General features: G+C 42.8%; 6 protein-coding genes and 3 non-coding genes across 14 annotated transcripts in view; 3 read left to right on the top strand and 6 right to left on the bottom strand.

The window, feature by feature from the left end:
- Window positions 1-5,988: 5,988 nt before the first annotated feature.
- Window positions 5,989-28,922, bottom strand: LOC129834315 (lactoylglutathione lyase-like). 2 transcript variants are annotated; one of them, XM_055899188.1, is made up of 7 exons: window positions 28,443-28,922; window positions 27,236-27,436; window positions 16,219-16,301; window positions 15,591-15,731; window positions 12,847-12,914; window positions 12,349-12,438; window positions 5,989-6,425 (listed from the first exon to the last, which is right to left on the bottom strand). In XM_055899188.1, exons 2-7 carry the CDS (start codon window positions 27,389-27,391, stop codon window positions 6,334-6,336), a joined length of 630 nt encoding a protein of 209 aa, XP_055755163.1. In that variant the 5' UTR covers window positions 27,392-27,436; window positions 28,443-28,922; the 3' UTR covers window positions 5,989-6,333. The 2 variants fall into 2 exon arrangements, with proteins under 2 accessions (XP_055755163.1, XP_055755164.1); XM_055899189.1 differs by lacking the exon at window positions 27,236-27,436 and having other exon boundaries at window positions 28,443-28,914.
- Window positions 28,923-49,850: 20,928 nt separating this feature from the next.
- On the bottom strand, window positions 49,851-111,825 carry LOC129834316 (bifunctional glutamate/proline--tRNA ligase-like). Of its 2 annotated transcripts, XM_055899190.1 has the most exons (35): window positions 111,525-111,825; window positions 103,796-103,880; window positions 103,439-103,538; window positions 102,561-102,717; window positions 99,257-99,402; window positions 98,953-99,041; window positions 98,691-98,817; window positions 96,204-96,396; window positions 95,837-96,008; window positions 91,889-92,122; window positions 91,575-91,659; window positions 91,269-91,328; window positions 89,462-89,482; window positions 88,383-88,493; window positions 87,811-87,947; window positions 82,456-82,663; window positions 81,724-81,836; window positions 81,298-81,409; window positions 80,664-80,999; window positions 80,165-80,380; window positions 79,755-79,973; window positions 77,096-77,323; window positions 76,554-76,825; window positions 75,015-75,066; window positions 74,425-74,634; window positions 74,153-74,225; window positions 73,831-73,910; window positions 72,683-72,784; window positions 68,927-69,082; window positions 57,164-57,361; window positions 56,820-56,993; window positions 56,168-56,328; window positions 52,613-52,691; window positions 52,220-52,284; window positions 49,851-52,031 (listed from the first exon to the last, which is right to left on the bottom strand). In XM_055899190.1, the coding sequence occupies exons 1-35, from the start codon at window positions 111,565-111,567 to the stop codon at window positions 51,881-51,883; spliced, it is 4,965 nt and encodes a 1,654-aa protein (XP_055755165.1). In that variant the 5' UTR covers window positions 111,568-111,825; the 3' UTR covers window positions 49,851-51,880. The 2 variants fall into 2 exon arrangements, with proteins under 2 accessions (XP_055755165.1, XP_055755166.1); XM_055899191.1 differs by lacking the exon at window positions 89,462-89,482.
- On the bottom strand, window positions 56,479-56,611 carry LOC129835004 (small nucleolar RNA SNORA5). Its single transcript, XR_008756357.1, has one exon. It is a non-coding gene; the product is annotated as a small nucleolar RNA SNORA5 (small nucleolar RNA).
- LOC129835002 (small nucleolar RNA SNORA5) lies at window positions 58,054-58,190 on the bottom strand. Its single transcript, XR_008756355.1, has one exon. It is a non-coding gene; the product is annotated as a small nucleolar RNA SNORA5 (small nucleolar RNA).
- LOC129835003 (small nucleolar RNA SNORA5) lies at window positions 72,378-72,513 on the bottom strand. The gene has a single exon (XR_008756356.1). It is a non-coding gene; the product is annotated as a small nucleolar RNA SNORA5 (small nucleolar RNA).
- Window positions 111,826-115,946: 4,121 nt separating the features above from the next.
- Window positions 115,947-123,185, top strand: spdya (speedy/RINGO cell cycle regulator family member A). 3 transcript variants are annotated; one of them, XM_055899195.1, is made up of 7 exons: window positions 115,954-116,713; window positions 117,096-117,411; window positions 117,578-117,636; window positions 120,847-120,932; window positions 121,232-121,403; window positions 121,725-122,082; window positions 122,364-123,185. In XM_055899195.1, the coding sequence occupies exons 2-7, from the start codon at window positions 117,159-117,161 to the stop codon at window positions 122,423-122,425; spliced, it is 990 nt and encodes a 329-aa protein (XP_055755170.1). In that variant the 5' UTR covers window positions 115,954-116,713; window positions 117,096-117,158; the 3' UTR covers window positions 122,426-123,185. The 3 variants fall into 3 exon arrangements, with proteins under 3 accessions (XP_055755169.1, XP_055755168.1, XP_055755170.1); XM_055899194.1 differs by having other exon boundaries at window positions 115,947-116,713; window positions 117,099-117,411; window positions 121,725-123,185; XM_055899193.1 differs by having other exon boundaries at window positions 115,948-116,713; window positions 121,725-123,185.
- Window positions 123,186-123,313: 128 nt separating this feature from the next.
- trmt61b (tRNA methyltransferase 61B) lies at window positions 123,314-136,310 on the bottom strand. The gene is made up of 8 exons (XM_055899192.1): window positions 136,220-136,310; window positions 134,919-136,037; window positions 134,483-134,585; window positions 125,669-125,859; window positions 124,727-124,818; window positions 124,309-124,511; window positions 124,024-124,107; window positions 123,314-123,429 (listed from the first exon to the last, which is right to left on the bottom strand). The coding sequence occupies exons 2-8, from the start codon at window positions 135,831-135,833 to the stop codon at window positions 123,395-123,397; spliced, it is 1,623 nt and encodes a 540-aa protein (XP_055755167.1). The 5' UTR covers window positions 135,834-136,037; window positions 136,220-136,310; the 3' UTR covers window positions 123,314-123,394.
- Window positions 136,311-141,333: 5,023 nt separating this feature from the next.
- On the top strand, window positions 141,334-172,224 carry wdr43 (WD repeat domain 43). The gene is made up of 17 exons (XM_055899196.1): window positions 141,334-141,575; window positions 144,341-144,475; window positions 145,547-145,668; window positions 148,476-148,596; window positions 149,296-149,414; window positions 149,716-149,818; window positions 150,211-150,275; window positions 150,968-151,127; window positions 151,705-151,791; window positions 152,035-152,154; window positions 155,349-155,486; window positions 158,417-158,535; window positions 158,845-158,908; window positions 159,390-159,503; window positions 163,099-163,162; window positions 171,027-171,085; window positions 171,487-172,224. The coding sequence occupies exons 1-17, from the start codon at window positions 141,369-141,371 to the stop codon at window positions 171,598-171,600; spliced, it is 1,911 nt and encodes a 636-aa protein (XP_055755171.1). The 5' UTR covers window positions 141,334-141,368; the 3' UTR covers window positions 171,601-172,224.
- Window positions 172,225-274,176: 101,952 nt separating this feature from the next.
- Window positions 274,177-288,358, top strand: part of LOC129834321 (ALK tyrosine kinase receptor-like) — a 733,537-nt gene continuing 719,355 nt past the window's right edge. For both annotated transcript variants that reach the window (XM_055899197.1, XM_055899198.1), the window contains exon 1: window positions 274,177-275,946. In XM_055899197.1, the coding sequence (XP_055755172.1) occupies window positions 275,199-275,946 (748 nt within the window). In that variant the 5' untranslated portion in view covers window positions 274,177-275,198. The remainder of the gene's footprint in view (window positions 275,947-288,358) is intronic.

The following is a 288,358-nucleotide window of genomic DNA, read 5'->3' on the forward strand; positions in this document are numbered from 1 at the left end:
ATTCATTACTAAAAAATGGAAAGAATATGGCACCACAACAAACCTGCCAAGAGAGGGCCGGCAACCAAAATTCATGGACCAGGCAAGGAGGGCATTAATCAGAGGCAACAAAGAGACCAAATATAACCCTGAAGGAGCTGCAAAGCTCCACAGTGGAGATTGGAGTATCTGTCCATAGGACCACTTTAAGCCGTACACTCCACAGAGCTGGGCTTTACGGAAGAGTGGCCAGGAAAAAGCCATTGCTTAAAGAAAAAAATAAGCAAACACGTTTGGTGTTCGGAAAAGGCATGAGGGAGACTCCCCAAACATACGGAAGAATGTCCTCTGGTCAAATGACACAAACATTTAGCTTTTTGGCCATCAAGGAAAACGCTATGTCTGGCGCAAACCCAACACCTCTCATCACCCCGAGAACACCATCCACACAGTGAAGCGTGGTGGTGGCAGCATCATGCTGTGGGGATGTTTTTCATCGTCAGGGACTGGGAAACTGGTCAGAATTGAAGGAATGATGGATGCCGCTAAATACAGGGAAATTCTTGAAGGAAACCTGTTTGTCTTCCAGAGATTTGAGACAGGGACGGAGGTTCACCTTCCAGCAGGACAGTGACCCTAAGCATACTGCTAAAGCAACACTTGAGTGGTTTAAGGGGAAACATTTAAATGTCTTGGAATGGCCTAGTCAAAGCCCAAACCTCAATCCAATTGAGAATCTGTGGTATGACTTAAAGATTGCTGTACACCAGCAGAACCCATCCAACTTGAAGGAGCTGGAGCAGTTTTGCCTTGAAGAATGGGCAAAAATCCCAGTGGCTAGATGTGCCAAGCTTATAGAGACATACCCCAAGAGACTTGCAGCTGTAATGGCTGCAAAAGGTGGATCTACAAAGTATTGACTTTGGTGGGTGAATAGTTATGCACGCTCAAATTCTGTGTCTTATTTCTTGTTTGTTTCACAATAAATATTTAGCATCTTCAAAGTGGTAGGCATGTTGTGTAAATCAAATGATACAAACCTCCCAAAAAATCTATTTTAACTCCAGGTTGTAAGGCAACGCAATAGGAAGAATGCCAATGGGGTGAATACTTTCACAAGCCACTGTACAGTCTGGGATCTGGGAATAATGATAATTTCAGTTATTGAACCATTGATTCTATTGTTGGATTATACAATGTATAAATGTACACCAAGGTAATTCTTTGTCATGCCTCATTTTAGGAGGATCGGATGGTGACAGGGGTCTCAGCAGAGTCAAGCAGCCAGGGAAGACCAGACTGTGAGAGGTGAGGTGAATTTTTGCAGACAACACTTTATCCTCTCTGTCCAGCAAACACTGGACAAGACAGATACTATTTTCAAACTGTATCAAGGGTTGATAGAGGCTTTACCCGATGACACAAAACATGTGATACATTTTTTTTTGTAAGACACTATTGATGATGAATGGATACAGATATGTTAGAATGCCCGGTCATGTTCATATCATCTCAGACATAAATTACTGCCGTTTAAGACCATCCATATAACTATATGCCAGTGAAACTGAATATCATGCACTCAGAAATTGTATTCTTCTGCTGGAGGTGTAAAGCACAAAAGGGGACACATTTGCATATGTTGTGGTCTTGTGAAGGCTGGCTGACTACTCTTTCTACAGATTCTCCCTGTTTTTGTTTGCTTAGAAATGTTGATACAGGAGACTTATCAGAAGAAACTGTGTAACCTAGCATTTATAGTGGCTAATAAATGCATTGCCATTAATTGGAAGGTTGGTTTTCATCCCACAATGTATGGAAGAAATGTCAAGTTATGTTCAGTATCACTAGATTTGTTTTAAGATTGAGGGTATACTGTTCAACTTTCATAAGGTCTGGATGCCTTCTTTGGAATACTGTACGTCAGGAGAGATTTAGGCAATCCCTAGCTGCTGGGCTGCTCAGTCCTGGCCCTGTGGGTCTGCTGTACTGTTGTCACACTGGCCATCGCCTAACACACCTGAAACCAATAAGGAATGTTTCACTAAGATCCTAAAGCTGAGTGGGGTGCGCTACAGGGCCGTGGACCCCTAGGAGCACGACTGGGTGGCCCAGCTATATATTCTGTGCATGTAAAAAAAGCTCTACAGTACTATTAGGCCTATGATATTAACTATATGGAGGGTTAGTGTCGGTGTATGTGTGTTTTAACTCAACTTTTGTTTTCCAAAACCTTCCCTTGAGAAAAGGGATGGGAAGGAAGTTGTGTTGGGGAGAAAGTTGGGTTATTGACTAAACTGGTGGGGGTCGGGTATGTAGGCGGCTTGGGTTGGCTGGGCGGTCTGGCTGAAATTTGGATGTCTTAAGAATCGAAAGTTGTCTTTGTACTTTATTTGTAAGAGTTAATTTGTTAGGCTGTTGGGTAAAGGTGCAACACTATTGATTATTTAATTATCATGGATCTAGTGCAGTGTTATTAATCAATTAAACATTTAATAACCTCTTACCTAGCTTGATGACTGTGGGCATTTTTGCTTGCTTTTTGTTGTTCTAAATAGACAACTTGAAGGGCGATGGGTCAAATTAGATTGTGTAGAAGTGCAGAAATGTGCTTAAGTTGCCTCAAAACGGGAGGACCCCCAGAGCCCCTGCCAAGTTGTCCCCCTATGTAAATCACCCAGCAGTGCTATTTGTAAAGTCATTCGATCAATATAATTTACCCAGCATTATTAGAATTAGCTCTCGCTGTGTTATGGCTACTCCACTCACAGCTTGGAGGCCCCACTAAATACATATTATTTTATAAAAAAAAAAAAATTCTCCTTAATTTTCATCATATCCAATTGGTAGTCCCGTACGGACTCAGGATTGTCGAAGGTCCTCCGAAACAAAACCCAGCCAAGCCGCATAGCTTCTTGACACAATGCACACATAACCCAGAAGCCAGCCGCACCAATGTGTTGGAGGAAACACCGTACACCTGGCGACCATGTCAGCGTGCATGCGCCCGGCCTGCCACAGGAATTGCTAGAGCGCGATGGGACAAGGACATCCCTGCCAGCCAAACCCTCCCCTAACCCAGACGACGCTGGGCCAATTGTGCGTCGCCTCATGAGTCTCCCAGTCGCGGCCGGCTGAGATACAGCCCGGTATCGAACAAGGATCTGTAGTGATGCAGTGCCTTAGACCGCTGCACCACTCGGGAGGCCCTCACTAAATTAATTAATTCAGCCATTCACTGCTATTTAATGGATCAACTTATTATTACTTGAGCCTTATCAGTTGCGATGCAGCTATATCCAAGGCATTTCAGATTGTGTGCCATTCGGTCCCCTCCCCTCCTTACTATTGCTCAACCCGTCTCTTTTTCAATACCCTCCCCTTCATCCCCTCCTCTGTCTCTCTCCAGGTGGACCACTGGCTGGAGTTCAGTACGCGGCACGTGTGTGGACAGTCGGGCCTAGCTACAGCCCTGGAGGAGCTGGACAAGGCCTTGGCTCTGCACACATTCCTGGTGGGCCACAGCCTAACCCTGGCCGACCTCTGTGTGTGGGCCGCGCTCAAAGGTCAGTCAGTCCCAGTGACTCAGCTGATCCTAATGGGCATCTAACGCTTTAATGGAAGACGGCTGGTGTGCAGACAGACATACATAACAGCGCAGGCAAATATATATAGTGTGCATCTAAAAACTAAACTATTTAGACGCACCCGGTACTAGATGCACAGAGCAATAAAAAGGGTCATGTGGTTTGGTAAGAAGAATGCCCCTCTTCCCACAGGTGTTGTTACTACCTCTGACAGTTTAGAGCTTGAGGTAGTCACCGCATACAAGTATTTGGGAGTATGGCTAGAAGGTGCACTGTCCTTCTCTCAGCACATATCAAAGCTGCAGGCTAAAGTTAAATCTAGACTTGGTTTCCTCTATCGTATTCGCTCCTCTTTCACCCCAGCTGCCAAACTTAACCTGATTCAGAGGACCATCCTACCCATGCTAGATTACGGCGACATCATTTATAGATCGGCAGGTAAGGGTGCTCTCGAGCGGCTAGATTTTCTTTACCATTCGGCCATCAGATTTGCCACCAATGCTCCTTATAGGACACATCACTGCACTCTATATTCTTCTGTAAACTGGTCATCTCTGTATACCCGTCGCAAGACCCACTGGTTGATGCTTATTTATAAAACCCTTAGTCCTCACTCCCCCCTATCTGAGATATCTACTGCAGCCCTCAATCTCCACATACAACACCCGTTCTGCCAGTCACATTCTGTTAAAGTTCCCCAAAGCACACACATCCCTGGGTAACTCCTCTTTTCAGTTCGCTGCAGCTAGTGACTGGAACTAGCATCAACAAACACTCAAACCGGACAGTTTTATCTCAATCTCTTCATTCAGACTCAATCATGGGCACTCTAACTGACAGTTGTGGCTGCTTTGTGTGATGTATTGTTGTCTCTACCTTCTTGACCTTTGTGCTGTTGACTGTGCCCAATAATGTTTGTACCATGCTGTGTTGTCATGTGTTGCTGCCTTGTTATGTTGTCTTAGGTCTCTCTTTATGTAGTGTTGTGTCTCTTCTTGTGATGTGTGTTTGGTCCTATATTTATATTGTATTTATTTAAATCCCAGGCCCCTGTCACAGCAGGAGGCCTTTTGGTAGGCCGTCATTGTAAATAAGAATTTGTTCTTAACCGACTTGCCTCGTTAAATAACATCTATGTTGAGAGGTAGAAGGTTAACATCGATTTTAGACTTGTCAGAGTTGTATGTTCTCGCCCTTTCTCTCTTACACGTGTGTCCGTACGGGTAGCAGAGTGGCAGTCAATCCAGAAGCAGGCGGAGACGTAATTTACAATATGTATAATCTATGAGAATAAAAAGATTCAAAACTTGTGAAACAGCACAGCTGAAAATAATTGATGGCAATGGTGTACAGATATGGGAGGGCTTGAGTGGAGCTGAAGGATGGAACTAAAAACAACTATCGTCAAATATACTGTGTCCGTGAATTGTATATAGTATGTATAAGCTGGAAGTCGAAGCCTAAGTGTCCATTAGTTTACTTCAATTAGTGGAGGAATGGTAGGGTTAATAAAAGGAAAATATGTATTCACCAAAAAATATGGGGGATTGGAAATGCAGACAACTACATTGCTGTAAACCACAATCTGCAACATAAAAGCTGATCTACCCCTGAAAAAATAAATAAAAATTATGCCCCCCCCACAACTAAAGTTGCACACGTTAGTTATATCAACACACGCTTTGGTACCGTTGGCATTATTTCACTTCCCAAGATTGTTGCATATCATTTTTCATCTTACAGAATCAAAGTTAAAGGCATCTAGGCTTATGTTAATTGCCCAATTTAAAAGCATGCCCAATTTAGGCACTTTATTTAAACATGTTATTGCGCTACAAATGGATATATGACATAAGATGTAGGTTAAGGTTAATTAAATAATCAAAATAAGTGTTCATTTATTTAACCTGCAGTTATAGGGCAGCAGTTAGCCTAGCGGTTATAGTGTTGTGCCAGCAAGGTTATAGTGTTGTGCCAGCATACTACTATGGCTGACTAGAGGCTTCATGCATCGCTTTTAGCATAAGAGTAGGAGTAAAATGTCTCTTCTCAGCACTTACGACCAAATTTTCCATCTCTGAGACGCTTTGTGGATACAGTCCCTGGGTCCGGTTTCCCAAAAGCATATTAAGTCAAAACTCATCGTTAGAACAATAGAACTATGGGATCCTAACAACAAACGTAGCTGATGCATAAAGATGCTTTTGGGACACCGGGCCCAGTAAACCGAAAGACAGGTTTGTTGATTGTATAAGTCTGCAGTTAAAAGGTAGACTCCACAATATGACATCTTCATAGACAGCATTGTGGCAGGGTCCACAGCAGAATTCCAATCTGCCAAGACTACCACTAATGTTATATTGCTCACTCTACCTTCATGTAAAACGGAGTTTAAGTAAAGAAAAAACGACAACAGTAACTGTAGCTTTGAACAGTGGCGTTTAGCTTTACTGCACATTAGAAGGTTAAGTTAGGCATCGCTGTATACTCAAAACAAAATGTCCACCAAACCTGCGCTTAGCCATTAAACTCAATGAGAAAACCCTAATTCTTTACGATTGGCCCTTTTCCCAATGCCGGGCTGCATTTCATTGCCACGAGCTCTCATGACAATAAAAAAAGTGAGCCTTGTCCTTATGTCCTGTCACTGCTACTCCCATAAGTATCCTTCATGGAACTGGGTGGGTTTTCCTAAATTGTTGGCAAAATCTACATCCCAAATAACACCACGGCACTGTATCCCGTTGGGGGGATCCTTCTTGTCTCTTTAAGAGGTGATGGAGACCATATTGTTGGGGCTGAGAATCTCGATCCAGTAGCCATCAGGGTCCTGTACAAACGCCAGCCCCTTCATTTTACCTGAGAGAAGAGCAGAGGGCGATAGAGAGAGACGAGAATGGAGTAGGAGACAAAACACCATGAGATAGAAATGCTCCTGATAAAATTGTCAGGATACACATTGGAGCAAGAATAGAATACAAGCATCCAAAAGAGCACATGAGCTGAATTAAAGTATTTCCAGAGTAAGAAATATCCTAATTGAACTAACTGTTGCATCTAAGAAAAGTTATTTATAGAATAATTGCATAATCCATTTACTTTATTGAATTCACTAATACTGTTTGGAGCTTACAGAAAAGTTAACGGAAATGGCCTCTTCCTAGTTTCATACATAAATAACCATAAAAACACCAGGATGATGATTTCCCTGTGACTGAAGCAACACACATTGAAAAGGTGTTGATCATACCCGCCAACAGTAACACCTGGGCCACGTTCAACAGGGCCCAACGTTGTGAACTTTGATATGTCATATAGAACATGCCTCTGACATGTTGAATAAGGAATCACGTGGCAATGAAGTGGTAATGTTATTGATCAAAACTGCCTCCATTGATTTCACTTAAAAGTATCTGTCATGTTGCCAAGACAGTTCTCGTAATGTTTACATGTAACCCAATCTGATGTTAACTACAGAGAACTCTAGACAAATATGACACTTAAAATGGCGATTCCCTCGCCCGTTTGGCAACATGCTAAGCTATGAACACCATCGAGGAATGACAGCAGCTTAGCTAGCACAACAATCCTCAAGAGTTTATGGCATAAATACAATACCAGTAAAAAGTAGACACCTACTCATTCTAGGGTTTATATTTTTACTATTTTCTACATTGTAGAATAATAGTGAAGGCATCAAAACTATGAAATAACATGGAATCATGTAGTAATCAAGTGCTAATTCAAAATGTATTTTATATTTAAAATTCTTCAAAGTTGCCACCCTTTGCCTTGATGACAGCTTTGCACACTCTTGGCATTCTCTCAACCAGCTTCATGAAGTAGTCACCTGGAATGCATTTCAATTAACAGGTGTGCCTTGTGGAATTTATATTCTTAATACTTTTGAGCCAATCAGTTGTGTTGTGACAAGAACAGCTCAAATAATCAAAGAGAAAAAGTTAATCATTTAAGACATGAAGGTCAGTCAACCTGGAAAATGTCAATAACTTTGAATGTTTCTTTTCTTTTTGCAGTCGCACAAATCATCAAGCGCTATGCTGAAACTGGCTCTCATGAGGACCACCACAGGGAAGACCCAGAGTTACATCTGCTGCAGAGGATAAGTTCATTAGAGTTACCAGCCTCAGTAACAAACACACCTCAACATCAAGTGTTCAGAGGAGACTGCGTGAATCAGGCCGTCATGGTTAAATTGCTGCAAAGAAACCACTACTAAAAAGGACACCAATAAGAAGAAGAGACTTGCTTGGGCCAAGAAACACGACCAATGGACATTAGACCGGTGGAAATATGTCTTTGGTCTGATGAGTCCAAATTATTATTATTTTGTTTTTCCCAAATGAGATTTTTGGTCTTGTCTTTGTGACGCAGAATAAGTGAAGGGATGATCTCCACATGTGTGGTTCCCATTGTGAAGCATGGAGGTGGTGTGATGGTGCTTTACTGGTGACACTGTCAGTCATTTAGAATTCAAGGCACACTTACCCAGCATGGCTACCACAGCATTCTGCAGCGATACGCCATCCCATCTGGTTTGGGCTTAGTGGGACTATCATTTGTTTTTCAACAGGACAATGACAGGACACCTCCAGGCTGTGTAGGGGCTATTTTACCAAGAAGGAGAGTGATGGAGTGTTGCATCAGATGACCTGGCCTCCACAATCCCCAGACCTCAACCAAATTGAGATGTAGGACTAGGTACTGCATACCTAGGAGGGTTTAGCCGCCTAATAGACTGGACCACAGCGTGTTCACAGGAGCCACATTCATGGTAAATAAATAAATAATTAAAGCAAGAAGATATTTGAACGTTGTGTGAACTTGTCTATTAGCTGTAGCAATAAGGAGAGGTTGATTTATGACCCATTGGGGCAAGGAACCATAACAGATTATGTAGAAATAGGAAGACAACTGAATAATTTTGGTCATACATACACACACCTCATCGGTTATGAATATGTGTTAGTGGTGTTACTATCGTGTTTGAATTATTGTATGGGGTCTTCTTAAATTGGTTGAACTGGGTATGCAGAATGAAAAATGTTTGAAATGTTAAGGTTTATGAAGAAGTACAGGGGGAAAAAACACTTAATGGTGTTGAATGACCTTTGTCCTGACTTTCTGGTGAGGCCTGATCAACCTCACTAGAAATTGTGAGATTTAAGTTTAATATGAATGAGGGACATCTGTCTATAGTCTATTTTACCATTACCTTTTGGGATACAATTATTTCCTTATGGAGTTATCAAGAGCTGTAATTCTAATTTGATTTGTTATTCTAATTAGTTTATTTTTGATTTAACAGGCAGTGTTTGTTTTTTAAATCACGATGAGTCATGTGTTCAAGGGGAAATAACCAGCTCCCTGGGGCCCTGACCATTGGTAAATATTCAAATGTATTTTGTTCAGTCTGCATATAAAAAGGAAAATATATGTTAGTAATGGTTGACAGTTACGCCAAATGGATCGTGATGTGTATTGCTGTTGTTTTCGTTCTTATCTTTGTTTCGATACAAATCTCACCAGATTGGGTCTGCTGTATTGTTGGGATTTCTCCCGAAGGGTTAGAGCTCTAACTCCCTGACCAGGTAACTCTGCGTGATGGCAAAGGTGACCATAGGTGGGGTCTTGATGCATGGAGTGGATCATTTGACCAAGAACATTGTGAACCTCAACCCTCCCTAACAGGCTGAAGAATAGCGACCAAGGCGTTCACTACGACCTTGTTTCTCACCACTCCTACCTGTGACCCGAGTCTGAGCCAGCAACCTGAGTACGAGCAGCAGGAGTGTGGCATGAGGCTGTGCATGTGGAGTGAGATCAAGGTCAAACTCCTCTCATACTGCTGATGTGTACTGGTGGGAAAAATAACCGGACAGAATAGGCTGTACAGAATGGTGGTAGCGGCTCAGGTGAGAGACTCGTGTACTTGGAAAAATCGGATAATTTCCTCGGATATTGAAAAATCGGGACATTATCATGGCATCAACTGTGACAGGCATGAGTTACCCATGTGCCGCTGGGAAGATAAACTGTAACGCTATCTGAAGAACCAATGAAGACGCTAAAAAGGATGAGTACTTTATTTGGGGTATCAGGTTGTTTGTGAAGGTCTGCACGAAGCATAGTAATTTAAACTAAAAAAAGCATTGAGATACCGATCTGTCATTAACATGGCACTCGCGACAGTAAAACCCGGGACAAATGGGGGTTGTAATGAGAAGAGCTATTACCGGTAATACATGGGCCCGTTTGTAAATGTACTGTCTAACCGTGATGGTGTGCTCGGTTGAGGGGCTTGAATTCATGTGATTGTCAGTCCCTTAGTGCTTAACGTTGAGTCTTTCTAAATTTGGGTCGGATAATTGATCCTAATTAAAAAACATTTGATTCGGAAAGGAAAAAGAGAACTGCTCCTAAGCTGTGAGGAGAGCACAATGTGAGGGGAGGGGGGCGCTGCTCGACATTATTAGGGAGGGTTTTTCTCCGTGTGAAACCTTATCTTTTAGTGTCCTCCGAGAGAGAGGTTATTAGATAACCCACTAGATGATAGCTTGGGCCAACAATGAGGGGGGTACTGGATGAAGGGGTTTTGTTTTACCATGTCCTCTGAAGCCTAATGTTAAAGCGCATCAATACATATGGATTGCTGGATGATACAGTACAATTAATTACATACAAGGCTCACAGTCTGTCTTGCGTTAACACCCGAGGATGAGGATGGAGACTGGCTTGGAGACTAGCATTCCATGGGCATAGAACAGAACGAACGGTTCTTTCCCCAGTCTTAGACGCATCAAGGGTCGTGCGAAATTATTACACGTGTATAGTCTTTCTTCCATGTTCAAGTCAATATTTTTCTTGGTGTCGTGGAACATAAGTGTGATCATTGTTCCAAAGGAAGGATTGGTGGAAATGGACTAATTGACTTGAACGTTTTAGTATGTTTATAACTATAGAAGTGAATTGGTAGTAGTGACTCATGTGTTATGGGTTAGATGGAATGCTTTATGTGCAAATGTATTTGTAGCAGGTGGCGAGGCCTGTGTTTGAGACAGAATGTTTGCATAAGGCTGTTATAATTCCAGAGTCTGGCAGGACCGACAGTGTATTCTGTAGAGTCCCAAAAACCAAGGCATTAACATTATAGGGAAGTGGGAAAGCGGAATGGATTGTGACTGCGGCGGAGATCTGTGGTCATAATTTAAGGAAGTGGGTAGGAGTCTCTGGGGAACTATACCACTTCTCTATGTATATTGTTACAAGGGATGGCCTGTAGGAGAGGAAGGACAGCTAACTGTGCACAATAGACTACTATGAATTTAATTGAATGTCACACATACCCAGATCATGGTAAGAGTAGCAGAGACAGTTTTGTCATTTCAGACACTATTGTCAACTTTTAGTGATGGGTTTGTCAAAGAAGGTACAAAGCTTAAAAGAACAGCCACAGATCCCTGTATACAGCAGGCCACATCACCGAAGGGGAAGTTTGCTGTAATAATAGCATCACATCTCCTGCAGAGTGTGATTAAGAAACATGTGACTGAGTTTTATAAGGTTGGACAGCTTCCAACACTACTAATATCTCCCCCGTTCATAACAGCCAGCTAACACTTGACATAACTCCCAGAAGATTGGGACCGAGTGACGGTAAAGGTGGCTACTTATCAACTGTTGGGACCCAACGCTTACACTATAACAAAGGTGTTCAAAGGGGTGAGGTGTAGATCGACCTTGGGATGAGCGATGTGTACCTAACCTGAGCACAGGAAAGCATTATCCACAAGTACCGACTGTAGCAGAGCACAAGAGGTCATTGGAGATGTTAGTGGCTAGGGAACCGGGTAGGAGTTGGGAGACAGGCAGGGAGTGTCTGAAAGAGCGAGTCCTAAACCTAGACATTAGGAGAGCAGGAGACCGATTCAATGCAATAGCTATTCTCACAGCAGTCGCTGTAGGGACAGTGGCTGAAGGAGCAGTAGTAGTGCTGAAGGATGCTATAGTAACAGCATGGAACTGGACTATAGCGCAAATTAGGAGTATTTTGAAGTACGCAGTGTTAGTAGTAGCAGGGGTTACCTTGGTAACATTGTTGGGATATCATCTTCTGAGGACATTGATGTTGAAACGGATATACAGTGCGGAATTAATCAGCTTTACCTCATCGTGAAGTAAAGTTGATTAAGGCCACCGCACGTGTATATCGGGTGACTAAGGAGGAAGGAGATCGGGAGCAAAGTGAAAATGTCAAAATGGCTTAGGAACACCTCTGGAAGCATGGGGTCTGACGGGGAAGACTGGGTGAAAGCATGAGGTGGTTTCTTAGGGCCTTCATTTTTGTGGAACCCAGCAGGAAAGTATACAGAAGGTATAGTCAGGCAAATAATGGGAATCGTCATGTTATCAAACTTTGGTTTTTCCTTTGCATATAGATTACAAGTCAAAAGTTTGAACACACCTAGTCATTCCACGAGCGTGCAAAGCTGTCAAAGGCAAAGGGTGGCTACTTTGAAGAATATAAAATGTCTTTTGATTTGTTTAATACTTTTTTGGTTGCTACATGATTCCATGTGTTATTTCATAGTTTTGATGTCTTCAATATTATTATCTACAAAAATAAAAACCCTTGAATGAGTAGGTGTCCAAACACACTCACACTTTTTTTTTAACCCACTTTTTCAATCTTGTCTCAATACACCCAAATCTTGCGTACAAAAAAAGCCAAGTATGAGTAGTACTGTGCGGCTACTCTTACCATCATCGGGCTTCTTGACAAAGGTGACTGCTTGCTCTTCAAACAGCTTGCAGGCAGCATAGACGTCAGGCACCGCAATTCCAATGTGCCCTATGATGCGTGAGATTGAACATAACACATTGCTGACTAACTAGTTTACGCCACTTATGCAATTAACCAACTCAACGACTTACATATACAGCTGTTCTCAAAGTCTTGCACAAAAACTATCCATTAGGATGAATAACAATCCAAAAGATATAAATGGCAGGGTGGGTAACAACGAAGCCTGCCGCTATAATGCTTTATAACTTGTTATAAGCATGCATGGGCCTTTTAAAAAAGTGTACTTTTTACAGATATATAATAAGACAAAAGTGGGTCAAACATGTCAATGAGAATTCTTACAATGCATTATAACTGAAAAAATAATGAATTATTCCAGCAGACTTTATGTACAGTGGTACGGCAATGTACTATGGGATGATTACTGAGCTTCAGTGTAGAGTACAGACTCACCAAAGCCACGAGGGTCCGAGTTGCCATTGTGGTAAGACTGGCTAGCGTCACTCTCAGAGCCCCAGTTACTAGGAGGCACAGAAAAAAAAACAATGCAATATAACTTTATCAAATTATAGGAATGTAAAATAACACGTCCGATATTTTAAAAAATGTAAAAAATAAATGACCTTTTAATGTGGCATGAACACAACCCATCATGACATTCATCTGATTGTCAAACAAATCACTTTAAAAAGTAGGCATGTACGTCCATTTCAAAACAACTCCAGCATCCAAACTGCATGTCTACTCACACAGATGTCTATTACCATTCATCAAATGGCATGTCTTGCTGACAAATTGAAAACAAATGTAGCCTGAGAAGTTGAGACACCTGAAATGAGGCTGAAACAGTTCTGGGAATAACAGGAAGGTCACCCAAAACAAAAGGTCAACTTATTAGGCTAGGCTACAATGTGTATTACTGTGAACTTCCAATAGGCCTACCAGAAGCCAGTGATGTAGTGTTGACTGATTTGCCGGTCGCGGTCAACGTCAATAAATCCCCACTAGGCCTGTACCAATGCCGGTAGCCTACCCTCTCAGCCAAGGCAATTTTAAACACGAAGACACGCAGAATACGTATCCCACATTCAATATAATACAATCATTATTTCAAAACATGGTTTTACACCCTAGTTCGTGAGTTGCCCATAATTCATGAGTTAATGCCTTGGAGTCTTCACAGATTGTGTGACATAACACTACCTTTCCTTACATTATACGACATTGTCATTATTAAACATTTAGCAATTTAAAGAAAACTTCAACCCTGTACGAATCATATATCTTGGCGATTTCAAAAATGCACTGTAAGCTACGTAACATTCAATTACATTTCGCCGTTAAAACAATTCTCATGGGCACACAAATCCAAAATAATGTATGACAATGCCATTACAAAATGGAATGCTTCTGAACGAAAGAGTCAACTATCGGCCTAATGTCGTTAACATATACTTGGATGGATTGGATGCACAGTTGTCTCGCTGTAGCTAGTTGTCTAGTAATATTGTCGATCATCATCAGGTATTCAAGTTTTTTTGTTTTGAAAAACACCTGTACGCACCTGAAACAAAGTAATGAGCGCTATAAACAGCTGATTTAACAATGATAAATCAACAAATACAGTGCATTCGGAAAGTATTCAGACCCCTTCCCCACATTGTTACATTACAACCTTATTCTAAAACGGATTAAATACATTTTTTAAATGGAAGATGTTTCGAACCACCAAGACTCTTCCTAAAGCTGGCCGCCCGGCCAAACTGAGCAATCAGGGGAGAAGGGCCTTGGTCAGGGAGGTGACCAAGAACCAGATGGTCACTGACCGAGCTCTAGAGTTCCTCTGTGGAGATGGGAGAACGTTCCAGAAGGACAACCATCTCTGCAACTCAGGCCTTTATGGTAGAGTGGCCAGACGGAAGCCACTTCTCAGTAAAAGGCACATGACAGCCCGCTTGGAGTTTGCCAAAAGGCACCTAAAGGGCTCGCAGACCATGAGAACAGACCACCAGATTCTCTGGTCTGAAGAAACCAAGATTAAACTCTTTGGCCTGAATGCCAAGTGTCAAGTCTGGAGGAAACCTGGCAACAACCTTACGGTAAAGCATGGTGGTGGCAACATGTTGTTGGGTTGCTTTTCAGCGGGAGGGACTGGGAGACGAGTCAGGATCGAGGGAAAAATGAACGAAGCAAAGTACAGAGATCCTTGATGAAAATCTGCTCATAGAGAGCGCTCATTACCTCAGACTAGGGAGAAGGTTCAACTTCCAACAACACAATGACCTTAAGCACACAGTCAAGACAACGCAGGAGTGGCTTCGGGACGAGTCTCTAAATGTTCGAGTGGCCCAGCCAGAGCCCGGACTTGAACCCAATCAAACATCTCAGGAGACCTGAAAATAGCTGTGCAGCGACGCTCCCCATCCAACCTGACAGAGCTTGATGGGCTTTGCAGAGAAGAATGGGACAAACTCCCCAAATTCAGGTGTGCCAAGCGTGTAGCGTCATACCCAAGAAGACTCGAGGCTGTAATTGCTGCCAAAAGGTGCTTCAACAAAGTACTGAGTCAAGGGTCTGAATAGATCTGTAAATGTGATATTGCAGATTTTTGCTTTGTCATTATGGGGTATTATGTGTAGATCGAGGGGGAAATGTACTTAATTTTAATATAAGGCTGTAACGTAACAAAATGTGGAAAAGGTCAAGGGGTATGAACACTTTGAATGCACTGTACATCTAATGCATTGGAATGAAGGCAATTTTTTTTAAATCAAACAAATGGCGAAAAAGAGGAAGTACAAAGGAAAATCTCGGCCGAGGCACAACAAAAAAATCTGCACCACTGAATGGAAATCGCCGCCACATTAATAAAATGGTTTAAACCATGACAGAGGTGGGGGTGTTCGGGTAAATTTTCATATTTACCACTGCATTTTAAACAAATCAGAGAATGGTTCAATTGGAATTATTTCGGAGATCCCCCAGTTTTACTTTTGTTGCATTTAGGACAGCCAACGTCTCCTTCAGGGGAGTTGAGCCCCCCTGCCTCTGTTAATTCACACCATGCCAGCACTAACAACCATTTCAAGGATATCTCTAGGACTGGAGTAAGAGTACACTATCATAGACCTTCTGATCATGCCCAGGCCTCTTGTGAATAGTGAGGAGCGCTTTTGCCTATCGCCCAAAATCCTTACTGGGTGAGCTCAATGGTGGCTCGCCTGGAAAAGGTCCATGCCGTTCGTTCTTTCACGTCAGCAGGGATCTCCTTCTTGTCCTCGTAACCCAGGAAGTAAAGGGAGAAGTGCATGGAGGGGAAGTCAAACTTTTGGAGTAACCTGGAGGGAAAGGACAGAAAAGTTACCCGTGTTGTATGACTGCATGAGAGGAGAAACAGCACTACATATTGGAAAATGACAAAGTATCTGCTCTATTGACGCGTCAGGAGGATTGTAGTGTTTTACCATTTGCTTATTGCCAGTCGGTAGTCTCATGAACCAGCCGGACAGCTGCGCTCAATACGAGTGCCACGTGTTGAGCACAGAGTTCAGGCTGGTTTCAGGGTTATGCAATTTGTTTAATACTTAAGTCCACCTGGGCATCTTCATTCCAAGAAGTGCAGGACCAGTCAGGTACCAAAGCTAGCTTATTGTAGCATTTTATTAATTAACTGTCAAGTAAGTAAATAAGTGCCTACAGCTCGTCCTAAATCCACTTACTTTGGTTAACTTTTTTTGTAAAAGTTTTATTTGAAAGAGTAGAGGTACTGTATTTCTCGTGATCCAATGACCAGACAACATTGGTGGGGCTACGGTTGGCACTCACGTCATTCCCATGATCCGGGTATAGAAGTCCAGGGATTTCACTGGATCCTTCACCCTCAGCATGGTCTGCTGCATCATGAAATCCTGGAACACCACAGAACACCCAATTCTAGGAATTATTCTTAATTCTAGGACTTAAGTTTCACCTCAAAAAGAAGTGAGCATTGAAAAACAGGTACACCTGTAAATTCAGGGTGGCAACTTGATTTCCTAAAATAAATCGTTCATGCTTGCTGACGTGTTTCGGAGCAAACATCCTCCTACAATGATCTAAGATGAATCATTATGTTTCAGTACAGTAATGGGAGTCTAACATTGTACATTCCGAGACAGTCGTGCTTCGCAGGATTTGTCATACTGTCCTAAATAAATAAATGTTTTTGTTTTGTACACTGGGCCTTTAAAATAGCTGTAATTGGTCCTCTAATACAGGACTGTCTGCAGCTCAGGCAAACCCCCATCCCCATCCGTTTAACAGCAGGACACTGTAAAGGCCTTTATCACTCTGAAGATTATGAATTGGGCGGTTTGAGAAGGTTTGAATCATAAGCAACCTGCCTACCCATAGTGTGAAGTACAATACCAACACAGCTACTGTAGTAGGTCAAAGCCAAATGCTGGAAAACCTTGGTGATTATGCAACATAAGACACCAATAAAAGTAAACTTCAACAATAATGACAAACGGCGTCAGAAATAATGTAGTTAGTATTGATTTAATATTAACAGCTGATTTTCCACGGGGAAAACAACTGGTACTACATACCTGTAAACAAAATTGAGTTAGAACTAAATAAAACATTGAAAATTAAATGTACAACCACATGTACATTCATCAGATGTAGTCAACTTTGTAAATACAACTCAGTGATGACCACAATTGCTTTTGACAAGCTACAGGTTTATGCAGGCTTTTTTGTTCAAGCCCAGTTCTAACCGCACCTAATTGATGGTCTCGTTGAAGAGCTGAAGTCTTGATGAACATCTGAGTGGTAGAATCAGGTGTGGTAGCACTGGGCTTGAACAGAAAAGCCTGCATACCACTGTGGATCATCAAGAGCAATGGTGTTAACTCCTGGTACAAACACTCCCAACAAAATTAAACTGCTGAAAAACACCTGTAAAATAGTCATTAAACGTGTACAACGCTTTTGTACAATTAGACTTATTTACAAATCTGAAATGGGATATGTGCTCTAAAGAACTTCAGGACATTTTTGTAGCTCATGTAGTACTGTCCTAAATAATGTAGTACACAGCTGTCCAACTCTAGTAAAAGAGCACATTTATAAATGGCAGCATAAATATTAAAACAGCTGGGAAAACTCAGATTTGGAACAGAACATACATTTTAAGTATTGACAGTGTACAAAAGTACCATGTGTACCTCGAGCGTTTGAATTGGCATCAAGAGACAATTTATGCTTGATCCGAAAATGTGGTCGGAGACGCTGTGACGCAATTGCGAAGCCACCGGAAGCATAGCCAGATAGCCCGGACTTCTGCAGAGGCCAAAACAACGCTAATGCTGCATGGCCAATGTAGACATCGAAATTACCATGTAGCGCCTTCAAGGGTGCGTTCCTAAAATTGCCTCCAGTGTATCAGAGTGCGCTCTGTGCTGTTCGGAAATTCAGAGCGTTGTGCTCGGAGTGTTCAGCACACTGGACGCTCTGGCCGAGGAGTCGGGTTGATGAGAGCGTTCTGACCTCACGATAGCAATCAAGAGCCCAAACGGGCTAAAGTTAGGCTGTTTTCATGTTATCCAGAGCGTTAGTGACCAACTGTGCTGCTAGCAACAATTTATGTCCGTTTTTTTGATACCATTCACTAACACTTGCCATATTCAACAGGTGTTGCGCATTAGTAAACTCCCCAGTTATATAAAATACCTTTATTTAACCAGGTAGGCCAGTTGAGAACAAGTTCAACTGCGACCTGGCCAAAATAAAGCAAAGCAGTGCGACAAAAACACAGTTACACATGGGATAAACAAACGTACAGTCAATAACACAATAGAAAAATCTGTATACAGTGTGTGCAAATGAAGTAAGGAGGAAAGGCAATAAATAGACCAATAGTGGCGAAGTATTTACAATTTAGCAATTTACACGAGCGATATGTGCAAGTAGAAATACTGGTGTGTAAAACAGCAGAATTAATTTTTTAAATTACGGGAATGAGGTAGGTAGTTGGTTGAATGGGCTGTGTACAGCTGTAGCGATCGGTAAGCATCAGCTGTCAGAGCAGCTTAAAGTTAGTGAGGGAGATCTCAGTCTCCAACATCAGTGATTTTTGCAATTTGTTCCAGTCATTGGCAGCAGAGAACTGGAAGGAAAGGAAGCCAAAGGAGGTGTTGGCTTTGGGGATGACCAGTGAAATATAGAGTTGAAGTCGGAAGTTTACATACACTTATGTTGCAGTCATTAAAACTCGTTTTTCAACCACTCCACTAATGTTTTGTTTTGTTTAGTTTTGGCAAGTCGGTTAGGACATCTACTTTGTGCATGACGCAAGTCATTTTTCCAACAATTGTTTACAGACAGATTTCACTTATAATTCACTGTATCACAATTCCAGTGGGTCAGAAGTTTACATACACTAAGTTGACTGTGCCTTTAAACAACTTGGAAAATTCCAGAAAATGATGTCATGGCTTTAGAAGCTTCTGATAGGCTACTTGACATCATTTGAGTCAATTGGAGGTGTACCTGTGGATGTATTAAGGCCTACCTTCAAACTCAGTGCCTCTTTGCTTGACATCACGGGAAAATCAAAAGAAATCAGACAAGATCTCAGAAAAAAAATGTGCGGACCTTCACAAGTCTGGTTCATCCTTGAGAGCAATTTCCAAATGCCTGAAGGTACCACGCTCATCTGTACAAACAATAGTGCGCAAGTATAAACTCCATGGGACCACGCAGCCATCATACCGCTCAGGAAGGAAACGGGTTCTGTCTCCTAGAGATGAACGTACTGTGATGTACAAATCAATGGTGGAGATACTAACTGAACTAAAACCGGACATTTTTACTAGGATTAAATGTCAGGAATTGTGAAAAACAGTTTAAATGTATTTGGCTAAGGTGTATGTAAACTTCCGACTTCAACTGTACCTGCTGGAGCATGTACTACGGGTGGGTGTTGCTATGGTGATCAGTGAGCTGAGATAAGGCGGAGCTATACCTAGCAAAGACTTGTAGATGACCTGGAGCCAGTGGGTTTGGCGATGAATATGTAGCGAGGACCAGCCAACGAGAGTATACAGGTCGCAGTGGTGGGTAGCAAGATACTTCCGGCGCCGAGCGAGATGGCAGCCTCGCTTCGCGTTCCTTGGAAAATATGCAGTATTTTGTTTTTTTATGTGTTATTTCTTACATTGGTACCCCAGGTGATCTTAGATTTCATTACATACAGTCGGGAGGAACTACTGAATATACGAGTAACGTCAACTAACCACCGTTCCTACCAGGAATACGACTTTCCCGAAACGGATCCAGTGTTTTGCCTTCCACCCAATACAATGGACCTGATCCCAGCCGGGGAGCCTACGCGACGCCGTAAAAGGGGCAAACGTAGCGGTCTCCTGGTCAGGCTTCGGAGACGGGCACATCGCGCTCCACTCCCTAGCATACTACTCGCCAATGTCCAGTCTCTTGACAATAAGGTCGATGAAATCCGAGCACGGGTAACATTCCAGAGAGACATCAGGGATTGCAACGTGCTCTGCTTCACGGAAACATGGCTAACTCAAAAGACGCTAACGGAGTCGGTGCAGCCAGCTGGTTTCTTCACGCATCGCGCAGACAGAAACAAACATCTTTCTGGTAAGAAGAGGGGCGGGGGGGTATGCCTCATGATTAACGAGACGTGGTGTGATCATCATAACAACACTCAGGAACTCAAGTCATTCTGTTCACCTGATCTAGAACTCCTCACAATCAAATGTCGACCGCATTATCTACCAAGGGAATTCTCTTCGGTCATAATCACAGCCGTATATATTCCCCCCCAAGCAGACACATCGATGGCCCTGAACGAACTCTATCTGACTCTTTGTAAACCGGAAACCACACACCCTGAGGCTGCATTCATCGTAGCTGGGGATTTTAACAAGGCTAATCTAAAAACAAAACTCCCTAAATTCTATCAGCACATCGATTGTCCTACCAGGGCTGGCAAAACTCTGGATCACTGTTATACTAACTTCCGCGACGCATATAAGGCCCTCCCCCGCCCCCCTTTCGGAAAAGCTGACCACGACTCCATTTTGTTGATTCCAGCCTACAAACAGAAATTAAAACAAGCTCCCGCACTCAGGTCTGTTCAACGCTGGTCCGACCAATCTGATTCCACGCTTCAAGACTGCTTCGATCACGCGGATTGGAATATGTTCCGCATTGCGTCCAACAACAACATTGAAGAATGATGATTCGGTGAGCGAGTTCATTAGGAAGTGCATTGACGATGTCGTACCCACAGCAACGACTAAAACATTCCCAAACCAGAAACCGTGGATTGACGGCAGCATTCGCGTGAAACTGAAAGCGCGAACCACTGCTTTTAACCAGGGCAAGGTGACCGGAAACATGACCGAATACACACAGTGTAGCTATTCTCTCCGCAAGGCTATCAAACAGGCAAAGTCCCAGTACAGAGGCAAAATAGAATCGCAATTCAACAGCTCAGACACAAGAGGTATGTGGCAGGGTCTACAGTCTATCACGGATTACAAAAAGAAAACCAGCCCCGTCGCGGACCAGGGTGTCTTGCTCCCAGACAGGCTAAATATCTTTTTTGCCCGCTTTGAGGACAATACAGTGCCACTGACACGGCCCGCTACCAAAACCTGCGGGCTCTCCTTCACTGCAGCCGAGGTGAGTAAAACATTTAAACGTGTTAACCCTCGCAAGGCTGCAGGCCCAGACGGCATTCCCAGCCGCGTCCTCAGAGCATGCGCAGACCAGCTGGCTGGTGTGTTTACGGACATATTCAATCAATCCTTATCCCAGTCTGCTGTTCCCACATGCTTCAAGAGGGCCACCATTGTTCCTGTTCCCAAGAAAGCTAAGGTAACTGAGCTAAACGACTACCGCCCCGTAGCACTCACTTCCGTCATCATGAAGTGCTTTGAGAGACTAGTCAAGGACCATATCACCTCCACCCTACCGGACACCCTAGACCCACTCCAATTTGCTTACCGACCCAATAGGTCCACAGACGACGCAATCGCAACCACACTGCACACTGCCCTAACCCATCTGGACAAGAGGAATACCTATGTGAGAATGCTGTTCATCGACTACAGCTCAGCATTTAACACCATAGTACCCTCCAAACTCGTCATCAAGCTCGAGACCCTGGGTCTCGACCCCGCCCTGTGCAACTGGGTCCTGGACTTCCTGACGGGCCGCCCCCAGGTGGTGAGGGTAGGTAACAACATCTCCACCCCGCTGCTCCTCAACACTGGGGCCCCACAAGGGTGCGTTCTGAGCCCTCTCCTGTACTCCCTGTTCACCCACGACTGCGTGGCCATGCACGCCTCCAACTCAATCATCAAGTTTGCGGACGACACTACAGTGGTAGGCTTGATTACCAACAACGACGAGACGGCCTACAGGGAGGAGGTGAGGGCCCTCGGAGTGTGGTGTCAGGAAAATAACCTCACACTCAACGTCAACAAAACAAAGGAGATGATTGTGGACTTCAGGAAGAGGGAGCACCCCCCTATCCACATCGACGGGTCAGTAGTGGAGAAGGTGGAAAGTTTTAAGTTCCTCGGTGTACACATCACGGACAAACTGAATTGGTCCACCCACACAGACAGCGTTGTGAAGAAGGCGCAGCAGCGCCTCTTCAACCTCAGGAGGCTGAAGAAATTCGGCTTGTCACCAAAAGCACTCACAAACTTCTACAGATGCACAATCGAGAGCATCCTGTCGGGCTGTATCACCGCCTGGTACGGCAACTGCTCCGCCCACAACCGTAAGGCTCTCCAGAGGGTAGTGAGGTCTGCAGAACGCATCACCCGGGGCAAACTACCTGCCCTCCAGGACACCTACACCACCCGATGTCACAGGAAGGCCATAAAGATCATCAAGGACACCAACCACCCAAGCCACTGCCTGTTCACCCCGCTATCATCCAGAAGGCGAGGTCAGTACAGGTGCATCAATGCAGGGACCGAGAGACTGAAAAACAGCTTCTATCTCAAGGCCATCAGACTGTTAAACAGCCACCACTAACATTTAGCGGCCGCTGCCAACATACTGACTCAACTCCAGCCACTTTAATAATGGGAATTGATGGAAATTATGTAAAAATGTACCACTAGCCACTTTAAACAATGCCACTTAATATAATGTTTACATACCCTACATTACTCATCTCGTATGTATATGTATATACTGTACTCTATATCATCTACTGCATCTTGCCATCTTATGTAATACATGGACCACTAGCCACTTTATACTATGCCACTTTATGTTTACATACCCTACATTACTCATCTCATATGTATATACCGTACTCTATACCATGTACTGCATCTTGCCTATGCCGTTCTGTACCATCACTCATTCATATATCTTTATGTACATATTCTTTATCCCTTTACACTTGCGTGTATAAGGTAGTAGTTGTGGAATTGTTAGGTTAGATTACTTGTTGTTATTACTGCATTGTCGGAACTAGAAGCACAAGCATTTCGCTACACTCGCATTAACATCTGCTAACCATGTGTATGTGACTAACAAAATTTGATTTGATTTGATTTATATGGTGCTTTGTTGACAAAACGGATTGCACTGTAATAGACTACATTCAATTTGCCTATGCCGTTCTGTACCATCACTCATTCAGATATCTTTATGTACATATTCTTTATCCCTTTACACTTGTGTGTATAAGGTAGTAGTTGTGGAATTGTTAGGTTAGATTACTTGTTAGATATTACTGCACTGTCGGAACTAGAAGCACAAGCATTTCGCTACACTCGCATTACATCTGCTAACCATGTGTATGTGACAAATAAAATTTGATTTGATTTAGTGTTTGGGAGGCTAATTTGTAAACGACATCAAAGTCAAGGGTCGGTAGGATAGTCCGTTTTACCAGGGTAAATTGGGCAGCATGAGAGGAGGCTTTGTTGCGAAATAGGAAGCCGATTCTAGATTTAATTTTGGATTGGAGATGCTTAATGTGAGTCTGGAAGAAGAGTTTACAGTCTAGCCAGACACCTAGGTATTTATAGTAGTCCACATATTCTAAGTCAGAACCGTCCAGAGTAGTGATGCTAGTCGGGAGGGCGGGTAGCGATCGGTTGAAGATCATACATTTTTTTTCACTAGCATTTAAGAGCAGTTGGAGGCCACGGAAGGAGTGTTGTATGTATGGGGTTGAAGCTCGTTTGGAGGTTTGTTAAAACTTCTTGTGAATAGCGGGCGCTGTTTTCACTTTGGGAAAAAAATCGTGCCCAAATTAAACAGCCTTGTACTCCGTTCTAGATCATACAATATGCATATTATTATTACTATTGGATAGAAAACTCTGAAGTTTCTAAAACTGTTTGAATTATATGTGTGAGTAAAACAGAACTCATTTGGCAGCAAACTTCCAAACAGGAAGTGAAAATTCTGAAAATGGGGCTCTGTCAGGGCCTGCCTATTCAACTGGCTTATATTTATGGATCTGTATGCACTTCATACGCCTTCCACTAGATGTCAACAGGCAGTAGAAGGTTGAATGGGGTGTCTAGCTTGATGTGAGGCCGAATGAGAGCTTTCGGAGTGACAGGTCCGCTCTTTTGTCAGTAGTCAGCTGCGCACAAGGGAACCTAACATTGTCTTCTGAAATGCGTTCGGTTTACACGACGAAATGCTCCGGCTCTGACTTTATTGGATACATATGAGAAAAACATCATAAAGTAGGATTTTTCAACCGAGTTTGACCAGTTTATTCAACGTTTATTGGGACTTTTGGAATTTTTCGTTCCATGCGCAAACATTTCTTGGACACGTGAGCTCCACATGGCTAGCCAAAGTTGCTAATTCGACAGAAGAAAATGGACATTCTAAAACCAAACAACGATTTATTCTGGAACTAGGACTCCTTGCACAACATTCTGATGGAAGATCAACAAAGGTAAGAGAATATTTATGATGTTATTTCGTATTTTATGTTGGCTCCAACAAGGCGGAGAATGGTAGGGCGCTGTCTCACAATATTGCATGCTGTATGTTGTACTAAAGTTATTTTTAAAAATCTAACACAGCGGTTGCATTAAGAACCAGTGTATCTTTCATTTGCTGTACAACATGTATTTTTTAGTAAAGTTTATGATGAGTTCTTTGGTTAGATTAGGTGACTATCCAAAATATCACCGGACGTTTTGGTGCATTGTGGCTACGTATTCACAATGTAAAACCACGATTTGCTGCTCTAAATATGCACATTTTCTAACAAAACATAAATGTATTGTATAACATGATGTTATAAGACTGTCATCTGATGAAGTTGTTCAAGGTTAGTGATACATTTTCTCTCTATTTCTGGGTTTTGTGAAAGCTATGTTGGCGGTGAATAAATGGCGTTGTGTGTTTGGCTATTGTGGTGCGCTAATATATATATATAGTGTTTTCGCTGTAAAACATTTTAAAAATCAGAAATTATGGCTGGATTCACAAGATGTTTATCTTTCATTTGCTGTATTGGACTTGTGATTTCATGAAAATTATATTATATCCCTGTCCCGTTAGACCTCAGAAGAAAAAATATATATTTTAGACCTCCACAAGTCTGGTTCATTCTTGGGAGAAATTTCCAAATGCTTTAAGGTACCACGTTCATCTGTACAAACAATAGTTTGCAAGTATAAACACCATGGGACCACGCAGCCATCATACCGCTCAGGAAGGAGACGCGTTCTGTCTCCTAGAGATGAACGTACTTGGTGCGAAAAGTGCAAATCAATCCCAGAAAAACAACAGAGGCCCTTGTGAAGATGGAGGAAACAGGCACAAAAGTATCTATTTCCACAGTAAAACGAGTCCTATATCGACATAACCTGAAAGGCCGCTCAGCAAGGAAGAAGCCACTGCGCCAAAACCTCCATAAAAAGCCGGACTACGGTTTGCAACTGCACATGGGAACAAAGATCGTACTTTGGAAAAATGTCCTCTGGTCTGATGAAACAAAAAAATGAACTGTTTGGCCATAATGACCATCGTTATGTTTGGAGGAAAAAGGGGGATGCTTGCAAGCCGAAGAACACCATCCCAACCGTGAAGCACGAGGGTGGCAGCATGTTGTGGGTTGCTTTGCTGCAGGAGGGACTGGTGCATGTCACAAAATAGATGGCATCATGAGGCAGGAAAATGATGTGGATATATTGAAGCAACATCTCAAGACAACAGTCAGGAAGTTAAAGCTTGGTCGCAAATGGGTCTTCCAAATGGACAACGACCCCAAGCATACTTCCAAAGTTGTGGCAAACTGGTTTAAGGACAACAAAGTCAAGGTATTGGAGTGGCCATCACAAAGCCCTGACCTCAAGCCTATAGGAAATGTGTGGGCAGAACAGAAAAAGCATGTGTGAGCAAGAAGGCCTACAAACCTGACTCAGTTACACCAGCTCTGTCAGAAGGAATGGGCCAAAATTCACCCAACTTATTGTGGGAAGCTTGTGGAAGGCTACCCGAAACATTTGACCCAAGTTAAACAATTTAAAGGCAATGCTACCAAATACTAATTGAGTGTATGTAAACTTCTGTCACACTGGGAACGTGATGAAAGAAATAAAAGATTCTCTCTACTATTATTCTGACATTTCACATCCTTAAAATAAAGTGGTGATCCTACCTGACCTAAAACAGGGAATTTTTACTTTTTTACTGTGAAAAACTGAGTTTAAATGTATTTGGCTAAGGTGTATGTAAACTTCCGGATTCAACTGTGTGTGTGCGTGTGTATATATAGCAAAATGCTTGTGTTCCTAGCTTCAACAGTGCAGTAGAATCTAACAATTTACAACAATACACAAAAATCTAAGTAAAAGACTGGAAAAAATATATAAATATTAGATTTAGTAAATGCCACTCCGACGTCGCTCAAATACAGTAGAATGGTGGCTCGGGTGGTTGATGTCCTTGATCTTTTTGACCTTCCTGTGACATCGGGTGCTGTATATGTCCTGGAGGGCAGGTAGGTTGCCTCCAGTGATGTGCTGTGCAGACCACACCACCCTCTGGAGAGCTCTGCGGGTTCCAGGCAGTGCGGTTGCCGTACCAGGCGGTGATATAGCCCAACAGGATGCTCTCAATTGTGCATCTGTAAAATTTTGTGAGGGTTTTAGGGGCCAAGCCCAATATCTTCAGTCTCCTAATGTTGAAGTGGCGCCGTTGCGCCTTCAATGTGTACGCCAAGGAACTTGAAGCTTTCACCTTCTCCACTGCGGCCCCGTCGATGTGGATAGGGGCGTGCTCCCTCTGCTGTTCCCTGAAGTCCACGATCAGCTCCTTCGTTTTGTTGACGTTGAGTGAGATTATTTTCCTGGTACCACTCACCCAGGGCCCTCACCTCCTCCCTGTATACTGTCTCGTAATTGTTGATAATCAGGCCTACTGTTGTGTCGCCTGCAAACTTGATTGAGTTGGAAGCATGTGTGGCCACACAGTCATGGGTGAACAGGGAGTACAAGAGGGGGCTGAGCACGCACCCTTGAGGGGCCCGTACATTGAGGATCAGCGAAGGTGTTGTTTCCTACCTTCAACACCTGGGAGCGGCCCGTCAGCAGTCCAGGACCCAGTTGCACAGGACGAGGTTGATGAGCTGTAGTCAATGAAAAGCATTCTTACATTGGTATTCCTCTTGTCCAGATGGGATTGCATCATCTGTGGGTCTATTGGAGCGGTATGCAAATTGCAGTGGGTCTAGGGTGTCAGGTAAGGTGGAGCCTCAAAAGCACATCATGATGACAGAAATTAGTGGTATGGGGCGATAGTCATTTTATTCAGTTACCTTTGTTTTTTTGGGAACAGGAACAATGGTGGACACATTGAAGCAAATGGGTACAGCAGACTGGGATAGGGAGAGATTGAATGTCAGGAAACACTCCAGCCAGCTGGTCTGCGCATGCTCTGAGGACACGTCTAGGGATGCCGCCTGGGCCGACATCTAGCCAATGTCAGCTCTCATCCGACTGGTATAACTTTACCTTAGCTAGATAATCAAAAAAACACATTCATTGGCTAGCTAACTTTAACGTACTTGCCTGTTCGTTAGCTAATTAGCTTTCAGCTGACTGGTTTTACCTAGTTACAGTCAGAGGCTAGCTGCTGGACTTTGTCCAAGCACGCTAGCGTTAGCTAGGTAACATTAGCTAGCTAATCAAAATACCTGTTCGCATTTATTGATTGACCACAGTTAGCTATATACACAATAGCCTAGGCTTGTTCGCATACATTTCTTATGGCTGGCAGCGTGGTGCAAGCAGCTGTGTTGTTGCTGAGCAACCGATCTGGTATTATAGAACTTAGAAATGCTACAAAAAGGTCGCACGTCGTTTCTTAATGGCCGGAAAGGTGCACGAGAACGAAACATTTAGGTTCTTATTTAAAAACTGTTGCAACTACAAACAATGTAGAGGCGATTTTGTAATAGAATGATATACAGCCAAGTATCAGTAATACAGGGACGCTCTGGCCTACACAAGCGCGCAACACGTACTTGCTTATCACAGACCTAGGTCTGGCTGGCAAATAACCAATAAAAATACCAAAACGGCATCATTACATAACAGAAATGGAGTAAAGTAAGTAAATGTAAAGCCTATCTATAAGTGTGTGTCAATTTCTATAGAAGAGTGGGCAAAGAAAATGTACACCGAGTTCCTGTTTTGAAGTTATACACCATCAGTGTTAGCAGAGGCACAACAAACATAAATGGTCGATATACCCCTCCAAAGTCCAAATGTCACTTCGAAGTATAAAGTTTCATAGTCAGTAGCACTGCGGAGGGTGTATCAGTAGAATGCACTAAGTCTATAAATAAGACGCAAAAGCTATTTCACTTTTGCAAACGTTGCATCTGGCAGAAGACGTTCACCTGCGCGTGAGCCCAGTTGTAAAGCTATGAAACTACATAACCGGCCTATGTGCCTAACTTTAGTATTGCGAGTTCCATTTGGGCAGAATTCAAGAGTGGGCTGCTAGATATAGCTACTCACCTTCGTAAGTGGGTTTCCATCTTTGCAAGCTGCTGCCGCGGCCTCGTCTGATAACCCTTGGTCGGTCATTTTGCTTGGATATCTACCTCTAGAAGAAGACGGAGGAGTGCTAGGTTGGTGGTGTGTGCGGTGAGCAGCAAGGCACGGCCACTGAAATGAGGAAATAAAGAGCCTCTCCAAAAACTACTCGACTGAGAGCGTCTAGGTCTGCGTCTACGTCAGTCAGGGCTAAACAGCTAAGCAACCGTTTAGAACGTGTTCTCACCACCATATATGGGAGTGAGAGAAAGTCCAGGCGCGGGTAGTGTGAGAGGATGGAACTAAGTGAAACTGGGCCGAAATTCTGCAAATTCTCTCATCGATGAAACATCTGACCTCAATACATTTTTATGTTCCCATAACTATATATGTTACGAACACAGTGGACTAAGTTTTATAGACTTTACGCTTTGCCAAAGTTTTTAAAATGGTGTTGTTTAGAAAGAGTGCGAGGTCGAATTGAGTTTGTGCACACGCCCACTTCAGAAGAGGCGTTCACTAACGGAAATATGCAAATATATGCTACAACTCGCCAATAGGATCTCTAGCTCGTGCATGGCTTTGTCACGTCCTTGCTTGTTCTGCCCACTCTGCTTCATTTGTTCCCACTGTAAACTCCACAGATGAACTATCTTGGGTTAGTTATACAGATCTTTGGCCACGTCGTATTATGTAAGACTGTACAGAAAGTTAAAGCGCCGCAGTTCAATAGAAATGCAAATGTGTATTTAATTTGTACTTTGCTATATTAACACGGCTCATAAAATAATTCTAACCTTTTATTAATTTGCAGTAACTTTTCCGTGGTTATGGAATAATGAAGACAGCTGGAAGTTAGTTTATTAATGTTGCCACAAGATGAAGGCATAGTACAACTAAATACCATTTAGCCTACTAGTCTAGTGCATGCACAAGTGAAATGATTTACAAATATAACCCAGTATAATAGTAGACCAGCCTGAAAGGAGTGCTTGAATTTATTTTTGTTACAGGCTGTCATCCTAAATAGATCTGCTGTCAGTTAAATTTAGATTTTTAAGGGCATTTTCAAAGGTCAAATCTGGTGAAAATGGGCATAATGGCAATAATATTTAGATTCATGAACACCTTTATTCACCAAGTACATTTGCATGTACCAGGAATTTGACATGGTCAAATGTTGCTGCAACAATAAATAGAATATACACAATTAACAGAATGTACACAATAAACGTAAAAGACAGACAATACACAGAATATACAGACAGAATGTATAAACAATGCATTTACATACACTGAACAAAAAATATAAACACAACATGCAACAATTTCAAAGATTTTACTGAGTTACAGTTCATATAAGGAAATCAGTCAAAATAAAGAAATGAGGCCCTAATCTATGGATTTCACGACTGGGAATACAGATATATCTGTTGGTCACAGATACCGTTAAAAACAAGGGTAGGGGCGTGGATCAGAAAACCAGTCAGTATCTGGTGTGACCACCATTTGCCTCATGCAGTGCAACATCTCCTTTACATAGAGTTGATCAGGCTGTTGATTGTGGCCTGTGGAATGTTGTCCCACTCCTTCAATGGCTGTGCGAAGTTGCTGGATATTGGCGCGAACTGGAACACGCTGTTGTACACATCAATCCAGAGCATCCAACACGTGCTCAATGGGTGACAAGTCTGGTGAGTATACAGGCCATGGAATAACTGGGCTATTTTCAGCTTCCAGAAATTGTGTACAGATCCTTGCGACATGGGGCTGTGCATTATCATGCTGAAACTTGAGGTGATGGCAGTGAAAGAATGGCACGATAATGGGCCTTATCACGGTGTCTTTGTGCGTTTCAATTGCTATCGATAAAATGCAATTGTGTTCGTTGTCCGTAGCTTATGCCGGCCCATACCATAACCCCACCAACACCATGGTTCACAACGTTGACATAAGCAAACCGCTTGCCCACACGACGCACAGTACAGTTGAAACCGGGATTCATCCGTGAAGAGCACACTTATCCAGCGTGCCAGTGGCCATCGAAGGGGAGCATTTGCCCACTGAAGTTGGTTACAACGCCGAACTGCAGTCAGGTCAAGACCCTGGTGAGGACGACAAGCACGCATAAATGCTATGGTTGTGCAAACCCACAGTTTCATCAGCTGTCCTGGTGGCTGATCTCAGACGATCCCGCAGGTGAAGAAGCTGGATGTGGAGGTCCTGGGCTGGCGTGGTTACACGTGGTCTGCGGTTATAAGGCCGGTTGGATGTACTGCCAAATTCTCTAAAACAATGTTGGAGACGGCTTATGGTAGTGAAATTAACCTTAAATTCTCCGGCAACAGCTCTGGTGGACATTCCTGAAGTCAGCATGCCAATTACAAAAAAATACATTGTTTACAAACGATTGAGTTGAAGAAGTAAATATTTGGGGGTGGACAAACATAAGAACCCACCAAATTATTTGTATTTATTTGTTATTAATATAGCCTATTAATAGCTGCAAATAGAGAGAAAGCATGCCAACCTATAGGCCCTGCATGACCCCATTGCATTAAAAACTACACCATGTCCTGGCCAGTAGAAATGCTGTTCAGCCAGTAGATTTTTGGCCAGCTGGCCTGGTCTGCCAGTGAGAAAAAAAGTTCGCTTTGGACCCAGTCATAGCCTATAAATAGGAACCAAAGGTTTACCTGACAAGGTCATGAGATCAGGAAAAACTGCCGGCCCCAGAATAGACACGTAGAAATTTTGCCACACCACTTTTGAACCTGTAGTATCTGTGCTTTAAATACCATACCTTATGTCTTACCCTGTCATAAATACTTATTTTCCACCATAATTTGCAAATAAATTCCTAAAAAATCCTACAATGTGATTTTCTGGATTTTTTTTTCTCATTTTGTCTGTCATAGTTGAAGTGTACCTATGATGAAAATTACAGGCCTCTCTCATCTTTTTAAGTGGGAGAACTTGCACAATTGGTGGCTGACTAAATACTTTTTTGCCCCACTGTATGTAAATGAGTTTGGTCCATCTCCTTCCATCTCTCTCCAAAAACACACCTTCCCTCCAAATTAGTGGAGTCCAGAATGATTTTCTGGATGGTGTCTGGGAAGAACAGTTCAAAAGAAGACTTTATGTGAGAACTTGTTCTCAACTAGCCTACCTGGTTAAATAAAGGTGAAATATATGTATATTTTTTTAAATGTCCTGCAGATGAGTAACTGCCATCCGCAACAGCCCTGGTTGCATCCTTATCCCATTGGCAGCCATGCAGGGTGGCTTATTCCTTGGGTAAGAAGACCATTCAATTTAACAATTTTTTGACATCCATATTTCTCCTACTGCAGGCTGACGGGCTGGCCCTGGGGCTGGCTGAGGGTCAATCTCATCCTCTTCTCCCAACTCACTGTCAGACTCTGAATTGACAGAGACATGATCCTCATATTCAGAAAGTTCTTCACCTTCCAAAGTGGAAGACGCTCCTTCCACACCAGCTTCTCTCTCTGCAAAAATTATTTCTAAGGCCCTCTGAGCAGAGATTATTTTTTCCAAACTGATTGATTGTAGTAAGGACCTGTACATGCAAAGCTATTTATTTGTTGTGTCCCTCCCCCAATTTGCACCTGGCTGGGGTAGAGCGTGGGAAAATACTGCACTTTTTACAATGTATCTCAATAATGTATAAAAATAATGTATTGTAATAACATTGTGCAGTTTCGTACAAGACATTTTGTAGTATAGCACACTACAAAGGGTAAAGAGTGCGCGAAAAGCAGGAGACATGCAGACAGGCAGGGACATGCAGACAGACAGGTTCTTTATTCTATGTTGAAGCAGCAGGCCCAGGGAGGAGGAAGACAGAGTGAAGGCACACAGCAAATATTTTTGTTTAATTTTTAGTTGTTTTCACCTACACACTCACCTACACACTCACACACACACACACACACACACACACACACACTTTTCCACACTTTTATTACCCTCGGGTCCAGTGGACCCGAACACCACATATGTAATATAAATGTGTAGGGGGATGCACAGTACACCAAATGAAAATGTGTTATTTTACATGTTTGTCACAGAAAATGAGCCAAGGCCAGTGAGTCTCAGGTTGAAAAAATTATGGCCTACTAGCTGCCACCGATCCCTTTTTCCCTTTTCTGTTGGTTTGGTCTGATTTGTTTCACCTGTTTCTCGTTTAGACTTTTAGTTTGGCTATTTAAGTCGGTAGGCCCGCATGCTCTTCGTGCAGGCTTGTTTATTCCCACTTTGTATGTGTGGTAGTGCGATCTTGGTTTGGTTCCTGTTTTGGGCATTTGTTTTATGACGCTCAGTTTTGTTGTATACACTATTTTGCCCGGTGCTGATTTAAAGCTCTATTCAGAACTTTCTGCCTCCTGCACCTGACTCCGCACCCACTACGCCTAAGATTGTTACACAAACATTGAAAATGGGTCCCACAGACCCAAACACCAGGGTTAAGCTGGCAGTATTTTGAGACAGGCTTGAATAAGCTAATTAGCCAATAGGCAGAGGGTAGCATAATTTGACTTATTCTCTGTAATAATGGTATGGGAATAATAAAGCATTTTATTTTGTGAAGTCGCATCAAACAACACAACACCATTTCCAGTCAAGTGGATAAACAGGTTAATGTCAAACACCATGTTTTTTTCAAAAGTCTCATGGAATGTAGGCAGGCCTACATTGAACCCCACACATTGCCTGCTACAGTAGACAATGATAGAACAGTTATTTCCATGTTAAGATGTTATGGGATACATTTTCTCCATTGTTTTTCATGGTAGGCCACTCTGGTAGTCCTACATTATGATCAAATAGACACAGTAGTCTACTTGGTCACTGTTAAAAAGCAGGTACAGCCTCAGTGTTCACAGTAAATGTGTGCTGGAAGTTGCACAGAATTTTCACAACGTTCAAGTTTGCTCGCAGCTGACCTGAAATGTTCTCAGTGTCGAGAAAAATTAGAGGGGACATTGCCACAGGTTACTGTTGGATTTGAGAAGGGCGCTCCTCCATCACCACTTTTGCCCGTTCACGTCACAGGCCATAGATCGGTGCACTGCAGCTCTGGTTAATAGAGCTCCCTCATTGTGCTAGGCTAGGGCAACAAGCGGATAAGGCAGATGAGCAACAGGCGGATAGGAACAGATAGGAACGCCAGATGTCCCAACTCTGCTCTTTCCTCTATGTTTACAATTGGCTCATTCATCCCCCTCCTCTCCCCTGTAACTATTCCCCAGGTCGTTGCTGCAAATGAGAACGTGTTCTCAGTCAACTTACCTGGTAAAATAACGGTAAAATAAAAAAATAAAATAAAAATATGCTAAACTCACCTTCTTTACATACAGACGTGTAAGCCGGAACATCGGTACATTGTTGGAGGCAATCAGTCTGTCCAGAGAGACTACCATCCGGGTATTGTGTTATTGATTTGATGACTGTTGTACTGGCTAACAGAAAGTGCCAGTGGTTTAATCTTGTAACTTAAAGAGAAACTCGTAATAAAATTATATGTTTTTTATAAAATATTGTTTGGTCCATTATAATGCTCAGAACTCATGATCCAACTCAATAGGTGGCCTGTTACGAACCTGTGTCTTCCTATGGTTGAGGTGTTCCCCCTCAGTAAACAGGAACTGCCGTAGTCTGTTAGTTCTGCCATTTTAGGTAACCCTATAGGCGGGAGGTGTTACTTAGTCATATGGCCAATAATATATTCTGTAAATATAATTACAATACAGAAATATACTTGCTCTTCAGTAAAGTTCTGTCAATCTTATGTTGGAAACCATAATCACGGAAACCTAGTTGCACACTATTTATACAAATACTAACCGGTTTCTTGAACACCAGTGTTTTTTTAAGACAAGAATGACTGAACCTTTAGGACAATGTCTCCATCACAGGTCTCCAAGGGTATAGTAAGGGTATATCGTTGATAACATAACTTGGGATGGTTTAAATGTTCAGATTAGGCATGACAAATCAATGAAGTAATCTTCCAACACTGTGTTATTTACATTATACCTCACACAACCTTTTCAAGTTGATAAGCATTGAATGTAAGATTTTCACCTTTGTGAAGTAAGATGCATCTTTGGAAGTAATAACTCAAGTGACAACTTTATTGTTCAAACAAATATATGGTGTAAACAGTACTGGAGGGGCAGAGCAAGCAGGTTACCTAAATCTTTTGGGATACACTGAGTGAGGAGTTTGAGTCCCCGGCTGGGCAGGGGTGAAGCCATTGTCTATTGAAGGGGGTGGCTCTCCCATAGACACCAATGCTATAGCATCTGGGTCTGGTCTACTTAGTTCATTGACTTTCATTAAAACAGAAAAAAATTATAGAGTGGGATGTCTCACTTCCTCTTCCGTCTCTGGTGAAGCTTGTCATTCACTTGACTAGAGGTTATCCGGTGGGGTCTAGCTGACCAAGAGGTTATGCGTTGGGGCCCAGCTGAGGCCACTATGAAGGAGACAGGAGACCACGTGGCGACGGGGAGAACAATGGGAGGGAAAGGGAGAGGGGGGTATCTGTGTAGAGTGGTGTCAATATAAGGTCAAGTCAAATGTGAGTGTGTGTCTCTGACTGCCATTCAGTCAGTCAATTGCTACTCAAAGCATAGTCTACCTTGGTCAGTAAAGCGTTGCATGACAATGAACTTGGCTCATACTTCGGCTGGCTAACTTCTTTCTGGACTCAGCAATGGTCAGCAGACTGGGATGGGATACCTACTTGCTTCCCGACTCACAGCTCCGTAATTACAGAATACCAACTCTCTACTGTCACATCTTCTCCTGCTCTTCCCACTCCGCCTGCCCTGCAAGAAACTGAGCTCACGATTTGTGGGGCCGTTCAAGGTTCTTCAGAGGGTCAACAAGGTGACGTACAGGTTACAACTACCCAGTCACTATCATATCTCACCCTCTTTTCATGTCTCCCTTCTCAGCCCGGTGGTTCCTGGTCCCCTAGCTGATACTGACCCCCATGACACCCGGACATTGAGGGGGGTCCGGAGTACGCTGACAGAACCCTATTGGACTCCCGACGTCGTGGGGCTTAGCTCCAGTATCTGGTGGACTGGGAGGGTATGGCCCAGAGGAGCGGTGTTGGGTTCCGGTGAAGGACATTCTGGACCCCAGCATCATCTGTGGTTTCCACCTTTGCCGCCTGAACCGACCCACTCCTCGTCCTCGGGGTCGTTCCTCTGGTCGGCGTCATCCTGCGGCTGGAGCCACGCGTCAGAGAGGGGGTACTGTCACATCTTCTCCTGCTCCTCCCTTCCGGCGTATGACGTAGCCAGAATACTAACAACAGGTCCTGGGATTAATCATTACGCACACCTGGCACTTATTACGCGCACCTGTTAATCATTATGATTCACACCTGGACTTCATTACCTTCATCATTTCCTCCCCTTTATATGTCACGCTCTTAGGTTCTCTCACCAGTTGGTATTATTCTTGTGTACCGGCGTATTGCCACATGGAATTGTCTCGTTTCTGGTTTTGTTGTTTTATTAAACGTTTCACCTGCACCTTCTTCCCGACTCACAACTCCATTATTACAATATTAATACAATTATTAAGGCCTAAGCTACAATTACATTAGAAAGGTTTGATTCCAAAATGCAATATATCCATTTTCAGAAATGTTGGTAAAATGAGAGAGAGAGGTATACTAGTATACTAGTGAGAGAGAGGTATACTTTTTTTCATCTTACTATGACATTGGCAAGTGCAAAGACAGACATGATTTAAAAAAAATATATATTGCAAGGTCATTTTATTTTAGAACTACAAATGTTCATGTTTTGTGGCAAAACACCACAAAACACCACAGTATATAGTGCATTTGGAAAGTATTCAGACCTTTTAACTAATTCTTCTTTTGACTTCTTCCACATACGTTACAGCCTAATTCTAAAATTAATGAAATGTATGTTTTTCCCTCATCAATATACACACAATACCCCATAATGACGAAGCGAAAACAGGTATTTAGACATCTTTGCAAATTTATTACAAATAAAAAACAGAAATACCTTATTTACTTAAGTTTTCAGACCCTTTGCTACGAGACTAGAAATTGAGCTCAAGTGCATCCCGTTTCCATTGATCATCCTTGAGATGTTTCTAAAACTTGATTGGAGTCCACCTGTGGTAAATTCAATGGTTGGACATAATTTAGAAAGGCACACACCTGTCTATATAAGGTCCCACAGTTGACAGAGCATGTCAGAGCAAAAACCAAGCCATGAGGTTGAAGGAGCTGTCCGTAGAGCTCAGAGAAAGGATTGTGTCGAGGCACAGAGGGTCCCAAAATATTTCTGCAGCATTGAATGTCTCCAAGAACACAGTGACCTCCATCATTCTTAAATCTCAAGCCAGCAGCATACCACCCTGCATACCACTGCTGGCTTGCTTCTGAAGCTAAGCAGGGTTGGTCCTGGTCAGTCCCTGGATGGGAGACCAGATGCTGCTGGAAGTGGTGTTGGAGGGCCAGTAGGAGGCACTCTTTCCTCTGGTCTAAAAAATATCCCAATGTCCCAGGGCAGTGATTGGGGACACTGTCCTGTATAGGGTGCCGTCTTTCGGTTGGGACGTTAAATGGGTGTCCTGACTCTCTGAGGTCATTAAAGATCCCATGGCACTTATCGTAAGAGTAGGGGTGTTAACCCCGGTGTCCTGGCTAAATTCCCAATCTGGCCTTCAAACTATCATGGTCACCTAATAATCCCCAGTTTACAATTGGCTCATTCATCCCCCTCCTCTCCCCTGTAACTATTCCCCAGGTCGTTGCTGCAAATGAGAACGTGTTCTCAGTCAACTTACCTGGTAAAATAACGGTAAAAAAATAATAAAAATGAATAAATAAATCGAAGAAGTTTGGAACCACCAAGACTCTTCCTAGAGCTGGCTGTCTGGCCAAACTGAGCAATCGGGGGAGAAGGGCCTTGGTCAGGGAGGTGACCAAGACCCCGATGGTCACTCTGACAGAGCTCCAGAGTTCCTCTGGGGATATGGAACAACCTTCCAGAAGGACAACCATCTCTGCAGCACTCCACCAATCAGGCCTTTATGGTAGAGTGGCCAGACAGAAGCCACTCCTCAGTAAAAGGCACATGACGGCCCGCTTGGAGTTTGCCAAAAGGCACCTTCAGACCATGAGAAACAAGATTTTCTGGTCTAACAAAACCAAGATTGAACTCTTTGGCCTGAATACCAAGTGTCAGGTCTGAAGGAAAACTTTACTACTAAAGCCGATAGAAACACATGCGGTGGATTGAGACGCATCCAATGCAAAATAAAAACTCTCTAGCTTAAACTGATGGATTTTGAGGGGGATTTTTTGGTTATGTAATTAGATTGACGCAGCAGTGTGTCAATCGACTCTAGGTGGTTAACAGTCTGATGGCCTGTTTTTCCCAGTCTCTCAGTCCCAGCTTTTATGCACCAGTACTGAGCTCGCCTTCTGGATGATAGCGAGGTCCTTGATGATCTTCTTGGCCTTTCTGTGACACCGGGTGCTGTAGATGACCTGGAGGGCAGGCAGTGTGCCCCAGTGATGCATTGGGTAGATCGCACCACCCTCTGGAGAGCCCTACTGTTGTGGACGGTGCAGTTGCCATACCAGGCGGTGATACAGCCCGACTGGATGCTCTCAATGGTGCATCTGTAAAAGTTTGTGAGGGTGTTAGGGGCCAAGCCAAATTTCTTCAGGCTCCTGAGGTTGAAGAAGCCCTGTTGCGCCTTCTTCACCACACTGGCTGTGGACATTTCAGATTGTCAGTGTTGTGTATGCTGAGGAACTTGAAACCTTCACCTTCTCCATCTACACCGTCGATGTAGATGGGGGCGCTCTCCTGTCCACGATCAGTCCACGATCAGCTCCTTCGTTTTGTTGACATTGAGGGAGAGGTTATTTTCCTGGCACCACTCCGTCAGGGCCCTCAACTCCTTCCTGAAGGCAGTCTTGTCGTTGTTGGTAATCAGGCCTATTGCCGTTGTGTCGTCTGCAATTTTGATGATTGAGTTGGAGGCGAGTGTGGCCGCACAGTTAGGGTGAACAGGGAGTACAGGAGGGGGCTGAGCACACCCTTGTGGGGCCCCTGTGTTGAGGATCAGATGTACACAGTGTAAAAGCTCTTCAAGTTACAATGTTTTCGTTATAACATCTTTATAACAATTTTAAAGACATCACAAAATAGACATACATTTTCCATATTCCATCTCTCATCATTCCCAACATTCGGATTGTTCTGTTATAGATGTAACCACACCGCTCGCGTCGCGTAAAGATATTTATAAATCTAAGTTGTTCAATTATTTCACCCACACTGCTCGTGCACGTCAACGAGTGTCTGCGTTGCCAAGGGCTAAAATAGAACTCCTTTCTATTTATGACGCAGATTGCGCTGCAAGTCCTGCCTCTCCCATCTCCTCATTGGTTTATAGAAGCAGGTACCCACGTGCCATCTCCTCATTGGTTATACCCGATGGAAAGACGAACTGTGTTGCCGGTCGGTGTAGTAATACTATGAAAGTTTAGATGCCAATCACCATATAAGTTGAAAGATGAAAACGCCTGGAAGGAGGAGAGATGACTAGAAACGATTCGGTTGACCGTTTTATGTGTGGATTAATTGTCGGAGTAGAGGACCTTGTGCATTTCAGGTAAAATAACAACTCAATGTTTATATCCCAGAACAAATTAGCTAGCAACAGCAAGCTAGCTGAATAGCCATAAATGTTTAATGCTTTTCGACCTGTTCCCAAATTAATGTAATTGATTCAAAGTTTGTTTTGATATTTTAACCTGCATGTTGTGATCTCGTTTGGTGTAGGGGGACAAAATAAATGTATGCACGATGGCGCACAGCTGGTTTGGGTTCCGTGTAATACTTACCTACACCTTACCTTTATTACTTACCTTGAATTTGGCTCCCCCTATTGTTGATCTTGTTGAAGTTGGTCATTGTTACCTCATGTAGAGCTCAGAGTGCTCTGTTTTTAGTTGTCTGCTTACACTCTTCATCCATCCTTTACGTTATATGCCTTAGGAAGCTTTGTCAGTGAGTATTTTCATTGCTTTTGCATATATCTTTAGTTTCAGAGCATTATTTGTGGAATTTGGATGTGTATGTTGACTTTGTGGAATAGATGGACAGCACTAGCTTAATTGCAACAGTATGTTAGTCTAGCTTTTGCTAGTTGTCAGTGTGAGCAAAATATCAGGTTACTTTCACATCTAGTTTGTATTAAGGGACAGAGGACATTGTCTTACGCAGACATTGTTGTTTTTGTGTTTCAGTTTCACGCTGTTTCAACTCAATAAATCTTGTGAACATGGAGTCTTGTGATCTTGTGATCATGATTTGAGGATTATTGATGTGAAGGCGTTTATCTTGCTGTCAAAATATGCACAGGAACACATACGGAGGACAGTATTGAGAAATGACAACACTCTAGCGGGCAGGACCACAAGTTGGATCAAGCAACAGACACTGGTAATCCGTCGCAACGCCAAGAGAGGCCTACGACAATTACGGCAGTGGACAGACAACCTCCAACACACTATGGCGGAGGAGTAGGCATCCACCTTCAAGACCAGGTCTCGTGCCTCAGCCTCATCCCACCACTCAAGCAGTTAATCTACAGGAGCCGCAGCCGCTATAGCTAGGGCAAAAGAAGAAGCTGCAAAACGCTTGTTTGCGGAGAAAGAAAGAAGAATGAAAATAGGAAAAGTACAGTTAGAAGCATCTATGGATGTGCTGAAAGAGGAAAATGAAGCGGCCGCAGCAGTGGCTGAAGCTGAGGCTCTAGAGGCCGCTGCTGATTTAAGCAGTCAGAAAAGTAGCTGCAGCCTCAAGCTCGACTCCACCCCACACAGCGAACTAAGGAGTATCTCACGGAGCAAGCTAAATCCTAATCCTACGACGCAAGCCAATGACAGGAGTAGAGCCGTCCTCTGGTGGCGAGACAAGACAGGGATATTACAGGCCAGAGCCCGCACGTAACACCATATTACAGCATCTCAAGCCTGATTAAATAGACACATTTTAAATTGTTTCTGCTCAAGGGTTTTTACAAGCCATGTTCTACTCTGATTTAGCCACTGTCAGCCTCTCCTGTATTCCTGACCTTGAGTTGTCTCTAGAAATTTTCTCCTTATTTTTATTCCTCTGGTAAACACGCCCCTTTTTTTTGTTATTAAAGTTATATTATGGGAGAACGACTTGGGCCTTGGTAGCAGTCGTAGAGCAGGCTCGGGCACTGGTTGTCGCTGCACCTCTGTCATTGGGTTGGTTGGCTAGGGTGACAGCATCCTCATGGGGGACCTCTCCATGGCCTCGATCTGTTGGACTAGCATTGTGATATGACAAAAATGTCAGCAAATGTACACAAGCAATAGCAGAAAATGGCGCATAGGCTATACTGTACACTGGCAGCTAATGGTGGTTGGCGACCTCAACACACATACAATAGCTGAGGAACGGCTAGGCCCTAAAAATTGTCAAAGACTCCAGCCACCCTAGTCATAGACTGTTCTCTCGGCTACCGCACGACAAGTGGTACCAGAGCGCCAAGTCTAGGTCCAAGCCATAAGACTCCTGAACATCTAATCAAATAGCTACCCAGACTATTTGCATTGCCTCCCCCCTTTACACTCTGTTATCATCTATGCATAGTGATTTTAATAACTCTACCTGCATGTACATAGTCCTCAATTATCTCGACTAACCGATGCCCCCGCACATTGACTCTGTACCGGTACCCCCCCTGTATATAGTCTTGCTATTTTTATTTCACTGCTGCTCTTTAATTACATGTCACTTTTCATTTCTTATTCGTATGATGTTTTTTTTTTTTGCATTGTTGGTTAGGGGCTCGTAAGTAAGCATTTCGTTGTAAGGTCTACACCTGCTGTATTCGGCGCATGTGACTAATAACATTTGATTTGGTAGTTGCTTGGAGGAAAGCAGAGGAAAGATGTTCCAAATTATGATATCTACCAGTAAATGCTAAGGCAAGAATGGGTATGCAAACCAGGTATTTAAAATGTTCAAAATCTTGGTTGAATATTGGCGATGTGCAATTCAGTCGTCATAAACTCAGAAACGTCCTCTCACTGTCAACTATGTTTATTTTTAGCAAACTTAACATGTTTGTATGAACATAAGATTCAACAACTGAACAAGTTCCACAGACATGTGACTAACATAAATTGAATGTGTCCCTGAACAAAGGGGGGGTCAAAATCAAAAGTAACAGTCAGTATCTGGTGTGACCACCAGCTGCATTAAGTACTGCAGTGCATCTCCTTCTCATGGACTGCACCAGATTTAACAGTTCTTGCTGTGAGATGTTACCCCACTCTTTCACCAAGGCACCTGCAAGTTCCCGGACAAACGGTGGGTTTGTGCCCATAGGCGACATTGTTGCTGGTGATGTCTGGTGAGGACCTGCCTTGCAACAGGCCTACAAGTCCTCAATCCAGCCTCTCTCAGCCTATTGTGTACAGTCTGAGCACTGATGGAGGGATTGTGCGTTCCTGGTGTAACTCGGGCAGTTGTTGTTGCCATCCTGTACCTGTCCCGCAGGTGTGATGTTCAGATGTGCTGATCCTGTGCAGGTGTTGTTACACGTGGTCTGCCACTGCGAGGACGATCAGCTGTCCGTCCCGTCTCCCCGTAGCGCTGTCTTAGGCGTCTCACAGTACTGCAATTTATTTCCCTGGCCACATCTGCAGTCCTCATGCCTCCTTGCAGCATGCCTAAGGCACGTTCACGCAGATGAGCAGGGACCCCGGATATCTTTCTTTTGGTGTTTTCAGAGTCAGTAGAAAGGCCTCTTTTGGGTCCTAAGTTTTCATAACTGTGACCTTAATTGCCTACCGTCTGTAAGCTGTTAGTGTCTTGACGACCGTTCCACAGGTGCATGTTCATGAATTGATTATGGTTCATTGATGTTACGCACGCCTCTAGGAAGAGGGAACGCAACACTCTGCTACAACTAAACTCCCCGTGAAGTGAAAGAGGTGTGGGACCGTAGGTGCGAGTAAGGATGACAAAAGGCAGAGAATTTACCATTTACTAGGAATTTATTCCTTCACACGGTAATATGGGGAAAAGCGGCTGGATGGAACCAAAGCAAAGAAAGTAAATATCAGAGCCCCCTCTCCTACCTTACCTGCCTACCCACTACTTACCTAACTTAGCACCACCTGGTGCGCTAACCAAAATACAGGGGTTGGTTCCGCCCAGGTCTTTCCTAATGTGTCTAGACAGTGAATATACTACAGGTATATGTATGCCCGCGGGCCTCTTGCCTAAGCACTCGCTAGGTGGCTTCCCCTTCCCCCCTGGGAAGAAATGAAACAGAATTATACAAACAATTTCAATAATCAAAACCCTGCGCCCTATTGACACACAACAGACATAACCAATCAGCTCTCTCACTCAACCAATACAGGACACACTAATCATCTCCCTCTGAGAACAACCAACACTGTATAATAACCCACAGCCATCAGCCTCCTCTCTCCACAATCATCTCTCTTCTGAACAGAACACTGGCTTTTATATAGCTTCAGAAGGAGTCTAATCGGATACAGCTGGGGTCAGCTCCAATCATCAATGGGGCTGACCAATCAGCTGCTTGGGGAGAATTCAGGAAGCCATCTCCTGAAACACACACACTCAAATACAAACTACAACACAGAAACTGGGGGACGTAACAATTGAACAAGCATGGGAACAGTGTTTAAACCCTTTACAATGAAGATCTGTGAAGTTATTCAGATTTTCCCAAATTATCTTTGAAAGACAGTGTCCTGAATAAGGGACTTTTCTTTTTTTGCTGAATTTAGAACAGCCTACCTTGAAAATAAGACATTTCTGAGGCTATATGGTCCTTGAAAAGTAATTGGTTATGCTAGCCTATTAAGAACTCCTACTGCTATAATATCTGTGATTTCATTTATGATCCGTTTTTATGAGAACTGTAGCTGCATTCGTTTGTTTCCCGCCAGTTTCAACCGAAGGATGTTGCTCTAGTCGTTGCACTTGTTGTGGTAAAGCCCCATGCGGTTGTTAGGGTTTGTTCCTTTCATCCTTGTCAATCATTGGCTCATTGGTGAAATTAGCATTATGACAATATCTTTCATTAAATCATTCAAAAACCTTTATTAATGCAATTGCAGACAGAAGTTGACAATCAGGAACATAGCACCCATGTTTCCGAGTAAGTTCTGCATCAAACAAAAGGTCTCAAGTTGTTTCGTTAAAGTCTAGCCCTGGGGATGTCACTACCTACGTCATTACCTTTTTACTCCTGAGACCAAAACCATGCCTACAAAACAATGGCTTTTAGTGTCATCCAAAAACTTTGCAGTAAATGTCCCCTCCCCAAAGTGTATTTATTGTGGAATGTCTGACTAGTCTCTTATCTCCTACACTCCCCTGCAGAGTTCTGTCTCAGTCACACATTTCTCAGAGGGGTCTTTTTATAAGAGAGAGAGAACTAGAAAACAACTGTGGAACAATTTGAAACCTCTATAATGAATATATATATAGTTAATCTGTAGTCTAGGACCCTATAAATGTAAGGAGGGGTCTTATAACCCCTCCCCTTCTATTAATACAAAATAAGCATAATCAATTATTCTAATACATCAAACATTTTGGTACAGCCCCTATCATGACCCCTAGGTGAACCCGACACGGTTATTTTGAGCAAGACAACATCGAATGTTGGCTTAAACTTGGTTTTCCATAAAAAGCGTTCCCAACTGGAATGTGGTTATTGGTCGCTTTCTTGTTTTAAAACATGGTACAAAACCTCTCAATAACTTTTCAATCTCAAATGGCGAGACTGTCTAGCTATCACATGACACTTCATTAGTGTGTTTGTGTCTGGAGCAAGCTGTCTATTAGTCATGCCCACATATTTTAGAATGTTTTACATATGTTAGAATGTAAAAATTATTTGAATATCAGTGCATAATACCATTGAGTAGGCCTATTAAAAAAATGCATTATTCTTAGTGGTAATGCATACTTTTTTGCATACATTTTGGGGGGAGTTTTTCTTCTATAGGCTAATACAACAATTAAATATAAAATGTAGGTCCTTACAATTTCAATTAACTGCTTGAAAAAAATCCTTGAAAGTACTTGATTTTGACTTGCCAATGTCTCTATGAACCCTAAATAGGCTACTTTTGTGGTGAGGTGCGCCCAAACACACTCATTCAAAATATTACTACTTTACTCAAAGATTATTGGAATATATCTACAACTTTTTCAAAATTTCAAATAATTAGATCAACTTACCACAAAATTGTTTTGTTGATATATCTCCAAAAGTTGTGATGACACAGAGGACATTCTGTTGAGCAAGAGCAGTGGCAGCCAGGGAATTTGTTTCTACAGAAACAACACTAGCCAAAAACTGTCTGGCTGGTGCATACCTGACTTAAAGGGTAACTATACAAAATAATCTACATTTCACAGATTTTTCCCAGACCTCAAAAATGTTCCCCTGCTGTGGTTTAAGGACTTAGAACAAACAATTAGTTGTTTTTCAATTTTTTTAAAAGTGTGATTTTGAGAGTGAAAACCTGAAAAAAACTGAGGGAAATTACAGTCCTACTCTCCTCTTTCTTTTTGTCCCCCGTGGTATCATTTTTGTATCAAGTATCATTTTTCAAATTCTGCCCTCTAAGGATTTTACAGAAATGAACACTTTAAAATATTTAATAAAAGATTACATCCTGCGAAATTTCAAATAAATCAACAAGGCAACAGTAAACATGCCCTTCCCCACTGTCACACCCTGATCAGTTTCACCTGTCCTTGTTATTGTCTCCACCCCCTCCAGGTGTCGCTTCTTATCCCTGGTGTATATATCCCTGTGTTTCCTGTCTCTCTTTGCCAGTTCGTCTTGTATGTTCCAAGTCAACTAGTGTGGTTTTCCCGTGCTCCTACCTTTTCGATTCTCTTTCACTAGTCCTCCCGGTTTTGACCCTTGCCTGTTTTCCGGAATCTGTACCCGCCTGCCTGACCTCGAGCCTGCCTGCCACACTGTACCTCCTGAACTGGTTTAGACTTTTGCCTGTCCATGACCATTCTCTTTCCTACCCCTTTTGGATATAATAAATATCAAAGACTCCAACCATCTGCCTCCCGTGTCTGCATCTAGGTCTCGCCTTGTGCCCTTATACCCACGAATTATGAAGCGCTGTATTAGTATATATGTTTTAAAAGTTTGAATTGTTGTCACTAATTGCCTCAAAGGGGGGAGGGGCAATTAATACATCTAAGGGGTGGAGCTTATAAAACGTGTTCATGAGGGGCTGCATATATGTGCAACATTTCATGACTGTAGCTCAAACAGGACAGAAGATATGCTTGTTCAAAGTTTTCAGTTGATTAATATAGCGCCCGGCTTAGGCCAATCAGTGTAATTTTGTAAATGTTGGATCTCTATAGCAAGACACATAATTCACCAAAGTTTCATAAAAATCCTGCCAGTGGTGTCTGAGATATTGCATGTGACTAGCGAACGGACGGGTGGACAGAGACAGATCCATTTGTGGACCCCAGGAAGAGTAGCTGCTTTCATAGCAGCTTCAAGGGATCCTAATAAAAAAACAAATAGGGGACAATAAATACAGCAGGTGAATCCTCTTGAACTCAAGATACAGCAGGTGGTCTCTTGTACTGGTCTGAAGACTGTGTTGGCCTCCTTATCCATGCACACCTTGAATGTACACTCCTCCTGCAGATGACGCAACTGCTCATCCATCTGCTCACAAGAAGCTGCAGAAAGATAAACATTCTAATGCCATGACATTTTAGTATCGGCTTGAAGATGGTTGTCCCACACTTCTGGGTTGTTCTATATGAATTAAATTGCCTTTTTGACTGCAACCTTTTGATTTGAATGACACTTCCATACTTGTTTGCCCATGGTAGAAGTGGTCGGAAAGTAACTTTTTGGACATGAATGACAAAACATTAAGGAGATAGAGGTCCTCAAAATATTTAAAAAAATAATTTCTAGAATAAAAAAAAAAAATTCAAACTTCTTCTCATGTTTACATGTGCTGTATCTTAGACTATTTTACATCACTTTTGTCTTAATCAATAACGAATATATAGATGTCTCATGGTAGCATAAGGGGTTCAAAAAGGGAAAAATGGGCCAACTGAGGAACTGAACGGACCTGAATGGTCCTATCCGGCACGTTTGATCATTCAGGTCCAAAATTCACATTCTGACCATTTATACGGTGGGCAAACAATGTAAGGTTTCATTACAATCAAAAGGAGTGTGATAAAAAAAATGCTCCTTTTTGATTGGTTTCATGTGGAACAACCCTTCTAACTGTCCACTTCTCTTTCTCCTTCCTTCGAAGGATGCTATGTTAGGTCACCGCAAAATCCCAGAAAAACACAGCCATTTTCAAAGCCAAAGACAGGAGTCACAAAAAGCAGAAAGAGATAAAATGAATCACTAACCTTTGATGATCTTCGTCAGATAGGACTCATAGAATCTTCAATAATGTTCCAACCGGAGAATTCCATTGTCTTCAGAAGTGCGATGGAACAGAGCTCCCTCTCATGTGAATGCGCATGGTCAGCTCATGGCAGACCTAACTCATTCCCCTCTCCTTCGGCCCCACTTCACAGTAGAAGTGTAACGGATGTGAAATGGCTAGCTAGTTAGCGGGTACGCGCTAGTAGCATTTCAATCAGTTACGTCACTTGCTCTGAGACATTAAGTAGGGTTGCCCCTTGCTCTGCAAGGGCCGCGGCCTTTGTGGAGCGATGGGTAACGATGCTTCGTGGGCAACCGCTGTTGATGTGTGCAGAGGGTCCCTGGTTCGCGCCCGTGTCGGGGCGAGGGGACGCTGTAAAGTTATACTGTTACATTGATGCTGTTGACCCGGATCACTGGTTGCTGCGGAAAAGGAGGAGGTTGAAAGGGGGGTGAGTGTAACGGATGTGAAATGGCTAGCTAGTTAGCGGGTACGCGCTAGTAGCATTTCAATCAGTTACGTCACTTGCTCTGAGACATTAAGTAGGGTTGACCCTTTCTCTGCAAGGGCCGCGGCCTTTGTGGAGCGATGGGTAACGATGCTTCGTGGGCAACCGTTGTTGATGTGTGCAGAGGGTCCCTGGTTCGCGCCCGTGTCGGGGCGAGGGGACGCCGTAAAGTTATACTGTTACAGAAGCATCAGACAAGGTTCTACAGACTGTTGACATCTAGTGGAAGCCGTTGGAAGTGCAAACTGACCCATATCCCACTGTGTATTCGATAGGCGATGAGTTGAAAACCTACAAACCTCAGATTTCCCACTTCCTGGTTGGATTTTTTTCCTCAGGTTTTTGCCTGCCATATGAGTTCTGTTATACTCACAGACATCATTCAAACAGTTTTAGAAACTTCAGAGTGTTTTCTATCCAATACTAATACTAATAATATGCATATATTAGCAACTGGGACTGAGGAGCAGGCAGTTTACTCTGGGCACCTTTTCATCCAAGCTACTCAATATTGCCCCTGCAGCCATAAGAAGTTAAATGAACGCAGTCAACACTGATAATTAGGAAGTTGAATTATTCATCAATAGTCATGTGTGATTCGGACCACGAGTGGTGGTGTTTATTTAGGAACCATGATGTGAGACGTGTCAAAAGGGAGTGTATGTTATTGTTTTGTGTGTATGTGTATGTTGTTTTGTTTTTGTCAAGCTTCAATACAAATCTCACCAGATTGGGTCTGCAAGATAGTCTGGATTTCTCCCTAAGAATTAGCCCTCTAACTCCCTGACCCTGTAACTCTGAGGGGAGATCGCCAAAATGATAGTGAGGTATAAGACAACTTGCAAAAATGGTTTCAACTGTGTTATTCTCTTTGACATTTGTCTTCATACAAATGTCTAAGAATATTGGTAATAGTAATCATTTGTCATTCAGACAAACTATTTACTGTATTTCCTGAATCAGAAATGCCCTAAACTGTTGTTCTGGTCTGTCCTTTCTCGAGGTTATGGCAAAGGTGACCACAGATGGTATCTAAATACACGGAAAGGATAATTTGACTTAGAACAGTGTGAGCCTCACCCCCTCTAACCAGCCGAAGTAATGGCGACAATGGCGTTCACTATGGTCCTTCACCACTTCTGCCCGGAGACCTGAGTCCAAGCCAGCAACCTGTGCACGAACTGAGACACTATTTGAAGAAAATGAAGAAACGCCAGAAGAATGAGTGCCTGGAGGGAGGGGAGTGGTCAACCATGCCCGTAATTGATGTATGCTTGTCCAAAATTGTTTATTTGGTTATCAGGTTAAATGTGGAGGTCTGCATATTGCGAAATGTATAGTCATTTAGACAACAAAAAATGCATTACGACACCGATCTGTCAATAACATGCCACTTGCAACAAAAGCTCCAGCTGATGTGTGGTGGATGAATCAGAATTAGTTGGGTAACATAAGTAATTAAGATGTCATATCTGCATAATATTCTTATGCGATATACTTTTTATTAGAATGTATTTCTAATAGACTCTAGTGTTGGAAGTTGCATTCCTTCCCTCAGCTGGGGGTTAGTCATTTGGGGCCCAGACATGGGAGAGGTCAGGCTTGTCTTTTACATGTCTCTGGTACTATGCAGAATATCAGAAAGGGAAGGTGACAGGATTGAACATTGTCTTCATATGTGAATGTATCTGTTCAAACATGTGAAGGGATGGCGTGATTAAGGGGGAACCAATTACTTGTCTCCACAATGTCTGTGCGCAAGTCACTCCCTTCAGTGAGCTTGTCCAGGAGTGGGGTCAAGAGGGGGTTTACTTGAGATGGTAGTATCTAGAGTTGACAATTGAGTTATGCCATTGGATGAGGTAATAGTTCTGTGCTATGAAGTACCAGGAACGAGATTAGAACCTCGTCTTAGAGACCAAACTGAACGATAATTTATAGCGAATGCTATCTGGCTATGGGATACTCCTCTCTCAAGTAAAAGTCTTTCTTTGTGAACAGTTCCTATTATCAGTGGTTCGTCATGTAAGTTGAGGGGTGTATTTTGGCTATAAAATGTCTTTGTATTCTTCTGTTGGGACTCTCAGAATTTCTTATAGACACTGAATTGATCTGAGAGTCAAAAGGCTAAAGCTTGTGGAGTTCCACTTTTCCACACTGACCATAGAACAATGATGTGGACCTGTTTGGACAAGAATCCACACATTTTCATATAAAGTGGCCATATTTTACAGATAAAGAAGCACTCAAATGATAACGCATCTCCCCAAAACAGAAATCACCTGAAACTATACAGTAGAAATTCAGAGTCCCTTTATTTTTATAGACAAGTTCTACAATTGCATTAGTTGGAGTAAATCAGAGATTACAGTACAGGTATGTCATAGTACGTATTCCAATAGAATTAGGATGCTAGAATGGACATGAACCTTCTTCTGGTGGGACAAAGGTCAGCCATTTTGGTCAGGGAGATGGTCAACCATGGTTTGCCAGTGCTGTGACAAATAGTGTTAAATAATGAATTTGAAGAATGTATCTGCACTGTATGTTTGTTAGCTAGCTAGCCAGCTTCAGAGGAATGATTCAATACATTTTTCAAATTAACTGCCAATATGACAACATTCCATTCAAACAATGCTGTCAATCCACAGCCTGTCTCAAATCAGTTGATGATAGTACTTGAAATAAAAAAAAGTTGTAAATGCAACAAGTATTGATATTGTATCATATAATAGCACTCACAGCTTTCCAAGAAAACAAAAATGGAGACATGTATGGTCTTTTTCCATATATATTATAGCCAACCATGTTCCCGGAGCGCTACTGTCCAGTAGGTTTTCGCTCCAACCCTAATCTAGCGCAACTGATTCAAATAATTAGCTGGTTGATAAGCTGAATCCTTTTAGTTACAACTGGGGTTGGAGCAAAAACCTACAGGAGGTTAGCTCTCCAGGAATAGTTGGACAGCCCTGTTTTAGAGGCTATTTATACACAGCATTCGCAATAAACCCGTATAAAAACTCAACTTAAAATTATATTACAATATTTTAAGTTCACAATTCTAATACACAATTTCTGAAATCACATGCCTTACTTTTATTTCCCTGCATAAGAAAAATCAGGATTATGCCTCTACTGCCATCAATTTCAATTAGACTGGTTCGGATTTCTCCCTGACCAATATAGATGTGGTAAAGAGGTCAATGGAACGCAGACCGTGGGGGATAAAAAGGACGTCGGATTGGCGCACATTCAACAAATCTGATCGAACAACGTGGATATTCATCAAATCCCTCATTATTGATGTACTTTAGCAGGCCCACAATGTGGTTACTAAAGGCAGATTTGGATATATTTGGACGTTTACGCTGCATAACACTTAGAAGTAGTTCCTTTTCAGGTTTAGAAGAAGTAACTGCTAAATGCTAACTCCCGTTCGTATAAGCTGGTAGCACAGCTAGCATAGAGAAATCGGTTGTGGTAGTCAGTTGTTTTTAACTGTAATCCAGTTGATTATTACAAGCATTATTTACATTTGTTTCACCTCAACAGTGTGAAATACACAACAACAGCCTAAATGTAGGAACATTTTGCTGGGGGGCAATGAGAAGATTCGGGATCTTTCCCCCACACATTTCCATTGTTTTGGTTGAGATCCATTGACCTTGTTACTGCTTCTATGGCTGCTATTTTCACCACATTCTGGAGCTTCGAGGGTTGTTTATGACATAGCCCCTCTAGTAATTTAATAGGATCTATGAGTATTCCTATGAGTTGGTACACAGGAATAACGTGTTGAAAACCTCCAGGAAACAACCCTCACCACCCCCTAGTCCACCCCCAATTGCTATGACAGAGAGCGGTCAATGTCAGTTCAGTTCGTGGGGAGGTACTAAAACATCTTGCCTGAGTACAAGGACATCTTTTATACCTGTAAAAGGTCCTGAGATAAGTTAGGGTGGAGGGAGAAAGAGACAAGACTGTCACCGGGTATAAAAATTGCTTTTTTTGTTACATTTGGGGCTAGTGGGGAGATAATAGCTGATTACAGAGAGTGCCTTTCTTTAGTCACTTTCGAGGGGTTGGGCCACCATTGCAACATGGTTAAGGGCTGAAAGAAAGGGAACACACTATGGGGTGTTGACTCGGTACATCTCAATAGTCTGAAGTGACTTCATCTCTGCTCAAAAGAACATGATAGGGGGAAACACCCAGAGAATTTCTTGGTTTTCAACAATCTAGTTCTTCACATTTCCCAGACAAAGGAGAAGTGACGAGGAGAGGAAACCATTTCAGACGATTGAGATACACCCTTCCGGTGTGTATTTAGTAGCTACGGCCAAACAGAGTGTAGTACTGGGCGGCCTCCTTGCCGCTGACACACATCTGGCCCGGCTGCAGGGGCTGCAGGGGCTTGAAGGGGATACACAGGCTCTTTGCACCCATAGAGGGGGCACCGGGCTCCAGATCCTGGTCCCTGGAGAGGAGGACAGAGAGACAGGATAGGGAGTTGACAGATTTATTGAGCTTCATTCTACATATGCTCACACTTCACTAAGAGACGATAATGCATATTGATGCGATTATAAAGATTTGCAAGACTTGTCATACACATGTACGTATATATGCATCACGGTCATTGAGAGATACTTGAGTGATACGTACTTGGCAGTGGTCTTCTTGATCCAGTCTTCACACTCAATTCCTCCACAGAAGGGGATCTGGACAATCTGTGGACATCCCCCCAAAAATAAATACAAATAAACGGTCAGTGTGTTTGTATTAGTTAAGCCAGCCAGAAGTGAAGAAAACTAAAAGTATTTTTGGGGAAGTGGGGCAGTCCCACTCGTCAGTTTTCTTTAGCTTTATTGAAGAGATAGTACAGTGTGATATACGGAGAAGGGTGAGTAAATGGCAGTGGGCCGGATACGAACACATGCAGACTACGGCTTACATGTGTGCCGGGGTGAGCGGCTGTAACCGCTGTACCACACAGGCCATGAAGACTTAAATCTTTGATTAAGGTTAAAAATATAACAGATAAACAGTTTAACTCACCCTGCCCTGATCTAGATCTGTCTGGAACTGTTCCATAGAGTCTGCTACCACCATGTGCTTGTTCAAGTCGTCTGATGCCCTGCGACACAGAAAAGTTAAATATTAGTCCAGGATTCGACAGGTCACACGTGTATGTGTGTGTGTGTGTGTGTGTGTGTGTGTGTGTGTGTGTGTGTGTGTGTGTGTGTGTGGTGTACATTAGCCCCAGTGCAGTAGCTGAGAAATACACATACACACACAAAGAGACTGAGAGAAATGCACAGAAAGAGCGCAAAACAGAGAGCATGTACAGTCGAGAATGACACAAATATTAATTTCCACAAAGTTTGCTGCTTCAGTGTCTTTAGATATTTTTGCCAGATGTTACTATGGAATACTGAAGTATAATTACAAGCATTTCATAAGTGTCAAAGGCTTTTATTGACAATTACATGAAGTTGATACAATCAATATTTGCAGTGTTGACCCTTCATTTTCAAGACCTCTGCAATCCACCCTGGCATGCTGTCAGTTAACTTCTGGGCCACATCCTGACTGATGGCAGCCCATTCTTGCATAATCAATGTTTGGAGTTTGTCAGAATTTGTGGGGTTTTGTTTGTCCACCCACCTCTTGAGGATTGACCACAAGTTAAGGTCTGGGGAGTTTCCTGGCCATGGACCCAAAATAACAATGTTTTGTTCCCAGAGCCACTTAGTTTTGCCATCACGCTGAAAAAGGCATTGTTCGTCATCCAAACTTTTCCTGGATGGTTGGGAGAAGTTGCTCTCGGAGAATGTGTTGGTACCATTCTTTATTCATGGCTGTGTTCTTAGGCAAAATTGTGAGTGCACCCACTCCCTTGGCTGAGAAGCAACCCCACACATGAACAGTCTCAGGATGCTTTACTGTTGGCATGACACAGGACTGATGGTAGCGCTCACCTTGTCTTCTCTGGACAAGCTTTATGCCCCAAACAATCAGAAAGGGGATTCATCAGAGAAAATGACATTACCCCAGGCCTCAGCATTCCAATCCCTGTAGCTTTTGCAGAATATCAGTCTGTCCCTGATGTTTTTCCTGGAGAGAAGTGGCTTCTTTGCTGCCCTTCTTGACACCAGGCCATCCTCCAAAAGTCTTCACCTCACTATAAGTGCAGATGCACCCACGCCTGCCTGCCGCCATTCCTGAGCAAGCTCTGTACTGGTGGTGCCCCGATCCCGCAGCCTAAACAACTTTAGGAGACGGTCTGGCGTTTGCTGGACTTTCTTGGGCGCCCTGAAGCCTTTGCAACATTTGAACCGCTCTCCTTGAAGTTCTTGATGATCCGATAAACGGTTGATTTAGGTGAAATCTTAACAGCAGCAACATCCTTGCCTGTGAAGCCCTTTTTGTGCAAAGCAACGTTGATGGCACGTGTTTCCTAGCAGGTAACCATGGTTGACAGAGGAAGAACAATGATTCCAAGCACCACCCTCCTTTTGAAGCTTCCAGTCTGTTATTCGAACTCAATCAGCATGACAGAGTGATCCCCAGCCTTTTCCTCATCAACACTCACACCTGTGTTAACGAGAGAATCACTGACATGATGTCAGCTGGTCCTATTGTGGCAGGGCTGAAATGCAGTGGAAATGGTTTTGAGGGATTCAGTTCAGATTAATTGCAAAGTCCCTATTTTCCATGCAAATGATCACTCTTCATAACATTCTGGAGTATATGCAAATTGCCATCACACAAACTGAGGCAGCAGACTTGTGAAAATTATTTTGTGTGTCATTCAAAACTTTTGGCCACGACTGTACAGTGTAAGTCGGAAGTTTACATACACCTCAGCCAAATACATTTAAACCAAATGTTTCACAATTCCTGACATTTAATCCTAGTAAAAATTCCCTGTCTTAGGTCAGGTAGGATCAACTCTTTTTTTAAGAATGTGAAATGTCAGAATTATAGTAGAGAATGATTTATTTCAGCTTTTATTTCTTTTATCACATTACCAGTGGGTCATAAGTTTACATAAACATAAAACAAACTTAAAGGCGATACTAATTGAGTGTAACTTGGGTCAAACGTTTCAGGTAGCCTTCCACAAGCTTCCCACAATAAGTTGGGTGAATTTTGGACCAATCCTCCTGACAAAGCTGTTGAAACTAAGTCAGGTAGGCCTCCTTTGTAGGCCTCCTTGCTCGCACACACTTTTTCAGATCTGCCTACAAATGTTCAATGGGATTGAGGTCAGGGCGTTGTGATGGTCACTCCAAAACCTTGACTTTGTTGTCCTTAAGCCATTTTGCCACAACTTTGGAAGTATGCTTGGGGTCATTGTCCATTTGGAAGACCCATTTGCGACCAAGCTTTAATTTCCTGACTGATATCTTGAGATGTTGCTTCAATATATCAACACAATTTTCCTGCCTCACGATGCCATCTATTTTGTGTCTCATGATGCCATCTATTTTGTGAAGTGTACCAGTCCCTCCTGCAGCAAAGCACCCCCACAACATGATGCTGCCACACCCGTGCTTCACAGTTGGGATGGTGTTCTTCGGCTTGCAAGCCTCCCCCTTTTTCCTCCAAACATAGCGATGGTCATTATGGTCAAACAGTTCTATTCTAAACAGTCCTATTTCTCCAAAAAGTATGATCTTTGTCCCCATGTGCAGTTGCAAACTGTAGTCTGGCTTTTTTATGGCAGTTTTGGAGCAGTGGCATCTTCCTTGCTGAGCGGCCTTTCAGGTTATGTCAATATAGGACTCGTTTTACTGTGGATTTAGACACTTTTGTACGTGTTTCCTCCAGCATCGTCACAAGGTCCTTTGCTGTTGTTCTGGGATTGATTTCCACTTTTCACACCAAAGTACGTTCATCTCTAGTAGCCAGAACATGTCTCCTTCCTGAGCAGTATGACAGCTGCGTGGTCCCATGGTGTTTATACTTGCGTACTATTGTTTGTACAGAGGAACGTGGTACCTTCAGGAGTTTGGAAATTGCTCCCAAGGATGAACCAGACTTGTGGAGGTCTACAATTTTTTCCTGAGGTCTTGGATGATTTCTTTTGATGTTCCCATGATGTCAAGCAAAGATGCACTGAGTTTGAAGGTAGGCCTTGAAATACATCCACAGGTACACCTCCAACTGACTCAAATTATGTCAATTAGCCTATCAGAAGCTTCTAAAGCCATGACATCATTTTCTGGAATTTTCCAAGCTGTTTAAAGGCACAGTCAACTTCTGACCCACTGGAATTGTGATACAGTGAATTATAAGTGAAATAATCTGTCTGTAAACAATTGTTGGAAAAATTACTTGTCATGCACAAAGTAGATGTCCTAACCAACTTGCCAAAACTATAGTTTGTTAACAAGAAATTTGTGGAGTGGTTGAAAAACGAGTTTTAATGACTCCAACCTTCGTGTATATATACTTACTTCAACTGTATGTGTGTGAAGCATGTGTATATGCTGCTAATTCTTATACTGTGTGTGTGTGTGTGTGTGTTACCTAGAGGTTGGCCTTGATTTCCTCAAGTGTGTGTCTACACACTTGTATGAGTGCGTGAATGTACATGCACTCTACCTCTTGAAGAGGTTGGTCTGGATGTCCTCCAGTAGCTGTGTGAGCCTCTTCTCTGTGTCGGCCTCGGGCAGGGTGATCTTCTCCCCTGTGTCTCTCCTCACGGCCACACACTGACCCTGCTTCAGGTCCTTAGGACCCACTTCCAGACGAATGGGCACACCCTTAGAGGGATGGATGGAGAGAGGGAGGGAAAGAGGGAGAGAGAGGGGAGAGGGAAAGAGAACAAGAGGGAATGAGCAAGAGAAAAAGAGAGATGATTTGATTAGACACCTAATATTGGACTGATGAGAAGTTCATCCCTGAAATCATCTAATTGTCAGTAGTACAAATGTATCCCCAGGATCCATGGAGATGGGACAGGAAGCCTGTGGACTACAGGTTCACGGTGGCAGTCATTTCGGCCAGTGCGGTCCATTGTAGAGGAAGCACAATGACAAGGCTACAAACCCGTAAAAGAAGATGTGGGGAGTAATATTATACTAATAATAATAAGATATGCCATTCAGAAAATGCTTTAATGAGACACAGTACAGTGAGCGATTTTTGTTGTTGTTGTGTATGACCCCAGTGGGAATCGAACCCACGAACATGGCGTTACTAGAGCCACGCTCTTACAAAGTGACCCAAACATGGCCAGGAGTTGTGGTTTTACCTTGAGCTCCCAGTGGTTAAACTTCCAGCCAGGGGAGTAGTTTTCTCGGAGGTCTGCCTTGACTCGGATCTCTCCCCTCTGCAGCCGAGCCAGGTACTTGGAGCACTGGGCCAAGAGAACCTCTTTCTCAGCCTCGGGCAGGGAGGCCGTGATACCACATGGGATGATGATCACCTGGGTGAGAAGAGGAGCAGGAAAAGATGCAGAGTTATATAATTTTGAATTGGCACTGAATTTACTACGTCAACTTGACTCATGCTAATAAAGGTTGTTTAACAAATCGAAATGATTTACCTTTTGCCATCATTGTAAATAAGAATTTCCTGGTAAAATAAAAGACGTACCTGGAGACATGCGACTTTGGGGGGCAGCACCAGGCCCATATTGTCACCGTGGACCATGGTGAGCACGCCGATGGTGCGGGTGGTGATACCCCACGAGTTCTGATATGCCAGCTGCTTTTCACCTGGCTTCTTGGGGTCCTCAAACACAATCTCAAACATCCGCGAGAAGTTCTGTCCCAGGTGATGGGACGTGGCGCCCTGAGAGGAAGAGAAACATTTAGCTTGGTTGTTTTCTTATTGTTAAAAAGCAGACCTGGGTTAAAATACGGTTTAAAATATTTAAAATATATATTTTGTCCTTTAGCCTACCTGGAGTGCCAGGTGGGTGGGGTTTGCACTTTGGGGACTTTTCTATATATGTTCATTGTAACAGGTAAGGTCAATCAAGCACAACTAAAGTATTTGAAATGACATTTTAACCCAGATCTGTAAAAAGGCGTGCCTAAGAGATGTGTTTCCACTGTGTGCTTTAGTTCGACTGCTATTTACTTGTTGACTCCTTTAGTCTGCTCCTAGATATTTTCATTTTCATGCATTCATGCATTCATGTGGAAGGCTCCAGGTATTTTAGAAGAGTTTCCTAAATATTGCTTACAAGGGGGCCAGGAAAAAAGTGGGTTTCATCCAAGGTCCTAGTTGATGTTGATTTTTAGAATCTAAAAATATAGAAAGATCGTCTTGCTCACCCTAATATTCTCCCTAGGCGTTTACTCCATAAAATTACAGGGAGCATATAGTGTGCGACTATCTTATTTATTTTTTACACAAGTGTACTATCCTGTTAGTCAGCATTTCTACCCCCCCCCCCCCAAATTGGTGTGCCAATTCATGCTTCTTATTGGATTTTCATTGTCTGTTAGAATATATAATTGAAATCCACTCTTAGGCCTAATTGTCGGTAGTTCAAATGTATCCCCAATATCCAACGAAAAGAAATGCGAGGCCCATTTACTACAGGTTCAATGTGGCAGCCATTTTCGCCAATGTGGTCTATGGAAGAGGAAACATTTTATTTGACAAGGCTGCAGACTTTGAAATACTTGAGAAATGCGCTTAATTCAATTCAGGTCTGATAGTCTTATGAAGGCTCCAGCTATTTTACATATTGCACACCTACTCCCATTGAAACGCCATTGACTCGATCCAGAATTTTCATGCCCATTGATGAGTTCTGGCGGAAGTCATTCATTGTCAATGGAGCAGTCCGCAACGCTACGTTGGGGATGCCGCGCTAGGCAGCGTTGCGTTCTGTGTACCACATGCGTTAAATACTTTCAACTGGTGCGTTGCTTTAGCGTTTGTACCACCAGCTAGCTGTTAAAAAGTTAAAAAGCGTAACACGTCAAATTCTATTTGTCACATGCGCCCGTGAAATGCTTACTTACAAGCCCTTAACCAACAATGCAGTTTAGACATTTTTTGAATTTACAAAAAAAAAAAACTGAAGTAAACAAAATAAAATAAAATAGAAAAATGTCAAATAATTAAAAGAGCAACAATAAAATTAACAGTAACGAGTTTATATACAGGGGGTACCGGTACAGAGTCAATGTGCGGGTGTACAGGTTAGTCGAGGTAATATGTACATGCTGTCATGACGTTGGCCTAGGGGTAGGTTTATGACAGTCATAAATACCTCTTTTCCCTCTCCCTACTATAACTGATGTGACATAAGAAAACCCCTTGGTTAACATAGAGATTCTGGGAACATCAGAAGTGGGGGGAAATTAACTATATTCTGGTAATCCGACCAACTGAACATATGCGGTGGTACTTAAGGTATATTATGTCAGTTCGGTTGCCCTCTGACACATTCTCATCAATGATAGAATGACAAACTCTACTGTGGACGTCAGAGGTATCGGATTCACATGGAATTGTTGTTTAATTCAAATGTTTGAAAATGAAATTATTTGTGAAGAGATTAAATGTAATTTTAGCTTCCAAATGAGAGATTTGGATTTTCATAAATTTGGGCTTCTGCTCAACTAGGGGCCCGCCCCTGTGAAGAGACATGGGTTATAAACTTTTCAAACACACCCCTCTCCCTCCACTATAAAAGCCATTGACAAAAATATAACTTCCTGTTCCGGGTACATTTAGGATGACGATCCGATGTCAGAATGGTTCAGATAATAACTACAGAACTAAGCCAACATCAGCATGGACTTTGGTTGTAAATGGTATGAACTTTGAACTCGTATTCACTACAGAAGTGATACCTCCTAGCCGTTGAGTTAGCAACAGCTGCTACAAACGCAGGTTAGGAAGAACAGTCAGAGTATCCCGTCTACTACACATCGACGCTACTCAACGTATCCAGTGACCACCGGAGATATTCTTCAAAGGACAGAGGACTCGGTTTTGCAAGACGGCCTTCCATCTACCACCAACCTACTGAAGCGCAGCTCAGAGTAAATACACTGCTCAAAAAAATAAAGGGAACACTTAAACAACACAATGTAACTCCAAGTCAATCACACTTCTGTGAAATCAAACTGTCCACTTAGGAAGCAACACTGATTGACAATAAATTTCACATGCTGCTGTGCAAATGGAATAGACAAAAGGTGGAAATTATAGGCAATTAGCAAGACACCCCCAATAAAGGAGTGATTCTGCAGGTGGTGACCACAGACCACTTCTCAGTTCCTATGCTTCCTGGCTGATGTTTTGGTCACTTTTAAATGCTGGCGGTGCTCTCACTCTAGTGGTAGCATGAGACGGAATCTACAACCCACACAAGTGGCTCAGGTAGTGCAGCTCATCCAGGATGACACATCAATGCGAGCTGTGGCAAGAAGGTTTGCTGTGTCCGTCAGCGTAGTGTCCAGAGCATGGAGGCGCTACCAGGAGACAGGCCAGTACATCAGGAGACGTGGAGGAGGCCGTAGGAGGGCAACAACCCAGCAGCAGGACCGCTACCTCCGCCTTTGTGCAAGGAGGAGCACTACCAGAGCCCTACAAAATGACCTCCAGCAGGCCACAAATGTGCATCGATTCCAAGATGGCTTAGCAGTTCAGACGTCATTTTTGTCCTCGTACTGTCTTGTCCTGTATATATATACATTTACACCTTCTTCGCATATCTTTTATATTTTTTTTTATTATCCAAGAACTCAACTACAAAAGCTTTCCTGCAACCCGCCTCACCAATTACAACAAAAAAGTATTATTTACCTCAAATCTGAAAATCCACAGTGAAGCTAACCAGGGGCTAATCAGAAGTTAGCCGAAAGCTAATTTGAAGCTGCCCAGAAGTTAGCCGGCTTGCTGGCTAGCGTTGGTGTTTCAGCTGCCCACGTTGTGGTCATCAGCTATTCCTTTAGCTCGATAATCTACCGGCACTTTTGTGCAACGCGACTCGGACCGGAGCATACCGGGCCTTTTTTTTCTCTGTTTCCCCGGATTTCAGCCGCAGGCTCTGGACATTTGCACCTTGATTTCGCAGCTAGCTAGCTGCAAACCGTGTGACTATTGGCTTACGTCGATCCCGGAGCAAACTTAAATTATTCCGGAGCTAGCCAGCTGAGGAGTTCCATCAGCCATTCCTGGGCTACAGTCACCTATCCGGACCCGGGTTTTTTTTGCTGCAGATACGGAGCCCCACCGGGCCTTCACGATTGACTGCCGACGTTATCTGCCCGAGGGAGTTATCCAACTGGCACCTCCGTCGCGACGTTACCTGAACGCTCACCTGGGGCCCGCTAATCGTTAGCTGTCTTATCGGCTGCTATCTTAAGTATTTCGGACAATTTTTTTAATTTTTTTTTCTTGGGTCACTATATCTATTTTGCCAATTGGATTGATTCCCTCTACAAGACACGGAACCCCACTAATCTACCGACGGAAACGCACGAGGTGTCTAAAAATAGACCTCCATCCTATGCTATCTTGCTACCGATAGCCATCTACCCGGCCAGCTGTCTGGATCGCCGTGACCCTAACCAACCTCTACTCACTGGACCCTTATTGATCACTCGATTAAGCATGCCTCTCCTTAATGTAAATATGCCTTGTCCACTGCTGTTCTGGTTAGTGTTTATTGGCTTATTTCACTGTAGGTCCTTCTAGCCCTGCTCACTATACCATATCCAACCTTTCATTTCCACCACCCACATATGCGATGACATCACCTGGTTTCAATGATGTTTCTAGAGACAAGATCTCTCTCATCATCACTCAATACCTAGGTTTACCTCCACTGTATTCACATCCTACCATACCTTTGTCTGTACATTATTCCTTGAAGCTATTTTATCGCCCCCAGAAACGTCCTTTTACTCTCTGTTCTAGATGCTCTAGACGACCAATTCTCATAGCTTTTAGCCGTACCCTTATCCTACTCCTCCTCTGTTCCTCTGGTGATGTAGAGGTGAATCCAGGCCCTGCAGTACCTAGCTCCACTCCTATTCCCCAGGCGCTCTCTTTTGATGACTTCTGTAACCGTAATAGCTTTGGTTTCATGCATGTTAACATTAGAAGCCTCCTCCCTAAGTTTGTTTTGTTCACTGCTTTAGCTCACTCTGCCAACCCGGATGTTTTAGCCGTGTCTGAATCCTGGCTTAGAAAGACCACCAAAAATTCTGACATTTTCATCCCCAACTACAAGATTTTCAGACAAGATAGAACGGCCAAAGGGGGCGGTGTTGCAATCTACTGCAAAGATTGCCTGCAGAGTTCTGTTTTACTATCCAGGTCTGTTCCCAAACAATTTGAACTTCTACTTTTAAAAATCCACTTCTCTAAAAACAAGTCTCTCACCGTTGCCGCCTGCTATAGACCACCCTCTGCCCCCAGCTGTGCTCTGGACACCATATGTGAACTGATTGCCCCCCATCTATCTTCAGAGCTCGTGCTGCTAGGCGACCTAAATTGGAACATGCTTAACACCCCAGCCATCCTACAATCTAAGCTTGATGCCCTCAATCTCACACAAATTATCAATGAACCTACCAGGTACCACCCCAATTCCGTAAACACGGGCACCTTCATAGATATCATCCTAACCAACTTGCCCTCCAAATACACCTCTGCTGTTTTCAACCAAGATCTCAGCGATCACTGCCTCATTGCCTGCATCCGTAATGGGTCAGCGGTCAAACGACCTCCACTCATCACTATCAACCGCTCCCTGAAACACTTCAGCGAGCAGGCCTTTCTGATCGACCTGGCCGATGTATCCTGGAAGGATATTGATCTCATCCCGTCAGTAGAGGATGCCTGGATATTTTTAAAAAATGCCTTCCTCACCATCTTGAATAAGCATGCCCCATTCAAGAAATTTAGAACCAGGAACAGATATAGCCCTTGGTTCTCTCCTGACCTGACTGCCCTTAACCAACAGAAAAACATCCTATGGCGTTCTGCATTAGCATCGAACAGCCCCCGTGATATGCAACTTTTCAGGGAAGCTAGAAACCAATATACACAGGCAGTTAGAAAAGCCAATGCTAGCTTTTTCAAGCAGAAATTTGCTTCCTGCAACACAAATTCAAAAAAGTTCTGGGACACCGTAAAGTCCATGGAGAATAAGAACACCTCCTCCCAGCTTCCAACTGCACTGAAGATAGGAAACACTGTCACCACCGACAAATCCACTATAATTGAGAATTTCAATAAGCATTTTTCTACGGCTGGCCATGCTTTCCACCTGGCTGCCCCTACCCCGGTCAACAGCACTGCCCTCCCCTCTGCTACTCGCCCAAGCCTTCCCCATTTCTCTTTCTCCCAAATACAATCAGCTGATGTTCTGAAAGAGCTGCAAAATCTGGACCCTTACAAATCAGCCGGGCTAGATAATCTGGACCCTTTCTTTCTAAAACTATCTGCTGAAATTGTTGCCACCCCTATTACTAGCCTTTTCAACCTCTCTTTCGTGTCGTCTGAGATTCCCAAAGATTGGAAAGCAGCTGCGGTTATCCCCCTCTTCAAAGGGGGGGACACTCTTGACCCTAACAGCTACAGACCTATATCTATCCTACCCTGCCTTTCTAAGGTCTTCGAAAGCCAAGTCAACAAACAGATTACCGACCATTTCGAATCCCACCATACCTTCTCCACTATGCAATCTGGTTTCAGAGCTGGCCATGGGTGCACCTCAGCCACGCTCAAGGTCATAAACGATATCTTAACCGCCATCGATAGGAAACAATACTGTGCAGCCGTATTCATTGACCTGGCCAAGGCTTTTGACTCTGTCAATCACCACATCCTCATCGGCAGACTCGACAGCCTTGGTTTCTCTAATGATTGCCTCGCCTGGTTCACCAACTACTTCTCTGATCGAGTTCACTGTGTCAAATCGGAGGGTCTGTTGTCCGGGCCTCTGGCAGTCTCTATGGGGGTGCCACAGGGTTCAATTATTGGACCGACTCTCTTCTCTGTATACATCAATGATGTCGCTCTTGCTGCTGGTGATTCTCTGATCCATCTCTACGCAGACGACACTATTCTGTATACTTCTGGCCCTTCTTTTGACACTGTGTTAACAACCCTCCAGGCGAGCTTCAATGCCATACAACTCTCCTTCCGTGGCCTCCATTTGCTCTTAAATACAAGTAAAACTAAATGCATGCTCTTCAACCGATCGCTGCCTGCACCTGCCCGCCTGTCCAACATCACTACTCTGGACGGCTCTGACTTAGAATATGTGGACAACTACAAATACCTAGGTGTCTGGTTAGACTGTAAACTCTCCTTCCAGACTCACATCAAACATCTCCAATCCAAAGTTAAATCTAGAATTGGCTTCCTATTCCGCAACAAAGCATCCTTCACTCATGCTGCCAAACATACCCTTGTAAAACTGACCATCCTACCAATCCTCGACTTCGGTGATGTAATTTACAAAATAGCCTCCAAAACCCTACTCAATAAATTGGATGCAGTCTATCACAGTGCCATCCGTTTTGTCACCAAAGCCCCATATACTACCCACCACTGCGACCTGTACACTCTCGTTGGCTGGCCCTCGCTTCATAATCGTCGTCAAACCCACTGGCTCCAGGTCATCTACAAGACCCTGCTAGGTAAAGGCCCCCCTTATCTCAGCTCGCTGGTCACCATAGCAGCACCTACCTGTAGCACGCGCTCCAGCAGGTATATCTCTCTGGTCACCCCCAAAACCAATTCTTCCTTTGGCCGCCTCTCCTTCCAGTTCTCTGCTGCCAATGACTGGAACGAACTACAAAAATCTCTGAAACTGGAAACACTTATCTCCCTCACTAGCTTTAAGCACCAGCTGTCAGAGCAGCTCATAGATTACTGCACCTGTACATAGCCCATCTATAATTTAGCCCTAACAACTACCTCTTTACCTACTGTATTTATTTATTTATTTAGCTCCTTTGCACCCCATTATTTCTATCTCTACTTTTTTAACTTTTTTTTTTACTTGCTATATTGTATTTACTTCGCCACCATGGCCTTTTTATATTTTTATTTATTTATATATATATTTTGTTTGCCTTCACCTCCCTTATCTCACCTCACTTGCTCATATTGTATATAGACTTATTTTTCACTGTATTATTGACTGTATGTTTGTTTTACTCCATGTGTAACTATGTGTTGTTGTATGTGTCGAACTGCTTTGCTTTATCTTGGCCAGGTCGCAATTGTAAATGAGAACGTGTTCTCAATTTGCCTACCTGGTTAAATAAAGGTGAAATAAAATAAATAAATAAATAAAATAAATGTGCCATCCTGGATGAGCTGCACTACCTGAGCCACTTGTGTGGGTTGTAGACTCCGTCTCATGCTACCACTAGAGTGAGAGCACCGCCAGCATTCAAAAGTGACCAAAACATCAGCCAGGAAGCATAGGAACTGAGAAGTGGTCTGTGGTCACCACCTGCAGAATCACTCCTTTTTTGGGGGTGTCTTGCTAATTGCCTATAATTTCCACCTTTTGTCTATTCCATTTGCACAACAGCATGTGAAATGTATTGTCAGTGTTGCTTCCTAAGTGGACAGTTTGATTTCACAGAAGTGTGATTGACTTGGAGTTACATTGTGTTGTTTAAGTGTTCCCTTTATTTTTTTTGAGCAGTGTATTTATTGCATTTTCCTTTTCAAATGGGCGGTAATTTAGAATGCATAAGATACTGTATTTACGATAGCACAGCTTCGGCCCTGTTCCAGTCTCCCGCTCTTTCACAAAAATCCCGCCCCTTTTCTTTGTGTAACAAGCTGTCATATCTATTCTGCCCGCTAGGGACGTTTTCCGTTATGACGGCACTTTGTGATCAAGTTATGATTTAATTGTGTATGTGTGTTTCTGTGTGATTAGTTAGGTATTTAGTAAATAAATAAACCCAATTTTGTATTGCTGATTCAACTTGTTAGCCAGGATTCTTGCAGATAACCAAGGATTTACCACTTTCAGATGACTGAATAAAATGACGATTAATGTGACTGCTATGGATGTAAAATATTACTAAATCTTTATGAGTTTATATGGAGGATAACAATTCTATAAATAATCTTTCGTGGTGTCCCTCTCTAGTTAATTACGTTTACATGATTAGCTCAATCAGGTAATATTAATTACGGAGAAATTATTTTATAGAATAGCATCTCATAGCAATTAATCTGGCATAGTCAAAGACATGACAATGTAAATAGAAGTAAAATGACTATGCTTCGATAATAGAGTACGAGCAGCGTACAAATGGGGGGGGGGGGGGGGGGGGGGGGGCAATGCAAGTAGTCCAGGTAGCCATTTGATTAGCTGTTCAGGAGTCTTATGGCTTGGGGGTAGAAGCTGTTTAGAAGCCGCTTGGACCTAGACTTGGAGCTTGCCATACCAGGCAGTAATGCAACCAGTCAGTATGCTTGCGATGGTGCAGCTGTTGAACTTTTTGAGGATCTGAGGACCCAAATCTTTTCAGTCTCCAGAAGGGGAATAGGCGTTGTCGTGCCCTCTTCACGACTGTCTTGGTGTGTTTGGACCATGACAGTTAGTTGGTGATGTGTACATCAAGGAACTAGAACCTCTCAACCTACTCCACTACAGCCCTGTCAATGAGAATGGGGGCGTGCTTGGCACTCCTTTTCCTGTAGTCCACGATCATCTCCTTTGTCTTGATCAGGTTGAGGGAGATGTTGTTATCCTGACACCACACGGCCAGGTCTCGAACCTCCTCCCTATAGGCTGTCTCGTCGTTGTCGGTGATCAGGCCTACCACTGTTGTGTCGTCTGCAAACTTAATGATGGTGTTGGAGTCGTGCTTGGTCATGCAGTCATGGGTGAACAGGGAGCACAGGGGGATCAGCGTGGCGGATGTGTTGTTACCTAACCTTACTACATGGGGGCAGCCCGTCAGGAAGTCCAGGATCCAGTTGCAGAGGGAGGTGTTTCGTCCCAGCGTCCTTAGCTAATGATGAGCTTTGAGGGTACTATGGTGTTGAACGCTGAGCTGTAGTCAATGAATAGCATTCTCGCATAGCTGTTCCTTTTGTCCAGGGCAGTGCGGAGTGCAAGAGATTGCGTCATCTGTGTATCTGTTGGGGCAGTATGCAAATTGGAGTGGGTCTAGGGTTTCTGGGATAATGGTGTTGATGTGAGCCATGACCAGCTTTGTAAAGCACTTCATGGCTACAGACATGAGTGCTACGGGTCGGCAGGCATTTAGGCAGGTTGCCTTTGTGTTCTTGGGCACAGGGACTATGGTGGTCTGCTTGAAACATGGTATTACAGACTCGGACAGGGACAGGCTGAAAATGTTAGTGAAGACACTTGCCAGCTGGTCAGCGCATGCTTGGAGTATACATCCTGATAATCTGTCTGTCCCTGCAGCCTTGTGAATGTTGACCTGTTTAAAGGTCTTGCTCACATCGGCTACGGAGAGCGTGATCACACAGTAGTTCCGAACAGCTGGTGCTCTTATGCATGCCTCAGTGTTGCTTGCCTCGAAGTGCGTAAAGAAGTTACTTAGCTCATCTGGTAGGCTCATGTCACTGGGCAGCTCGTGGCTGTGCTTCCCTTTGTAGTCTGTAATAGTTTGCTCGTGGATGTGGCAAGGCTTAAATTGGAGCCAGCGTAGTACGATTGAATCTTAGTCCTGTATTGACACTTTGCATGTTTGATGGTTCGTCGGAGGGCATAGCGGGATATCTTAAAATTCTTATTTCCTACCCTGCCTTTCTAAGGTCTTCGAAAACCAAAGTTAACAAACAGATCACCGACCATTTCGAATCCCACCGTACCTTCTCCGCTATGCAATCTGGTTTCCGAGGTGGTCATGGGTGCACCTCAACCCGTAGCACGCGCTCCACTCCAGGTTAGAGTCCAGCTCCTTAAAAGTGGCAGCTCTACCCTTTTGCTCAGTGCGGATGTTGACTGTAATCCATGGCTTCTGGTTGGGGTATGCACGTACGGTCACTGTGGGGATGACGTTATCGATGCACTTATTGATGAAGCCAATGACAGATGTGGTGTACTCCTCAATGCCATCGGAAGAATCCCAGGAACATATTCCAGTCTGTGCTAGCAAAACAGAACTGTAGCTTAGCATCTACTTCCTGCTTTAGTTTTATCTTGTAAGCACGAGTCAGGAGGATAGAGTTATGGTCAGATTTGCCAAACAGAGGGTGAGGAAGAGCTTTGTACACGTCTCTGTGTGGAGTAAAGGTGGTCTAGAGTATTTTTCCTCTGGCTGCACATGTAACATGCTGGTAGAAATGAGGGAAAATGGATTTAAGTTTGCCTGCATTAAAGTCCCCAGCCACTACGAGCGCCACTTCTGGATGAGAATTTTCTTGTTTATTGCCTTATACAGCTCGTTGAGTGTGGTCTTAGTGCCAGCATAGGTTTGTTATGGTAAATAGTAGACAAACCACTGGTAAATAGCGTGGTCTACAGCTTATCATGAGACTACCTCAGGCGGGCAAAACCTTGAGACTTAATTAATATTAGATTTCATGCACCAGCTGTTATTTACAACTAGACACAGGCCGTCACCCCTTGTGTTACCGGAGGCAGCTGTTCAGCCAGCTGTATGTTATCCATGTCGTCTTTCAGCCATGACACAGTGAAACATAAGATATTACAGTTTTTAATGTCACGTTCGTAGGATAGTCTTGATCGGAGCTCAGCCAGTATATTATTCAATGATTGCACATTGGCTAATAGGGACTGATGAGGTGGGAGGTGGGTTACACACTCGCCGTCGGATTCTTACAAGGCACCCCAACCTACATCTCAGTCTCTTCTTCATGTGAATGACGGGGATATGGGCCTTGTCCAGTGTCTATAGTAAATCCATCACGTACGACTCGTTAAAGAAAAAATCTTTGTCCAGTACGAGGCGAGTAATCACTTGACATCCAGAAGCTCTTTTCGGTCATAAGAGACAGTGGCAGAAACATTATGTACAAAATAAGTTACAAATAATACAAAAAAACACAATATCACAATTGGTTTGGAGCCGGTAAAACCGCAGCCATCTCCTCAGATGCCATTATGTGCGTCAAGTAGGGAAAATTAAGGTAAGACATTCGGCAAAACAAAACGCATATGCATCTGGTGGACATCGGGCGTCAAAGGGCTCAGACACAACAATAGCTCGTTATTGTTATTCGTACACCTCTGAACGTAATTTGCAAACCGAGTGCGCACCGATTTTACATGTAGAATTGAGTAAAGAATTGTCAGTCATACGTCTACAGTGGGCTGTCCCTAAAACCCACTACGCTGAACGATCGGCATACGAACGCTAGATCCACATTCAGTGCGATGTGTGCAAGCCTCAAGAGTACCTGAATGGCTCTGCCACTGGCAGAGATGAAGGCCTCCACGGTGGTAGTGTAGTCACCTCCGGCAAACTTCTCTTTCTCAGTCTTCCTGCCCTTTACCACAGGGATGGCCATGAGCTCCTCGTACACCCGCGCATACAGGTCCAGGATCTGTAACACCTGGACACGCGCACAGGAGGAGGGACAAGAGTAGTCAGTATTTATTACAAATACTACCATGTTCAGAAGGCATATAACTGGAAAATAATTCTGAAACTGGGAGGTATTCGCTACCCTAACATTAAATTATCACTGAAATCATCCACCAACAATATCAATCTGTGCAAATGGACAATAATGGTAACTGTATTAGCCCAAATTAACCCTTCACTAAACTCCGCCCTCGAACAGCAATTGTCCAATCAGAGCCTAACAACCGCAACCAACCAACGGTTGTGGAAGTGTAGGTTGTGGAAAAAGCTTTGTGAACAACTTCATGCACAGTTTAACACAAGCAAGATAACGAAGGATGCATATAATGTTTGCTCCAAGGTAAGCAACTATGTTAATCTTTTGCATAATGTGTGATATCACAAAAAAAAAAACTGGCTAGACAAAGTCGGCAACAACTTTAACATTACACAACTAAGCTAAACATTGCTAACTTAGCTAGCTATCTTGTTAACAACATTAGCTAGCTAGTTAGCTTTGTTAGAGTACATGTATCACAAATCTTTAGCTGGCTAATTTCGTTCAGCAATGTGTTGATGGGAATCCAAGTATTCAGTACCCAAATCCAGCTACTGTACTGTAATATCAGGTTTTACCAAACCTATCATACATGACCAAATATCGACAAGGGGCAAGTTTATCTCACATATGGAGGCTTTGTACATAAATTATACACAACTTACATAACTCATACATAAGTTAATGTAATCACAAGTACAATGTAGGCAACAGATGTCTGATTTACACATTTGATTCAGAAGACCACTGAAACAATATAACCCTAACACTGAATATCTGAATGACTGAATGAATAACACTACATGTATCATCCCATATCTACAGATTAAGATCTGATGTGCAACAGGGCTCTACAGTGCGGCCATTTAACTTGCATATGCGCTTAAATATTTTGCTGAGCGACCTGGAATTTTTATTTAGGAATTCCAGTGCGCTTAGAAAAATGTAAGATTCTAGCTTCAACATCTCACATTTTTCATTGTGCTCCTAAATTTGTGTGCGCCTATTAAAAAAAAAAAAAAAAAAGGCACACATGTGCTCCTTGTGAAAAAACGTCAGCGTAGAGCCCTGTGCAAGATGCAGCTTCCACTAACACCACAGGAGAGACAGCAACCAAATCACCAGAGGATACCGGAGATGATAATTCCTCCTTTGTTGAACTATCTGCACAGGGCCGGCAAGAAATGCTTAAAAACTAAGCAATCCAGCTGGCTTTTCATGCTATCCCACTTTTCTGCATTAAAGTGGACACACTCCAGGTGAAAGTCATTTTTACACATGACAAATAAAAATCACACCATGGCATCCCTGTGATTCATATTTGTCCCATAATATGGTAGTGGAACTCATGATTAGGTTTGTAAGCATAGGTACCATCAGCTCTTTGACAGAGATATTTACTACCAGTAAAGTTGTCTTGGTCTGGGCACTTTATTTCCAGAAGCCATGCCTTGGGCTCTCATTACTCTAGACTTTCCTGTCTGGAGATGTGCCTAAATGGAGGGAGTGGAGGTTGACAAAGCCACATGGGAACACTTTGTGCCCAGTGACTTCAGTATACGGTGCTGCTGCAAGCAGCTCAAGGTCTATCGTCATCGCCTTGGTCTGCACGGTCTTCTTCCTCTGCATGTTGGTGGCAAGACTGTCAGTCTGCTACCTCGGAGCACACCCTCTTAAAAATACGATGAAGTAAGTGGCTGGGAGCAGACGCCATGGCGGCGGGTGTTGCTGCTCTGTCATCTTCTCTTTTTCCAGTGCCTCTGCTTCAGACTGGGAGATCATTATATCACTGTTGTAATATCTTATTTCCATTCAGAGCTGTAGAGAAACATCTTGGTTGTTGGCGGCAGAGGAAATGTTGGGAACTCATCCGTAGGGTTGGCGGAGGATGGTGGTGGTGCTGTTCTCCAATAGTGGGAGCTGCAAAAGAGGGGGAAAACAGCTTTTACAAAGCACCGACTTGTTTAAATCATGTACGGTAGAAATTCAAACGTTTAATAATTTGGTGTATTTTGTGTTTCCAGAGTACATAGAGGAGCATCCCCAGTTGGAAGAAGAAAAGGAAGGGATGAGCTTAAAGATTCTACTCGCTCAAAAAGTATGAGGAAATGGACTAGTTAAAATAAAAAAATCCATGCTCTTCAGGAAACTCAAACCCCTAACCGGTTAATGCCAGAGTCGATAACAGCAGTGTCCCCCCAACTTCTTCTTCTTCAATCCTGCACTGGGTTTACTTATGGTCAGTTTAATAACTTGTGCACATTTTTTACGTGACCAAATCAGAAACATATGCCCACAGACAACTATCCCCTTGACATACAAGAGTAGATTGGCAGATGCAGTTTCTGCTTGTGCTGATGAAACGTAAGACAATTTTGACCTGAACGATCTGGGTTCTACATTTCATATGGATTTACAAAGTGTTAGCACTTTATTCAATGGACTTTATTTGGGACAGGTCAGTTGTCTGTATGGCCTCGCAAGGACAAGGACATCACAGAAAACATGCCAGACAACTACAGGAGAGATTGTAAACAAGACATTCACGTGTAGCTCACCTGTCAGTTGTAACTGCAGTAGGCTGGTCTTCTTTTCCAACTCCCTTTTGCCTTTGCCACCCTGACCACTGTAATAGGCTTGGAATCAATCTTCTTGCCTCTTGGCTTATGCAACTGTTGTGGCAAGCTTGTAGTGGACATTTCATCTGGGGATCTCCAGAGGTCCAAGGTGTGGATCAGCCCAACAACATGCGAGCAGTAACCTGTGGAGCTAGCATAGAACGGTATATTTTTTTTAACTGAGGGCGTTGGTCGTTTACGTTAGCATAACAGCTAGCTGAAACTGAGATTGTACACAATATTGTAAGAGTTGGTTTTTAAATGATTGTGAGACCTACCCTGCAGTTTAGGAACAATGTTGCTCCTTTGTCATCTGCCTCGATGGTCAGCTAGTGGGGTTTCTCCCTCTTACACTGGGACCTGTAGACTTTGCCTCTATCCTAGTCCTCCTGCTTGCTGTCTTAAGTTCCTGCATAACTTTTCGTGAATATAGCCTTCAAAAGGCATACTGAAGATCCTTTAGTTTGCTCCAACCTGATATAAGTGATGGTTGTCTCCAAAAGTAACTTAGTACCTCATTGGGGAGCTCCCTTAGCGTTATTACGATACGCTTCTCCATTTTCACAGGAAAATAAAAGGCAAAGCTTGTCCGAGTTAGCAACAGTAACCAAGGTGTAGTACACATTCATCCCCAGAAACCATTGGAAAAGAGATGCAGGGCCCATGGACTACAGGTTCCCGGTGGCAGCCATTTTGGTCATGGCGGTCCATTGTCAAGGAAACACTGAATTTGACAAGACTGCAAACTTTCAAATTCTTGCGTCTAAATCCAACTTACACAAAAATCAAACGTTAAGCATCGTTTGAATGCACTCCCCAGACATGACAAGTTCTATGTTTTTTTACTCAACATTCACAAGAGAAAAGTAAGAACTAGTCTCATGGACGGTTAATAATAAATTGGCCTTGTTACCTCTTCGGTGGCCTCCGCTTTGGTGGCGAAAGCCGTGTGTCCCTCCTGCCACAGGAACTCTCTGGTCCTCAGGAAGGGTTGGGGGTGCTTGAACTCCCACCTCTGGGGGCGAGTGAGAGAAAGCAAAAGAGAAATGAGAGAAATAGTAAAAATCACGATACATTCTGAAAAGATCACTTTCGCAGTCAAACAGCAAGCATGACTTAAATTTAACATTAACCTAATACAAACAATTCGGTAGGAATGAGGTTTGAGCAGTAGGCCTTATACATTATCAAAGCATATTGGCTATATGCCTGGCCTGCAAATATTATTATTCTCAGACCGTATTACATTTCAAAACCCAAGCTTTGATAAAATAGATCAGTTGCTGTAGCACTTGCGAGGCACTGCGGGGCATGAATTGAAATAATTAGCTTTTTTATTTTACCGGACTGATTGTTACTGTATCTGATGGTCATGGTGCTTTCAAGACAACTGGGAACTCGGGGGGAGGAACAATGTCAAATCATGACGTCGGTGATCTTCAGGTCGGAAAGTCCGAGCTCTAGAAAGACACCCCAGTTTCCGTCTTGGAATTCAAAATGATCCCAGTCAGATCACGTTTCCCCCTGTATTCTTTGACATTCTGTCTGTGGTCATGATTTTATGTGCTTCAATCTTACGTAGGCTAGTAGCCTATCAAACTTTGCTGTGGCCAGGGTCGTGGAAGCTCTCCAGGCACGATAATTTGAGTGATCCGATTGGCCAGCGCTGTAGGCGTACTTGAGTTAGCCACAAATCACTCGGGTAGGCGGAATTGGTCTTTTCAGACAAATAAAATCGTAAAAAAATGGGAAAACTGTGCTTACCCAGTGCGCAGGGATCTGAATCAAGTGCAACTATTGACAATGCAACACAAATTTAAAAAAGCGCAAGCTTTTTGTTGGCTTTTCTACAGGAATGTTTGGTGATCGACTGGGAATGCCTTGCGATCAACCGGTTGGTGACCGACTGTCCTAAACGGTTCTGCCAAAAGACAGTGGACATACTGGACAGGTTTGAAGTCTTCAATTTTCAGTAAGTTTGGGCTTTTCCATTTTGAAATTGTACTGACCCTAACAGTGATGGTGAATATGACAATTATCATTCGTGGATTGGACACTGACCACAACGTTGCACCACTGGTTGAGTTTGATGGGGAGGTCTCTGTGGGACTGGACCCATTTGGAGTAGGCAGGGTACATCACTGTAAAAAGAAACGACGAAGGATGCATTAGTCAGGGTGTGAATTAGTAAACGAATACATATATGGCATAGAGAGGGTAGAAGTAGCAAGCGCCTTGGATGAAAATATCCATAGATACGTTGTGTCGTGAGTTACACCTATACAATGTAGTTATTTGAGACCTAGTGAAAAGCATCTGGAAATTCAACGTGTCAAGTTTAACTTTAAAGTTTGACGGAAGTGGTGAGGTGTGTTTGTCTTACCAGTTTCACTAGTGGGTCGGATAGCGACGGGCTCGGCAAGCTCAGTGTTCCCTGAACGCGTCACCCAGGCGACCTGAAGGCAGCACACACAAACACAGTTCACTACAAATGTGTCAAATCACTTAGAGGGATCATCAGTATGACCAGACAAATGGTGATCACGCATCACTTGAGAAGCGAGGACCAGGATTTTCAATAAGGATAGATAATGGGAACACCCATCCCCCCCAGTCCCCCTCCAACCAACCCCACACACACTTCGCAACACCCACCTCGGGGGCAAAATCCGCGATGTGGGACTTCTCCTTCTCCAGGGCAGCCTGTGAGACAAACATGGGGAAGTAGCAGTTCTCCACGCCCAGCTTCTTGATCTCGCGGTCAAAGAACTCCTTGATGGACTCCCAGATGGAGTATGACCAGGGCCGCAGCACATAGCAGCCGCTCACATCGTAGTACTCAATCATTTCCGCCTTAGTGATTACCTGGAGGGGCAGATGTGAAGGTAGACACTTGTCTTGAGCCCTATACCATGGCTGCGTTCCGATTCTCCACCCTTTTCCCAATCCTCTAATGGATCTAAAACCACTGGGTTGGTGTTATCATTGGCTGGAGGAACTTTCTACCGTTGTTAAATCAATGACAGGAAGTGTGCAAGTGCACACCCTAGCTCCAGGCCCTATTCCCCATTACTTTTTCACATCCTTTTAAATCCACCAGGGGGAGTGTCCAAGGAGTATAAATAGAATTGGGCTTCAGTCCAAGAGAGGTTTGTGACAATGCCAAAACGACTGGCTCTAGTGGAGTTTAGACTGCTAGTCAAAAAACTGGGGCAATAATCACTCGCACAGGTGTACAGACTCACCTGAGAGTACCAATCAGACAGGTTCTCCTCCTTCTTAGCCTCCAGTCCCAGTCTAAATTAGGAAAATACACAGACATCAGGTGTGAAAACCACACGGTATACTACGGATGAGTTCAACAACTTTTTCTATTTTATCGATTAGTTGATGGTTGCTCGGGCCAAAATATAGGAAGAGCTGTGCATGCATACTAGACATGGGGACTTGTCTTTTGCGGAGGGGAAGCCATGTTTTGTATCTAGTGAAGTCAAATCTATGCCCACTTTGCCCCGCAATGGAAAATACCACTTCAATTGGTGTTTTTCAATTCCCCATTTCAAATGGATACGGATGAATTAGACCGACTAATCGATTGATCAAACTCATGCCTACAGAACAGTGTGAACACTCAGCAGAAATCCATCTTCCGGTACAGTTAAAATGGTGAATCATAAGATGTTCGTCCTTTGCTTTTAAGTCCAAGATAAAAATCATGCTTTTGTAGAAAAGTTATCAACAGCCAGCCATGAATAAGTTGAAAACAGAAAGTCTATCATGTTGTAGAGTCCACTGTAGCCAGCTAGCTACCTAGCTCTGGGCCTGGGAAAACTGCTCAACTTCAGCACCAACCCGTCTGCTAGCTGGGCCCTGAATCCAATGGAATGCACCCCCGGGGGACACCAACCTACGTACGGAAATGAGATTGAGTAGAGACGGCAAATGTTGTCACTAACATGACAGTCGAGAAATGCCATGACAAAATATGCATGTCCATTGAAAAAAAACTGTTCCACTGCACTACATTTACACGATTTCAATTTGAGTCGTCATTTAGCAGACGCTCTTATCCAGAGCGACTTACAGTGCGTGCATATCATTTCATACTGGTCCCCCGTGGGAACCGAACCCACAACCCTGCCGTTGCAAGCGCCATGCTCTACCAACTGAGCCACAGGGCACTACATATCAAAATCGGATTGGCTAATCATGCCGTCAATCCAAGGCCCTGCTGGTAGGATCAGGGGAAGATTTCTCCTCAGATACCGATACGGAAAACCTTGATTGGATAGCTATTCCTGTTTTCATTTTTCCCTTCCCCACCACAGACAACACCACTCTGAACACAAGAGACGAATCATGATCATGATTGACAAGACTAATATAATTTTCAATCACTTAAACCTTTAAATTTCGGTTTAAATATTCTTAGGCTTCCTCTGAAGGCTCTGACGGTACAGCACTGTCCAAGAGCAATGTTTTGGGCCTATGGCACAGCAGATCAAAACACACAGGTAAGAATATCATAATGCGTGCACACATTCTCGTATTGCTGACCCCAGCAGGAATCGAACCGACTACTCTGACATTGCAAGCGCCAAGCTCTACCAACTGAGTCACACAGGACCACATCCACATTCAGCCTACATTCATCACCATCTCCCTTGATTTCTGCCATCCATCATTCCATTTTCGAATCTCCACTCCATTAAAGTACCAATGATCTCTATTCATCCATCTCTGCTTCTCACTCTCCCCTTCATCCACCTATCCAACCCTCTCACCGTGTCTGTTTCTTGGGACCCCCCTCTCCTCCTCCTCCCCCTGCGCCTCCCGACGAGACCTCCTTGACTTTGTCTCCCTTGGGCTGCTTCTTCCCTCCTCCTCCGCCACTACCACCTCCCTGTTTCTCAGACTTGTTCTCTCGGTCTTTGCCGTTCTTGTCCTCTCCGCCCGAGGCTCCGGCGGAAGCCACAGGTTTATACTCCTCTCCTGTGAGGGCCTTATACTGGGTCTTCAGGCCCAGAAGCTGCTTCACGGCACCATCCAGCTGGTCCTGGTTACAAGGATGGCATTTTACATTGGTTGTGTTATGCGGTCTGTTGCATTTAATTACTCAACAATCAGGACTATCCTGAATAACAATATTAAGAATGAAATCTGATTATCATTTAACATTGGTACAAGTAGCTACAGTTGCCAACGTTAGCTAGCTATCCTAAGTTGTACATGCGCCAAAACGTCATCTGAATAGCTTGCTCTCGTCAACATGTTTTCAGCACTTTTGGTCATAGATTTACGTGAGGTGAAATTAAATCTCACTAACCTTAGGAGCCTTCTCCGATTTCAGCTTCCTCACTAACTCCCCCTGATGGGACACCTGGGAGAAGAGCACCTTAATGGAGGAGCTAGACTGGGCCTTGGGGGCGGGGCTAGCCTGGACAGGGGCAGGGCTGGTGGCTGGGGCCATGCCTGGTTTGTAGTCCTGGCCAGTCACCTGCTTGTACTCTGCTTTGAGTGACAGCAGATGCTTGACGGCTGTGTCCATCTGGTCCTGAGAGGGAGGGGACAAAAACAGAAGGGTTCATGTCACTTTCTTTCTTGTCAATAGGGGGGCGCTGTTTTCACTTTGGAAAAAATCGTGCCCAAATGAAACGGCCTCGTACTCTTTTCTAGATCATACAATATGCATATTATTATTACTATTGGATAGAAAACACTCAGACGTTTCTAAAACTGTTTGAATTATGTCTGTGAGTAAAACAGAACTCATTTTGCAGCAAACTTCCATGCAGGAAGTGAAAAATCTGAAAACGAGGCTCTGTTTCAGGGCCTGCCTATTCAATTGCCTTATATTTATCGATATGCATGCACTTCATACGCCTTCCACTAGATGTCAACAGGCAGTGGAAGGTGGAATGGGGTGTCTAGCTTGATCTGAGGTCGAACAAGAGCTTTTGGAGTGGCAGGTCAGGAATTTCCTTTGTCTACCAAGGCGCACGAAGCACCTCGATATTGTCTTCTGATAAGCGTTCGGTTTACACGGCGAATATCTCCGGCTCTGATTTTATTTGATACATGTGATAATAACATCGTAGAGTAGGTTTTTTCAACCGAGTTTTATCAGATTATTCAACGTTTATTGGGACTTTTGGAGTTTTCCATTCTTTGCGTCAAGAGAGGGTGGGAACGTTATCAACATTGGCTAGCATTGTGGAGCAAATTCGACAGAAGAAAAGGACATTCTAAAACCAAACAACGATTTATTCTGGACCAAGGACTCCTTGTACAAGATTCTGATGGAAGCTCAGCAAAAGTAAGAACAATTTATGATGTTATTTCGTATTTCTGTGTAAATTCTTGAGTCCAATTCTCCGCCGTTTTGGCGAGCACTGTCTCGCAATAACGCAAGCTGTTTGTTATGGTAAAGTTATTTTTAAAAATCTAACACGGCGGTTGCATTAAGAACCAGTGTATCTTTCATTTGCCATACAACAAGTATTTTTATGTAAAGTTTATGATGAGTTCTTTGGTCAGATTAGGTGAGTGTCCAAAATATCTCTGGAGATTCTGGTGAATCGATGCTACGTATTCACAATGTATAATCAGGATTTGTAGCTCTAAATATGCACATTTTCGAACAAAACATAAGTGTATTGTATAACCTGATGTTATAAGACTGTCATCTGATGAAGTTGCTCAAGGTTAGTGATTAATTTTATATATTTTGTTGTTTTTTGCGATAGCTACCTTTTGCGGTGAATAAATGCATTTGTGTGTTTGGCTATTGTGGTAAGCTAATATAATTCTATATTGTGTTTTCGCTGTAAATCACTTTAAGAAATCGGAAATATTGGCTGGCTTCACAAGATATTTATCTTCCATTTGCTGTACATGTATTTTTCATAAATGTTTTCTGATGAGTATTTATGTATTTCACCTTGGTCTCTGTAATTATTCTGGCTGCTTCGGTGCTATTTGTGATGGTAGCTGCAATGTAAAACTATGATTTATACCTCAAATATGCACATTTTTCGAACAAAACATAAATGTATTGTATAACATGTTATAAGACTGTCATCTGATGAAGTTGTTTCTTGGTTAGTGACTAATTATATCTCTATTTGGTCGGTTTTGTGATAGCTACCTATGCGGTAGAAACATGGTGAAAATATGCGGTTGAGTCTTTGGCTATTGTGGTTAGCTAATAGAAATACATATTGTGTTTTCGCTGTAAAACATTTTAAAAATCGGAAATGATGGCTGGATTCACAAGATGTTTATCTTTCATTTGCTGTATTGGATTTCATGAAAATTATATTATATGATATCCCTGTCCCGTTAGGCTAGGCTATGCTAGTCAGCTTTTTTAATGAGGAAGATCCCGGATCCGGGAGAGAGAAGTGGTAGACTACCGTAAATGAATTAATAAAGCTGTTAACGCCAAAAATATGGGGTTACATACATAAGAAAGATCAGGATACTTAAAAATATATACATCTTAGATATAGGAGACACTTCAGAACAAACATGTTGTCGGGACTATTTGTTGTTCCATGTAGTGAACATGTTATTCAATGCCTTTGTATTGGCTAGTAGCAGTAAGACCAAAAATCATATTATCAAATAATTAGTGTATATATTTCTGGGGATACTTCAAGGGGCCTTAAAATTCAAAATCAAATAGCTAAATGATCCTTGGTATGACCTTAAAACGCCATATAGTAGAACCACCCCATCTCCTCCCCTGGCTTAGACTCTGATGGGTTCATATTGTAAAGAATGTTGAAATAGAGCAGGCATGTCACTTCTCTCCCCAGACTAGTGTGTATGTATATCGGAGGGTTGGGTTAATACAGAAGACACATTTCCATCACATATGGACTAATAAAGCATATCTATCTCATCTATATTCATTTATGAATCATTTTATCCAACTTGTGCCTGATGAATGCCAGCCTATCATCCCTTCCTGTTGGCCTCACCTTGGGGGCCTTCTCGCTTTTCAGCTTCCTCACCAAGTCACCCTGCTGAGTCACATGTTCATAGATGCCTGAGCCAGATGTGACTGGGGGGGCTTGGGTGCTCTGGACTGGGGCAGCAGCAGGGACTGGGGAAGTTCCTGGCTTGTAGTCCTGACCTGTCGCCTGTTTGTACTCTGCCTTCAAGTCTAAGAGCTGCTTCACCGCAGCATCAACCTGGTCCTTTGTGGAGAGATTGATCAAATACAGTGGTTAGAGGGATGTAATGTTCTATCAATGGTAAAAAATGTAGAGAACAGTTATGAACAGTTGGAGCAAATAGAGATGAGACAAGTCTTACAATGTACTATAACTGCATAATTCCCAATACCTGCAGGCTAAAAGTAAAGCATTACTGAACTTGTCTTCCTTACCTTCGCTGATTTCTCAGATTTAAGCTTCCTCACAGTGTCTCCCTGTTCGGTCACACGTTCGTATAGGCCTGAGGGAGAGGATGGGGGGGATGAGGCAGAGAGAGCAGTCTTGGCTTGGGCAGCAGAAGGAGGGGTCATCCCTGGCTTGTTCTCCTTGCCTGTGATCTGATGGAACTCAGCTGTAAAATCCGGCAGCTGCTTGACAACAGCATCAACCTGGTCCGGGAGAGAAAAAAACAAGAGCATTTAAAAAAAGTAATGTATTTTTTATTTCTACAGGTAAAAGCTTGAGAATAAAATATTTTTCATTTGTGACTAAGAGGCATCAACAACAAAAAATGTATAATGTTTAATCTTCTACTCGTGGAAAAAAGTGCAACTACTTCTAATTGTGTAGCAGGCTATTTCAACTCAGGATTCAAAATCGAATCCATAAAAAAAACTAGTAAAAAATAAAATAAATTGCCAAATGATAAACAAGAGAAAAATATACTCAAACCTTGGAGGCCTTCTCTGACCTCAGCTCCTCCTGCTGGGTGATGCAAGCAAAGGTGGAGGTGGAGTCAGCAGAAGGTGCGGGGGTTGCGGCCTTCTGAGTGGTGGAGCTGGCGGGTGGGGCCATGCCTGGTTTGTAGTCCTGGCCAGTCAGCTGCTTGAACTGGGCTTTGAGTGACAGTAGCTCCTTTACCACTTTGTCCACCTTCTCCTTGGGGGCCTTGGCGGTTTTTAGATCGCGTACCTTCTCACCTTGAGCCACGATGCCAAAGAAAACGGCGCAGGCATCGCTAGCTGGGGCAGAGACGGGAGCGCCTTGGCACGTGGCTGGGAAGGGAGCCTAAGAGGAGACAAGGAGTTTATTCCTTATATTACAGAAATGTAACAAAATCTACATGAATCTATAAGAATACAGGATGTATCGGAAAAATCAGGTGGAAGCAAATCGCCAGGTGAGCCTCAGCAATATTGATTTGCCTTATCCTATATTTTCAGATCAGTGCAGATAAATGAGACAAGTAGAGGAAGCCACTTCAGACTATTGAGATGAGCCCATAGTTATTTCCTCTCTCCTTTCCTGTCGCAGTACAGGAGAACTCTAGAAGAGGGGAAATAGAGGAGTAAGTATTAAGACTCACTGTGGTGGTGGTGGCCTTGCACTTCTCCTTGGAGCCGGCGGTGGGCATCTCCTTGGTGTGGCCATCGGGGATGAACAGCAGCACACAGGGACTCTCCTTGCAGCTGTGGGGACTGGGTGACAACACCAGGGACACGTTAGTAATACAGACACTGGAACGATGTGCTTTTGCATTTAGGAAGTGTAGCACCCACCCATGTCTAGTCACCAGGGACAGAGTATTAATACAGACACACTCTGGAACAATGCAGTAGTACTTCATTTTGAAGAGGCATTGTGCTTTTCCTTTAAAGAACATCCATCCATTTATTTATTATCTCATCCAACTATCTAACCATCAATCCATCCACCCACGCATCCCTTCCACTGGCCCAAATGCAGTCACGGTCAAATCAACTAGTCAAATATCTTGTAGAGGCAATAGAACCTGATTGGCTCGTAGGGCTGGTCACAGATGTAGAAGCCCCGCCTCTGCAGCTGGATGATGTCACCCTTCTTCAGGTCCTTCAGACAGGGGTCTCCCAGCATCTTTTCCTCCAGCTGACAGAAAGAGAGACACAAAGAAAGGGAGACACAAAGAAAGGATGGGAGACACAAAGAAAGGATTGGAGACAGATGTGAAGAAGATAAAGAGAATGTGATCGAGGGATGTGAAGAGAAATAGGAAAACCCTTTCAGTCTTCCGAAGGATTAGAAGAGTGTTCCTCTATACTGGTCAATGATATCTGCTCTATTCAGAATGATGTGCTTTAATAATAAATTACATTGGTAAAGCACGTTTCATTATACAGAATAATCCAAAAGTTGCATAAAATAAAAACCAAATCCAATATTTTTTTAACTAGACAGGGCAACTGACACAAAGAAGCCAGCTGACACTACAAGGGATAACACCACCAAGGAGCACAGCTATCAACAGAAAGCCTTCCTAAAGAGAATGGTCATTAGGCCACTTTTAAAGGAAGTGGTCCGGGAGGGCATTCCAGAGGCTGGGGGCGGTGAAAACCTGATCTCCCAAGGAGGAATATACTTAATTCTCATGACATTTTTACAAACAAAAACACTCCCTCACACGACACACCCACATCGCATAGACAACCCCCTTTGACTCTCACACACACACACCTACCCATGACCCATCCCACCCTTGCTCACCCACCTTGCTCTGTTTGTTGATGTACTCCTTGAAGTCGTCCTCCTTGCCTATGACAGGCTTGGTGATGAGGTGCTGGTAGTTGACGCAGACGGTGGGCAGCAGGGGCGCGCGGGGGGTCTCGGCCAGCCACGTGATCTTGGTGGTCTTCTTGTAGTCCTTGTTCTCCAGGTTCAGTTTGCCGTCCAGGGAGGTGACCTTACCGCTGGCATCTCTGGATCACAGAGATCAAGTGAGGTAGTGTGGGGGTGTAGGAGTTAGGAAGTTGACATTTCTTTTTACCATCATTGTACATTTGGTAACATTTTAGTGAGAGTCAATAATGCATTTTAATGTGACATCAGTTACATTGAGCGAGAGAAAGACAGAAGGAAAATATACAGTGCCTTCAGAAAGTATTCAGACCCCTTGACTTTTTCCACAGCTAGGTTTCAGCCTTATTTTAAAATGTATTAAATATTTTTTTCCACCCTCAATCTACACACAATACCCCCTAATGATAAAGCAATTTAGAAAAGAAGTAAGTGTAGGTATTCAGACTATTTACACAGTACCGTACTTTGTTGAGGTACCGTTGGCAGCAATTACAGCCGAGTCTTCTTGGGTATGACGCTACAAGCTTGGCACAGAGATGTTCGATCAGGTTCAAGTCCAGGCTCTGGCTGGGCCACTCAAGGACATTCAGAGACTTGTCCGGAAGCCACTCCTGCATTGTCTTTGCTGTGTGCTTAGGGTCGTTGTCCTGTTGGAAGGTGAACCTTCGCCCGAATCTGAGGTCCTGAGCGCTCTGGAGCTGGTTTTCATCAAGGATCTCAATGTACATTGCTTTGTTCATCTTTCCCTCAATCCTGACTAGTCTCCCAGTCCCTGCCGCTGAAAAACACCCCCACAGCATGATGCTGTCACCACCATGCTTCACTGTAGAGATGGTGCCAGGTTTCCTCCAGACGTAACGCTTGGCATTCAGGCCAAAGAGTTCAATCTGGGTTACATCAGACCAGATAATCGTGTTCCTCATGGTCAGTCTTTAGGTGCCTTTTGGTAAACTCCAAGCAGGCCGTTATGTGCCTTTTACTGAGGAGTGGCTTCCATCTGGCCACTCTACCATAAAGGCCTGATTGGTGGAGTGCTACAGAGATGGTTGTCCTTCTGGAAGGTTCTCCCATTTCCACAGAGGAACTCTAGAGCACTGTCAGAGTGACCATGGGGTTCTTGGTCACCTCCCTGACCAAGGCCCTTCTCCTTCTTCTTGGAGAGCTTCAATGCTACAGAAATGCTTTGGTACTCTTCCCCAAAGCTGTGCCTCGACACAATCCTGTCTCGGGGCTCTATGGACAATTCCTTTGACCTCATGGCTTGGTTTTAGCTATGACATGCAGTCAACCGGGGGGATCTTTATATAGACATGTGTGTACCTTTCCAAATCTCATTTCCAATCAATTTAATCTACTACAGGTGGACTCCAATCAAGTTGTAGAAACATTGAAGAATGATCAATGGAAACAAGATGCACCTGAGCTCAATTTCAAGTCTCATAGCAAAGGGTCTGAATACTTAAGTAAATGCAATATTTTATTATTTTAATTTTTATAAATTTGCAAAAAAACTGTTTTTCGCTTTGTCATTAAGGGGTATTGTGTGCGGAATGCTCAGGATTTAAAAAAACGTCATTTAAAACATTTTTGAATAAGGCCTTAACGTAACAAAATGTGGAATAAGTCAAGGGGTCTGAATATTTTCTGAAGGCACAGTATATTAGTTACATGGTGTAGCTATAATATCTAGGCTAGTGACGATCCTTGCTGCACGTGGAGAGCCACAGCATATTTTATATTTACTTTATTTAACTAGGCAAGTCAGTTATGAACAAATTCTTATTTACAATAACGGCCTACTAAGAAGGCAAAAGGCCTCCTGCGGGAACGGGGGCTGGGATTAAGTAAAAAATATATTTTTATACATATACACACACACAACGTATCACGTGATCTTGATTAGTTGAATTTAAGTTTCACTGCTTAGCTGGTACTGCTGCTTCCTGGGACTAGGTGAACACTTGCCTAGGCAAAGCCCTCCGGAATAGCCTTCTGTAAAAAGCTGCTGATCTAAAAAATATCTTCCGGTCTTTAAATTAAAAACAATTTCTGAAGGCTTTATATAGCATACATAACAGCTTCAAGCACAAAATAAATGCTTCACAAATCTATAGGATTATGTTATGGTTTATAATGAGTCTGTAGCCATTAAGTGCTTTGAAAGGCTAGACATGGCTCACAACACCATTATCCCAGAAACCCTAGACCCACTACAATTTGCATACCGCCCCAACAGATCCACAGATGAGGCAATCTCTATTGCACTCCACACTGTTCTTTCCCACCTGGACAAAAGGAACACCTACGTGAGAATGCTATTCATTGACTACAGCTCAGCGTTCAACACCATAGAGCCCTCAAAGCTCATCACTAAGCTAAGGACCCTGGGACTAAACACCTCCCTCTGCAACTTGATCCTGGACTCCCTGACGGGCCGCCCCCAGGTGGTAAGGGTAGCCTCAACACAGGGGCCCCTCAGGGGTGTGCACTCAGTCCCCCTCCTGTACTCTCTGTTCACTCATGACTGCACGGCCAGGCACGACTTCAACACCATCGTTAAGTTTGCTGATGACATAAGTGGTAGGCCTGATCACCTACAACGACGAGACAGCCTATAGGGAGATCAGAGACCTGACCGTGTGGTGCAAGGTCAACAACCTCTCTCTCTCAACGTGATCAAGACAAAGGAGATGATAGTGGACTACAGGAAAAGGAGGACTGAGCATGCCCCCATTCTCATCGACGGGGCTGTAGTGGAAAAGTTGAGAGCTTCAAGTTCCTTGGTGTCCACATCACCAACAAACTAACATGGTCCTAGCACACCAAGACAGTGGTGAAGAGGGCACGACAAAACCTATTCCCCTTCAGGAGACCGAAAAAATTTGGCATGTGTCCCCAGATCCACAAAAGGTTCTACAGCTGCACCAGAGAGCATCCTGACTGGCTGCATCCCCGACTGGTATGGCAACTGCTCTGCCTCCAAGCACAAGGCACTACAGAGGGAAGTGCGTACGGCCCAGTACATCACTGGGGCCAAGCTTCTTGCCATCCAGGACCTCTATACTAGGCGGTGTCAAAGGAAGGCCCTAAAAATGGTCAAAGACTCCAGCCACCCTAGTCATAGACTGTTCTCTCTGCTACCACACGGCAAGAGGTATCGGAGCCCAGTCTAGGTCCAAGAGGCTTCTAAACAGCTTCAACCCCCAAGCCGTAAGACTCCTGAACATCTAATCAAATGGCTACCCAGACTATTAGCATTGCCCCCCCGCCCTCTTTAACGCTGCTGCTACTCTCTGTTATCATCTATGCTTAGTCACACCGGTACCCCCTGTATATAGCCTCGCTAAACTTTTAACTGCTGCTCTTTATTTGTTACTTTTATTTTTTTAGCTATTTTTCTTAACTGCATTGTTGGTTAAGGGCTTGTAAGTAAGCAATTCACTGTAGGTCTACACCTGATGTATTTGGCGCATGTGACAAATAAAATTTGATTTTTGATTTGATGTAATTCCCACAGATGGGTGAATTGCCAAATGTGACATAACGCAGTGGTTCTTAAGCCTGGTCCGGGGACCCAAAGGGGTGCACAATTTTGTTTTTGCCTTAGCACTATACAGCTGATTCAAAGCTTGATGATGAGTTAGTGTGTAGGGCCAAGGCAAAAACAAAAATGGGTCCACAGAACCAGGATTGAGAACCACTGACATAACGCACTGTTAATTAGGGATGTAATGATTCACCAATACGCATCGGTCCCCAGTTCAAATGTTTAAGATGAGTGCATTGGTCCACGGGACCCCAAACGGATCCAAATGTAGCATGCATCGGTCATAACATCAACTGAAACATTACTTTGTCGTTGTTGCTTGTATTACTTTATTTCAACATTCCGAAAATATCCCTAATCTTCTGTGACAACTGATGCATCCTCTGCTTCAGTGTCAAACTAAGCATGTAACTGTGTTGACCGTCATTGATCTACAAGTCATTTTGCATCCCGAACAACCCAGGCAATAACAGTAGCCTAGTCAAAATGCGCACTGTTTCGCATGCTGACCAATGAGAGGTTGGCCGTGAGTCACTTTCAGCATTCAAGCACTTGTAAAATGGCTTGCGCAATATTAGGCTTTATCAGTTGAGTGACAACCAATGTCATTTTTTAGGTTCTTGTTATCAAATGCACTGTTGAAAATGGTGTTTTACTGGAATAAAGTAGCCTAAGCAAGCGCCCGAGACAACTCAACTGGCTATATAGCCTACCTGGTGATCGTGGCTTAGCCTACAACAGATTTTATTTTGACTGTGCAGGTTCACTTTCAGCAGTAGTTTTGGTAGTTGTTTTGCTTTAAACAATCAGTGTATATGGTCATTTCCTTGATACACAGGGTAAAGTTGATCATTTCATAACGAGGACAACAACCACTTTTTCTACCCACACCGCACTTCGAAACACGAGGAAAAGAAATCTTCCGATATATATTCATTGGCTATGTCATAGCTATTATTCGATACATAACTAGCTCAAACATTGTGAAACTCAAAAAAAGTACAAATGAATTAGTGGGTTTTCCCTCCTTATCTGATAGTGGAGTGGTAGATGCCCAGCTTCCCTTATGGCTCAGCTCAGGTGCCTACATACACCATAGACATATAGATACATTTACACATAAATATAGATAGACCGACAAAGAGAGAAGTTCAGAGAGGCCCAGCTCATGAGCTCCATCAGCAGCATATTTTTGAATTTAGAATTGAACATGAATGTGTTTATACAACAAATGTTAGTGAATCGTATCGACCAGCATTGATTTGTTCCTCTAATCCACTGGTCAAACTCATCCCATGGAGGGCCGAGAGTCTGCGGGTTTTCGCTCTTCCCTTGTACTTGATTGATCATTTTGGGTCATTGATTAGTTAGGAACGCCCCTCACCTGATTGTCTAGGTCTTAATTGGACAAAGATGTAAAGGAAATAACAAAAACTAGCATACACTCAGCCCTCCATATAATGAGTTTGACACCCCTGCTCTAATCAAACCGAATCATTTCAAATTAAAACATATCATTCCTGTATCGTATCAGAGCCCATATGTATCTAGATACGTATCAAATGGTCTTGAAAGGGAAATATGCACATCCATAATGTTTATAGACCATTTTTAAAGTATGACATGCTCATCTAGATGAATTGAGAAGCATTTTTATGGTGCTCATGAAGCCTGTATGTATGCTTTAGAAGTTGAACTTCAAGGTGGGATCAATCTTACTTGTGGATCTGGGTGATGATAATGTTTCCCCAGTTGATGAAGGTGACTATCTCTCCCTTTGTGAAGGTCTCTGCATCTGCCCCCTCCACCAGCACCCTGGGTCCGTACCACACCGCTTTCATCCCCACCTCTGTGTTCTGAAAGGGTTAGAAAAATACACATTTGCCAGGTTTAGTTGCGGATGGTATGATGGATTGACTATATTTGGTTGGTTTGGGGGTTTATTTGGCTATATTGGTTAGGTTATTAATTTGGGAAAGATTAAGTTGGTTGATTATTCACATCATATACTCAACTTGACCGAGGTATTTTGATTGTGAGGGGAACTCTTTTAGCATTGTCAGAGTAAAAAAAAAACGAATGAAAATCTAATTTGAATGTACACTTTTGGAATTACAGTAACACTGCATGTCATACTTTGGCTGCTGAACACTAGATTAGCGTGCAATACTTCGCTCTTGTCAGGCTTTGTCCAAAATGACACCATAATCCCGATATAGTGCACTACTTTTGTATTGTACTTTGTAGGGAATAGTGTGCCACTTCAGTGCAAATAATTGGCATAAAGGTACCTTGGGGTGTTTGACGGCCTCCTTCATCTCCTCTGTTGCCTCAGGGATGATGACAGGGACTGAGTAGGATCCTGACAGGGCCGTGTATCTGGGGGCCACTGGGTCGATAACCTACAGACACACAGAAATGGGAGAGGTTCATTATTGCAATGGTTTCCTGTGTAGACAGAAAAACTCATTCAGTATCCTGACTGAAGAATAGTCCACAGAGGACAGTTCAATTGGACCGGAACATCTTCAACTTATTTCACACTAACCAGAGCAGAGGGGTACTGTGCTGGCCTGGTTATGCATCCACCATAGTTGTTGGAACCATGCTGGAAACAACAAAGTGAAAGGAAAATACCCAACCCAGCACAGTACGGCTTGGCTCAAGTGTCAAAATAGTATTTTTCTGGGCAAGTGAACAGAAATACCTTCACCATACACACCATTGAAGGAAGAAAAGAAGGGGTGGATGGTGGTGGCAGAGTACAGGGACGACATGAAGGATAGAACGTAGAGGGAGAGCCAGTTTTGCAGTATGTATTGCCAACTACACAGACTAAAGGCAAAATGGGAGCATCTATAACCATGGGGAGCGGAGAACCTTTGAATTTTTCACATCCTGTAGCTTAGTAAAAACAGAGCCTAACAATGCACTGCTGTTCTACAGGTATGCCGGTGCCACCAAAGGTTTTCCTAATCAGAGTTTATAGATACTAGTAGTCTGCCAAAAGCAAGTGACGAGTCACTTTTCAAAAGACTACTAGAATCCACTGTTTTCCTTGTGTTAGTCACCTCTACACCTCAAAGCTGCCAGTTGTGGGAATGGGAGGTGGCCGGAAAATCAGGGACACATAAGCAATGGGACAGGAGTATCTAGGAGAGCAGTATGGGGGTAGGGGAAGAAAGTTAACTTTTGTAGGGATGTTCTTCTCAGAAGTGACTAGGAGTCAGACTCCAGAATGAGCTTAACATTTGCTCCGAGTGGGATTTAAGCTAAATTATTGTTGTAGAATTTATGAAAATGCAGCTTGGCGAAGACGGGGGATGGACAGGTTGGAAAGCACGAAGATGGAGGGAAGGAGGAGGAGTACCTTGATACAGCTAATTGGCAGCTTGGAAACAGAAAGTGAGATGCAGTTCAATGTCAAACAAGAGAGACTGGAGGTTCGGAGTGGGTAAGACAAGTTCAGACAGGATCGGGTACATCTACGACATCCCTCCCCTCCTCATTGCCAATATCATGGGCTTAGAGGGGAAATAAATGTCTTCCCTAGATATAATATATGACATAGATAGCAATGTTTAAATCATTTCTGGTTTAGAAGAATGGGGTGTTTGTATATTGGACACAAAGAAATGGCACCTTGACAACACCTAGCCCCCGTGACCATGGCAGAGTGCTTTTTGATGCAGATGCAAAGGTGCGCAAATTTAAGAGGCAGTTACTGCATGCGGACAGACAATGGAATGCCAAGATTTACATGAAATTCTGAAAAGTAGCAAGGGGTGTATAAATTAGGGGGTTATGATTGCAAAGAATGTTGGTCTCTCAGATGGGGCTGAGTTGTATTATCTGTCGCAAAATATATATATATATATATATATATTTTAAATACAAATAAAAATCGTCCAAATACCTCTAGAACTTAAATCAGTTTGTGACACCCACTATGTATAAAGTATGCTGGACGGTGATATTCACGTTTATTTTGAGAGAAACTTGTTTCATGATCACATCTATCAAACGCAAAGGCTAATGAATTGGACAGGAACCTAGAGCCTCCTCAAACCGTAGAGTCCGTTTCCATGGGCCTTAAGTCTATTCGTGGAATAAAAATAATGTTTAGTGGAGATTCTCCATTGAGCATTCTTTTTAGTCCAGAACTACACTTAATCTGGGTCTATGAAACCGACCCTTATAGTTAAGGTAAGAAGACGATTGAAAAGTTGTACATTTTTCATTAAACGGACCCTCTAAGTTTAAGCCACTGACAGAGCTAAGTCATGAATAGGAGGGAATGTGCAGGAAGATTTTATGTTTATGCTTTTCTAATAACCAATTTGACTGGGTTCATGCAAGTGACTGATTCGTCGTGCCTGAGAGGAATCCTCACTATTAGAATAAGCAATTTGGCAGCACGCCCAGAACATTGTTTTGAGAATCGAAAGGGGTGTCTCAGTTTCAAGGTCTCAGCTTGGAGAGAAGCCCTGTGAGGTATTGGTCGGTCACATGCATGAACCAAACGTTAATGATGAATAAGCTAGATCATGCAAATGTAGCTTGTCTGTGTAATCAGTACATAAGAGATCTAACGGGACTGCCCCGGTGGAGCTCACTTCAGACCAGTACTTTATGCATCCAAGTTTGACTGTGACAGCTTGCTGACAATAAAGAATGATTAATTTAAGATTGACTTCTGGTGTCCCTGTGCAGAATTTCCTGGACAGAAGGATGGAAAGTGGGGGATGAAGGCAGGAAGTAAAGCAGAGGAGAAAAAGAACAACACAAGACAAGGAAGGCAGCAATGCAAGCTGTGAGTAGGCACCCTATCAAAGGAACCATGTGTGTGTGCACGTGAAACAAGCTTCCTTAGGGATTCAGAGCCTTTCATTTTGCTCCAACCAATTTGGGCAACCAAAACCTTCAATAATTGAACATTTCTAAAACCTACAATACAATCTTGTCTAATCTACCAACAATGTATTTTGCCCTCATGCCACCGATATTCAGATATAGGATGGGCGGGATGTGACCAGCTTCAACCCTACATTGGGTTTCAAAGTGGCAGGCTTTAATTAGGATTAAGGGGCAGGATTCAATCAGTATCAGTCCAAATGGATATGTAGGGAGTATGTGGAGGGGAAGGGGAATATCAGTGTCCATCCATGCAAGCATACCTTCTTGTTGAAGGCCCAGATCTTGTCCCATTCCATGTTGACCACAGACCTGGATCCACCCTGGGTGAGTGGGGAGGAAAAAACTAAATAAGGTTTCAAAGAAGGAATCAACAAGGGAATGAAAAGGGGGAATACAGGCTAAAAAGCTGAAACTAGGATGGGATGAACTTCAACATCCAAGGTTATTAGACACACACATAGTTCATTAAGATCTGAGGAACCACGGAGTACTAGAAAGCAGTTTAGACAGTAATTTCTCAAAACGGGGTTGTACATAGCAAAACACACACACACACACACACACACCTGGGCAGCGATGAACTGCTTGAGGCCCTCGACGGTCATTCCTCTGCGCAGGACACCTCTGACAGTTGGGAAGCGAGGGTCGTCCCTGAGGGAGACGGGAAGATTTACTTATACCAACGGATCTCTAAAATCTACTCCATCAGTGAAAAAGCGACTATTTATTCCAGAGAGATTGGTTTTAAACCAGAGTGGTACTTCCTGTACTTGTCAAATTAGAACACAGGTCTTCATTTACAGTTGCATACAAATTTTGCTATGGTGTGTCCTAGTGAACCAAACACCCTGTCGTGTGGAAAGGATATTAGTGGACTCACCAGCCATCGACATAGCCCTGGTCTACGAACCAGGTGAGCTTGCGCTTGGAGAGCACAGTGTTGTTGAGGTTGAGCCGGGCGTACTCCCAGACGTAGGGCTTGCGCAGACCCAACGCCTCGATCACCCAGTAGAACTGGTCGTCGCGATCGTGGTACTCTGTTGTGCGCAGCGCATGAGTCACGCCCTCCACACTGTCAACGATGGGGCAGGCAAAGTCGTACGTGGGGTACACCCTGGGGGAGGGGTAGAGAGAGGGTTGAGTCACTATTTTGGAACGGAGGATGCTTCTATACTGTCCCCCTGTATGTCTTTATGAAATGTGTGAAGCCTGTAATGCACCTTTGTGAGCTGCTGCACAGGACATGCAATATTTGCCAGGGGTGAGCCAAGAGTGATACCAGTGTTTCCCCTACATTCATTCAGCAGCGGTGGGTAGGCAGAAATATTTCAGTGTAACCTTGAAATGACTAAAACCATACAAAGTATGTATAAAAAATAAAATGGAGCTATATATGATTACCGCCCCGTAGCACTCACATCGGTAGCATGAGGTGCTTTGAAGGGCTGGTCATGGCTCACATCAACAGCATAATCCCGGATACCCTAGACCAGGGGTGCCCAACCAGTCGATCGCGATCTACTGGTTGATCGCGGAGTGTTTGCCAGTCGATCGTGAGATTATACATCTACTAAAATTCAGCCACACAAATCAATGCCTATACTCTCGGTTTTAACGTTCGACAGTCCTCCATTCACATCAATGTCTGAAAAGTCACGTGATTTACATAAAATGTGACCAGTCCCTGCCCACTTATTGACGTATGCTTAGTTAGCGCGGTCAGATTCCGACCCGCCAACTCCAAGTCGAGGTTATGGTGATGCCAGGCAGGTAGCTAGCTAACGTTGTAGACCGATTCGATCTTAAGTTGTGTGGTCGACAGCAGCAATAATGAGTGAAGGGAATGATACAAAAAAAACAACATAAACCGTATAATTTCCACAAGGAATGGGAGGATAATTTTTTCGTCAGGTCAAACTCAAAATGCGTGTGCCTCATCTGCCATAATAGCATCACTATCCCAAGGTAACATAAAACAACATTTTAAAACCACACAAAACCCAGGAAAGAGATTTTCCAGCAAAGACTGAATTACGAAGAAGAAAGGTACAAGAACAACAAAAATCAACTTGCAGACAATTTTTCACAAGGCCTGTGACCAAAGGGAAGGCGGCAACTATAGCATCTTATTATCTTAGTTATCACTGCGTAATTCATCAGCAAGCTTTGTGCCGGATGATGCTAAACATGAAAGAGGTGGATGTGATGAAGATTGTGTGTTCTATTCGAGCGAGAAGCCTACAGCGGAGGCTATTTCGTGCTCACGTAGAAAAGACTGAAGTGGAGAACACAGACCTGCTGCTGCACACGGATGGGGGAGTTTCAGTGACTTGTTACCTGAAATCAAGGAGTTTCTCAAGGTCTCCAAACATGCAGAATATGCACAGCTAGAGGACGCACAGCTAGAGGACACACAGTTGCTCCTGGATTTAGCTTTTCTCACTGACCTAAATGAAATGCTTAATGAATTGCAAGAAAAGGCAAACATGTAACCGACATGATCAGCTCTGTGAACACTTTTAAATGCAAATTACAACTGCTCACTAGAAAGCTGCAAGGTAAGGACCTGCACTTCTTTCAACACATGCATTCAGAGCTTGAACGTCAGGGCAAGGATACTGCACAGCTTGACAATGCACGTTACGTGGAGCAAGTCCAGAGTATCTTATCTGAGTTTGACAGTCGTTTCTCTGACTTTGCATCACTTGAGCCTATTGCCACTTATATGTGCTTTCCATTTGGCACAGACATACATGTGGAAGTCATTGCCTCCAAAATGGGATCACTTTTTCAGTTGGACACAACTATAGCAGAAACTGAATTTCTCACCATTCAAAATGACATTCAGCTGAAATCCAGGGCAGCCACTGAGATGAAGGAAGAGTTCTGGGGGCTACTGCAATAGGAGAAGTATCCCAACATAAGACGTGCTCTCAACTTATCAGCCCTTTTTGGATCAACCTACCTCTGTGAGTCTGCATTTTCTCACATGAAGATAATAAAGTCCAAGTACAGATCTACTATGACCGATGACCACCTTGTGGCCTGCATGAGACTTGCTGCTACAGCCCTGACTATGAAAAACTACTTGCCTCCACCCAATGCCAAAAAACACACTAAGGTAGGATATTAAATGAGTTGTACTTATTTGTGGAAAACATGTTTTTGGTCCACATTATATTTGGGTATCAAATAGGTATCAAATAGGTATCATAGCAGCAGGTCCATACTCAGTGGTGTGTCGCGTTTCATACATTTTGTTGGTTGGTTTAGGTTTAGAGACTGGTAGATCATCAGGATGGCAAATGAAAAAGTAGATCTCACGTCAAAGAAGGTTGGGCACACCTGCCCTAGACCCACTCCAATTCTCATACCGTCCCAACAGATCCACAGATGACGCAATCTCAATCACACTCCACACTGCCCTTTCCCATGACAAAAGGAACAGCCATGTGAGAATGCTATTCATTAACTACAGCTCAGCATTCAACACCATAGTGCCCTCAAAGCTCATCACTAAGCTAAGGACCCTGGGACTGAACACCTTCCTCTGCAACTGGATCCTGGACTTCCTGACGGGCCACCCCAGGAAGTAAGGGAGGAAACACATCTGCCACGCTGATCCTCAAGACTTGGGCCCCTCAGGGGTGCGTGCTTAGTCCACTCCTGTACTCCCTGTTCACCCACGACTGCATAGCCAAACACAACTCCAACACCATCATTAAGTTTGCTGATGACAACTGTGGTAGGCCTGGATATCGACAACAATGAGACAGCCTATAGGGAGGAGGTCAGAGACAACAACCTCTCCCTCAATGTGAGCAAGACAAAGGAGCTGATTGTGGACTGCAGGAAAAGGCAGGTTGAACAGGCCCCCATTAACATTGACAGGGCTGTAGTGGAGAGTGTCGGGAGCTTCAAGTTCCTTGAAGCATGGTCCAAACACACCAGGACAGTCGTGAAGAGGGCACGACAACGCCTATTCCCCCTCAAGAGATGGAAAATATTTGTCATTGGTCCCCAGAAAGTTCTACAGCTGCACCATCGAGAGCATCCTAAGCCGCCTGGTATGGCAACTGCTCAGCCTCCGACCGCAAGGCACTACAGAGGGTAGTGCATACGGCCCAGTACATCCCTGGGGCCAAGCTTCCTGCCATTCGGGACCTCTAAATCAGGCAGTGTCAGAGGAAGGCCCTAAAAATTGTCAAAGACTCCAGTCACCCAAGTCAAACTGTTCTATCCGCTACCTCATGATAAGCGTTACCGGAGCGCCAAGTCTAGGACCAAAAGGCTCTTTAACAGCTTCTACCCCCCCAAGCCATAAGACTGCTGAACAATTAATCAAATGGCCACCGGACTATTTACATTGACCCCCCACCATGTGTTTTTACACTGCTGCTATTCGCTGTTTATTATCTATGCAGTCACTTTACCCCTACCTGCATGTACAAATTACCTCGACTAACCTGTAACCCTGCACATTGACTCGGTACAAGTACCCCCTGTATATAAGCTCGTTATTTTATTGTGATACCTTTTACTTTAGTTTATTTGGTAAATATTTTCTTAGCTCTTTCTTGAACTGCATTGTTGGTTAAGGGCTTGTAAGTAAGCACTTCACAGGAAGGTCTACACATCTTGTTTTCAGCTCGTGACAAATAAAGTTTGATTTGATTATTTTGGTATTGCAAAACCTGTCCTTAAGACTTTATAAAAGATTTCAAAATCAACAGAAATCCTTTATTTGGTAGTGCATTAGGTTAAATAATTATAAAAAGTGCATTAATTTCATTTAAAAAAATGTTGGTAGCATGCCGTGTCCCCCTACCTGTAGGTGCTGCCAGTGCGGGGGTGGGGGGCATTCTTACAGCGGTAGAGGGTGGGGTCGCGCATGCAGCCATTGTTGGAGGCCATGTCGATCTTGGCCCGCATGCAGCACGTCTGGCCGTACTCCGTGCCCGCCTTCATCTCCTCCCACATCTTCAGGTTCTGCTCCACCGCTGGGGGAGAGCGAGAGAGGGGTGAACATGCAATGAGTGAAGACAACGAGTGTTGCGGTCATCATAATTACTTCCACATGCCCTGTGAATTTAAGCCATGTGGCTACAACTATCAAATCGTTTCAGATTTAACTGTGCCTACGAATTAAGGGTTATGTTGGAATTCAGCCATTGCTCCACTCCTATTCCCCTTACAGTTGCTGCGGTGGCGGGACTCGGTGCGCTGTTCCCTCGCCGCCCTCATCTGCTCTGGGGGCGTGTCGTCGATGTAGGCCTTGCCTTCCCTCAGCAGCTGCTCCGCCATGCCCTGGATGCGAGGGAAGTGGTCGCTGGTGTAGGTGAACTGGTCAGGCTTGATCTGCAGCATGGCCACGTCCTCCAGGATCACCTGTGATAAAACAGAGGGAACAGGTGGATAGAGTTGGCGTCCTCATGGCACGCCATGTCTTTTATCAGGCCAGTTACACTCAGAGATGGAAACACAAAAGTCTGTCTTTGGGCCAAGCAATTCTTACGGTGGAAACATGCCATTAGAGTCCAATTCCGAGTTGAAATAAACATGTGAAACGCACACTTTCAGATTGATGTCAATGGAGACTTGTACGAACATTTGAGTAAGGCACAAGGATCTCAGGTCAGAATGGCACTAGGGTTGGGCGATGTCAACCTTTGTCCTATTGTGATTATGGACTCAGAAAGCATTGATATATAATGGTATCACCTCTTAACGGCCAACCCCTCCCCCAAAACTCATCTAAAAACGCCAGTTGGCCTATTACCCAAAAACGAATGAACTGGATGAATCATAACGTTGTCGATAGCCTGGACAGAGGCTAAGTGCCGGCACATATGTTTTTATATTCCTTTGTGGTGGAGGAGCTTCTGGCTGAAACAGGTGTGTGTTTGTCTTAGTGGGGCGCACATGATGGAGCAGTGACAGTCTGGTAAGTAACGGGACTGCCTTAGGTTATACATCATGGGCTGGATAGAGGCAGTCTACTCTATTCAGAACTGGATAATAATTGCTTTATTTGCCTCATAAAATAGTAAATATACAATATTGTTTGTTCCATCTCTCAAAGCCGTGATTGAAAATAGCCTATTGGATTAGGCTATAAACTTCTTCGGGATCGGTGTCCCTTCAACGGGACGGTTGAGCCAACTTAGGCTAATGCAATTAGCATGAAGTCTGTAAGTAACAAGAACATTTCCCAGGACATAGACATATCTGATATTGGTAGAAAGCTTAAATTATTGTTAATTTAAAAAGCACTCTCCAATTTACAGAAGCTATTACAGTGAAATAATACCATGCTATTGTTTGAGGAGAGTGCACAATTTTGAACATGAAAAGTTAATAAACAAATTAGACACATTTGGGCAGTCTTGATAAAACATTTTGAACAGAAATGCAATGGTTCATTGGATCAGTCTAAAACGTTGCACATTCACACATTGTACCCGGGCTGGAATAATACATTATGGCCTTTCTCTTGCATTTCAAAGATCGTACAATTTTTTTTTTACAAAAGAACGCTTTTTTCCCCCCTCCATCGTATCATCTTTTACCAGATCTATTGTGTTATATTCTCCTACATTCCTTTCACATTTCCACAAACTAGAAAGTGTTTCCTTTCAAATAGTACTTAGAATATGCATATCTGTCATTTTAGGCATAAAAAAAAAAAAAAAAAAAAAAAGGGGCAGATCCTTAAGAGTTAACTTAACTTTTATGATGAGCCTAGCAGGAAGATAGGATATTGGCCATTTGGTTATCACCCTTGCATGCAGGGATTTTATCGGCCGCATTAATCATTTTTCTTAATAAGCTTAAACTTGAATAAACTTGGAATTTTATTTTTCTATAGGCTATTGATTTTGTTTGTTCTCGCTTATTATTAGTCCCATGGCTACTTTACGTTTTTAAGCTAGTCAAACAACAGATGGAACTCCGTTACATTCATTGTTTGATCAGGAGAAAGCCATGCATAAAAACGCTAAAAGCATAGCCTGTAGCCCAAAGTCAAATTAAGAGAGAAGAGAATATAGGCCACGTTTTTTAAAACAGCTAGAGAAAAGATAGTTAAAGAGTGTCCATTATAATTAAAAAAAATATTAAGTTTAGGCTATAGCCTAAGACTAATAATGCATCCGACAGCAGGGGAAAACTATATTTTCTGACTGGACATTTTGTGCTGCTTTGGTGGATTTCTCCGCTCCGTCTGGCCTACATTCTTCTCTTGCGTTCTCTAGCCTATAACATATTTATTGAAATAATAATTTCCCTATTTCTATTTGCTATAGCCTATGTGTGCTGCCCTGCTGTGCGCTACGAGACTCCGTTCTTTACTGCGCAGACCAATTCAAGTTCAAAATAGGCTAAACACTAAATGATCACCTGTCACACCACGATGTTGTCACCATCAACGAGGCTGTCAATCATCGTCGATGCTATCGGAATATCGCCCAACCCTAAATACCACCCTGTATCAGCATGGAGGAGATTTTCCCATGGTACTTTATTTATCTCGTTATATTGCCTCAAATGTGTAAGCAATTCTTCAACGTGCATGTAGACAGTATTTTTCACACTTGACGGTGTATAAATCAAGAGAAAATAACTGATATGAAACAATTTAGCTAACCAAACGAAAATAAAAAAAGGGACATTTGGGGGAACACCTTCTCAAAGTCCTCCTTCTCCTTCTCTGGGTTGGTGTCGTCGAAGCGCATGATGAGCTTGCCCTTGAAGGTCACCTGGTAGTGCTGGTTGAGCAGGGCAGCCTTGGCGTGGCCAATGTGCAGATACCTGAGAGAGAGGAATAGAAATAGTAATACAAGTAAAAGCTATACATTTCCCCTTTTTAAATGTTAAAAATACATTCTCCTGTTTGTTCCTACTGAACGCAACACTGTTGTTTTTCTGCCAAGTGGTGACACTCACCCGCTGGCCTCAGGGGGGAAGCGAACCACCACTTTCCCCATCTCGGCTCCCGGCAATTCAACAAACTTGCCCAAGTCCTGCTTCTTTTCCTGTTCCTCAGAGAGTAGGGACACAAGAGAGCAGGATACAGTCAGAGGGATGTGGGATTGCATGCATGCTTGATTTAAGTGTAAGTTTGTGTGAAGTGTGCAGATTTCAAACTAGGACTCCACTCTTTACATTGGATTTACAGACAGAAATACATTATTTCCAATACAAAGAGGAGACATACAGCGAGTTTACCTTTGGCAGTTGTGTTACTTACATCGGACTTGTGAGGAGGGGCCTTGCTGTTGGCATACTTGTTGCCCACTGCAGTAAAGGGCACCTGGGAGCCTAGGAAGGAAAACCAGCGAGCCACGTGAGAGAACGCCCCCGCCTGCTTCTGGATTGACTGCCACTCGTTGCTACCTGTACGGACACACGTGTGAGTGTGTAAGAGAGAAAGAGAGAGGGCGAGAACATACAACTGTCAAGTCCAAAATCAATGCCTAGCCTCGGCCCCTCAACATCAGATAGATGTTATCAATATAGCTCTGTGCATCTAGTACAAAGTGCATCTAAATAGTTTTAGTTTTTAGATGCACACTATGTATGTATGACTGTCTACACTGTCATGATGTTGCCCTGTTGGGTGAGGTTTATGACCCCCCCCCCCCCATAAATAACCTTTCCCCCTTTTCTCTCCACTCTACAGAACGGACTCTTGGAAAGCCCTGTGTTACCACAGAGAAAGTACGGTATCATCAAAAGGTTGGGAAATGGAACAATATTTCCCTTTCTCGACCTGTTGAAAGTGTCCGTTGGTACTTAAAGAATACGATGTCAGGTCAGTTGATGTCTGGAACATTATATATCTGATGATATGAAGACAAATTGTATCTTGGAAAATCAACACATTCTAGTTAGCAGATTTCACATGGAATTGTTGTGCAATTTAAATATGAAACTATTTGTGAGGAGGTTAAATGTGATTTTAGCTTCTAAATGAGAATTGTTTTCATAAGTAAACTTATGCTCACTCAGTGGCCATGCCCAAGTGAACAGGCATTGGTTGAGAACTATGAAACACACCCTTCTCTCCCCCAGTACAAAAGCCCGTTGACCGAAGTTAACCTCAGTTCCCGATGACATGAGGACTGGCGTCCATACGTTTAAAAGGGCTAATTTCAAATACAAAACTAAAGATATTAATTACTGTCCTAACATTTAAAAGGGAGTATTTCAACGTGGAGCTGACGATCACCGCGCAGAAATGGTTAATTTCAACTAGACCAGCCAGAATACAGTGAGAGCTAATTGTGGCAACTTGGTATGAACTTTGAATGATTATTCCCTAAAGAAGAAGTGATACCTCCCAGACGTTGAGTTATCAGATGCAGCTGTAAACATATGTGGCCTAAGAAAGGACAGAATCTCCTAATAACGACAGGGTACATTAACATATCCGCTCTACAACACTATGACCAGAAATATTCTTCAAAAAGGACAACGGCGATCTCTGCTTGGTAAACCAGTCTTCCATCTTCGACCCGAAGCGCAGCTCAGAGTAAATATATATATTGCATTTTCCTTTTCCGAATGAGCGGTTACTAGAATGCATAAGATTCTGTATTTACGGTATGATAGCTTCTCAAGGTCCGATAGAGACCCAATCCCTTTGTCTTCCCGCTCTTTCATTGAAACCCAACCCCCTTCCTTTGTGTAACTAGCCATCATATTGGGTTAGCCCACTAGGGGCTTTTCATGACAGATCATAAACTCAGCAAAAAAAAGAAAAGTCCTCTCACTGTCAACTGTGTATATTTTCAGCAAACTTAACATGTGTAAATATTTGTATGAACATAACAAGATTCAACAGACATAAACTGAACAAGTTCCACAGACTAACAGAAATAGAATAATGTGTCCCTGAACAAAGGGGGGTTCAAAATCAAAAGTTACAGTCAGTATCTGGTGTGGCCACCAGCTGCATTAAGTAATGCATTGCATCTCTTCCTCAAGGATTGCACCGGATTTACCAGTTCTTGCTGTGAGATGTTACCCCACTCTTCCACCAAGGCACCTGCAAGTTCCCGGACATTTCTGGGGGGAATGGCCCTAGCCCTCACCCTCTGATCCAACAGGTCCCAGACGTGCTCAATGGGATTGAGATCCGTGCTCTTCGCTGGCCATGGCAGAACACTGACATTCCTGTCTTGCAGGAAATCACGCACAGAACGAGCAGTATGGCTGGTGACATTGTCATGCTGGAGGGTCATGTCAGGATGAGCCTGCAGGAAGGGTACCACATGAGGGAGGAGGATGTCTTCCCTGTAACGCACAGCATTGAGATTGCCTGCAATGACAACAAGCTCAGTCCGATGACACACTGCCCCAGACAACGACAGACCCTCCTCCTCCAAATCGATCCCGCTCCAGAGTACAGGCCTCAGTGTAATGCTCATTCCTACGACGATAAACGCGAATCCGACCATCACCCCTGGTGAAACAAAACCGCCACTCGTCAGTGAAGAGCACTTTTTACCAGTCCTGTCTGGTCAAGCGACGGTGGGTTTGTGCCCATAGGCGACATTGTTGCCGGTGATGTCTGGTGAGGACCTGCCTTACAACAGGCCTACAAGCCCTCAGTCTAGCCTCTCTCAGCCTATTGCAGACAGTCTGAGCACTGATGGAGGGATTGTGCGTTCCTGGTGTAACTCGTGCAGTTGTTGTTGCCATCCTGTACCTGTCCCGCAGGTTTGATGTTCAGATGTACCGATCCTGTGCAGGTGTTGTTACAAGTGGTCTGCCACTGCGAGGACGATCAGCTGTCCGTCCTGTCTCCCTGTAGCGCTGTCTTAGGCATCTCACAGTACGGACATTGCAATTTATTGCCCTGGCCACATTGGCAGTCCTCATGCCTCCTTGAAGCATACCTAAGGCAAGTTCACGCAGATGAGCAAGGACCCTGGGCATCTTTCTTTTGGAGTCAGTAGAAAGGCCTCTTCAGTGTCCTAAGTTTTCATAACTGTGACCTTAATTGCCTACCGTCTGTAAGCTGGTAGTGTCTTAACGACCATTCCACAGGTCATGGAAATCATGGAAAACAGTGTTTAAACCCTTTACAATGAAGATCTGTGTGTGTAATTCTGTGTGATTCTGTGTGATTATTTAGGTATTTAGTAGATAAATAATTAAGCCAATTTGTGTATTGCTGATTCAACTTGTTAGCCAGGGTTCGTTCAGATAACCAAGTACTTACAACAATCAGAATGAGACCAATCAAGGTGACAATTAATAATTGACTGCAATTGATAAAAAAAGATCTTCAGATCTTTAAGAGAGTGAATTCGGGAGATAACCGCTCTATATTACTTAAAGCTTCCGTGGTGCCCTAGGTTATTAATGGTTTAATTGTTACATGGTTTAATTAAATCACGTAATCAATTAAACGTTAGGTAATCGATTTGATAAAATTGCATGTCATATAATTGAATCATAGTCAGAGACAAGACAACACCCCATCCATCTTTGGTTATATAGTTAGACGCCCACTAGGGTCAGCTGGGTCACTGGGACTGACTGACCTTTGAGCGCGGCCCACACACAGAGGTCGGCCAGAGTCAGGCTGTGGCCCACCAGGAATGTGCGCAGAGCCAAGGCCTTGTCCAGCTCCTCCAGGGCTGTAGCTAGGCCCGACTGTCCACACACGCGCCGCGTACTGAACTCCAGCCAGTGGTCCACCTGGAGAGAGACAGAGGAGGGGATGAAGGGGAGGGTATTGAAAAAGAGACAGGTTGAGCAATAGTAAGGAGGGGAGGGGACCGAATGGCACACAATCTGAAATGCCTTGGATATAGCTGCATCGCAACTGATAAGGCTCAAGTAATAATAAGTTGATCCTTTAAATAGCAGTGAATGGCTGAATTAATTAATTTAGTGAGGGCCTCCCAAGTGATGCAGCGGTCTAAGACACTGCATCGCAGTGCTAGCTGCGTTACTACAGATCCTTGTTCGATACCGGGCTGTGTCTCAGCCGGCCGTGACTGGGAGACTCATGATGCGACACACAATTGGCCCAGCGTCGTCTGGGTTAGGGGAGGGATGTCCCTGTTCCATCGCGCTCTAGTAATTCCTGTGGCGGGCCGGGCGCATGCACGCTGACATGGTCGCCAGGTGTACGGTATTTCCTCCGACACATTGGTGTGGCTGGCTTCTGGGTTGTGTGTGCATTGTGTCAAGAAGCAGTGCGGCTTGGTGGGTTTCTGTTTCTGGACTACCAATTGGATATGATAGAAATTAAGGAGAAAAAGGGGGTTACATTTTTTTATAAATATATTTAGTGGGGCCTCCAAGCTCTGAGTTGACTAGCCATAACACAGCGAGAGCTAAAGCTAATAATGCTGGGTAAATCTTGGGCAAGCCCAAGCACTTGGGAATCAGTGTGGCAATGCTAGTCTATCACCTCAGTTTGTTCCAGCATGTTGGAGCCGTACAAGCTCAGAGTGGGAGTCACACGGGCAAGGTAGCGAGTGATGGAGTTCACGTCGCTGAACTGCACTGACCTGAGGGAGAGAAGGGGAGAATAACCACTGTCAGCCAGACAAAAAGCTTGATCATTGCACAGTCAGTGCCTTATAAAACATTCTTATATAAGCCAAGCCACTATTGGTACTTTTGCAAAACACTAAACAGTGTCAAGTAGCTGAAACTAAAATGTAACAAATCTTTTACTCTCTCTTCACACATCAATGACACATTGTCATGAGAACATTTGTGAAGAAAAAGCCATTGCTAGGTGTTGTGGTTGTTGTGTACTCACTCTGAGACACGGAGCTTGTTGTCTTTGCCCTCATCCACAGACAGGTTCACGCTGCCCTTCACATGCTCAGCTGCCAACAGCGCCCCTGCAGGCAAAGAAAGTAATCACAATGTAATTGGAAACTAAAAGACCTCACCCGTCCTATCATGCATCCATTACTTGACAGAGTTCCCTAAATATAAAGTGGAAAGTGTGTGTGTTGATTTCATAACCCTTAGTTACCAACTAGCCAGGGGGCACCCCAGAGACTAAACAAGTTCCAAAACACACAGAACATTATGTTCTCACATTGTTGTGCGCCAGACAATGATGACACCCAAAGCCAATATGTGACACGTTTCAAGAAGTCACTACTTGACAGGAGAGGCATGAGTGTTTTTTGGGGCAGAAATGCCTTCTGGAACATGTTAACTTTCATGATCCTTCATAACACACTTGTATGGCATCTATAAATACAATTGTTCAATTACGAGCCTAGTTGGTTTAGTCACAGAAAAGGACAGGAACCTTCCCGATAGCCATGACTGGCTGTGCTAATGGATAGGCTGGACATGCCTAGAGATGAGTTCGGATTGGTCTGCCATGTAGCTCGCTTCTGTCTATAACCAGTGATGCAAACTTAGCAATTTTGTTGCTAGATTTAGCAACTTTCCAGACTACCCTGGCAACTTATTTTTCAAACAGCACCTAACAACAAATGTAGCTACTTAAAAAATATATATATTTTGAACTTTTAGCAACTTTTGAAAAGTGACTCAAATGCTAAAATGCATGCATTTTCCCTCTAAATGACACAAACGATTTTCTCTGTCACACAATCAGTCACAACACACGTGCCTGGCTGCAAAAGTGCATTGTGAGTGACGTCAGCATCAGGCGCTCAGCTCGTGCACAGCCAGCAGCAGGCCAGCAGCAATTTCAGCAAACTGCAAATCATTGTTGGCTGACTGCAGCAGTAGCAGTACAGGTTCGACGAGCCAAACCCAATGAACATAGTTGGTCACGAATGTTTGATCTTGAAGAGAACTTACAACATCAATCAACATGTCTCAATCAAAATTGTACAGCCAGAAGTACAGAAAAGAGTGGAAGTCTGTACCTGAACAAATGTCAAATCATATTTTTTGCCGAGATGGCCAGCCAATTTGAGTAACGTTATTGTGTATTCTACGTAATGACGCAGTTTCACGTTATCACGCAATGACATCACAACGTCATTTAGCAAGTTTTAGCAACCTGCCTCTAGCAACTTACCCTGAAAATGAGTTGGCAACACTGTCTATAACATTAGCTGCTCAGGATGTGTAGACAATCCTTGCTACCGCAGCTTTTTTGAAAAATATAACGTTAGCCATGGAAAACTGCAAAAGTGTTGCTACTGCGCTCAACATTGCTGCCCGGAAAAGACACGCTGCTGTGAAGTATTCATCCATGTATATGGGTAAGAGTCTAACCACATTTTCAGATATTATGCGTTTCTAATTTTGTCAGAAAGTTGTTTTCCTTGCAAGTTAAAGCGTACTGTTAGCAAGCTAGCGAACGTTAGCTTGCTGGCTCGCTAGCTAACATTACATGATCTAGTAGTCATTATTTGTATCTCAAGAATCCATTTGCATTGCTAGTTATAGCCTAATGTTAGCTAGCTAGTTAACATTGAACCTAGTTAGTTAACTTTAGCTACGTGCAGATTCATACTCCAGAGTTACATGCATGGTGGCTAGCTATGACAATGCGTTCGTACTGTAGGTATGGGTTAGGATTGTGGTTTACTGTTTAGCTACCTACCTACCTGTCTACACCTACTTAATAGGTGTAGACAAAGAGCTCTCCAGTAGGCGTACCAAAACATTCAAGGGCCATTTTATCAAAAGGAGGGTTACAAGTTTATTACCTTTCAAATCAGAATTACTTTCCCATTGTTCCTCAACTGCAGCTTATGATATACCATTTTGTTGATCTGAATCTACTTTTACCCAATGTAAAAAAAATAAAAAAAATAAACATGATTTCAAATGTTACTACATAAGACCGAATTGAGGCGGTCGGACTAATTGATAAATGTCTGTCAACTAGGGCCGGGACAATACCAGTATCACGATTCTCGTAAATATCAAGGCAAGGAAACAAAACACGAAGCAGAACTGACTTCTTGATGAAAAACAACCCTAAATGTTGGAAACAAACATGATTATGATATCATCCAGAATGCTTGTGTTTGGCATTTTAGACTAGCTAGTATGCATAATGCATACTTAATAAACTTGCCAAACTTGTTCACGGTTGTTTTTGTGTACTCAACAGCTTTGAACTGTGAATAACTTCCCATCAAAAATTCTGATTGGAATGCATAAACCAGTTAAAGTATTTCCAGCTGGTCTCTTACGTCGTTTGCATCAGCAAGTTATTATTGCAAACGTCATGACAGCAACTATCCAAAGCAAAATATAGACTCAAATCAAACTGTATTTGTCACATGTGAATTCAACAGGTGTAGACCTTACCGTGAAATGGTTACTAACAAGCTTAACCAACAATGCCATTAAGAAAATATTTACTAACTAAAGTTAAAAAATAAGAGTAACGAGGCTATATACAGGGGGTAACGAATCAATGTGCGGGGCCACAGGTTAGTCAAGGTAATTGATGTAATATGTACAGTACCAGTTAAAAGTTTGGACACCTACTCATTCAAGGGTATTTATTTTTTTATATTTTATACATTGTAGAATAATAGTGAAGACAAACTATGATATAACACACATGGAATCATGTGTCCAAACGTATGACTGGTACTGTACATGTAGATATTCACTAAAAACCTATGCATAGATAAAAAAACAGCGAGATAGTCAACGCAGATAGTCCGGATAGCCATTCGATTAGCAGTCTCATGGCTTGGGGGTAGAAGCTGTTAAGCCTTCTGGACCTAGACTTGGCACTCTGGTATCGCTTGCCATGCGGTAGCAGAGAGAACAGTCTATGATTACGGTGGCTGGATCATCTTGAACCATGTGTGAAAATGACTTAAGATGCAGCCATCTGGCCTCCCGGGTGGCGCAGTGGTCTAGGGCACTGCATCGCAGTGCTAACTGCGCCATCAGAGTCTCTGGGTTCGCGCCCAGGCTCTGTCGCAGCCGGCCGCGACCGGGAGGTCCGTGGGGCGACGCACAATTGGCATAGCGTCGTCCGGGGTAGGGAGGGTTTGGCCGGTAGGGATATCCTTGTCTCATCGCGCTCCAGCGACTCCTGTGGCGGGCCGGGCGCAGTGCGCGCCAACCAAGGGGGCCAGGTACATGGTGTTTCCTCCGACACATTGGTGCGGCTGGCTTCCGGGTTGGAGGCGCACTGTGTTAAGAAGCAGTACGGCTGGTTGGGTTGTGCTTCGGAGGACGCATGGCTTTCGACCTTCGTCTCTCCCGAGCCCGTACGGGAGTTGTAGCGATGAGACAAGGTAGTAATTACTAGCGATTGGATACCACGAAAATTGGGGAGAAAATGGGATAAAAAATTTATAACAAAAAAAAAAAAAAAAAAAAAAAGATGCAGCCATCTTATGACCTTGCAAGACACATTTCGCAAAATGTTTTAATTAGCCAGATAGCCATTTACTCACCAAATATGCACCTGAGGTACCTACAGTTGAGGTCGGAAGTTTACATATACTTAGGTTGGAGTCATTAAAACTTGTTTTTCAACCATTCCACAAATTACTTGTTAACAAACTATAGTTTTGGCAAGTCGGTTAGGACATCTACTTTGTGCATGACACAAGTCATTTTTCCAACAATTGTTTACAGACAGATTATTTCACTTATAATTCACTGTATCACAATTCCAGTGGGTCAGAAGTTTACATACACTAAGTTGACTGTACCTTTAAACAGCTTGGAAAATTCCACAAAATTATGTCATGGCTCTAGAAACTTCTGATAGGCTAATTGACATAAGTTGAGTCAATTGGAAGTGTACCTGTGGATGTATTAAGGCCTACCTTCAAACTCAGTGCATCTTGGCTTGACATCATGGGACAATCACAAGAAATCAGCCAAGACCTCAGAAAAAAAATTGTAGACCTCCACAACTCTGGTTCATCCTTGGGAGAAATTTCCAAATGCCTGAAGGTACCACGTTCATCTGTACAAACAATAGTACGCAAGTATAAACACCAAGGGACCACGCAGCCATCATACAGCTCAGGAAGGAGACACATTCTGTCTCCTAGAGATGAACGTACTTGGTGCGAAAAGTGCAAATCAATCCCAGAACAACAGCAAAGGACATTGTGAAGATGCTGGAGGAAACAGGTACAAAAGTATCTATATCCACAGTAAAACGAATCCTATATCGACTTAACCTGAAAGGCCGCTGAGCAAGGAAGAAGCCACTGCTCCAAAACCGCCATAAAAAAGCCAGACTACGGTTTGCAACTGCACATGGGGACAAAGATCGTACTTTTTGGAGAGATGTCATCTGCTCTGATGTAACAAAAATAGAACTGTTTGGACATAATGACCATCATTATGTTTGGAGGAAAAAAGGGGGACGCTTGCAAGCTGAAGAACACCATCCTAACCGTGAAGCACGGGGGTGGCAGCATCATGTTGTGGAGGTGCTTTGCTGCAGGAGGGACTGGTGCACGTCACAAAATAGATGGCATCATCAGGAAGGAAAATTGTGGATATATTGAAGCAACATCTCAAGACATCAGTCAGGAAGTTAAAGCATGGTTGCATCATTACCTCTATTATTCCCACATTTCACATTCTTAAAATAAAGTGGTGATCCTAACTGCCCTAAAACAGGGAATTTTTACTAGGATTAAATGTTAGGAATTGTGAAAAACTGGAGTTTAAATGTATTTGGCTAGGGTGTACGTAAACTTCTGACTTCAACTGTTTTCCTGTCCAAAAACAATAGATTACATTTTTTTCTTTTGATTGTACATTTTTATTTCTTGCAGTATTACTTTAGTGCTTTATTGCAAACAGGATGCATGTTTTGGAATATATGCATTCTGTACAGGCTCCCTTCTTTTCACTCTGTCAATGAGGTTAGTATTGTGTAGTAACTACAATGTTGATGATCCATCTTCAGTTCTCTTATTACAGCCAGTCGCCATTGGTCTCATGGTGAAAACCATGAGCGGTTTCCTTCCTCTCCGGCAACTGAGTTCGGAAGGACGCCTGTGTCTTTGTAGTGACTATTGAGACATCATCCAAAGTATAATTAGTAACTTCACCATGCTCAAAAGGGATATTTTTTGTTGTTGCCCATCTACCAATTGGTGCCTTGCCAGGCATTGAAAACCTCCCTGGTGTTTGAATCTGTGCTTGAAACTCCCTGCTCAACTTTGAAGGGCCTTACAGATAATTGTAAACTCATCAAAAAAAAGAAAACATCCCTTTTCCAGGACCCTGTCTTTCAAAGACAATTTGTAAAAAATCCAAATAACTTCACAGATCTTCATTGTAAAGGGTTTAAACACTGTTTCCCATGATTGTTCAATGAACCATAAACAATTAATGAAAATGCACCTGTGGAACGGTCGTTAAGACACTAACAGCTTACAGACGGCAGACAATTAAGGTCACAGTTATGAAAACTTAGGACACTGAAGAGGCCTTTCTACTGACTCTGAAAAACACCAAAAGAAAGATGCCCAGGGTCCCTGCTCATCTGCGTGAACGTGCCTTAGGCATGCTGCAAGGATGCATGAGGACTGCAGATGTGGCCAGGGCAATAAATTGCAATGTCCGTACTGTGAGACGCCTAAGACAGCGCTACAGGGAGACAAGACGGACAGCTGATCGTCCTCGCAGTGGTAGACCACGTGTAACAACACCTGCACAGGTTCGGTACATACGAACATCACACCTGCGGGATAGGTACAGGATGGCAACAACAACTGCCCGAGTTACACCAGGAATGCACAATCCCTCCATCAGTGCTCAGACTGTCCGCAATAGGCTGAGAGAGGCTGGACTGAGGGCTTGTAGGCCTGTTGTAAGGCAGGTCCTCATCAGACATCGCCAGCAACAATGTCGCCTATGGGCACAATCCCACCGTCGCTGGACCAGACAGAACTGGCAAAAAGTGTTCTTCACTGACAAGTGGCGGTTGGTCAGATTCGCATTTATCATTGAAGGAATGAGCGTTACACCGAGGCTTGTACTCTGGAGCGGGATCGATTTGGTGGTGGAGGGTCCATCGTGGTCTGGGGCAGTGTTTCACAGCATCATCGGACGGAGCTTGTTGTCATTGCAGGCAATCTCAACGCTGTGCGTTACAGGGAAGACATCATCCTCCCTCATGTGGTACCCTTCCTGCTGGCTCATCCGGACATGACCCTCCAGCATGACAATGCCACCAGCCATACTGCTAGTTGTGTGTGTGATTTCCTGCAAGACAGGAATGTCAGTGCTCTGCCATGGCCAGCGAAGAGCCCGGATCTCAATCCCATTGAGCACGTCTGGAACCTGTTGGATCAGAGGGTGAGGGCTAGGGCCATTCCCCCCAGAAATGTCCGGGAACTTGCAGGTGCCTTGGTGGAAGAGTGGGGAAACATCTCACAGCAAGAACTGGCAAATCTGGTGCAGTCCATGAGGAGGAGATGCAATGCAGTACTTAATGCAGCTGGTGGCCACATCAGATACTGACTGTTACTTTTGATTTTGAACCCCACTTTGTTCAGGGACACATTCCATTTCTATTAGTCACATGTCTGTGGAACTTGTTCAGTTTATGTCTCAGTTGTTGAATCTTGTTATGTTCATACAAATATTTACACATGTTAAGTTTGCTGAAAATAAACACAGTTGACAGTGAGGACCTTTCTTTTTTTGCTGAGTTTGTGTGGGGTACAGAGATGGGGTAGTCATTAAAAGAAAATCCCGTTACACACCATTGCACACAGTTAGTACATGCAATTTATCTGACTTGTTAGCAAATTTATACTCCTTAAGTTATTTAGGCTTTCCATAAAAGGTGTTGAATACTTATAGATTCAATATATTTCAGCTTTATTTTATATTGTAAACATTTCTAAAATATTACCGGTACTCCACGTTGACATGATGGGGTATCATGTGTAGATCAGTGACACAATATAAATGTAATCTATTTAAAAATGTCGGCTGTAACAACAAAATGTGGGGAAGGTCAAGGGGTGTGAATATTGTAAGGTACTGTACCGGGCGAAACAAAAGTAAATTACGATAGTTGCAGGCAGGGCAGGTATTTGGTGAATAACGAACGCGTTGCATACAGTAAGTCAACGCTTGCAGAGCTGTCTAATGTGAAGATGACTAGAAGCATTCTGGGCATAAAGATCATCTCGTCATATTCATCGTCAGTCCAGATACAGGTTCACTTCACATCTAGCGTAGCTTCAATATTAAGCTAGCTAGCTACGTTAGCTGTGTTGTGACTTATTTAGCTGACATTTCCAACGACTATTGTTACATCATGCATTGAGAACTTAAAATAAAATATCTAACTAGCTAGGATCAATTTACTACATGAAATACCAACATAACATGTATAATTACTTATTTCCTGGCGATAGTTTCGACATTGTGTCACGACAGAAGTCTAGCTAGCTCTCAGTAGCTATAATGAACTGTCATCACGGACCCTCACTGTCAGACGACACATGCTAGCTTACTTTTACTAGCCAAATATTGTTGTCCATATTTTAGCTTTACCTAGCAAATAATACTATCACGCTTACCTAAAGGAGGGTTGCTACTGTTGATGGTAAGGTTTAAAGCCATGCTTTCTCTTCCCTTTCTGTTCGTGAAGGCTCTCGCACTGTCCAGAAGCTTTTCTAAAGTCTGCTCTCCGACAACACTCTCTTCAAGCAAAGATTATGGATATACTGACAAGATACTTGTCTATCCGCCCTAACAATGGCAGTCGTTGTCCACAAAGCGGCACGGCGCAGGGTCTAGCTCCCGCCTATCATTTCTTTGGATTGGTGGATACATCTAATTATTGTAACCTATTTCGAATTATAAACTGTGTGGTTCGATCCCTGAATGCTGAATGGCTGACAGACGTGGTATATCAGAACATATATAATGGGTGTGACAAAACGTGTATTTTTACTGCTCTAATTACGTTTATAATAGCAATAAGGCACCTCGGGGGTTTGTGGGGTATGGCTAATATACCACGGCTTTGAGGCATCCTTTGCCGTGGTATATTGCCCATATACCACACCCCGTCCGGCCTTATACTGAAATATTCGATGAGGGTTGTTGACGTCAACCGCCTGTATTCATTGGAGAGAGAAGCTATGATACTAGCCTCAATCACGAATATGCATTCTCGAGACAACTCCGATATAAAGTGTTGTTTTCTCAGTTGCCCGGATGTCACGTGTCTTACTTATGTCAGTACACTCGTATGCATTACGAAACGTCTATTCGATCAAATAAACCTCACGTAGCAAATAAGCCATAAAACATTTTGGTGACCAAATTCGACACTCTCTCATCGACCTCCATACAAAAACTCTTTCCTTTGTCGGCGAAAAAACGCCACCTGCTGGAGGGAGACAGATTTTCAGACCAGTTTGGACTCTCTCTCTCTTCCTCTTCGTCTCTGCTTCAACCAAAAGCCACGCCGGCTACACGCAGCCCAGCTTCTTTGAGAATGTGCAACGGTTTTTAGGAACCCTCTTGGAATTGGTGTAGAGAAGAACCGTTCTAAGACTTTAAGTCATGGCCAAAGAGTTTGGCCTCTTCCTTGGGTATGGTTTAGGAATAATATAATTACAAAAAGACATATTACTTATGACTGTTAGCTAACTATCTATGCCAAGAGGTCGTCACTAGTTACCACAGTCACAAAGTCATAAACACCGCCTATTTCTACAATTTCTCCTCTAAATATCTGATTTTAAACCTAACCTTAACCACACTGCTAATCTTATGACTAATCTTATGTAATTGTAACTTTTTAAATAAATAGAACGGGAGAAAGAAAAGTGGAGGCATATAGACTTTAGTTTAGTTTTAGTGTGTGGTATTTTAATCAAAGGTGTAAGGATATTTCTACAGTAGTGGCCAAATATATTGGCACCTTTGCACTTGTCTTAAATAATTCCCTATTTCTTCTCAAGTAAGTTGAAATAAAAAATTCAAAAACCTTTGCCAAATCAATTTTATTTTTGTAAACTGAAGTTTAGAATTTTTATTTTGAAAATAACAGTGGGATAAATGACTTAAGTTAACATACTTTGAACTAATATTTAAGGAATTTTTTGGGGTATCAGAACTTAACTTTGCTATTTATATTTTTGACAACTTTTACTCCACTACATTCCAAAAGAAAATATGTACTCTTTACTCCCATACATTTTACCTGACACCCAAAAGTACTTGTTACATTTCTAATGCTCAGGCAGGACAGCAATATGGTCCAATTCAAGCACCTATCAATATAACACATTGTCATTCCTACTGCCTCTGATCTGGCGGACTCACTCAACACAAATACTGCGTTTGTAAATTATGTCTCGGTGTGAGAGTGTGCCTCTGTCTGTCCGTCAGAGAAATAAAAAACAAGAAAATCATCCCGTCTGGTTTGATAAATATAAGAACTTGATGTATAGCATTTACTTTGACTTTTTACTTTTATTCAGGTATCACAATTGAGTACTTTTTCCACCACTGGAAAGTAAAGACAAATGGCACGGACAAAATGATTGGCACCCCAGGCTTAGTTGCACAGCCTTTGTGTGTGCGTGTGTGTGTGTGTAATGTTGTGAAGCCCTTTGTTGCCATTCACTGTCGTGAGCTATCAAGGTCATTTTAGGGAATAGAAATGAAGGAAGGCAGGAAATAAAGTTAAGACTTTCTGTTTTTATTTGAATGATGTGGAGGGAATTGACCTCACTAAACAGGTAAGAGAAATGAGAAAGGCAAGGAGAGGTAGACTGTCAGTTAACTTTTTTCACCATTTAAGTAAAGCCTACTAATAATAAGACCATACATTTCGATGTAGACACCAACGGGACTTCTTGTCCCCTTCGCCAGACCTATATGATTTTCATATACAGTTGAAGATGGAAGTTTACATACACCTTAGCCAATTACATTTAAACTCAGTTTTTCACAATTCCGGACATTTAATCCTTGTAAAAACTTCCCTGTTTTAGGTCAGTTAGGATCACCACTTTATTTTAAGAATGTGAAATGTCAGAATAATAGTAGAGAGAATTATTTATTTCAGCTTTTATTTCTTTTATTACATTCCCAGTGCGTCAGAAGTTTACATATACTCAATTAGTATTTGGTATCATTGCCTTTAAATTGTTTAACTTGGGTCAAACATTTCGGGTAGCCTTCCACAAGCTTGGTGTAACTGAGTCATGTTTGTAGGCCTTCTTGTTCACACACGCTTTTTCTGTTCTGCCCACACATTTTCTATAGGATTGAGGTCAGGGCTTTGTGATGGCCACTCCAATATCTTGACTTTGTTGTCCTTAAGCGAGTTTGCCACAACTTCGGAAGTATGCTTGGGGTCATTGTCCATTTGGAAGACCCATTTGCAACCATTCTTTAACTTCCTGACTGATGTCTTGAGATGTTGCTTCAATATATCCACATAATTTTCCTGCCTGATGAAGCCATCTATTTTGTGAAGCGCACCAGTCCCTCCTGCAGCAAAGATGATGCTGCCACCCCCGTGCTTCACGGTTGGGATAGTATTCTTCGGCTTGCAAGCCTCCCCCTTTTTCTCCAAACATAACAATGGTGATTATGGCCAAACAGTTCTATTTGTGTTTCGTCAGACCAGAGGACAAAAAAGTACGATCTTTGTCCCGATGTCCAGTTGCAAACCGTAGTCTAGCTACGGTTTGCAGGAGTGATTGTTGCTGATAATGGGCCTCTGTATGCCTATGTAGATATTCCATTAAAAATCAGCCATTTCCAGCTAAAATAGTCATTTACAACATTAACAGTGTCTACACTGTATTTCTGATCGATTTGGTGTTATTTTAATTGACAAACATTTTTGAACGGTAGTGTACGCCTTTTATTTCAATGCATGTGTAGGATTTATCTGGCATAGTTTGCATTTGCGGTCAACTGTTTTATTCACTGGTTACTTTCACAGTGACGGCGGTATTTGAAGTCAGCCTTGTTGTGACTTGGTAGCGTGTATTATGCATCTATTTCATGTTGCAGTGTATGCGCGGTTCCACAAGTAGAGTTAATTTATGAGGAGGTTGAGTAGTGCTTGAAATTGTACACAGAGTTCCACAGGCTTTTAACCTAATATAATTCATGTAATTTTTGTTTGTTTTTGCTGTTCTCCAAAAATAATTGATGAGATTTCGCCATACCCACCGCATTACAGATTACTATAACAACAAAATTGCGCAGAAATCTTTTACAATTATCTTACCCTTGTGTAACAGTATGACTTTAAACCGTCCCCTCGCCCCGATACGGGCGCGAACCAGGGACCCTCTGCACACATCGACAACAGTCACCCACGAAGCACGGTCGTTACCCATCGCTCCACAAAAGCCGCGGCCCTTGCAGAGCAAGGGACAACACTACTTAAGTCTCAGAGCAAGTGACGTAACTGATTGAAATGCTACTAGCGCGCACCCGCTAACTAGCTAGCCATTTCACCTCCGTTACACTTGGACCACCGACAATTTCCCCTTTTTCATTGTTTTTATTTTTATTTTTGTGTGTCAATTTCCACCAGCCCCCCCAACACAAAAAATGGTCCAGCCCATCTGTAATTTACCAGAATTGCCAAATGGCCAATGTGCCCCTGGCTGTGATAGTTGTAGGCCTAATTTATATTTTTTCAGTAAACTAGTGCAATTTTGGTTTCATATATTGTTATGAAAATAAACACAACTGAACAACTTGATATTTAGAGCATTACCCCAAAATACATGTCATGTTTTTGGCTTCAAAGACTAATAATTGTAGGTTATAACAAATGTTCAATGTCATGCAGAGACATAATTATAATTGAGATCATGCAAATCTTTAATGATTACTTAGTTGGGCTAACTATTTTTTACTTATTGCTATAGGCCTACTTCATCAGCATCCTCTGCTTGCATCCCTAATCCCTACCTGTAGTCTACAACAACAACAAGAAAAAATACATTTCAGGGGCACACCGTTCTTAAAACGAGCATTCAATTCAAATGAGAAAATTCACCCTGATATTTTAAACATTTCATTTGTGACTCTATTTACTTCACGTTACGTGTCCAGCCTCGATATTAAACACAAACAAATACAGGTTGATCATAATTATGCACGTCTCTCCATTACTTTGTGTGAAATTGCGCACACTTAATAAAAATATGAATGGATACCACTTTGAAGTGATTAATTATCCCTACACAAAGTTCAAGCCCCCAGTTTTGGGACATTTGTGCATATGGCGGAGGCGCACTAATGGAGATCCGAGGTGAAATTGAAGGAGGCGATTTGGGATTAACCCTAGGTCTCTACACATCGTAGGCGGGTTTTCTCCCTGTTCAATTGCCCGTCAGTAAACGACATTGCGCGGTTCTGATAAAAAATCAGTTCCATTTTTATACGTGTCTTCAAGCGCGCTCCCGTCAAGCAGTTAGTCGCCCGCACCTGTGTGAGAGAGCACGAGGAGACACCTTTCATTTCACCATTGACAGTTTCCCCCTCATTAAATAATTGTTTACTGAAATAACCATACACATACCAATTACCCAGGTGATACAATTTTACTCGAATAACAACTGCTTTCTTTGCCCTGTCACAACAACATAGCAGCTAACGTAATTTAGCCAGCTAGTTACTGTAGCATAGGACGATCTGAGGAAACGTTTCAGATTTCTTCTAGTCTTGATTACCACGGCTGACTCTGAGACCACACTACTATCTGTTCTAAGCAAAGGTAAGACATGGCTACTTCATCTGTAGACCAACATATTTGTAAGTCAACTAAATTAATTGTGTGGTTGTCCCCCATAGACATTTGGCTGCCGTCTCCTGTCATAGCCAGCCGAAGTGACCGCTTCTGTCGTTAGCCAACGTAGCCGGCTAACTAGTTGTGCTGTAACGTAGTTGTTTATGTTGCTAGCCAGTTAGCTACAAAATTAATGTCTATGCTGGCTGACCTTCTAACTCGCTAGTATTTCTCGAGCGTAACTAGTTTCAAAGCAAGTTGGTTCTTAACTAATTTATCTACGTCCAACTAGCTACTAAAACATGTCAAAATAGAATTGTATCACATTGTTGCCAGTCATTAATTTCTCTCACACTACTTATGTCACTAGCAGGTCAGGAACACTCCCTCAGAAAACATTTCACTAGTGACCATTCATGAACAAATCAGCAGCATGATGACACACACACACAGCTGGTGCCAGACACCCCCCTCAGTCACGGTGAGAATCAAACCCAACACAGCACACACCCTCCAGATCAAGAGAGGCCTGAGGCTGAAGAGACCCAACCTGCAAGTGGCCCAGGGGCCTCCGGGCAAGAGTCAACCCAGCCAAAGTCATGTCGAGGCCGCAAAGGGCAAAATCATATGGGGCCCGACGCTTGTCATTCAACGAGAGGAGATGGCAGCCTTCTTCAGACTTTTTGGTGAGCCAAAGAGAACAGTCCACTTACACCAGTCATAATATTTGAGGTTGTTTGTTAAAAGTTGATAGAGCCCACTCAACAATTTGTTTGTTTTATTGAGGCTTGGCACATCTCAGATTAGAGACAATGAGCAGTCGGTTTCTCATGCAATTTTATTTGGTTACAGATGACGATTTGATACAAGACTTTCTGTGGATGGACTGCTGTTGCAAAGTCACAGACAAGGTGAAAAGCATTGCTTTGGAGGGTACCAATTTCATTTGTGTAGTGATTAACATATACAACTACGGATGGACATGAGTACTCGAAAGGACGTCAAAACTTTATCTTTTACCAGAGAAAAAAAAAAAAAATCAAATACTGTAAATCTATTTGGTCAACATTTTGTCTTGAAGACCATGTTAATTTTCTCGTAATCTAGTGTTCCATTTGTACATGTGCATTTGCATGACAACAAAAAGGAACCAAGCCAAGCATCAGTTCTTCCTAAATTCCCTTCCCTGTAGACCCTTTAGGCCTACAGAAATAAATGCCTATAAAAACGTATCTAACTGACGGGATACACAAGCTACATTCCTTGCCAAATGATTAGTTTTATCACAAATTCAAAATGGACTGGTTGACTGAAGTAGGGAAATGTTTTCCAACAATTAGCTGCAGTTTTGGACTAATTGAGTCTGTCACCACAGCCACAAAGTCAAACGTGGCTATATTGAAGACATTTCTGAAAACAAAAATTAGCTTTTTGTTCTTAATGTTAGGCATAAGGTTAGCAGTGTGGTTAGGTTTTAAAGAAGATAAATTGTAGAAATAGGCAGGGTTTGACTTTGTGGCTATGGTAACTAGTGCCGACCCTACCTTTGCGAACTGCTAGTGCCATTTTAGAATTGGTTAGCCTAGGCTATAACCCCCCTAAACATAGACATGTTCCACACTGACAATATGGAAAATCATCTGTTTGATAAAGACAGCGTATTTTCATCAGAATCATTAGGCCTACTCACCAAACAGAGGCCATGACTAATTCATTCCCATGAAGTGTGTTCAATGTGGTATTGTTAATCCATTTAAATTTCTAAGAACCAGCAGAATGAACTAAATCAAAAACAAGACAGATATTGGTTTGTAACCCTGAACATTTTTTATTTCGACTTGCCATATTGAGCCCAGTTTCACATGATCACTAATTGAGAGAACTATTTGAGATGCGCATCACTTCGCACTATTTTATTCTGTTATATTACATGTTTTTTTTTACTATAAAACAGGGATCTTGACTGTGGTAAGGGCTCGGGAAAAAAGAGCATCATGTCTGCTAAATTAGCAAAACAAGGCTCTGCCATTGCACAGCCATAGGCTTCTAAAAGCATGTGCGACCTGTGAGGTTACTACCTTTTTGAAGATTGTGTTCCACGATATAATGTAACCAGTTGATTTTGCGGTTTCAATAAATTAATCTTAAAATGGCACTTGTTTTTATTTGACTGAATTATAATTCTGCAAATAGGATTCATAATGGTGATACATGATGCATTGTTGCGCATGGTTTGCATATACAGTACCAGTCAAAAGTTTGGACAAACCTACTCCAAGGGTTTTTCTTTATTTTTACTATTTTCTATATTGTACAATCGTGGCCAAAAGTTGAGAAAAACAATTTTCAAAGTCTGCCGCCTCAGTGTCTTTAGATATTTGTCAGATGTTACTATGGAATACTGAAGTATAATTACAAGCATAATTACAAGCGTCAAAGGCTTTTATTGACAATTCCATGAAGTTGATGCAAAGAGTCAATATTTACAGTGTTGACCCTTCTTTTTCAAGACCACTGCAATCTGCACTGGCATGCTGTCAATTAACTTCTGGGCCACATCCTGACTGATGGCAGCCCATTCTTGCATAATCAATGCTTGGAGTTTGTCAGAATTTGTGGAGTTTTGTTTGTCCACCCGCCTCTTGAGGATTGACCACAAGTTCTCAATGGGATTAAGGTCTGGGGAGTTTCCTGGCCATGGTCCTAAATATCAATGTTTTGTTGTTCCCAGAGCCACGTAGTTATCACTTTTGCCTTATGGCAAGGTGCTCCATCATGCTGGAAAAGGCATTGTTCGTCACAACTGTTCCTGGATGGTTGGGAGAAGTTGCTCTCGGAGGATGTGTTTGTACCGTTCTTTATTCATGGCTGTGTTCTTAGGCACAATTGTGAGTGAGCCTACTCCCTTGGCTGAGAAGCAACCCCACACATGAACGGTCTCAGGATGCTTTACTGTTGGCATGACACAGGACTGATGGTAGCGCTCACCTTGTCTTCTCCGGACAAGCTTTTTACCGGATGAACAATGATTCCAAGCACCACCCTCCTTTTGAAGCTTCCAATCTGTTATTCGAACTCAATCAGCATGACAGAGTGATCTCCAGCCTTGGCCTCGTCAACACTCACACTTGTGTTAACGAGAGAATCACTGACATGTCAGCTGGTCCTTTTGTGGCAGGGCTGAAATGCAGTGGAAATGTTTTTGGGGGATTCAGTTCATTTGCATGGCAAAGAGAGACATTGCAATTAATTGCAATTCATCTGATCACTCTAAATAACATTCTGGAGTATATGCAGATTGCCATCATACAAACTGAGGCAGCAGACTTTGAAAATGAATATTTGTGTCATTCTCAACTTTTTGCCACAACTGTAGAATAATAGTGAAGACATCAAAACTATGAAATATCACATATTGAATCACGTAGTAAACAAATAAGTGTTAAACAAATAGATTTTACAAAGTATCCACCCTTTGCCTTGATGACAGCTTTGCACGCTTGGCATTCTCTCAACCAGCTTCTTAATGCGTTTGAGCCAATCAGTTGTGTTGTGACAAGGTTGGGGTGGTATACAGAAGATAGCCCTATTCGGTAAAAGACCAAGTCCATATTATGGCAAGAACAGCTCAAATGAGCAAAGAGAAACGACAGTCCATCATGACTTTGACATGGTCAGTCAATCCGGAAACTTCTTCAAGACTGTTGGAAAAGCATTCCAAGTGAAGCTGGTTGAGAGAACGCGCAAAGCTGTGAAGGCAAAGGGTGGCTACTTTGAAGAATCTCAAATATAACGTATATTTTGATTTATTTAACACTTTTTTTGGTTACTACATGATTCCATTGTGTTATTTCATAGTTTGTCTTAACTATTATTCTACAATGTAGAAAATAGTAAAAATAAAAACCTTGATGAGGCATGTCCCAACTTTTGACTAATACTGTAGATGAATGTGCATTTTTTCCCCCAGTGCGGGACTTGTTCTAAAAAGGTTTTTATTCAAGTACTCTGAAAACAATTGAGTATTTGAACAGAAAAAAAAATGTTTAATGCCCATCCCTGTATACAAGCCATGATGATGCATAAACTCATTTCAATTCAACCGCTCTCCCCTATTTCAGTACCTTCTAGCCATGGCGTTTGTCTACTTCAAGAGGGCTCGCTTCAGTATTGGCGAGCACAACAGAACAAACTTTTTCATTGCACTGTAAGTTCTGCGAATCTACTACTCTGAAATAGTTGACTCGCTGTATTCTGAACATCTGAGTAACTTTCAATAGATGCATTTGTATCAGTCTACAAGTCCTAAATGTATCACTTGTTGAGAATGGAATCGAATGGGCCGGTGCGGACTGTGACAAACAACCTTTTGTAATAATAATTTGTAATAATAATTGTAGAGCTACTTATCCCCCCCAAAAAAGAGGGAGAGAATTAATTGTACAACTGGCAACAAAAAGCTAGGAATCCTATTTTTGATATCTCATGCCACTTTTTTCTTTTCAGATACCTAGCCAACACCATGGAGGAGGACGAGGAGGAGAGCAAGTACGAGATCTTCCCATGGGCGCTTGGCAAGACCTGGAGGAAGCACTTCCCTCGCTTTCTCAAGCAGCGGGACAAGCTGTGGGCTCGCATCGAGTACCGGGCTGCCGTCAGCCGCCGCTGCTGCGAGGAGGTAGGTATATAAAACCATTACATGAAATTATGGATTAGGTGTAGGTCTTCCGCTTTCTCTTGACCTGGATGGAATTCTAACTTGACACATCAGTGCATAACTCAAGCATGCTGTCAGTCAGATTTGGGCCAACATTTGAGATACCCACATGGATGTCAAGTTACTAGGATTCGTTCCTGTGTCTTACTGCTATTGTCAGGCGCAATGTAAATTTATCTATGAACTCTGACAATACAAAATGTACCATCTCTCCTCTTGAATTGGCTGCGTCTTTAACCATGTTTATTTATCCTTGTCAATGTGTACACGCCCTCCTTCCAGGTGATGGCCATCGTGCCTACCCACTTCATCTGGCAGCGGGAGCGCGCCGAGCACCACAGCGGCGCTCAGCGGTTCTACATTGGCGACCGGGAGAAGGTCCACATGCCCCGTGGGCCCTCCGCCTCCCCCGCCCCCTGTGCCCTCTGCGCCAAGAGCTCCGGCCTGGGCTTCTCTTCCTCCTCGGCCTCTGGATCCTCAACCTCCCTTACCCCCTCCCCGCTACCATTTGCCGTGGCCCTCTCCCTGGAGACTACTCCACCCAGGTCCCAGGCTTCATCCTCCCGCAGACCGGGCCAAAGAAAGACCAAGGTCCAAACCAAGGCCCAGCACCCCTGCTGCTGCACAGAGGAGGCCCCAAGTGAGTGCAGGCGTTGGTTACAGGACGGCTGTGCTATGGTTAATTTCTTAATCATAATTTGGAAGCAAAATGATGACTACATATTGATTGGCAAGGTTTGCTTGAATTTACATTAAAATAGAATCAATGTAGAGTGACAGCAGCCAAGTTTTTCTGAATCAATTTCTAACTTATGTTCTGAAGTAAAACACCCAGCAAAGGTTTGTTAGACCCTCAAGATATTATCTTGCTCCTTTAACAACACTCATGTCTTAGCTAACAATTTGAATGTGTTTCGTCAGGGAACGAGTCTTATTGTGGAGCAGGACACGACCCGTCTATGGACTGGATCAACGAGGAGTAGAATAGTACTACAAAAACCAACTCGGGACTACATTTCCCAACCCTGGTCCTGTGATGCACTGATACCCTACTTGTGCTTTTCATTCTGTGAAGCATATATTTAGTTTTCATTACATCTATAGAATGCCAATTTACTGCTCTACCTCGATTAGGTGGTTTAAATGGAAACTAGCATCCACAGGGGACTAAATCCTATCTTGAGGATTTGTGTAACTAACTTGTAGGTGTTACTCAAACTTGAGTGTAGTTTTGTCTCATTTATCAAGTTAGGAATTGGTTCAGGGCTTCTTTGATCAGGGTTTAACTTTATATAAAGGCATGTAACATTTCCCTCAACTGTCCTGACACGTCATGAAATGTGAAACATTTCAGTTAAAACATTTGCTTCACTTTGTTCTGTGTATACTTTTTATATACAAAACCTGTACAAGGACTTAAGTCAAACTCTCGGGGCATCTGTGTAGTCAACGTCTTTGCTATTATTCCTTAAAGGTGGACACGCTTCATTTAACAACTGATTAATCCCTCAAAACACTTATTTATTTGCTATAGCACTTCAAGGTCTTGCACATTGGGTGGATCCTGTAATGGATTTGCGGCAGGAACCTTTGACTAATTCCTTTAATATAAATCAGCTGGAAGGATATGTACAGCATTTGATCCATGAGTGAAGGCTTTATTGGTCAATGGGGTTACAGTGGGTATGTTCTGTGATACTGATGTGCCAGTCTAATGGCCTTACAATAAAGGCTTCTTATGTCCCCCTTAGTTTGTTTTATTGAGTCTTTATATTTGACATGTCATGCCGTGTGAATTGCTATATATAGATTGATTCTAGGGCAACTACTACATTTACCTCTGCAGTACCAAATCACTCTAAATGTTCTCAGACAAGGCAACTTACATTTATTTATTAATATAATACATCCAATCGCTCCTCTGAGTCTTCCAATGCGAGGAAGGAGGCTAGCTACCCCTGACTCTTCCTCAGTTTCACCAGGAATGCTGAAAGGACAAAATGTCACAGTGAACAACACAATACCATGGATGTATTCAGAGATAATTATTCTGAATGTAAAGCTGCCCAATTCTCCATGGCAGAAAATCATTTCTATCTCAACGGACCCCACATCGAATAGGCAATGTTGCACTTTCAGTGGTGTCATTTGCTAGGTTTCATGTTTATCTGATCAAATCGACTTAAGGCTGTGCCTGATGACGTGGGGCACATTTGGCGCTTATGTTTTTAATTTGGTACTTAAGTTCAATATTTTCCACTCTACCGATGTTTGTCACACAAACTATAGATAAATATCAAACTTGCCCAATCTGGTTTTGGCGCATGCTCTCTAATCAAGACAATGGTTTGCTGGTAAAGTGGACAGGGTAGGTTATGATGAGAGCAATATTTTCTATTTAATAATTGGCAGCCATGCATTGATCATGTAATTAGCATTCAAATAATACCCTTGATATTTATTGGAAATTTGCATCAAGCTCATCACTTAACCACCATTAAAGGTAGTCCAGTATACTCAGCTAAATGACTGTCATTCGATATGACTTAAATTGCATAAAAATGTGGTTATTGACACTAACCTGTGTGGCTAGCTTGTTCCGGGTGAGGTCGAGCAATGTAAGGGACACTCCCAAATGGTGCGGGTTCCGGACTGCTTGTGTATTCTGAAAGAGTAACACACAATATTACTAAATACAGGACTTTTATTTTGAAAATGTCAGTGATCATGTGCCATGTGAAAGACGGGGTCAGAATAACACATTTATGTATAAGGGAATCATATAATGCAAAAGCAGCAGGATATTATAATTGCCTTTAGTTTAGACAGACATCCATGTGACCGGATGATTTGAACAAGAAATCACCTTTTTCTTCATCAGACTTGCTATTCTCCCCTTCCTCCTGGTCTCTCGCTGAGGGAGGAGCTTTCCTGCGGCAGAACCTCCCATCTTTCTGGATTGCTGGAGCCAACAGCCAATCCCTGAGCTGCACTTCAATGATGCGTTCACACAGCAGGGGGAGGGCAGAGCATCGGAGGCCCTCCAGTAGATCAATGACCTGCGTTATACTGAATCAAACAGGAGAGTGAAGGAGACACGTAAAGTACCTCAAAAAATGGAAAACACACTTGAAAGCAAAGTATATGAGGAAATGAGGGCCCTGCCCAGAAATAACCTCTGAACCCCTTCACACTTGTGGAGATCTGAGAGGATTGGACAGGTGTATGCAGTGTTTATGGGGTATGGGCTAGGGGTTGTTTATGGACGGGAAGAGGTTACTCACTTGGCTAGGTAGACAGCACAAACTGCTCCGGGATGGAGATGTGGAGTCACAGAGGGCAAAACCAATTGAGGGTTTATCATATCCAGAGCAATCTGAAACACACACGTTTCTGAAGGTTAGTCTTTCAAGTGACTGGTCAACGGATGGTTTCCCAGACACAGATTCAACTCCTGGGCTGAAAACCATGATTAGTGCCGGAATCTGGTGCAGCAGTAATGCTCCCGAATCGTGACCACGCATAACCCCATGGTTTTTTTTTTATATTTTATTTATTTATTTATTTATTTAACCTTTATTTAACCAGGTAGGCAAATTGAGAACACGTTCTCATTTACAATTGCGACCTGGCCAAGATAAAGCAAAGCAGTTCGACACATACAACAACACATAGTTACACATGGAGTAAAAACAAACATATAGTCAATAATACAGTGAAAAAAATAAAAAAAATAAGTCTATATACAATGTGAGCAAGTGAGGTGAGATAAGGGAGGTGAAGGCAAACAGATATATGTATAAATAAATAAAAATATAAAAAGGCCATGGAGGCGAAGTGAGTACAACACAGCAAGTAAAATAAAAACTAAAAAAATAAAATAAAATAAAAAACACTGGAGTGGTTGGTTTGCATTGGAAGAAAGTGCAAAGTAGAGACAGAAATAATGGGGTGCAAAGGAGCAAAATAAATTAATAAATAAATACATGGTGACGGCGGTTCAAGCCCTGTCTCGGCCACTCAGTCTTTGCCCCCAGGAGTAGGGGCCCTACTTCTGCCCCTCTATTTCTCTGTATGTCCTATCATAAATTAAAAGATTTCCAAGGTGATTTGCCTTGCACTGCAAAAAAAAACTATTATACAAAAATACACCAGTATACAGAATTGCTCAATAAAAACTACAAGTGACATGCACTCAATTACAAGCAAAAAATACATATCCTTACAGAGTGAAACCCTCGCCCGGCGAGGAGCACGGATGCCCCCTGCAGGTCAGAGATATGAAACTGGACGTTGTCGGGCCATTCCTCTCCTCGCCGCAGGATCCAGGAGGAACGCCAGCGGTTGTAGTTGAGCGCGGCTCGTCTGTGGTGGTCCTCCCTGATTTCCACACTCATAACGCTGCCCTTGGAGCCCACTGGGGAGAACAATAATAATAATACATGCCATTAAGCAGACACTTTTAGGGTGTTTTCACACTTGGTCCCTTTCAACCAATTTTTGTCAACTCAGTGCGGTTCACTGAATTTTTTGTGCAGTGTGAACACTCCAAAGTAACTCAGACCACTCAAAAGAGCCCCTGAAGTGAACCAAACGGAGAACGTCTCGAGAGGTGGTCTAAATCAATTAGCAGAGTGGTGCCAGGAAAATAACCACTCCTTCAACGTCAACAAAACAAAAAGGAGCTGATCGTGGACTTCAGGAGACAGCAGAGGGAGCACGCCCCCATCCACATCGACGGGGCCATAGCGGAGAAGGTGAAAAGTTTCAAGTTCCTTGGCATACACGGACAATGTAAAATGGTGCACCAACACAGAAAGTGTGGTGAAGAAGGCGCAACAGTGCCTTTTCAACCTCAGGAGGCTGAAGAAATTTGGCTTGGCCCGTCAAACGTTTACAGATGCACCATTGAGAGCATCCTGTCAGGCTGCATCACCGCCTGGTACGGCAACTGCACCGTCCGCAGGGCTCTCACAAGGGTGGTGCGGTCAGCCCAATGAATCACAGGGAGGACACTGCCCTTCAGGACATCTACATCACCCTATGTCACAGGAAGGCTAAGAAGATCATCAAGGATCTCAGCAACCCGAGCGACAGCCTGTTCACCCGCTATCATCCAGAAGACGAGGTCAATACAGGTGCATCAAAGCTGGGACCGAGAGACTGAAAAACAGCTTCTATCTGAAAGCCATCAGACTGTTAAGGCTAGGGGTTCCACTATTGCACTAGCCTTAGGAAGTGCAATATGACCCCATAGACACTATATATTTGAAAGGCAATGACTTGAAAAACTACAAACCTCAGATTTCCAACTTCCTGGTTGGATTTATCTCAGGTTTTCGCCTGCCATATGAGTTATGTTATACTCATAGACATCCTTCAAACAGTTTTAGAAACTTCAGAGTGTTTTCTATCCAAATCTACTAATAATATGCACATATTAGCTTCTGGGCCTGAGTAGCAGGCAGTTTACTCTGGGCACGCTTTTCATCCGAACGTGAAAATGCTGCCCCCTATCCCAAACAGGTTATTAAATAGCCATCACTAGTCGGCCTCCACCCAGTACCCTGCCCTGAACTTAGTCACCGTCCCTAGCCGGCTACCACCCCATTACTCGTCCCGGCACCTTAAAGGCTGCTGCCCTATGTACATAGACATGGAACACTGGTCACTTTAATAATGTTTACATACTGTTTTACCCACTTCGCATGTACAGTATGTAACCTTTATTTACCTAGGCAAGTCAGTTGAGAACAAATTCTTATTTACAATGACGTCCCCTATGGGACTCCCAATCACGGTCGGATGTGATGTAGCCTGATAGCCAGTACCAGTCAAGAAATATATTTTATATTTGAGACTCTTCAAAGTAGCCACCCTTTGCCTTGATGACAGCTTTGCACACTCTTGGCATTCACTCTATCAGCCTCATTAGGTAGACACCTGGAATGCATTTCAACTCAAATGTGTGCCTTGTTAAAAATGTATTTGTGGAATTTCTTTCCATCTTAATGCGTTTGAGCCAATCAGCTGTGTTGTGACAAGGTAGGGGTAGAATACAGAAGATAGGACTATTTGGTAAAAGACCAAGTCCATATTATGGCAAGAACAGCTCACATAAGCAAAGAGAAACGACAGTCCATCATTACTTTGTTGGGTTCTAAACGAACAGAGTAAAACTCACTGACGATTAGTGAAGCTTAAACCAAGTTTATTCACCCATTGGATCATACAGCTGCATTAGACAAAGACATGGTTCTACCAGTGGTAGTATATATACACCCCAATTTGGGTGACGTCCTCCTCTCTAAACATTACAACTTTATTGCTAGGCAGGAAATTAAGTGATGCGGGCAATCAACTGTTCCTTCTCCCTTAAATGTGACCTGACCTCATCCCCCATTCCTCACTAAACCTCATCTCGCCATCCTTATCAGTGCCTGCCAACATGTGATTACCTTTCCTTTACTCAGTACATTCCAAGCTTAACTGCCTCCACCATATACACTCCTCCTACAGATAATCATTACCTTCTGGTGTAGAAACCAGACTATGGCACTCAATATTTCAATAGGATACCTGATAATTAACAATATTTCAAGTTTTTAGTCAGAACTCATCAACTTTAAGACATTAAGGCCAGTCAATCCGGAAAGTTTCTTCAACAGCAGTTGCGAAAACCATCAAGCGCTATGATGAAACTGGCTCTCATGAGGACCAGCCCAGGAATGGAAGACCCAGAGTTACCTCTGCTGCAGAGGATACGTTTATTAGAGTTAACTGCACCTCAGATTGCAGCCCAAACAAAAGCTTCACAGAATGTGGTCCAGTGCTGCAAGGAAAGACCTAGTTAAGCTGCAGCTGGCCCAGCACGTCCAGCTCTTCATTGTAATCAGAGGACTAATATAAATACTATGCATGCCAGTCTCTCTTGGCTAAGAATTGATGAGAGACTGACTGCATCACTTCTTCTTATAAGAAACATTAATGTGTTGAAGATTCCTAATGGTTTACATAGTCAACTTAAACACAGCTCTGACACACACACTTACCCCACCAGACATGCCACCAGGGGTCTTTTTACAGTCCCCAAATCAAGAACAAATTCAAGAAAAAGTAAAGTATTATTTAGAGCCATTATTGCATGGAACTCCATTCCATCAGCCAATGGGGATCCAAATAAAATAAGTAACAGACTAAAGGACACCAATAAGAAGAAGAGACTTGCTTGGGCCAAGAAACATGACCAATGGACATTAGACCGGTGGAAGTCTGTCCGTTTGGTCTGGTGAGTTCAAACGTGAGATTTTTGGTGAGATGCAGAGTAGGTGAACGGATGATCTCTGCATGTGTAGTTCCCACCATGAAGCATGGAGGTGGTGTGGAGGTGCTTTGCTGGTGACAATGTCAGCCATTCATTTAGGATTCAAGGCACACTTAACTAGCATGGCTACCACAGCATTCTGCAGTGATACGCACTCCCACCTGGTTTGCGATTAGTGAGACTATCATTTGTTTTTCTACAGGACAATGACTCAAAACACACCTCCAGGCTGTGTAAGGGCTATTTAACCAAGGAGGAGAGTGATGGTGCTGCATCAAATGACCTGGCTTCCACAATCACCCAACCTCAACCCAATTGAGATGGTTGGGGATGAGTTGGACTGCAGAGTGAAGGAAAAGCATCCAACAAGTGCTCAGCATATGTGGGAATTCCTTCAAGACTGTTGGAAAAACATTGCAGGTGAAGCTTTTTTGGTTACTACATGGTTACCATGTGTTATTTCATATTTTTTTTCTACAATGTAGAAAATAGTAAAAGAAAGAAAAACCCTTGAATGAGTAGGTGTGTCCATATACACTGCTCAAAAAAATAAAGGGAACACTTAAACAACACAATGTAACTCCAAGTCAATCACACTTCTGTGAAATCAAACTGTCCACTTAGGAAGCAACACTGATTGACAATAAATTTCACATGCTGTTGTGCAAATGGAATAGACAAAAGGTGGAAATTATAGGCAATTAGCAAGACACCCCCAAAAAAGGAGTGATTCTGCAGGTGGTGACCACAGACCACTTCTCAGTTCCTATGCTTCCTGGCTGATGTTTTGGTCACTTTTGAATGCTGGCGGTGCTCTCACTCTAGTGGTAGCATGAGACGGCGTCTACAACCCACACAAGTGGCTCAGGTAGTGCAGTTCATCCAGGATGGCACATCAATGCGAGCTGTGGCAAAATGGTTTGCTGTGTCTGTCAGCGTAGTGTCCAGAGCATGGAGGCGCTACCAGGAGACAGGCCAGTACATCAGGAGACGTGGAGGAGGCCGTAGGAGGGCAACAACCCAGCAGCAGGACCGATACCTCCGCCTTTGTGCAAGGAGGTGCACTGCCAGCGCCCTGCAAAATGACCTCCAGCAGGCCACAAATGTGCATGTGTCAGCATATGGTCTCACAAGGGGTCTGAGGATCTCATCTCATCTCATCTCCCTATATCGACATAACCTGAAAGGCCGCTCAGCAAGGAAGAAGCCACTGCTCCAAAACCGCCATAAAAAAAGCCAGACTACGGTTTGCAACTACACATGGGGACAAAGATCGTACTTTTTGGAGAAATGTCCTCTGGTCTGATGAAACAAAAATAGAACTGTTTGGCCATAATGACCATCATTATGTTCGGAGGAAAAAGGGGGAGGATTGCAAGTCGAAGAACACCATCCCAAACGTGAAACATGCCGGTGGCGGCATCATGTTGTGGAGGTGCTTTGCTGCAGGAGGGACTGGTGCACGTCACAAAATAGATGGCATCGTGAGGCAGAAAATTGTGTTGATATATTGAAGCAACATCTCAAGATATCAGTCAGGAAGTTAAAGCTTGGTCGCAAATGGGTCTTCCAAATGGACAATGACCCCAAGCATTCTTCCAAAGTTGTGGCAAAATGGCTTAAGGACAACAAAGTCAAGGTATTGGAATGGCCATCACAAAGCCCTGACCTCAATCCTATAGAAAATTTGTGGGCAGAACGGAAAAAGCGTGTGTGAGCAAGAAGGCCTACAAACCTGACTCAGTTACACCAGCTCTGTCAGCAGGAATGGGCCAAAATTCACCCAACTTATTGTGGGAATCTTGTGGAAGGCTACCCAAAACGTTTTATTTTTTTTATTTCAACTTTATTTAACCAGGTAGGCAAGTTGAGAACACGTTCTCATTTACAATTGCGACCTGGCCAAGATAAAGCAAAGCAGTTCGACACATACAACAACACATAGTTACACATGGAGTAAAACAAACAAAAAAACAGTCAATAATACAGTAGAAAAATAAGTCTATATACAATGTGAGTAAGTGAGGTGAGATAAGGGAGGTGAAGGCAAAAAACAAGACCATGGTGGCGAAGTAAATACAATATAGCAAGTAAAACACTGGAATGGTTGATTTGCAGTGGAAGAAAGTGCAAAGTAGAGATAGAAATAATGGGGTGCAAAGGAGCAAAATAAATAAATAAATACAGTAGGGGGAGAGGTAGTTGTTTGGGCTAAATTATAGATGGGCTATGTACAGGTGCAGTAATCTATGAGTTGCTCTGACAGCTGGTGCTTAAAGCTAGTGAGGGAGATAAGTGTTTCCAGTTTCAGAGATTTTTGTAGTTCGTTCCAGTCATTGGCAGCAGAGAACTGGAAGGAGAGGCGGCCAAAGGAAGAATTGGTTTTGGGGGTGACCAGAGAGATATTTCTGCTGGAGCTCGTGCTACAGGTGGGTGCTGCTATGGTAACCAGCGAGCTGAGATAAGGGGGGCCTTTACCTAGCAGGGTCTTGTAGATGACCTGGAGCCAGTGGGTTTGGCGACGAGGTTGAAGCGAGGGCCAGCCAACGAGAGTGTACAGGTCGCAGTGGTGGGTAGTATATGGGGCTTTGGTGACAAAACAGGTGGCACTGTGATAGACTGCATCCAATTTATTGAGTAGGGTATTGGAGGCTATTTTGTAAATGACATCACCGAAGTCGAGGATTGGTAGGATGGTCAGTTTTACAAGGGTATATTTGGCAGCATGAGTGAAGGATGCTTTGTTGCGGAATAGGAAGCCAATTCTAGATTTAACTTTGGATTGGAGATGTTTGATGTGAGTCTGGAAGGAGAGTTTACAGTCTAACCAGACACCTAGGTATTTGTAGTTGTCCACGTATTCTAAGTCAGAGCCGTCCAGAGTAGTGATGTTGGACAGGCGGGCAGGTAGCGATCGGTTGAAGAGCATGCATTTAGTTTTACTTGTATTTAAGAGCAATTCGAGGCCACGGAAGGAGTGTTGTATGGCATTGAAGCTGTTAACACAGTGTCCAAAGAAGGGCCAGAAGTATACAGAATGGTGTCGTCTGCGTAGAAGTGGATCAGAGACTCACCAACAGCAAGAGCGACATCATTGATGTATACAGAGAAGAGAGTCGGTCCAAGAATTGAACCCTGTGGCACCCCCATAGAAACTGCCAGAGGCCCGGACAACAGACCCTCCGATTTGACACACTGAACTCTATCAGAGAAGTAGTTGGTGAACCAGGCGAGGCAATCATTTGAGAAACCAAGGCTGTCGAGTCTGCCGATGAGGATGTGGTGATTGACAGAGTCGAAAGCCTTGGCCAGGTCAATGAATACGGCTGCACAGTATTGTTTCTTATCGATGGATGTTTAGATATCGTTTAGGACCTTGTGCGTGGCTGAGGTGCACCCATGACCAGCTCAGAAACCAGATTGCATAGTGGAGAAGGTATGGTGGGATTCGAAATGGTCGGTAATCTGTTTGTTTTTCGAAGACCTTAGAAAGGCCGGGTAGGATAGATATAGGTCTATAGCAGTTTGGGTCAAGAGTGTCCCCCCCTTTGAAGAGGGGGATGACCGCAGCTGCTTTCCAATCTTTGGGAATCTCAGACGACACAAAAGAGAGGTTGAAAAGGCTAGTAATAGGGGTGGCAACAATTTCAGCAGATCATTTTAGAAAGAAAGGGTCCAGATTGTCTAGCCCGGCTGATTTGTAGGGGTTCAGATTTTGAAGCGCTTTCAGAACATCAGCTGACTGGATTTGGGAGAAGGAGAAATTGGGAAGGCTTGGACGAGTTGCTGTGGGGGGTGCAGTGCTGTTGACCGGGGTAGGGGTAGCCAGGTGGAAAGCATTGCCAGCCGTAGAAAAATGCTTATTGAAATTCTCAATTATAGTGGATTTATTGGTGGTGACAGTGTTTCCTGTCCTCAGCGCAGTGGGCAGCTGGGAGGAGGTGTTCTTATTCTCCATGGACTTTACAGTGTCCCAGAACTTTTTGGAGTTTGTGTTGCATGTAGCACATTTCTGTTTTGGAAAAGCTAGCCTTGGCTTTTATAACTGCCTGTGTATATTGGTTTCTAGCTTCCCTGAAAAGTTGCATACCATAGGATGTTTTTATGTTGGTTAACGGCAGTCAGGTCTGGAGAGAACCAAGGGCTATATCTGTTCCTGGTTCTAAATTTCTTGAATGGGGCATGCTTATTTAAGATGGTGAGGACGGCATTAAAAAAAAATAAACCAGGCATCCTCTACTGACGGGATGAGATCAATATCCTTCCAGGATACACCGGCCAGGTCGATTAGAAAGGCCTGCTCGCTGAAGTGATTTAGGGAGCGTTTGACAGTGATGAGTGGAGGTCGTTTGACCGCTGACCCATTATGGATGCAGGCAATGAGGCAGTGATCGCTGAGATCTTGGTTGAAAACAGCAGAGGTGTATTTAGAGGGCAAATTGGTTAGGATGATTTCTATGAGGGTGCCTGTGTTTACGGCTTTGGGGTGGTACCTGGTAGGTTCATTGATAATTTGTGTGAGATTGAGGGCATCAAGCTTAGATTGTAGGATGGCTGGGGTGTTAAGCATGTTCCAGTTTAGGTCGCCTAGCAGCACGAGCTCTGAAGATAGATGGGGGGCAATCAGTTCACATATGGTGTCCAGAGCACAGCTGGGGGCAGAGGGTGGTCTATAGCAGGAGGCAACGGTGAGAGACTTGTTTTTAGAGACCCAAGTTAAACAATTGAATGCTACCAAATACATTCCCATCACTGGGAATGTGATGAAAGAAATAAAAGCTGAAATAAATCACTCTCTCAACTATTATTCTGACATTTCACATTCTTAAACTAAAGTGGTGATCCTAACTGGCCTAAGACAGGGAATTTTTACTACGATTGAATATCAGGAATTGTGAAAAACTGAGTTTAAATGTATTTGGCTAAGGTGTATGTAAACTTCAACTGTGTGTGTGTGTGAGTGTGAGTGTGAGTGTGAGTGTGAGTGTGAGTGTGTGTGTGTGTGTGTGTGTATATATATATATATACACACACAGTTGAAGTTTACATACACCTTAGCCAAATACATTTAAGCTCAGTTTTTCACAATTATATATATATATATATATATATATATATATATATATATATATATATATATATATATATACATATATACATATATATATATATATATACATATATACATATATATACATACATACACACACACACACTCTGACATTGCTCACCTTAAGAAAAATGTATTCCATTCTTTTACTTTCAGATTTGTGTGTATATTGTAGGATAATTACTGCACTGTTGGAGCTAGGAACCCAAGCATTTCGCTAAACCCGCAATAACATCTGCTAAACACGTGTATGCAACAAAGTGCATACCTGGAGTGCATCCAGGTGACTTACAAAAATGTATACACACATGACTGTTTGTTTGGCCCCAGCGGGAATCAAACCCACAACCCCTGGCGTTGCAAACGCTATGCTCTTACCGACTGAGTCACACAGGACCAAGACAAGAATGAGGGGTATCGGGGACACCCCAAATTGCCAATCTTGGACTATTCAGGTTGAGAATAAGGCTTTCACATTCATCCTAGTGAAGGCTTAGAATATGGATGCAGTTTAACTTTCCCCTCTATTGTATGACAACACAAGCATTTGTCCACTTTCACTCATCGTGACTCATAGCAAACTGGTGATAAAAGTAATATACAAACCAGCTCGGGACAGGAAAAGCGACATGGCCCCTGACCCGGAGCCTGACTCCAACACACAGTCTCCCTCTGTGACGTCCATCATCATCAGCATCATACTGGCATCCTGGAGAGAGGAAGGAAGAAGAGAGTGTGAAAGTGAAAGAGACCGAAAAACTCATAGGATATAAGTCTTTCCTACAATGACCTGTTGTAGCTAAGTATGCATTGTGCAGCTGTATTATGCAGTTAACAAAGTATAATCTCTGATATCAAATCATGTAATGTTTGATTCCACAAGCCAAGCCAACAAGGTCAAGACTATACAATTGGGCGGATGATAGCACTGCATGCACTCTCCATAAGCAACAATGATACTGCTCAGTAGCATGACGTATTCTGAGGGAAAAAAGTTCTGCTCCTTCCAATGCCAGACAGGAGCATTTGCTACATACAATACCTTTGGATAGGCGATTGCCGGCCCCCTCTTCATATAAAGCACGTATTCCTCCAGGTTGGGCCGCCGTATAAGGATGGGTGTCCCGTGGATGGTCCGAATGAAGTCTCCTGCGTGGCGGCCGACGATGTCACTGTGTCCGATGGTGCCCCAACTGCTCTGGAGACGTTGCCCATCCTGCAGCTGAAACATCTTCCGAAATTCCACGCGGCCCTTTTTCCGGTACTCTGCCAACAGTAGTTCCCCAAACGTTAGTAAATGCTCCCCGGGAAGAAGGGTGGGAGTCATAGGAGTCACGTATCCCTCCACTTGCGAAGAATTGGTTACCTCTCTGAGAATCGGGCAACCATTTGGCTCTAGTACTGTGTTATCAATGACAGTACTCTCCTCTTTTTCTTCTCTCGGTCTAACTGTGTCATGTCCTATGTGCACCTGTGGCTCTGTACTTTCTACTTCTCCTTGTGAGCTGTGGGTCTTAGTCTCAGTCACCGAGGCTGCTGAAGTGTTGTGGTCTTTTTGAATCCCAACCCCATCAGGTTCCCCTTGTTCCACTTCCTGGTTCTCCTCCTCTCTCAGCGCCAACAATTCTGGGGCTAGGGAGTCTTGAGGCAAAAGGCGGCTAATCCTCTCCAAGGGTGAGAGGGGCCGCCTTTTACCAAACAAACCTCTTCCCTGGGTGTGCATAGAGGTTAGAGTCTGGGGTGAGGGGTCAAGGTTGTCTGTTGTTTTGCTCCCGTTCTCATTTTCCCCTTTCTCCCCCTTAGGATCAGTCCCAAAGCTCCTAGTGTACAGTGTACATGTAGGGAGTCGACTTTTGGGATGGAGTTGCCTGTATCCCTGCTGGCCAATGCAGGTGACACATATCCGCACCAGTCTTTGTGTAAGGAGAGACCCACCTAACTGAAATCCAACAAACATCAGTGCGAAGTGGAGTAAAACTGTGTGTGCTGAATTGGTACCATGTAGATAGTGTTTTCATGACACCAGCATGTTGCATTCAGTGTTCAATGCTTTTTCAAATCACTAAGTGACACTTGACAAGTGACATATGATGCTGACAGGGACTCGATTTCACAACGAACTTTGATGGAGAATAACAACCCACATTTGAAAAGTCCGGTCCTAAACAAATAAGAGAAGGCAGAGACGAGAGTAATTATTTATATACAGTATACTATACAATTACATCAAAAATCATGAACAAAATTGACGACGCGTTTACATTTCAGAAGGCAATGGCAGATAGCGTACAGAAGACGATGTATATTTATCACCTATTTTTTTTTTAAATGTCATTCATTTACCGTTTAGGTCCTTGCCAGTTGCTTTACACTATGGATGTCGCCATGCTGGAAAACGCTTGTGTTCTACGTCAATGCAAAGCGACAGACCACGGCTGCCGTAATTTCTTTTTACCAGTAGATGGTGCTGATTAAATAATTATTAAATAATAAAATAATTATTGTCTTGAAAGCAACATAAATGCAGAGAATGCCAGACTTTAATGACAAAGTTTCAAGACAAAAAAAAATTTGCCCACAAGAAGGACCTCCCCGCCACCTTCCTGTTCAAGTGAACACAGCACAACGGTGAGTGCAAAAATGTATTGTATGCTGCTGCATAAATAATGTACAATGCCAGGGAGATATGTATACTGTAGTTAAGAAAGTAATACTAAGTGTACAGTCATGGCCAAAAGTTTTGAGAATTAAACAAATATTAATTTTCACAAAGTCTTCTGCCTCAGTGTCTTTAGATATTTTTGTCAGATGTTACTATGGAATACTGAAGTATAGTTACAAGCAACTCATAAGTGTCAAAGGCTTTTATTGACAATTACATGAAGTTGATGCAAAGAGTCAATATTTACAGTTTTGACCCTTCTTTTTCAAGACCTCTGCAATCCGCCCTGGCATGCTGTCAATTAACTTCTGGGCCACACCCTGACTGATGGCAGCCCATTCTTGCATAATCAATGCTTGGAGTTTGTCAGAATTTGTGGGGTTTTGTTTGTCCACCCGCCTCTTGAGGAGTGACCACAAGTTTTCAATGGGATTAAGGTCTGGGGGGTTTCCTGGCCATGGTCCCAAAATATCAATGTTTTGTTCCCCGAGCCACTTAGTTATCACTTTTGCCTTATGGCAAAGTGCTCCATCATGCTGGAAACGGCATTGTTCGTCACCAAACTGTTCCTGGATGGTTAGGAGAAGTTGCTCTCAGAGGATGTGTTGGTACCATTCTTTATTCATGGCTGTGTTCTTAGGCACAATTGTGAGTGAGCCTACTCCCTTGGCTGAGAAGCAACCCCGCACATGAACGGTCTCAGGATGCTTTACTGTTGGCATGACACAGGACTGATGGTAGCGCTCACCTTGTCTTCTCCGGACAAGCTTTTTCCGGATGCCCCAAACAATCGGAAAGGGGATTCATCAGAGAAAATAACTTTACCCCTGTCCTCAGCAGTCCAATCCCTGTAGCTTTTGCAGAATATCAGTCTGTCCCTGATGTTTTTCCTGGAGAGAAGTGGCTTCTTTGCTGCCCTTCTTGACATCAGGCCATCCTCCAAAACTCTTTGCCTCACTGTGCGTGCAGATGCACTCACACCTGCCTGCTGCCATTCCTGAGCAAGCTCTGTACTGGTGATGCCCCGATCAGGCAGCTGAATCAACTTTAGGAGACGGTCCTGGCGCTTGTTGGACTTTCTTGGGAACCCTGAAGCCTTCGTCACAACAATTGAACCGCTCTCCACCGGCACTGACCTTGTTAGTCTTTCAGTCACCCACGTGGGTTTAACCAATGAGGAGATGGCACGTGGGTATAACCAATGAGGAGATGGCACGTGGGTACCAGCTTCTATAAACCAATGAGGAGATGGGAGAGGCAGGACTTGCAACGCGATCTGCGTCAGAAATAGAACTGACTTCTATTTTAGCCCTTGGCAACGCAGACGCTCGTTGGCGCAATAATTGAATAACATGTATGTCTAAATTTATTTTGCAACACTTGCGCACGTGACACGAGCGGTGTAGTCAGCCTGTCAAATTGTTCCTCAGCTTGAAATGTTACACCCTCTCATGCCGCCATCTTGAGCACCCACATTCCTCCCACGCCCCTTGTCTACGGAACGGTGTTCAGGTCGTTGCGTGTCAAAAAAGATACACATCGAATAACACTATTTGACACGTTAAATAAGCTTTTAATTTGACACGTCAAATAACACAGTTTAATTCTAGAATGTTCTGCTGGACTGCAACTTCTGGTATTAGCTAGGTAGCCACTTGTTGTTAGCCTATTAAAATGTAAAACTTCAGTTCATGAAAATAAATAGCTAGCCAGCTACTAAACCCTGTTGCCCAACGCTAACGTTATAAGCAGCCAGCTAGCTTCATGAGGCTCGACCGGACCGGGTTATGTGTTATGAAGCTAGCCACACTAACAAATGGGCACAATATTGGAATTTGCTGTTTGCCTTCAAAATAAAAGTACCTATTTGAAAGTGATGCAGAAGGTTACAATTGGTGGAATCATGCCACATTTAGACTAGATAATGTCAAACAATGTTGGAATGTGAAGCAATGAAATGGGGTATCAGTCTACTCGGTGACACCCACAGAACCCAACTGTGAAGAGTTTACGCAAATATTAGCGGTGTAGCTCTTATTGAGGTACCTTGACTGTGTGAAAGCACCTCCCGAGTCAGCCTATTGTGTGTATTGACATTCATATTGCACTGTGCAGCTTTACCTAAGGATTGGGGATCAATGAAATGCGTTATCAGTCTACTCAATACCCAAGATACTTTTTCCCAAAGTCCTCAGAGTTATCAGACTCCAAAACATCCACGCAGTATTGTTTTTCCTCTGGAATAGTGTTCAATAGGTTGACAATAAATGTGGCTCAATTCACAGTTCTTTTAGAATCCCACAATAAGAGCTACAACACTAATGTTCTCTGGGTGTCATTGAGTAGACTGATACCCCATGTCATTGATCCACAATCCATAGGTTAGGCTAGTGGTTACATCGTTGGGCCAGTAACCGAATGTTTGCTAGATCGAATCCCCGAGATGCCAAGGTAAAAAATCTGTCGTTCTGCCCCTGAACAAGGCAGTTAACCCACTGTTCATAGGCCGTCATTGTAAATAAGAATTTGTTCTTAACTGACTTGCCTAGTTAAATAAAGGTTATATATATATTATTATTTTTTATTTATAAAAATGCTGTACAGTGAAATAAGTATGCCCCTCATGCAATTCTAAAGTCTAATACGTCTAGTGTGATTTAAACAGATTTTTGTCAAATTAACAAATTGTATTTTGTTGATTTTATATAACATTTCAAACTCGTTTAGCATGATCTATTCAATTATGTCATAATTCTACTATTTGTATTCATTTGCATCACTGTCAATGACACTTATTTTGAAAGCTAACCGCAAAGTCCACTGTTGTGGCTATTCCTTATTGTGGCTAGCTTCAGTGATCAAATAAGAAAATGTGGGTTATTTTAGATGATGACACCAAGCTAGATAGTTAGCTTGCTAACTATAGCTACTGAAACAGAGTGTATTTTTGCTATGTTTTGGGGGAAGAACATTGTTTGCATCATGAGCTAGCTAGCTTTTTTTAATGACCAGCACTGTAGGTGCGCGTTTACCAGCATCATAGCATACGTATCATGAATCGTTGTGACATGAAATATGAGTGAAAGTATAATCAATGAGTAATAACTACGTAAAACATTTATGAACGCGTTAAATGTATGTGACGTGCAGTCATATTCAGGTCCTGATTGGTCAACAAGCTTATTTGTGTCTTTTTTGACATGCAAAGGCGGCGTTCCATACTTTTTTTCCACTTTTTTATTTTTAAATGTTTAATTAACAACAAATCAATACAGAAAGTAAATGAGGGAACACAAGTATATATAGATTATATACAATGGACAATTGAGCTAGGGGGTACAATATCACATTACAATTACACAAGGACCTTAAGGGACATACATGCACTTACAATTCTAACAGCTTTTTTGTTAGTAGAGTATTTAACTGTCTTAAAATACAGTTCAATTTATTTTTGTAGGGTAAGAAAATGTGTTTTTTTGTTTGTAAATTTACATTTGTGTATACTCGTCAGACGTCATCAGAAGTGTCCACTTAATTTAAGGGTTGAGGGGATAGGGTGTCTTAAGTGTTTGGAACGCCCCCGAAGTATGCTAAGCAGTGGACACTATTTCCATTCTTTTTGGGCCCAGAATGCAATTCTTCCGAAAATGGGCGTGGCTTCATCGTTTTCAGATTTGAAGAAAATGGCGGAAAATATGGAGCCGAAGTGTGATGGACGAGATCGGATACAAATTTATTGCTTTAACTAATTATGACATGTTGAGCAATGTAATAAAGTAATGATTTTTTTTAAATAACTTAAGCTACACGTAATGTTGGCTGACCATTTTTGGATTTCGCTAACCTTACACACCACAATGATTATCATTACAGCAGTACTAGGTACAGGTATGTTAGTTAGCTAACGTTACGTAACAGTTACCTAACGTCAGTTGGTTACTAATACATCGAACTTGCCAGTATATAAACTATATGATATCTTACTTAACAACCCAACGTTTATTAACTTCATTATTCAACTCATTCTTGTTAGGTATAGTGCGTTCTCAATGGACATAAATCGCTGTGTGCCAGAGCGCAGCATAACTGACGATTTTACGAATGCTCAACACCAGTTGAATATGTCCGGTGTCAGTAACCTTAGGAGGAAAAAACGAATTACATTTTTTGCCTGCAGCACAGTTAGTCATCAACGCTCTGGATAACATGAAAACAGCCTGTCCAGCTCTGATAGGGTCAGTAAAATTGTCATTGAGATGTTCTATCATTTGTGTCGAAGTAGCTAACCATTTAGCTTGTTGTGATGGTCAGAATGCTCGGATCAATCCTACTCCTCCGCCAGAGCGCCCAATGTGCGCTCTGAACGCTCCAAGGGGGAAACGCTCTGAATTTATGAACGGACAATCTTTACGAACGCCAAGAGCGCACTCTGGCACTCCAGATTGAATTTACAAACACATGTAAAATGTATAGCTAGTAATTTGTTATGCTAGCAAGCTAGCAAGAGGTTGCATAGCAACAGCATCAATTTCCGGTAGAAAGGCGTAGCTGTAGTATGCTCAACTGAAAGGATAACGTTATTTTACATTATACTAAAATGAACTCATTAAGTATACAGTTTGTTATTGTGGGTATTCGAACACAGCGTGTACTCTTTCTTCGTCATTGAATACATATCTCCGGCCATTTTTCACCATTTTAATTCTAACCACGCCCCAGAAATCTCAGAGTAACCAATGAAAAGTCTCAAACTGATGCACCAACGCGCCTGCTCTGTGGGCAATAAACACGTGGTTCTTGGCAATCCACGCAGACATTGGTTCAATAATGGCGGCTGATGGAGGTAGTTTTTCGTTGGGGCTACCCTGTGTTTTTTCTCCAAAGTCACGTCAATACCTTGCTTTATGTGCTCAGGATGGCAGACTTCGTATTTGGAACACAGATATTAAAACACTTAATCAAGAATACGTGCCTTCAGCACACTTGAGTGCAACTTGTACCTGCATATCTTGGGGACCATGCCGAAAGGCCAAGGTATGTGTCGGGGGAGGCATAGGCCCAGGCGTTCCTGCTAATAAAACAACTTTCTGATAACTTAATCAAATAAATGCATTTAGGATTACGTCATTATATCTACTTGTGATGGAATTAAACCTTAAGTTGTTTACAATTCTGTTAAGTGTGGTGTTGTATTTGCCACGTTTAGCTTGTTGAAACTAACGTTAGCTACCTCACGTCCTGCTGGACGCACATGTTTGTTGCACATGGTGGTAGCCCCAAATTGCCACGAGTTCCTTGAATGTGTCTTGATTCAGACTAAGAACAACTAATAAATTAAACAAATCCATATAGTAAGAACAGTTGAATTTTCAAATACTAAACAAATGTAATTAGAGAACCGTAAAGGGTTAGTTGGCTAGATTAGAACAGCTAGCTAACGTTAGCTATCTATTCACCATGTGACGCAGATTTTGATTTCCAAATCCAATTTTGTAACGTTATTTTTCGTACCCCTCTAACGTATAACAACAATACACGACTGCGGAGTTGTTTGCTTAGTCTTATTTTTTATATCATTGGATTTTACCACCGTAATGCTTTTGTCTCGACCACGTTTACCATTAACTAGCTAACGTTTCCTTTACGTGTCAGATAGGAAACACTTCACGCCACTTCGATACCGAAGTGACTTTTTAGGTTAGGATAATTTAAGCACCAGGTTAGGATAAATAACGTAGCAGGTTAGGAAACCGGTTGAAGTTAGGAAAGGGGGTAGGGTTATCGAAAAAGCTCGCCGTACCTGCTACGGAAATAACTTTAAATCGAAGAGTTCTGACGAGGGGCACTTTTCACAAATCTGTAACCTTACTCCGTTTAATATGAATCTAGAAAACACCCTTTTTACTTTAAACGTGTAGCTAAGTAGGGGGATGGCTACTCAAGTGACATGGTTTGAAGTGTCAACAATAAGATACAGTTTTGACAAATTAGTGATTTTGCAGTTCTGTTGTGGTCTAGTTACTATGATTTCGGCTTCCTGTCAATGCAAGGGTTACCTGTAAGCGATGTCGACTATGAGTATTTCATGGCTACTAACACCCATGAAGCCCCGCCTCAAACTTCCATTTGACAGCTCTGCAAGCCTTCAATGTCAAAATAAGTTTGATACTCACCAAAATATGGAATTTCCTCGAGCAACTATCAACATTTACTCCTGTTACAACTGACATGTACTTACAAAAAAAAAGTCTAGATACACATTTACAAGCAACCGATAAAGGACGTTTCAGCACCCACAATGTAAATCAGTCACCATGCACAGGTCAAATCAAATTCTACTGGTCCTATGCGTGTGGTTAGCAGATGTTAATGCGAGTGTAGCGAAATACATATCTAACATTCCCTAACAACTATCTAATACAGACAAATATAAAGGGGTGAATGAGAATATGTACCTATAAGTATATGGATGAGCGATGGCCGAGCGGTATAGGCAAGGTGCAGTAGATGGTATAAAATACAGTATATACATGTAATGTAAGATATGTAATTATTGTTAATGTGGCATCGTTTAAAGTGACTAGTGATCCATTTATTAAAGTGTCCTGTGATTGGGTCTCAATGTAGGCAGCATCCTCTGAGTTAGTGATTGCTGTTTAGCAGTCTGATGGCCTTGCTATAGAAGCTGTTTTTCAGTCTCTGTCCCAGCTTTGATGCACCTGTACTGACCTGGCCATCTGGATGGCAGTGGCTCGGATGATTTTTGGCCTTCCTGTGACATCGGGTGCTGTAGGTTTCATGGAGGGCAGGTAGTTTGACCCCGGTGATGTGTTGTGCAGACCGCACCACCCGCTGGAGAGCTTTGTGGTTGAGGGAGGTGCAGTTGCCATACCAGGCTGTGATACAGCAAGGCAGGAAGTTTGTCCGGGTTTTTAAATGTTACATTTTTTTATTAAACCTTTTATTTAACTAGGCAAGTCAGTTAAGAACACATTCTTATTTACAATGATGGCCTATGAACAGTTGGTTAACTACCTTGTTCAGGGGCAGAACTAGAGATTTTTACGTTGTCAGCTTTGGGATTTGATCTAGCAACCTTTCGGTTACTGGCCCAACACTCTAACCATTAGGCTACCTGCTGCCCCGTTTTGGTTGACGAGCCAAATTCCTTCAGTGTCCCGAGGTTGAGGCGATATTGCGCCATCTTTATGAGAATGTCTGTGTTGGTGGACCATTTCAGTTTGTCCGTGATGTGTATGCCGAGGAACTTACAACGTTCCACTTTTTCCACTGCTGTCCCTTTGATAGGATAGGGGGGTGTTCCCTCTGCTTTTTCCTGAAGTCCACGATCATCTCCTTTGTTTTGTTGACGTTGAGTGGGAGGTTGGTCAGAAGTCTACACTGGCTCAATACATTGGAAGCACCGAATTTTTTTTTATTTTCTTAGTTGCTTGTACATTTATATTTTAGACAATTTTTGGAAGTACATACGGGTAGTAACAGGAGTAAATTTAGGTTGTGGCTCAGTGAAATTTCATATTTTGAGAAACACATTTATTTTGTTTAATGGGGGTAAGAACCAGAGCTTCTCGCATACTCATCATCAACATTTCTAATGCACAGATACTGGGGTAGATTCTACCCAAAGTCACTCAACAATCTATATCCCTCTGGTTACATGACCAGCAAAACAGCTCAAGTGTTGCACCAAGGAAAATTAACGGTGTCCTTAGTTTTATCAGTCAGTTAAAAATGTGAATTTAATAGTTAATATTGACTAATGGGTATTTGTATTACAGGAGGGCCCTCAACGGAAGAAGAGGAAATCGGATGCAGGACAGGTGGAGAATCAGGTGGACCTGTTGGCTCTGGGCACGGCTGCGGGCAGCGTTATCATCTACAGCACAGTGAAGGGAGCACTGCACTGTACACTGGTAAGGAGTGGGATGTGGTACCACCGTCTCTGACCATTTGGGCAGTACCAAAAATCATACAATTGAGAACTTCTATTAGACCATATTGTCTTGTAAAATAAAAAATGTTGCTTGCGTAATAGAACAAAATGGTCGGAAGTGGTACTTTTTAGGTTTGGGCGATGACCAGATTGTCAAAACTTCATATCAGCCTTGTTCCATACTGGGATATTTGGTAACACCGCCACTGAACATAAGGGGTGCTGTTTTCAACCCATACTTATACTCTGTAATCCGACATGTTAGCAATGCCAAAATCCCATAGAGAATGTTAAATAAATGCCAATGAATGCATTGCTAACATTTTTTACGATGTCTGGCCTAAACTATAAAATTCACAACAATGCTAGTTTCCTGAATGCACAAAACAAATATTAGCTGGTAAGGCTCTTAATCCAGCAAGGCACCAAGTGTTGTTACCTAGCGAATGCTTGATTTTGGAAGAAGCCAACCCCATAGCTAGGTAACTATCTACAAAATGTGCTAACCAAGTGCACAACTGCAGAGCATTTGACACATTTTAGACACTTAATTTAGTAGTTGTAAGATGTATGTAGCTTGCAAACATTTAGTTGGGAATTCCATGTTGTAATTAGATCACCTGGTGCTCCCGACTCTCGTAGTTGTGTGATAGTAAACAAACACCACTTGACTGGATTAGCGTAATCTTCATAATGTGACAGGTGAAATGAAGAACATTATATGCATCTCCTAACGTATTGCACTGCAGGTATTTACTTAAAAAGTAGCTACAAATATTCACATTTATTAAACTTAAACCATCCTGTGGCTTTTTCTAAATACCAGGAGATATGGTATGCTACCCAAGCCTAGTACTTTATTCTATGTACTATAATATGCTGCCGTAACATTTCATTTCACAATAACGTTTTTACCCTCAATCGTGCATATCGGATACCATGAAGTTAGTGAAACATCTGATACTGTTTTTCCAATTGTGAACCCTATGAATAATTTCTCAATGTTCTATCACAGTATCAAAGATCATAGTTGACCTCTGCTCTTTCCCAGGACGGAGGTCACAGTGGCGGGGTGAACTGTGTGCAGTGGCACCCTGAGGACTGCCTGCTGTACAGTGGCTCAGACGACACACACATCGTAGAGTGGGACCTACAAACGGGCAAGGCGCGCTGGTGGGTACCGGTGGTGGGGGAAATCAAATGTCCCTTTAAAACTGTGGTTTAAACCAGAAAGCGTCTTCTCTGCGACAGTCCTCCATGGCTCAGCAGTAACACCTTCTGTGTTGATGAAAGGTCGGTTTTGCACCGCGTATTTCTCTCGCTGTAGGAATGTGTTACATTCACAATCCAATGTGCATTTCAAGTCTGATGGCGAGTCTACCTGATTTACATTTTTAAGTAGGTAGCCAGACTTCCATGAGCCTACTCTAACAACTGGCAAAGTAATTCAAAGCCTATACTTAATCACTCAAGATGCAACTTTTCAGTGTTGCCTTTTTTGCCATGTAATGTTATCTTAATATGGATAGGGGGCAGCATTTTCACGTTTGGATGAAAAGCGTGCCTGGAGTTAACTGCCTGCTACTCAGTCCCAGTTGCTAATATATGCATATTATTAGTGGGATAAAAAGGCCTTTTGGCGAAAGCACAACATATCATGTTAGGTCAGCAACTAGTCACAGAAAGCATACCGCCATTTTCCAACCAAAGAGGAGTCACAAAAAGCAGAAATAGAGAACATCAATGACTAACCTTTGATATTCTTCATCAGATGACACACCCGGGACAACATGTTACACAATACAAGTATGTTTTGTTCGATCAAGTTCATATTTATATCCAAAAATCTCAGTTTACATTTGGCTTTGCCTCCAAAACATCCCGTGAATTTGCACAGAGCCACATCAATTTACAGAAATACTCATAATAAACTTAGATAAAAGATACAAGTATTATGCACAGAATTATAAATATACTACTCCTTAATGCAACCGCTTTGTCAGATTTCAAAAAAGCTTTACGGAAAAAAGCAAACCGTGCAATCTGAGTACGGCGCTCAGAGCCCAAAACAAGCCAGACATATACCCGCCATGTTGAGGAATCAACAGAAGTCAGAAATAGCATTATAAATATTCACTTACCTTTGATCTTCATCAGAATGCACTCCCAGGAATCCCAGTTCCACAAATGTTTGTTTAGTTCGATAAAGTCCATCATTTATGTCCAAATACATCCTTGTTGTTCGCTCCTTGAGTTCACAAATCCAAATTCACGACGTGCGATCACTAGGTCCAGGCGATAAGTGAAAAAGTTCCGTTAGTCTGTAGAAACATATCAAACGATGTATAGAATCAATCTTTAGGATGTTTTTAACAAATCTTCAATGTTCTAACCGGAGAATTCCTTTGTCTTTAGAATTGCAATGGAACGCAGGTCGCTCTCTCGTGAACGCGCATGGTCAGCTCATGCCACTCTGGCAGACCTCTGACTCATTCAGCTCCCATTCCCCCTCCTTTACTGTGACGCATCAAACAATGTTCTAAAGACTGACATCTAGTGGAAGCCTTAGGAAGTGCAATATGACCCCATAGACACTGTATATTCGTTAGGCGATGAGTTGAAAAACTACAAACCTCAGATTTCCCACTTCCTGGTTGGATTTTTCTCAGGTTTTCGCCTGCCATATGAGTTCTGTTATACTCACAGACATCATTCAAACAGTTTTAGAAACTTCAGTGTTTTCTATTCAAATCTACTAATAATATGCATATATTTTCAACTGGGCCTGAGTAGCATGCAGTTTACTCTGGGAACGCTTTTCATCCAAACGTGAAAATGCTGCCCCCTATCCCAAAGAAGTTTTACAACAAAATCTGTCAATCCCATAGTAGAATAGTTGACTTATTTAACTATTTGCCTTATTGTGTGTTCTGTGAGAAATATTCTTCTCGAGGCGCATTCAAGTTTCAAGGGCCATAGGGAGGGAAACGTGTATTAGATTAAAATAAAGCGTGTAATTATTCCTGTATAGTAATAAAAATCAGGATGTTGTGTCAATGGGAAAATGCAGTGTATTTTATAGCTACTATGCTCCATCAGTTGAGTTACAGCTGATTCTTATTGCTTTATAGAACATTTATTAATATAGACCAGTGGTCTCCAACACTGTTCCTGGAGCACTACCATCCTGTAGGTTTTCATTCCAACCCTAATCTAGTGCACATGGTTCTATTAATTAGCTGTTTGATAAGATCAATCAGGTTAGTTACAACTATGGTTGGGGTGAACCTACATAAGGGTAGCTCTCCAGTAACAGGGTTGGAGAGCCCTGCTATAGACCCTCATATTTAACTCTGGACCCTGAAAAAAGTTCCACAGCTTTTTTTCATCCCAACGCTGTAATCAGGGACTGATTTTAGACCTTGGATACCAGGTGGGTGCAATTAATTATCAGGTAGAACCAAAAACCAGAAGGTTCTGGGCCTCGTAGGGTAAGCGTTAAATACCCCTGATATAGACTTCATAGGCTATATGCATGGTCCAATGTGTTAAAAGCCATTGTTATTAGTCTCATTTTTGGAGGTGGAAATTGTATTTTACATGGTGTCGGTGTTTTATTTTCATTCAGTTGGGAGTAGAATGAATGTCCCTCTAAAAAGTCACCAGAACTGAGCTTCTCAGATCCTGGGGAGGACCCCAGACCCCTTAAGCAAGGAGACTGGAATTGGATTAACTCTGTTAAATGTACATATGATCCTCTTTCCCGAAAAGCAAAATGGTGATGACTTTCTTGCATGAAAGGGGAGGTCAACTTGGCCCCAGACAATCGATCTGAGATTGACCTAAGTTTCAGTCATCGGATATCCCCCCCCCCCCCCCCCCCCCACACTGTAAGAATGTTTGGAGATGAATGAAAGGGTTGGAATTTTGGTTTTCTTCCTATATTTTACAGAAGGCCCATAATCTTTTCTTCTCCACAGTAAGTGGAAAGCTGATCGTGCCTCAGTGACCAGTCTGTGTGTGAGTCCGGATGGCAAGCTGCTGCTCTCAGCGGGACATACCATCAAGATGTGGGACCTCGAGACCAAGGAGGTGTACCGGGTAAAAGGCACTGCTTGGTCAATCTGATGTCTGCATTGGCCGTGCATCATTTACGGTCATACGGCCTCTGCAGAAGTCAGGGCGTTCATACTACTACTACTTGTCAAGGAAGCGTGTTTGTACAGGACCTCCCGTCCACACCTACTGTCAACCAATCATGTCAATATGGAGCCCTCTGCATTGTTATAACATTTGAGGCGCTCAGCCATGGGGTTTGGAGCTTGATTTGACCTCACACCCTCCATACAAAGCCTCGTACCACATTTTATGATCAAGCATAAATTTAGCTTTTAGTAAGTGGGTCCTGCCCAGACCACATACGCAGCAGTTCCGTGGTCGACTTTCACATGAATTTGTCACGCTATTATGCAGGGTAGCTGACAGGCCTAAGGTCCTTCCACTTATATTTCCATGTAGCAGGTGAATTTACACACTTGTAACAGTCAAATTCAAACCGAGATCCATAAGCATGAGTAATTGGGTCGTGTTCAGTTGTCACCAAATGGAAGAAAAGAAGTAAGCCGCTCAGGTGTAGTACCTGGACAATGCCAATAAGAGGACCACCTCTTCGTCAGCCTTTTTCATTGTGTGCCCTAATGAACATGAGCCAGTTCAGTGATTACCTCAGACTCCCCTATCTTTGGATCAAGATGTTTTCTCAACTTACACCTCCCACCTGTCTTCTCCCTCCTCCATCAGAAGTTCACAGGTCACGCCACAGCTGTGACTACCCTGCGCTTCGCCACCACGCGTCCCCCGGATAGTAACGGCCTCTACTTCCTCTCCGGCGCGGCCCAAGACCGACTCCTCAGCGTGTGGTGAGTACGGAACGCCACAGCGCTTCTCTCAATAGACCCACAATACACAGGGGTTGTTTTATTGTGTTGCATGTGATATGAAGTGTCGTGTCAAAGTTTCTTCAAAATACAACAATAAACAGACCTGTCATTTGTCTTGACAGCCTGATTGAATAAAGAACAAACATTTTGATTTCTAGTGTTCACTTGCTATCAATAACTCAAGGTTAAATGAACAAAGCAAAGCCAACTGGTTTGTCTTTGGGCTGACTCGTGTGCTGTGTATATGCTACATATTCATGTCCGTCTATCCACCCCTCAGGCAAGTCCGGGAGGACGGCAAGGACAGGAACTCGGTGGTGTCCTTCAACCTGACGGACGAGCCTCACCACATAGACCTCCTCACCTCCAGCAGCAAGGACGAGGTGAGACTGTGCTTCACTGGAGGTTATTTGGAGTAGTGTGCCAGTTTTGCCTAAACAAGTGCCAGCTGAAGTTAGCCAAACATTCCCAGTGATAAACAGTATCGCGCTTAGGAGCACTGGCTGTGGAGGGCTTTCGTTTTACCCCCCTGTGCAAATCTCTCCCATCGTCAGCACGGTGTGATCTGGCCAAATGACTAAGATGAGACCTAAGGGGACAAATGAACCTATCATTTGTTAGAGGGGAGGTGGTGGTTGACCAAGCTCTCTTGTGCCTCCCTTGGTTCAAGACATTCCTTAACTGGGTGTGCAGGTTGTCTAAGACAATGGTGTGGGGGCTGATTTGGGATTGGACCGCTAAGAAACATGCCTAATCCAATTTCTCCTTCTCTTAGGCGGTGAGGCTAGCGGTGGTATGTAAAGACGGACAGCTTCATCTCTTTGAGCATCTTTTGAACGGGTGAGTCTAAAAACCCTCATCCTCGTGTTCAAGTTGATTTACTGGCACATAATATTACCCTGTCACTGGGCAAGGCACTGTCTCTCTTATGGCACTGAGTCTTATATCTGGCAGGGGAAGAGTGAACGAGTCCATATTCATCCCAGTCATCTCTATTCAGTGAGGGAAAAGGCTGGTTCATGCTATGGGCACAGACTTACGACAATTGGTAATTTTAGTAGGGTGAAGGGAACAATCTATCACTCTTGAATCCCATCAAGTGGCGACCAAACCATTATTTAAATACACCTTATTTTTATTGAACCTTTATTTAACTAGGTAAGTCAGTTAAGAACATTCTTATTTACAATGACAGCCAAACCCTGACGACGCTGGGCCGCCCTATTCACAATCACGGCCGGTTGTGATGCAGCCTGGATTTGAACCAGGGTGTCTGTACTGACGCCTCTATCACTGAGATGCAGTGCCTTAGACCGCTGTGCCACCCGGGAGCCCACAGTATTCACACAGCGGGTGTTTTTCATTGATCAAGCTTAATTTAACATCTGTGCAGTATTTATAAATTATTATATAGTACTGACAACTGATACATTGTTCTAGTTCTGTAATTATAGTGTTGGTACACATTACATGGTACACTTCTTTGATACTTATGTCATGTTCATTAATGAAAATAATTGTTTCCTCTCTAGGCCCTGTAAGAAGCCCCTGTCCCCGTTGTGTACAGTGCAGATGACTGGGGTGGAGGACAGCCCCGTCCCCGTTCCCCTGTTGGCCGCGGCCCTCACCACAGACAACCACAGCCTGCTGCTGGCCTACGGCAACCACTTGCAGCCTGTCATGGAGAGAGTGGTGAGTTCAATTCAATACATGTGTTGTTTACTCCAGTGCGCAATTATTCTAACCTTTCAACGACTTTCACAGTTGAACATTCTAGCTAATAAATGGTTATTTTAAATCTAGGCTGATGACAAAACTCTAGCAATGTCCCTGACTTGAGCGTCATATTGGCTTTTCAATATACAGGTAACACTTTAGGAATGTTTTTGGTTTGTACACTTCGCCACACATTTTTAGGTTAGAGGCAAAGTGTGAGTACGTAGACCCGACGGAATGTTCTGCAGAATGCTTCCTGTGGGGTTAAATGCAGACGACACATTTCAATAGAATGTGTTCAGTTGTTCAACTGACTAGGTATCCCCCTGTCCCTTCCTGCCATTACGCACAGACATTGTCTTACTACTTCATACTACTGACCGAGTATCGTTTCACTCCTTCCTTGCGGCTAGTGCTGTCCTGTGCCTCACCCAGTCAACGGAGGAGTGAATACGTTGTAACACAGCAGAGATAATTATAAAAATGTATAGTGCTTTATAGTTCAATTAATTTTACTGTAATTGACTGTCCCCTCCCTTCCCCCCTCCTTAAGGAGGTGAATACGGCAGAGAGACATGTTTGCCTGACCCGTGATGTCCACACCACCCTCTCCCTCAACATGGAAACCACCGTCTCCAAGGTAATTCCCAGCGGCGGCCATTTAGTTTAATTTACTGTTCTGAGCAACTGAACCAGTGGTATGACACACTACTGTTGCGTTGCTCAATTAACTTAGTGAAAATATCAGCATGAGTTTAAACACATCCCTGAAAGCTTGCTTTGTTATTTTCCAATGTACATGTTGATTGGGGAATGGGTCATTGAAGTTGAGTGGTTTGTTTGGTTAAAAATGGAAAAATAGTCACATACTCTCTTGTTGCAGGTGAAAACCCCATTAGGTAACGCCAAGAGCAAAGTTCTAGTCCCTGGACTTCCCGGTCACCAAGCACCGATCAAAGGAGGCCTGGGATCCGAGAAGAGAAAGGGCACAGATGCCAAAGAGGTATATTGTCTTGCATAAACCTCAACCAAGACCAACTAGGCCTTTCAAGGTTTAACACGGAGTGTTTCTTGCTCAAAAATACATGGTTCCAACTTGCCCCTCAACTCTGTTGGCGATAGCCATAAAAACCTTGACTAAAGATTAATATTTGAAGTCATCTCTAAAACCCAGAACTTAAATCTTGTGTAATTGTGTCAGATGCTCGATAAAGTTCCGGGGAAGGCGTCTGAAGGTACTGGAACGAGAAGCGGAAGCAGGGCGGTAGCTCCATCGCGTATCTTTGCAAGTCTATCGGCCAAATATACCCCCACTTTCAGAAAATCAAAAGATGCAAACACCTGCGGAATTGTGATTTGTGCTAATGATCAACGAGGATCAATCGGCACACGACAGCAGTTCCTTGTTAAAGCATCTGCATACTTCAGTTGGGCTGGCGCCTAACCAAACGAGTGTGATCGCATACTCCGTTAAGAACTGTGCTTTGGAAAAACTAGAAAAATAGCGGTGACGGTATGGTTTGTCCATTTGAGACGCCGTAGCCAGTATACACCTCGTCAAAATAGTCAGAATTCACTCAAGAAATCTCATTCATTGACATTTTTATCAAGGAGATCATAGTCGCGCAATTTTACATTTAACTAAAAATGTTTGCAGTATTTTTCAATGTGAAAATTTGCTTTGAAACGAGTCTTGTTGAATGACAACTTCATTAAGAATCGCTGATGTTTACCAATCACCGACTTAATCTAGCTTTTTAACCTACTGACTTCAGTTTGCCTCCAGAACAAATTGTGCCCGAACAGCTAAAAAAACAACTCACTGAAGTCCAAAATGGACAATGCCAATGTAATTTCCAGCCTCTTTGGTTCTGAAATCGGCATCACCCACTAATTGTCATTTTGAATTTGAGCATGTAATGTATCAATATGTATCTTTTACAAATGAGTTATGACATAGCCAATGAATATATAGCACAACTTTGGATTTCACCCGCATCTCAAAATCAAATGGTTTGGAAGTTTAGTGAGCTTCTGTTCTCCTGCTTTGGCTCTGCAGTGTGCCTTCTGAAGTGAATGCTGTCCTCCTAATGAAATTATCAACTTAACCCCGTATCTAAGAAGGACCCTATACTCTTTGTTTAAAGCAAAACTACCAAAGCTATTGCTGATGGTAAACCTGAGAAATCAAATCTATTGTAAGCCCTGTTCAGCAGGTAGGGTAAGAGTACCTGTTAAGGCCACGTACACATTAACCTTTCAGTGATACCCATCCCGGATCCGGGAGCATCCTCATCAAAAAGGCTAGGCTAGGCTTGTCAGCTTAACGGGACAGGGATATCATATAATATAATTTTCATGAAATCACAAGTCCAATACAGCAAATGAAAGATAAACATCTTGTGAGTCCAGCCATCATTTCCGACTTTTAAAATGTTTTACAGCGAAAACACTATGTATTTATATTAGCAAACCATAATAGCCAAAGACTCAACCGCATATTTTCACCATGTTTCTACTGCATAGGTAGCTATCACATATAATTAGTCACTAACCAAGAAACAACTTAATCAGATGACAGTCTTATAACATCAGGTTATACAATACACTTATGTTTTGTTAAAAAATGTGCATATTTAGAGCTACAAATCCTGATTATACATTGTGAATACATAGCATCGATTCCACAGAATCTCCAAAGATATTTTGGACACTCACCTAATCTGACCAAAGAACTCATCATAAACTTTACATAAAAATACTTGTTGTATGGAAAATGAAAAATACACTGGTTCTAAATGCAACCGCCGTGTTAGATTTTTAAAATAACTTTACCATAACAAACAGCTTGCGTTATTGTGAGACAGTGCTCGCCAAAACGGCGGAGAATAGGAATCAACATTTTCCACTGAAATACGAAATAACATCAAATTGTTCTTACTTTTGCCGAGCTTCCATCAGAATCTTGTACAAGGAGTCCTTGGTCCAGAATAAATCGTTGTTTGGTTTTAGAATGTCCTTTTGTTCTGTCGAATTCGCGCCACAATGCTAGCCAATGTTGATAACGTTCCGACCCTCTCTTGACGCAAAGAATGGGGAACTCAGTCCCAATAAACGTTGAATAAACTGATAAAACTCGGTTGAAAAAAACTACTTTATGATGTTATTATAACATGTATCAAATAAAATCAGAGCCGGAGATATTCGCCGTGTAAACCGAAAGCTTTTCAGAAGCTAATGTCGAGCTCCGCCTCGCGCCTTGGTAGACAAATTAAATTCCTGACCTGCCACTCAAAGCTCTTGTTCGACCTCAGATCAAGCTAGACACCCCATTCCACCTTCCACTGCCTGTTGACATTTAGTGGAAGGCGTATGAAGTGCATGTATATCGATAAATATAAGGCAATTGAATAGGCAGGCCCTGAAACAGAGCCTCGTTTTCAGAATTTTCACTTCGTCTCGAAGTTTGCTGCCAAATGAGTTGTTTTACTCACAGATATAATTCAAACAGTTTTAGAAACTAGTGTTTTCTATCCAATAGTAATAATAATATGCATATTGTATGATCTAGAATAGAGTAGTGTGCAAAGCAGTGTGCAAAGCTGGGCTACTGATATTCCCTGGGGTTGTTTGGCAGGCTAAATTTTACTTGTAGCGCAATGGCTGTCAACAGATGCATTGTGAATCTATTTTTCTGACCACCACATTCTACATTTCGATTGGTTTGTGTATATTTAATCATTTGAATCGGCGACCGGTGAGTAGTTGCATCCCTAATATATTCCTTAAGACTTCATTTTTTTTTTATCCAAAGGGACTTAGTAATGCGTACGTACATTTTACACACGGGTGATCCCGTCAATTTAACCAGCTATACTGGCGTTGCAAGCACCATGCTCTACCAACTGCACTACTGAGGACCTGTTTGTGGCTTGGTAGAATGGTAGAATGGTAGAATTGTCACTCTGTCAGTAGTAAATGCAATCAGTCACCATGCGAAAGTGTCTGTTCACTCGCTTAAGGGTGAACGCTGTCCTGTGACTTACCCAGTCAATGGATGAGTGAATACATTGTAGCACAGCAAAAACAATACTATATTGCTCTTCCCTCATATCTGTTAGCTGCAGACTGTTGCCGTGTTGCCACCCTCATTTAACTACGTTTACGCTCACTGCCACTCATCCTTTTCTTCTTCAGATGTCAATAGAGGAGCGACTGGGCAAGATTAAGATGTCACCTGAGAAGGGTGTCAAGGAGGCCCCTTCTCTGCAGACGGACAACTATGCTGTGCTGCTGGTGCAGGGCCTGGAGAGCAAGGACATCAGCATCCTCAATGTGAGTGTACCCTTTTCTTTGTGTATACAGTTGAAGTCAGAAGTTTACATACACCTTAGCCAAATACATTTCAACTCAGTTTTTCACAATTCCTGACTTTTAATCTTAGTCGCAGGTCAGTTAGGGTCACTACTTTATTTTAATGTGAAATGTCGGAATAATAGTAGTGACTTATTTCAGCTTTTATTTATTTCATCACATTCCCAGTGGGTCAGAAGTTTACATACACTCAATTAGTGTTTGCTAGCATTGCCTTTAAATTGTTTAATTTGGGTCAAATGTTTCGGGTAGCCTTTCACAAGCTTCCCACAATAAGTTGGGTGAATTTTGGCCCATTCCTCCTGACAGAGCTGGGGTAACTGAGTCAGGTTTGTAGGCCTTGCTCACACACGCTTTTTCAGTTCATCCCACAACTTTTCTGTAGGATTGAGGTCAGGACTTGGCGATGGCCACTCCAATACCTTGACTTTGTTGTCCTTAAGCCATTTTGCCACAACTTTGGAAGTATGCTTGGGATCATTGTTCATTTGGAAGACCTATTTGCGACCAAGCTTTAACTTCCTGACTGTCTTGAGATGTTGCTTCAGTATATCCACCAAATTTTCCTCTACATGCAATCTATTTTGTGACGTGCACCAGTCACTCCTGCAGCAAAGCACCCCCACAACATGATGCTGCCACCCACGTGCTTCACGATTGGGATGGTGTTCTTCAGCTTGCAATTCTCCCCCTTTTTTCACCTAACATAACGGTGATCATTATGGTCAAACAGTTCTATTTTTGTTTCATCAGACCAGAGGACATTCCTCAAGTACGATTTTCCCCATGTGCAGTTGCAAACCGTAGTCTGGCTTTTTTATGGACGTTTTGGAGCAGTGGCTTCTTCCTTGCTGAGCGGCCTTTCAGGTTATGTCGATATAGGACTCGTTTTACTATGGATAAAGATTTTTTTTATACCCGTTTCCTCCGTCTTCACAATGTCCTTTGCTGTTCTGGGATTGATTTGCACTTTTCGCACCAATAAGTTCTAGGAGACAGAACACCTCTTTCCTGAAGGGTATGACAGCTGCGTGGTCCCATGGTATTTATACTTTTGTACTATTGTTTGTACAGATGAACGTGTTACCTTCAGGAATTTGGAAATTGCTCCCAAGGATCAATCAGACTTGTGGAGGTCTACAATTTTGTTTCTGAAGTTTTGGCTGATTTCTTTTGATTTTTTGATGTCAAGCTAAGAGGCACTGAGTTTGAAGGTAGGCCTTGAAATACATCCACAGGTACACCTCCAATTGACTCAAATAATGTCAATTAGCCTATCAGAAGCTTCTAATGCCATGATGACATTTTCTGGAATTTTCCAAGCTGTTTAAAGGCACAGTCAACTTAGTGTATGTAAACTTCTGACCCACTGGAATTGTGATACAGGGAATTATAAGTGAAAAAATCGTTGGAAAAATGACTTGCGTCATGCACAAAGTAGATGTTCTAACCGACTTGCCAAAACTATAGTTTGTTAACAAGAAATTTGTGGAATTGTTGAAAGTTTTAATGAGTCCAATCTAAGTGTATGTAAACTTCCGACTTCAACTGTATATGGGCTACCGTAAGTCACTAGCTATACACACTGCCATACGTTCTCTTTTGGTTTGTCTGCACCCATGTGGAAGTCTAATTAGCATAATACAATAATCCCATACAAATCTGTCAGTTTAAGCTAGTGATCTGAGTTTGTAGCTTCCGAACGGATGTAGAAAATAGTACAATTAAAGAACCCCTGAATGAGTGTTTTTAAACTTTTGGCCTTTACTCTACATGTTGGTAGTTTTGCTCAATCAAATTTATTTATGAAGCCGTTCTTTCATCAGCTGATGTCACAAAGGGCTGTACAGAAACTCAGCCTATAACCCCAAACAGCAAGAAATGCAGGTGTAGAAGCACGGTGTCTAGGTAAAACTCCCTAGAAAGGGTAAAACCTTGAGGGGTGGCCAGTCCTTTTCTGGCTGTGCCTGGTGGAGATTATAACAGAACATGGCCAAGATGTTCATAGATAACCAGCAGGGTCTAATAATAATCAGTGGAGTGGGTGCACCAGGTCAGCACCTCAGGAGTAAATGTGTTGGTTTTTCATAGTCGGTCATTGAGAGTATCTCTACCGCTTCTGTTGTCTCTGAAAACAGCAGGTCTGGGACATGTAGCATGTCCGGTGAACAGGCCAGGGTTCCATAGCCGCAGGCAGAACAGTTGAAACTGGAACAGCAGCACGGCTAGGTGGACCCTGGACAGCAAGGAGTCATCAGGCCAGGTTGTCCTGAGGCATAGTCCTAGGTCCTCAGAAAAAGATTTAGAGAGCATACTTAAATTCACTCCGGATAAGACAGGAGAAATACTCCAGATATAACAGACTGACCCTAGCACCCCGACGCCCAAATTAATGTAGCATAAAGACAAAGCTGAGACCGGAGGGGTTGGGTATTACAGACCACTCTAGGACTCCCACAAGACTGGTATGAAGGCCCCCCGGTACCAGTCAAACATTAATGGGAGTATACAGTATATGGAGACTGTTTAGTGACCAAAATAAGTGGTAAATACATGTCCAATTCCAATGTGTCCTGACCTTCTCTCAGATATTGGCTAGATTTTTTGGGGGGGGTGATGTGCTGTCTGTTCCATGTAGTGAATCTGTTACTCAATGCTTTTGGCAGTAAGGACAAATACATTTTTTAAATCAAGTGTATGTATGTTTTAAAATTCATTATCAAGTAACATGATCCTTTGTTTGACCTTAAAACAATTCCTTAAATCATTGGACAGTAAGATCCAAGACATCTCTGACTCCTTATTGTAATTGACATCAATTTAGAATTTACATTCTTAATAGCGCCTAACTATTGGTCTCTTCTGATATTGGTCTCTCCTCCGCCCCACAGAAAGTGTTAAACACCCGGAAGGACAACTTGATAAAGAAAACAGTTGCACTGTTACCACTCCCTGCCGTCTTGCCATTGGTGGAGGAGATCACCAAGAGAATGCAAGGGCATCCATACACGTAAGTGAACACCTTCGAATCAGATATGGTCCGATTTCAATATCAGCATTCACATGATGAATTTTTATATTTCTCTACATTGATGCAAAAATTAAGAGTGTCAATTTTGTGCTGAAAAATGTATTTTTTTGGGTCAGGAATTAATCTGTAATACCATTTACCATTTTGTTCCGTGTCTTTAGCTTAACATCAATATTACCTTTTTGGGCCGTTTTAGTCAAATCAATTGGCGGTCATTTCTAAATCCCCTGATCTTGTTGCCTAAACTGCACCCTTAACTCCTCTCCTCTCTTCCCTTTTGCACTACAGGGCAGTGCTGATGGTGCGATGGCTCAGGGCTGTTCTCATGCAGCACACCTCCTACTTAGCCTCTGTGAGTTTATCTATGGGTGTCTTCGTGTAGCGCCTTCAAGCTTCAGGTCTAAAACATGGCTTGATCAGCAGAATGAATAGCAGCAATACTGTTACTCTGCAGGTAGCCTAGTGGTTACAATGTCGGGCCAGTAACAAAGGTTGCTGGATCGAATACCCGAGCTGACGAGGTACAAATCTGTCTTTCTGCCCTTGAATAAGGCAGGTAACCCACTGTTCCCCGGTAGGCCATCAATGTAAATAAGAATTTGTTCTTAACTGACTTGCCTAGTTAAAGGTTACATAAAAATAAAAAACAGTATCCCTCAAATCATCGGGGAGTTGAGTCTTGAGTTTTGAATTCCTAGCTCTTGAGAAATTAGTTATACTGAGATTGTTATTGATAGAATGACCGGGCCAACATTTAATCTTCATTTAAACAAATCCAAGGAATAATGCTTTCATAAATACTGATTTATGTGTGTTTCAATCCTCTGTACCAGTTGCCAGACCTGGTGTTTCAGCTGGGAGTGCTGTACCACGTGATTGAGAGTAGAGTCAAGATGTTCCACAAGCTGTCCAAGCTGCACGGCAAGCTCTATCTGCTCATGTCACAGGTACGTCTCAGCAGTTGTAGCAAAATAGTTAAGATTTCACAAATGCCATTCCCATTACTCTACATACAGATGGGTCCCGAAACTAGGCCCACTTATTCAAGGGCTGTGATTGATTGACCAGTTCATTCAGGTGCGTTAATGCTGGAATAACCCAAATAAGTGGAACTGGTTGGGGATACTCGAGTAGAGGTTTGGTGAAACTGTTTGAGATGGATGATTAGACAGTGAAGCGACTACTACCCTGTATCAAAAGTGACTGACCCTTTGATGGCCACGATGTTGATAGTACAGCAACAGTGAAAAGAGAGCCTTTCTCTGTGTTTGTGCCTTTTGTCCCTACCAAACCCTGGTTCTCAGAATAACATTTTTCTTTATATATATATTTTTTAAAAGTTTGTTGGACAGATCTGGTGTGCCAGTAGGATTGGGCAATGTCAATATTTGGCCTTTTGTGATTATGTACCCATAAAACATTTTCTGAAAGAATTTCACTGGACTGTATGGAAACCGTATCCTGAAACTGCATTTATTGCACCCAGGGATTTTAACAAAGCTAACCTGAGAACGAGACATCCTAATTTCGATCAGCATATCGAATGCGTGACACGGGCTGCTAGGATTCTGGATCATTGCTACTTGAACTTCCGTGACCATGACTCCATTTTGTGGCGGGGTCTACAGTCAATCACGGATTACAAAAAGAAAACCAGCCCCGTTGCCAACGTCGTCTTGCTCCCAGACATATTTAAACAACTTCTGTCCTCGCTTTGAGGACAATACAGTGCCACTGACAAAGCCCAATGGGCTCTCCTACGTGGCCAACGTGAGTAAAACATTTAAACGTGTTAACCCTCGCAAGGCTGCCAACACAGACGGCATCCCCAGCCGCGTCCTCAGAGCACGCGCAGACCAGCTGGCTAGTGTGTTTACGGACTTATTCAATCAATCTCTCATTCTGTTGTCCCCACATGCTTCAAGATGGCCACCATTGTTCCTGTTACCAAGAAAGCTAAAGTAACTGAACTAAATGACTATCACCCCATTGTACTCACTTCTGTCATCATGAAGACCCTGGGTCTCAAAACCGCCTTGTGCAACTGAGCTTTCTGACCGTCCGCCCCCAGGTGGTGAAGGTAGGAAACATATCCACCCTGCTGATCCTCAACACTGGCGCCCCACAAGGGTGCGTTCTTAGCCCTCTCCTGTACTCCCTGTTCACCCATGACTGCGTGGCCATGCACGCTTCCAACTCAAATCATCAAGTTTGGCGACACTACAGTGGTCGGCTTGATTACGAACGACGAGACAGCCTACAGAGAAGGTGAGGGACCTTGGTGTTTTGTCAGGAAAATAACCTCATTCAACGTCAACACAACAAAGATATTATCGTGGACTTCAGGAAAACGCAGAGGGAGCACCCCCCCAGTCCACATCGACGGGACAGTAGTGAAGTTAAGTTCCTCGGCATATACATCACGGACAAACTGAAATGGTCCACCCACAGACAGCATGGTGAAGGCGCAGCAGCGCCTCTTCAACCTCAGGAGGCTGAAGAAATTCGGCTTGTCACCAAAAGCACTCACAAACTTTTACAGGTGCACATTCGAGAGCATCCTGTCGGGCTGTATCACCGCCTCGTACGGCAACTGCACCACCCTCAACCGCAAGGCTCTCCAGAGGGTGGTGCGGTCTGCACAATGCATCACCTGGGCAAACTACCTGCCCTCCAGGACACCTACAGCACCCAATGTCACAGGAAGGCCAAAAGGATCATCAAGGACAACAACCACCCGAGCCACTGCCTGTTCATCCAGAAGGCATGGTCAGTACAGGTGCATCAAAGCTGGGACCGAGAGACTGAAACTGCTTTTAGGCCGTCAGGCTGTTAAACAGCCATCACTAACCGACTCAAATCTCAGGCCACTTAAATAAAGGTATCACTAGTCACTTTAAAAAACGCCACTTTAATAATGTTTACATATCCTACATTTCCCATCTCATATACATATGCTGCTCTATACCATCTACTTGCCTATGCCGCACGGCCGTTGCTCATCCATATATTTATATGTACATATTCTTATTCATCCTGTACATTTCTGTGAATTTGTTAGATTACTTGTTAGTTATTACTGCATTGTCAAAACTAGAAGCACAAGCATTTCGCTAGACTCGCATTAACATCTACTAACCATGTGTATGTGACTAAGAAAATTTGATATGCTCGGAGTCTCAAAATTGAGCTCAGGTGCATCCAGTTTCCATTGATCATCAATGAAGTTTAAGTAACTTGATTGGAGTCGACCTGTGGTACATATCGATTGGACATGATTTGGAAAGGTGGAGATGGGAGAACGTTCCAGAAGGACGACATCTCTGCAGCACTCCTACATTCAGTCCTTTATGGTAGTAGCCAGACTGAAGCCACTCAGTAAAAAACACATGACAGCCTGCTCTGAGTTTGCCGGTTGGCACCTAAAGGGCGCTGACCATGAGAAACAACATTCTCTGGTCTGATGAAACCAAGATTGAACTCGCCTGAATGCCAAGCGTCACGTCTGAAGGAAACCTGGCACCGTCCCTAAGGTGAAGCGTGGTGGTTCATCTTCCAACAGGACAACGACCCTAAGCACACATTTCGGAGAAGTCTGTGTCCTGGCCTTGGACCCGATCAAACATCTGGGAAGACCTGCAAATAGCTGTGCAGCAATGCTCCCCATCCAACCTGACCGAGCTTGAGAGGGTCTGCAGAGAAAAATGGGAAACTCCCCAAATACAGGTGTGCCGAGTTTGTAGTGTCAAACCCAAGAAGACGCAAGGCTGTAATCACTGCCAATGGCGCTTCAACAAAGTACTGAGTAATGGGTCTGACTACTTATGTAACTATTTCAGTTACTACATTTGTAAACATTTCTGAAACCCTGTTTTAGCTATTATGGGGTATTGTGTGTGAATTGAGGTGAAAAAAAGAATTGAATCAATTTTATAACAAGGCAGTAATGTAACAAAATGTGTAGAAAGTCAAGAGGTCTGAATGCACCGTTTGGACATTGTTGTGGGGACCTGCTTCCATTAAGCCACACGCATTAGTGAGGTCGGGTACTGATGTGTGCCGATTTAGGCTTGGTTCGCAGCTGGCCTTCCAATTTCTCCAAAAGGTGTTCGAATGGGGTCGAGGTCATGGCTAATGGCACACCGATCTCGTCGACCGATGTATGTATGGACCTTGCTTTGTGCACGAGGGCGTTGTCATGCTGAAACCAAAAAGGGCCTTCCCCAAACTTTTGCTACAAAGTTGGAAGCACAGAACTGTCTAGTATATTGTGTTCCTGACTTGTGTGTGGCTGCTCAGCCATGAAACCCATTTCATGAAGCTCCCGAAGAACCGTTCTTGTGCTTACGTTGCTTCGAGGCAGTTTGTTGCTAAGTAGTGATTGTTGCAACCGAGGACAGATTTTTACGCGCATAAGTACTCGTCGGTCCCGTTCTGGTGAACTTGTGTGGCCTACCAGTTTGTGGCTGAGCCGCTGTTGCTGCTAGGTGTTTCCCCACTTGTGGCAACCGCTGCCTTTAAATCATTTCTTCCCTCCACCAGGTGGCGACAAGCGGCAAAGAAGTCAAAGACGTGGACCACAAGGCCAAGCTTGTCTATGAAGAGGGTAATGGCCACACTGCCCACTTTCTGTTTTCTTTTTCCATTTTCTCTCCATACATTCACTATCACTCTGTGTATTTCAGTTATTTTAAGTGGTGTTCCCTTTATATCCTTCACTCAATTGACACTGATTTGAATGCGCAGGAGAGCAATTTAATGTTAGTGCTAATTAAGAAATGAATGCACCATTTATCTGTAGGAGCTCTAGTCCAATTAGATTTGTCTCACAACTAATATACCCTTAAACTTATATTAAATGCAGAATCTCAAATGGCTGCCTGTCCCTTTTTTTTTAATAGCTGGGCAACGGCACACATTTCAACAAATAAACGCCCGGTCTAAATGTGTTTGCATGGTTACGATTAATTACCATGACTTGTTTACATTACATCATTTAGTAATGACAAACAATTTATGCCAATCGTCTGTTTTTATCGCTAGTAAAACTGCTAACCATTGGCTGCGAACAGCTGAGAACTACTAGCTTAACTGGCAAACAGTATACTTCGGGAGAACAGACTCCTTCTCGTGGCAAAAGTAAGAACTAGAAAATTCAGAGTATATATTTTTTATAGATTCTTACTAAGAAGAAAGAAACAAGGTAAGGATTTGTAAATGATAACAGTGCATTGTATTAAAATGCTACAATTAAGCAAACGACATATGCATTAAGGGAAAGATGCTGGCTCAAATAGAAGCCCGTCTCTAACCACCTGTTTCCAGTGTTTTAAGCAAATAAATGCTGGGGTTATTAATGAAAGGTTTACGGTAATGGATTGACACCAATGGTAGAGACATTGTGTTAGATATTCACAAAGGATCTCATCTGAATAAGATGTCTCTTTTACAGTACCATGATGCATCGTTATTCCTAGCTCATTCTCTACTCAAATTGCTGGTTAGGATTTGCATTCCAGGACATTTGCATATCCTTAGTCAGACTTGCTAATACACCGCAGGGCACACCAAACTACGATTACTCCCAATACCGGGTGACTGACTGGCGTTCAAGTCAAAGCGCCCCACAATTATTTTCAGTGAACACTCGACACGGTCTCTAATTAAAGCGCTGTGTAAAATGGTTTATCTAACCGCATGGGATGTATTTTCATGACCTAATTAGACGCGCTGCGATCCATTACTCCTGCCAATGGTATGGTTTGGCTTCATAGGTTCATAAGTAGGGTTGATAAGGTGGCTGTGGCGCTTGTTGAAAAGTGAGGTTGTTCCAAATTGTGCTCTGAAGCCTGTTGCTGCGGGTTGGGAATGGAGTGTGGAGCCAGTGATGAAAACCCTGGAGGGGGTGGGTTAGGCTGCAACAGGTTGCCGTTTTCTAGATTTTCAGGGCAATCAGTCGTAGGGGATGTTCATATTTGCGTTTCTGGTCTGGAAAGCAGGCTTATTTTTTTTTAACTGACTGGCTGCCGAATGCGTTCAGATTTTTCTGGTCCCTTCTGCTCGACAGCTGAAGGTCCCTAAGCTTCTGCACAGATAGTGGTTTCTCTCCTTTACGCACACTCTGCTCTACTCAGTGAACAGGCTACTCTGGCGAATGGTGCTTGTTTTAATAAAGTTGTATCAAAGCTGAATTAATGTTGGCAAGATTCCATATTGATGGTGTTCTACGTAACAGATGTGAATATAATATCGTATAGGGATGTAAAGATTAACACATGCATCAGTTCCCGATTTCAAATGTTTAAGATGCGAGTGCATCGTTTCACGGAACACCAACTCAAACGTTATGAGTGTCCGGTTCACAGGTGGTATGTTCGTATTACACCTTTCTACCTTCAGAAATACCTAATTTATGAGAACTGATGCATCCTCCAGAAATACCTATTTTGTGAAAACTGTGTCCTCTTTCAGTGTGGAACTGCATGTAACTCTCATAGAACTACAAGTAATTTTGCATTCCAATGCTAAATGATTTGTGATATTCCTATATTTTGGTGAAAGACAACCTGTTATGGAGAGATGTGCGCTGTTAAATGCTGTTTTACCGGAATTAAAGTAAGCTACCAGACTCAACTAATTTGGCTATACCTGCTGAACGGGCCTTACAATAGATTTATTTTTATTCTTCAGGTTCACGATCTACAATAGTAAAGTTTTTAGAATTTCATAAAAGACAGCATGTCACTTTGAGGCACACGGCTATGCATGTCATAGCTAATTTGTATATGATAAATAGTGCCTTTAAAAAGTTTTCATACCCCAAGACTTAATTCGCATTTTGATAGCCTTCAAAATTGATAATTCTCAACTATCTGCACACGGAAATACCCCATAATGATTAAGTGAGCTTGTTTTCAGGATTTTTGCAAATGTATTAATTGAAATACAGAAATGTCATTTCCATACGTATTCACACCCCTGAGTCAGTAGTTTGTCGAAGCACCTTTTGGCAGTGACTGCAGCTGTGAGTCTTTCTGGGTAAGTCTATAAGAGCTTTCAACAAATGGATTGGGCAAGATTTGCCCATTTCTTTAAAAAAAATACTTCACGCTCTGGTGATCGTTGCTAGACAAACATTTTCAGTTCTTGCCATAGCTTTAAGTCAAGTCGACTAACTCAGCAACTCAGTAACAATCTGTCTTCTTGGTAAGGGAAGACCCCCATGAAATGGAGAGAAATTAATGTCAACTTATTTGCATTGTGCAAACCATGTACACAATCGCAAATACCATTCAAATGGATAGCAGTTCATCAAAACCATATTGCAACCAGAACATTGCAAACGCCAAGTGTAATAAACCAAAAATCCCATAGGGGGTGAGCGCGCGCTACTGTATTTTATAGTATGGGAAATGGTCGCAAAGTCAGGTCCCAAGGGTGAAATTGTCTATACATATGCCGTAACCGTATGGACATTTGTCTTATTTTATTGAGTTTGTCCATAAGGCCTATGTTTTGTCCATTTGCCATATATGATCATAGGAAGTCGGCTTCCAAACCAAAAAGTCAGTGAACCATGTCCATCTGGCGCATATACTGACCAAATCATCTCACTATGTTAAGCCCTCAATCAACCTAGGTCTATTTCATGTTTGATCATATGAAGTAAGAATTTCCAGATGTTGATTCAGCATGTCTAATTTATAATTGGTTGTCCTTATGGATATGCAATGGACACAGTCGACTTGCAGAAGAGCATGTTCACACTGACAATATAGAATATGTGTACTTGGACACTGTCCAATCACTGTGTTGATTCCAGCCGGTCCATTTGGTGATGGAAAATCCCTCATTAAGTACATTGGAAATGTGCAATTACCAACACCAATTGGACATGCTCTAATATACTGCAGAAATGAAAAATTGACTGGCTCATTGAACTAAGGATGGCCGAGTAGTGCTAGTGGGTCCTCTCATCGCTCGTTGGTGCTGATTTTCAGCCTGTCCATTTTGTGATGGTAAATCCCTCATTTTAAATACATTGGAAATGGACACTGTCAATTTCCAACATAAAATGTACAATGTCAATATATTATACTGCCAGTGTCCATCAGTCAATAAGATATCATTCGGACACAACTGACACATACTGACATCAAACCCACTTTGTCCAATTCTTTTAGAAGTCAAGTATCACATTTCAGAGCAGGCCCAAAATTCACAGCGCCTTCTGTTTAAACCATAACGTAAAACACGTAGTTACATTCTAGCTGCGGGTCCAGTTCTGACATGTGCATACCTAGCTGAGGTCACCCCGAGTTTCGGACCGATCGCTCATTCGGAGCCCGAGCAGTGACCTTAGAAAATTAACTTTCTCCTGTCTGAAAATTCACTTTCTCCGGGCATTGCTACGGTGTCTCTTAGTTTGAAGCTTTTTGAGTGGGAAGCTTGATGAAAGCCAGTCAGTATTTAAATCACCCAGAAAATATACCTCTGTTTATCACATTCATTATAAAGAATTTCACGTTATTCGGATACTGACTGTTGGCACTTGGTGGTCTATAGTAGCGTCTCACAAGAATGGGCTTTAGATGCGGCAAATTAACCTGTAGCTGTGTTACTTCAACTGTACTTAACATGAAATCCCCTCTAAGCCTTACAGGAATATGGTTCTGAATATTAACCGCAACATCACCACTCGTGTTTCTGTCTTCTGTAAATGTTATAACCTTGTATTGCTACCACTATCATCAAAGGTATTGTCTAATTGAGTTTCGGAGGTAGTCAGAATATGAATGTGATCTGCTACTAGCAAGTTAATATTTCATGATCCTTGTTTCTAAAGCTACCTATAACGTGGGCTATTTTGAGCACTTCTGGGATGCTTGCTTGTCTTCATTGCTTTACTGGGAAGCTTAGCAGAAGTAGATATTCTCATGTTATTTATGTTAGTGTGGGTGAGCTGCACGCAGTGGACTCCCTACTAGGGCACACCGCCTCAGTGCTAACAGCATAAATCTGGTTCATAGGAGTGTGATTGCTGCGTGCAATAGCTGTAGGCTCAGCAGAGGCATTTGGGGGTTGTTAGAGGGACAAATTAGGTTACTTACATTGTCTAATGTACATTTGCTAAAGCGTTATGGCGTCAATGGTAGGGATTAGCTGAGCTGGACTTGGGTCATTGATAAGTCATCAACGCAGCCTTATAATGCACGAACGCCGTCCAGCCACCAGCGTAGAAAAAGTAAACGTTTCACTCTGCGTTTTCAAAGTTTCTTACATAGGCGGGCAACCTGCGTGATCAAGGAAGCCACAAGCCTATAATCATTGGCAAGCAAACAATTGCCGCATTGGAACTCTTAAGTCCCAAGTGTAGTAGATACAGCGGTGGAACCGTTCAGTTACTTCTCCAGGCGGAGTGCTCCGTTGTAAAACATCTGACAAACTTGGATAACTTGATGGCCATTCAGTTTAGCTAGGTTAGCGGCTCTGTCAAGCAGACGCCAACCTGTCAGTTAAGCGGGGTCCTGGGACGAGAAATGGAGATCCTAGCGTTTTAAAAGCTAATCGCGTCACGGAATCCATACAAAACAAGTTTTATGTTTTAATCATAAGTGTTTCCAGCATAATGTTCAGCTGAGCACTCAAAGAAGGTCCCCTGAGACAGTGTCCTCCATCATTCTTAAATTATGCCCGGACAAACTGATCAATCTGGGTAGAAGGGACATGGTCAGGGAGGTGACCAAGAACCCAATGGTCACTGACAGAGCTCCAGACTTCATCTTTGGAGATGGATGAACCTTCCAGAAAGACAACCATCTCTGCAGCACGCCACCAATCAGGCCTTTATGGTAGTGGCCAGACGGAAGCCACATGACAGCCCGGTTTGAGTTAGCCAAAAGGCACCTAAAGGACTCAGGCAATATGAATGCCAAGCGTCACATCTGGAGGAAACCTGGCATGGTTGTGGCAGCAGCATGCTGTGGGGTTGTTTTTCAGCGGAAGGGACTGGGAGACTAGTCAGGATCGAGGGAAAGTTGAACGGAGCAAATTACAGATTCTTAATGAAAACTTGCTCCAGAGCGCTCAGGACCTCCGATTGGGGTGAAGGTTCAACTTCCAACAGGACAACGACCCTAAGCACACAGCCAAGACAATGCAGAAGTGGCTTTGGGTACTCTCCAAATACAGGTGTGCCAAGCTTGTCGTGTCATACTCAAGAAGACGCAAGGCTGTAATCGCAGCCAAAGGTGCTTAAACAAAGTACTGAGTAATGGGTCTGTATACTTATGTAAATGTTGTCCGTTTTTTAAATCATACATTTGAAGAAATGTCAATCTGTTTTTGCTTTGTCATTATGCGGTATTGAATGTAGACAAACTAATCTATTTTAGAATAAGGTTGTAACGTAACTGCGAAGAGTGAAGTGGTCTGAATACTTTCCGGATGCACTGTAGGTGCAAGAGCTCCAATACTTTTGAGGTAACGTTCTATAAGAGGAACAGGAGCTCAAGCAGTAGAACATTTGAGGTGCTGGTACTGTGCGCCGGTCAGCTTCTGCCCATGTCAACCATCGCTGCTTATCCCTTAGCAAATATCCTACAGCTGTATGTCCCAAGCTCACTGGCTCGGAAAACTCCCGAGGTCCCCGACTATTTTATACAATGTTGCAAGTTCGTTGCAGACATGTCATGTTTAGCAAATGTGTTTTTACTAGGATATTTTCTACCTGCCTGCTGTGATATTTTTTATATGTTGGCTTTGTGTAGTCTATTTTTTACATGGTTGGCAATGTCAATAGAAATATCTTATTTATTTTCTTTTGGATAGAGTTGTGATGTAACCACATGATAATGATTTTGAGAAGTGGTTACTATAAATTAAATAACTTTCACAAATGTGCATATGAAAACCATAACTGCCACGCAGATTGGCGAAAATTAAGGTACATGGTCATTCCACGTGAAGGTAGCAGACTCCTCGTGTAGCCTATTACCGGCATCTTCAGGAGAGTAATGGCAGAATCTGCTAGCAGGAGATTAGTCAATCGAGTTTTCTTTTTTTCTTTTTCTTCTCTTTATCTAGACCTCTGGTGCCCTCTTGAGGCATTCGTCTTTTTTCATCAAACCGTACGCTTAAAGCATCAGACAAGCTCGACGCATGTAGTTGATTTGATTAAAACACATAGGTGTCTCCGGTATATCTATATAAAGGTATATACGTCTATGTCTACGGTATATACACTTTCAAAAGAGCAGACTACGGTTCGGTCGACCAACATTTTGTCGGGACAGCCCTAATGCAGATGCTGTATGGACGTTCCTGTGCTTTTTAACTTCACATGTACCTCAGGCATGAAACACGGTCCTTATGTACCTCAGACTATCATTCTAAATCTGATCATGCAGAATGACTTTGGAGACGCCCTAAAGGATTACAGCCTCACGGTAGCCCTTCTGTTGAAGTGTATTCTCCAGAGGGTTCAGTATTTGCAGCTGCACCTCCAATTGTGGTTATGTAGAAGTCAAAATAATAAATCAGTTTTGTATTCAAACACAATGCTCTGCTTAGCTGCCAAACAAACCCTGAACTTCGCCGCCACACACACCGTCCCCCCTCTGTATTTCTCTTTACCATGAATGGTGATAACTGTGTAAATAAGTACTGCTACTCTACACAATATAGCTGACTTCCTGTATGCATTTGCTTTCGCTACGAATTACATCAAGCAGTCAGTCAAGACCCCAGTGTCAGTTGCATTTTTTTTCTTTTTTCATTCAAATAATTCAAATGCAAATAAGGATGTTTCCCCAACAGCATTCGAGAGGGGATGTGTGCACTTCAGCACAGGGCTTTGTTCAACAGTTTATTCTCCTCACGTAACTTATTTTCCCCCTTTCGGTACGTGTTCTCGGTCTTCTGTCTCCTCTGTTCTGACTATTTAATATACACTGACAAATTGAAATGCAACATGTAAAGTGTTGGTCCCATGTTTTATGAGCAAAGAAAAATCCCAGCAGTTTTCCATAAGCACAGTTTATTTCTCAAATTTTGTGCACAAATTTGTTTACATCCTGTTAGTGAGCATTTCTCCTTTGCCAAGATAATTGTTCCACCTGACAGGTGTGGCAAATCAAGAAGCTGATTAAACAGCATGAACATTACACAGGTGTACTTTGTGCTGAGCACAATAAAAGGCCACTTTTAAAGCTCATTCTGATTGGTTAGGCCTGGCTGCCAAGTGGGTGGGCTTATGCCCACCCATGGCTGCACCCCTGCCCAGTCATGAGATCCATAGATTAGGGCCTAATGTTTTTTTTTTTTTTTTTGACTGCTTTTCTTTTGAACTAACTCAGTAATGAAAATGTTAATATTTTTGTTCAATATAATAAAGCTGTGTAGTCGTTCTGTGAAGTGTCTGGACTGTGGCTTTATGACTGACAGCTTTGTCTTGTCTTCTCCACTTTTAGAGTCCTCTGACGAAGAAAATGCTTCAGGTGACGAAGGTCTTCCAGATGAGGATTCTGATGTAGGTGGTTAAGATGACACCCAGGGGCTGTGGGTGGGATGGAATACAGATGGATTGTTAAATGCTTTTATCAAGTAAATATGAAGTGGTTTCCCAATCCTTGTTCTGTGGATCCAAATGGGTGCATGTAACACACTCGAGTCAACTCTCCACCAAGCCTTTGATTAAGTTGGGAACAGTTGGTAAAAAAAAAACAATATAGAATTTGCACCCCTATGGGTCCATAGGACTAGTGCTATGTTTGGGTGGAAAGGAATACAGTACAGATTATACAATGAGGTATTGTAAAGTGCGCGTTTGCTCTTGAACCATCACATTCTCACTGACCATTGCGTTTATTGGAAGGTTGACGTACGATGAGTGAAGCATCTCACTGTATTCTGTGTTTCTGGTCTGTGCAGAACTGGGAGGAGGATGAGACCATGGAAAACGAGGCGGAAGAAGGCATGAGGATGGAATCAAAAGTGAATGGCGATTCCGACATAGAACCGGGGAACGAGAGCGAGGAGGAGTGACAAGCGAAGGAAACCAATTGAACTAAATGAACTACAAGCAAATGGACCTGAAAGATTTATATGTACTTTCATTTATTTTTATCCTTTGATTTTATTATCAGAACAAGATGGTTTTACACAAAAAAATGGGCAGGCAGTGGTTGGTGTATGGCGGTGAGCAAAGCCACCATTTTGCCACAACCAGGGACCTCCATTATGGAGGCGGTGTTAAATACCCACCCCACTACCAACCTGTAAGCCCCATATTTTGAAGCTGTACGAGGCTCAAGCGCCATGCTTCTCCCCCAATCGCCGCCTTTCTCCACTTTGATCTGTGGTTCTGGGTGTAAACCATGTGTATGGGACCATTGTCCGCACTGCTTGTTCCAGAGAAAAGGTGAGCTTGTTGCCAGACATGGGCTGCATATTTCCTGCATAGGACTCTGGTTAAAAAGTAGCTCGCTATGCGCCCTTGTTCTAAGTATTTAACTATATAGGGTGCCATTTGGGATGTGACCCTGACTAATGGGTCATGTCCCCACTCAATGTAAATCAGTATGAACAGTAGTGTTTGAGTCCCCCTCTTTCCTGGGCTACCCACCCCTCCCCCAGGCTTCTTGGTATTAAATGTTCTTCTGTAAAGTCTCCAACTGAACCTTTGTTTTATTTTCTGAGTCGGTTTTTGGTGTCCTTAACTCCTTTTGTGCAATGATTCTTTTGGGGGGTGGGGCTTGGCAGTCAGTCTCCACTGCCTTTTAATTATAGCTGGAGGGGGGGCTGTAGAACATAGATGTGATCTCTGCTTGATTTAGGTGTGTAAATGAATGGGTGGTTTAAATTGTGGCTGTCTAAATGCAGGGATGGTGGTCAAAGGGTACTTTTTGTTAATTAGGCAAATGTGTAGAATGCTGTTTGTTGCTATTTTTCTTATTAAGTAAACTTACTGACTCTTCCTTGATTTAGTTTAACATTCGCACTGTCTGATTTTCATCAAACTCGTATCCAAATCAAGAGCAGGTCGAAAACGGGGGATGGGGACTCTGGCCCCGTTCGACAATGCCCCCGGACAGAGCCAACCAGGAAGGATATTACCCCACCTACGTTGCCAAAGCACAGCCCCCCCCCCCCCCCCCCCCCCCCTCCACAAGAGTGATAGCAACAGACCAACCTGAGAAGTCGGAATGTAGCCCACAAAGATCTCCACCGCACGAGCTTGAAGGGGTTCAAAACTGGATAGGAAGATCACGTCCGTCACTTAAATGATGCGTTCCTAGGTTCGTCACGGAAGAATACTAGTAAGCCAGTGACTCAGCCCCCATAATACTGTGAGAGGCAGAGAATCCCAGTGGAGGGAGGGGAGCAGGCCAGTCAGACGGCAAGGGCGGTTCAACACTCCGGCCCCTTGCCGTTCGCCTTCGCACCCCTGGGCCAGACTGCTCTATCATAGGACCGACCGACTGAGGAGATGAGTCTTCAGTAAAGACTTAATGGTCGAGATCGAGTCTACGTCTCATGTGGCTAGGCAGACCATTCCATAAAAATGTAGCTCTATAGGAGAACGTTACATCTGGCTGTTTACTTAGAAATTATAGGGAAAATAAGGAGGCCTACGTCTTGTGACCTGTTGTGGCAATTCACAACTAAGGACTCAAAGTAAATGAAGCAGGCTTTATTAACTTGTGGAGATTTTTTTCAAATTAAATACAAGCCAGATGAAACTCCAAAGGGGAGGTTCACTTTCAGTCCTTTTATACTGCTACACAAGTCATATAAGCATGGTCGATTCCTGTATGTGACTGATACAACACCAGGCTTAACTTGAAACTGAGATATTGTATCGCTCCTAGTTACCAGGGCAATGTTCTGGGCGTACTTAAAAATTGCTTATGAGTGATAGTGTGGTTTACTCCTTTGTGCAGACAACCCACAAGAACGTTTCCATCACTGACGTAGCGTACATGTAGGTACAGTGCATTCAAAGTATTCTGACGTTCTCTTTTTCCACATTTTGTTACGATACAGCCTTATTCATCAATCTACACACCCCATAACGACAAAGCTAAAACTGGTATATACATTTTAAGCACATTTATAATAAAAAAATATATATATATTTCCTTAATGCGTTTGAGCGAATCAGTTTTGACAAGGTAGGGGTAGTATACAAAAGATAGCCCTATTTGGTAACATACCAAGTCCATATTATGGCAACAACAGCTCAAATAAGCAGAGAGAAACTAGTCCTTTAAGACATGGGCAGTCAACCTGGAAAATGTAAAGAACTTTGAAAGTTTGGAAACAGGATGGACCTGAGCTCAATTTTGAGTCTCATAGGAAAGGGTCTGAATACTTAAGTAAATAAGGTAAGAAATTCCACAAATTAACTTTTAACAAGGCGCACCTGTTAATTTAAATGCATTTCAGATGACCACCTCATGAAGCTGGTTGAGAGAATGCCAAAATTGTACAAAGCTCTCATCAAGGAAAGGGTGGCTATTTGAAGAATCTCAAACTATAAAATATATTTTGAGTAGTTTGAAAAAATGTAGTTTACTACATGATTCTGTTTGTGCTATTTCATAGTTTTGATGTCTTCACTATTATAATACAATGTAGAAAATAGCAAAAATAAAGAAAAACCCTTGAATGAGTAGGTGTGTCCAAACTTTTGACTGTGTGTGTAAATATACAGTTGAAGTCGGAAGTTTACATACACTTAGGTTGGAGTCATTAAAACTTTTTTTCAACCACTCCACAAATTTCTTGTTAACAAACTATAGTTTTAGCAAGTCGGTTAGGACATCTACTTTGTGCATGACACAAGTCATTTTTCCAACAATTGTTTACAGACAGATTATTTCATTTATAATTCACTATCACAATTCCAGTGGGTCAGAAGTTAACTTCCAGAAAATTCCAGAAAATGTCATGGCTCTAGAAGCTTCTGATAGGCTAATTGACATCATTCGAGTCAATTGGAGGTGTACCTGTGGATGTATTTCAAGGCCTACCTTCAAACTCAGTGCCTCTTTGCTTGACATCATAGGAAAATAAAAAATCAGCCAAGACCTCAGAAAAAAAATTCTGAAAAAAGTCTGGTTCATCCTTGGGAGCAATTTCCAAACGCCTGAAGGTACCACGTTCATCTGTACAAACGTTAGTATGCAAGTATAAACACCATGGGAACACGCAGCCATCATACCTCTCAAGAAGGAGACGCGTTCTGTCTCCTAGAGATGAACGTACTTTGGTGCGAAAAGTGCAAATCAATCCCAGAACAACAGCAAAGGACCTTGTGTTGATGCTGGAGGAAACCGGTACAAAAGTATCTATATCCACAGCAAAACGAGTTCTATATCGACAACCTGAATGGCCGCTCAGCAAGGAAGAAACCACTGCTCCAAAACCGCCATAAAAAAACCAGACTACGGTTTGCAACTGCACATGGTGACAAAGATTGTACTTTTTGGAGAAATGTCCTCTGGTCTGATGAAACAAAAAGGAAGGAAAATTATGTAGATGTATTGAAGCAACATCTCAAGACATCAGTCAGGAAGTTAAAGCTTCCTGACTTATGTCTTGAGATCCCATGGTCCCATGTTTCACAAAAGTTCTGAACCTTTCTATTCTCATAGTTTCTACAGATTGTAAATTAAAGAAACATTATTGTTATTATTGATCGATTGATTGACTTTTCAAATCACCCAGTAGTGCTATCTGCAGAGTTAACACCAGGTAAATTTTGCAATACTTCAGCCAATATTCAAGATCGTTTGTAGGGCATCATTGTCAGTATCTCATAGTTTTTCAGGCTTGCGGTGTGAAAGCATGTTGATAACTGGAAGAGCCGGGAGTCTCGAGGGAATTCAACGACCACGGCGCCATATTACGCCCATCTAGAAACCGGAAGATTGAGGCGCTCTAAAGAGCACCCTGATGTATTCCTCTAAGGCATTAGTCCACTGAACACCTTCCCATTTTAGCTGAGCAAACGTTTGGAGATGAGTTGCAGTTGAAGCAATGTGCTAACGGGTGATGTCATTCATCATAGATGAATCCTGTTGGGGTTTGTTCCTTGTTCCTTGTCAATCATTGGCTCATTGGTGATATTACCATTCAGACAATATGTTTAATTAAATCATTCAAAACCTTTATTAATGCAATTGCAAACATAAGTTGACAACAAGAACATAGCACGCATATTTCAGAGTAAGTTCTGCAAAATAGAAAAGGGTCCGAGTTGTTTTATTATTCCTACAGCCATATATCTTAGTGATGTCACTGCCTACATCATTACCTTCTACTCATGAGACCAAAACCATGCCTACACAGCTATATAAACAAGAGTTTTAGTGTTAACTAAAAGCTCAGCAGTAAATGTCCACCCCCCATTTCAATGAAATAACGTTGAACCAACGTGGAAAAGACGTTGAGTTGACGTCTGTGCCCAGTGGGACGTGGCGTAGAAATTGACCTGTATAAGTGACATTTTGAAATGGACCATCTGGTTTTCTGACACTAAAGTGATATAATTTCACTGTGATTGCACACTCACTACCCTCCCTATCATTCGCCTTGAGGCACAGAGAGGGATGACATTACTCTGAGAATGGCGGCAGTGTGACAAGCGAAATGAGAGCCCGTTCTTTAAATTTGGATTTATCGTGAGCCCAGCTGGATACAATTCTTAATCTTAGGTCTTCTGAGATCTCTGTTTAATGATGTATTCAATATAGACAAGAAAAATACAATTTGTGTGTTATTAGTTTAAGCGCAATGTGTTTTCCTATTGTTGTGACTTCGATGAAGATAACATTTTATGACCAATTTATGCAGAAATCCAGGTAATTCCAAAGGGTTCACATACTTTTTCTTGCCACTGTAAGTAGTCTACTGCAGGAGCTCCAGTTAGATGGTAAAGGTGGTACTATGCATATTAGCCAACCTGGGAGTTTGAGTCATCAGCCTTCTAGAGAAATCACTGGGGCACAGATGTAGTGAATCCAGATTGTATTTCCTTTATTCCACAATTCCCCTCCTCGGCTCCTCCTCAAATCACATTGGAGGAGACGTGATCGTCCAAAGTCCTCCAACCGCTAACTGGAGCTACCAAAGAGGTTACAGCACTGGCTGCTCAACTTGTATCTCATTACCTCTTCCCCCCAGTGAGATTTTCGGTTCTGGGTTGCCAAGATTATAGGCATCTATACTGGAGGCTGTTCAAAAGGGTGCAACGTTACAGAATGTTCAGAGAGAAATGTGTTGCATAGATTAGGTATGTGTTTGTCATGTAGAACTGTGAGGGTCATTTGAGCTCTACATACTACACTTCTACCTGCGACATTGGGAACATCACACTGCACTGAATACACCCTTGTTGGGGCTGGGGGTGGGGTTCTAATTTGTTCTCACAATTTTGTTCGATAGAAGTCAAGATGAATCTGATAATCAAGACAAACAGCCTGTAAAGACACCTAGAAAGTGTTGTGCTTGATTTCTATTTGGTTCATTTAGTATGTTGTGCCTAGAATCAGTGTATGTTGTTGCATGTTCAATCAATTATTGGATCATGTTGGAACGTAGGATACTGAGTGTATGTCACAGTCTGATTATGTGCAAAGTTCAATACACCCATGTGTTGGGGGTTTTGACCATTGATATAGGCCTACTGTCTTAAAATATTGTGGGTGTTGACCATTGACATATGCCTACTGTCTTAATATCTTGGGGGTGTTGACCATTGATATAGTCCCACCATCTTAATATCTTGGGGGTGTTGTTGACTATTGATATAGGCCTTACTGTCTTAATATCTTGGGGGTGTTGACCATTGATATAGGCCTGTTGTCTAAATATGTTTGGTGTTTTGACCATTAATATAGGCCTACTGTCTTAATATATTGGGGGTGTTGACCATTGATATAGGCCTACTGTCTTAATATATTGGGGGTGTTGACCATTGATATAGGCCTACTGTCTTAATATCTTGGGGGTATTGGCCATTGATATAGGCCTACTGACTCAATATCTTGGGGGTATTAACCATTGATATGGGCCTACTGTGTTAATATCTTGGGGGTGTTTACCATTGACATAGGCCTACTGTCTTAATATGTTTGGTGTATTGACCATTGATATAGGTCTACTGTCTTAATATATTGGGGGTGTTGACCATTGATATAGGCCTACTTTCAAAATATCTTGGGGATGTTGACCATTGATATAGGCCTACTGTCTAAATATCTTGGGGTGTTGACCATTGATATAGGCCTGCTATCTTAATATCTTGGGGGTGTTGACCATTAATATAGTCCTACTGTATTTTATCTGGGGGGTGTTGACCATTGATATAGGCCTACTGTCTTAATATGTTTGGGTTGTTGACCATTGATATAGGCCTGTTATCTTAATATCTTGGGGGTGTTGACCAATAATATAGTCCTACTGTCTTTTATCTGGGGGGTGTTGACCATTGATATAGGCCTACTGTCTTAATATCCTATTGGTGCTGTTCCCCATTGATATTTCTACTGTATGGACTAAGTGTGCTAAATGTAATCTTTGTACAGTGTCTTGACTTTGGATAAACAGAATACAATTAGCATTCTACCTACACCCCATTCCATGCTCAGATTGCTGTGAAACCGCTTTCCAGGTAAAGTTATTAGTGTAACAGAGGTTGGTCACATTGGTGCCTTGACCTTAATTGGTTTCTGTAAGGAGGAGTGTGAAGAGGTCAAAGGGGAATGAAGTGGTAACAAGGTGGTAATGGGTTACCATGCTTGTGTGATGAGTAACTTTGTATGCCTAAGAGCTGAACAATTACATTGAATCCGAAAGGTAATGCTTAGTTTGGCATAGCTGGCTAATGCACTCTTAGTGCGCACAGGAAACCTACATTGGGAACGCATTAGCAAACTTCCCCAAAATAATTATCCAAATGCGGTGGTGGGACTTTTTAAAATATGTGAAAAAGAAATGTCCATGTAGTTCTTGTTTTCCACTAATTCCTGGATGTTATTGTTTGGATGTACAGTGCAGTCTTTCCCAGCATGGGTGTGTTGCCCATGTGTCACGACCGTCGTATGAATAATTAGACCAAGGTGCAGCGTGAGTAGAGTTTCACATTTTAATGACAGTGAAACTTCCAAAACAACAAAGATATAACGATCGGGAAATACGTAGCGCACATAGGCACTCATACAAAACAATATCCCCCATAGCAGGTGGGAAAAAGGACACACTAAGTATGATCCCCAATTAGAGGTAACGATCATCAGCTGCCTCCAATTGGGAACCATACACACACACCAACATAGAAATGTAATACCTAGAAACCCCCATAGTCACGCCCTGACCTAAAACACCATGACGTGACACCATGACGTCGCATTGCTCAAGGATTAAATTCCCCACTTGCTCAGCTGGTGGACTTGCATTTTATGATGTGTACTTACTTTGTATATTTGCCGAGGGTGGCGACCTTAAACGCAAGGCAACCCTCAGGCCCATATAGCAATGTATTTAATAATTGTGTGTTTTCACTTTATACACTTACAGTGCCTTCAAAAAGCGTTCACACACTTTTACTTTTTTCACATTTTCTTGTGTTACAGCCTGAATTTAAATGGATTAACATGAGATTTTTTTTGCCACTGGCCTACACACAATACCCCATAATGTCAATGTGGAATAGTTTTTTCGAAATGTTTAAAAATTAAAAGCTTAAATGTCTTGAGTCAATAAGTATTCAACACCTTTGTTCTGGCAAGCCTAAATAAGTTTAGGAGCAAAAATTTACTTAAATCAAATAATAAAGCACATGGAACCACTATGTGCAACTATAGTGTTTAACATGATTTTTGAATGACTACTTCATCTCTGTACCCCACACATACGATTATCTGTAAGGTCCCTCACTCAACCAGTGAATTTTAAACACAGATTCAACCACAAAGACCATGGAGGTTTTCACTTATGGGTATGCTTGTAATTGTTAAGGACTTGGGAGTTTTTCAGGATAAAAAAGAAACGGAATGGAGCTAAGCACAGGCAAAATCCGAGAAGCACAGGTTCAGTCTGCTTTCCACCAAACACTGCGAGATGAATTCACCTTTCAGTGGGACAATAACCTAAAATACAAGGCCAAATCTACACTGGAGTTGCTTAATAACAAGAAGACAGTGAAGGTTCCTGAATGGCCGAGTTACAGTTTTGACTTAAATGTACTTGAAAATCTATGTCTTAATATCTTGGGGGTATTGGCCATTGATATAGGCCTACTGACTTAATATCTTGGGGGTATTAACCATTGATATGGGCCTACTGTGTTAATATCTTGGGGGTGTTTACCATTGACATAGGCCTACTGTCTTAATATGTTTGGTGTATTGACCATTGATATAGGTCTACTGTCTTAATATATTGGGGGTGTTGACCATTGATATAGGCCTACTTTCAAAATATCTTGGGGATGTTGACCATTGATATAGGCCTACTGTCTAAATATCTTGGGGTGTTGACCATTGATATAGGACTACTGTCTTAATAACTGGGGGTGTTAACCATTGATATAGGACTACTGTCTTAATAACTGGGGGTGTTGACCATTGATATAGGACTACTGTCTAAATATCTTGGGGTGTTGACCATTGATATAGGACTACTGTCTTAATAACTGGGGGTGTTGACCATTGATATAGGACTACTGTCTTAATAACTTGGGGGTGTTGACCATTAATATAGTCCTACTGTATTTTATCTGGGGGGTGTTGACCATTGATATAGGCCTACTGTCTTAATATGTTTGGGTTGTTGACCATTGATATAGGCCTGCTATCTTAATATCTTGGGGGTGTTGACCATTAATATAGTCCTACTGTATTTTATCTGGGGGGTGTTGACCATTGATATAGGCCTACTGTCTTAATATCCTGTTGGTGCTGTTCCCCATTGATATTTCTACTGTATGGACTAAGTGTGCTAAATGTAATCTTTGTACAGTGTCTTGACTTTGGATAAACAGAATACAATTAGCATTCTACCTACACCCCATTCCATGCTCAGATTGCTGTGAAACCGCTTTCCAGGTAAAGTTATTAGTGTAACAGAGGTTGGTCACATTGGTGCCTTGACCTTAATTGGTTTCTGTAAGGAGGAGTGTGAAGAGGTCAAAGGGGAATGAAGTGGTAACAAGGTGGTAATGGGTTACCATGCTTGTGTGATGAGTAACTTTGTATGCCTAAGAGCTGAACAATTACATTGATTCCGAAAGGTAATGCTTAGTTTGGCATAGCTGGCTAATGCACTCTTAGTGCGCACAGGAAACCTACATTGGGAACGCATTAGCAAACTTCCCCAAAATAATTATCCAAATGCGGTGGTGGGACTTTTTAAAATATGTGAAAAAAAAATGTCCATGTAGTTCTTGTTTTCCACTAATTCCTGGATGTTATTGTTTGGATGTACAGTGCAGTCTTTCCCAGCATGGGTGTGTTGCCCATGTGTCACGACCGTCGTATGAATAATTAGACCAAGGTGCAGCGTGAGTAGAGTTTCACATTTTAATGACAGTGAAACTTCCAAAACAACAAAGATATAACGATCGGGAAATACGTAGCGCACATAGGCACTCATACAAAACAATATCCCCCGTAGCAGGTGGGAAAAAGGACACACTAAGTATGATCCCCAATTAGAGGTAACGATCATCAGCTGCCTCCAATTGGGAACCATACACACACACCAACATAGAAATATAATACCTAGAAACCCCCATAGTCACGCCCTGACCTAAAACACCATGACGTGACACCATGACGTCGCATTGCTCAAGGATTAAATTCCCCACTTGCTCAGCTGGTGGACTTGCATTTTATGATGTGTACTTACTTTGTATATTTGCCGAGGGTGGCGACCTTAAACGCAAGGCAACCCTCAGGCCCATATAGCAATGTATTTAATAATTGTGTGTTTTCACTTTATTCACTTACAGTGCCTTCAAAAAGCGTTCACACACTTTTACTTTTTTCACATTTTCTTGTGTTACAGCCTGAATTTAAAATGGATTAACATTAGATTTTTTGCCACTGGCCTACACACAATACCCCATAATGTCAATGTGGAATAGTTTTTTCGAAATGTTTAAAAATTAAAAGCTTAAATGTCTTGAGTCAATAAGTATTCAACACCTTTGTTCTGGCAAGCCTAAATAAGTTTAGGAGCAAAAATGTTCTTAAATCACATAATAAAGTGCATGGATCCACTGTGTGCAACTATAGTGTTTAACATTATTTTTGAATGACTACCTCATCTCTGTACCGCACACATACGATTATCTGTAAGGTCCCTCGCTCAACCAGTGAATTTTAAACACAGATTCAACCACAAAGACCATGGAGGTTTTCGAAGAAGGAAGCCTGTACATAGTATAAGTATTACAAAACATGCATCCTGTTTGCAACAAGACACTAAAGTAGTACTGCAGAGAATTGGGCAAAGCATTACATGTTTTTTCCTGAATACAAAGTGTTATGTTTGAAGCAAATCCAATACAACACATTACTGAGTACCACTCTCCATATTTTCAAACATAATGGTGGCTGCATCAACTTATGGGTATGCTTGTAATTGTTAAGGACTTGGGAGTTTTTCAGGATAAAAAATAAACGGAATGGAGCTAAGCACAGGCAAAATCCGAGAAGCACATGTTCAGTCTGCTTTCCACCAAACACTGCGAGATGAATTCACCTTTCAGTGGGACAATAACCTAAAATACAAGGCCAAATCTACACTGGAGTTGCTTAATAACAAGAAGACAGTGAAGGTTCCTGAATGGCCGAGTTACAGTTTTGACTTAAATGTACTTGAAAATCTATGGCAAGACCTGAAATGGTTGCCTAGCAATGATCAACAACCAATTTGACATAGCTTGAAGAAATCTGAAAAGAACAATGGACAAATGTTGCCCAGATTCAAAAAAACATCTTAGTTATAGTCTTAAGAAGAAAGTTAAGCAAAGTTGCTATTCCTCAATAAAGTTATTGGAAATGTTCTTAAATGTTTTCCTATGTTTCTTCCTAAGAAAAAAGTTAAGAAGAAATGGGATTCTTGAAAATAATGTTTTAAGATTTCTTCTTGGTAATGCACTTAACTTTAGGACAGCTAAACCCTTGTCTTGTGACTAATGGATACCTTTGTAACCATTAACGTGTTCTTGTGCCACTATCACAGACAGTTGGCTACTGGACATTTAAATACAGCAAGAAAGCGAATTAAACGTGCATTATCTAGCCAGCTAGTAATTAACAATATATTACAATATTCTAGAAGTGTTAAATAGCTAGTGTTAGCTTATCAATTTGCGAAGAAGAACTTGGCTAAAGCTAACACCGTTAGCTATGTTGGCTAAAGTCTCTCATATCATGGACAAATCAAATCAAAATCAAATGTATATATATAGCCCTTCTTACATCAGCTAATATCTCAAAGTGCTGTACAGAAACCCAGCATAAAACCCCAAACAGCAAGCAATGCAGATGTAGAAGCACGGTGGCTAGAAAAAACTCCCTAGAAAGGCCAAAATCTAGGAAGAAACCTTCTCCTCCAGCTGATCCACATGAATGGTTGATATCCCCCTCCCCTTCCAGTCTTCTTTAACTCCCTGCTTCTTTAAGTTTTTTCGTAAGTAGTATTTTGTGAATCCGTCCCCAGGTGTGGAAAGCTCTTAGAGACTTACCTGGAAAGACTCTCAGCTGTAATCACTGCCAAAGGTGCCTTAACTCTACTGGGACAGCTGTTGCTCAATATGAGATATTTTACCAGAATGCGTTGTAAACAACAGCCATAGACATGTCTTATATCGCCAGAAAGCTTAAATGATTGTTAATCTAACTGCAGTGTCCAATTTACAGTAGTTAATACCATGCTACTGTTTGAGGATAGTGCACAACAACAAAACACTCATCAAGGCAACTGGTTTGATACATTCACCTCTGTACTTACATTCATGAATGTCAAAACCATTTATGAAATCTAATCGGAAAAACTTTCAGGTTCTGTGGAATCCTCAGACACTCTAGAAGGTAACTAAACTTGTTTCATCATTCTACACGACTTATTGGCTACATTACACATCAATTAGCCCATGAAGGTCAGCCATCATTACACACCAATGAGACGAGCGACGTTCACTTGATTGACAGCGCCTTGGTCCAATGACCACCTATTACTTTGTAACATTACTAGCTACGTAGCCAATGAGCTGGGCTTTACAGTAGTATGTGGACGCCCTTCGTCAGCAAACAGCCATCAAGCTAGAGCTGATTCAGATTCAGAAGAGCCAATTCATCTTGCAGCAGTTATAAAACAGATAACATATACTGCTCCTCCCACAACCGTAAGGCTCTCCAGAGGGTAGTGAGGTCTGCACAACGCATCACCGGGGGCAAACTACCTGCCCTCCAGGACACCTACACCACCCGATGTCACAGGAAGGTCATAAAGATCATCAAGGACAACAACCACCCGAGCCACTGCCTGTTCACCCCGCTATCATCCAGAAGGCGAGGTCAGTACAGTTGCATCAAAGCAGGGGCCGAGAGACTGAAAAACAGCTTCTATCTCAAGGCCATCAGACTGTTAAACAGCCACCACTATCATTTAGTGGCTGCTGCCAACATACGGACTCAACTCCAGCCACTTTAATAATGGGAATTGATGGAAATGTATGTAAAAATGTATCACTAGCCACTTTAAACAATGCCACTTAATATAATGTTTACATACCCTACATTACTCATCTCATATGCATATGTATATACTGTACTCTATATCATCTACTGCATCTTGCCATCTTTATGTAATACATGTATCACTAGCCACTTTAAACTATGCCACTTTATGTTTATATACCCTACATTACTCATCTCATATGTATATACTGTACTCTATACCATCTACTGCATCTTGCCTATGCCGTTCTGTACCATCACTCATTCATATATATTTATGTACATATTCTTTATCCCTTTACACTTGTGTGTGTATAAGGTAGTAGTTGTGGAATTGTTAGGTTAGATTACTCGTTGGTTATTACTGCATTGTCGGAACTAGAAGCACAAGCATTTCGCTACACTCGCATTAACATCTGCTAACCATGTGTATGTGACAAATACGATTTGATTTGATTTGATATAAAAATGCAAAAAAAATAGCAAAGGATATTTACAAACAAATAGGCAGGGTAAGTGCAATTTCATAATGTAAGTGCTAAGTGCAATTAGTCTAACATTTGTTAAGTTGCAGAATTGCATTCGGAATAAGAGTACATGGCCCTATTTATTTATTTTTTACCTTAGGTAGTCTGTACCTGCGTCCAGGGGGCAGGAGTGTGAATTCAGGGTGGAGTGGATGGGAAGAAGTCAACCACTATTTTATTTGCCTTGTGGAGGGCTCTGCCCAGGTAGAGAGACGACAGCTCTTGCTGTTGCTGCCAAGGATTTTTCCGCAAGGCCTGACTTTCTTTCTTGCCCAACCTATTTTTCTGTGCAACCTTGATATTCCCAAACCAGCAGGTCAAGCAGTAGGACAGAATGCTCTCAATGAATGATTTATAAAAGAGAACCATGAACCAATACAGTCTCTGTTGGCCTTTCTTAAAAATAGTGTCAGTACACTGATCCCAGGACAGCTTGTTGTCAATGACTAGCCCAAGGTATTTGTACTCCTCCACTATTTCAATGGCCTCACCTTTTATCAGTGATGGTGTGTGCATGGTAGTGTTCCTTCCAAAGTCAATCGCCATGTCCTATGTTTTTGATGTATTTAAAACGAGATGGGATGACTCACACCAGACAGTAAAATCATTTAGAGCTGGTCCGTGCTCCGTCTCATCCTCTTCGAGAAGACTGACCAAAGTAGTATCGTCAGCATATTTGATCCGTTCGCGCCCTGGGAACCGGCTCCGGCAGCTGTCTGTATACAGTATGTATAGTACTGGTGAAAGAACCTTGTGGGGTTCCAACTGAAGTAGTGCACACCTCAGAGAGTGTGTTGCCAACTTGTACCTGCTGAGACCTATCAGTTAGGAAGTTGGTGACCCATGTGACAAGCATCAAATCTCCTCTCAGTCTGTCCGCAAGTACCAATGGATTGATTGTGTTAAATGCCGAGGAGAAATCTACAAACCTGATACGCACATGGGTTTTACTGCCTTCCAAATGCATGTACACCAGATGTAAGAGCGAAAAGATGGCTGTGATCAACCGTGTTCATTCTCAAGGGGAAAGAAAACGGGGCAAATGGTAGTTTACGTTACACAGCGGTTCGTTCTCTTCTACAAACTTTTCTCGAAACTCAAAAAGTAAAACATGAGTGGAAAAGCTAAATTGAAGTGAAAGTATACTTAATTTGGATGAGACTATTGCAGAACAGGACCGGGAGAGTGACACAGAACGAATGGATGAGGACTCTGAGTGAGCACAGTTTTGATTCCAGCGTAGAAGAAGGAAACTATTCACTTAAAGATCAGTAAGTAAAATACGTTTTTGCTTCTCGTGTTAATGCAGTTGTTTAAATGGTTGCATATTAATTTGAGATATTTTTATTTGATTAGCATAGACTATGTGTATGTTATGTTGGCTATGACATGCTGTGGTTTTGAGTGTCTTATTGCCTATTGGTCCACATATTTCATTATAGTGATTGTGTTCCCCATACTCTGTATAATATATATGCATATAGATATGTGTCGTGTATTTGATGTGTTGATGGATGGTTCATTCGTAAAGGTATTGATGCAGGACTCACCCCCTGCTAAAATAAAGGTTAAATAAAACAAGTAATAGTTCACTTGAATTCTAACAAAAAAACGTTTATCTTCAATAGTGGTAGAGACTCAGATGACCTCTGGGAGCCAACTCCCGAGACCACATTCAAGTCCGCCATCCCCCACTCATTCGCACGTAGGAACTGGTTCCTCGAGTCTGACCCCTGCTGCTTTCTCTGGATCCGCACCCACCCCATTCCGGACAAAATGCATAACTGCAGACCTGAATGTGCCTCAGGGCCAAAAGAGCACAGCAGGGAGGCGTTGATGTACTCTGTGCCACAAGAAATCTCCCCATCAACAGGGTTTCTGTACAGCACTTTGAGATATCAGCTGATGTAAGAAGGCTATATAAATCCATTTGATTTGATTTGCTATGGGACTTGGCATCAACTCTAATTGTAAATAGTGGGTAAATATTTTTTTTCTTCACTTTGTTTGTGCACTTATGAAAGTAGATAAATGTTGGCTGCTAACTTGGCCCTTATCTTAAATAGTTCACTTCTGTGCTGGGAAGCATTGGATCGGGGCTCCTATTAGTACCATTTATGAAGGGAAGCTGATGATCCATCATGTCTGACCTTCCCGGGAGTGTGTAAACATTTTTATATGTTCTCTATAGTTACAGTGGGGAGAAGAAGTATTTGATACACTGCCGATTTTGCAGGTTTTCCTACTTACAAAGCATGTAGAGGTCTGTAATTTTTATCATGGGTACACTTCAACTGTGAGAGACGGAATCTAAAACAAAAATCCAGAAAATCACATTGTATGATTTTTTAGTAATTAATTAGCATTTTATTGCATAACATAAGTATTTGATACATCAGAAAAGCAGGACTTAATATTTGGTACAGAAATCTTTGTTTGCAATTTCAGAGATCATACGTTTCCTGTAGTTCTTGACCAGGTTTGCACACACTGCAGCAGGGATTTTGGCCCACCCCTCCATACAGACCTTCTCCAGATCCTTCAGGTTTCGGGGATGTCGCTGGGCAATACGGACTTTCAGCTCCCTCCAAAGATTTTCTATTGGGTTCAGGCCTGGAGACTGGCTAGGCCACTCCAGGACCTTGAGATGCTTCTTATGGAGCCACTCCTTAGTTGCCCTGGCTGTGTGTTTCGGGTCGTTGTCATGCTGGAAGACTCAGCCACGACCCATCTTCAATGCTCTTGCTGAGGGAAGGAGGTTGTTGGCCAAGATCTCGCGATACATGGCCCCATCCATCCTCCCCTCAATACGGTGCAGTCGTCCTGTCCCCTTTGCAGAAAGCATCCCCAAAGAATGATGTTTCCACCTCCATGCTTCACGGTTGGGATAGTGTTCTTGGGGTTGTACTCATCCTTCTTCTTCCTCCAAACACGGCGAGTGGAGTTTAGACCAAAAAGCTCTATTTTTGTGTCATCAGACCACATGACCTTCTCCCATTCCTCCTCTGGATCATCCAGATGGTCATTGGCAAACTTCAGACGGGCCTGGACATGCGCTGGCTTGAGCAGGGGGACCTGGCGTGCGCTGCAGGATTTTAATCCATGACGGCGTAGTGTGTTACTAATGGTTTTCTTTGAGACTGTGGTCCCAGCTCTCTTCAGGTCATTGACCAGGTCCTGCCGTGTAGTTCTGGGCTGATCCCTCACTTTCCTCATGATCATTGATGCCCCACGAGGTGAGATCTTGCATGGAGCCCCAGACCGAGGGTGATTGACCGTCATCTTGAACTTCTTCCATTTTCGAATAATTGCGCCAACAGTTGTTGCCTTCTCACCAAGCTGCTTGCCTATTGTCCTGTAGCCCATCCCACCCTTGTGCAGGTCTACAATTTTATCCCTGATGTCCTTACACAGCTCTCTGGTCTTGGCCATTGTGGAGAGGTTGGAGTCTGTTTGATTGAGTGTGTGGACAGGTGTCTTTTATACAGGTAACGAGTTCAAACAGGTGCAGTTAATACATGTAATGAGTGGAGAACAGGAGGGCTTCTTAAAGAAAAACTAACAGGTCTGTGAGAGCCGGAATTCTTACTGGTTGGTAGGTGATCAAATACTTATGTCATGCAATAAAATGCAAATGAATTACTTAAAAATCATACAATGTGATTTTCTGGATTTGTGTTTTAGATACCGTCTCTCACAGTTGAAGTGTACCTATGATAAAAGTAACAGACCTCTACATGATTTGTAAGAAGGAAAACCTGCAAAATCGGCAGTGTATCAAATACTTGTTCTCCCCACTGTATATTCTTGAAAATGTATCAATTGACCAATTCGGCCACTTGGAGGCCACTTGGGTACATTTGGGCAAATCGTGAAGGACACCTGGGTGACTTCATACTAAATATTATGTAGCTCTCTCATTCTTGGATGTATCAGTCTGAAACTTTGCACACACACTGTTGCCCTGTTGTGGACAACATCTATCCCCAGCTTCCTATCTCAATGTATGACATTTTGCATTTCAAAGATGATGGAAAAATTCAAATAGAAACACCATGTTTTTTTGTTTATCTTTTACCAGATCTATATATTCTCCTACATTCATTTCACATCTACACAAACTTCAAAGTGTTTCCTTTCAAATAGTATCAAGAATATGCATGTCCTCCTCAGGTCCTTAGCTAAAGGCAGTTAGATTTGAATATGTATCCATTTCCAAAGAGGCCAAGGGCAAATACAGTAGCAAATAAGTAGCCTACAGTACAGAGATGTTGCATTTTGCATGGTTGTTTTCAACAACAGCCACTGGGTGTCAATATTGTTCCATTTTTTAAACGAAGAGACTGATCCCTTTGCAACTTGCACAAATCTATAGTATTACTTAAAAAAATGTACTCTGATAATGTAAAGGATTTAAGGTAAGCCTAATTGATTCTCCCACAAGGAAGAATGACATAATATGATGAAGGTCAAGTTATGTAACTAATGGAAATCTATGTCCTGGAGGTATTGTTATAGCAATCTAATGCAAACATGAACATAGATTAAACATGTGATTCAAAAAATAACACTATTTATTGAAAAATACATGGTTCAATAAAACAAAAATGACTGAGACGACTGTTAGGTCTACCAACAGCCCTAAACATAACTAAATGTAAGAAAAAAAGTCTTATTTAATTATCCATTCCATATCTCCGTATCTGCTGCTGAGAATCTCCGTCTCCTGTCTCCCCGGTCTTATTCCAAATCCCCTGCAACACAGAAATATACACACACACGTTCACATTAGTACTTGCTGAAATGTACTGGCATGAACATTACAAGGTTATATCATTTTGTATTGAAAATCACATCTTACCGATTTAGTGAGATCCGTGTCCCTGCTTTCCATTGCTGAGCCGCGTAATATCTGGGCTATATTTGGACACTGAGCTGCTCACAGGCCTCCGAGTGGTCTGTTGTCAACCGGCTGCGTGAGAGGCTCAGGATTGACTTCATGTGTGAAAAGATCTGTTCACATAGATATGTGGATCCAAATGCTGAAGCATTGCACAAGCAACCTTCTTCAGACTGTCAAATTTCACTGACAGGCTCTCCCAACCGTGGATAATGGAGGTGATCAGCTGCATTTCTAAGTCATCGATACCCATCCACTGAAACGGACAGATCCAAGTCGCTCTCCTCGAAGTTGTCTGGCTTGGTCTTGGAACACAGATTCTCTTGGCAAATGATAGTGACATTTAACCATGGGGTGGCCAATCTTATCTTCAATCAGCTTTGCGAAACCTTTATGTTTCCCCACCATATCGGGGGCACCGTCAGTTCAAATCAAATCAAAGTTTGTCACCGAATACAACAGGTGTAGACCTTACAGTGAAATGCTTACTTACCGGCTCTAACCAATAGTGCAAAAAAGGTGTTAGGTGAACAATAGGTAAGTAAAGAAATAAAACAACAGTAAAAAGACAGGCTATACACAGTGGCGAGGCTACATACAGACACCGGTTAGTCAGGCTGATTGAGGTAGTATGTACATAGATATGATATATGATATGATTAAAGTGACTATGCATATACAGAGAGTAGCAGTAGCATAAAAGAGGGGTTGGCAGGTGGTGGGTGGCGGGAAACAATGCAGATAGCCCGTTTAGCCAATGTGCGGGAGCATTTGATTACCTTTTGATTACCTGTTCAAAGTCTTATGGCTTGGGGGTAAAAACTGTTGAGAAGCCTTTTTGTCCTAGACTTGGCACTCCGGTACCTCTTGCCATGCGGTAGTAGAGAGAACAGTCTATGACTGGGGTGGCTGGGGTCTTTAACAATTTTTAGGGCCTTCCTCTGACACCGCCTGGTGTAGAGGTCCTGGATGGCAGGCAGCTTAGCCCCAGTGATGTACTGGGCCGTACGCACTACCCTCTGAAGTGCCTTGCGGTCAGAGGCCGAGCAATTGCTGTACCAGGCAGTGATGCAACCAGTCAGGATGCTCTCGATGTTGCAGCTGTAGAACCTTTTGAGGATCTCAGGACCCATGCCAAATATTTTTAGTTTCCTGAGGGGGAATAGGTGTGTTTGGACAATTCTAGTTTGTTGTTGATGTGGACACCGAGGAACTTGAAGCTCTCAACCTGCTCCACTACAGCCCCGTCGATGAGAATGGGGGTGTACTCGGTCCTCCTTTCCCTGTAGTCCACAATCATCTCCTTAGTCTGGGTTACTTTGAGGGATAGGTTGTTATTCTGGCACCACACGGCCAGGTCTCTGACCTCCACCCTATAGGCTGTCTCGTCGTTGTCGGTGATCAGGCCTACCACTGTTGTGTCGTCTGCAAACTTAATGATGGTGTTGGAGTCATGCCTGGCCATGCAGTCGTGGGTGAGCAGGGAGTACAGTAGGGAACTGAGCACGCACCCCTGTGGAGTTCCAGTGTTGAGGATCAGCATGGCGGATGTGTTGATACCTACCCTGGAGTGGGTCTAGGGTTTCCTGGACAATGGTGTTGATGTGAGCCATTACCAACCTTTCAAAGCACTTCATGGCTACAGACGTGAGTGCTATGGGTCTGTAGTCATTTAGGCAGGTTGCCTTTGTGTTCTTGGGCACAGGGACAATGGTGGTCTGCTTGAAATATGCGGGTATTACAGACTCAATCAGGGACATGTTGAAAATGTCAGTGAAGACACCTGCCAGTTGGTCAGCAAATGCCCGGAGCACACGTCCTGGTAATCCGTCTGGCCCCGCAGCCTTGCGTATGTTGACCTGTTTAACTTCTTGCAACTATAGGGGGTGCTGTTTCAAATTAGCATAATTGTCTCTACAGATTAAACTGCCTAGTACTCAATTCTTGCTCGTACAATATGCATATTATTGTTATTATTGGATAGAAAACACTCTCTACTTTCTATAGCCGTTTGAATTATGTCTCTGAGTGAAACAGAACTCATTCTACAGCACTTTTCCTCCCAGTGTGTGAGATTTAGACATCTTGGCCTCTAGTTCCAGATCAGTTTTAAAAGTCTCTGTTAATCCTATGAGATACAAACACTGCCCACGCCTTCCTCTAGATGTCAGTAAGTGGTGACAATTTGAATGGAGTCGATTGCGCAATCATTGGCTCTATAAATGACAAAATACCGGAAGTAGCCTTCCTTTGGACACTGCGCTCAACACAAGAAGGATATCTGACTGGCCTTTTTCCAAGCATTGGTTTAGCCAGTAATATAGCGTCGGTCATCTTTTTACTTGTTATAGGTGTTAGAAACATCATAATGTAGTTAATTTAAACCGTTTTATAGCAATTTATATCCGTTTAGTGCGATTTTGAGGCATTGCTTTGTAATAGACTTTGAAGCTCCGGGCACGTTTCGGGGTCCCGGTCGTACGTTAGTGGGCATTTCGACGGACAAGTGGACATCTTTCGACCAAAAGAAGATTAGACCCAAGAAAGGATTCATTGTCCAAGATTCTGATGGGAGAACAGCTCATAGTAAGAACAATTTATGATGATAAATCGTGTTTCTGTCGATAAATGTTAAACATTTATGCCGCCATCTTGTTTGCTATAGCTTCACTTGGCGCAACCTGTATTGAAAAGTAAGGATAATTAAAAAAATGTAATTCCGCGATTGTATTAAGAATTAAATTGTCTATCAATCGCTGTCCACCCTGTATTTTTTAGTCAAGTTTATGAGTATTTATGTATAAGACTAGATCACTGTCTAATATGGTGCAGGACATTTTCTGACCAGCTGAGCTACTTTTGTCATTGTCTAACCATGATTTTGGTGGCTAAATATGCACATTTTCGAACAAACTCTCTATGTATGTTGTAATATGATGTTACAGGAGTGTCATCTGAAGAATTCTGAGAAGGTTAGTGAAAAAATGTATATATTTTGGCGATGATTACGTTATCGCTCTCTTTGGCTAGAATCAATGCTCTGGTAATGTTTGCACATGTGGTATGCTAATATAACGATTTATTGTGTTTATCGCTGTAAGACACTTAGAAAATCTGAAATATTGTCTGTATTCACAGGATCTGTGTCTTTCGATTAGTGTATGCTGTGTATTTTTACGAAATGTTTGATGATTAGTAATTAGGTAATACACGTTGCTCTATGTATTTATTCTAGTCTAGTTGTGACGGTGGGTGCAATTGTAAACTATGATTTCTACCTGAAATATGCACATTTCTAACAAAACCTATCCTATACCATAAATATGTTATCAGACTGTCATCTGATGAGGTTTTTTCTTGGTTAGTGGCTATCAATATCTTAGTTTAGCCGAATTGGTGATAGCTACTGGTGTTGAGAGAAAATGGTGGACAAAGAAAAATTGTGATTTTTGCTAACGTGTTTAGCTAATAGATTTACATATTGTGTCTTCCCTGTAAAACATTTTAAAAATCTGAAATGGTGGCTTTATTCACAGGATCTGTATCTTTCATTAGGTGTCTTGGACTTGTGATTTAATGATATTTAGATGCTACTATTTAATTGTGACGCTATGCTAGCGATGCTAATCAGTGTGGGGGGTGGGGGGGGGGGGTGCTCCCGGACCCGGGGTAGAGGCTCGTGAAGGGTTAAAGGTCTTACTCATGTTGGCTACGGAGAGCGTGATCACACAGTCGTCCGGAACAGCTGATGCGCTCATGCATGCCTCAGTGTTGCTTGCCTCGAAGCGAGCATAGAAGCTATTTAGCTCGTCTGGTATGCTCGTGTCACTGGGCAGCTCGCAGCTGTGCTTCCCTTTCTAGTCTGTAATAGTTTGCAAGCCATACCACATAAGATGAGTGTCGGAGCCGGTGTAGTATGATTCAATCTTAGCTCTGTATATATGCTTTGCCTGTTTGATGGTTCATCGCAGGGCATAGCAGGATTTCTTGTAAGCTTCCGGGTTAGAGTCCTGCACCTTGATAGCGGCAGCTCTACCCTTTTGCTCAGTGCGAATGTTGCCTGTAATCCATGGCTTCTGGTTGGGGTATGCACATACAATCACTGTGGGGACGACGTCCTCGATGCACGTATTGATAAAGCCAGTGACTGATGTGGTGTATTCCTCAATGTCATCGGAAGAATCCCGGAACATGTTCCAGTTTGTGATAGCAAAACAGTCCTGTAGTTTAGCATCTGCTTCATCTGACCACTATTTTATAGACCGAGTCACTAGTGCTTCCTGCTTTAATTTTTGCTTGTAAGCAGGAATCAGGAGGATAGAGTTGTGGTCGGATTTACTAAATGGAGGGCGAGGGAGAGCTTTGTACGCGTCTCTGTGTGGAGTACAGGTGATCTAGAATTTTTTTCCCTCTGCTTGCACATTTAACATGTTGATAGAAATTTGGTAGAACTGATTTAAGTTTCCCTGTATTAAAGTCTCCGGCCACTAGGAGCGCCGCCTCTGAGTGAGTGGTTTCCTGTTTGCTTATTTCCTTACACAATTGACTGAGTGCAGTCTTAGTGGCAGCATCTGTCTTTGGTGGTAAATAAACAGCCACGAAAAGTATAGCTGAAAACTCTCTTGGCAAGTAGTGTGGCCTGCAATTTATCACATTTACTCTACTTCAGGCGAGCAAAATCTAGAGACATCCTTAGATTTCGTGCACCAACTGTTGTTTACAAATATGCACAGACCAGCCCCGCTTGTCTTACTGTTCTATCTAAAAAACAATGGGGACAGCCGAAGAACCATTTTGGAATCCTTACATGGGAAAAATGTCTTCTTACACCGTTGAAGCTCTCAACACCAAACCAACGTCGAGATCTTCAGAATGACCCAACTTAGATTACTTGTCAACGGCTTTTTAATACTACTCATACTTTTTGAACTGTAACCATTTAATTGTTCATAATATTCCCTAGCTATTTTCACCTTCATCACTCAAAACATTCCCAAAGGTTCTCTTGTTAAGTATATTTAACGGAAACCCAGAAAGATCTGAAGAAGTAAAGAGAGTGTGACATTTCTTTTATGGACTGAAATGATTTCTAATGTGCTTATCCTGGATGGTTCTGACAGGATTTACTGCTGCGATTTAAGGCGCCCCCCGGAGGAGTTACACTACATGACCAAATGTATGTGGACACCTGCTCATCGAACATCTGATTCCAAAATCACGGGCATTAATATGGAGTTTGTTGCTATAACAGCCTACATTCTTCTGGGAAGGCTTTCCACTAGATGTTGGAACATTGCTGCGGGGACTTGCTTCCATTCAGCCACAAGAGCATTGGTGACGTCGGGCACTGATGTTGTGCGATTAGTCCTGTCTTGCAGTCGAGTCGGCATTCCAATTCATCCCAAAGGTGTTCGATGGGGTTAAGGTCAGGGCTCTATGCAGGCCAGTCAACTTCTATCACACCGATTATTGACAAACTTTTTCTGTACGGCATTAGCATTGTGCACATTGGTATCGTCATGCTGAAACAGGAAAGGGCCTTCCCCAAACTGTTTCCACAAATTTGGAGGCACAGAATCGTCTAGAATGTCATTGTATGCTGTTGCGTTAAGACTTCCCTTCACTGGAACTAAGGGTAATAGCCTGAACAATGAAAAACAGCCCCAGCCCCAGCCCATTATTCCTCCTACACCAAACTTTACAGTTGGAACTGTACATTCTGGCAGGTAGCGTTCTCCTGGCATCCCCGAGGTGTGATTCATCACTCCAGAGAATGTGTTTCCATTGCTCCAATGGAGTCCAGTGTGTTTGCAACCGAGGACAGATGATTTTTACGCGCTATGCACTGAGCTTGTGTGGCCTATCGCTTCGCGGCTGAACCGTTGTTACTCCTAGACGTTTCCACTTCACAATAACAGCTCTAGCAGGGCAGAAATGTGAAGAACTGACTTGTTGGAAAGGTGGCATCCTATGATGGTGCCACATTGAAAGTCACCGAGCTCTTCAGTAACGCCATTCTACTGCCAATGTTTTTCTATGTAGGTTGCATGTCTGTGTGCTCTATTTTATACACCTGTCAGCAACAGTTGTGGCTGAAATAGCAGAATCCACTAATTTGAAGGGTTGTCCACATACTTTTGTATATATAGTGTAGTTAGTTAGGAAACCGGCTTACCCCTCCTCCCTCTGTTACTGACATTATTGCAGAGGTTGGGGGTGAGAACGAGAGAACACACAGTGATGACTCATCGATTCGGGGGTCTTATTTGTTTTCTAGCCGAGTCTATATTTTAGCTTCAGGGTAACCAGGTTGCTGTCTTTCTGTCATGAAATAACACAACTCGTGTTGCCGGTATGATCCAGACATAATAAACACCATTTGTTGCCGAGATGGATCTGTCTCGGAGGTCTGTGTTGCTCTCAACAGTGGTAAATGTAAACAGATGATTTAGCCCTCTGCATATGTCTCATTTCCATTGAGTTTTCAGGTCACAGAGTCCAAAAGTGTCTATTTGATGCCGAAGAGGCGCGAAATCATACCCATCTCCACTGAGGTTTTTTCTACCATTCTATTCATTGGATTCCACTGCGGCCGCCAAATGTCAAACCCCTATGTCGAAAAGAAGAATCAGAGTACTCATTACATCGATGGCTTGCCACAGTGGGCCTGTGCAACACAAAACAAACCAACAACAACAGAAGAAGAAGGAACGTCATTACTGTCTCTGGTAAGCAGACAGACACCTTGTGGTTCACATCAAAGAGTCTGTCGTGCTGAGATAGCAAATACCTCCTCCCTCTGATTTCCCTCTCACTTTTGTTTCCGAGGCCAACCTTTCGGTAAGAAAAGCTGTGTCTTGATCTAAGCCGTCTGAGGGTTGGCGTGATACCACTAAAAAGGCTAACATCAAGTTCTCGGGCCAGATCACACCTTTTGATTTGGAGTGGATGGATATGCTTGTGCTGAAAAATCCACTCCATTTCTCTCGCTATTCATGAAGGGACGTCTCGATTGCCTCAGGAATTTGACAAATCCCCCCACCTGGGGCGTTCTTAAAAATGTCTCTTATCAGAAAAATGTCACTTTTTACTTCCTATACATGTGTTTAGGGATTTGTCTCTTGAGAATTTGTCGATTCATCCAGGCCTCTATTCTAGGCCAGCGTAACACAACATCTCTGAGAGCGTTCCCTACCAGGGGGCCAAATTTCAATTACCTCCTTTAACCTTGCAGATGATGACAGAACAGAAGAATGTGGTAAGTTAAGCAAGCCAGATAGGCTACACCTTCAGAGAGGGGAAACTGTGTCCCGCGCATGAGGGACATGGCACATGAAGTGACATCGACACCCTCGTCTCCACTCATCTTCCCCTTGTGTGATGTTGTCTACTTCTACCACGAGCTACATGCTCTACTCAGTCTCTGAGGAGGAAGTCACTCGACACTCGCATGTCATTCCTCTAAATTAGCTGATAAGAATTCCGGCATGCTAATCATTTACAGGACTCCTATCCCCACCTCCCCCCACATACGCACACCTCCTAATCTCTGCGCTCTGTTGCCGCCTCGCATTATTGGCCCCTGGGCCGTTGCCGGGAGTGATTCATGTCTGTTCCCTTTAATAAACAAAGCGTTTCATCATCAAGCCGCGCAGCCAAGCTCCCCCCTCCTTCTCCTCCTCCTTTCCCCTCATTCAAGTCGCTTGACTCTTCTCTTCGAGCTCCCAAGACGGGTGTTTATGCCCGTTCGACTGGCCCCCAGTCGCAAAACGTCATCCTCATCGGTGCTGGACGGCACCAACTTAATTCTACTGTTTTCTAATGTTTACCTTTGACTTATGATAGCTAGTATTGTTTTGTGTGATATTCAATGAGTCTCTTGTCCAGGGGCGGACTGTGACCGGTGAAACATAGTCCTCCTTTTTTAACCAGCTTTTTTTTTAACCAGCTCACGTTTAAGACACATCCAACATGTTAAAGCACCACTGGAGATACAACTTACCACTATAATTGTGTCTCTGTTGCCTCTCTGTTGTACAGTCTGTCCCTGTATCTTCTCTGCTGTCACTCTGTCTCGGTCTGTCTGTTTGTCTCTCCGTCTGTCACTCTGTCTGTCTTGCTGTCTGTGATTCTCTTTGTTCTCCTCCATTGTCACACTCGGTCTTTGCTTCTCCTTGTGCTCCTCTGTTGTCACTCTGTTTGTCTGTCACTCTGTCACTCCTAAGTGTAAATTGCTAGTACATACAGTACAGAGCCAATTTATGAAGGAACTGGCAGTACATCTGTGTCTCTGTTTTCTACCTCCACTGCACTCACCTCTGACCTGTCTCTGCTAGGCCTAGCATCCTTTCCCACAGCACTGGTGCCGGATGACGAGGGGACCACGCTGCCTGTAATAGGCCCAGCAACATCCTAATTGTGAATGAATAATCACATGTATTAGATAAAGAAGAAAGATGACTGAATAAATGCCTAATACAGTGCCTTGCAAAAGTATTCACCCCCCTTGGCGTTTTCCTATTTTGTTGATCTACAACCTGTAATTTAAATAGATTTTTATTTGGATTTCATGTCATGGACATACACAAAATAATCCAAATTGGTGAAGTGAAATGAAAAAAATACCTTGTTCAAAAGAAATTAAAAACGGAAAAGTGGTGCGTGCATATGTATTCACCCCCTTTGCTATGAAGCCCCTAAATAAGATCTGGTGCAACCAATTACCTTCAGAGGTCACATAATTAGTTAAATAATATCCACCTGTGTGCAATCTAAGTGTTACATGATCTGTCATATGATCTCAGTATATACGCCTGTTCTGAAAGGCCCCAGAGTCTGCAACACCACTAAGCAAGGGGCACCACCAAGCAAGCGGCACTGTGAAGACCAAAGAGCTTTCCAAACAGGTCAGGGACAAAGTTGTGGAGAAGTACAGATCTGGGCTGGGTCCAATTGTAATTAATGTTCAAAATAAACTTTGAACATCCCATGGACCACCATTAAATTCCTTTTTAAAAAATTGAAAGAATATGGCACCACAACAAACCTGTCAAGAGAGGGCCACCCACCTAAACGCAAGGAGGGCATTAATCAGAGAGGCAACAAAGAGACCAAAAATAACCCTGAAGGAGCTGCAAACTCCACAGCGGAGATTGGAGTATCTGTCCATAGGACCACTTTAGGCTGTACACTCCACAGAGCTGGGCTTTACAGAAGAGTGGCCAGAAAAAAGCCATTGCTTAAAGAAAAAAATAAGCAAGCATGTTTGGTGTTCGTCAAAAGGCATGTGGGAGACACCCCAAACTTATGGAAGAAGGTACTCTGGTCAGATGAGACTAAAATGTCGCTTTTTGGCCATCAAGGAAAACGCTATGTCTGGCGCAAACCCAACACCTCTCATCACCCCGAGAACACCATCTCCACAGTGAAGCATGGTGGTGGCAGCATCATGCTGTGGGGATGTTTTTCATTGGCAGGGACTGGGAAATTGGTCAGAATTGAAGGAATGATGGATGGCGCTAAATATAGGGAAATTCTTGAGCGAAAACTGTTTCAGTCCTCCAGAGGTTTGAGACTGGGATGGAGGTTCACCTTCCAGCAGGACAATGACCCTAAGCATACTGCTAAAGCAACACTTGAGTGGTTTAAGAGGAAACATTTAAATGTCTTGGAATGGCCTAGTCAAATCCCAGACTTCAATCCAATTGAGAATCTGTCGTATGAGTTAAAGATTGCTGTACACCAGTTGAACCCATCCGACTTGAAGGAGCTGCAGCAGTTTTGCCTTGAAGAATGGGTAAAAATGGCTAGATGTGCCAAGCTATAGAGACATACCCCAATAGACTTGCAGCTGTAATTGCTGCAAAAGGTGGCTCTACAACTTTGGGGGTTAAATAGTTATGCACGCTCAAGTTTTCTGTTTTTTTGTTTTATTTCTTGTTTGTTTCACAATAAAATATATTTTGCATCTTCAAATGATACAAACCCCCTAAAAATCTACATTTTAATTCCAGGTTGTACGGCAACAAAATAGGAAAAATACCAAGGGGGTGAATACTTTTGCAAGCCAATGTGGATGACCATTGGCTCATAATACCTTATTGCAAATATAAATACATGTCCCCCCCCCCATCCTAAGGGGTTCTATTACACATATAATATAGAGCCAAAATATCAATAAACCTCTCTCTGTTTTCTCCCAACATCATACTACCTATATTGCAAATATAACTACATGTCCCCTAACTACATCCCCCCCCCATCCTAAGGTGTTTTAATTACTATTACATATATATATAGAGCCAAAATATAAATATTTTACATATATATACAGTATATAGAGCCAAAATATCAATAAACCTATCTCTGTTTTCTCCCTACATCCACTGCTGCAGTAGCAGGGGTCCAGAAGAGCAAGGGAGCAGCCTCTTCTTGGCCCAGACACATCCTAGGATAACACTTTATTTTTATCACCATTTATTAATCATTACACCCACATTTGCCATTGTTAGTAAGGTTAGTAAGTATGTTTACCTTTCTTTAACTAGGCAAGTCAGTTAAGAACAAATTCTTATTTTCAATGACGGCCTAGGAACAGTGGGTTAACTGCCTTGTTCAGGGGCAGAACAACAGATTTTTACCTTGTCAGCACGAGGATTCGATCTTGCAACCTTTCGGGTACAAGTCCAACGCCATTTTACCATAATGGGGGATCCTGCTTTCTAGATACAACAGCCTGCAGTACCCCAGTCGGACTTAAACGCCAATGCTTCAATGAAAGGGGCAGTTGTATTGATGCTATTGCAAGAAATCTACCTGTGCCAATTTAACCAGTTTTGTCCAATTTTGCACGCTGGGTATATCTTATATAAACTCTCACATTAAAGCACTCTCCATAGAAGACTACCGCATGGGAACTTCCACGTTTCCTGATGACTGAAGAGAGCTGAAGGGGAGCTTCTGAAACCTTGATCTAAGTGACTCTGCAGCCAGGGACACTGGCTGATTCCGGCAAATTATCTGTCATGATTGAACCAATTTGGCTTCCTATCTCAGCTCTTAAGAGACAGTCTAAATGATGGCTTGGGAGGGAGGGGAGGGAAGGATCGGGGGAAGTCAGAGAAACCAGCTGATGAAGGCCCTCTCAGGACCGAAGATGAGTAGCGCCGAGTTCCAGGTTCTTCCTCATCTCTCCGTAATGAACGGGACTGGGCTCTCAGTTAAGGGCGGCAACCCTTGGGACGCTCTGCCCGCTGTGATGAGTTGGCGGTGCACTGTCAAAATGACAGCCATTTTAGACACTTCGTTTTTTTCCCCTTCTCCTTCTCCCTCTTCTCTTCCTACATTTCGAGCAAAAATAACTCAGACAGGTATCTTGAGGGTAATTGGACCACTGCTGTGGTTTGCTTGTTAGATTCATTGCTCTCCAGCACTCCTCCAGAGGAAAAGGGAATAAAACGAGAAGGGGCAAAAACATCAAAGGTATGTAGAAATACATGACAACAGCAAACATCACCTCAGGTTTCAGGGATTCTTTCTCTGGCTAGGTTAGTAAAGAAGACTCAATGATTTTACCAGCAGAGACTGTAAAAAGCAGTATTGCAACCAAAGTAATATCCTCCTGCCGCAATTCTCATGCACCTTAAAAAAATGATTGCACCCTAATGATAGGGAAATAAATGGAGGGATAATGAATATAATGTAGCAGTAAATTTTTTATTAACTTTGAGTTTCACTTTCAAATCTCGGATATTCTATGTATAAGAGGGAGATGGAAGACAAATACAGTGTGTTGCTAAGAAACTCATACCCCTTGGATTTCTTCACATTTTATTGTGTTACAAAGTGAGATTAAAATGAATATGTAATTTTTTTTTGTCAACAATACTCAAAATACTCTGTAATGTCAAAATGGAAGAAAACAAATATATTTAAAAAAAAGATGAATACAAATTTCATAAACTAAAATATAGTCGTTATGTAAGTATTCAACCCCTTTGATTAGGTCAGGAGTGAAATTTGTCTTCACAAATACGTTTCATGGACTCGCACTGTGTGAAATAATAGGCGTTGAGATGATTTTCATATTTTTAATGACTAAACCTTCCTCTGTCCCCCATACATACAACATCTGTAAGGTCCCTCAGTCAAGTATTGAATTTCAAGCACAGATTCAACTACAAAGACCAGGGAGCTTTTCGAAAGCCTCATAAAGAAGGGCAGTGACTGGTAGATGTGTAACAATATCTAATCAGACATTGAATATCTTTTTAAGCATGGTCAAGTTAACAATTATGCTGTGGATTATGTATTACCTACACCACCCAGATACATACACATTTGATTTATTACGATCCCCATTAGCGGACGCCAATGGCGACAGCTAGCCTTACTGGGGTCCGACATACAGTACAGTTAAAAGTTTGAACACACCTACTCATTCCAGGGTTTTTCTTTATTTTTACTATTTTCTACATTGTAGAATAATAGTGAAGACATCCAAACTATGAAGTAACACATATGGAATCGTGTTGTAACCAAATAATTGTTAAACAAATCAAAATACATTTCTTCAAAATAGATTATTCAAAGTAGCCAACCTTTGCCTTGATGACAGCATTGCACACTCTTGGCATTGTCTCAACCAGCTTCATGAGGAATGCTTTTCCAACAGTCTTGAAGGGGTTCTCACATATTTTGAGCTCGTTGGCTACTTTTCCTTCACTCTGCGGTCCAACTCATCCCAAACCATCTCAATTGGGTTGTGGTCGGGTGATTGTAGGGGGCCAGGTCATCTGATTCACCACTCTAACACTCTCCTTCTTGGTCAAATAGCCCTTACACAGCCTGGAGGTGTGTTGGGTCATTGTCCTGTTGAAAAACAAATGAGTGTCCCATTAAGCGCAAACCAGATGGGATGACGTATTGCTGCAGAAACTTTGGTAGCAATGTTGGTTAAGTGTGCCTTGAATTCTAAATAAATCACAGACAGTGTCACCGGAAAAGCACCCCCACACCATCACACCTCCTCCTCCATGCTTCATGATGGGAACCACACATGCGGAGATCCTCCGTTCACCTACTCTGCGTCTCATATAGACATGACGGTTGGAACCAAAAATCTCAAATTTGGACTCATCAGAACAAAGGACAGATTTCCACCGGTCTAATGTCCATTGCTCATGTTTCTTGGCCCAAGCAAGTCTCTTCTTCTTATTGGTGTCCTTTAGTAGTGGTTTCTTTGCAGCAATTCGACCATGAAGGCCTGATTAACGCAATCTCCTCTGAATAGTTGATGTTGAGATGTGTCTATGAAGCTTTTATTTGGGCTGCAATTTCTGAAGCTGGTAACTCTAATTAACTTATCCTCTGCAGCAGAGGTAACTATGGGTCTTCCTTGCCTGTGGTCTTCCTTTACAACTGATTTCCTCAAAAGCTTTAAGAAGGAAAGAAATTCCACAAATTAACTTTTAAGAAGGCACACCTTTTAATTGAAATGCATTCCAGGTGACTACCTCATGAAGCTGGTTGAGAGAATGCCAAGAGTGTGCAAAGCTGTCATCAAGGCAAAGGGTGGCTACTTTGAAGAATCTCAAACATAAAATATATTTTGATTTGTTTAAAACTTTTTTGGTAACTGCATGATTCCATATGTGTTATTTCATAGTTTTGATGTCTTCACTATTATTCTACAGTGTAGAAAATAGTAAAAATAAAGAAAAACCCTTGAATGAGTAGGTGTGTCCAAACTTTTTTACTGGTACTGTAAATGGTTGATGATTGTATATGAAAATCAAGTGACTTGAAGCCGTAGCTACATCTCCGTGTGATTTATTTCTACATTTCCCCCTTTCAGGAGTATAGCACAATTTTTTATTTTTTTTATTTTTTTTTATTTCACCTTTATTTAACCAGGTAGGCTAGTTGAGAACAAGTTCTCATTTGCAACTGCGACCTGGCCAAGATAAAGCATAGCAGTGTGAACAGACAACAACACAGAGTTACACATGGAGTAAACAATAAACAAGTCAATAACATGGTAGAAAAAAGAGAATCTATATACAATGTGTGCAAAAGGCATGAGGTAGGCAATAAATCGAATAATTACAATTTAGCAGATTAACACTGGAGTGATAAATCATCAGATGATCATGTGCAAGAAGAGATACTGGTGTGCAAAAGAGCAGAAAAGTAAATAAATAAAAGCAGTATGGGGGTGAGGTAGGTAAATTGGGTGGGTAGTTTACAGATGGACTATGTACAGCTGCAGCGATCGGTTAGCTGCTCGGATAGCAGATTTTTAAAGTTGTTGAGGGAGATAAAAGTCTCCAACTTCAGAAATTTTTGCAATTCGTTCCAGTCGCAGGCAGCAGAGAACTGGAAGGAAAGGCGTCCAAATGAGGTTTTGGCTTTAGGGATGATCAGTGAGATACACCTGCTGGAGCGCGTGCTACGGGTGGGTGTAGCCATCGTGACCAGTGAACTGAGATAAGGCGGCACTTTACCTAGCATAGCCTTGTAGATGACCTGGAGCCAGTGGGTCTGATGACGAACATGTAGCGAGGGCCAGCCGACTAGGGCATACAGGTCGCAGTGGTGGGTCGTATAAGGTGCTTTAGTAACAAAACGGATGGCACTGTGATAAACTGCATCCAGTTTGCTGAGTAGAGTATTGGAAGCTATTTTGTAGATGACATCGCCGAAGTCGAGGATCGGTAGGATAGTCAGTTTTACGAGGGTAAGTTTGGCGGCGTGAGTGAAGGAGGCTTTGTTCCGGAATAGAAAGCCGACTCTAGATTTGATTTTGGATTGGAGATGTTTGATATGAGTCTGGAAGGAGAGTTTGCAGTCTAGCCAGACACCTAGGTACTTATAGATGTCCACATATTCTAGGTCGGAACCGTCCAGGGTGGTGATGCTAGTCGGGCGTGCGGGTGCAGGCAGCGAACGGTTGAAAAGCATGCATTTGGTTATACTAGCGTTTAAGAGCAGTTGGAGGCCACGGAAGGAGTGTTGTATGGCATTGAAGCTCGTTTGGAGGTTAGATAGCACAGTGTCCAGGGAAGGGCCGGAAGTATACAGAATGGTGTCGTCTGCGTAGAGGTGGATCAGGGAATCGCCCGCAGCAAGAGCAACATCATTGATGTATACAGAGAAAAGAGTCGGCCCGAGGATTGAACCCTGTGGTACCCCCATAGAGACTGCCAGAGGACCGGACAACATGCCCTCCGATTTGACACACTGAACTCTGTCTGCAAAGTAGTTGGTGAACCAGGCAAGGCAGTCATTAGAAAAACCGAGGCTATTGAGTCTGCCGATAAGAATATGGTGATTGACAGAGTCGAAAGCCTTGGCCAGGTCGATGAAGACGGCTGCACAGTAATGTCTTTTATCGATGGCGGTTATGATATCGTTTAGTACCTTGAGCGTGGCTGAGGTGCACCCGTGACCGGCTCGGAAACCGGATTGCACAGCGGAGAAGGTACGGTGGGATTCGAGATGGTCAGTGATCTGTTTGTTGACTTGGCTTTCGAAGACCTTAGCTAGGCAGGGCAGGATGGATATAGGTCTGTAACAGTTTGGGTCCAGGGTGTCTCCCCCTTTGAAGAGGGGGATGACAGCGGCAGCTTTCCAATCCTTGGGGATCTCAGATGATATGAAGGAGAGGTTGAACAGGCTGGTAATAGGGGGTGCGACAATGGCGGCGGACAGTTTCAGAAATAGGGGGTCCAGATTGTCAAGCCCAGCTGATTTGTATGGGTCCAGGTTTTCCAGCTCTTTCAGAACATCTGCTATCTGGATATGGGTAAAGGAGAAGCTGGGGAGGCTTGGGCGAGTAGCACCGGGGGGGGCGGGGCTGTTGGCCAAGGTTGGCGTCGCCAGGTGGAAGGCATGGCCAGCCATTGAGAAATGTTTGTTGAAGTTTTCGATTATCACGGACTTATCAGTGGTGACCGTGTTATCTAGCCTCAGTGCAGTGGGCAGCTGGGAGGAGGTGCTCTTGTTTTCCATGGACTTTACAGTATCCCAGAACTTTTTGGAGTTAGAGCTACAGGATGCAAATTTCTGCTTGAAAAAGCTGGCCTTTGCTTTCCTGACTGACTGCGTGTATTGGTTCCTGACTTCCCTGAACAGTTGCATATCGCGGGGGCTCTTCGATGCTATTGCAGTTCGCCACAGGATGTTTTTGTGCTGGTCGAGGGCAGTCAGGTCTGGAGTGAACCAAGGGCTATATCTGTTCTTGGTTCTGCATGTTTTGAACGGAGCATGCTTATCTAATATGGTGAGGAAGTAACTTTTAAAGAATGACCAGGCATCCTCGACTGACGGGATGAGGTCAATATCCTTCCAGGGTACCCGGGCCAGGTCGATTAGAAAGGCCTGCTCGCAGAAGTGTTTTAGGGAGCGTTTGACAGTGATGAGGGGTGGTCGTTTGACCGTGGCGGATACAGGCAATGAGGCAGTGATCGCTGAGATCTTGATTGAAGACAGCAGAGGTGTATTTGGAGGGCAAGTTGGTCAGGATAATGTCTATTAGGGTGCCCATGTTTACGGATTTAGGGTTGTACCTGGTGGGTTCCTTGATGATTTGTGTGAGATTGAGGGCATCAAGCTTAGATTGTAGGACTGCCGGGGTGTTAAGCGTATCCCAGTTTAGGTCACCTAACAGAACAAACTCTGAAGCTAGATGGGGGGCGATCAATTCACAGATGGTGTCCAGGGCACAGCTGGGAGCTGAGGGGGGTCGGTAGCAGGCGGCAACAGTGAGAGACTTATTTCTGGAGAGATTAATTTTTAAAATTAGAAGCTCGAACTGTTTGGGCATAGACTTGGAAAGTATGACAGAACTTTGCAGGCTATCTCTGCAGTAGATTGCAACTCCTCCCCCTTTGGCAGTTCTATCTTGACGGAAAGTGTTATAGTTGGGTATGGAAATCTCAGAGTTTTTGGTGGCCTTCCTAAGCCAGGATTCAGACACGGCAAGGACATCAGGGTTGGCAGAGTGTGCTAAAGCGGTGAGTAAGGCAAACTTAGGGAGGAGGCTTCTGATGTTGACATGCATGAGGCCAAGGCTTTTTCGATCACAGAAGTCAACAAATGAGGGTGACTGGGGACATGCAGGGCCTGGGTTTACCTCCACATCACCCGAGGAACAGAGGAGTAGTAGGATGAGGGTGCGGCTAAAGGCTATCAAAACTGGTCGCCTAGAGCGTTGGGGACAAGGAATAAAAGGAGCAGATTTATGGGCGTGGTAGAATAGATTCTGGGCATAATGTGCAGACCAGGGTATGGTGGGGCACGGGTACAGCGGAGGCAAGCCCAGGCACTGGGTGATGATAAGAGAGGTTGTATCTCTGGACATGCTGGTCTCAATGGGTGAGGTCACCGCATGTGTGGGGGGTGGGACAAAGGAGGTATCAGAGGTAGGGAGAGTGGAACTACGGGGTCCATTGCAAACCAAAACAATGATAACTAGCCTGAACAACAGTATGCAAGGCATATTGATATTTGAGAGAGACATACAATAAGGCACAAAGTGATTGCAGGTCATGATTGGGAGAGCTAGCTAAAACAACAGGTGAGGTAACAGCAGCTAGTCAGCTAACACAGCAACAGAAGGTAAAAATGGCGACTACTGGGCAGAGAGGGTCGGATTAACTACACACAGATCCTGAGTTAAGGCACAGAGCCGACAGAAAAAACACAAATAAACAGAATGGAGTACCATGAATTAATGGACAGTCAAGCAGGCATCAGCTATGTAGCCAAGTGATCATAGTGTCCAGGGGGCAGCCGTAGATGGAGCAGTGAGGCCTCCACTAAGCTAGCACGCGTTTAAAGTTAGTAGCCCGGGGGGTGGTCTGCTCAGACAGAGGGGGTCTGCTCAGACGGAGGCCGGTTGAGGGCACGTCTGCAGACCAGACGTGGTCGTGTCGACAGAGAATCCAAGCCGCATAGCGATGGCGAAAGAGAGGTTGTGAATTGTAGAATTGTTTTTGCTAACTGGTGCTAGCTTCCTGGCTGCGCTAGCTGCAAGATAAGCTAGCAGTTAGCAGACCGGGGCAGGCAAGTTAGCCTTTGGGGGACGTCGCGATGGGGGGGGAAGTCTGTTTTGCCTCTTCGTGCGGTGACGTCGATAGACCAGTCGTGGAATTAGTAGGGTTCCAGGTAGCTCTAGGTAGCTAACAGGCCTAGTAGGTTAGCAGAATGGGCCTTCAGCGAGCGTCACGCCTGAGGGGCCTGTTGGAGTCCTCGGGCAGATTATGTCGGTATTCCAGTCGTAGAGGATCGGCGGGGTTCCGTGCTCCGTACCGGCAGTAAAGGGGTCCGGATATTGTAGCCCAGGAGTGGGCTTCAGTGGTAGCACAGGAGCCCTAGCCGGGCTAGCTTCAGGCTAATTGGTGCTTGCTCCGGGATGGAAACGCTAGCCAGGAGTGGTCACCCGGGATTGTGGTTAGCTAGTTGCGAAGATCCAGATGAAAATGTTCAGAGTTTGCGGTAGGAATCCTGGGATATGGAGAGAAATAGGTCCGTTATGCTCTGGTTTTAGTCACGTTGTTCGAACTAGCGAGAGCTTTCCGAGCTAAAGGTTAGCTGATGACCGCTAGCAATGGTTTGCTAACTGATAGCTGGTAGGCAGTTAGCTGGCTATCTTCAGTAGATGGATTTCAGATCAGAAGTAAATAGAAATACTTTAGAAAAAAGCAGATCCACGCCACATTGGGTGCGGCGGGTTGCAGGAGAGTATTTAGAAGTTGAGGTTTAAGAAAGTATTTTTAAAAGATATGCGAAGAAAAAGATGTAAAAAGATATATACAAGGGACACGGGACACGACAGGACAAAGACGTCTACACTGCTACGCCATCTTGGAAATGGCGTACAGTACAAATGGCGTATGCAGTACAAATATCCATATCAATAATTATCAAAAGTCAAATAAAAAAATAACAAGTAAGTAGAAGAGAAGTCGTTTACATATTAATAAAACGGATATGTAAGAAATAGGATATACAGTATAAATGATGAATGTGCGGTCAAGTATGATTGTATTTACAATATAAAGTGGATAGTGTCTTGGTGACTTTTTTGTCCTACAAGTGGAAAATCTTAGTACAACTCACACACCCGTCCACCCCACACCTCCCCATAGGAGGAAGCTACATGATCAAGTATACCAGGGAAATCCCAACTTTTTATACATTTATTCAATCAGATCCACTTCAACCGACATCCGCATAGCAGTTGTTTTGGCGGTGTCGAAGGTGGAACTGTTAGAGTTGTCAAATCCACAAGCGGCTCCTGGCATTATACATAAAGTGGACATTAGCTGCATAGAGTCATATTACGAGAAATCCTGTGGAGCCTTGTTTACAAGTTTGAACACTGAACTTCTAACGCAAGTGGGACGGGTGTGACAATGATCAAGCAGCTGCTCACCGATTTGACAGCCAACGCTTGATCTGATTGAATCTAAGCCTTAATCAACCACAAAATCAAGAGTTGCGATACATGTATCTGTTTATCAAAGTTAGCTGATTAACTTAATAATCCTGCTTTCTGGAATACCTCAAACTCTTAGAGAAAAGGGTTCCAAAAGGGTTCTGCGGCTGTCCCCATAGGAGAACCCTTTTTGGTTCCAAAATGATTTTTTCAAAGGGTTCTCCTATGGGGACAGCCGAAGAACTCTTTTTGGTTCTAGAGAGCACCTTTTTTCTTCTTCTAAGAGTGCACTTGATGATGGTGAAAGGGATGAGAGGGGACCACACCTTATTAAACACTGTCTTTTTGACATGATAGTAATGGACTCAAGACCTCAGAGCCTCCATGTTGCTCTCCCCCAAAACACACGATCGATTGCCTGACACCCTTCTTATCTCTGCCATTTTCCAGTGAGGAGTGTTGCCCTTTGATATGGTGTTTTCCAAAGTGTCAAAAGTGGGTTAGCGTCCCTGTCTATCTCTCTCACCTTGTTCTCTGGGTGTGTTCCAATAATAGCTCCTTTCTCCTATACTCGTTCACTAGCTCCCACAAATCTAAAAGCATTGCATTGGTGGAGGGAAGTAAACATGTGCACACTTTGGGATGAAGGAGAGATAATTGGGACGTAGCCTCTTTCTCTCTTATCCTCCTCTCTTTTATTTTCTTTCTTCTGTCTCTCGCTTGTGTGCCGAAAACATCTCTACACAGTTCTTTTGATATTAAGGTCATGTAGTTGATGGAAGAGAACCCTACCGCCCGTATTGCAAATCTAATACCAAGGTTATTTTAGCTAGGCTAAGTAATAATAAACATAGTGCAGTGTCTCCATTGATTTGTTCATTGAGGCAATTGTTATGATGAATTATTCAATAATGTTGGATAAACTGGATATGGCATTGAGGGAAATGACCCTCAGTGGTTTAAAAATCAGGTTAATAGGTTCATATAATTTTTTTTGTATTAGAATCCACACAGGAAAACAAACTTTCTGTTTTTTTCTTGATTCTCAAGGCCGGATTACCCAGTGTAAGCATTACCTACTGTAAGCATATTATGGTGCTGAACTTCTGTATAAATCCTCATTTTGCCAACTTCATGGTGACTAAAAATACAGTTGTGAGGATATAGATTTGATAAAATCAGTAGAAAATGTGTGAAATAATTCAATTTAATTCCGAACTATTTGTGCATGCATAACCATGAACGTTTGTTGTATTTGCAACCATTACATCAGAGTACATTATACTGTATGTGGTTTATCATTACACTTCTATGTTGCTTTTGCATCTCATTTGAGGATTACTCACAGGCCATGGCATACGGTAAGTAGAAATAGTGACAGTGGTTGCTATGACACCCCCGCCACCTCCTTCACAACCCTACACGGGAAAAAATAAGGTTCTTAACTGGTTCTTCCTCGGCTCTTCCCCGATAAAGAACCTTTGAATTAAGTGAGGGGTTCTTAATGTGGCGTCTACTGTTCTTGCGCATTCGAAAAGGTTCTTGAAATGTACAGTATGGAAGCCTACACTGTACGAGTGTTGATTTTTAGTGTAACATATCTAGTGTTTATTCAGGAGTTAAACTAACACTGTAAATAGTTAAATGAACATTCAGTGGTGTAAAAGAACCCCAGTGTGAAACCAAAACCAAGCCCATCATTATCATATTTCCCAGCATGCTTTATTGCAGGTTCATGTTTAGAATTGTTTGTTTCAATATTTATTTTTTGCATGTACATTGATTGATTAATATTATGCTACTCATATATAAATGACATACATTTTTCTAAAATATTACAATCTGTTACTTGGACTTATTGCACCCATTACTGAAATGGTTGTTCTGGTTTAGACTCTTTAGGTAGTCTCATATCTTAGTCTTCCCAACTCTGGCATTCATTCTGAATGCAGGTTGCTGGTGAATATAAATGCCAAATGTTGGATATCCTCACTTTTGGCGAGATTCCAATTGGAAATATGCATCACTTTGCAAGTCAGCGTAATGTGATTTTCAGGCCTGATGTGGCCTGTAAACTACGAGTTTTAGTCCACTGTATTAGGATAAAACTAGGTCCTCAAAATAAGGCCTTGTGAAATATGTATTGGGTTAAAGATGAAACATTTTATGACAACACACTCACTTAGAATCTAATGGCGAAGGCCACACGATTGAAAATTAATGCAACAACCTTGTCTCTGTCACTAGCAAACAGTCATGGGTGGTACTGCTAACTCTAAAATTCACTCGAAAGGAACCCGGAGAAATATGCTAATAAGGATCCCCACCCTACAGCAGGACTATTCAATTCACTTGCCGGCTTTCACCCAGTACCCTGCCCTGAACTTATTCACTGTCACTAGCCTGGTACCACCCGGCCACTTAAACCTGCACCTTAGAGGCTGCTGCTCTATGTACATAGACATGGAATCGCTGGTCACTTTAACAATGTTTACATTCTGTTTTACTCAATTCATTTCATATATCTATACTGTATTATACTGTATTCTAGTCAATGCTCAACCTAATATTTAGATATTTATTTTCCTTTTAGATGTGTGTGTTGTTGTGAATTGTTAGATACCACTGCACTGTTGGCGCTAGGAAGCATTTCGCTACACCCGCAGTAACATCTGCTAAATATGTGTATTCGACCAATATAATGTGATTTGATTGGAATTCTGGTCCTGGAGGGCCAACATTTTTCTGGTTTAGGATTTTTGTATGGCTCTTCAAAGAACCATCCCATTCATTGGTCTTCAGAGACCCTAAAATGTTTCCCCGATGGCCCTCTCTCTCAAGATGCTTATTTGGTTCTAACTATCTACTAACCCTTACCCTTGCCCTACCCCTTTACCCTTATTCTAAACCTAACCTTAACCGTAACCTTAGCAAGCAGTTGCTTATCAACAGACCATCTGTATGACCATCTGCAGAGCATCTACAGATGGACTATCCAGACTATCCAAATGAAGTGTTACCAAAAAAAGAATTGCCATCTTGATTCACCTTCGCTGCTTGAAGTAGTAAAATTGTCTGATTGGTCTCTATATGTGCGGCTAATTAAAAAAACATTGATCGATTGGCTTTGTGTAATGAAAACAAGAAGTCAATCCAATCATCCATTCGTTTGGCCTTTGGTAAATACTACACCTCGCAAAGGACAAACTGCTAGCATGTCAGGCCCTCTTTACAATACGCCTTCCTGCATAATTGCCTGGATCAGTAATCAGAGGGTTTGTCTGTCAGTTAATAGATTGTAAGTATTGTACATGCAACCCACATTCCCCTCCCACCTGAGGATCTGTCATTTTCAGAAATCTATTTCCTGTGTTTGAGGGATGCAAAATCCACTTGTCACATACATCTGACTGGATTGATGGTTTCATTTGACTATTGTGGCTCTATCATACTCTTGCTTGTGCCTGACGTTTTTCCCATTAACGAATACGACAGCGGAAATGGTTGTAATGCCCTATCAAACACACCCGGTAATGACTGAAATGGGCTCAATGGAATACATTGCATTTGCGATGCATCTATAAGAACGCTAAAGCTGCATCTGGGATTTAAACACATCATCTGGACACTTACATCACAAGAAAGATACGAAAGATAACTTTATGTTGATGGGTGTTAATTTTTGGTGGAATTGAAAAAAGTAGCCATTTGATACAGTTGAAATCTTTACAAATAATAGCCCACAAAAGCCTATTCCTGCTCTTTTCCCGCGATCCATCAAATACATTTGGTGTAACCATAGTGTTCTCTGACTTGTGGTCAGACTTGCTCAGGTGGAACAAACTTAAACTTGCGCCTTTTTTCAATGCTGATTTGAATGTCATTGAGAAAACAGAGAAGTGTCAAATATTTTTTCTCTAGCAAACTTCCTTTCTGAATTTTCAGGGAAGAATTTTCAGGGAAGTCAGGAACCAATATACTCAGTCAGTTAGGAAAGCTAAGGCTAGCATTTCAAACTGAAATTTGCATCCTGTAGCACTAATTCCAAAAAGTTTTGGGACACTATAAAGTCCATGGAGAATAAGAGCAAATCCTTCCAGCTGCCCACTGCACTGAGGACAGGAAACATTGTCACCACCGATAAATCTACGATAATCAATAATTTCAATAAGCAATTTTCTAAGGCTGGCCATGTTTTCCACCTGGCTACCACTACCCCGTCCAACATCTCAGCACCCCCTGTAGCAACATGACTAAGACCCCCCCCCCCCCCTTCTCCTTCACCCAAATCCAGACAGCTGATGTTCTGAAAGAGCTGCAAAATCTGGATCCCTACAAATCAGCTGGGCTAGACAATCTGGACCCTCTCTTTCTAAAATTATCCGCCGAAATTGTTGCAACCCATATTACTAGCCTATTCAAACTCTCTTTCGTATCGTCTGAGATCCCCAAAGATTGGAAAGCTGCCGCGGTCATCCCCCTCTTCAAAGGGGGAGACACTCTAGACCCAAACTGTTATAGACCTATATCCATCCTGCCCTGCCTTTCTAAAATCTTTGAAAGCCAAGTCAACAAATAGATCACCGACCATTTCGAATCCCACCGTACCTTCTACACTATACAATCTGGTTTCTGAGCTGGTCCCAGGTGCACCCCAGCACCCCAGCCGCAGCTGTCTTCATCGACCTGGCCAAGGCTTTCGACTCTGTCAATCACCGCATTCTTATCGGCAGACTCAATAGCCTTGGCTTCTCAAATGACTGACTCGCCAACAACCTGACTCACCAACTACTTCTCAGATAGAGTTCATTGTGTTGATCCCGAATCCAAGATGGCGTAGCAGTCAGATGTCCTTTGTCCTCGTCCTGTCCCGTGTATATATATTTTATGTATTTTTCTTCGCATTTCTTTTTATATATATATATTCTTTTCTTCTTAAAAACTCAACTTCAAAACACTCTCCTGCAACCCACCTCACCAAATGTGGTGCGGATCTGTTTTTTTTCCCTCAAAGGTATTATTCACCTCGTATCCGAAATCAACAACAGAAGCTAGCCAGAAGTTAGCCAGCTCACAAGCTAACGTTAGTAGTTCAGCTAACCACAGCTAGCGCTCATCAGCTATCCTTTAGCTCGGAAAACTATTGCCAGTTTTGTACAACGCGACTCAGACCAGAGCATACCAGACCTTTTTTCTCTCCATATCCCCGGATTTTTACCGCAAGCTCTGGACATTTACACCTGGATCTTGCAGCTAACCAGCTGCTATCCGAGTGACTATTGGCTAACATCAATTCCGGAGCAAACACCAATTATCCCGGAGCTAGCCAGCTGAAGAGTTCCATCAGCCACTCCTGGGCTACAATCACCTATCCGGACCCGTTTTACTGCCGATGCGGAGCCCCACCGGGCCTTCACGACTGGGATACCGACGTTATCTGCCCGAGGGAGTTATTCAACTGGCCCCCCATCGCGACGTAACCTGAACGCCCATATGCTAACTGCGGCACGCTAATCGTTAGCTGTCTTGAGCATATCGGCTGCTATCTGAACAGACAACCTCTCTTTCGCCACCGCCATCCGGCTTGGATTCTCTGTCGACACGACCACGTCTGGTCTGCAGACGAATAGCCCATCCGCTGTGCCCTCAACCGGCCTCCGTCTGAGCAGACCCCCTCCGTCTGAGCAGACCTCCCCCCGGGCTACTAACTTTAAACGCCGCGGGCTAGTTTAGTGGAGGCCTCACTGCCCCATCTACGGCTGCCCCCTGGACACTATGATCACTTGGCTACATAGCTGATGCCTGCTTGACTGTCCATTAATTCACGGTACTCCATTCCGTTTATTTGTGTTTTATCTGTCGGCTCTGTGCTTTAACTCAGGATCTGTGTGTAGTTAATCCGACCCTCTCTGCCTAGCCGTCGCCATTTTTACCTACTGTTGCTGTGTTAGCTGACTAGCTGCTGTTATATCACCTGTTGTTTTAGCTAGCTCTCCCAATCAAGACCTGCAATCACTTTACGCCTTACTGCATGTCTCCCTCAAATATCAATATGCCTTGCATACTGTTGTTCAGGCTAGTTATCATTGTTTTGGTTTGCAATGGACCCCGTAGTTCCACTCTCCGTACCTCTGATACCTCCTTTGTCCCACCCCCCACACATGCGGTGACCTCACCCATTGAGACCAGCATGTCCAGAGATACAACCTCTCTTATCATCACCCAGTGCCTGGGCTTGCCTCCGCTGTACCCGTGCCCCACCATACCCTGGTCTGCACATTATGCCCAGAATCTATTCTACCACGCCCATAAATCTGCTCCTTTTATTCCTTGTCCCCAACGCTCTAGGCGACCAGTTTTGATAGCCTTTAGCCGCACCCTCATCCTGCTACTCCTCTGTTCCTCGGGTGATGTGGAGGTAAACCCAGGCCCTGCATGTCCCCAGTCACTCTCATTTGTTGACTTCTGTGATCGAAAAAGCCTTGGCCTCATGCATGTCAACATCAGAAGCCTCCTCCCTAAGTTTGCCTTACTCATCGCTTTAGCACACTCTGCCAACCCTGATGTCCTTGCCGTGTCTGAATCCTGGCTTAGGAAGGCCACCAAAAACTCTGAGATTTCCATACCCAACTATAACACTTTCCGTCAAGATAGAACTGCCAAAGGGGGAGGAGTTGTAATCTACTGCAGAGATAGCCTGCAAAGTTCTGTCATACTTTCCAAGTCTATGCCCAAACAGTTCGAACTTCTAATTTTAAAAATTAATCTCTCCAGAAATAAGTCTCTCACTGTTGCCGCCTGCTACCGACCCCCCTCAGCTCCCAGCTGTGCCCTGGACACCATCTGTGAATTGATCGCTCCCCATCTAGCTTCAGAGTTTGTTCTGTTAGGTGACCTAAACTGGGATATGCTTAACACCCCGGCAGTCCTACAATCTAAGCTTGATGCCCTCAATCTCACACAAATCATCAAGGAACCCACCAGGTACAACCCTAAATCCGTAAACAAGGGCACCCTAATAGACATTATCCTGACCAACTTGCCCTCCAAATACACCTCTGCTGTCTTCAATCAAGATCTCAGCGATCACTGCCTCATTGCCTGTATCCGCCACGGGTCCACGGTCAAACGACCACCCCTCATCACTGTCAAACGCTCCCTAAAACACTTCTGCGAGCAGGCCTTTCTAATCGACCTGGCCCGGGTACCCTGGAAGGATATTGACCTCATCCCGTCAGTCGAGGATGCCTGGTCATTCTTTAAAAGTTACTTCCTCACCATATTAGACAAGCATGCTCCGTTCAAAAAATGCAGAACCAAGAACAGATATAGCCCTTGGTTCACTCCAGACCTGACTGCCCTCGACCAGCACAAAAACATCCTGTGGCGAACTGCAATAGCATCGAAGAGCCCCCGCGATATGCAACTGTTCAGGGAAGTCAGGAACCAATACACGCAGTTAGTCAGGAAAGCAAAGGCCAGCTTTTTCAAGCAGAAATTTGCATCCTGTAGCTCTAACTCCAAAAAGTTCTGGGATACTGTAAAGTCCATGGAAAACAAGAGCACCTCCTCCCAGCTGCCCACTGCACTGAGGCTAGATAACACGGTCACCACTGATAAGTCCGTGATAATCGAAAACTTCAACAAACATTTCTCAATGGCTGACCATGCCTTCCACCTGGCGACCTCCAACCTTGGCCAACAGCCCCGCCCCCCCCGCTGCTACTCGCCCAAGCCTCCCCAGCTTCTCCTTTACCCATATCCAGATAGCAGATGTCCTGAAAGAGCTGGAAAACCTGGACCCATACAAATCAGCTGGGCTTGACAATCTGGACCCCCTATTTCTGAAACTGTCCGCCGCCATTGTCGCACCCCCTATTACCAGCCTGTTCAACCTCTCCTTCGTATCATCTGAGATCCACAAGGATTGGAAAGCTGCCGCTGTCATCCCCCTCTTCAAAGGGGAGACACCCTGGACCCAAACTGTTACAGACCTATATCCATCCTGCCCTGCCTAGCTAAGGTCTTCGAAAGCCAAGTCAACAAACAGATCACTGACCATCTCGAATCCCACCGTACCTTCTCCGCTGTGCAATCCGGTTTCCGAGCCGGTCACGGGTGCACCTCAGCCACGCTCAAGGTACTAAACGATATCATAACCGCCATCGATAAAAGACATTACTGTGCAGCCGTCTTCATCGACCTGGCCAAGGCTTTCGACTCTGTCAATCACCATATTCTTATCGGCAGACTCAATAGCCTCGGTTTTTCTAATGACTGCATTGCCTGGTTCACCAACTACTTTGCAGACAGAGTTCAGTGTGTCAAATCGGAGGGCATGTTGTCCGGTCCTCTGGCAGTCTCTATGGGGGTACCACAGGGTTCAATTCTCGGGCCGACTCTTTTCTCTGTATACATCAATGATGTTGCTCTTGCTGCGGGCGATTCCCTGATCCACCTCTACGCAGACGACACCATTCTGTATACTTCCGGCCCTTCCCTGGACACTGTGCTCTCTAACCTCCAAACGAGCTTCAATGCCATACAGCACTCCTTCCGTGGCCTCCAACTGCTCTTAAACGCTAGTAAAACCAAATGCATGCTTTTCAACCGTTCGCTGCCTGCACCCGCACGCCCGACTAGCATCACCACCCTGGACAGTTCCGACCTAGAATATGTGGACATCTATAAGTACCTAGGTGTCTGGCTAGACTGCAAACTCTCCTTCCAGACTCATATCAAACATCTCCAATCCAAAATCAAATCTAGAGTCGGCTTTCTATTTCGCAACAAAGCCTCCTTCACTCACGCCGCCAAACTTACCCTAGTAAAACTGACTATCCTACCGATCCTCGACTTCGGCGATGTCATCTACAAAATAGCTTCCAATACTCTACTCAGCAAACTGGATGCAGTTTATCACAGTGCCATCCGTTTTGTTACTAAAGCACCTTATACGACCCACCACTGCGACCTGTATGCCCTAGTCGGCTGGCCCTCGCTACATGTTCGTCGTCAGACCCACTGGCTCCAGGTCATCTACAAGGCTATGCTAGGTAAAGTGCCGCCTTATCTCAGTTCACTGGTCACGATGGCTACACCCACCCGTAGCACGCGCTCCAGCAGGTGTATCTCACTGATCATCCCTAAAGCCAAAACCTCATTTGGACGCCTTTCCTTCCAGTTCTCTGCTGCCTGCGACTGGAACGAATTGCAAAAATCTCTGAAGTTGGAGACTTTTATCTCCCTCAACAACTTTAAAAATCTGCTATCCGAGCAGCTAACCGATCGCTGCAGCTGTACATAGTCCATCTGTAAACTACCCACCCAATTTACCTACCTCATCCCCCATACTGCTTTTATTTATTTACTTTTCTGCTCTTTTGCACACCAGTATCTCTTCTTGCACATGATCATCTGATGATTTATCACTCCAGTGTTAATCTGCTAAATTGTAATTACTCGATTTATTGCCTACCTCATGCCTTTTGCACACATTGTATATAGATTCTCTTTTTTCTACCATGTTATTGACTTGTTTATTGTTTACTCCATGTGTAACTCTGTGTTGTTGTCTGTTCACACTGCTATGCTTTATCTTGGCCAGGTCGCAGTTGCAAATGAGAACTTGTTCTCAACTAGCCTACCTGGTTAAATAAAGGTGAAATAAAAAAATAAAAAATTGTGTCAAATCGGAGGGCCTGTTGTCCTGACCTCTGGCAGCCTCTATGGGGGTGCCACAGGGTTCAATTCTCGGGCCTCCTTTTTTCTCTGTATATATCAATGATGTCGCTCTTGCTGCTGGTGATTGATCCACCTCTATGCAGACAACACCATTCTGTATACATCTGACCTTTCTTTGGACACTGTGCTAACAATCCTCCAAAGGAGTTTCAATGCCATACAACACTCCTTCCGAGGCCTCCAACTGCTTTTAAATGCAAGTAAAACAAAGTGCATGCTCTTCAACCGATTGCTGCCCGCACCCTCCCGCCCGACTAGCATCACTACTAAGGACGGTTCTGACTTAGAATATGTGGACAACTACAATTACCTACAGTTGAAGTCGGAAATGTACATACACTTAGGTTGGAGTCATTAAAACTTGTTTTTAATCACTTCACACATTTCTTGTTAACAAACTCTAGTTTTGGCAAGTCGGTTAGGACATCTACTTTGTGCATGACACCAGTCATTTTTCCAAAAATTGTTTACAGACACATTATTTCACTTATAATTCACTGTATCACAATTCCAGTGGGTCAGAAGTTTACAGACACTAAGTTGACTGTGCTTTTAAACAGCTTGGAAAATTCCAGAAAATTATGTCATGGCTCTAGAAGCTTCTGATAGGCTAATTGACATCATTTGAGTCAATTGTAGGTGTACCTGTGGATGTGTTTCAAGGCCTACCTTCAAACTCAGTGCCTCTTTGCTTGACATCATGGGAAAGTCAAAAGAAATCAGCCAAGACCTCAGAAAAAATATTGTTGACCTCGACAAGTCTGGTTCATCCTTGGGAGTAATTTCCAAATGCCTGAAGGTACCAGGTTCATCTGTAAAAACAATAGTACACAAGTATAAACACCATGGGATAACACAGCTGTCATCCCGCTCAGTAAGGAGACGCGTTCTGTCTCCTTGAGTTGAAAATGGTCCCGTGTGGCTCAGTTGGTAGAGCATGGCGCTTGCAATGCCAGGGTTGTGGGTTCGATTCCCACGGGGGGCCAGTACAAAAAAGTATGAATGTATGTACTTGTAAGTTGCTCTGCATAAGAGCGTCTGCTAAATGACTTAAATGTAATGTAAATGTAAAGTACTTTGGTGCAAAAAGTGCAAATCAATCTCAGAACAACAGCAAAGGACCTTGTGAAGATGCTGGAGGAAAAAGGTACAAAAGTATCTATATCCACAATGAAACGAGTCCTAGATCGACATAACCTGAAAGGCCGCTCAGCAAGGAAGAAGCCACTGCTCCAAAACCGCCATAAAAAAGCCAGACTACAGTTTGCAACTGCACATGGGGACATATATCGTACTCTTCCCAACCGTGACACACGGGGTTGGCAGCATCATGTTGAGGGGGTGCTTTGCTGCAGGAGGGACTGGTGCACTTCACAAAATAGATAGCATCATGAGGCCGGAAAATTACGTGGATATATTGAAGCAAAATCTCAAGACATCAGTCAGGAAGTTAAAGCTTGGTCACAAATGGGTCTTCCAAATGGACAATGACCCCAAGCATACTTCCAAAGTTGTGGCAAAATGGCTTAAGGACAACAAAGTCAAGGTTTTGGAGTGGCCATCACAACGCCCTGACCTTAATCCTATAGAAAATTTGTGGGCAGAACTGAAAAAGCGTGTGAGAGCAAGGAGACCTACAAACCTAACTCAGTTACACCAGCTCTGTCAGGAGGAATGGGCCAAAATTCACCCAACTTATTATGGGAAGCATGTGGAAGGCTACCCAAAACGTTTGAACAAGTTAAACTATTTTTTTATTTTTTTATTTCACCTTTATTTAACCCGGTAGGCAAATTGAGAACACGTTCTCATTTACAATTGCGACCTGGCCAAGATAAAGCAAAGCAGTTCGACACATACAACAACACATAGTTACACATGGAGTAAAACAAACATACAGTCAATAATACAGTGAAAATAAGTCTATATACAATATGAGCAAGTGAGGTGAGATAAGGGAGGTGAAGGCAAACAAAATATATATATAAATAAATAAAAATATATATAAAAAGGCCATGGTGGCGAAGTAAATACAATATAGCAAGTAAAAAAAATAACACTGGAATGGTTGGTTTGCAGTGGAAGAAGGTGCAAAGTAGAGATAGAAATAATGGGGTGCAAAGGAGCAAAATAAATAAATACAGTAGGTAAAGAGGTAGTTGTTTGGGCTAAATTATAGATGGGCTATGTACAGGTGCAGTAATCTATGAGCTGCTCTGACAGCTGGTGCTTAAAGCTAGTGAGGGAGATAAGTGTTTCCAGTTTCAGAGATTTTTGTAGTTCGTTCCAGTCATTGGCAGCAGAGAACTGGAAGGAGAGGCGGCCAAAGGAAGAATTGGTTTTGGGGGTGACCAGAGAGATATACCTGCTGGAGCGCGTGCTACGGGTGGGCGTTGCTATGGTGACCAGCGAGCTGAGATAAGGGGGGACTTTACCTAGCAGGGTCTTGTAGATGACCTGGAGCCAGTGGGTTTGGCGACGAGTGTGAAGCGAGGGCCAGCCAACGAGAGCGTACAGGTCGCAGTGGTGGGTAGTATATGGGGCTTTGGTGACAAAACGGATGGCACTGTGATAGACTGCATCCAATTTATTGAGTAGGGTTTTGGAGGCTATTTTGTAAATGACAACACCAAAGTCGAGGATTGGTAGGATGGTCAGTTTTACAAGGGTATGTTTGGCAGCATGAGTGAAGGATGCTTTGTTGCGGAATAGGAAGCCGATTCTAGATTTAACTTTGGATTGGAGATGCTTGATGTGAGTCTGGAATTTAAAGGCAATGCTACCAAATACTAATGGAGTGTATGTAAACTTCTGACTCACTGGGAATGTGATGAAATAAATAAAAGCTGAAATAAATCATTCTCTCTTCTATTATTCTGACATTTCAGATTTTTTAAATAAAGTGGTGATCCTAGCTGACCTAAGACTTCAACTGTAGGTGTCTGGTTAGACTGTAAACTCTCCTTTCAGACTCACATTAAGCATCTCCAATCCAAAATTAAATCTAGAATCGACTTCCTATTTCACAACAAAGCCTCCTTCACTCATGCTGCCAAACACACCCTCGTAAAACTGATGATCCTACCGATCCTTGACTTCGGCGATGTCATTTACAAAATAGCCTCCAACACTCTACTCAGCAAACTGCATGTAGTCTATCACAGTACCATCTGTTTTGTCACTCTACTCTTCTACATTTGCACACTCTGTACATAGATTTTTCTGTTGTGTTATTGACTGTACGTTTGTTTATGTGTAACTGTGTTGATGTTTTTGTTGCACTGCTTTGCTTTATCTTGGCCAGTTCGCAGTTGTAAATGAGAACTTGTTCTCAACTAGCCTACCTAGTTAAATAAAGATGAAAAAAAAATGAAGGCCTGACTCACGCAGTCTCCTTTGAACAGTTGATGTTGAGATGTGTCTGTAACTTGAACTCTGTGAAGCATTTATTTAGACTGACATTTCTGAGGCTGTTAACTATGATAAACGTATCCTCTGCAGCAGATATAACTCTTTGTCTTCCTTTCCTGTGGCGGTCCTCATGAGAGACAGCTTCATCATAGCGCTTGATGGTTTTTGTGACTGCACTTGAAGGAACTTTGAAAGTTCTTGACATTTTTCGTATTGACTGACCTTCATGTCTTAAAGTAATGATGGACTGTTGTTTCTCTTTGCTTATTTGAGCTGTTCTTTCCATAATATGGACTCTGTCTTTCACCAAGTAGGCTATCTTCTGTACACCAACCCTACCATGTCACAACACAACTGATTGGCTCAAAGAAAGAAATTCCACAAATTCAAATTTAACAAGGCACGCTTGTTAATTGAAATGCATTCCAGGTGACTACCTCATGAAGCTGGTTGAGAGAATGCCAAAAGTGTGCAAAGCTGTCATGAAGTCAAAGGGTGGCTACTTTGAAGAATCTCAAATATAAAATATATTTTGATTTATTTAACACGTTTTTGCTTACTACATGATTATATATGTGTTATTTCATAGTTTTGATGTCTTCAATATTATTCTACAATGTAGAAAAAAGTACAAATAAAGAAAAACCCTTGAATAAGTAGGTGTGTCCAAACTTTGGACTGGTACTGTATATATTTTTGTTATCCTCCTAATGTTAGATAAAACCCTAACTAGAACTTAATGGGACTCTTACCAATATTTTTTGAAAATGTTTTATATGAAATATCCTTGGATATATGTTCTCCTAACATTCACTAAAAGGTTGTGCACAACATCTGTAACAACCACCACAGAACATTTCCCAAATGTTTTCATTCGGTTTCCAGGTAATGTATTAACACAATGTACCAGTAAAGTTTTTAGAACATACTGCAAAAACTAAATGTGAAAGGGAACGCTCTTGCAATATCAGGCAACTGTTTTATCCAAACGTTGTATAATCATCAGCAAAATTGAAGCGTTTTTGTGCTATGAGAAAATTTTCCGCAACCTATCGAATGTTCTGGGAATTTTCAGAGAACCAATTTTGGTTTGCTGGGAAGTTGTTCAATTTTTTTGCATAATGCCTGGTGATTGAATAGCAAAGAGCATAAGTAATTTTCCTAACAGAAATACCACTGGCCTCATTCCGTTCAGATGTCCATCTGGGCTAGTCTGTTCTTGTCCTTCTTCTCTTCATTCTTTTCAGAGAAATAATTAGATGGAAGTCCTTGACCCCTATGACACACACAGACACACAGCTTGCTTGACCAGACACCTGGTTAACCAGCTTTATAAATTCTTTCTTCATCTCTTTCATTCTCTCTCTTTCTCTTTCTTTCCTTTTCTCTCTCCCTATTCTCTTTCATTATCTCTTTCCTGTGTTCTTTCTTTATCCCCCTCTTCCTCTCGCTCCTTCTCTCCTTATTTTTCATGTCCCTGGTATGTTACCTCAATGGAAAATGTCGAAGAATTTGATAGGTGCTGACAGTGAAGGATGTACCAGCTGTTGCGTAAGAGCAAGATGAGAGTCTACAGTACCTCCAGCCTTGCATTGTGAGTCCCAGGTAACCACCATTCATAACTCACAAGGTGCACAGTTTCAGGAAGTAATTCCAATTCCAATTTTATCTAATTGAAAACCATTGAGAAAAAAATGTATTTGGAATCTCAGTTTACTTTCTGAATTGACAATTTAAATGGAATTGACCCTAACCCTGATGCGCACACTAGGCTGAAGTCCTCAACACCTTGTAAAGCCAGCGACTAGGCTGAGTTCCAAAAAGGACAATATACATGGTACAAGAAATGGTAGCTCAAACAGTATTAGTTGGGGCCCAATCAATATTTTATAGGGCCCACGTGAACCCTCTTCCCACGCGGACCCCGGTGCGTCCGCACTGCAAGCACTCCCTGGTCTCTGGGTCCAAGACCTTTTTGGGGGGATCGTAGCACTAGCCAGAACATGCTAGCTTTTTTAACCATATGAGAATAGCAGAGACTCTGGTTCACAATTAAAAGCTGATGATATTATATGTTTTAAGTTGAAAACATGACGTTTCAGTGCCTGGTGCTGGTGTAGTGCAGGGTTCCCTAACTGGCAGCCTGCAGGCAAATTTAACATGCGGGTTAGTTTTATTTGGCCCCCAAGTAAAAAATATATATATTTTCAGTGTTGGACATAAAAAACTGTAAAAGCACCAGGAAATCAGCTCTAAGTGATTTTAATTTAAGTAGATAGATAGACGTGATCGTATACAAATGTAAGCGAGGTTTGAATTGAATAAGTTTTTGGCAAACATTATATTTCTTTGGACTTTTTGTAGTCTACAAATGATTATGATTATTACAAATTATGTTCCGGCCCCCCGACCATCCACTCCAGAAAATAATCTCCCTGAGGCTGAATCTACAGTATATGGTTGATGGTCCCTGGTCTAGTGAGTAACGCTACCTGCAGCACATATTCATTGTTTTAGCACTGCTCATATGTCTGTGTCTCATTAAATATACCTTTCTCTCCCTCTCTTTCATAACCGCCTATCCCAATAAATAATATATATATTTTTTAATGATCATCTTTTGTATCACGTTTTAGGGAAGACCCAGATGCAGACAGTGTCAAAGTAACACACGTTTATTTCTAGAACAGAGGGCAGTCAAGAGTCCATAAGGTACAGAACGGCAGGCAGGGTCAGGGTCAGGGCAGGCAGAATGGTCAAAACCGGGAAAACTAGAAAACAGGAACTATAGAAAAAGACAGGAGCAAGGGGAAAAACGCTGCTAGGCTTGACGGACAAAACGAACTGGCAACAGACAAACAGAGAACACAGGTATACTGTAAATACACTGGGGATCATGGGGAAGATGGGCGACACCTGGAGGGGGGTGGAGAAAAGCACAAAGACGTGAAACAGATCAGAGTGTGACACTTTTGTGCACCTATTTTTCTCGATGTTTCTTCAATTTTTCATTGACTGAATTCTGGTTGGTTGAAGTGCCGTCTAATCCTGTTTACTGTTTGAAACCAGCAATTAATTTAGTTATTCCATTTCAAAACAAGCAAGAGTCATCAAAATCTTCGGTAGCCAATACCGGACGAGAAACAAATCTCTAAACAACCCAAGTCCCGACTTCTTCTTTTCCCTTCATAAAGACGTCTATAAAACATGCTGACAACAGGTCTCTGACACTTCCGGAGTCTCCATTACCCTACAGAGAATATTGCCCGCCAGCCAGCCCGCCAGCCCGCCTGTCCCATATCTCCCTCTCTCCCTCTCTTCCTAATGAGAGCCTGTATGGAGGTACGACAATTTGACAAAGGCCTGCTAACAGCTTTCCATGGGGGGGCAAAGGAGGGATCACGCTCAGATGTGTCTGTGCCTCGCCAGCCATGGTTCATAACCCCTGAAGAGATGCAGACTCAGCGGCTGCGTGCTTAGAGGAAAGGAGAAGTGGGGGTCGGCGATGAAACTGTTTCGATACTGCACCTTGTGTAGCATTTGCAGTATTTATAGAGCTTTCAGATGACAGTCACGAAGGGCTTAGAGACAGTTTTGATATTTTTGTCATGCAGAGAGCAGTTTGTTTCTCAGAAGGATGGTTTATTTAGCCTAGTCCCAGATGTGCTCGGCAAGACAGCACTCACAGATTTGGTGCCAGGCTACTGTTTTCTAGCATTCGAGGGGAAACTGTTAAGGGCTTTATAAGATGACTTAATTGTCCATGAAGACTTTTCTTGTGTCGCACCCCTAGAGCAGTCTTAGGGGTTAAATGCCTTGCTCAAAGGCACATCGGTGGGAGATGACATCTAGTATTTTCTTCAGTCAACCCTCCAGTTTCTGGCCCGCCCCTCTAACCTCTAGGGCTAGGCTATCTACTGCCCTTACAGTAAAATCTATGAGGCTTTTACAGGACCTGCTGAAGAGGATAACCCTTGTCATAAGTTGTTTGAAGGGTTCTCTGTATTCAATGTTTTGTGATTTAAAGACTTGTGCAAGTGATGTTTTTACTTCAAGGAAATGCACTTTGATCCTTTGGAGGAGTACTTTGATCCTTTGTCAAATCATACATGACTAGATCACATTTTAGCGATGGCTTGTTGCACTCTAAATTTAAATGAATGACAAATTTGATTTCCCCCCCCTCTTTTTCTCAACAGCCGTTCCTCTCTAGGTTCCTTCCTAGGTCCTTCAGGGGAATTTTTCCTGGCCACTGTGCTTCTGCTTCTGCGTTGCTTGCTCTTTGAGGTTGAGGCTGTTGTGTATATCAGAAAAGCACTTTGTGACAAAGGCTAATGTTAAAATGGATTATGAAATACATTTTATTGATTGACTGAACAACATAAAATACATTATACTCCAACAGCATTTTCAGACAATCATCTCCACCTTCCACAACACAAACCCCGACAGGCAGCAATCCCTCACCATGTGGAATACAAAACTAATATGGCAAGTTTTACTATGGCGGGCACGTCGTCCAGTTAATCAAAAAGACAAATTACTTTTATGTAATCGTTGTTAGCAAAATAGCCTGGTTCTAATTAAAAATATTAAAGCCGTCTACATTGGGATGCTGACTGGTTATTGCAGACGGAACAGCATAAACAGTGACTCATAATTCTTCTATTAGTATTTCGCCTCCTCCAATACACAGAGAACAGCACTAGTTGTTGGCGGATATATTTATTAGGCCTACCTTTCGGGGATGGAGGATGGGGGGGGGGGGGGGTGAAACTGTGAATGTGATGTGTGGTGAACTAAGAAGAAAGAGTAGACAGTGCTATGTTGTGTGAGAGTCACTGGGAGATGAGGGCCCCTTGTGCATTTGCATTCAAATGTTGCAAATTGTGAAGGACGTCTGGATGACTCAACAGCTCAAGAAAACACGGTTGGTCGCTGTGGGTTTTTCTTCCTTTTCTCTCTCCTCTAATGGATTAATTCACTTTATGTATGATCGCACAGGCACAGGCAACCGCAATACACAGTCTAAGGTAAAGGGAAGAGAAAGGTGCTAATCAGTAGCTACTAGATAATCATTATTTATTAGGAGTTATTAGTGTTTCAATGTTTATAAATGAGTTATTACACTGTAATAAAATGTAATGTATTACTCCTGTAATTTATTACTTGTGCCAAAAAACACTTGCTAGTCATGGTACATTTACGATATAGAGTTGTTCATTCATAGAATGTCACGTAAGTAGACACCGTGCGAACCTATGACATGTCCTATTTCGCATACTTCTATGTATACTTACGTGACATACAAACTTGACGGAAGTAGGAGTTTTGTGACGAATTATTCATGAGATTGGATTTGATATACCATCCTCTCTCAGGCCTAGATATAGAATAAAACATAACCCGTAATATTTTTACACTATTAAAATGCTCAGAATTGAAACATTTGACCCTTTCTCTCATCTCTAACTATCAAGAAGCCTTAAAGACCAGGATGAGTAGGCGGGGAGCTTATATTCACGAGCTCGCCTTGACTGACCGCTTTTTGAAAAAACTGTTGTGGTTGTTGCCAGGTAACAAGGCAAACAATGGCCCATATGTCATTCTGAGCCTAGTATACCTCACCCCATGTTCTCAGCAAAATTCTCTCACGGACAACAACTGTTGGATATCAGACAGACAGCAGCAATACACCATTGCATATCTATTGTTTTGTGACTACGCTGATCGAAAATATAAATAATTTAAAAAATATTACTTAGTTACAGTTCAGATAAGGAAATCAGTCAAATAAAATAAATTCATTAGGCCCTAATCTGTGGATTTCACATGACTGGGAATACAGATATGCAGCTGTTGATCACAGATACTTAAAAAAAAAAGGTAGGAGAGTGGATCAGAAAACCAGTCAGTATCTGGTGTGACCACCATTTGCCTCATGCAGTGCGACACATCTCCTTCGTATAAAGTTAATCAGGCTGTTGATTGTGGCCTGTGGGATGTTGTCCCACTCCTCTTCAATGGCTGTGCGAAGTTGCTGGATATTGGCAGGAACTGGAACACCCTGTCGTACACGTCGATCCAGAGCGACTTTTTCAGCTTCCAGGAATTGTGTACAAATCTTTGCTACATGAGGGCGGTTGGACTTAATGTCAAATTCTCTTCAACAACATTGGAGGCGGCTTATGGGAGAAAGATTAACATTCAATTCTCTGATAACAGCTCTGGTGGACATTCCTGCAGTCAGCATGCCAATTGCACGCTCCCACAAAACTTGAGACATCATTGGCACTGTGTTGTGACAAAAGTGCCCATTTTAAAGGGGCCTTTAATCTCCAGCAGAAGGTGCACCTGTGTAATGCTCATGCTTTTAATCAGTTTCTTGTAATGCCACACCTGTAATGCCACACCACACTTGTAATGCCACACCTGTCATGTGGATTATCTTGGCAAAGGAGAAATGTTTAGTAACAGGGATGTAAGCAAATTTGTGCACAACATTTGAGAGAAAAAAGCTTTTTGTGAGTATGTTGCATTTATATTTTTGTTCAGTGTAATTACAGAATACAGTTCACTGATGCACTTCTTCACACAAATTAGTAAAGCCTCTGTCACCTTAGAAGGTTAGACATAAGGGAATGTACATGAAAACAGCATACAATAAGTGTACGGGACAATTTATAGGTGCCTCTACATTAGCATGAGACATTCATTAGATAAGTTACAATAGGCCAGCATAGCCAAAATATCGATCAACATGAACACTCATGAGAAATAACGGTGAGACGTCATTTTATATAACTTTTTATCAGAGCCATAAGCCTAATATAGGCACCTGGCCACCCTATATTGTGCAGGACCCCATTGATTCATATAATTTGTAACACTGAAAAAACAATACAAGTTGAATAACTTAGGCTTTATGAAATGCAACCAACTACAGAGATTGATGGGGAGAGGAGTGGGAGAGGAGGGGGACCCATGTACCCCGCGTCAATCAAGCACGTTTCAGTCACCCACTTGGCTTCAGTCATCCCCAAGATTGAAGCAGGAGACAAATCCTTCTCCTTGTCAGGCCTCTCATACTGGGCAGACAGGGGTCCTGGAATGGACAGCTCGCACAGCTTTCCCACATACGGCGCTGGATCAACGGTGACCTCGTTGAAGAAGAGATCCAGGAGCCTGTCTACGTAGCCTGTAATGTTTTTGAAAAGGGATATGTTTATTAAATGGGTAGTGGATTTAATTTCCTTTCGTTACAGTGGTATTCACCCCCCTTGGCATTTTTATTATTTTGTTGCCATACAACCTGGAATTAAACTTGAGATTTGTAGGGTTTGTATCATTTGATTTACACTACATGCCTACCACTTTGAAGATGCTAAATATTTTTTAGTGTGAAACAAACAAGAAAAAAAATTCACCCCCCCCCCCCAAGTCAATACTTTGTAGCAATTACAGCTGTAAGTCTCTTGGGGGTTGTCTCTACAGGCTTGGCACATCTAGCCACTCTTATTTTTGCCCATTCTTCAAGGCAAAACTGCTCCAGCTCCTTCAAGTTGGATGGGTTCCACTGGTGTACAGCAATCTTTAAGTTATACCACAGATTCTCAATTGGATGGAGGTCTGGGCTTTGACTAGGCCATTCAAAGACATTTAAATGTTTCCCCTTAAACCACTCAAGTGTTGCTTTAGCAGTATACTTAGGGTCATTGTCCTGCTGGAATGTGAACCTCCATCCCAGTCTCAAATCTCTGGAAGACTGAAACAGGTTTCTCTCAAGAATTTCCCTGTATTTAGCACCATCCATCATTCCTTTAATTCTGACTAGTTTCCCAGTCCCTGCCGATGAAAAACATCCCCACAGCATGATGCTGCCACCACCATGCTGCTGGTATTCTCGGGATGGTATTCTTGGGGTGATGAGAGGTGTTGGGTTTGCACCAGACATAGCGTTTTCCTTGATGGCCAAAAAGCTCAAGTTTAGTCTCATCTGACCAGAGTACCTTCTTCCATATGTTTGGAGAGTCTCCCACATGTCTTTTGGCGAACACCAAACATGCTTGCTTATTTTTGTCTTTAAGCAATGGCTTTTTTTCTGGCCATTCTTTCGTAAAGCCCAGCTCTGTAGAGTGTACGGTTTAAAGTGGTCCTATGGACAGATACTCAAATCTCCACTGTGAAGCTTTGCAGCTCCTTCAGGGTTATTTTTGGTCTCTTTGTTGCCTCTCTGATTAATGCCTGGTCTGTGAGTTTTGGTGGGCGGCCCTCTGTTGGCAGGTTTGTTGTGGTGCCATATTCTTTCAGTTTTTTAATAATGGATTTATTTGTGCTCCGTGGGATGTTCAAAGTTTTGAATATTTTTTTATAACCCAACTCTGATCTGTAATTCTCCACAACTTTGTCCCTAACCTGTTTGGAGAGCTCCTTGGTCTTCATGGAGCCGCTTGCTTGGTGGTGCCCCTTGCTCAGTGTTGTTGCAGACTCTGGGGCCTTTCAGAACAGGTATATATATACAGATATCATGTAACAGATCATGTGACACTTAGATTCCACACAGGTGGACATTATTTAACAAATGATGTAACCTCTGAAGGTAATTGGTTGCACCAGATCTTATTTAGGGGCTTTATAGCAAAGGAGTGAATACATATGCACGCACTTCTTTTTTCATTTTGTTATTTTCACTATTTTGTGCATGTAAATTACATGAAATCCAAATAAAAATCCATTTAAATTACAGGTTGTAACGCAACAAAATAGGAAAAACGCCAACGGGGATGAATACTTTTCCAAGGCACTGTAACTGTTCTATGATGTTAGCAATTCGTCTATGTAATACTCATACTCATTCTACAATGTGATCTACTCAATTTGAAATATACAATATTCGGTTGTGCACTTTCTGGTGAAAGTTTTTAATGTTTCTATTTGGAATGTGTGTGCCTGAAATGCTCAATTGATTTGAAGGGAATAACTATGACTTACAGTATGTCTTCACAGGTTTCACAGGATATCCCACCTTCTTTGGTTTGTCTTTACAGGCTTCACAGCATATCCCCCCTTCTTTGTCTTGGGAAAGCTGATTTTGTATCACAGCATTACTGCTGCGATGATTTCCTGGGTAGCATGACAGAGTAGATGTTGAATTTTCTAAAATGTCTATGATTACAACTTGATGATAGTGGAAAGCCAAAAGGAAATGAAAAGTGAAATACTAATAACCCGCCCCCTCACCCCCTAATCAACATGATTAGCCCCAATCACCCAAGCTACATCAACTGTAAGACAACAACCCACACAATGGAATTGCAAAATATGATTTTCAGGGGTAAATTACAAATACTATAAACAACGCAGCTCCTTTTGTGGACAACATTCCTTTGTGTCAGCTGTGTGCTGGCAGTTCTCTGACTCAATGTAGGAGGCTTAGGGATGGAAGAACAAAAAACATATAGTGACTATCAGGTGTCTTACAGAAAATGTACTGTTCACAAGTCAAACAGCCACAGTTACAGCCATAGCCATTCTTAACACGGCGCCCCACTACCCTTCAGCCCCGTCAATGAGAATGGGGGCATGCTCGGTCCTCCTTTTCCTGTAGTCCACAATCATCTCCCTCAATGTGTTCAAGACAAAGGAGATCATTCCCCACTACAGGAAAAGGAGGACCGAGCATGCCCCCATTTTCATCGACGGGGCTGTAGTGGAGCAGGTTGAGAGCTTCACGTTCCTTGGCGTCCACATCACCAACAAACTAACATGGTCCAAGTACACCAAGACAGTTATGAAGAGCACGACAAAACCTACTCCCCCTCAGGAGACTGAAAATATTTGGCATGGGTCCTCAGATCCTCAAAAGGTTTTACAGCTGCACCATCGAGATCATCCTGACGGGTTGCGTCACGGCCTGGTATGGCAACTGCTCGGACTCCGACCACAAGGCACTAGAGAGGGTAATGCATACGGCCCAGTACATCAGAGCGTCAGAGGAAGGCTCTACTGTTCTCTCTGCTACCGCACGGCAAGTGGTACCGGAGCGCCAAGTCTAGATCCAAGAGGCTCCTAAATAGCTTCTACCCCCAAGCCATGACTCCTGAACAGCTAATTAAATGGCTACCCAGACTATTTGCATTGCCCCCCCCCGCGGAACGCTGTTGCTACTCTCTGTTATATCTATGCATAGTTACTTTAATAACTCTACCTACATATTACCTCAATTACCTTGACACCGGCATTGTTGGTTAAGGGTTTGTATGTAAGCATTTCACTGTTGTTTTCGGCGCATGTGACAAATTAAATTAGACTTGATTTGACAAGGGGACTTTCTCAGTGCCCTCTTGTACTCCCTGTATACCCATGACTGCGAGGCATCAATTCTAACTCCATCATCAAGTTCGCTGACGACACGACAGTAGTAGGCCTAATTACCAACAATGACAAGATGGCCTACAGGGAGGAGGTTAGGTAAATAACCTCTCCTTCAACATCAGCAAATCAAAGGAGCTGATTGTGGACTTCAGGAGGAACCAGCCAGGGCACGCCCCCATCCTAATCAACGTGGCCGCTAAAGAGACGGTCAAAAACTTCAAGGAACTGAAATGGTCAAACCACATGGACACCATAGTGATGAAGGCACGACCGCGACTCTTCAACCTCAGGAGCCTGAAGAAATGTGGCCTGTCCCCGAGGGCCCTCACAGTGTTCTACAGGAGCACCATTGAGAGCATACTGTCGGGCTGCATCACAGCCGGGTACGGCAACTCTACCGCCGCGGACCTCAAAGCACTACAGAGGGGGGTACGCTTAGCCGAACGCACCATTCGGTGCACACTGCCTGCCCTCCAGGACACCTACGAAGCCAGGTGTCGCAGGAAAAGATCAGAGACCCCAGCCACCCGAGCCATAGCCTGTTCTCCCCATTTCCATCACAGACACAATAACTTCTACCCCCAGACCATCACGCTGCTGAATAGTCACCACTAGTCAGCTACCTGCTCCCCCTGTCCCCCTTCTGCCCCGCCGGTCTCCCCCCCTGCTTCTACCCCTATGGACCCCTCTCCCTCCCCCAAATGGACATTTACCCTGCCTCATTGGACATTTATCATTGCCACAATTGTTAATATTTACATTGTATGTTATTATTATATTTGTATTTGAATCTATTTATTGTTTTATTTGACTTTGTCCTGCATTGTTGGAGCTCGGAGCTCAAGAATTTCATTGTACCCTCTAAGTACATCTGCAACCCTGTACATGCGACTATTAAACTCAACTTAGTTCGAAATGTGCACTCACCCACATCATGATCGTATTTTCGGTGCAGCCTGTCCACCCGAAGTGAAAATCAGCTACTGCTGTATGATGTCTTCATTCTTCAGAAAATTGTTCAATTAACACTATGGCATCCAGTCACAACACAGTGCACTTTTTAAGGCATGCTGGAAAGCAGCTTGCTAGTTAAAAGTAGCTTGCTAGTTAAAAGTCACAACACAGACGAAAAGGGGTTAGTTACCAGTATCGTTCTGCCACGTTCTGTAAACAAAGCCGTATGATGCTCACACGTGACAGTTTTAAGGCATTACATATTTAGGTTAGTTAAGATTATAAGAAGCTACGATTGGTGTATAAAATGTCCGGCATTACGTGACGTTGCATAATGCCAGAAGTAATGCTCCTGAATTTGTTCTTAAATGACTTGCTTGTCAAATAAAGGTTAAAAAAATAGGGGACCAGTAACTTTATGATCAACGTTGTCAATGTACTGTATAAGCTACAGTCATTTTTCATACTTGGGTCATTTATTATGAAATTGTTTCATCCAAATATTATAAAATGTTTTTTTTTTTTTTTTTTTCATTGTTCGGGAACTTTTAATGTAAAACATACTGTATAGAACAAACAGCACAATGTCAAAAAAGCAAGCCAACTTAGCTACGCGGGTTAATGATGCATTCTGGCTCGGCTTATGCCTGTAATTAAGTTCAATACAGTTATAAATGAGCTATTACAATGTAATACATGTATTTATATGGAACATACGGTGTATCTGGCTCGCCTGTGATTTATGCTAGGCCCATTAGGCCAAATTAAGTAGTTTACAGGGGAGAAACAACACTGTGCAATATTACAAGTGTGGGTGTGAGTGCTACTCATGTTGACAAGTTTCCACACATTTCTAGATGGTATTTATCAAGTGATGACAGGAATAGTGAACAGTCTTGGCTGTCAGCTGGTAAAGTACCATGTAAATATAATTAATTGATTATCTAAGGAAATTAAGTTATGTATTAGCGCCTAATGGACTAGCGAAACTCTGCCAGCGCTCCTCCGAGAACAATTTCCCAATTTTTCTGAAAGCATTGCGGGTAAAAACGTGACAAAGATGAAAGCAGCAAAACTGTCCAAGATGTAGATGCAATCTTTAGATGCCTTGACCTGGGGAAACGTGACAACCTGGCTAAAAAGAAAGCAATTATGTACAAAATGAAACAACTGATAGATCAATTATTTAATCGGAAGTAAGAAACCAAAAACGAAGTATTGTACCTCAGGGAAAATATCAATTGCAGAGGCCATTATAAGTGAGCAGTTGGTGCAGTGGGAGGGGCAGAGGGGGAGAGAGAAGGAAGTGGAAGGGGGGAGGGGGGGGGGGGGGACTTGGAGCAATAAAACCATATGACTCACATTAGTGGGAGAATGATGAGGTGCCAGGACAGAAGGAAGTAGGATTATGGAACTACCCCACAGGCAAATGAATATCTTTAGTATCGCTTGCTTGAGGATGAATCAGTTTCAGTGGGCGAACTTAATCGTTCCTTCTCTTTTTTTTTCCTAAATAGAGACATTATTAAAGAACAGAAGCTAAACCGAGCAGTTTAAATCCTCGGCCCGCTCCCCCAACCCAATGTTAGGTCTGTACAGATGTAGGATTTTTAATTTGAGCCAGTTTGAGTTCGCCTAGCATCATGAAAATAATCCTGCAGCAACAGGAAATACAAATGATTATGTTGATTATAATTAATGGACATTTTTTGTAGGGGTTGATACATTTTTCTTAAGGGAAAAGTGGAACTTCAGAAGACTTTTTAAACCTCAAATACTCTACAACTTTTAAATGTTCTGCATCGCAGGAAATTTCTCCTGCAACATGGTGATCAAATTAAGATCCTACATATGTAAGTATAAGGCCCTTTGAAATGTACCGCCACAGAGAGAGATGGACATAGAAATAGAGAGGGGGAGGGAGAAAAAAATGGAGGGAGAGAGAGAAGGATAAACTTGAGGGATAAAGGGAGGGAGAAAACCTCAGCGCTTCCTGAGACATCTTCAAAGCTTGGTGGGAAGGAGGACAGGGAGAGGGAGAAAGGGATGGGAGGATGAAGAAAGGGAGCGATGGAGGGAAGGGGGAACAGGATGGCCAATTAACATTGAACCAGTAAGGGCAGTTCTTTGGCAGCGTTACCCGAAGAACCACGGCATCAACGTTTTTCAGGGGGCTGCTCTGCAATGCGAAATACCATCCAGGTGGCCAGCTTCAGGCAAAGTTGAGGAAAAAGGTTGCTGCTGTCAGAACGGTACTCTATCTATCCACTACCCAGACGAGACCATAAACACGCAGTACACATATTAGTATTCAACCCAGCCAGCAGGCTGTCCTGAGGCTGTCCTAATATGGACACAGTAATAGTCCTACATTCCCTTACAGCAGCCTATCAGCATCAAAACCTTTTGGCTTTTCATAAGTTTGAAAACATTTTGCAACAGAAAACAAAGATGTGTGTTTGTAACTGGATAATTCCAGGTAGTGCCTTCTTGTACCAGTCGATTTTCTTCCTTTTGGTGCCTAATGAATATGACCCTGTTGGCTGGCTTTAACAGATGGGCCATGTTCATTAGGGATCGCAATGGAAAACATTTAAAAATGAGTCCAGGTAGTCTCGTTTTCTCCCATTTGCCGCCTAATGAACAAATCTCTAGTTTGTTATGCAAGGACAATTTACACACGTTACGTGTTAATGGCCTATTCATATGCTTTCCCACACAGCAATTAACTCAGAAAGATAGCAAGACGCTGCAGTTAGGTCGCCCGTGCTATACTGTCACACAGAAATTAACCTAGACATTGTAGCTTTCCAAAAACTACTGGGATTATAAGAAGCGAGAGAGATACAACTTGGCCATTTTAATTGTGCGTGAAAGAGAGAGCGAGAGAGAGCGAGAACTACTGTAGACATGTGTACACCGCCCACAAAATGAGGTAGAAACTGAGCTGCACTTCCTAACCTCCTGCCAAATGTTTGACCACATGAGAGACAAATATTTCCCACAGATCACAAAGAATTTGAAAACAAGTCAAACATTGATAAACATTCCATATCCGTTAGGCGGAATACCGCAGTGTGCAGTCACAGCAGCAAGATTTGTGGCCCATTGTCATGAGAAAAGGGCAACCAGTGGAGCACAAACAACATTGTAAATACAACCTATATTATCTGTTTATTTATTTTCCCTTTCATACTTCAACTACTTTCACATTGCTACAGCATTGTACGTAGCCAAGAGACATTTGAAATGTCTATATTCTTAAAACATTTTTTTCTATGAACGTTTCCGTTGTTTATTTGACTTTCGTTTATTGTCTATTCCATTCGCTTCGGCAATGTAAACGTATGTTTCTCATGCCAACAATGCCCTTTGAAATGAGAGAGAAAAAAAGAAAGCAAGACTGGGGTCACATCTGGTTACCCCAGTTGCAATTTAAGGCATAACAAGATACAGGAAATGTAGGAATCATGGCAATTTCTTCTTCCCACCAACCCTTTTGGCCCCGTGTTTGCATTCCCCCACCATCCCTTTTCCATTTCTGCATTCGGACGGCGGTTTGTAAACACATTTGTAATAGGCCACGTGCCTGTGCGGTTGTTGATGACGTTGTTGTTGTGCTTCGGGTGTAATGAAAACTCCAGAGCCTTGCATAGCAAACTAAACCTGCAATATGTATTCCTCTGCACAGACCAACTCTATAAGTCTTGTTTACCTCTGCTACCACGAGATGGGTACATGGGTGGGGAGATGAGTAGAAGGATGCAGAGAGTGCAGAAATGAGAGAGAGAGAGAGAGAGGAGAGAGAGAGAGAGAGAGAGAGAGAGAAGAGAGAGAGAGAGGAGAGAGAGAGAGAGGAGAGGAGAGAGAGAGAGAGGAGATGAGCGAGAGGAGAGAGAGAGAGGAGAGAGAGAGAGAGATGAGAGAAGAGAGAGAGAGAGAGAGAGAGAGAGAGGTGATGAGAGAGAGAGAGAGAGAGGAGAGAGAGAGAGAGGAGAGAGAGAGAGAGAGAGAGAGAGAGAGAGAGAGAGAGAGACCAAGGGGGGGAGATGCAGAGAGGGGGACGGTAGGGAGAGATACACAGAGAGTGAGTGAGAAAAAAAGTGTGAGAAATGCAAGAGAGAAACAAATACAAACGGTCACGAAGCATTCTTGCAGATCTCTCTGAGAAACAGAATGCTCACAAAGGAATGAGTAGCTCAGTGATTTCCCAATGAGGTATACAATTAGATGCCAGAGATGGAGGAATTTAACAAACTGCCCCCCCAAAAATGTATTAGGCTGTTTTTGGGGGGGTACTGTACATAGTTTTAGAGGTTGTATGAGGATACTAGCAACAGGAGACAGGGACATAAAAATACATATGACTATGATCAGGTCACATACAATTTGGATGATCATTCGGTCACAGATGTGTGCTTGTACAATATGTATATGAAGGTACTGTGTGTGTGTGTGTGTGTGTGTGTGTGTGTGTGTGTGTGTGTGTGTGTGTGTGTGTGTGCGTGCGTGCGTGCGTGCGTGCGTGCGTGCTGTTGATGAAAAATATGACTGATAATACATTCTCATTTACAGCAAGGACCTGGGGAAAGTTACAAAACATACTGTTAAAATACATACACTGAACGAAAATAGAAGCGCAATATGCAACAATTTCAAAGATTTTACTGAGCTACAGATCATATCAGGAAAATAGTCAATTGAGGCACTAATCTATGGATTTTACATGACTGGGAATACAGATATACATATGTTGGTCACGGATACCTTAAAAACAAGGTAGGGGAAGTTTGCCAAAAGACACCTAAAGGATTCGCAGACCATGAGAAACAAGATTCTCTTTCTGATGAAACCAAGATTAAATTCTTTGGCCTGAATACCAAGGGGAGTGGGTCAGGGATGTGACCAAGAAACCAATGGTCACTCTGACAGAGCTCCAGAGTTCACCTGTGGAGATGGGAGAACCTTCCAGAAGGACAACCATCTCCGCAGCACTTCACCAATCAGGCCTTTATGGTAGAGTGAAGCATGGTGGTGGCAGCATCATGCAGTCGGGATGTTTTTTAGCGGTAGGGACTGGGAGAATAGTCAGGATTGAGGGAAAGATGAACAGAGCAAAGTACAGAGAGATCTTGGATGAAAACCTGCTCCAGAGCACTCAGGACCTCAGACTGGGGCGAAAGTTCACCTTCCAACAGAGCAACGACCCTAAGTAATCAGCCAAGTCAACGCAGGAGTGGCTTCGTGGCAAGTCTCTGAATGTCCTTCAGTGGCCCAGCCAGAGCCCGGACAAGCCCGATCGAACATCTCAGGAGAGACATGAAAATAGCTGTGCAGCGATGCTCCCCATCCAACCTGACAGAGCTTGAGAGGATCTGCAGAGAAAAATGGGAGAAACTCCCCAAATACGGGTGTGCCAAGCTTGTAGCATCATACCCAAGAAGACTCAAGGCTGTAATCTCTACCAAAGGTGCTTCAACAAAGTACGGAGTAAAGGTTCTGAATACTTATGTAAATGTGATATCATTTTTTTTTATTTTTATACATTTGCAAACATTTCGAAAAACCTGTTTTTGATTTGTCATTACGGGGTATTGTGTATAGATTGATGAGATTGATGAGGGAAAAAAATGATGTAATCCATTTTATAACAAGGCTGGAACGTAACAAAATGTTGAACAAGTCAAGGAGTCTGAATACTTTCCGAATGCACTGTATATGTTTCACACGAGCTGATGACACGCACCTCAGGGCGAGTGCGCGGCGGAGGCACAGGACGTACTGGACTGTGGAGACGCACTGGAGGCCTGATGCGTGGGACCGGTACAGGTGGCAACGGGCTGATGACACGCACCTCAGGGCAAGTGCGGGGAGGAGGCACAGGACGCACTGGGCTGTGAAGGCGCACTGGAGATACAGTACGTATGGCCGGCACAGGATATACTGGGCCGTGGAGGCGCACTGGAGGTCTGGAGCGTAGAGCTGGCACAACGCGTCCTGGCTGGATGCTCACTTTAGCCTGGCAACTGCGGGGCGCTGGCACAGGACGCACTGGGCTGTGAAGGCGCACTGGCGACACAGTGCGTAGAGCCGGTGCAGGATATCCTGGACCGAGGAGGCGTACTGGAGACCAGGAGCGCTGAGCCGGCACAACCTGTCCTGCTGGATGCTCACTTTCGCACGGCAAGTGTGAGGAGCTGGCACAGAACGCACCGGGCTGTGGATACGCACTGGAGACACATTGCGTATCTCCGCAAAATATGGTGCCTGACTGGTCCCACGCTCCTCACGGCGACTGTCTTGCTCCAGACACCAAAACATCTACTCTTCCTCATCACTCCCCTCAACAATCTCACAATACTCCTCGCTCAGTCTATCCCAATATTCCTCTTTGTACTCAGACTAGCCCCTCGGCTTCGCCGACCAACCCGTGTGCCTCCCCCCAATTTTTGGGGGGGGTGGCTGCCTCTCGGGCTTCTGTCGTGGTCGTTAACTTCGGAGTCACCGTTGATCCTCCTGCGTCTGCTTCCATGGAAGGCTTTCGTCTCCTGCCATTATCTCCTCCCAAGTCCAGGATGCTTCTCATCATGGCCACGCTGCTTGGTCCGATTGTGGTGGGATCTTCTGTCACGATCGTTATAAGGAGTAGACCAAGATGCAGCATGGACAAAACAACAAAACGAACAAACGAAAAGTGAAGCTAATATAATGCTCACAGGCAACTATACATAGACAAGATCCCACAAAGCACAAAGGGGAAATGGCTGCCTAAATATTATCCCCAATCAGAGACAACGATAAACAGCTGCCTCTGATTAGGAATCATACCAAGCCAACATAGATATATAATTGCCTAGATGACACACCCTAGTCACACCCCGACCTAACCAACATAGAGAATAACAGGCTCTCTATGGTCAGGGCGTGACAACCACTTTAAGCTGTACACTCTAGAGCTGGGCTTTACGGAAGAGTGGCCAGAAAAAAGCCATTGCTTAAAGAAATAAATAAGCAAGCATGTTTGGTGTTTGCCAAAAGACATGTGGGAGACACCCCAAACATATGGAAGAAGGTACTCTGGTCAGATGAGACTAAAATGTAGCTTTTTGGCCATCAAGGAAAATGCTATGTCTGGCGCAAACCCAACACCTCTCATCACCCCGAGAACACCATCTCCACAGTGAAGCATGGTGGTGGCAGCATCATGCTGTGGGGATGTTTTTCATCGGCAGGGACTGGGAAACAGGTCAGAATTGAAGGAATGATGGATGGCGCTACAGTACTCTTCCAAGATGGCGTAGCAGTGTAGGCGTGTTTTGTTCATCCTCTCGTGTACTTTTGTATTTTTTTCGTATTTTAATTCGATTATACCTTCCGGTAACCTGCCTCACCCAATGTGATACGGAATCGCTATTATTTTTAACTTTGGAACACATTCAAGAACCTCCAGTAGCTAACCAGCTAATCAGCTACAAGATATTTAGTCATTTTTAGCAACTGCTAGCGGCTTTTACCTTCTGCACAGACACCAGCCCTGTACTTAGCCTGGATATTACTCGCCAATCTACCAGCATCGGACTGTCTCTCCACAACAACGACGGATTCCTGCCGTAATCCCTGAGCCACTACTTCTGAACCTCACAGCTAGCTTGCAGCTAGCTAGCTCACAGCTTGCAGCTAGCTAGCTCACAGCTTGCAGCTAGCTAGCTCACAGCTAGCTTGCACCCTCCGTGGGACCCAGTGGCTAACGCCACTGCCACGAAGCTCGCACCAGTTAGCAAACAGAATTCTACAATACCTCTTTCGCCATCTGGCTTGGATTCTCTGTCGACACGGCGCCCCGCCGCACCACAACGTCTGGTCTGCCGACGAATACTCCATCCGCTGCGCCCTCAACCCGCCTCCGTCTGAGCAGACCCCCTCCGTCTGAGCAGACCACCCCCGGGCTACTAACTTTAAACGCTGCGTGCTAGCGTAGTGGCGGCCTCCCTGTTCCATCTATTGCTGCCCCCTGGACACTATGATCACTTGGCTACATAGCTGATGCCTGCTGGACTGTCCATTAATCACGGTACTCCATTCTGTTTATTTGTGTTTTATCTGTCGGCCCCAGCCGCGAACTCAGGCTCTGTGTGTAGTTAATCCGACCCTCTCTGCCTAGTCATCACCATTTTACCTGCTGTTGTTGTGTTAGCTGACTAGCTGCTATTGTCTCACCTGTTGTTTTAGCTAGCTCTCCCAATCAAGACCTGCGATTACTGTATGCCTTACTGTATGTCTCTCTCAAATATCAATATGCCTTGTATACTGTTGTTCAGGTTAGTTATCATTGTTTTAGTTTACAATGGAGCCCGTAGTTCCACTCCTCATACCTCTGATACCTCCTTTGTCCCACCTCCCACACATGCGGTGACCTCACCCATTATAACCAGCATGCCCAGAGATACAACCTCTCTTATCATCACCCAGTGCCTGGGCTTACCTCCGCTGTACCCGCACCCCACCATACCCCTGTCTGCACATTATGCCCTGAATCTATTCTACCACGCCCAGAAATCTGCTCCTTTTATTCCTTGTCCCCAACGCTCTAGGCGACCAGTTTTGATAGCCTTTAGCCGCACCCTCATCCTACTCCTCCTCTGTTCCTCGGGTGATGTGGAGGTAAACACAGGCCCTGCATGTCCCCAGGCACCCTCATTTGTTGACTTCTGTGATCGAAAAAGCCTTGGTTTCATGCATGTCAACATCAGAAGCCTCCTCCCTAAGTTTGTTTTACTCACTGCTTTGGCACACTCTGCCAACCCTGATGTCCTTGCCGTGTCTGAATCCTGGCTTAGGAAGGCCACCAAAAATTCTGAGATTTCCATACCCAACTATAACACTTTCTGTCAAGATAGAACTGGCAAATGGGGAGGCGTTGCAATCTACTGCAGAGATAGCCTGCAAAGTTCTGTCATACTTTCCAGGTCGATGCCCAAACAGTTCGAACTTCTAATTAAAAAAATGAATCTCTCCAGAAATAAGTCTCTCACTGTTGCCGCCTGCTACCGACCCCCCTCAGCTCCCAGCTGTGCCCTGGACACCATCTGTGAATTGATCGCCCCCCATCTAGCTTCAGAGTTTGTTCTGTTAGGTGACCTAAACTGGGATATGCTTAACACCCCGGCAGTCCTACAATCTAAGCTAGATGCCCTCAATCTCACACAAATCATCAAGGAACCCACCAGGTACAACCCTAAATCCGTAAACATGGGCACCCTAATAGACATTATCCTGACCAACTTGCCCTCCAAATACACCTCTGCTGTCTTCAATCAGGATCTCAGCGATCACTGCCTCATTGCCTGTATCCGCTACGGGTCCGCGGTCAAACGACCACCCCTCATCACTGTCAAACGCTCCCTAAAACACTTCTGCGAGCAGGCCTTTCTAATCGACCTGACCCGGGTATCCTGGAAGGATATTGACCTCATCCCGTCAGTTGAGGATGCCTGGTCATTCTTTAAAAGTAAGTTCCTCACCATCTTAGACAAGCATGCTCCGTTCAAAAAATGCAGAACTAAGAACAGATATAGCCCTTGGTTCACTCCAGACCTGACTGCCCTCGACCAGCACAAAAACATCCTGTGGCGAACTGCAATAGCATCGAATAGTCCCCGCGATATGCAACTGTTCAGGGAAGTCAGGAACCAATACACGCAGTCAGTCAGGAAAGCAAAGGCCTGCTTTTTCAAGCAGAAATTTGCATCCTGTAGCTCTAACTCCAAAAAGTTCTAGGACACTGTAAAGTCCATGGAGAATAAGAGCACCTCCTCCCAGCTGCCCACTGCACTGGGGCTAGGTAACACGGTCACCACCGATAAATCCTTGATAATCGAAAACTTCAACAAGCATTTCTCAACGGCTGGCCATGCCTTCCTCCTGGCTACTCCAACCTTGGCCAACAGCTCCGCCCCCCCCCCCCCCCCCCCCCCCCCGCTGCTACTCTCCCAAGCCTCCCCAGCTTCTCCTTTACCCATTTTCAGATAGCAGATGTTCTGAAAGAGCTGCAAAACCTGGACCCATACAAATCAGCTGGGCTTGATAATCTAGACCCTCTATTTCTGAAACTGTCCGCCGCCATTGTCGCAGCCCCTATTACCAGCCTGTTCAACCTCTCCTTCGTATCATCTGAGATCCCCAAGGATTGGAAAGCTGCTGCGGTCATCCCCCTCTTCAAAGGGGGAGACACCCTGGACCCAAACTGTTACAGACCTATATCCATCCTGCCCTGCCTATCTAAGGTCTTCGAAAGCCAAGTCAACAAACAGATCACTGACCATCTCGAATCCCACTGTACCTTCTCCGCTGTGCAATCCGGTTTCCGAGCCGGTCACGGGTGCACCTCAGCCACGCTCAAGATACTATACGGTATCATAACCGCCATCGATAAAAGACAGTACTGTGCAGCCGTCTTCATCGACCTGGCCAAGGCTTTCGACTCTGTCAATCACCATGTGTTTATCGGCAGACTCAGTAGCCTCGGTTTTTCTAATGACTGCCTTGTCTGGTTCACCAACTACTTTGCAGACAGAGTTCAGTGTGTCAAATCGGAGGGCATGTTGTCCGGTCCTCTGGCAGTCTCTATGGGGGTACCACAGGGTTCAATCCTCGGGCCGACTCTTTTCTCTGTATATATCAATGATGTTGCTCTTGCTGCGGGTGATTCCCTTATCCACCTCTACGCAGACGACACCATTCTGTATACTTCTGGCCATTCCTTGGACACTGTGCTATCTAACCTCCAAACGAGCTTCAATGCCATACAACATTCCTTCCGTGGCCTCCAGCTGCTCTTAAACGCTAGTAAAACCAAATGCATGCTTTTCAACCGTTCGCTGCCTGCACCCGCACGCCCGACTAGCATCACCACCCTGGATGGTTCCGACCTAGAATATGTGGACATCTATAAGTACCTAGGTGTCTGGCTAGACTGCAAACTCTCTTTCCAGACTCATATCAGCAGCATACCACTGCTGGCTTGCTTCTGAAGCTAAGCAGGGTTGGTCCTGGTCAGTCCCTGGATGGGAGACCAGATGCTGCTGGAAGTGGTGTTGGAGGGCCAGTAGGAGGCACTCTTTCCTCTGGTCTAAAAAATATCCCAATGCCCCAGGGCAGTGATTGGGGACACTGCCCTGTGTAGGGTGCCGTCTTTCGGATGGGACGTTAAACGGGTGTCCTGACTCTCTGAGGTCATTAAAGATCCCATGGCACTTATCGTAAGAGTAGGGGTGTTAACCCCGGTGTCCTGGCTAAATTCCCAATCTGACCCTCAAACCATCATGGTCACCTAATAATCCCCAGTTTACAATTGGCTCATTCATCCCCCTCCTCTCCCCTGTAACTATTCCCCAGGTCGTTGCTGCAAATGAGAACGTGTTCTCAGTCAACTTACCTGGTTAAATAACGGTAAAATAAATAAATAAATAAATAAATATCAAACATCTCCAATCCAAAATCAAATCTAGAGTCGGCTTTCTATTTCGTAACAAAGCCTCCTTCACTCATGCCGCCAAACTTACCCTAGTAAAACTGACTATCCTACCGATCCTCGACTTCGGCGATGTCATCTACAAAATAGCTTCCAATACTCTACTCAGCAAACTGGATGCAGTTTATCACAGTGCCATCCGTTTTGTTACTAAAGCACCTTATACCAGCCACCACTGCGACCTGTATGCTCTAGTCGGCTGGCCCTCGCTACATGTTCGTCGTCAGACCCACTGGCTCCAGGTCATCTACAAGGCTATGCTAGGTAAAGCGCCGCCTTATCTCAGTTCACTGGTCACGATGGCAACACCCACCCGTAGCACGCGCTCCAGCAGGTGTATCTCACTGATCATCCCTAAAGCCAAAACCTCATTTGGCCGCCTTTCCTTCCAGTTCTCTGCTGAAGTTGGAGACTTTTATCTCCCTCAACAACTTTAAACATCTGCTATCCGAGCAGCTAACCGATCGCTGCAGCTGTACATAGTCCATCGGTATATAGCCCACCCAATTTACCTCATCCCCATACTGTTTTTATTTATTTACTTTTCTGCTCTTTTGCACACCAGTATCTCTACTTGCACATGATCATCTGATGATTAAATCTGCTAAATTGTAATTATTCGCTCCTATGGCCTATTTATTGCCTACCTCCTCATGCCTTTTGCACACATTGTATATATATACACATTTTTTCTTCTCTTTTTTTTATTTTTTTCTTTTCTACTATGTTATTGACTTGTTTATTGTTTACTCCATATGTAACTCTGTGTTGTTGTCTGTTCACACTGCTATGCTTTATCTTGGCCAGGTCGCAGCTGCAAATGAGAACTTGTTCTCAACTAGCCTACCTGGTTAAACAAAGGTGAAATAATTTTTTTTTTAAAACATGCAGGGAAATTCTTGAGAGAAATCTGTTTCAGTCTTCCAGAGATTTGAGTCTGGCACGGAGGTTCACCTTCCAACAGGACAATGACCCTAAGTATACTGCTAAAGCAACACTTGAGTGGTTTAAAGGGAAACATTTAAATGTCTTTGAATGGCCTAGTCAAAGCCCAGACCTCAATACAATTGAGAATCTGTGGTATGACTTAAAGATTGCTGTACACCAGTGGAACCCATCCAGCTTAAAGGAGCTGGAGCAGTTTTGCTTTGAAGAATGGACAAAAATCCCAGTGGCTAGATGTGCCAAGCTGATAGAGACATACCCCAAGAGACTTGCAGCTGTAATTACTGCAAAAGGTGGCTCTACAAAGTATTGACTTTGGGGGGGGGGTGAATATTTATGCACTCTAAAGTTTTCCATTTTTCTGTCTTATTTCTTGTTTGTTTCACCCCAAAAACGATTTAGAATCTTGAAAATGGTAGGCATGCTGTGTAAATCAAATGATACAAACTCCCCAAAAAATCTATTTAATTCCAGGTTGTAAGGCAACAAAATAATAATGCCAAGGGGTTGAATACTTTCGCAAGCCACTGTATAACCTATCATACCACTGCCTGCATAGAACATCCGTCAAACCAATGTCTTGTCTAAATAATTTAACCCCACCCTCTTGATGTATGTCAAATGCCAAACACTCTCGTTCGCCTTGTATGATTTCCTTCTAGCTTCTGAGTCATTTATACCCGCTAGTGCTACCTTACAACTAGATGGCTCATATTGAAAAATCGCCCCTACACCTTTAATAGCCACCCCCCCTCTCTTGGTCTGTGAAGTTAATTGAATTGGCGAGTGCTGCCGGTGAAACGCTACTCTGTGTGGGAATCCATCAGTGCTCCCGTTCAAGTTCCCTGGAAATGGACCATTAGACACTTGCAGGTCGATGGTTAACTAATCACGGGGTCATCCGTTGGTGTCTATCTGGACCAATTGGAGGGGAGCGCCACGAGGGAATAACATCCTCGGTCAACATCAATATCCCCTAACCCCAAAAGATTTGCTTTGATTGGTTGCCCTGACTGATAGACGTGTTGCCAGTCTGACAAATTATGGAATCCGATAATGACGTGATTGATCAAGGTCACCTATTCTATAATTTATGTCAAGTACTTTTCCTGTGTTGTGTATGAAATGGGCATAACGTGGCAGGTAACTGTAGAGAAGTAGAGAAGTAGTCCCTGAATTCCATAAACCCTTAGCCCTTACCCTCTAGGTACTTGAGAGGATTGGATACATGTAAGCAACGGAGTGATAACTCCACCTTTCCCTCTGATAGGCCAAGGGGATTTGTCACCTATCATGGACACCTATCCAATCCTCTCAGATCTACACCAGGGGTTGATTTGGGATTCAGAATATTTCAGGTAAACTATAGTGTCTTGTTTCTTCAGTTCAGACTTACCGCTTCAACATTGCTTCAATACCAGTATCAAATGTGTTTTTTAGATTCAGCGAGCACAGTATCAGGTGGCAAGGTGTCTTGACGCACACACTTTGTATGCATGCGCATATCAATGCTCCCATAAGCTGCCTCGGAAGGCTTTTGAAGGCCATGGTTATTTAATCCCCATTTAGGTAACTCTCCCTATACCAGTTAAACTGTGTCCACCAGCTTTAAAGGCTCAATGCAGCTGTTTAAATCAATATCAAATCATTTATGGGTAATAATTATGCAATAATTACCTTTCTGTGATTGTTTTCAGTTAAAATGGTAAAAAATGGTAAAAAAAATAGCTTCTTAGCAAAGAGCAATTTCTCAAGCAATAATTTTGCTAGGACTGTCTGGGAGTGGTCTGAGTGGGGAGGGGAAAACCGAAAACGGTCTTTTATTGGCAGAGAGGTTTGGCACTTTCTTTCTTATTGGTCTATTGACTAATGTCACCAGGCAGGCCAAAACTCCATCCCACCAAAATAGGCTGAAATGCATTTTCAAACAGCTCTTACACTAAAAGGGCATTATCATCATTTTCACAATTTCACTGTATTATTTCAACCCCATAGTGTGGAAATATATATAAAACACGGTAAAATCAATTTTTTTACTGCACTGGGCCTTTAAACACATTAAACCTGAAAGATCTAATCCCATATAGGAGTTGAAGGGCTGTGTGTTGGAGAAGCATTGACAGTATGTGGAGAGGTGAAGGTATGTGTGCTTTTGTCGGAACTACGGTACACCCCACAACCCAGTTTATTATTATTAATTTTTTATAGCCCTCTATGGTGCCTATTCTATAGGTGGAGCCATGAAGGGGGTTGTAGAAAATACTTTTTCAAGATGAGATTACTTTCTTTGAAAGTGGTCAGCTGGTCAATTTTTTTACATTCTCGATGAAGCCGGTCGAGACGAGGGATTGAGCGAGGAAATAAATTCCTTATAAGGTATTCGTGCCTATAGGTGAACATGATAAGGCAACCACAAATGCTTTCAGATTTCTTCTCCCCCCCCGTCTCTCTCTCTCTGGTGAAAACAGTAGGGGAAGGGGCTTTGAAGGAAGATGGTGAGGATTTGGACTAGAGTGATGTCGGGGTGGAGGGGGGTTATTGAATGACCGTAGCTATTCCTATTTGTTCAATTGAATTAAGGTTTTGATCATGGTCATGTAGTGATTGCAAGTGGTCATTTTTTAAAAATGGTTGGATGATTGTCACTGCTGGTCCCTATTGCATCTTGGACTGCCACTAAACACGTTTTTTGTCACATTTATTGACATACAGAATAAAAGTGTTTCTCAAACCTCCCGTGAGTGCTCCCAGCTGTTCCACTTATTTGATATATTTCAGCACTAGCACACCTGATTCAACTGGTCAACTAATCATCAAGCCCCTGATTGGTTAAATCAGAAGTGCTAGTGCTGGAATAGATCAAAGAGATGGAATGGTTATGGGCACTTAAAATGAGATTTTGAAGCACTGACATACTATATACAGTGCATTCAGAAAGTATTCAGAACTTTTGACTTTTTCCACATTTTGTTACGTTACAGCCTTATTCTAAAATTGATTACATCGATTTTTTGATAATAACAAAGTGTTGTGACTTTACTTTCATTAATCTGATGACTGTTATTTATAAAATCATTTAACTATGTTTAAATGTTACCCAATTAAATTAATATTGCAACAATTAACTCATTATGAATTTGGGGCACCACGAGAATCGTTGTTTAAAGAGTTACCATCTCCCGAATTAAACTCTAAAGGTCGTTACCTATCACATTCATAAAACAGTCAACGTATATTAAATCATAACCTCTTATCATATTATCATTCTGAACAGTCGTAACCTTCTTGGATCTGCAAAAACCCCAGCCTTATTCATGATTCAGTACTACACAAATTGGTTTAATTATTTATTTACTAGCCAACTAAATAATAACACAGAATAAACATACACACTTAATACATGAGAAAAAGGTCCCTAATGGACTGACAACATATGGCGGCTTGTTACACAGAAAATGAAGAGGGGGGAAGAGAGAGAGAGAGAGAAAAAGGTACACTTATTGTTGATACATTTTAGAACTACTCACAGTAATCATATACTTTGCACACAAACCTCCGCCCTTTTGAAGTAAGAAATCATGAATGTATTTAACGCTACGTGTGAATGCCTTCGTCTGCCGTTTATCTCTGTCGGAACCAGCCCTCCTTAGGAAGTTTGTTGGCCTTTCAGCGGCAAGCTTAAATGGCTCTGATTGTCTGAAAGGGGTCTCCCCTTTCCCCTTTTCTACTGTTGTTCACTCTGGAAGATAGCTAGCCAGCCGTGTCGACGGTTCCCATTGGTGATGAGCGTAGTAGGATACGGTGATTTGAGAAGAGTAGTACAGTAGGATGATTTGAAGAGTTCGCTCTTCTAGATATTTGACCCAAGACAGCTAATCAGCCATAACAGTGATTGTCAGAGAGTGGAGTTTTCTCCTCTCTCCACCTCGTGTTGATAGTCAGAGTTTTAATCACTTTACACGCACAGCTGCAACCTAGCAATGTTCTGTTATAGTCTGGGAGGTGAGTTGATTTCCTTCCCTTCGTGTTGAGGTTCAAAGTTCCAACCATTTCAACCGCCTCATGTTTCCTGGTCTAATGTTAATCTCTGTTACCAATCCTTTTATTCACTCTGGCAGAAGGGGACTGTTCCGTCAATCTGACACACTCTCTGACCTCACTCAGGGCGTAGCCACTTACTATGCACAGTTTATGGGAGATTATCTCATACCTCCTAAAATCACATTCATATCTTAACAAGAATACATTCATCATTTGTATATTTAATGTACAACGTTAAGGATGGAGACTTCATAGCTGTAGTGAAAATACTTTGTTACAGTATTACCTTTATCCTTTTTAATGACATCACAAAATAAAAACCAATATGACATTAGTTTTCTATAGATCATCTCTGACCATTTCCCACATTCTTATGTTAGAAATATTGTTCCAGTATTCGCTTTTTGAATGTGTTAGAGTTTCATCAGGAAAAAGTCTGTTAAAACTTCCTAAGGCTAGGGGGCAGTATTCGGAAGTTCGGAATATTGCTAGCGCCCGGCCTCGACAACATCCGGTGAAATTGCAGAGCGCGAAACTCAAAAATACAAAATTCCTAATATTAAACATTCATGAAAATACAAGTGTTATACATCGGTTAAAAGCTTAACCTCTTGGGAATACCCCCCCCCCCCCCCCCTTTCAATTTCCGCCTGAAGACATACCCAAATCTAACTGTCTGTAGCTCAGGCCCAGGAGCAAGGATATGCATAATCTTGGTACCATTTGAAAGAAAACACTCTGAAGTTTGTGTAAATGTAAATTGAATGTAGGAGAATATAACACAATAGACCTGGTTTTGATAATTGTTTGTAACATCATAATCAAAATGAACAAGATAAAACTAACATCTAGATATGAATATGGGAACAATTTCAGGGTAAAACATAAGAAGACAACAGCACTTGTGCAAAGTTTCAGAATGATAACTTCCAAAATGAGTGTGCTACATGACATTTATCATGAGGTCACCCAAGTGTCCCACACAAGTAGCCCAAATGTACCCAAGTGGCCAAATTGGTGAAGGTATACATTCTGAAACAAATAACTATATACAAAATACCAAAATGGTATTCTAACACCACCCCCCTAAAACCCCAAACAGCAAGCAATGCAGGTGTAGAAGCACGGTGGCTAGGAAAAACTCCCTAGAAAGGCCAAAACCTAGGAAGAAACCTAGAGAGGAACCAGGCTCTGAGGGGTGGCCAGTCCTCTTCTGGCTGTGGCGGGTAGATATCGCAGTGGTTGTAGAGGGTGCAACAGGACAGCACCTCAAGAGTAAAAATGAACAGTTTAGGTTGGGTTCCATAGCCGCAGGCAGAACAGGTGAAACTGGAACAGCAGCAAGGTCGGGTGGACTGGGGACAGCAAGGAGTCATCATGCCAGGGGGTCCTGACGCATGGTCCTGGGGCTCAGGTTCTCAGAGAAAGAAGGAGAGAAAGAGAGAGCATACTTAAATTCACACAGGATAAGACAGGAACAGTACTCCAGATATAACATAACCCCACCCACTTTGCCAAAGCTCTACACAATATTCTGCTGTCGATGCCAGATGCTATAGCAGTCTCTTTCTGATGTAAAGCAGAGGGTCACCGAGCATGTGGTGCATGTGATGGGCGACTTCATCTTACAAACAACACAGCAACGCCTCCATGCTGTGCCCTTTTGGCCCTTAGGCACATCCATGTCTGCACAAATATATCTGGGCAGATGAACACTTGTGGCAGGTGCAGAAGGAACAGGGCTTGGTGCAGTGGTGCTGTAGCCAGCAAGCTCCTTGATGAGCTGCTCTCTGAAGGCTTTCTGTGTGAGGAAGGGCTTTCCACATCTCTTAGCCATTTCCTTGTGTAGGATGAATGCATTCACAACTGCAATGTCGACGAAATGAGAGAAGAAAGTCCTGAGGTCCAGGCTCCCTTTTCGGTCGGAAAGTTGGCTGGGGTGGCTCCACATCAACTTCCAGGACAGTGTGCCAATGCCCTTCTGTCCCTTCTCTAGCAGGTGGCACACTTCCCCTCTTCCGCCTCTTTGTCGGTGCCTTCACACCGGTAGATGGCCCAGAGACAGCAGGGGTCCGGCTGGAAGAACAAGTTGGCGCTGGGGGCGGTGCTGGGGGCTCCCAGTCGGAATCAGTGCCACTGTGAATCAAAAATTTCAGTTAGACATATGAGCCCTGTATCAACAGGTATATTAAACATGTGCATTTTTATTTATATATATAGAGAGAGAACAGGGAATAGAACAAACACTGGTTTCAAATCATATATGTGGCCATGCTACCATACAATTATCAAAGTACAGTACACATGCTGGCTAGATGGTTGTGCTGGCTTCTACATTCTACAGAAATACATGTTTATTTAGAGAGAGAGAGAACAGGGAATAGAACAAACACTGGTTTCAAATCATATATGTGGCCATGCTACCATACAATTGTCAAAGTACAGTACACATGCTACATGCTATACAAGCATACCCTCCAATGAATACCCACGTGTATGCTACACATTTGCATATATTGCAACTAAAACGTAAAAACTATCACAAATAACATTTTATATTACAAACAACATTAGCATGACAAGAACTTACCAATCCAAAACGATATCCTCTCCTTCCAAGAAATATGCCTCCGTTTCAGAATCATAAGACGCGTCTCCCACAGATTCGTCCTCAGATAACATTTCTGTATCTGTATCACGATGAAGTTCTTCTAAAATTGCCTCTACATTGCTATATCTAGTCTTGGACTTAGCTTTCCCAGACTTATTAGCCATGATTTTCGATGAAAATAGAGTTGTAGATGCACGTTGCCGAAATACCGCTGTGCGTAATAACTTTCAGTCCTTCCTCGTTGAAATGCGAAATGCAAAGACTGCTGTGGCGCACACGTTCTCCGTGTGAGTTCGTCTCCAAACAAATTACCATTTGATAGTGCCATTTAGCTCTGTTCATTGGCTATCTAACCAGCTAGATTTCAAGACGATGAGTTGTAATTGGGTTAAAATACAGTCAATCAAAGAGACAGTGGTCCTCCGATTGGTGCCTAAATGAGGTCGGAGGTCGTTGTCTTCCAATCGTTTTTTTCGGATCAATACGTCCCGCAAAATGACCCATCAAGTTTGGTTGTGTTACAAACAAACTGTTGATTTCAAGGAAACCAAACATGACTGGATAACGTCAGGTTTAGTCAGTGTATTCAGGTCGGATGTTTCGCCCCAAATTTTATGACATGAAATTCAACGACATAAGCGTTCACAAAATGTTTCGTGTTAGGCTATAAAAAATGGATTTAACCGAACAAAAGACCATTCAGTGTGTAACAATGAGCCTTGGGATTGCAAACAGAGAAGATTTTCCACAGGTAAGCCATTTGTTTCAATGCAATCTGTGATAATGTTACGCTTGTGCTGGTTGGAAAGGTATTTATTTATGGAGCGCTGAGCTCAGATAATCGCATCCTATTCTTTCGCAGTAAATCATTTTTTAAATCTGACAACGCAGTTAGATTCGCAAGATTCGAGGCTTTTGAAGCATGTGAGACACTTTTATTTTCAGGAAGGTTTAATATGACTATTTGTGGCGATCACCGTAAGTTGTCTATTTTCAAGCCCGGACCCGGAATCGGTACTCGGTAGAAGTTAACTTCTTGTTAATCCAGCCGCTTTGTCAGATTTCAAAAAGGCTCTACGGCGAAAGCATATCATGCAATTATCTGTGGACAGCGCCCTGCGTACAAAAGCATTCAAAACATTTTCCAACCAAACAGATGCATCACAAAAGTCAGAAATAGCAATAAAATAAATAATTTACCTTTGAAGATCTTCCTCTGTTTGCAATTCAAAGGGTCCCAGCTACATCACAACTGGTTGTTTTGTTCGATAAAGTCCTTCTTTATATCCCCAAAAAGTAAGTTTTGTTGGCGCGTTTAACTCAGTAATCCACCGGTTTCCCTTGTTCAAAATGCATACAAATGAATCCCGTAAGTTACCAATAAAATTCTTCCAAACAAGTGAAACAACGTTCCTAATCAATCCTCAGGTACCCTAATATGTAAATAAACGATAAAATGTAAGACAGAGAATAGTATTGTCGTTACCGGAGATAAATAACGAGTGCGCACCCTCACCAGAACGCGCTACAAACACTACAGCCAAATGGGAGCCACTTAGAAAAACTACAAATTCTAGCTAATTTTTCAAAAACAAGGCAAAAACCCTTTCTAAAGACTGTTGACATCTAGTGGAAGCCCTATAAACTCCAATCTGAGAGGTATTCCTTTTATATTCCCATTGACAGCCATAGTAATCAGCGGTGAGCTGAAAAAAAAACAATTCTGGATGGATTGTCCTTGGGTTTTCAACTGCCATATCAGTTCTGTTATACTCACAGACATTATTTTAACAGTTTAGGAAATGTTAGAGTGTTTTTCATCCAATACTACCAATTATATGCATATCCTAGCTTCTGGGCCTGAGTAACAGGCAGTTTACTTTGGGCACCTCATTCATCCAAACATTTGAATACTGCCCCCTATCCCGAAGTTAAAGTGACAAGTGATCCATTTGTTAAAGTGGTCAGTGATTGGGTCTCTATGTAAGCAGCAGCCTCTCTGAGTTAGTAATTGCTGTTGAGCAGTCTGATGACCTTGAGATAGAAGGTGTTCTTCAGTTCTTCAGCATTGATGCACCTGTACTGACCTCGCCTTTTGGATGGTAGTGGTGTGAACAGGCAGTGGCTCGGGTAGTTGTTTTCTTTTTTGCCTTCCTGTGACATTGGGTGCTATAGGTGTCATGGAGGGCAGGTAGTTTTCCCCAGTGATGCATTGTGCAGACCGCAACACCCTCTGGAGAGCCTTGCAGTGATACATCCTGACAGGATGCTCTCGATTGTGGATCTGTAAAAGTTAGTCAAGGTTTTGGGTGACAAGCCAAATTTCTTCAGTCTCCTGATTTTGAAGAGGCGCTGTTGCGGCATTCCACCAATCATCAGTGCAGCATTCCACCAGTCAGGGCTTTATGGTAGAGTGGCCAGATGAAAGCCACTTCTCAGAAAAAGGCATATGACATCTTGCTTGGTGTTTGCCAAAAGGCACCTAAAGGTCTCTCAGACCATGAGAAACAAGATTCTCTGGTCTGATGAAACCAAGATTGAACTTTGGCCTGAATGCCAAGCGTCGTGTCTGGAGGAATACTGTTACCATCCCTACGGTGAAGCATGGCGGTGGCAGCATCATGCTGTGGGGATGTTTTTCAGCAGCAGGGACTGGGAAACTAGATTGAGGGAAAGATTAACGGAGCAAAGTACAGAGAGATCATTGATGAAAACCTGCTCCAGAGTGCTCAGGACCTCAGACTGGGGTGAAAGTTCACCTTCCAGCCAAGACAACGCAGGAATGGCATCGGGACAAGTCTCTGAATGTCCTTGAGTGGCCCAGCCAGAGTCCGGACTTAAACCTGATCTAACATCTCTGGAAAGACCTGAAAATAGCTCTGTAGCGATGCTCCTCATCCAACCTGACCTGGGAGAAACTCCCCAAATACAGGCTTGCTAAGGTTGTAGCGTCACACCCAAAAAGTCTCGAGGCTGTAATCACTGCCAAAGGTGCTTCAACAAAGGACTGAGTAAAGGGTCTGAATAATTATGTAAATTTGATATTTAAGTTTTTTATTTCTAATACATTTGTAAAAATTACTAAAAACCTGTTTTTGCTTCGTTGTTATGGTGTATTGTGTGTAGATTGATGAGGGAAAAATACCATTTAATCAGTTTTAGAATAAGGCTGTAAAGGAACAAAATGTGGAAAAAGTCAAGAGGTCTGAATACTTTCCGAATGCGCTGTGTATATGCCTGCAATTTATAAAATCCCTCATCGTCTTTCTTCCACTTATCCAGTCTTCCCAAAGGGTGAGCAGGGTTCCAAAAGTGGCAATGATTAAAAAGACCCAGAAGGAGATCAGGAAGTGTGTGCAGATAGCTTTTTGGAGAACAGTGTTAATTATGGGTAATGTAATAGATCATTATTTGTTAATAGTGTCGATTGATGCATCCGTGCGTCAATCTAATTAACATAATAAAAACATTGCTATTCAAAATCTGTCTGTTTAAGCTGTTGAACTCTTTTTTTCATGGGTTGCGTCTCAATCCACCACATCCGACTATGTCAGCCTTTCTTGTCTAAGTTGGAAAGCGGCAGAGCTATATCGCTGTTTGTCAGACCAGGCGACATCCCAAAAACCAATCTTCTCATGAAAACGTCTGTAGCGTCTGAATGGTTTGGCCTACAAACTAATATGACCTCTATAGAAAGATAGTGTTCTCTGTTTTGCTCTATGACCCCCACAAGTGTCATGGGACTCATTTGAAGGTAACCCAGTATCGGTTAAAAAAAGAGTTAGGTCAGGGTGTGATTTGGGCGGGCATTCTAGTTTGTATATTTCTTTGTTGACTGAGTGTGGTTCCCAATTAGAGGCAGCTGTCTATCGTTGTCTCTGATTGGGGATCACACTTAGGCAGCCCTTTTTCCCACCTTCTGTTGTGGGATCTTGTCTTTGTTTGTTGCATGTTTTGCACTACGAAGCTTTACGTTCGTTGTGTTATTTATTGTTTTTTGGGTGGAGCATTAATAAAGAAAATGTACGCCTACCACGCTGCACCTTGGTCCGGTCATTCTACAAACGAGAACCGTAACAGTAGTTTTGTGCCCGCCAAATGAAAGGGTTAGATATGTGTCCCAAAAATGTATAAATAATTCCTTAGCTTTCTTTTATGTCCTAGATATAAGACACTCCTCAAAACCTTATTCCTGATTTGCCGTTTATGAATGTGTTATTCAATGCGTTATGGGCTATAGCAGTAAAGGCCAAATCCAATATAATAATAACATGTCTTTTTTTTTATACCTACAGGAGTCCTAAAATCCTAAATCAAATAGCTAAATGATCTATTGTACAGTACGACCAATCCTAAAACAATTCCACTCCATAGTTAGCTTAGTAGAATCCCCCTTATTAATTTCCCGGCAGTGTTTTCCAAAGCATCCTCATGTTAGCGATAGATGTTAGCAAATCCTGACTGATTTAAGTGGAACAGTACCACCGTAGATGAAAAGCAAACATCAAAACGCACACACACACACTGTCTTGCATAACAATCCCAAACATGCATAGACAAGTAGCGGCAATTAAACTATATTTAGTATAAATAATGGAACTTTCAGGCTATGCATGAGTTGGCATTATGGTAAGGGTACTTAAAAATCAATTCAACTTCCAGCTTCTAGCTTAAACTCCTAATCTCTTATTAATAACTGCAGACATGCCTTATTCCAATGAGTGATTACAGAGCCTTAAACAATCCCCCTCGACTCTTTGCCTTAAATTGTAAAGTTTGTGTTAAGCATATGCTAATGCTACTTTAAGCATGCTGTCCCTAATTCTATAATTCTGTTCAAACAGGTCCAGCTGCGCCCCTAGGCAATTACCCATGCGATATCTAGGCGTCTAGGTATTGATGCCCTAGGCTGCGTCCCAAATCGCACCCTATTTCGTACACAGTGCACTACTTTTAACTAGGGCCCATAGTTAATGCATGAAAATAGAGTTCCTGGGTAAATTCTGTAGTGCTCTTCATTTTGTGTGAGACCATGAGTACAGAATCTCAGATGAGATATTGAATGGAGTTCAGAGTCTCAATGTCACCACCCTCCCTCCCTCCTTTTACCGGCCTTGTGATTCACTGGCATTGTGATTCTTCTTCTGTCTCCTTTGCGAGCCTTCAAATATTAATAAACCTGCTTGTCTTCAGTAATATTCATTATGCTCAGATACAGTTGGAATACGGGGCATAAAAAGAAGACTGCCAGGCATTGAAGGAATTGGTTGGTGGGTTTGACTTTCTTGGGTTTGTCTTGGTTAAGAAGTGCAGAATGAGCAGCTGCTTTCTCTGTGTGTGTGATGCACACCAGGCCTGGCTTGTAAACCCTACATGATGTGTTTATAGAGAAGCTCTCTTGTAACGTGTCTCTGTAATGCTTGTGATCGAAGGTGATTGAAACACAGCCTTAGTCAGAAATGTGCACACACACACACACACAGGCATGCGCACTCACACACACATACACAAGTATAATGAGTGGCATTTACATCCATGCTACCATAGTACACAAAATATAAGCTCAAACACACATCGCAAAAAATTTTAAATGCAAAAACACACATTCACGGTCGAGCATTCACACAAACAGCCTTTGTCAGAAGCGTACACACAAACACACAAAATCAGACACAAACACGATTAATCACCAATGCCCTTTCAGAGCAGCAGCACAAATGGAGAGGATGGAGGAGCAAAGCAGCAATGCAGCAAAGCCAGATGAAGCGGAAGAGAGAATCTGTGAAGCCCATACTCTACAAAGGAAGCATCAACCAATGCCATACCCCCACAATCCCTTCCTAAGCCCCTTGGGAAAATGTATTTCATGGAGGAGTCACTGGGTCACAGTTTACAGCACAGGCGCTCAGTAAGCACCCAACACACACCCACACTCACAGACCCAATATGGAAAATAAAAGAGGATCAGGTGAGAAAGGGGAGTGGTAGAGGTACGTTTTACGCCTCAGAATCACTAGGAAAAATATCATTGACTGCCTGAAACTCACTGTTCATTCATACAGTAGCTGTATCTTAATTTGATCATCCTGATGTCGAAGGAATCTTCAACAAACTTGCAGTGTATTCGAGGTTTAAAAAGGCTTCAAAAGTTTTTATGTTCCCCTTTCAAATCTCAGACTTAATTTGACCTAACAACAACTGTATCAACCCCTACAAATAATGTCCATTAATTATAATCCACATAATAATTCACATTTGCTGTTGCGTCAGGATTCTTATTATTTTCCTGCTATGAGAAACCGGATCAAATTTAGATATGGCGTCTGTATGAGATGTTAGGTTCAGACCCAGTAACCTCTGGGGCTGTAGACTCTGTAGACAATTAGGTGAGATGATGTGTCTGTGGGTTTGAAGGGATAGTTGTAGTATTTTGTTCATTAGGACCCCTGTTAATACAATCGCCGCAAAATTATAGGACTATGATGCTAAAACGCAATGTCATCACAGTTTGTTCTCATATTGAAAGTGTTCTATCTTAAAAAGGTTTTTGGGATTGAATTAACAGTTGACTAATTCCTTAAATACATCTTTTTTTTTTGTGAACTATCAATTTAAGAAAGTATTTTTCTTAAATATTTGCCACCAATGAAGCCTAGAGTACTGCTGCTTTTGTCAACTCTGACTATTATCTCAGTGTTTTGCAGGGGAAATCTGTACCAGGTGTGTGAGTTCTGTTTTGCATGTGTCTATGCATTTGGTGGACAGGACCATGGTGCTGAAATGGTTGGGGCGCCGTAGAGATTGGGCAGCACTTGAGGACAGTGCCATGGTGCTGAAATGGACAGAGCAATGCGGCATAAGGATACTTGTTTGAGCAGAGAAGATATAGGATAAGAGTGACCACATACAGATGAGTAGGTGAGGTATAAATATCCCTACACTTTAATAGTGTAGTTAAAAATAAGGAATAGTCTTTCTCTAGGTTTAAACGTCTTACAAACTAATATTCTAGTTTTGTAAGCCCTCTATTTTGTATATACTCAAGGCTCTGGGTTATAATAAGCTAATAAGTACAATCAGGTATGCTAAATTAGTGTTGGACGGAAAACGTACAGAGCTGTAGATCTCCAAGAAGAGGGTTGGCCAGCCCTATTTTAGAGAAAAGCATCCGTTAATGATCTTAGTATAGGCCCATGTATCATGTTGTTATTAATAGCCTAGTCATAAAATCCCATAGTGACCACAACCAGTGTTGGCTAGGTGATAATGATAATATGCCACATAGAAAACTCTCATCCAAAACAATTTTCAGTAAGTAGTACAGTGAGTGCATACATAGTATGGGTTTGTAATCCCTGCAGGAATTGTACTCACAACCATGGCATTGCTAGCTTTACACTCTTACCACACAAACCAGGGTGATTGTTGTTACCGGTTGTAACTGATCTCAGAGACCTACCCTTAAACCTGCTTGGTTCATGTCCAAATACCATTATACCTCTGAACTTGATTTGTTCATACCCAAACAGACCAAAAATCTGACTGATACCCACCTGCTTCATTGTAAAACACAGACGTTTGTTTGTTTATTTCACAATTAGCCGGTTTGTCTCTCTCACAGCCTAACAAAGGTATTTTACATTGAGCAATTATTCTTACTATTTCAGGAGTGATAATGCTTTAATGGCATGTTGTACAAATTTGAAGCTATGAAAGCATTAATGATTTGTCATAGTCAAATGGCCTACACAGAGATGATGAAATGACAAAATGCAATTAGGTTTAGGCTACACGTGTTTATTGGCACCACCTAGTGGCCGCTGGTAAGTATCAATATATTTTATTCAGAAGGATAATGCTGAGCAGTGTAGGCTTGAAGCTTAATATTGAGCTTAACAATTCGTCGGGGCATGGACTCAAAGTGTTGAATGCATTCCACAGGGATGTTGGCCCATGTTGACGCCAATGCTTCCCACAGTTGTGTCAAATTGGCTGGATGTTCTTTGGGTGGTGGACCATTCTTGATACACACGGGAAACTGTTGAGCGTGAAAAAGCCAGCAGCATTGCAGTTCTCGACACACTCAAACCGGTGCGCCTGGCACCTACTACCATACCCCGTTCAACGGCACTTAAATATTTTGTATTGACCATTCACCGTCTGTATGACACACATAAACAATCCATGTTTTAATGATCTCAAAGCTTAAAAATCATTATTCAACCTGTCTCCTCCCCTTCACCTACACCGATTGAAGTGGATTTAACTAAGGGATCCTATCTTTCACCTGTATTCACCTGGTCAGTCTATGTCATGGAAAGACCAGGTGTTCCTAATGTTGCGTACACACACTGTATATCACTGTGTAGTGAATGCAAATGTCCTCAAGGATACATGCGCACATATTAAAGTTGGATAAACTCTCAAATGACTAGTCTACAGTATCACTTTGTGTTCACATCGGTTTCATTCTATGGACATTCTGATGAATCTATTGCTGACTACAGTGTAGCAGACAACAACTAGCAGACCAACACAGTTAAGCAAATGTTGGCGACATTGCCTAAACATTTCGATCCACTACAGTAGCCACTATTGTCTCTAATTCCATCGACAAAAAAAAGGATTTGTGAATCCTGTATAAATTACACATTTTTTTTTTTTTGCTTGTCTGGAAGCAGTTCAATTATCGTGTGAAAAAGACCAACAGGCTCATTTACTAAAAGCCTTGATGTCAAAATCCTGAATGATAAACAATTTTGGAAGGCATTCTATTCTTTGCAGCGTGTTGTACTACGTTGGCCCCAGGGTAGCCTATGAATTGAATGCATGCACTTTGAAGAGGGTGTTTAAAATTGTGTATATGTGTCTCTCTCTCTCCCTCCCTCTATTTCAGTGTGTGAGTGTGCGAAGCGTGTCAGGGAGCGGGTGGTTCCCAAGAGATCTCTAATGAGATCATGTAATTGAAAAGTTCATTTCCAAAACGCTATATCCACCAATTTTTCACATTTGTGTTTTTTCATCAGAAAAGATTGCTTATGTGCACCCTAATGTATGTGTTAAATATTACTGTTCTCTGATTTTTTATTCATAGATTTTATATATTTTTTTACAAAACACTATATATCCATTGTTATACATTTTATATGATAATATGTCATGTGTAAAAATATTCATGAAAATGTTTAATGTGCAGTGTACAACTTAAGATGATGTACAGGAATGACATTTACTATTAGGGGTGGCTAAAAATAATTATCTGATAGCTGCACCCCTTATAGGCTACGCCTTCTGAAAATAACCTATGGATAACAAAAAAAATACCCAGCTGCTGGGTCAACCCAACTGATGGTTAAAAAAACAACAACTGATAGTTACATTAACACATGGTTGGGTTGGGTTATTCACGCAACCAAACTGGATGTGTCAAAATAACCCAGCGTGTGTTTTGTCCAATATTTAACCAGCACTGGGTTACCAAATAACACACATTGGGTTGTTTTTAACCCAGCATTTTTTGTATCGAAAATTGATTCATTACTCGAGGCTTTGATCAATACAGTGTACACTAGTGGCGCCTGCTGGTCAAAATAATTTAGAGCAGCCAAATGATTATAGATGACGTCCCACACCCGCAGCGTGGGCACAGCGTAGCCTTTTTGTCTTCCACCAAACCAATACCAAATTGATCTGGTATTTTTAAATTTAAAAAACAGTGCATTGACTACAGGAATACTATGCTTTGATTGTAAATGGGCAGAAATACAAAATGATCTACACTACCGGTCAAAAGTTTTAGAACACCTACTCAAAAAAGTGTTAAACAAATCAAAATATATTTTATATTTGGGATTCTTCAAATAGCCACCCTTTGCCTTGATAACAGCTTTGCACACTCTTGGCATTCTCTCAATTATCTTCACCTGGAATGCTTTTCCATCATTCTTGAAGGAGTTCACACATATGGTGAGCACTTGTTGGCTGATTTTCCTTCACTCTGCGGTCCGACTCATCCCAAACAATCTCAATTTGGTTGAGGTCAGGGATTGTGGAGGCCAGGTCATCTGATGCAGCACTCCATCACTCTCCTTGGTAAAATAGCTATTACACAGCCTCCTGGACACCTACAGCAACAGATGCCATAGGAAGGCCAAAAGATCATCAAGGGTATCAACCACCCGAGCCACTGCCTGTTCACCCAGCTATCATCCAGAAGGCGAGGTCAGTACAGGTGCATCAAAGCTGGGACCGAGAGACTGAAAACAGCTTCTATCTCAAGGCAATCAGACTGCTAAACAGCCATCACTAGCACATCAGAGGTGGCTGCCTATAGACATAGATTAGGAATCATTGGCCACTTTTAGAAATGGATCACTAGCCACTTTAATAATGTATCAAGCATTACTCATCTCGTATGTATAAACTGTACTCCACACTATTCGATCATATCTTAGTCACTGTTAAATTGTGTTTACATATTGCATCAGCCAGTTCATATGTATATACTGTATTGTATTCTATACTACACCGCTGACTGTTAAACAGCCATCTCCAGCACATCAGAGGCCGCTGCCTATGGACATAGATAAGGAATCACTGGCAACTTTAATGAAATGAAACACTAGCCACTTTAATAATGTCTCAGTTTCTTGCATTACTCATCTCATATGTGTAAACTGTACTCTATACTATGCCACTGTATCTTAGTCCAATGCCGCTCGGACATACACTACCGTCCAAAGGTTTGGGGTCACTTAAAAATGTCCTAGTTTTTGAAAGAAAATCACATTTTTTGTCCATTAAAATAACATAAAATTGATCAGAAATACAGTGTAGACGTTGATAATGTTGTAAATGACCATTGTAGCTGGAAACGGCAGATTTTTAAAATGGAATATATACATAGCGACTCCAGGATGCTGGCCTTCTAGGCAGTTGCAAAGACAAAGCCATATCTCAGACTGGCCAATAAAAAGAAAAGATGAAGATGGGCAAAAAAAACACAGACACTGGACAGATGAACTCCGCCTAGAAGGCCAGCATCCTGGAGTTGCCTCTTCACTGTTGACATTGAGACTGGTGTTTTGCGGGTACTATTTAATGAAGCTGCCAGTTGAGGACTTATGAGGTGTCTGTTTCTCAAACTAGACACTCTAATGTACTTGTCCTCTTGCTCAGTTGTGCACGGGGCCTCCCACTCCTCTTTTTATTCTGGATAGAGCCAGTTTGCGCTGTTCTGTTCTGCGCTGTTCTCGTACAACACAGCGTTGTACGAGATCTTCAGTTTCTTGGCAATTTCTCAAATGGAATAGCCTTCATTTCTCAGAACAAGAATAGACTGACGAGTTTCAGAAGAAAGTTCTTTGCTTCTAGCCATTTTGAGCCTGTAATCGAACCCACAAATGCTGATGCTCCAGATACTCAACTAGCCTAAAGAAGGACAGTTTTATTTCTTCTTTAATCAGAAACACAGTTTTCAGCTGTGCTAACATAATTGCAAAAGGGTTTTCTAATGATCAATTAGTCTTTTAAAAGGATAAACTTGGATTAGCTAACACGACGTGCCATTGGAACACAGGAGTGATGTTTGCTGACAATGGGCCTCTGAACGCATAGGTAGATAGTCCATAAAAAATCTGCCGTTTCCAGCTACAATTGTCATTTACAACATTAACAATGTCTGCACTGTATTTCTGATCAACTTGATGTTATTTTAATGAACAAAAAATGAGCTTTTCTTTCAAAAACAAAGACATTTCTAAGTGACCCCAAACTTTTGAACGGTAGTGTATTTGTATATACAATTGAAGTCAGAAATGTACATACACCTGAGCCAAATATATTTAAACTCAGTTTTTCACTATTCCTGACATTTAATCCTAGTAAAAAATCCCTGTCTTAGGTCAGTTAGGAACACCACTTTATTTTAAGATTGTGAAATGTCAGAATAATAGTAGAGAGAATGATTTATTTCAGCTTTTGTGTATTTCATCACATTCCCAGTGGGTCAGAAGTTTACATACACTCAATTAGTATTTGGTAGCATTGCCTTTAAATTGTTTAACTGGGTCAAACATTTCCGGTAGCCTTCCACAAGCTTCCCACAATAAGCTGGGTGAATTTTGGCCCATTCCTCCTGACAGAGCTGAGTCAGGTTTGTTGGTCTCCTTGCTCGCACACGCTTTTTCAATTCTGCCCACACATTTTCTAAAGGATTGAGGTCAGGGCTTTGTGATGGCCATTCCAAAACCTTGACTTTGTAGTCCTTAAGCCATTTTGCCACAACTTTGGATGTATGCTTGGGATCATTGTCCATTTGGAAAACGCATTTGCGACCAAGCTTTAACTTCCTGACTGATGTCTTGAGATGTTGCTTCAATATATCCACATAATTTTCCTGCCTCATGACGCCATCTATTTTGTGAAGTGCCCCAGTCCCTCCTGCAGCAAAGCACCCCCACAAAATGATGCTGCCACCCTCATGCTTCACGGATGGAATGGTGTTCTTCGGCTTGCAAGTGTCCCCCTTTTTCCTCCAAACATAACGATGGTCATTATGGCCAAACAGTTCATATTTTTGTTTCAAAAGTACGATCTTCGTCCCCTGGAGCAGCGACTTCTTCCTTGCTGAGGGGCCTTTCAGGTTATGTCGATATAGGACTTGTTTTACTGTGGATATAGATACTTCTGTACCTGTTTCCTCCAGCATCTTCACAAGGTCCTTTGCTGTTGTTCTGGGATAGATATGCACTTTTTTGCACCAACGTACGTTCATCTCTAGTAGACAGAACGCGTCTTCTTCCTGAGCAGTATGACGGCTGCGTGGTCCCATGGTGTTTCTACTTGCATACTATTGTTTGTACAGATCAACGCGGTACCTTCAGGCATTTGAAAATTGCTCCCAAGGATGAACCAGACTTGTGGAGGTCTACAAATATTTTTCCTGAGTTCTTGGCTGATTTTTTTTGATTTTCCCAGGATGTCAAGCAAAGAGGCAGAGTTTGAAGGTAGGCCTTGAAATACATCCACAGGTACACCTCCAATTGACTCAAATGATGTCAATTAGCCTATCAGAAGCTTCTGAAGACATGACGTCATTTTCTGGTATATTCCAAGCTGTTTAAAGACACAGTCAACTTAGTGTATGTAAACTTCTGACCCACTGGAGTTGTGATACAGTGAATTATAAGTGAAATAATCTATCTGCAAACAATTGTTGGAAAAATGACTTGTGTCATGCACAAAGTAGATCTCCTAACTGACTTGCCAAAACTGTAGTTGGTTAACAAGAAATTTGTGGAGTGGTTGAAAAACGAGTTTTAATGACTCCAACCTACGGTCAGTGCATGTAAGCTTCCGACTTCAACTGTATATTCTTAATCCATTCCTTATTTAGATTTACGTGTATTTTGGGTACATGTTGTGAAACTGTTAGATATGACTTGTTAGATATTATTGCACTGTCAGAGTTAGAAGCACAACCATTTCGCTACACCCGCAATAACATCTGATTAACACGTGTATTTTGACCAATAAAAATTTATTTGATTTGATTTGTTTGGTCATTGTCCTGTTGAAAAACAAATGATTGTCTCACTAAGCCCAGACCAGATGGGATGGCGTATTGCTGCAGAATGCTGTGGTAGCCATGCTGGTTAAATGTGCCTTGAATTCTACATAAATCACCAGCAAAACACGCCCACACCATAACACCTCCTCCTCCATGCTTTACGGTGGGAAATACACATGCAGAGATCCTCCGTTCACCTACACCTGTCACGCCCTGGCCTTAGTTATCTTTGTTTTCTGTATTATTTTAGTTAGGTCAGGGTGTGACAGGGGGGATGTTTGTGTGTATTTGTCTCGTCTTGGGTGGTTGTATGGTATAGGGGGTTTTGGTAGAGTGTATGGGTTTGTGTTGAGTGTAGGTGTCTAGGTAAGTCTATGGTTGCCTGAATGGTTCTCAATCAGAGACAGCTGTCATTCATTGTCTCTGATTGGGAGCCATATTTAAGGCAGCCATAGGCAGTAGGCTATGGTGGGTAATTGTCTATGTTTAGTGCCAGCACTATTTTGTTTGAATAGCTTCACGGTCGTCTGTCTGTTTGTTGTTTTGTTCTTTTGTTCGTCTTCATAATAAAAGAAGATGTCTTTCTATCGCGCTGCGCCTTGGTCCACTCTTCTTCAAAGTTACGACGATCGTGACAACACCACATCTCACAAAGACATGGCGGTTGGAACCAAAAATCTCCACTTTGGACTCCAGACCAAAGGATCAATTTCGACTGGTCTAATGTCCATTGCTCGTGTTTGCTCAAGTCTCTTCTAATTATTGGTGTCCTTTAGTAGTGGTTTCTTTGCAACAATTCGACCATGAAGTCCTGATTCACACAGTCTCCTCTGACGAGTTGATGTTGAGATGTGTCTTTTACTTGAACTCTGTGAAGCATTTATTTGGGCTGCAATTTCTTAGACTGGCAACTCTAATGAACTTATAATCTGCAGCAGAGATAACCCTGGGTCTTTCATTCCTGTGGCGGTCCTCATGAGAGCCAGTTTCATCATAACACTTGAGGGTTTTTGCGACTGCAAAATTTCCGTATTGACTGACCTTCAAATCAAATAATATTAAATTGTATTGGTCACATACACATGGTTAGCAGATGTTAATGCGAGTGTAGCAAAATTATTGTGCTTCTAGTTCTGACCATGCAGTAATATCTAACAAGTAATCTAACCTAACAATTTCACAACAACTACCTTATACACACACAAGTGTAAAGGAATGAATAAGAATATGTACTTCATGTCTTAAAGTAATGATGGACTGTTGTTTCTCTTTGCTTTTTTAGCTGTTCTTGCCATAAAATGGACTTTGTCTTTTATCAAATAGGGCTATCTTCTGTATACCCCCCCATACCTTGTCACAACACAAATTCATTAAGGAACTTTTAACAAGGCACACCTGTTAATTTAAATGCATTCCAGGTGAGTACCTCATGAAAATGGTTGAGAGTATGCCAAGAGTGTGCAAAGCTGTCATCAAGGCAAAGGGTGGCTAGTTGAAGAATCTCAAATATAAAATATATTTTGATTTGTTTAACACTTTTTTGGTTACTACATGATTCCATATGTGTTATTTCATAGTTTGATGTCTTCACTATTATTCTACAATGTATAAAATAGTACAAATACAGAAAAACCCCTGAATGAGTAGGTGTTCTAAAACGTTTGACCGGAAGTGTACATCAGAATGTTTTAATAGCATTTTCACTATAAACAACACCAAAGTCACTGTAACATACAGCTATTACTGCTCCCAATGTTTACGTAGGCCTACTCCCTCTTATCAATGTTCTTGAAGTTTAGCACTTTCTCACAGCACACACATATACACACACACTCTCTCTCTTACACACACACACACACACACACACACACCACACACACACACACACACACACACACACACACACACACACACACACACACACACACACACACACACACACACACACACACACACACACACACACACACACACACACACACACACACACACACACACACACACACACACACACACTCTCTCTCTCTCTCTCTCTCTCTCTTTCTCTCTCTCACACACATACAGCTTTAAGTACTGTTAAAGCTTCGGGCATTCTAAATGAGTGTGACTATAGAAAAAAAAGAACTGGCTCCAAGGATAAAAAAGAACAAAGAGCTTTTTAACTCGTACAACAATGTTATGACAACACTGTAACCATCTGTACTGTTCAGATAACTTTACACATAGGCCTACACACACACACACACCCTCCCTCCCTCCCTCGTTGTTATTTTTATCCATAGAGCCAGTTATTCTTTCCCATAACAAAGACCTTTTTAACTTGTACAACAATGTAATGAAAACACTGTAACCATCTGTACTGTTTAGATAACTTTACACACATTGGCCTACACACCCTCCCTCCCTCCCTCCCTCCCTCCCTCCCTCCCTCCCTCCCTCCCTCCCTCCCTCACTTACCCCCATTCTCTCACACACATAATTCTATTGAAGCATATCTTGGAGTATCCTCTTCCTTTTCAGTTCTTCCTGTGCTATTCAAATTTGTAGCCTATAGTCAGTGGTCAATAATAAGTTATCAGGTTGCTAGCTAGCTAGATAACATGAATAGCTAGCTAAACAATGTTGTATGTTATTAAACCATAAAATAGCGGCTCGCAAGTGTATGGCAGCCCCTGAAGTAACTCTTCCTCAGAGTATGTGCAGACCAGCTGGTTGGTGTGTTAACGGACATATTCAATGGTGGGGGGGTGGGGGGGGGGGGGGGGGGGGGGTGAATAGTTTTCTGTTTTTTTTGTCTTATTTCTTATTTGTTTTACAAAAAAATATATCTTACATCTTCAAAGTGGTAGGCATGTTGTGTAAAGCAAATTATACAAACCCCAAAAAATCTATTTTAATTCCAGGTTGTAAGGTAACAAAATAGGAAAAATGAGTTGGGTGGGCAGTCTATGTTTTCTGTTTCTATGTTGGTTTTGGGTTGCCTGGTATGGCTCTTAATTAGAGGCAGGTGTTTTGCGTTTTCCTCTAATTGAGAGTCATATTAAGGTAGGTTGTTCTCACTGTTTGTTTGTGGGTGATTGTCTCCTGTGTCGTCCGTGTCTGTACCATACGGGACTGTTTGGCTGTTCATTCGTTTGATGTAGTCTGTTCCTGTCCGTGAGTTCTACGTGTAGTTATGTAAGTTCATGTTCAGGTTTCGTCTACGTCGTTTTCTTATTTTGTAATTTTCCAAGTGTTTTCGTATTCGTCTTTGTCACGCCCTGGCCTTAGTATTCTTTGTTTTCTTTATTATTTTAGTTAGGTCAGGGTGTGACATGGGGGAATGTTTATGTTTTGTTGGTTTTGGGTGTTTCTATGGTAAAGGGGTTATGGGGTGTAGTATATGGGTTTGTGTTGAGTTCAGATGTCTAGCGTTGTCTATGTATGTTTAGTTATCTAGGAGAGTCTATGGTTACCTGAATGAGTTCCCAATTAGAGACAGCTGATTTCGGTTGTCTCTGATTGGGAGCCTTATTTAGGGTAGCCATAGGCTCTCATTGGTTGTGAGTAATTGTCTATGTCAGAACGTTTGTAGCCTGTTGTATGTGCACGACGTTTATTAGCTTCACGATCAGACAGGAGCCGCTAGAGCCGCCAGCCAGACAGGAGCCGCTAGAGCCGTCCGTCAGACAGGATCTGCCAGAGCCGCCAACCAGACAGGATCTGCCAGAGCCGCCAACCAGACAGGATCTGCCAGAGCCGCCAACCAGACAGGATCTGCCAGAGCCGCCAACCAGACAGGAGCAGCCAGATCAGTCAGCCAGCCATGAGCAGCCAGATCCGTCAGCCAGCCATGAGCAGCCAGATCCGTCAGCCAGCCATGAGCAGCCAGATCCGTCAGCCAGCCATGAGCAGCCAGATCCGTCAGCTAGCCATGAGCAGCCAGATCCGTCAGCTAGCCATGAGCAGCCAGATCCGTCAGCTAGCCATGAGCAGCCAGATCCGTCAGCTAGCCATGAGCAGCCAGATCCGTCAGCTAGCCATGAGCAGCCAGATCCGTCAGCTAGCCATGAGCAGCCAGATCCGTCAGCTAGCCATGAGCATCCAGATCCGTCAGCTAGCCATGAGCAGCCAGATCCGTCAGCTAGCCATGAGCAGCCAGATCCGTCAGCCAGCCATGAGCAGCCAGATCCGTCAGCCAGCCATGAGCAGCCAGATCCGTCAGCCAGCCATGAGCAGCCAGATCTGTCAGCCAGCCATGGGCCGTCCCTCAGTCCGGAGCTGCAGTCCCTCAGTCCGGAGCTGCCCCTTACCCTGGTGCTGCCCCTTACCCTGGTACTGCCCCTGACCCTGGTACTGCCCCTGACCCTGGTACTGCCCCTGAGTCCGGAACTGCCCCTTCATGCAATGGGGTTAATGTGGAGGGGGGTCATTTGGAGGAAGCCTAGGAGGTGGTTAGGGACTGTGGTGACGTGGGGACCACAACCTGAGCCGGAGCCGCCACCGTGGATGGAAGCCCACCCAGACCCTCCCCTAGACTGTGTAATGGTGCGCCCGGAGTTCGCACCTTAAGGGGGGGGTTATGTCACGCCCTGGCCTTAGTATTCTTTGTTTTCTTTATTATTTTAGTTAGGTCAGGGTGTGACATGGGGGAATGTTTATGTTTTGTTGGTTTTGGGTGTTTCTATGGTAAAGGGGTTATGGGGTGTAGTATATGGGTTTGTGTTGAGGTCAGATGTCTAGCGTTGTCTATGTATGTTTAGTTATCTAGGAGAGTCTATGGTTACCTGAATGAGTTCCCAATTAGAGACAGCTGATTTCGGTTGTCTCTGATTGGGAGCCTTATTTAGGGTAGCCATAGGCTCTCATTGGTTGTGAGTAATTGTCTATGTCAGAACGTTTGTAGCCTGTTGTATGTGCACGACGTTTATTAGCTTCACGATCGTTTGTTGTTTTGTTAGTTTGTATTAAGTGTTTCGTGTTTATTTTTCGTCATCTTTAAAATAAAAGAAGATGGCTTATTTTCCAAATGCTGCGTTTTGGTCCGTCAATCCGCCACACGATCGTGACAGTCTTTGTCTTTCAATAAATTACATTATGTCATCATACCTTGCTGCGTATTGGTCCACCGATCCTTCTCTCCTCTCCTCGTCCGAGGAAGAGGAGGACGACAGCCGTTACACTCAAGCCATGGTTTCTTTGTTTAGCTCTCTCTCTGATCATGCCTAGAATAATGCCTAGTAATACTTGTTCATTTGTTGTAAGTTAAGCTTATGCCTTGTATAATGTTATCATTCATTTTACAATACACTTGTATTTAGAATCCCAATATCATGATCTTTCCTTGATCTCAGTCAGCTAAAGGCATAATACTTGATTGCACATGGTTTAACTATAGTCTCTTGCATATTGCTATTTATCGTATGAAGTCTGATAATTCATTTAATGGGCTAATTGCATAGTCTTATTATGAGTTGCATATACAGTATAATATGCATATATCAAATATTACCACACTACAGCGAGTAGTTTAAAATGGCCCAATACATGCGCACGAATCCATGGCATAAAGAAAAAACATAGCTCAGATAATATTGGGCATAACTTTGACATGATTTTGGCTAGAAGCACAGGGTCTTCAGCGATGTAGCTAAAGGTGCAAGCATTGACTGTAGCTGTGTTCCGTGCTGTGTTCCGCACTTAAAAGGGTGCAACGGCCATCTTGTGGTGAATGAGCGGACCAAGGCGCAGCAGGTTGTGAAGACATAATGAATATTTATTAACAGAACGACGAAACACGAAAACTCTTTAACAAACTACAAAACAAATAAATGACGAAGACTGACCTAAAACATGAGAACTTACAAATACACGAAGAACGCACGAACAGGTACAGACTACAAACAAACGCTACAGTCCCGTGTGGTACGAACATACATACAGACACGGAAGACAATCACCCACAAACAAACAGTGAAACCAGCCTACCTTAATATGGTTCTCAATCAGAGGAAACGTCAAACACCTGCCTCTAATTGAGAACCATATCAGGCAACACATTAAACCCAACATAGAAACGCAACACATAGAATGCCCACCCCAACTCACGCCCTGACCAACTAAACACATACAAAACAACAGAAAACAGGTCAGGAACGTGACAAAAGGTCCATGCAGAGACATGTGCACGTAAAAGGTTCCGTGCAGTGAAGAAATGGAGACGCGATTAAACGCCGTCAAAAAGATTCATGCCGATATACATGTCACGCATTATTAACACATCAACCCCCACCCATTTAATGCCGCATATACATCTCACCAAAGCCAGAATCAGTTATTTTTGGCCACCCGTGAGAGTAAATGTAATTTTAGTTAATCTGTTCTGTTGTCGTATCAACACATGTTAAGGTAGGGCACTGATACTTTGTAGCTTTAATAAGAACGACACAAAAATATGAGTATGTGGGGGTGCTTTGCTGCAGGAGGGACTGGTGCACTTCACAAAATAGATGGCATCATGAGGCAGGAAAATGATGTGTATATATTGAAGCAACATCTCAAGACATCAGTCAGGAAGTTAAAGCTTGGTCACAAATGGGTCTTCCAAATGGACAGTGACCCCAAGCATACTTCCAAAGTTGTGGCAAAATGGCTTAAGGACAACAAAGTCAAGGTATTGGAGTGGCCATCACAAAGCCCTGACCTCAATCCTATAGAACATTTGTGGGCAGAACTGAAAAAGCGTGCGAGCAAGGACTCAGTTACACTAGCTCTGTCAGGAGGAATGGGCCAAAATTCACCTAACTTATTGTGGGAAGCTTGTGGAAGGCTACCGGAAACGTTTGACCTAAGTTAAACAATTTAAAGGCAATGCTACCAAATACTAATTGAAGGTATGTAAACTCTGACCCACTGGGAATGTGATGAAAGAAATAAAATAAATCATTCTCTCTCTGCTATTATTCTGACATTTCACATTCTTAAAATAAAGTGGTGATCCTAACTGACCTAAAACAGGGATTATTTACCTGGTTAAAATGTCAGGAATTGTGAAAAACTTAGTTCAAATGTATTTGGCTAAAGTGTATATAAACTTCCGACTTCAACTGTATATACAAATACAATCAGTGGGAATATAGGGGCCAGGTCTGCGCAATGACATTTCCAGAAGGATCTGTGACAACAACAGTACAGATGAAACGGAATGACGTTTATGCTCATGGGTAGCCAAAAATAAATATCTGAAACTCACGTCTCCAATCTTCTGATCTGAACCAGTGGGTCATAGCTCAATAACCACACTAAGTGTCAAACTGACTGGGTCAAAGATAACCAGGCACTCAAATTATGTTTTAGCTGTCAAATTGAAATTGAAAGCCTTGGATAACCTATCCATCTCAATTTCTTCCGAGTAGGCTATGACACCTTCGGCTTATCGTCTTAGCTCTTGGTAAGACCCAATTGTTAATGGGTTGGCTACACAAAACAATGACCAATTCAGGATGCATTTGGGGAGAGTGGTGGGTAAATAATTTGCTTGCAAAAGGCTTGATGATTCATTGAAATTCATTTGGGGCGAATTCTGGAGCACTGCTGCTGTGGCGCACCATTTGGCATGCGTAATTTCAATGAGATTCAAGGCTCTGTAATGGACGCTGACACAGCCTAAGGTGCATTCCTACCCGCAACAGACGTTCAACTGGCAGACGATCGTACTGAGGCTATAGGCTACACTTTTGCATATTCGAGGATAACTGGCTTCACACTGACGTCAACGGGATGTATAAATTAGTTTACAATTGGAACCTGGGGAGAACAGGTGACTCACACAAAAAGAAATTAGCAAAAAACATAGAAAAAAAACACGTCCCGGGAATAAATTAATCCAATTGTGAAGAGGATCCGTCCTACTACAGAAGTGATATCAATTGGAAGACACTGCGTCCTGACAGAGAGGGCATAGTCCTATTCGAGGGAAATCTCTATATTATTTGGATTTCAAGTTGCACTATATGCTTGGCCGCTCCAAACTCGGGTGGTGATTTTAATCGAGGATGCATATTGGAGTAGGCCTAAATGGGTTCACGGTCGGTCAATTTGTCAAACAGCTTTTGCTGAATGCTGGCATGGTCAGTAAAGACTTAATCCGCCGGCACACAAATTATTGTCATATGGTACATTTTACATAGTCTTCACAGTCTATGTGCCGCATCACAACAAAAAGAATCACGCTACACATTAGCAACTTCTTCGGTGGTTTACTACTGGTACCGCACTGCAAAGCAACGCACAAGTTGAAAAAAAATCCAATGCATGGGAAACACTGCACGTAGTCCCACGTATCGCAAAATACTGTAGTCCGTCAGATGAGTCGCAGCGGTGCCTTTGCCTTTCACTGAAATGAATGGGCTTTTGCTGGAACGCATACAGGACTACCCACCCGGTGTGTACGAGGCGTTATGAGAGGAGCGAGCAATACTGCATATCTCAGCTGACAAAACGACTACTTGTACTGCCACAACTGTTCCACGAGACACACACAAGGAGCCTTTGACAGCTACTGAAGCGGACCCGAGTGGCATATCAAGCAGCGCCCTGCAGTAATTGGGGCCATACACCCGTGACAAAGGACATAATTTAGGGAGGAAAAAGGATTACACTTTCCGGCTTTAAGGAAAAGAGGATAGTAGCAACAGTCACCGCTATCACCAAACAAATGTGCCGCGGGTGTCACAAGCCAGAACTACGGAGTCCGCATGATAATTGATTTGCGCTTTGATTTTGTGCTGTGTCGGTGAAAAAAAGGAGGGAAGGGAAAGGTGGTAAAAGAGCATCAAAAAGGAGAATTTCCGATTCCAAGCATGACGACCAGGATAGTATTCCTGCTCGTTTGGTCTGCAGCGTTTCTCGCTGAGCTGCAGTGCGCCTTGCAAAGGACCACCACAGGGCTTGCGTTACCCTCCGCGGGTCTCGGCAACAGCAGCAGCGGGGATGCCAGCAGCAAGAAAGACTCCAACCAGACATACAACTCCCGACTCAAGAGGAAAAACCTGGCCGTTGATTTTGCAGTGCCCTCTCTGTTGCGCTACTACATGGCCGAGTTGATCAAACGCCCACTTAACGGACATTGTCTGACTATTAATGGGTGCTATATGGTGCGCGCTAACTTAAGGATGAACTGCATGCCCTTACAAAAAACGGTTGCTACTTTTCTCGACCCAAAGTTGGCTGCAATCGATAGCATGGCGGCAGAGAATTCAACCAGTGCTGGTGGACAGTTCCCTTACCGCTACAATCCGCTGCTGTCCAAAGTTCTGAATTTGGGTTTGACGAAAGCCAGCCGAAAATCAAATCAAGTCGTGGTGGAAATTGGGGAGGACGTGGTTAAAATGGGTTGCGGTGGACTGACAGTCTACGAAGAAGACCCGGTATTTTTCCTGGAAATGGACCTGACAAGTATTTTAGAATGGTGGTTGGGCGCCGAAGGGGGCCGGCTAAGGGTCCGGCTTATGCCAGAAAAGAAAGCACAGGTTCCTGGGAGAGAGGACAAGTACACCGCGGCGATACGAGCAGCTGACCCCCGACTATTTATTCATATAGCCTCCCGAGGTAAGGTTTTGGATTGCGATCCCTCCTAATTTACCTGTTACGCACACACACACACACACACACACACACACACACACACACACACACACACACACACACACACACACACACACACACACACACACACACACACACACACACGTTCTCATAATGCAATGCCTCATTGAGCGACATGTAGCAATTAACAGTATCAATGAATGAACGATGACCACAGTGACCACACTCAGTGTTGGTTGGTCGATATCCATAAGGCTGCTTGTTCCTTTGCACTGTCTGGAAACTTCAGGATAAAAGTTTGATAGTGTTGTTGGGGTTGATAAGGTTATTTGGTTTGACATATAGCTTTAGGGCTTGGCTATTTCCTACTGCTCTTGGATACATTTTTACACAGACTGATGGCACTGTGGTGTTACTTTCTGAGTTATGTGGCGAAAGTAGGGTGACTTAGGTTCCCCCCAAAGAACAATGACCAATCGTTGACACGAAAAAGTTTGGTAAAAACATTTGGTATGTGGATGATGGTCATGCTTAGGAAAACAAACTATGAAGGATAATAAGTGGCTACAATTGACACTTTTTGTTTGTTATTTAATGATATGTGTTTAGAAAAGGGGAGTTTTTCCCAAGTACCTGGGTATCTTGCCCCCAAAGATTAGTGAGTTAAAATCTATTTTATCCATTTTTATTTAACTAAACGAATCAAATATTGAAACAAAATGGCATTGCAAATTTCACTATTAATATCCTCATTATGATGAGGTTCTGATGTAACTACATGGTCACTCTTTTAATTTTCGTGCCAAATCATGCCCAAATCCTCCCTAACATAAAGTATCTAAACACTGACTGTGTAACTCAATAAATTTACTTGTTCATAATTTGGACATGGAAAATGCTAGTTTAGGTACCATTGACTTGCATTGGATTGCCTTAAATGTTACTGCTTCATTAAAAAGGGTGTATTATTTAAGCAATAAGGTACAAGGGGGTGTGGTATATGACACAATGCATTGGACACAGCCCTTAGCCCGAGAAGCTTTATTGCTATTATAAACTGCTTAACAAAGTAATTAGAGAGAGCAGTAAAAATAAATATTTTGTAATACCCGTGGTATACGGTCTGATATACCATGACTTTCAGCCAATCAGCATTCAGGGCTCGAACCACCCAGTTTATAATTATCTTTATGCTCCACTAATGGTGTATATAAACAGTGCATTTAGAAAGTATTCAGACCCCTTGACTTTTTCGACATTTTGTTACGTTACAGCCTTATCCTAAAAATGATTAAATATTTTTGCCCCTCGTCAATCTACACACAATACCCCATAATGACAAAACTAAACTCGGTTTTGAGGATGGTTTGCAAAACCCCCCCAAAAACAGGCCTCACGAGTGTCGCAGCGGTCTAAGGCACTGCATCGCAGTACTTGAGGCGTCACTACAGACCCGGGTTCAATCCCAGATTGTGTCATAACCGGCCTTGACCGGGAGTACCCGCGTCGTCCGGGTTAGTCGAGGATTTGGCCAGGGGGGGCTTTACTTGTCTCATCATGCTCTAGCGACTCCTTGTGGCGGGCCGGGCGCCTGCAGGCTGACTCCGATCGCCAGTTGAACAGTGTTTCCTCCGACACATTGGTGCGGCTGGCTTCCAAGTTTAGAAGACAGGTGTTAAGGAGCGCGGTTTGGCGGGTCATGTTTCGGAGGACGCATGACTCGACCTTCGCCCCTCCCGAGCCCATTTGGGGAGTTGCAGCGATGAGACAATTTTATCATTGGATATGACGAAATTGGGGAGAAAAAGGGGGGGGTAAACCAGATTCTCTGGTCTGATGAAACCAAAATTGAACTCTTCGGCCTGAATGCAAAGCGTCACGACTGGAGGAAACCAAGCTCTGCTCATCACCTGGGCAATACCATTTCTACGGTGAAGCATGGTGGCAGCATCATGCTGCCACCATTGGGTATTGTGTGTAGATTGATGAGGGGAAAAAATATTGAATACACAGGCTGTAACATAATAAATTGTGGAAAAAGTAAAAAGGTCTGAAAACTTTCCGAATGCACTGTATATAGTATGTCAGTGCTTCAAAATCTCTTCTTAAATACCCACAACCATTCCATCCGTTTGATCTATTCCAGCACATCTGATTTAATCAATCAAGGGCTCGATGATTAGTTAACCAGTTGAATCAGGTGTATGTATGTTTATAGATCTAACTTAATCAGATTGTGTATGTAACTTTTTCTAAATGATGAAATATTAGATCGACTTACCTAAGAATCGGTTTGTTAGTGACTTAACAGTTTTAGATGAGACGGATAACAATGAGCAAGAGTAGTAGGGGCAGATACCCCAGGTGGCTAGTTACCCCACATACATTACCCTAGGCTTAGTGCTTATGTAACAGAGTCCAGCTACTCAATCAGTAGTAAATAATGACTCATGTTATATCGTCATATTCTACGAATGTTGGCGATACATGAAAGATGTTGCCTGTGGTGATGGTGTTGCGTCAAATTATAGGGCACTCGTCTGTATGAGCAAGTTGTGTTTCTGTTAGGCCTATTCAACAGTTGGCAATTCTTTTATAATGATGGGGTATTGTGAATAGATTGGGGTTCAACGAAAGACTACATTGAGAGCAAGCGCTCACTTCATTTTGCAATAAGACTACATCGAGAGCAGATGTTATTGCTGTATTAAACATTATACAGCATCTATATTAGATTTCATTGATGTTGTTTCCATGTTGGTAATGAAGTAGTTACTAATGCTTCACCCCCCTGTTAATTTTGACCACATTGACTTGACATACCTTCCAAATCAAAGTTATGGCCCATCTAGTCTACAATATTACCCCACATTAAGGTACTGTTGGCAAAAATAACTCTGAGAAATCTCTGTCAAAGTTCATGTATTGCTATTTAAGTTATAAAAGCCTCAAGTAGTTTACTTTGTATTTCTAAACCTGCCTAAAAGGCCTCATCAATTCCCTGAACCTAAGACACACTGTACCGATAGGTCAGGGATTATCAGGAATCAAGGTAAACCCCAATTGCAGATCTTGTGAAGTAACAATGTTTATTGTAACACCAGGGGCAGGCAAACGACAGGTCAAGACAGGCAGGCTCAGGGTCAGGCAGAGTTCAGTAATCCAGAGGTGGAGCAAAGGTACCGGACGGCAGGCAGGCACAGGGACAGGCAGAGTTCAGTAATCCAGAGGGGGGCAAGGTACAGGACAGAAGTCAGGCTCAGGGTCAGGGTCAGGCAGAGTTTAGCAATCCAGAGTTGGAGCAAAGGTGCAGTACGGCAGGCAGGCTCAGGGACAGCCAGAGTTCAGTAAACCAGAGGGGGGCAAGGTACAGGTCGGCAGGCAGACGCAGGCAGAGTGGTCAGTCAGGTGGACTCGGAGTCAGGACAGGCAATGGTCAAAACCAGGAGGGCGAGAAAAGAGAGATTGGAAAAAGCAGCAGCTGACAGGACGAACGCTGGTAAGCTTGACAAATAAGATGAACTGGCAACAGACAAACAGAAAACACAGGTATAAGTACACAGGGGATAATGAGGAAGACGGGCGACACCTGGAGGGGGGTGGACACAAGCACAAAGACAGGTGACACAGATCAGGGCGTGACAGGGATAAAAATACAAAATAAAACGTTTATTTTGATCAAGCACAAATTAAGCAGTTATCTTGGCGAATGCTTAGTACTCAACACTTGAAGGTGCTTCCCCATTTCTTCAGTGCACTGTAATCATCATAATTGCTTAAATCGCTTTGATGAGGGAGGCTGGCCTACAAAAACGCAACCGAACCACTTAGATAAGCAAACTGTGGGGCTGGCTTGGTCTAAGACTGATAGCACAGTTCCCCCGTGTCGAGTGTTTCCATTCATTCTTAGCCAACTTCCTTTTTCCCCCCAACATTGTTTCCATTTGAACCAACCAATCCATACTCAGATCTAAAGTGCACTGTAACCAGTAGTTACAATAAGAGACATACTTTATACTGTATACAGCTCTTATTGTAGCTACTGGTTTCAAAAGTGGGATCCTCCCCACTGTTACATCCACCGTGATGGCCCATTTTCATTGCAGGTTTAACAAAGTCAACTCTGGTTTAACAACTCTCAACTCTGGTTTGCATAAGCCCTATGTTCTATTGTAATCAGAAAATACGAGAAGGGTCCCACTGCTCTGAATATATGGCGCTTGTACCTACTGGTGTGAGTAGTAGGATCGTTACAGTATCTTGTGATTACAAGAGCAAACCATAGCTGACCCCTACTTCGTTAACCCTGTAATGTTCGAAAAACACCTCCCGGTGTCTCAACCTGTCATTGCCATACAAGATGACAAAACCTGCCCATATACTCACAGCCTAGAGGGAAAAGTTGTGTAACCAAGTATTATCCACCATCGAAGAGGTAAATATGAGAAATAATTAGCTTGGAATTAAATAGAAGTAATTGCCAAGAGCACTTTGCTACATTTCGTTACATTTCGCTACACCCGCAATAACATCTGTTAAACACGTGTGTGACAAATACAATTTGATTCGATTATTGATTTGACTTTCTCAGTGTACTTTCATGGATTCATTTCTCGATGTTTGCGCTTTCAGCCCTCCTTTGCCACTGGAGTATTCTTATTTATTTGAGAAACATAATCCTGAGGATGACCTATGTGAGGATTATGTCTGAGTTTCAGCCCACCTACAGTGCATTTAGAAAGTATTCAGACCCCTTGACTTTTTCCACATTTTGTTAAACTACAGCCTTATTCTAAAATTGATTAAATTGCTTTTTTTTCCCTCATCAATCTACATACAATAAGAAAAACAGAAATACCTATTTACATACAGTTGAAGTCGGAAAATTACAAACACTTAGGTTGGAGTCATTAAAACACGTTTTTTCAAACACTCCACAAATTTCTTGTTTATTAACTATAGTTTTGGCAAGTCGGTTAGGACATCTACTTTGTGCATGACACAAGTCATTTTTCCAACAATTGTTTACAGACAGATTATTTCACTCATAATTCACTGTATTACAATTTTAGTGGGTCAGACGTTTACATACACTAAGTTGACTGTGCCTTTAAACAGCTTGGAAAATTCCAGAAAATGATGTTATTGTTATGCTGATGAAGGAGGACCCAAAAGCGACGTAATAGAAACAGAGTCTTTATTCCAGTCTTAAACAAACAATGATGTTCCTGGATATAATCCAAAGGTAATCCAAAACAGGAAACTGAAAACCTCTTGTCAGTAGAGAGGAACGACTGGAGACGCGACCACCGACTGCAGGTCGCTTCAGGAAGGCACAGACCGTAGCTGACATAGACACCTGCTCACACGCAACATCTGACAAATGCAAAAACACAACAGGGCGGAACAAGGACACAGAGCAGCTAACCTCAAACAAGAATCCGACAAAGACAGAAGCAGAAAACAGAGGGAGAAATAGGGACTCAAATCAGAGGGCAAAATAGGGGACAGGTGTGAAAGAGTAAATAAGTTCGTTAGGAGAATGAGAACCAGCTGGGAGCAAGAACGGAACGATAGAGAGAGAGAGCGGGAGAGGGAAAAAAAGGGAGGAGGAGAGAGAGGAATAGAAAGAGGGAAAGAACCTAATAAGACCAGCAGAGGGAAGCACAGGGACAAGACATGAAGATCAAAGACAAAACATGACAGTTATGGCTTTAGAAGCTTCTGATAGGCTAATTGACATTATTTGAGTCAATTGGAGACATACCTGTGGATGTATTTCAAGGCCTACCTTCAAACTCAGTGCCTCTTTGCTTGACATCATGGGAAAATCAAAAGAAATCAGCCAAGACGCCAGAAAAATAATTGTAGACCTCCACAAGTTTGGTTCATCCTTGGGAGCAATGTCCAAACGCCTGAAGATACCACGTTCATCTGTACAAGCAATAGTACGCAAGTATAAACACCATGGGACAATGCAGCCGTCATACGGAAGGAGAGATGAGATGAACGTACTTTGGTACGAAAAGTGCAAATCAATCCCAGAACAACAGCAAAGGACCTTGTGAAGATGCTGGAGGACACAGGTACAAAAGCATCTATATCCACAGTAAAATGAGTCCTATATCGAAATAACCTGAAAGGCCGCTCAGCAAGGAAGTAGCCACTGCTCCAAAACCACCATAAAAAAGCCAGACTACGGTTTGCAACTGCACATGGGGACAAAGGTCGTACTTTTTGGAGAAATGTCCTCTGGTCTGATGAAACAAAAATAGAACTGTTTGGCCATAATGACCATCGTTATGTTTGGAGGAAAAAGGGGGAAGCTTGCAAGCCGAAGAACACCATCCCAGCCGTGAAGCACGGGGGTGCCAGCATCATGCTGTGGGTCTGCATTGCTGCAGGAGGTGCAGGTGCACTTCACAAAATAGATAGCATCATGAGGCAGGGAAATGATGTGGATATATTGAAGCAACATCTCAATACATCAGTCAGGAAGTTAAAGCTTGGTCACAAATGGGTCTTCCAAGTGGACAATGGCCCCAAGCATACTTCCAAAGTTGTGGCAAAATGGCTTAAGGACAACAAAGTCAAGGTATTGGAGTGGCCATCACAAAGCCCTGTCCTCAATCCTATAGAAAATGTGTGGGCAGAACTGAACAAGCGTGTGCGAGCAACGAGACCAACAAACCTGACTCAGTTACACCAGCTCTGTCAGGAGGAATGGGCCAAAATTCACCCAACTTATCGTGGGAAGCTTGTTGGGGCTAAAATGGCACCGGAAGAAATGGCAGCAGTTTTACGGGCGCCCAACCAATTGTACTATTATGTGTTTTTTCCACGTTATTTTGTAACTTATTTAGTACATCATTTTTCTGCAACCGTATCTTACGTCAAAAATTAGCTTCTGTATATCAGGACAGCGATCACTCACCTCGGATTAGACAAAGATTTTTTTCTTCAACAAACAAGACGCACAAGACATTCTCCAAACACCTGGCAGGGCTGACAATCCCGTTATTTGCAAGAGGAAGCGACGCAGGTACAGAGGACAAAGAGCCAGATGCCTGGTCAGGACCCGGAAAAGGCGAGTGGGAAAGCTGCCGTTACCATCAATAGACAAGCTAAATTACTTCTATGCTCGCTTCGAGGCAAGCAACACTGAGGCATGCATGAGAGCATCAGCTGTTCCGGACGGCTTTGTGATCACTCTCTCCGTAGCCGATGTGAGTAAGATCTTTAAACAGGTCAACATACACAAGGCTGCGGGGCCAGACAGATTACCAGAACGTGTGCTCCGGGCATGTGCTGACCAACTGGCAGGTGTCTTCACTGACATTTTCAACATGTCCCTGATTGAGTCTGTATTACCAATATGTTTCAAGCAGACCACCATAGTCCATGTGCCCAAGAACACAAAGGCAACCTGCCTAAATGACTACAGACCCGTAGCACTCACGTCCGTAGCCATGAAGTGCTTTGAAAGGTTGGTAATTGCTCACATCAACACCATTATCCCAGAAACCCTAGACCCACTCCAATTTGCATACCGCTCAAACAGATCCACAGATGATGCAATCTCTTTTGTTCTCCACACTGCCCTTTCCCACCTGGACAAAAGGAACGCTTATGTGAGAATGCTATTCATTGACTACAGCTCAGCGTTCAACACCATAGTACCCTCAAAGCTCATCACTAAGCTAAGGATCCTTGGACTAAACACCTCCCTCTGCAACTGGATCCTGGACTTCCTGACGGGCCGCCCCCAGGTGGTGAGGGTAGGTAGCAACACATCTGCTACTGCTACTCTCTGTTCATCATATATGCATAGTCACTTTAATCATATCTACATGTACATACTGCCTCAATCAGCCTGACTAACCGGTGTCTGTATGTAACCTCGCTACTTCTATAGCCTCGCTTCTGTATATAGCCTGTCTTTTTACTGTCGTTTTATTTCTTTACCTACCTATTGTTCACCTAATACCTTTTTTGCACCATTGGTTAGATCCTGTAAGTAAACATTTCACTGTAAGGTCTACACCTGTTGTATTCAGCGCACGTGACAAATACACTTTGATTTCATTTGATTTGGAAGGCTACCCGAAACGTTTGACCCAAGTTAAACAATTTAAAGGCAATGCTACCAAATACTAATTGAGTGTATGTAAACTTCTTACCCACTGGGAATGTGATGAAAGAATTAAAAACAAAAATAAATAATTCTCTACTATTATTCTGACATTTCACATTCTTAAAAGAAAGTGGTGATCCTAACTGACCTAAAACAGGGATTTTTTACTTGGATTAAATGTCAGGAATTGTGAAAAACTGATTTTAAATGTATTTGGCTACGGTGTATGGAAACCTCCGACTTCAACTGTAAGTATTCAGACCCTTTGCTATGAGATTCGAAATTAAGCTCAGGTGCATCCTGTTTCCATTGATCATCCTTGAGATGTTTCTACAACTTGATTGGAGTTTACCTGTGGTAAATTCAATTGATTGGGCATGATTTGGAAAGGCACAAACCTGTCTATATAAGGTCCCACAGTTGACAATGCATGTCAGAGCAAAAAGCAAGCCATGAGGTCTTAGGAATTGTCCATAGAGCTCCGAGACAGGATTGTGTTGATGAACAGATCTGGGAAACACTTTTTAAAATGGAACCACCAAGACTCAAAAGAGTAAAAGTCAAGGGGTCTAAAAAAATACCCTGTAGTGTCAGAAACCTTGTTTTCAACTTGTTAAACTTTTGCTTGCCCGAACTACCCATCCTCTGGTCCATTTTGAGAGAACAGGTAAACACTGCTTTCTGTTGGGCAAACATCTAGCAAACATTCTAGAAATTAAACTATACTGTGCATTGAGAGAGTCCATGTGTATGCGTCATCAAGCCAAGTACTCTCGGGAGTCATATTTCATTCCAAGCTAATTTTTTTCTCACATTTACCTCTTTGATGGTGGATAATACTTGGTTTCGCATTACCTTTCCAAGGAGGGATGTGTATGTGGGTGGAAAGAAGCATCCTGTACTAATAAGCCACTGGCAGTTCAACAGTATCACAATACCAGGAGGTGTATGGCATATTTACAGTAGATGAGAAAATAACTACAAATGTTTCCACAAATGTTTGATCTAGTTCATAACATTGGATTACATTGGGCTGTGCAGTTATTTTATGTTGAGGGATGTCTTCTGCATGTCTGACTGCTGTTGACTCACCCAGCCAGGTGGAAGGCTGCAAAGCCACACAAAGTGACAATGCAGACCCGTGTCACTGAGGACAGGGGACCAACACATGGCAATCAATGACACACTTGACATTTAAAGCTTGTATAAATCAGCTGCTAATGGAAAGTCAAAATGACACGGCAGTTCGTTAGTTATGTATCTCAAATAATCAATGGGAACTCAAGGAGTTGCCCAATTACAAGTGACACCGTCGCCCTGTCTCGCCCCACTCAAGTCCCAAAGGTGTTTGCTTGTTCAGTCCCTGATCAATACACACTGGTTGAATCAACATTGTTTTCGCATCATTTCAATGAAATGACATGGAATAGACATTGAATTGACGTCTGTGCCCAGTGGGTAAGTTGTATTGCGCTAGATCAAGCGGGCTTCATTATTTCTCACTCTTGCCCCATACATGTTGTCCCATCACATTAGAAAGTACATATGACATCAAAACCATTTATAATGATTCATTAAGTTAAATAAAAGCATTTAAGGAAATTTGCCAACAGTGACATGTACATGTTTGTGATTGCATCATGCCTCTTTGGGAATGGCACACAGTTGAAATACATTTAAACTCAGTTTGAAACAATTCCCTGTTTTTAGGTCAGTTAGGATCACCACTTTATTTTAAGAATGTGAAATGTCAGAATAATAGTAGAGAGTGATTTATTTTAGGTTTTATTTCTTTCATCACATTCCCGGTGGGTCAGAAGTTTACATATACTCAATTAGTATTTGATAGCATTGCCTTTAAATGGTTTAACTTGGGTCAAACGTTTTGGGTAGCCTTCCACAAGCTTCCCACAATAAGTTGGGTGAATTTTGTCCCATTCCTCCTAACAGAGCTGGTGTAACTGAGTCAGGTTTGTAGTCCTACTTGCTCGCACATTTTCTGTGGGATTGAGGTTAGGGCTTTGCGTCTCCTTCCAGAGCGGTATGACGGCTGTGTGGTCCCATGGTGTTTCTACTTGCGCACTATTGTTTGTACAGATGAACGTGGTACCTTCAGGCGTTTGGAAATTGCTCCCAAGGATGAACCAGACTAGTGGAGGTTACAATTTCTTTTCTGGTGTCTTCGCTGATTTATTTTGATTTGCCCATGATGTCAAGCAAATAGGCACTGAGTTTGAAGGTAGGCCAGTGAAACTAAGTACCTACATCCACAGGTACACCTCCAGTTGACTCAAAAAATGTCAATTAGCCTATCAGAAGTTTCTAAAGTCATGACATCATTTTCACTATTTTTCCAAGCTGTTTAAAGGCACAGTCAACTTAGTGTATGTAAACTTCTGACCCACTGGAATTGTGATACAGTGAATTAATCTGTCTGTAAACAATTGTTGGAAAAATGACTTGTGTCATGCACAAAGTAGATGTCCTAACCGACTTGCCCAAACTATAGTTTGTTAACAAGAAATTTGTGGAGTAGTTTAAAAACAAGTTTTAATGACTCCAACCTATGTGTATGTAAACGTATGACTTCAGCTGTACATACAACTAGCATAATGTCACATTTCCAGCCAATCCAGCCACCTTGAGAGCTGTTGACCTTTCGCGTGGGCAAGAAAATCAGTCCTGTTTGACTGACATCCAATGAACCGTTGCCAAACGAATTCTGATTGCTTAATTACAGTAATTTACGGTCGTGAGTCTATTTTTTCACATCCTTGAAGGCTTTTCTTTTCTGCTGTATTGATAACGTGATTCAGATGTGGCCCCCTCTCCCACCCTTTTAAATTCAAAGGGTCCAGTATTAAAAAATATGCGACTTCCAAAGACAACCTCTGATAGGTCCAGGTGAATGAAATGAATCACTGGAGGTTGGTGGCACCTTAATTAGGGAGGACTGGCTCGTGGTAATGACTGGAGCGGAATCAGTGGAATGTGTCAAATACATCAAACACATGGTTTGATGCCATTCCATTCGCTCCATTCCAGGCGTTTATTATAAGCCGATCCTCCCCTCAGCAGCCTCCACTGAACTTAATACATATTAATGAGGCGACCCTTGAACCCGCCACAATCTATTTGTGATCTAAACATTCGGTTGTACGGCCAGTGCAATCCGACCACTCACTTCTCCTCGTGACAAAAGCAGCAAGAGGAATAACAAAATCATTAGGCTTTCTGTCTGTGCTCCGAAACATTTGTTTATGATCCAATATTGCAAAGTTTCATTGGTGGTGTCTCCATGGAGCTTGGAAGAGATTGCAAAAATTGGTGGTGCAGGCGCCTAATGCTTCTAATGATGTTAAGTCACTGCACTTGCGTTTAATACCAGGGCCATTATTTGATATGATGACATCATTTAATTCAAGGTGACATTGCTCTTGTTCCAGCCACTTGGTGTGGTCTTGCTGGTCACGTCTGTCTCTGTTCCCGGATGTTTTTGTTATTTACGTCACTTTTTTTGTTTGTTCTTTTAGAACCTCCAACAGCTTTTTTGATTAATTGCGTAGTGCATATGGAAGCTAGGGCACGGCACGTGAGTTTTAGCTTAATGCCACTTATGGAGAAAGAGGCACACGTCAATTGCTTATTTATGCAGCCACTTTTTTTCAGAGATGCTCCACTTTACAATGCTCATGCTCATAGGTTACGCGCAACGTGTAGGAAGTCGGAGAGTGTTTATGTGCGAGTTACATTGGTGGAGATACTTGGTGTGTGTGGAATTTGGAACGCTATGACACTAATGTAGACCTAGGTTTCTCTGCTCTGCCATAATGGGCAACTGTGTGTCACAGTGAGAAATGTGTGACATTTTCTACATTCCTGCTGGAACGAGACCGAGGAAAGAGATTTTCAGTGCAAGTACCAACTTTTGATTGCATGTTTTAATTCAAGTGCCATCGCTATGATGTAAAATCTACCAAGAAGCAACCTTTTCAAAACATGGCAAGGCAGGAGTTCTTTCTACCAATTGTCAGTTTATCCCATCCTTGACACTCGGCTGCAACTGAAACATGAGGTAAAATGATTGTACTCAATAAGGATTTCACATGTGCTATTACTGTGGAGAGCACACTACACCTATTGCTGTGCAACCTTGCTAACCCTTAGGCTATGGCCACACAGACTCACGAACACGGATTCAGTTGCATTTACATTCAATAATTGTTGGTGTTTGAACGTCAACAATTAAACTCAAGTCAACTGTTTTGGGATGAGCACATC

This window comes from Salvelinus fontinalis, chromosome 35, assembly GCF_029448725.1.
Source record: "Salvelinus fontinalis isolate EN_2023a chromosome 35, ASM2944872v1, whole genome shotgun sequence".
In the NCBI taxonomy this organism is placed as follows: Eukaryota; Metazoa; Chordata; class Actinopteri; order Salmoniformes; family Salmonidae; genus Salvelinus; species Salvelinus fontinalis.

What these genes read in the sequence shown, in the direction of transcription:
- LOC129834315 (XM_055899188.1), bottom strand. Translation starts at nt 27,391, where the DNA reads ATGTCGGCCCAGGCGGCATCCCTAGACGTGTCCTCAGAGCATGCGCAG. An exon ending in ACCCGGATCATGGGAATGAC is followed by an intron (nt 15,732 to 16,218) that starts GTGAGTGCCAAC and finishes CTTTCCCTCCAG; the next exon opens with GTTACTCCAAAAGTTTGACT. An exon ending in GCCACCATTGAGCTCACCCA is followed by an intron (nt 12,915 to 15,590) that starts GTAAGGATTTTG and finishes TGTGCCTCCTAG; the next exon opens with TAACTGGGGCTCTGAGAGTG.
- LOC129834316 (XM_055899190.1), bottom strand. Translation starts at nt 111,567, where the DNA reads ATGGCTTTAAACCTTACCATCAACAGTAGCAACCCTCCTTTAG. An exon ending in AATCGGAGAAGGCTCCTAAG is followed by an intron (nt 76,826 to 77,095) that starts GTTAGTGAGATT and finishes CCTTGTAACCAG; the next exon opens with GACCAGCTGGATGGTGCCGT. An exon ending in AAGCGGAGGCCACCGAAGAG is followed by an intron (nt 69,083 to 72,682) that starts GTAACAAGGCCA and finishes GCGCGTGTCCAG; the next exon opens with GTGTTACAGATCCTGGACCT.
- spdya (XM_055899194.1), top strand. Translation starts at nt 117,159, where the DNA reads ATGATGACACACACACACAGCTGGTGCCAGACACCCCCCTCAGTCACG. An exon ending in ACAAACTTTTTCATTGCACT is followed by an intron (nt 120,933 to 121,231) that starts GTAAGTTCTGCG and finishes TTTTCTTTTCAG; the next exon opens with ATACCTAGCCAACACCATGG. An exon ending in GCCGCCGCTGCTGCGAGGAG is followed by an intron (nt 121,404 to 121,724) that starts GTAGGTATATAA and finishes CCCTCCTTCCAG; the next exon opens with GTGATGGCCATCGTGCCTAC.
- trmt61b (XM_055899192.1), bottom strand. Translation starts at nt 135,833, where the DNA reads ATGTTTGTTGGATTTCAGTTAGGTGGGTCTCTCCTTACACAAAGACTG. An exon ending in TGTGCTGTCTACCTAGCCAA is followed by an intron (nt 124,512 to 124,726) that starts GTGAGTAACCTC and finishes TGTTTGATTCAG; the next exon opens with TATAACGCAGGTCATTGATC. An exon ending in CAAGTCTGATGAAGAAAAAG is followed by an intron (nt 124,108 to 124,308) that starts GTGATTTCTTGT and finishes TTACTCTTTCAG; the next exon opens with AATACACAAGCAGTCCGGAA.
- wdr43 (XM_055899196.1), top strand. Translation starts at nt 141,369, where the DNA reads ATGGCGGCTGATGGAGGTAGTTTTTCGTTGGGGCTACCCTGTGTTTTT. An exon ending in CAAACGGGCAAGGCGCGCTG is followed by an intron (nt 145,669 to 148,475) that starts GTGGGTACCGGT and finishes TCTTCTCCACAG; the next exon opens with TAAGTGGAAAGCTGATCGTG. An exon ending in AGGACATCAGCATCCTCAAT is followed by an intron (nt 155,487 to 158,416) that starts GTGAGTGTACCC and finishes TCCGCCCCACAG; the next exon opens with AAAGTGTTAAACACCCGGAA.